This window comes from Globicephala melas, chromosome 3 (genome assembly GCF_963455315.2).
Source record: "Globicephala melas chromosome 3, mGloMel1.2, whole genome shotgun sequence".
Taxonomy (NCBI): Eukaryota; Metazoa; Chordata; class Mammalia; order Artiodactyla; family Delphinidae; genus Globicephala; species Globicephala melas.
The window spans coordinates 42,973,916-43,249,659 of NC_083316.1; the positions used below are offsets into that span (position 1 = coordinate 42,973,916).

The 275,744-nt window shown below is 41.2% G+C and overlaps 2 protein-coding genes and 1 pseudogene across 3 annotated transcripts; 1 reads left to right on the top strand and 2 right to left on the bottom strand.

Moving 5' to 3' along the window:
• Nucleotides 1-65,114: 65,114 nt before the first annotated feature.
• On the bottom strand, nt 65,115-192,203 carry ANKRD55 (ankyrin repeat domain 55). Of its 2 annotated transcripts, none has more exons than XM_060295425.1 (12): nt 192,102-192,203; nt 165,746-165,836; nt 135,589-135,711; nt 128,655-128,785; nt 124,824-124,933; nt 115,438-115,498; nt 97,642-97,770; nt 85,862-86,046; nt 79,972-80,139; nt 75,956-76,596; nt 68,032-68,124; nt 65,115-65,563 (listed from the first exon to the last, which is right to left on the bottom strand). In XM_060295425.1, the coding sequence occupies exons 2-12, from the start codon at nt 165,801-165,803 to the stop codon at nt 65,442-65,444; spliced, it is 1,821 nt and encodes a 606-aa protein (XP_060151408.1). In that variant the 5' UTR covers nt 165,804-165,836; nt 192,102-192,203; the 3' UTR covers nt 65,115-65,441. The 2 variants fall into 2 exon arrangements, with proteins under 2 accessions (XP_060151408.1, XP_060151407.1); XM_060295424.1 differs by lacking the exon at nt 192,102-192,203 and adding an exon at nt 166,106-166,232.
• LOC115845510 (small ribosomal subunit protein eS4, X isoform-like) lies at nt 138,543-139,374 on the bottom strand. The gene has a single exon (XM_070045081.1). The coding sequence runs from the start codon at nt 139,355-139,357 to the stop codon at nt 138,836-138,838; it is 522 nt and encodes a 173-aa protein (XP_069901182.1). The 5' UTR covers nt 139,358-139,374; the 3' UTR covers nt 138,543-138,835.
• Nucleotides 192,204-224,598: 32,395 nt separating the features above from the next.
• Nucleotides 224,599-228,576, top strand: LOC115845515 (E3 ubiquitin-protein ligase RNFT1-like; annotated as a pseudogene).
• Nucleotides 228,577-275,744: the final 47,168 nt, after the last annotated feature.

The window sequence follows — 275,744 nt, forward strand, 5'->3', positions numbered from 1 at the left end:
TCTTCATGTCTCATTGGCTCTAATTAGGTTACATGTCCACACACAAACCATGGCAAAGGGGATGAGCTAAGCTGATTAGCTTCAGTCCATTGGGTCCCACTTCTGTGGTTCACACCAGACACATGTCTGAGAATGAGAGGGTGGTTCCCTAAAGCAAATACAGGGAATTATTTCATGGAGGGAGAATGTACACTGGGCAGGAAATGGCAGGTGTCCACGGCACCCATGCTCCTACGGTCTAGAAGTATTCATATTTTCTAAGAATATTTTTTACTTGCATATACTTTTTGTTTTGTTTCTTCATCTACCATTATGGCGTAAGCAATTTCCCATGTTGTTAAAAGCTCATTTTACTAACTACACTCATCATGCTTTTATTAGCTCAATGAAATCTTCAAATAGAGTCCATCGATATAGATATTGACAGTAGACGTAGCTGGAGGGTATGGTAACTTCAAATTAGCCAGGGTATCGTCTCAGAAGGAGGCAGCTGCCTGACTGCTCCCAACTACTCTTGCTTCTTCTACAGCTAAGCCTCAAGCCCCTCTCTGCATGGCTTTTGGGGTTTGGTTTGTGAGGGGAGAGGGTGAGGAGAGTGTAGGCTCAACCAGTATTTGGCCTACTTTACCCTATCACCACCATCCCCCAACAGAAAAACTGTAGACACCAACACATACTCCTTCATGACCTGAGAAACTTTATAGCTTGGGTAAAAAGACCAAACAGTGGGAAGAAATTAATTAGAACTATGGCACATTATGGGTGGAAGGAGCTGCCATTGTATGACTCTGAAAACCTTCATCGTGGCCCTGGCATCAATCTCTGAAGATATACAATATCGCCTCTGTGTGAGGTGTTTTTCATTTTTGGTTGGAATTTTCACTTGTAAGAGGGCCAATTTCGCTAGGATTTGGCCAGAATATTTTAGATCTTGAATTTGTGGGTCCAAACTCATTTGTGCTTTTTCTAAATAGAATAGTTAGGTTGAATCTAACAGTCAACATCGTGCCAAGCAAAATATTTTCTTCTTTGAGGCAAGTAATGAGTTCCAATATTCTTCCTGAGCCTTTCACACATAAGGAAACAGGTCACATCAGTAAAACTGCCTGGGGGGAAAGTATATGATAGCATTTGTAAAGCTAACATTCTAGGAGAGGGAACCATACAAATACAGAAAATTATTAATTGCTATTTTGTGCCCTTAGATGACTTGATGTTTTGTGTGTTAGTCTCTAAGTGAAGTTCACAGTGATCACATTATGTGTGAGGGTGCAAGGCACTGGCCAAGGGGTAGGTAGCTGTTGGCTCTGATTTCTGTTCTGCTGGGCCTTGATGGAAGCAACCAGTTAGGTGAATAGAGGCAGGCAAACACCTTTTACATGATGTGAAATTGGTAATGATTTGGTGTTTATGATTATGGGTCTCAGAAGAGTCACTGGAGAGGAGACAGAAGACCAGATAACTCTACCACTTCTCAGCTCTAGTAACTTTAGGCAGGTTACTTGTCTCACCTGGACCTCCATTTCCTCATCTGTAAAATGGAAATATAATCTTTTTCAACAAGTTATTAGGGGAACCTCCCTGGTGGTCCAGTGGCTAAGAATCCATGCTCCCAATGCAGGGGGCCTGGGTTCAATCCCTGGTCAAGGAACTAGATCCCACATGCCGCAACTAAGAGTTTGCATGCTGCAACTAAAAGATCCCGCACATGGCAACGAAGATACTGCGTGCTACAACTAAGACCCGGCGCAGCCAAATAAATAAATAAATATTAAAAACGAAAACAAAAACAAGTTATTATGACCATTATGAAGAACAGTATAGAGGTTCCTTAAAAAACAAAAAATAGAACTACCATATGATCCAGCAATCCCACTCCTGGGCATATATCCTGAGAAAACCATAATTCAAAAAGATACAGGCACCCCAGTGTTCACTGCAGCACTATTTACAATAGCCAAGACATGGAAGCAACCTAAATGTCCATCAACAGATGAATGGATAAAGAAGATGTGGTACATATATACAATGGAATTTTACCCAGCCATAAAAAAAAATGAAATAATGCCATTTGCAGCAACATGGATGGATCTAGAGATTATCATACTAAGTGAAATAAGTCAGACAGAGAAAGACAAATATCATATGATATCACTTATATGTGGAATCTAATAAAAAATGATACAAATGGACTTATTTACAAAACAGAAACCGACTCACAGATCTCGAAATCAAACTTATGGTTACCAAAGGGGAAACGTGGGGGAAGTGATAAATTAGGAGATTGGGATTAACATATACACACTACTGTATGTAAAATAGATAACTAATAAGGACCCACTGTATAGCACAGGGAACTCAATATTCTGTAATAACCTATATGGGAAAAAAATCTGAAAAAGACTGGAGGTATATATATATATATATATCTGATTCATTTTGTTGTACACCTGAAACTAGCACAACATTGTAAGTCAACTATACTCCAATAAAAATTATTTAAAGAAACCCAAGTTGGGGCTTCCCTGGTGGTGCAGTGGTTGAGAGTCCGCCTGCCAATGCAGGGGACACGGGTTCGTGCCCTGGTCCGGGAAGACCCCACATGCTGCGGAGCGGCTGAGCCCGTGAGCCATGGCCACTGAGCCTGCGCGTCTGGAGCCTGTGCTCCGCAATGGGAGAGGCCACAACAGTGAGAGGCCTGCGTACCGAAAAAAAACCCAAAAAACCCCCCAAGTTATTATGAAATCTAAATAAGATAGTGTATGTAAAGTTGATTTATGTGGAAAAATACTTTATAAATGTTAAGGTATGTTATTATTGTCATTATGATTATTATTACTATTAAGTTTTATCATGCAAAGACTTACAGATTGATGAGTAAACTGTCATAGCTTAGTAGAGATCTGTGGCTTGGGGTCTCAAAATAACAACAAAAACATAAATGTTGGTACTAGTCTCCATTTTACAAAAACAAACATAAATATCTACCCCTATTTTACACACAGACAGACACACATACAGCAGTTTGTTTAATTGGTGCCCTTGGTAATGATGGGGTAGATTTTTTTGACCTTTTTAGTTCTTGCTCCCCACTTGTCAAGTAGTCAAGGCAGGATTCCTTCCAGATTCCAGAATCATAACTTCTGAGAATTGGTAGATACACCAGAAATTTGACTGTACATCCAACCTTCATATTTTACAGATGAGAAAATTGGGACCTGCTCTGCCTCTAATTGTCCCTGGTTCAAATAAATAATTAATGGCAGAATTGGGATGACAAAGCACAGTCCCAGGCTCTTACCACTGTCACAAGTAAGTGTGACATAGGACCAAACGACGTGGAGCAGCCTGGGTCTGACATTAATCCTCAAGTGATCCCATTACATTGAGATACAGTCTTTTGTCTGTAAATAACTGAGGTTTTTGAGTAACTGGCTGAGCCTGATGGAGGTCAGATAGGGATTGTTCTGATATCATAAATTGTATTATCTGTAAGGATATTGTTTAGAAAACATTACCATGGTATAATTCTTGTTAATTGCTTAGGATGAGAAATTATACCCACCATTTATTAATCATGCATTATGTGCCAGGTATTCACCTTAAGATAACTTAATCCTTCCACCAGTCTGGAGAGTTGGTATTAATCTCCCATTTTACAGATGAAATCAAAGCTCAGAGAGGCTAGGGAACTTACTCAAGGGCACAGAGCTGGTAAATGTCAGAGCCAGGATTGCAAGCCAGGTCTGTAAGGCACTGAAGCCCAGACTCTTTCCACCACTTAGTGTGTATGGATAACTCAGAGACAAAGACTGATTGTCTCATTGATGGCCACATCTTTAGTTGCTAGCCAATTTGAAAACAAAACTTCTGCACAAGGATTAGTTGTCCTAACCCAGAGTTGCTAGCTTAACACAATTCACACTGTTAAGATTCTCTACTTCAAACAAGTGCTCGGAATCTTCCTTGTTACAGTGAATTCACAGTGTTGTGACCCCAGCTCTCCAAATCTTTCCAAACACGTCAGGTTCCTTCCTTGAATGTGAAGGGAAGGAAAAGAATCACTGTACATAGTCAAATATGGAAACTTTGGTTTGAATAAATGTAAGAGGTAGAGATTTGGGCAAACACTCAAGTTAAATAGGATTTGGTTACTGCTCAGGGTTAAGGCATAACAATAAATACTTTTCGGATAACTAACTGAAAGACAGATGTGTCCCCTCTTTTTCCTGGGAACCGTACGCATACTTGAACATCCAGCAAAGGATCCTGGAGAGGAAGGTGAGAAGATTTTTACTATTCTACAATTGGACTAAAATAATCTTACATGTAGAAATACACATTATGCTTTCCTTTGGGAAACCTCATTCTACGCACAGGGCATATGGACTGTGAAGAGGGTGGGCAGATGACTAAGTTGGGGTCAGAACATCTCTGAGTCCTGGCTCTGTAACTTCCTGACTATGCAGCCTTTGGCAAGGTGCATAATCACTCCAAATTTCACTTTCCTAATGGGCAACGTGGGACTAACAAAGGCTGCCCCTGGGTACTGCACAGGGATGGTACGAGAACCAAATGACAGAAAGACCATAAAGCACTAGGGAGATGTAGGGAGTTACTATTAGCTGCAGAACTTCCTTGCTTTGTGTGTGACTTGCTGTGATAGGCTGGTGGGTGGGGAGATGGTGGTGGGAAGTGTGGTGCTGAGGAGGATACTGGTAGTGTTTGCATTTAAACCACAGCTGCCGGCAGAAAGCCAGGGCCAAGCCTGATAGCCTAGCCGCACTTGAGACTTGTTTTCTCTCTTCACGCTCGTTCACCGCCTTGCCCGTGAACAGGGAAATATTAGGCCCTTCAGCTCCTACAGCCACAGGGAGGAGGGAAGCCAGCACTGAGCGACAGAGAAGTTCGGCTCCTAACAGTAACTGCTACCTACTGAGTGCTTACTGTGTGTCAGGCATGATGCCAAGTATTTGACCTATATGATCTTATTTATTTCTCATGTCAGAAAATGAGATAGGTATGATTATTATCCCCATTTTACAAATGAGGAAACTGAGAGTGAGAGAAGATAAATAACTTGCCCAAGATTATAAGTAGACAGCGGTCTTCACCAAGAGTCAAACCCAGGTAGTCTGATTCTAAAACGCACATCCTCAAACACTAAGCTATACTGTCTCAGGAGCCCGAGTGGTCTCTGTCTCATGTGCCTCACACCTTTAGCTCCCTGCCGTCAAACACAGCACCACTGGTGGGATCCTGTTTCTGAAGAAAGCAAATGCAGAGAAGGGGGTTGGGTGCTAATGATGATCTAGAAACTCCATTTCCTACTCACCACATAGACCTGCCTCAGTGCGGTAATGGCCTGTCCTGTGAGGGTGACCAAGCATTTATCTGGTAACCTGGGTCTTTTTGCTCTTGGAGATTCCAGCTAATAAATGTCATAAAGTTGTCTAACTCTAGTTTTAGGCCACAGCAGGATTAGAGTTGTAATTAAGGCAGGGTTTGGTGTGGTGGTCATAGCCAAGGAACATCTGTGAGCTGGGGATGGGGAACAGTGGCAGCAACTGGTAGCACACCAACTCCCATCTCCATGGACCAAGGGAATCACCATCTATAGGAAATATTTCCTGAGCATTGCTGGGATGCCACCCACTAAGCCAGGTGCCGGGTATCTACACACAATAAGGTACTTAGACATAAGAGAAAGCAGTAGAAGGTAGGATATGGTGAAAACAGATCAGTAGCTCAGAAGGTAAGTGACTTCAAAAGAGGAGCAGACAATTTGGAGTAGAGCAGTCAGGATGACCTTTATGAAGGAGGGAGTGAATTGGACTTTGAAGGAGGGATGGAATTTGACTACGTGAAAAGGAGTGGGGATTGAAGGGAGAAATGTGAGAAAGGATAGCATTGTAGGAGAAGGTATAGTGCCAAGGTAGGTTCAAGAAAAGTGGGAATGAGCGCTAGTGTGTAAGGATGCTTTCAGCTAGTTGAAACAGAAATGGCTTCCACACACATAGTCCAGAGGTTGGGTGAGCTTCTGGATGGCTTGAACCAGCAGCTAAACAGTGCCAGGTTTTCATGTCTCTGCTTTACAGTTCCTAGAGTCACCTCTAACAGTCAGGCAATATATTCCCTGCTCACATCCAACAAAAGAGAGATTGATTTATCTTTCCCAGAAATCTCCAACTAACCTCTCTTTGTATTTCATGGGCTCAAACTGGCTCTAGGCCTGTCTGTTTGCAAACCCGTCATTGAAGGAAATGGAATATTATGATTGGCTTACACCAGTGGATCTCAGACTTTAGTCTGCATTGGAATCACCTGGAGGGCTCGTACAAACACATATTGCCACCTTGTTCTACCTAAGAGTTTCTGATTCAGTAGGTCTCGGGTTGGAATTTACATTTCTAACAAGTTACCATGTGATGCTAGTACTGCTGGTCTGGGACCTCACTTCGAGGACCACTATCTTAGAATAATCATTTGGGGGTGGAATGGAGGTTGGGGCCTCAATCACAATGTCTCCTACGGATAAGGCCACCAAATGTCCTGGTTTGCCTGGCACAGCTCCTCTTTATGTCTGTTAAGCCAGTGTAATTATGTCCCCTTTACTCTCAAAAGTGCCCTGGTCACTTTCACATATAAATTACATGATTACCTGACTATAAGGTGCTTTAGTTGAAGACAGAGATCCTTCTCTACAAGTGAGCACGGGCTAGGATTCATCAATAAAATATGTCTTCCAGTTGGGAGATCTCTTCTTTGTCCTGTGTCCAAGGATCTAAAAGAGAGAAGAAATGGCCATCAGTATCAACCATATTTTACACTGTTGGATCCTGACTGATGTGTGTTAGGAGCATTGCTCTTAATTTATATGGAAAGTGTTCTCTACTCATTGTAAATACAGCTTTTGATATCCTTTTTGCTTAACGTTCTTAACAGTATAATTCATTTTACTGAACAGTAAGGCATCAATTGCAAATAACTCATTTTATGTCTTACAGTCATCGACTTACAATTTTTATGAAAATATGAAACATACTTTATATCAAGCTAAAATATCATATTTTAAAAACTTTGACCATAATGCAGCTCACAGTAAAAGAGAATTCAGAATTAATAAACAGTGTTGGTTGCCAAGTATTTCTGCTTCATCCAGAACTAAACGTTTTTGTTGAAAATTTACTACATCTGGCATAGTAGGAGGCCATGTAATTTCTGGAAGAAAAGCAGTGAAAGAATATTCCTGTTTCTCTTTCTTAACCTAGTAGCTTTTTCTTAGCTTTTCCTACCTAAAGGTTGCCAAAGACTAGATTTGACATGATCTTACATATTAGATACCTCCAACCTTATTCATATAATCTGGTTTAACCTCTTGAGTTTCTTAAGAAACTGATAACAAGCAGTGTTGGGGATGCAGATTAAGTGTTTACTTCAACCACTTCCAACCCCACACAAAATCACAAACTCAAGCAAAATCCAGATGATAGTCACAGACATCTCATTGCTCTTGGCAAAACCAAGAATTGTGAAATTTTACTTAATCCAAAATTGTTTGAATTTTGTTGTTCTAAGCCTTTTGCTAGTTTCTTCTTATGCCAAAATAGCCACATATGGTTTCAGTCCTTTGAGAGAAGGACAATTTGGGCTGAACCTAGTAGAATAGCAACGTTTTAAAAGTTTAAACATGGTAGAATTTTTGAGTTGGAGAGAGCCTAGTAGTCTTCTGCTCTAAACTGCCGTTCCTTGTAGTAATCTCCCCTCCAACACCAGTGAGAAAAGGTTCTTTAAACTGAGTTACTGTTGCCAGTGATAGAAAGGCAACAGCCTCAAAGGGTGAGCAATTGGTTTCATTGTTGAACAGTTTTCACCAGAAACATTTCTTACAGTGAGTTACAACGTGTCTCCCAAAATGTTTACTTTAGAGGACTATAGACTATGCTATGGACTAAACTGTATCTTCCCCAAGTTTGCATGTTCAACCCCTAACCCCCAATGTGACTGTACTTGGAGATAGAGATTTTAGGAAGTAATTAAGATTAAATGAGATGATAAGTGTAGCATCCTAATCTGATAGGATTGGTGGTATCATCAGAAGATAAGGAGAAAAAGATCTTTCTCTCTCTCCATTTCATGCACCAAGGAAAGGCCATGTGGGGACTCAGTGAGAAGACAGCCATCTGCAAGCCAGGAAGAGAGCTCTCACCTGAAGCTGAATAGACCGGCACCTTGATCTTGAACTTCTAGCCTCCAGAACTGTGAGAAATAAATTTCTGCATTTAAGCCACTCAGTCTACAGTATTTTGTTATAGCAATCTGAGCTGACGAAGACAGACTGTATGGACTGCCTTTTCAATACCAGAGGTCTCAGCTATCATGCCCATCCTAACACAGTCTTTAAAATGAAAATTCACAGTGACTTCCATTTTCTTTATCTGATTGCAGTCCAGACTGCCCCTTTTGAGATCACTCCAGCTTGGATCTGTCTCATCAAAATAATGTTGTCTAGAACTGAAAATATAATATTCTAAATTCATTCTGACCAATGCAGAATACATTAAAACATTATTTTCTATAAGTTAGATTCCATGTCTTCTTGTGGGCCGTACAATATAACATTGGTTTGGGGTTTTCAGGAACACATTATATACAGGTTTAAATTTGTGGTCACCTAAAATCTGCATATTTTAAATAATGAGCTTCTTTCTGGGCCCTGTAATCCAGTAGCTTCTTGGATTACCAAGTATTAGACCATATGAAAAAAAAGGTAGAAGTTTAAAGAAAACTGATACAGTTGACCCTTGAACAACATAGGTTTAAACATATACACTTTTTTCCCCCAATAAATAGCACTACATGATCTGCAGTTGATTGAATCTGCAGATGTGGAACCTTGGATGTGGAAGGCTAACTGTAAAGTTAAACTCAGACATTCAAGTGCATGGTGGGTCGGCATCCCTAACCCCCTCATTTTTCAAGGGTCAAATGTATTTCACCATATAGCTGTGAACTCCAAGAGCCAGGTGGTTTACATAATATATACCAGTTATATACTATGTTGGAAGAGGTTAAATGCTATGGAAAACAAGAAAAAGTACAGCAGAGTAGGAGGTTTGGGGATTACATTCCTCTGGCCAGAGCATAGCAAGAAGCACTAGATCTCATTAACATGATTGTCACTTTTTCTGTTTCTGTTGCCTCAAACTCAGCTGTGAGTAAATTGATTAATTTGGAAATTTATTACGTATTTCACATATTTAATATCTCTAATGCAGGGTTGTTGTAGACTATGCTAATTAATTCAGCTTAGGAAATAGTCACTGAGTTATTCATTTAGAATAACACATTGTGATTTTATTTATTAGTGGTATATCTGATTTTGAAAGTGCCTTCATTTAATCAATTGATTCATCACCCACCATTCAGTCAACAAATATTTGTGGACTGCTTGTTAGGCAGAAGGTTGAATTATAGGTACATGTATAAAAGTTATAGTTACAGAATTACAAACTCTAGAATTCCTGGGTGTTTGTAATGGTGGATAGGTGCCTAGAAATATGAAGTTAAAAATGGCAGTATATATATATATATATATATATATATATATATAGGCTACATTGGGTCTTCGTTGCTCTGCACAGGCTTTCTCTAGTTGTGACGAGCGGGAGCTACTCTTTGTTGCAGTGCACGGGCTTCTCATTGTGGTGGCTTCTCTTGTTGCGGAGCATGGGCTCTAGGCACACAGGCTTCAGTAGTTGCAGCACGTGGGCTCTGTAGGTGCAGCACATGGGCCCTAGAGTGCACGGTCTTCAGTAGTTGTGGTGTGCAGGCTCTAGAGCACAGGCTCAGTAGTTGTGGCACATGGGCTTAGTTGCTCCACGGCATGTGGGATCTTCCCAGACCAGGCATCGAACCTCCCCTGCACTGGCAGGCAGATTCTTAACCACTGAGAAAATGGCAGTATATTCTAATCCAAAGAATATAGCTGAGGTATAAGCATTTTTCTGTTTTTGCTTTTACCAATAGGTAAGAACATGTTAGTTGGTCTCACAATACCTCCCTGGTAGATAGATTAGCATGTTTTCCTCATTGTATGTGTGGGGAAACTTGAAACTACAGGAAGATAGGTGTCTTACCCTTAGTCACTCAGGGAGTGTTAATATTGCAGTGGAAACCATAGATTTCAGGGTCATCGTCTAGCAACATCTGATCTTCAGCCGATTAGTATAAGAGTTCATGCAGCTTTGGCTCCAAGTCTCTGGGAGCCAGGGAGCCTTCACTGTAACATCACCCAGACCTCCCCTGTTTCTGGAGTCCACATCTTCGGTGTCAAAAGGCCTCAGGTATCAGAAGTTCTCAGGGTGCTCCAGGCTGTCTGTCTTTGCCAATGGGGTTCAGCCCTCCCTCTGGTCCAGGTATCAGTAGGTGAAAGTAGGGGCAGGAGAAAAGGCCAAAGAAGGAACCAATCATATTTATTCCAGCTCCTTTATCTTACTGCTGCTCCCAACTTGTTACTTATCCTTCTCCTAATCAAGTACAGAAAAAAAAGGAAAATGATAATCACAAAAGAATCTAGATAAGTGACCCTGACCACTTAGCTTCTGGGAATGCCATGTTGTTGGGCTACACCCGCAGACCTGCAAGCCTTGTAGTTGCCCAGCCCCGAGACAGAAGAAAGAGGCCGGAGACAGCGACAGAGATAGCAGTGATTTATTGAACAGATCTTACATGTCCACAGCAAAAGGTCCTGCTGTCTGCTGTCCACTGTGTACGACAGACAGCAGCAGGACATGGCAACAACCTTCACTACTCGGGGAGAAGGAGGCTACCATTTATAGGGGAAATTGACCTCAGGTTGACTCATCAGTTACCAGGGAAACAAGCAGTTGGGCCACATCCTTCCCAGCCCCTCAGGTTAATGACCATCATGATGGCAGATGTTTCCCTTTAATAAACTAACAGGTAGAGCCATTCTGGCCTAAGGATTAGAACAGTCACTAGCTAAGGCAGGGGGCAAGCACGTTCACATAAGGAGGGTGTAGGTGAAGCAGGGACTGGTTGAGCAGGGGATGTACAAACAGCAAGAGAACTTCTTGAGTGGCCTGACCATACACATGTTCACCCCTTACCTTTTGCACATTGTCATCTGGTGATTTTCAACCTGGATACAAAATGGGCAGAAGGCATATTACCCTATTGAGATGTATTAAAAACACCTAGGGGAAGGGTGTTAAAGCGTGCATCTCTGCCTCTGACCCTCCCAAGAGGATCTCATACTAGCAAAGGTTCTCAACCCTGGCTGCACATTAAAATTACCTGCGGAATTAAAAACAAAATTCCCAGGCCTGGGACCCACCTCCAGGTGTTCTGAGTTCCTTGGTCTGAGGTACAATCCTGACCAATATTTTTTGAAAGCTCCAATGGGCTTTTTATGTGCAGCCAGGATCACTGCTCTGGTAATCCCCTGTGGCTGACAGGAGAGTGTCCTATCCTCAGTGTCCTACTTCCAGGTGTGTGAGTGTTGACAACAAAAGCTTGAGAACCATCAGTCCAGTGATTCTTTTTTTAATAAATTTATTTATATTACTCATTTATTTTTGGCTGCGTTGGGTCTTTGTTGCTGCACGCAGGTTTTCTCTAGCTGGGGAGAGTGGGGCTACTCTTCGTTGTGGTGAGTGGGCTTCTCATTGCTGTGGCTTCTCTCATTGTGGAGCACGGTCTCTAGGTGTGCAGGCTTCAATAGTTGTGGCACGCGGGCTCAGTAGTTGTGGCGCACGGGCTTAGCTGCTCCGTGGCATGTGGGATCTTCCCAGACCAGGGATCGAACCCGTGTCCCCTGCATTGGCAGGCGGATTCTCAACGACTGCGCCACCAGGGAAGCCCCAGTCCAGTGATTCTTAGACTATGGTTCACACACCAGCAGCACTGGGATCACCTGGGAACTTATTGGAAATGCGCATTTTTGGGCCTAACTCCAAACCTACTAAATTGGAAACCCTCTGGGTGAGGTCCAGAAATCTATGTTTTAAAAAACACTCCAGGTGATTCTGTTGCATAGTAAAATTTGAGATCCACTGTCCTAACCTAATCTATGGTATTCTGAATTTGTAATTTGAATATTATTGAGTTCTGTACCTGTCCTTTCTGATAGAGAGAAGATTCTAGTTATAAATGTGAATATAGATAAGGCTTTGTTTGGATAAAGAACTTAAAGTGTGGCTATAGAAATCTTAGACACTAACTCTGAAGGACTCTGGGGTAAGGACAGAGGAGGTACATGTTTTTTGTTTTGAGATATTGGCTCTTTCCCAAGAAATCACACTGCGTAGGCAGACATCTCCTCCCCTTGAGCTAAATCTCTTTTTGTATTGACTATGAGTTTATATTTTAACCTACACAAGGTAGGCCCTTTCCTGTAATCAAACAATATTTTCAAAGACAATGAAGATCAGCAAACAAAGCCCTGCACTAGACAAAAGGACTGAAAATACTCAAAGCTACCCTCAGCCAAGACCTGTCCCTGGGAATCCATTGGGTCCTTGACTACAACAATAATGTTGATTTGGTAACGCTAGAGAGCTGTGGTCATCACAGTTGGGGCTGAAGAGTGCTATCTTCTGATCCCTTTTGTCCCTCAGTGATCCCATTAGCTCTGAGAGAACCTCTAGATATGAATCTTTGGAGGTGAGAAGATGTGTGTTTTCATGCATGCTTCATATTATCATGTTTCCAGCTTTCGATCATATCAGTGAGGACTTGAGCAATGCCCTAAAGCAGGAAAACTGTGCTGTCATTAGAAAAGCCTTCCAGCTGACAAACTTTCATGCAGGGTCAGATTTCTTTCTCATGGAAGAATTTATTATATTATCAAAGACCTCAGATCATGTTGGATTAGACTGCAACAGGTCTAAGGGTTAGGCTGCTTTAGAGCTCACCTGCTTCAAATAGCTCTTAAATTCCTGAAGAATAGATCACGCTTACTGGGACTGAAGACACATTTAAAGTCAGAATGTAATGATTCAGTCTGAGATTTCGTATCAAGCCACAGGAACTAAAAATGCAAGTATATTTCCCAATGGGGAACATGGCCTGTAATCTTAATCCATTTAACTTCCTCAAATTACTGTATTACTCAAAACAGCCTATTTCTTCATTAAGCATAGATGAATTTCCTCTGTGGTAACTGTCACAATCTGACCCAATGGTACAGCCAGGCTCCCCCGGCCACCTGTGTGTTCTCCTTCAAGGAGGTGAAGCCACATCGAGCAAGCAGAATTGGTCTAGCTAAGACCATGTGCTTGGAATCAGATTACCCAAATTCAAATCTACCCAGATTACCCAAATTCAAATCTACCAACGTGGCTTGTTAGGGGTGGAAAGTGTACTTTCTACAGTACAGTTTCCCCACCTGTAAAATGGGGAAATAACAGTACCAACCTGCTAGTATTAGCAATAGCACAGTGTCTGGTACACAGGGAGTGCTCAGTAAATATTACCTCTTATTTGAGTGGTTTACAGCATAATGGTTAAGAGCAGGATTTGAAGGCCAAACTGTTTGGTTCAAATCCTAGATCTGCCACTTACTAGCTGGATGACCTTGGATATGTTTCTATTTCCTTATTTATAAAATAGGAATAGAAGTAATGTTATTTCACAGGTTGCTGGAAGGATCAAATGAATTAATAAATGTAAAAGGTTTACAACAGTAATTAGCATATAGCAAACCTGGATTAAGTATTAGTCCTGTGATACAGGAATCATGACATAGAATTCTTTTCAGGATATAGTAGGGATGGGTCAAGATCAGGTAGAATCAGACTAATATTTCTCTCAACTTCCTTACCTAAGACTGGCTTATTTATCAGAGATGGAGGTGAAAGGGAGCCCAGAGGAAACTGGGACAACCTGCCAATACATTTGTTCCTCACATTTGTGGGGCATCAGACAGAGTGTTAATGAGGCCCGCCTACCATATTTTAAATGCTTAAAAGTTATAGATCAAGTCAATTATACCTCAGTAATAAATAAATAAATAAGTTCTGGGGATGTAGTGTATAGCATGGTGACTATAGTTAACAATACTGTATTATATTTTTGGAAGTTGTTAAGAGAGTCGATAGTAAAGTTCTTATCATAAGAAAAAAAATTGTAAGTATATGAGGTGATGGATATTAACTAAACTTATTGTGTTAATCATTTCACAATATATACATATATCAAATCATTAGGTTGTACACCTTAAACTTATACAATGTTATGTGTCAATTATATCACAATAAAAATGGAAAAAAGTTATAGATCAAGCTAAAAAGCTGTTAAATAAAACATTTTAAAATTCCTCCTATCTTGACAAATATTTCTTCATAACCACCTGGAAGTTCAGGTTGGAATGTAGACTTCTCAGAGTTCCATGCCAGAAGTCGGAGGTCAAGATCAAGCCAGGGTCCAGCCCCTGGCCCTGAGCTTCTTCCTGAAGCCAGTCTCAATGTTCAAGGTGTACCCCCACCCCCGTGGCCTCCACTCCATACACAACTCAGTGGTAGAAGTGTGGTACCTGGCAATCTCTAGGGAAGTCCCAGGTGGATATTCTCTAAAGAGCCTGGGTTCTTTGGGCAGAAAATTCCAGAGGCTTGGGTACTAGGAACTCATTCTAGAGGGGGATGTTGTACACTAAATGTTTGTGTCCCCCCAGAATTTATATACTGAGGTCCTGACTCCTGGTATGGCTGTATTTGGAGATAAGGCCTCTGAGGAAGTAATCAAGGTTAAATGTGGTCATAAGGGTGGGGCCCTGATCCAATAGGATTAGTGTTCTTATGAGAAGGTACACCAGTGAGCTTGCTTTCTCCCCCTCTCTCTTTGTGTGCACAAACTGAGGAAACGCCACATGGAGAAGGTGGTCATACAAGCCAGAAAGAGTCCTCACCAGAAATCATCCTTGCTGGCTGACTGATCTCAGACTTCTAGCCCCTAAAATGTGAGAAAATAAATTTCTATTATTTAAGCCCCCAGTCTGTGGTATTTTGTTATGACAGTTGGAGCTGACTAATACAGGGAGTGTGAGGCAGGCTCCTGTTGGCACACCCCTTGGCCCTGAAGAGTCCCTGATCTGTGTGGAAGAAAGGCAAACCAGAGAAGAGCACTCTAAAGAGTCTCTCTAAAGAGCAGGCCTCAGGGCAGGAACCTCTTTGAGCCCTAAGCATGGTCCTCCCCGAAGGTACTCAGGGAGAAGTGGAGAAACTATGACTTTCATTTGTACTTGGTCTAGGGAGAGAGACTCAGCATGGGAATTTAGGCCAAGAACTAAATGGACCTTGACAATTATGGTCATGGACTCTTCAGCTAGAAGTTACCTTAGGAGTCATTTGGTCTTAGTTTTACAGTTGGAGAAATTGAAATCTACAGACTTCCCACAGTTTGCATAGAACCTTGCAGAGACTTTGACTCTAAAATCTTAGGCATATACTCTTTTAATTATTAGCTTAAGTTTCCCAATTTTTGGATTAACTTTCAGAGGCCCACTGAATTTGCTAGGAGAAGAACTTTGGAGAATGCTTTAAGAATTCTTGCTTTGTTGTGGACCAGAGCTGCTCATGTCTGCTTGACCCAGAGTTAATGAGACGAAAGCCTTTGGTTAAAAAAACATACATAGCCTCCATGTAATTATTTGCATTTTTCTCTATACTAATTACCTTCAGGAAAAGTGCTTAATAATGTTTTTAGGGCAAGACTTTGGATATTTACAAACTGTTATTCACCCCATTAAGACAAACATATGACTAACAGCAAATATGGTCCTATGAGGTTCAAAGGAAATGTCTGTTTACATTGAAAGTCTATTGAGGTCACATGAAGGAAGCACTTTTGAAACTGGGCAGAGGTGGCCAAGCTGTAGCTTAGTAATGGAGCTCATATTCTGTCACATTCCTGAGGGCCTGTGGGGGTTGAGAGGGGGCCATTTGGGACTTCAGAGATCGAGGTCTAAAGAAATAGGGTCAGCATCCAGCACCCGTGGAGTTCAATGCAGCTTCTGTCCTTTCTTTGACGATAGGTAACCTGTTCCACCAATGACAATGAGAGCCTTTCCAGGCAGGGAGAAAAGTCTAATTATAATAATAATCTTCATTTATCTAGGGTATTTTCATTTCCAAATGACTCCTACACATTTGAAGGCATTTGAGCTGACTGATCCTATACTTTTATTATTCCTTTTTGGGAAATGACAATATTAAGATTCAGAGAGACTAATAAAATGATTGGCCCATAGTCATGCAGCTGAGAAATTTAGAGCTGAGTTCATGTCTTCTGGCATCAACCTTGGTAGGGTGCTGTAAAAATAAAACAGCCAGAGAGTATGGACATTTCTTATCCAGACCTTGGCTGTGCTTGTCAAAGGAAATTGTTTTAAGAAGGTAAGCTGATGTATTTTGTTTTCTCCTACTAATGCTATAAATTTGTGAGCATGCTTTGCTCACAGCTTGGGCAGTCCAGGTGGTTCCCAGGCCTTTCTCTTCTGTCTCCAGGAGGACAGAGTTGTGGCCCTTTTCTCTCTGAAGCTCTGCTTTTGACAAAAATGATCAATGGCCTCTGCTACTGCTCTTAGGTTTGAGTGGATAAGATTGGGGAATATCTCAGGATATGCAGTTTATCTCCTGAAAGGAGTAAAAGTCATTCACAATGTTCCAAATAATTCTGTTAAAACATAATCTAATGTTCACTGGCTTTTCCCTGATTACAAGAGAAAAAAAAAATCTTACAGATTTCTTTGTAGAAAATTTAGAAGGCACAGAAGAGTATTAAGAGGAAATCAAGTTCACCTGTAATTCTACTTCTGCGATAGCCACTGTGAACACCTTGATGTGTTTGCTCAAGTCTTTCTGTTCTGTATTAAAATACTTAGACCACTCTATATACATATTATGTTATATCTTGCTTTTTTTCATATGGTAGTATATATTATTATATTTCCTCATGTCATTAAATATATTTTAAAATGCGTGTTTATTTTAGTAAATGCTTTCCTGTTGTTGAACACTTAGGTTTGTATCTATATTTTTCAGGTTTATAAATAATTCTATAATAAATATTCTTCATGTGAGTCTCCATTTTTATCTCTAACATCCTCAGAATTGAATCTTGGACATGAAGTTATTGGATCAAAGACTACAAATCCTTTTAAGATCCTTGATACTTAGATCAAATTGTTTTTCAAAGAGGCATTTCCAATTTATTCCAACACCTGCAGCACAGAAGAATGTTTCACCACTTCCTCTCAACACTAACTCTTGCCTCATAGCTTAGCACTGGGATCAGGCTCCTGAATCAAACTGTCTAAAATTGAATCTCGACTCAACCACATCCTAGCTCTGTGGACTGGGAAGAGTTGCTTAGCTGCTCTGTGTCTTGGTTTCTCTTCTATTAAGTGGGCATAGCAATCCTGCCTACTTTGTAGATTAATTATGAAGTTTAAATGATGTATTACAAGTAAATACTCAGAAGAGTGCCTAACACACAGTAAATACTCAATAAATGCTTGTATATTATCATTAATAAAAGTCTCTTCCAATTTGATATGTGAAAAACTATCTTGTTGCATTAAATTTCATTCTTTGATTACTGGTGATGATAAACTTGTTTTATGCTTATTGGCCAATGTGTATGTTTGTGAGTTACTATTCATGTCCATTGACTACTCTCAATTGGGGTTGAAGTTTTCTTGTTATAGATTTGTTGGAGACTTTTCCATAGTAAGGATATTTACCTCGTGCATGTCACTATAGAGCAAATATTTTTCACAGTTTGTGATTGGCTTTTAATCTCTGTTTATGATTTTTTTTTGTTATATCAAAGCTTAAATTTCTATGTGGTCAAATTTGATGTTGTCTTTGACTTCTTTTTCTATTGCTTTTATGCTTAGAAATCCAACCCTTTGCCCATATTAGTTTGTAATGCATAATTTATCATTTATAAATTGAATTTTTTATATTCTAAGGTCTGTTTTGAGTTTCACTAAAAGGTTCCATTTTTGCATCAATAAAACAGTGTTTTAATTATTCTAGCTTCATAATATGTTTTAATACCTGATAGCTTTCGTCTTTCAAAAATTTCTTAGAAATTCTTGAATTCTTATTCTTTCAGTTTATGATTATTTTAATATCATGTTGTAAAGTTCCCATGCATGAAAAATCTTTTAAATTACACCCAGATTTAACTTATAAATTAAACCTGTTTTAGGAACATGGATTATTTCTTCATTTATAACAATTTTATTTTTAAAGTTTCACAGGTCTACAGTTTTTGTGGTTGTTTTCATGTAGGCCTATACATTTCTTGCTAGGATTATTTCTACAGTTTTTAAACATATTTTTGTATTATAAGTGGGCTGGTTTTTCCCACTATACTACCTAACTTATTGCTGGTATGGGACATTTACAGATTTCTGGATGTTTTGTATTTGACCACTCTGAGGAACTTTCTTAGGAATTCCAAAGACTTACGGTTGAGTCAGTTGGATTTTCTTAGTACATAATCAGACCATCTGGAAATAACATTAATCTTTTTGAAATCATTGTATCTTTTTCTGTTTCATGGATATTGTCAATTGCTGAAAATGTGTGGAAAATGCAATGTCTAAAGCAAACTTTTCTTCCCTGTTCTCTCCACGCCTATGGCAAATTTGCTGAGAATGAGTTGGGGGTGGGGGAGAGGAGCAGGGATGGTGCTTGTCTGCTAATCTGAGAATAGGCAGAGAACGCCTTGGGGCTCCAGGTAGCACAATTTCCGTAGCCTGAGGGCTGGCTCCTGATCTACTGTTGTCATCGATCTGCCACCTTCCTTGTTTCCTTTCCTTCTGCCTGAAGGTGAGGTGAGGATATGGCAGTAGCTGCACCCTCTGCACCCAGGAGAGAAGTTGCTGACACGCTTCTTGCTCTACTAGGAGCCTGTTCATCTTTGGCCAGAGATCGGACCTTGGATCAGCTGTAAGAGCCCTTAGTGCACCTGCCCTGATGCAATTCCTCCCTTCTCTCCATCTTCCCTGCTCCCACCTTCCTCTGAGCCACCAACTCTCAAACTGACTCCTGAAATAACTTTCTAAATGGTTCCCCTCCAATCCATTCTCCTCTCAGGGTCATATTTTTAATAATCAAAATCAGAATGCACTCCCTTGTTAAAAACCTTTCAGTCCCCATAGGACTTAGAATGAAATACAAACTCCTTAACATGGTCCCGTGTGGATTAATCCCTTTCTATCTCCAATAGCATCTAGTACCACCTCTCTTTTCCTTGTTCTCTGGGTTCCTAGCACTCTGCCTTCTTTCTGACTCTAGAACACACCAAAGGCATTTTCACCTCAGGTCCTTTGGACTTGCTACACCTTCCCCCTGGAACATTATTTTTCTCCAGCCCTTGGCATATGTTCACCTTCTTATGATTCAGGCCTCATATCCAATACCCAGGTCCCCACCCTTCCTGCTCTCAGAGCAACTTGTTTGTGTTCTTCAAGGCACTTATCACAATCTGTAATGATCTTGTTTATTTGTTCACTAACTTATCATGTGTTTGCCACCTGGATTGTAAACTTTATGGTGGCAGGAAATTTTGTTCTGATTACGTCTGAATCCCTGGAATTCAGAACCATGGCGTAGAAGGCACTTGAAAAACACTGCTTTAGCTTGAGTTATTCCTAGAAAATGGTGTCTGCTACCAGGGCTTGCGTGCATTTGGGGAAGTAATCTCATGTAAGGTTGGGGGTTGGGGGACTTCCCTCGTGGGGCAGTGGTTAAGAATCTGCCTGCCAATGCAGGGGACATGGGTTTGAGCCCTGGTCCAGGAAGATCTCACATGCCACGGAGCAACTAAGCCGCTGCGCCACAACTACTGAAGCCCACACGCTTATAGCCTGTGTTCTGCAACAAGAGAAGCCACTGCAATGAGAAGCCCACGCACCACAACAAAGAGTAGGCCCCGCTCGCCGCAACTAGAGAAAGCCCGCGCACAGCAACGAAGACCCCACGCAGCCAAAAATAAATAAATAAATAAAATATTAAATTACTTAAAAAAAAAACTTATAAAAGAATAAAGATTGGGGGCTGGGGAAGTGGTCACTCAAAGATGGGGGATCGTGGTGACACGCACCTTCTGTGCGGCCTTCTAGAATGTGTCTCAGAACTGTCCATTCAAGGGACAGAGGAAGGGGGTATCTACCTACCAGATTCTGTTGCAGTTCTGGTCAAGGGCTCTCATTTCCATGGGCGCATACAGGACCAGCTATAAAATTCATGAGGCCCAGTACAAAATGAATTTATAGATCCTTGTTCAAAAAGTAGTAAAAAATTCAAGATAATGATAGCAGAGCCTTAAACCAAGCCTGGGGCCCTTCTGAGCACAGAGCCTGTGACACTGTACAAGTCTCATGGCCAAGCCCTCAGGTCCCAGGTGTACACCTGGGCGCTAAGCAGGTTCTGGGAAGGCATCCTCCTGGATGTCAGAGTATCAGAGAAGCCCCAGGGCAGAAGAGCTAGAGGGATGAGGGGCAGCTGAAGGAAGGTGCTGGCAGGTTACACCTGCAAGAAGCAGGTTTCCCAGAAGTGGCTGGAGGAAAGGGTGGGCTGAGAGGATGTCAGGCCGGGCCACTAGAGGTATCAGATACCCAAAAGAATAAATGAGTTTTGTGTTACTATTGCTCATTGAAATATACCTAAAATTCCAGTAAACCTAAATGATAAGTTTGAGAGTAATCATTCTTGTATTTTTGATGTTACTGAATACATCATTTTTGCTTCACCATTAAGTATGATCTTGGTATTGGTTTAAGTGAGATTATATTTATTATGTGAGAAAACACCCTATTCCTGGTATTCTGTACAATTAATTATTAAAGTATTAAATAATAAAATAGTTTTGTTTTCTTCTGTTCTGGTTATCTACTGCTATGTCACAAAGGACCCCAAACTTTAGTGGCTGAAAATAACCACCTTTTTTATAGTTTATGACTGAGTGGGTCAGAAATTTGGGCAGGGCTAGGTGTTTCTCCTCCACCACATAGTGTCAACTGAGTCACTGAACATTCAGCTGTGGGGTAGGCTGGTCTGGAGGGCCCAGGATGGCTTTGCATACATGTCTGCTATCTCAGCAGGACTGGCTAGAAGGCTGAGCTCAGGGACAGTCAACCAGGGCTCCTACATGTGTCCTCTCCAACATGGTGGTCTTAGGGTAGTCAGATTTCTTACTACCCTTCTCAGGGCTTCTAGAGGGTCCAAAGGGACCTGGGTGGCAGCCGCAAGGCTTCTTGTGTCTTAGCCTCAGAAATCACAGAATGTCACTTTTGCTACATTCTACTTGTCAAGAACGTCCCTAAGGCCAGCCAGGATTCAAAAGAAGGGGAATAAACTGATCTTCTCAGTTGGAGGTGTGGCAAAGAATTCGTGGCCATCTTTAATTTACCACACTCCTGTTAAAGTTTCTTGTAAATCACATGGTAGGACAACTGATCCCTTTGGTATGGAACCAGTGGTATCTTCAGTTAGGGTTGCCATATAAAACACAAATATCGAATGAGACATATTTATCCTAAAATCTATTTGTTGTTTATCTAGGCATCTTTTTTTTCCTCCTAAATCTGGCCACTCTATCTTCATTACTCTGAAGTATGCTGCATATGTACTAAAGTATACGGTAGATATGCCAGTGTGCCCTCAGCCAAGGGAGATGAGCTGAAGATCAAAGTGAGAGTGGATCTGTAACATAAAGCAAAGCCAAGGAGCAAACTTCACGGGAGAAAGGGCTGGTTTACTTTTCTGATCAACTGAGAATTAGCTAGAAGGCTTTTTGTTCTTAGACCTAGTTTCTGCAAATTATCTAAAGTGTAGGAAAGTCAATATGCAACAGTAGTAAAAGGTCTAGGCTCTGGAGTTAAACATATCTGGACTCAAATGCCAGCTCTTCCCTGAGTAGCAGTGATCTTGGGAAGAAAGTTGACTCTCCTGAATGTCATTGCCTTATTTATAAAAGAAGGGTAATAGTACCTTACAGGGCCGTTGTCAGGGTTAAGTGAGTGCCTGTAAAGTCCCTAGCACAAAATGAGTGCTCACCAAAATTACTTGTTACTATCATTATTTTAAATCTTAATAAGTAGAATAGGCTGAACATAATTGTTTTTTAATTACTGAAATTTGGATGAAAGGCTACTCTTGCAAGACATATAGTTACAGTTTTTAAAAAAAATTCTTGGTATTTTCATGTAGCTGGGCACATAGAAAGAGCTCAGCAAATATTTGCTTATCAGCCTCATTCATTTGTACACACATTATAAAAGAAAGAGAGGTTAAATGGTTCCAGCTAGTTCACTTTGAGGTAAAGGAGAGACTGCCCACTCTTTAGAAAACTCCCTCTAAAGTATGATTATCTGATTGTGAGACATTTGGGGTGATTTGCTTAAAGTGGTGTCATTCCTCAATAGTCATGTTGCTTATGTGCTAGTGACTAGCCTTCAAACCCAACACCTACTCAACCTCAAAAACCCTAACTAAGGGCTTCCCTGGTAGCGCAGTGGTTGAGAGTCCGCCTGCCGATGCAGGGGACACGGGTTTGTGCCCCGGTCCAGGAAGATCCCACATGCCGCAGAGCGGCTGGGCCCGTGAGCCATGGCCGCTGAGCCTGCGCGTCCCAAGCCTGTGCTCCGCAATGGGAGAGGCCACAACAGTGAGAGGCCCGCATATCGCAAAAAAAAAAAAAAAAAAACCCTAACTAAAATGACTACTTTTTATCACTTGCAAAAAGATAAAAGATTTAATCTTTTGATTTTACCCTTCTGTGCTCTATTCACCCACAAAATGAAACCAGCTATAGTATTATCAACCATTGAGCCCACTTTGAATATCAACTGGCCAGTGGGGACAGCTCAGCCCATTATTCCTCAAGGACTAAAAAAGTGTGCACACTCGGGAATTCCCCGGCAGTCCAGTGGTTAGGACTTGGCTCTTTCACTGGGGGGGCCCCGGTTGGATCCCTGGTAGGGGAACTAAGATCCCATAAGCCGTCTGGCATGGCCAAAAAAAAAAAAGTGTGCACACTAACCAAGCAAATGTGTTATAAACTATTGGTACTGTGGGTTACATCTAAGTTTATTTACTTTAAGCATTGACACAATTTCCTAAGGCATCCTAGAGAGCAGCTCTGTCCAACAGAGTTTTCTGAGATGATGAGAATGTTCTAGGTCTGCTGTCAGGTATGGTAGCCAGTAGGCACATGTGGCTATTGAGTACTTGAAATGTGAGGAACTGTATTTTAAATTTCATTCAATTTTAATTAATTTACATTTACATTTAAATCGCCACATGTGGCTGGTGGCTCCTGTATTGCACAGTGCAGCTATCAACAATGACATTTCGTCATTCTACCGATTTTTTTTAATTGTATTTTTAAAAATATATTTATTTATTTATTTAATAATAATAAATAATAAATAATAACCTGTGCCGGGTCTTAGCTGCGGCATGCATGCGGATCTAGTTCCTTGGCCAGGGACTGAACCCGGGCCCCCTGCATAGGGAGCGCCGAGTCTTACCCACTGGACCACCAGGGAAGTCCCTCTATCAATGTTAATAAAATTCACCAAAAGTTCACTTCTGTTCAGTCTGTGAGCCTCACGAATTCAGAAAGTTAGTCCAAGCTTGCTTAAGTCTAAGGCAATATATTCTAGATCCAGGACAAGAAGTTCCATTTCCCTATCTCGTACCCAAGGTGAAACAGCTAATTGATCGTGGCATTTTTTTCCCTTCTGAGCATAGAAGCTTTATAATCTTTCCCACAGCTAGACTCTATAAAGCCACTACCCATTGAGGAGGAGTTAATAAGCTGATACTTACTGAGGGCTAACGATGTGTTGAGCATTTTATAAAGCCTCACGTCATAATTAAGTCCTAGTCATTCCAGCCACACAGATCTGCATCTTCTTTGTGTTAGAAACCAACAAGATATTCTTCCAAATGTGGTTGGATATCAACCTGCTCTGAGACAGCCCAGTCATTCAAAGGACAAAGGAGCTCATTTCCCTCCTCACCATATTTGACAAAACTTTAAATATTGATCTTCCAATTTTCATTCCACTACATTAATTGCATGTACATAACGGAGGCTGGACATGGGGGAAGAAAAGCAAAACAACATTTACTAAGTGTCTGTGTGAGCACTGTGGAGGATGCTACAGATATCTGATGTCATTTAGCAGCTAGAAGAACCACACTGACAGAATATAAAAAGCATCTTTAATTTTCCTTCTCTGCTGTACCTCCCAAGAGGTGAATAATTTTTGGCAGAGGATATTTAATTCAATTTGCTTATTAATTCATTCACTTACTCCTTCAGTGATATTAATTATCTATTAAGCATAAAAGCCAGTGCTGGGTGCTGGGAGAGGCATATAGACAAGGTCCTGGTTTCAAGGTGTTCAGCTTCTTGGAGTATAAACTTAGAATAAAGAGCCAGGGCAATACAGAGAAGAGAGTGTTTGAAGAGACAAGAAAGGATACAAAGAGAGGTGACCTTTGAACTGGGTGTTGATGGATGAAAAGGGTTCATCAGGCAGGAAAGGAGAATCCAGACTGCAGTAAAATCGTTTATAGTAGCATGGAGGCTTAACAAAATCATGTGACATATTTGAGAAATTGCAAGAGGTTTACTATTACTAAAAGTTCTGCTCTGGGACTGATGTGTTGCCATTTACTATGGTATGTTGTAAATTACTTTGCAATTTCACGATGAACTCAAAGTAATCATTTGGTATGTAAGTGAGGTTGTGCTTGTGAAGCTGTTGTCATGCGAAATATCAACATGTTACAATATTGAAGTCAAGTCAGAGGGAAAGTGATCTGCTGCTAACTAGCTATCTGATGTCAGGCAAGTAAACTTGGTTACTTTAGGTTTTAGTTGCTTCATCTATAAAATTGAGAAGTTGATGTAGAATTTAGTCTTCATTTTTTTCTACTATTCCAAGAAACAATAATTATCCTAAGGAATCATTCTCAGAATGAAGGAAAAAAGATCGACAGGTATTTATTGAGTCTGCCTCCATAAGCTTGTAAGCAAACAAAGGAAAAGAGAGTATATCTCTGGTATAAATTTGTACAAAATGATTAAAACCTGCTAAGATGGTATTAGATGGAAGTTTAAGCATAATTATGAGTCTAAGCTGTACTGTTTGAAGAAGAATTGCCAGACTTGCACAAAGCAATCAGAAAAAAAAGGTACTGCTCTATCAATATCGTGTTCTTAAAAAACAGTTATTATTCCTGAAACTCTGATAAGAAAGGTTCCAGTAGGCAGGTCAGCTGAGGTTCAGCCAGGAAGGCTATTTACTTAATATTGTTGCTGCCTGGATTGAAGGGAAAGAGACACTCTTAGTTTCAAACTCAGCCTAGGCTATAACACATGGTAAAAGGATTTGTGTGTTTTCTAGCAAGAAGCAGATGTTATCAGTAATAATAACTCTACATAGCTGCTGCTATTGTAAAATTCATGTATGAGAACTGATGTCACATTCATGTGTGATAAATGCCATTTGTTCTTTACATAAAGAAAGATAGTAATGTATTTTCAAATGATCAGATAGTTTAAAAACTATTTGATTTGTTAAAACTAAATTAGGAGGTGAATTATCTAAGGCCAACTGGTGGCGGATCTGAGGCTCCCACTCCTACAGATTTCATTTCATTCCAACAAATATTCATGAAGTATGTGCCAGGCACTGTGCTAGGGGAGGTATACATTGAGGGATGAAACAGACACAGACTTGGTCCTCATAGAGCTTAGAGTCTAATGGAGGAAACACATGTACAAATAAATACAATAATAAATATCTCACTAAAGCCTTAAAGGAAAACAGCAGCATGCTATGAGAGAGAAAAATGAGGATAATGTAATTTAGCTTGAGGACCAGGGAAGTAGATCCTGGCTGCTCTTTTCACTGCTTGTTAAACAGACCCCATTCAGCTGTCTATTAGGGATTTCTCAGAGTAAAATAATTCTGTAAGTATCCAAGTGATTTAAGTATTAATTCAGGGTTTTGTGGCCATAAGAGTTTTAAAATCTCTGTCCTTGACACACTAGTCAAAAACTATTTTCACTCATAGCATCTTGACCCACATTAAAAATAGCAACATAATCCATGTCATCCCCTTCAGATCTAGATAAAATTTCATAAAACCTCCCTCATTCCATGCTCTGTAGAAGTCAAAGTCCATTCCAATACTTCTATAAATTCCTTAAGATTTTATGATCTCATGGTCATGGCTGGCCCTGAACCCCTGCTTCTGTAGATGGGTTTAGACTCTGGAACATATTACTTTCCTGTAAATGCGGTTTCTGTTCCATGCCATGTTAACCCAGATGTGAAACTCAGCCTCCTTTATGAGCACCACAGAGCCCTCACTCTCATAGGACATTCATATGTATAGTAGACTTGTTTTTAAAGATTTGAAAGGGGATGAGATGAAGAAGAACCTTGTGTTAGTCAGGACAAGTCCGCTTAACCACTATAACAAACCAGTCCCAACTGCAATAAGTTAACAACAAGAGCAAAAGAGGAAAAGGATGATTCCTTACTCATGTCACAGTCCAAAGGAGATTGGAAGGAGTCTGATCCATCCAGTCCTTCACAGGCTGAGGTTCTACTCATCTAGTGGCTCCAGCATCTTCTGGGGTCCTTGGGGTTCTCCACCTGATCCTCTGTAGCCGGCCTGTAGGAGAGGGCAGGGTGTGGAGGATAAGGTGGGAGTTATATTTGCCAGGCCTGGAGGAGGCCCACATCCCTTCCGCCCACATTCCTTGACTAGAACTAGTGCTATAGCTACACCTAACTGCTAGGGGGCTGGTAAACGTAGTCTAGTTTTGAACCAAGGAAAAAAAGAAAATGCGTTTGTAGAACACTGAATCTGTCTTGGTAAGAGGATTTACACCACAGCAACACAAACAACTTCAAATTTAATGTTACATCTCCTAACTTTTAGATTCCTTGCCTTCTCACTACTAGGGATTTTTAATGCAATGCTCAGGCTCACGCCAACTCGTTCTTCTCTCTCACTTTATTCCTTCTATCCTTTTCTTTCTTTCAATAACCCAACATTCCTGTTAATTTTTTCTGAAAAGGATTTTTAACTCCCTCATCGTCGTCTCGCACAAGTTCCTGAGGCTCTCAGCGTCCATCTAAATGTCTTATCAGAGAACAGACCGTTCTTCAGTAGACAATTCTTCACAGGACTTGAATGTGAGGCCCTCTAAAATACTGTATGACATGTGTCTGTGCTTCTCAAAATGGCATAAATGTATTATTGGGAATATGAGGCTTTATGCCTGGAAATACACAAAGCCTCAAGATAAAAATAATCTGTTCCTGGCTCAGAACAATTCCCCCAGGGGCCATGTCTGTGCTCTCCCCTTCCTTTTGAAGAATTGTTCCCTTGCACCCCACTACTCTAACATGCAGTCTGAATCTTCTGGACGTGACTGATGTGTGTGTTTGTGTGTGTACACCCACGCAGGTTGCATTCTTTCTTCCCTCTTTTATGGTAAAACTGAAATACGTGTCCCCCAAATCCTGCCATATCCTCAACTTGCAGAGAAAAGCAGAAGCAAGAGGCACAGGGGAAAGCTGTATTGGTGGTGTCAAGCCCTTGAATTACTCTTTCCCTTATCTTTTCTGGTTATATGAGCCAATAGATGCCCTTCCCTCTCTAAGCTGGTTCAAATATGGTCTGTCGCTTACAACGAAAAAATTCCGATTTATATAATGAACATGGCAATTTTCCCAAAAAGTCATCTTTTACTATCAAATTCATGCAACTCCCCAACATGATTTTTATTTTAAACTACTACTTGGAGGAAGACTCACTATTCACAGTTTGGGGAAAGATCAAATTACCTCCTCCACAGAGAAGGAAATTTTGCCTAGGGACCTGTGAAATAATGAGCTTTTTATGCACTTTATTTTTGGATGTAATTTGGGGTGTGGGGTAATAGCAGCAGAGATGTGCAATAGAGTAGCAACACCAGAAAAGTCTGCCGAGCCATCTGGCATCAGGAGAATTTGCCCAGCTTGCTTCCTGGAGGGTGTGATAAAATTGGTAAATAATTTATAACACAAGGACTTCTAGAGAGGCTTATAGGAAAACTCAGTGCTGTCTCAAACTGCTAGAGTAAGCTGTAAGTCCTCAGCTTCCTCCCCCACTACAAAAAAGTGCTAGTTTTGAATGGAAAGGAAACACTTGTAGCTCCATTTCCTCTCAGGCACAAGCAGCTCTAAAAAAAGAAGCAACATGAACAGAATGCATCATTTGCAAAGTGATGAGGAAGCAAAGCAATAGTGGTAACAGAAATAGTTTGAGGCTAGGGCAAGCAAAAAGAATTGTAAATTAGAAAATGTACTCTAGTGGGATGGAAGCATCAGATACCTCACTGCACTACCTCACTACCTCACTACCTCACTACCTCACTACCTCTCTGCACAGGAAGATGTTTTGTTTTGGTTTTTTTCCTTTGTCACGCAATTGAAATGAGCATTATCTTCCAATCTGAACATTGCCTACTGCTTTCTTTTCTTATACTTGGAAGCTTCTATTTGAATTTTTTTTTTTTGCGGTACGCAGGCCTCTCACTGTTGTGGCCTCTCCCGTTGCGGAGCACAGGCTCCGGACGCGCAGGCTTAGCGGCCATGGCTCATGGGCCCAGCCGCTCTGCGGCATGTGGGATCTTCCCGGACTGGGGCACGAACTCGTGTTGCCTGCATCGGCGGGCGGACTCTCAACCACTGCGCCACCAGGGAAGCCCTTCTATTTGAATTTTATCCACCTTGTTTAAGTAGATGGTTAACTACAGCAGGATATGGCTTTTTTCTTTAAGTGAGATTGGGCACAGGTTAGATCCACAATTAATGAGGTTGGTTACTTCACATAAACATCTGTCCACAATTTTCATTTGTTTTCCATAGTTGTAAATTTTCGCAAATAAAGGGATCTATGAAGAGTCTATTGTCAAATATGCCACTGACTCACTTTGCATCTTGGTTAAATAAACCTCTTGTTTTCCTTTCTGTAAAATAGGTGTCTAATCTTATAAAAATAATCAAAATGGCCTACACTGAAGTTGATTAGGATTATTGGATTTATCACATGAAAATTTCTGGGCTTTGGTTTTGATTTGGGGTGGATCTTAAAAATAAATTGTTAAACATGATGTTAAATATATGTTTTGGTAAGTTCATAGGTTGCCTTCTGATCTCCATCAGTGGATATGATTTCTCTATGAATCTGATGAAGATTAATCTGATTAAGAGATAAAGCATAATTCACATTTAAAAAAAAACGTTCTAAAGTCACTGCATTTGTTGTAGTGATTTCAGTTTGACAAACACTGGAACAAAACCACTGCATAGGGCTTCCCTGGTGGCGCAGTGGTTGGGAGTCCACCTGCCGATGCAGGGGACGTGGGTTCGTGCCCCAGTCCGGGAAGATCCGGCATGCCGCGGAGCGGCTGGGCCCGTAAGCCATGGCCGCTGGGCCTGCGTGTCCGGAGCCTGTGCTCTGCAGCGGGAGAGGCCACAGCAGTGATAGGCCCGTGTGCCGCAAAGAAAAAAAACAAACAAAAAACCACTGCATAGCCCATGTCTGTGATCTGCCACATCTGACAGCTTACCATCGTGCTTCTTATCTGTGGAAATGTCCAAATGCCATGATGATAAAGAGAGATAGTAACTGTAACTTGGCAGGCCCCAGGTGTCCAAAGTGTAACTTGACTGGGTTATAGAATAACCAAGTTGTCCAGCATTATCTACGCACTTGTTCCCCAAAGAGGATACACATCATAAACATCCAGAGAACTTTAAAATGTTTTCCAATTCATTTTAAAATTTAAACATAGTAAAATTCACCTTTTGGTGTTAAGTTCTATGAGCTTTGACAAATGCTTGTCACCACCACCATGATCAAGAAGCAGAACCATTTTACCGCCCCTCCAAAAATTCCCTTGTGTTGTTTCTGTACTCAAAACCCACCCCCACCCTTAAACTCTGGAACACACTAATCTCTTCTCTGTCACTACAGTTTCACATTTTACAGAAGGTCATATCAATGGAATACAGTATGGAAAGGGGATTCCTTCACTTTGTATGATGTACTGGAGATTCCTCCTTGTTGCTTGTATCAAAAGTTTGTTCCTTTTAATTGCTGAGCACTATTCTATAATACGGATGTATCACGGTTTGTTTATATATCCCCAACTGAGAGACTTTTAGGTGATTCCCAAATTTGGATGATTATGAATAAAGCTGCTATAACCATTCATATATAGCTCTTTGTGTGGACGTACATTTTCATTTCTCTTCGGTAAATACGTAGGAGTGAGATACCTAGAAAGTTTTGAAAAATAATCCCATGTCCACTGAATTTCAATCTCTTGGGTATGGGGCCTTGGAATATATACTTTTAAAGTGCTCCTCAGGTGTCACTTCTTAATGGGTATGGAGTGTCCTTTTGGGGGGATGAAATGTCTTACAAAGAAATATAAATGTCTTACAAAGAAATATGTGTGATTATTGCACAACATTGTGAATGTACTAAATGTCATTGAATTGTACACTTAAAAATGGTTAATGGTTGGGACTTCCCTGGTGGCGCAGGGGTTAAGAATCCGCCTGCCAATGCTGAGGACACGGGTTCGAGCCCTGGTCCGGGAAGATCCCACATGCCACAGAGCAGCTAAGCCCGGGCACCACAACTACTGAGCCTGCGCTCTAGAGCCCGCAAGCCACAACTACTGAGCCCGAATGCCACAGCTACTGAAGCCCACATGCCTAGAGCCTGTGCTCTGCAACAAGAGAAGCCACCGCAATTAGAAGCCCGTGCACCTCAACAAACAGTAGCCCCCGCTCACCACAACTAGAGAAAGCCCGCATGCAGCAACGAAGACCCAATGCAGCCCAAAATGAATAAATAAATAAATAAATTTAAAAAATGGTTGATGGTTAATTTTATGTTATATGACTTTTGCTTCAATTAAAAAGAAACTAAAAAAAAGTGCTCTCCAGGTGATTCTGATTTTTGGAAACTCCGAACTTAGGAAGCTGTGTGTGGATAGGTTTCATGTTTAAGATGTCTGTACTTGTTAGAGGTGGATCTCAGGAGAATGAACTGGATCTTGGGTCCAACCTTCAACTTGTAAATCTGTAACAAACTGAATTTTCTTCAGAAAGCTCAGGGAGTCTTAACAACTTTTGGTGGTTAGAAGGTAGGCCTGTAGGTTATGTGCCCTCTTGGAGGTTGCTCCTGGTTTGGATGGATCCAGAATTCTGAGGTCATCAGAATTCTGTTGTGGTCAAACCAGAGCTCCAAGGAATTAGCATGGAGCCTGGGTCCAGCCTGTCCTGGAGTGGAGCAGTGTAGCTGAGATCCTTCTCACCAGAGGATTATCAAGGGGTGGGATCACAGGGATGTTACAGTTTAGACCTGAACTGGTGAAGAAGATTCAAGGATTGAACTTCCCTTCGTGCACGTAGGTTGCATCTGACCATGAACATAAAGAGGCAATTACTGCCCCACCACGTACATGTTGCCTTTCCCACCTTCCCCTGCTTCCTCAGGCTGACTCAGGGCTAGGAGCATTTACTACATATTTAGTCATGGGGATGAGGGACAACCAGGCCAACTTGTAGTGAAGATAATTTGTTTGGACTGGCTGCTTCTTCATCTCCCTTTCTGGACTTCTTCCCCCAGACTTGATGCATTTCTAGACAGACTCTGTGTGGCCTTCCACTCCAGTAGGACTTTAGGTACTAGACCATTTCTGACCACTTCTCTTTCCTCAACCTTACTATTCCTGTATCCTATCCTCCCTTTAGGGCTAGTGTGAAATTGGACTTAAGGTGTGGTGAATGGCAGGGTCTTAACATATATGCCCTCTCTCTGCTTCTAGGTGATGTTTTATTCCCTCCTCATTATCACCTGAAGAAATGAGCAGGGCAGGAGTGTGAGGACACATGGTAGGGCTGTTGGTGAAGATATTTTTTTGGTCAGGGGAACATTTAGATGCATGTTACATAGGAAATTGACTGGAATGTATTCAGCTGTTTATATAAAAGCTCAAAATTCCAGAGTATTCTATGGAAGCATAGAGTTAACATGCTTATCCACCCATCCATTCATCTGTCCATCCATCTACCCAATAAACCATTATGGACCCCTCCTATGTACATGCTACTGTGCTATATAATATACTGTAATATATGTTGGGAAGGAGAGGGGAAGAGACAAAGATAAGATAAACAACTGCTTAAGGCAGTTATTGTCAGGGGTTTATCATCTGAGAGAGAATTTGAAAATCTTGGCTTGTACACACAATGAGGATCCCTAAGGAAAGCAATACAACTGCTTCACAGACTGTAAGGGAGACCAAAAAAGCACATAATGCCATCTTAGCAAATCGTACCCAAAGGCGCATTTCCCACAGGGCTGTGGTTCCCCAGGTCTGCACCCCTCCTTGGTTATACTAGTGGCTAGCAGGCCACGTTCTGTCATTAGTAACAGCTCTCTTTGTGGGAATAGTGGTGTAATTGTGGACAGAGGTTCATGCTGAGTTCTATTTATAGCCTCTGATTACTCATTAATATGTTACCTTAGCAAAGGCTAGCTCCAGAGCTAGCCTTCTATTACCTTTAGTCACAAACATTCTCACTGGAGTATTCTGATGAAATAAAAAGCAAATTGTCTGTAAAACACTCCCAGCAATTTGTACATCAGCCTTTTAATTGGTGTAATATTAGCCACACTTACATTTAGTACTGTAAACTACAATTTTCAAAAGTACCGGCATCTCCTGGTGTTTACCAACATGTAGATTTTGTGTTAAGGAAAAAAAAAAAGAATTCACTGGTAGTTTTCTAAAGAGTTTAACCAGCAGTTGATCTGGAAATATGTTAACCAACCTTCAAAAGTATTTTCGTTCCCGGAAGTCTTTGTGCCCTCTGTGACTAGGCCTTTGGTGACATTTCCACACACGTGACTTCACACTCATCACTTTGATTCCAACAGCGAAGTCGTGGTCAGGGATAACTCTGAGTTTTGTAGAGATGTTGAAGACTTTGAGTATACAGTGCTTTTATCAATTCAGTCTGAAAAACAATCTCTGTGGTTAAGCATATTAAATCCTCCTGTGCTTTCAGAGCAGCTTGGCTAAAGGGTATTACTGTGAACATTGGAGGGTGAGTGGGAGATAACTGAGACCAGAGTGCTGTCACTAAGATGAGTTCAAAGGAGTTACTCATCTTCTATGCATTTTGGCAAAATCTCATAATCAGATATTATTCTATGCTTTGTTTAAAAGACAGCATACAACAAAGACTACCAAAGCCAAGTGCTAGCAAAGATGAAAGCAACTGGAGCTTTCATACATTGCTGATGGAAATGCAAATGGTACAGCCACCTTGCAAAACAATGTGGCAGTTTCCTATAAAGTGAAACATACGCTTAGCCCTTATAACAGTCTCAAATGCCTAGGTATTTACTCAAGAGAAATGAAAACATATATCCCTGGCAGGGAGTGGTGTGTGTGGTAGAAACAGAGCATTCAGGCGGAGGAAACAGCATTTCCAAGAGCGTGACAAGGTGGAGGAACTGAGGATGTGGAGGATGGAGGGTTGGGAGAGGCAATAGGATGAGGCTGGAGATGGCCAGTGTTGGGCTTGGTGGGCCATGGCAGACTTTGGTCTTTATCCTGAGGTTGATGAGAGACTATTAAAATGTGTAAAGCGGGCTTCCCTGGTGGCGCAGTGGTTGAGAATGTGCCTGCTAATGCAGGGGACACGGGTTCTGGTCTGGGAAGATCCCACATGCCGCGGAGCAACTAGACCTGTGAGTCACAACTACTGAAGCCCGCGCGCCTAGAGCCCGTACTCCGCAACAAGAGAAGCCACTGTGATGAGAAGCCCGCGCACCGCACAAAGAGTAGCCCCCGCTTGCTGCAACTAGAGAAAGCCCATGTGCAGCAACGAAGACCCAACATAGCCAAAAATAATAATAAATAAATAAATTTATTTGAAAAAAGCACCATGTTTATACCCATATCCAGAAATATACAGAAATATATGTGGCTGCAGTATTTTAAGTTCTTAAGCCCCAGAAGCAGTGGGTTAGGAGCAGGATGAGGGACTGGATAGAGTTTTGAGTACAAGGAAAGAGTTGCAACTCCGTCTTCTATCTGTAGCAGAGGGTGGCAGACTATGGATTTGGGGCCAAATACTGCTTGTTTTTGTATGACCCACAACCTAAGAATGGTTTTTACATTTCAAATTTGAGATAATTGTAGATTCATATGCAATTATAATATGTGCACATATTACTATACAGAAAAAAATTAGACATACTGGATTCATCAAAATTAAAACTTCTGTGCATCAGTGAAAAGGCAACCCACAGAACTGGTGAAAATACTTGCAAATCATATATCTGATAAGTGATTAATATCCAGAAAATATAAAGAATTCTTACAACTTAAAAACAAAAAACCAAACAACCTATCAAAAAATGGGCAAAAGACTTAAATAGACCTTTTTCCAGAGAAGATAAAAAAATGGCCAATAAGCATTTGAAAAGATGCTCAATATCAATAATCAATAGAGAAATGCAAATCAAAACCGCAATGAGATACCACTTCACACCCATTAGGATGGCTATTAAAAACTAGGAAAATCCATAGGGAATTCCCTGGCAGTCCAGTGGTTAGGACTCAGAGCTTTCACTGCTGTGGCTCCGAGTTCAGTCCCTGTTCAGGGAACTAAGATTCTGCAAGCCGCACAGCGCGGCCAAAAAAAAAAAAAAAAAAAAAAAAAAATTAGGAAAATCAAAATAACAAGTGTTGTCAAGGATGTGGAGAAATTGGAACCCTTGTTGCACTACTGGTGGGAATGTAGAATAGTGTAGCTGCTATGGAAAACATTATGGTGGCTCTTCAAAAAGTTAAGAATACAGTTAAAAATTACCAACCATTAAAAATTACTAGCCAAAAATGAGCCAGCCATTCTACTTCTAGGTCTACATCCAAAAGAATTGAAAGCAGGGACCTTTGTACAAACAAATATATGTTTGTACACTCACATTCATAACAGCATTATTCACAGTATCCAAAAGGTGGAAACAACTCAAATGTCCATCAATGTGTGATAAGATAAACAAAATGTGGTATACACATACAATGAAATATTATTCAGCCTTAGAAAGAAATGGAATTCTGACGCAAGCTACAGTATGGATGAACCTTGAAAACATTATGCTAAGTGAAATTAACCAGACACAAACAAATACTATATGATTCCACTTATGATGTACCTAGAGTAGTCAAATTCATAGAGACTGAAAAGGGACAGCAGGAAGGGAGGAATGGGGAGATATTTTTTATCGGCTACAGAGTTTCATTTTGCAACAATGTAGAAGTTCTGGAGGTAGATAGTGGTGATGGTTGCACAACATTGTAATGTACTTAATACCACTAAATTGTAAACTTAAAAATGATTAAAATAATACATTTTATGTTATGTATATTTTACCATGATAAAAAAATCAGAGAGATCCTGTATACTCTCTAGTTTCCCTCAGTGGTAACATCTCACAAAACTATACAGTACAATATACAATCAGGACACTGACATTGATATAATCCATTGATCTTGTCTAGAGTTTCCCAGTTTTACATGTACTCATTTGTGTGATTTTAAAATTCTTAAATGATTGAAAACAATCAAAAAGTAAAATTGTGTGACACATGAAAATTATATGAAATTCAAATTTCAGCACTCATAAATAAAGTTTGGAATATAGCCATGCTCATTCATTTATATAATATCTATGTCTACTTTTTTAAAAATAAATTTATTTATTTTTGGCTATGTTGGGTCTTTGTTGCTGTGTGCAGGCCTTCTCTGGTTGCGGCGAGGGGGGCTACTCTTCACTGCAGTGTGCGGGCTTCTCATTGTGGTGGCTTCTCTTGTTGAGCACGGGCTCTAGGCGCCTGGGCATCAGTAGTTGTGGCTTGCGGGCTCAGTAGTTGTGGCTCATGGGCTCTAGAGCACAGGCTCAGTAGTTGTGGCACACGGACTTAGTTGCTCCGTGGCATGTGGGATCTTCCCGGACCAGGGCTTGAACACACGTCTCCTGCATTGGCAGGCGGATTCTTAACCACTGCGCCACCAGGGAAGTCCCTCTATGTCTACTTTTGTGTTATACTGGTAGAGTTAAGAAGTTGTGACAGAGACATATGGCCTACAAAACATAAAATATTTCCTATCTGGCCTTTATCTGGTCAAGTTTACTGAACTCTGTTCTAGAGTACAACCAGCTGCTTCCTCAAACCCTCCCTGCCCTCTCCAAAAAAGGTAGTGAGTGTAAAATAACTTAGGGGAAACTACTGGATATATGCATAAGTTTAGGCAAAAGAATCATAATGAAAATGGTAAATTGACAAGAGTGGTATTTACATAACTTAAGTTGGTGCTACTTGGTCTTGCTGGGAATCTTAATTGTCCCCAGTGGGCATACTCACTTCTGGAGAGTGTTGAATATTATTTTTTTGGTTCTTATACTTTTGGTCATTATATCAGTGGATATGTTTCTGATGCAAGTAACAGAAAACAAAATTGAATTGAATTTAAATAATAAAAATTTTTTTTTTACCTCTCATTAAAATTCTAGAAGCAAGGGGATTCCAGAGGTGATTAATTCAATGGCTCAAAGATGTAACCAAGGACCCAGGTTCTGTCCATTTTTCTGCTCTGCCATCTTCAGCTTGTTCTCAGGCTCATCCCGTCATGTCCTCAAGGTGGCTGCTGTAGTTCATCATGTCCTGAGATTGGAAGAGGGGAAAAGCCATGACCCTTCGTCGTGTTCCATTGTAAGGATGATGAAAACTCTTCCAGAAGTCCCCTAGCAGCCCTGCTTCCTGCATTGCTTTATAAACCTAAATATTGATAGAATACCACGATCAGCCTAGACTAATCAGGATTCATCCCTGGAAGGGGGAAGAGCCCAGTGTTTCTGAGACACACGGTCATCTAATACTTGAATACAACTGGGATTTTGTTAGCAAAGGAAAATGTGGGGGAATGAACACTGGGAAGCAACAAACAGTGTCTGCCGTAGTCACAGTTTAGATTGTCTGCAACCTCAGTTGCAGAGTCTGCGAACCAGGATGTGGCTTTTACCAGACACCAACTCTGCTGGCACCTTGATCTTGGACTTCCCAGCCTCTAGAACTGTGAGAAACAAATTTATGTTGTTTATAGGCGACCCAGTTTATGGTACTTTGTTATAGCAGCCCAAACTGACTAAGACACCGTTCAATATCTCCTTCCATCTGGTCTTAAAGTATTTTTGAAAGTTGACTTTCCTTTCTTAGGTGACATTAACTCAGTAGTAGTCATCTCAATCTGTGGGTAGAAATAAAATACTTAGATTAGCCTGGTTCATGCAGAATCTCAAATTTACCCACAGCTAACCCACCCCCTCTTTTTAGGAATAAGGAGAAACAAGTCTGAGAAATGTACCTCTGACTGAAATAGAGAAAAGAGATCAATGGTATCAATGAGAGGGCTTCTAGGAGAGTGAAGTTAGACAGGTGGGAGATGCTATGGAGGGACAGCCTGGGGACTGAATACTTACATAAGAGGGGCATTTGGGGCAAAAGGACATTAGAACTAAATTTTGGGGGTAATGGCAAGTGTCTTCTTTAGACTCTGTTCTCACACTGATCTGAATCTGAAATTTTGAGTGATTAGAAGTTTGGATGGGGGCTATTAAATTCAGACTAGTCCAGAGGAAGACTGTCCTGACAAGACTTAAACCCCTGTCCCCGCTAATCAGCAGCTTTCCGCACCTTCAGGCCTCTCCGTACATCAGTCCTTGCTTGCTTCTTCCAGCAGGTCTAGTGCCTCTACAAAGATAGCTCAAGTCTTTTGGAGGGTCCAGGGAGGTTGGGCCTCCCCCTCTCATGATCAGATCTCTTTCCTGTCTGAATTATTTGTAATGCCATTCCTAGGCCAGAGTGCCTTCACACTCTCTTTAAGAATCTTCTCAAACTTCATTTGTATCCATCTGCCCTGAGTACATTTTACTGATATGCTGAGTACAATTTGAATCTTGGTAAGCATTCTCAGAGCATTCCTTATAATGAATGGGGATGGGGAGAGATAGATGGTGGGATAAATTCTGACGGGATAGAAACAAGTTCCACCATTAGTGTTCCCCGAGATTAAGTGACAGAATGCTGGGATGATGTAAGAGGCACACTTGACACCCTTGGTGAGCAAGCGGAAGTATGAGTGTGGAGAGGGTAAGTGGGAAGCATTAAGAGGATGCTTCACAGCTAAATATTCCACCTTCAAAATCTTTTTAGTTTTTGGTGTGATAAGTAGAGAATTTTTGCTACAAATCTTTGTGGCTATGATACAACTATAAACAGAATGTTTTAGAAATAATGTTTTATTAATTCATATCCCTACTCTCTTGAGATAGGAGGCATAAAATGAACAGTACAGCATGAAAAATAATTAGAAACAAAAGAAGAAAGACAACATAAAACAGAGCAAGGAATGTGACTACAAAAGTACACCGTAATTATTAGTCATGACCCGAGTGCAAATTTAACTTCAGGCTTACCAGCAACCAACTCAAAGTGGGAAGTATGACTGGTTATACAGTTCACATAATTGATAAGATAAAAAAAAAAAGGCCAGTGTCTTCGAATAAGTAAATCATGCTTGGTACTAGGACCAGACAAATTCTTTGGAGAGTCTCCTGGAGTAGGATAGTGTGAAACGCTGAACAACGTGCTCAACCATATTCTTATAGGAGATCCAATGATAAGCTCTTTCAGTCCAGCAAACTGTACTGAAGGGAAGGGTGGGTGGTGGTGATGGTGGGTTCTTTGATATATCAGTATGTGTTCATAACTGTGAAAAGCCACAAACATATTGCCAGTTTATAACATTTCAGTCTCAGTGAGGAAAAATCATTAATAGTCCATTTTCTAGCAGAAGGAGAAAGTCCCTCCTTCAGAACCCTAATATCACTGTTCTCTCTTCAACCTATGGCATGCAGCATACACACACACACGCACACGCACACGCACACACACCTCTAAATTCTTATTCCATGCCTTGGCTGAATGAGGGAAACATTATACTATAATTATTTTTATTTATTTATTTTTTAATTTAGTTATTTATTTTTGGCTGCGTTGGGTCTTCATTGCTGTGTGTGGGCTTTCTCTAGTTGTGGCGAGCGGGGGCTACTCTTTTTGTGGTGTGAGGGTTTCTCATTGTGGTGGTTTCTCTTGCTGCGGAGCACAGGCTCTAGGTGCGCAGGCTTCAGTGGTTGCAGCATGTGGGCTCAGTAGTTGTGGCTCGTGGGCTTCAGCAGTTGTGGCTCATGGGCTCTAGAGCACAGGCTCAGTAGTTGTGGTGCACAGGCTTAGTTGCTCCGCGGGATGTGGGATCTTCCCAGACCAGGGCTCGAACCCGTGTTCCCCTGCATTGGCAGGTGGATTCTTAACCACTGCGCCACCAGGGAAGTCCCTATAATTGTTTGTAAAATTAAAAAGGAGCCACTAATTAAGATTACTAGGAACTGACACTAGGCAATAAATTATAATTAAATATTATCCATTCTGTTACAATAGTAGAGCCAGATTTTGTAGGTCCTGAAGCTTATACAACTTTGGGCACTCTCTTTAAGGAAAATAAGATAAAATTATGAAAAAATGGGTAAGAAAATAAACATACAGAAAGAGGAAAATAAATCACAACAAATTACTAGAGCTGTGGAGATTTGAGTTCTTTCCTTCTGCGATTAGGCAATTTACCAGAAATGCTTACATGGAAATGCTTCTTCCCTTTCCCACCAGCAGCTAACCCCCAGCACTCACAGGGGCCTCTGCAAGTAAGGGGCCCTGCAGCTTAACCTTCATTAATTCATGGCTTTATAGAAAATCTTGTCCTCAGTTCCCATCACTAAGTCCATCATGTTTTCCTGGAAGATTCAGCTTCTCCCTTCCTCTGATAATGCAAACTTTGAACTGTCACTGACAAGACCCCAAAGAAATCAATGCCTTTATTTGAAAATGACTTCATATCCGTCTGGAAAAAATGATAGCTCCCAGACTTGTTCTTTTAAAAGTGATCCTTTGCCCTCACTTACAGGTCATGCTCTAAATATGGGTATCTTTGGCTGTCACGCAAGAGAATTTCCAGAGAAGTGTTTTGGGGCCAAAGAGAAGGAATGTGAGATCTGCTCTGCTCTGCAGCAAACAGCAGGAAAGTCAGATATCTCTGAATGTATTTTCTGTACATCTTGTCCTCTCTTCAAATCAATTTTACTTTCATTTCTTGGATGAAGAGCTAAGATCAAGTTGCCACTGACTAGCTGTGAGAATTCTGACTTCAGTTTTGTAACAAATGAATTTGAAAGTAGAAAAGCCAGATGGAAAAACAATCTCCAATCTGAAAAGTAAAATTTACTTGTAGAAAAATACTGCCTATGACTTGGAGAAAAATTAGAATTATTTATAAAATGACGTTGGTTTTGCTGAGAGTATTTCCTCTCACTTCTTGTAATTTTACTCTGGGATTTAAGCAGTGTTAGCATATTTGCTACACAATAGATTTCCTGTAGTAAGAGGAAAGAGTCATAGGCTGAGTCTATCTGAAGGAAGGCAAGGCTCTCTGATGATTAATACAAAATGTAAAGTGGTCAGATTTTTTTAGACATCAGCAATCAGTTTAACACAGGAAGATTCCCCCTATGTGACCATGGCTCCTTGCCATAACTGAGCTCCTGGCGGCTGCTTCATGGCAGTGATCCCCCTCCAGGTCCCTGGAAGGTTGTGTGTGATGGGAAACTAGGTGAGTCTGAGTACACAGGGGAGGCAGGGCTCCGAGCCAAGGCTGGAAAGCAAAGCCTGGGATTCTCAGGGCTGATATTTAATCTTCTGGCCCATGGGTCTCTGCAGAAATTGGGGAACGCTTTTATAGAATTGACATCTTTGCTTAGAAGGCCACAGGGCTGCCAATGAGAACATACCAAGCTGAACCATCAATGTGTTTTATAGGAGAATCTGAGAGGAACGGAATGGGAAACAATGCATAAGAAGGTTAAAAAAAAAAAAAAAAAAGAAGAGAAAGCAGAGATAAGTTCAAGCTCAAAGTATGGAGAAGAAACACAGAGAAACTGTTCTGAAGCATAAAACTACAATGAGCTCTCAGTAACTCAGAATAGTGTCGAAGAGTTCTGATTTGGATAAAAACAAAAATAATACATTCATTTTTAAAGTAAACATAAATTTATTATTTTCAGGCCTATTCCTTAACAGTTAAATAGCTGAGAAAACAAGTAGAAATCCTGCTGGGATTGCTTAAATGCCTAAATGAAAAAAAATTATGATGAGATTAATTAATTGTTCTGATCTAAATATATGCTGCCAAAATACTTTAAGTACTTGAAAACTTCAGAAGGCTAAACATGATTTTGACATTTGTTCTGCAAATCTTATTTTTCAAAATATTGAGATTTTGACTGTATCCTGAAATTCTTCTGTACTCTTTCTCTTTAGCAGGATGAGAAAGAATGTCGTCTTATTCCATGTGGAATACATGTAGCAATAATAACAATTATTGTAGCAATAATAATAATGGTTCCCATTTTTTGTTTGTATTTCCTATGTACCGGGCTCTGTACTGATCTCCTTTTCTTTTTTAAAAAAATTTTATTTAATTTTTTATTTTTGGCTGTGTTGGGTCTTCGTTGCTGCGCATGGGCTTTCTTTAGTTGTGGTGAGCGGGGGCTACTCTTCGTTGTGGTGCACAGGCTTCTCATTGTCGTGGCTTCTCTTGTTGCAGAGCACAGGCTCTAGGCATACAGGCTTCAGTAGTTGTGGCACGTGGGCTCAGCAGTTGTGGCTTGCAGGCTCTAGAGCTCAGGCTCAGTAGTTGTGGCGCACGGGCTTAGTTGCTCTGCGGCACGTGGGCTCAAACCCGTGTCCCTTGCATTGGCAGGCAGATTCTTAACCACTGTGCCACCACGGAAGCCCTGTACTGATCTCTTTTTGCATATGTTTTTGAGATTACATTTTTTAAAAAATTGGTAAACTCCAGCCACTAAAAAATTTAAAAGAAATTGAAGAGCATAGACTAAGTAAGTCTGAGGTAAGTCTTCCTTCCATTCTTGTTCCCTAATCTTTCCCCCAGAGTCCACCGGCCTCACCAGTCTCTTTTGTTTGCCTTCCAAGTTATTGTGCTGAGCATTTAAAATATATTATTTTGTTTAATCCTCACTACAACTCTATGTGGTAACTACGATTATTATGGTAACTACGATTATCATCATTATTAATAGATGAGGAAACTGAAGCACAGAGTGTAACGTTATCTTCACTCCAGATGGCCTCAAGGCCTGGACTCTACTCTCTCTTTCCTTCACCTGCCTGTCTAAATCCTACCCATCCTTCAGGGCACCGCTCAGAATAATAATTATAATAGCAGAATTTATTGAATGCTTTCCGTGTGCCAGGCGCTTCCACACACGATCTTATTTAATCCTCATAGAGCCCTACGAGGCATGTGCTATTATTATCCTCGTTTAACAGAAGTGAAACTGAGACTTAGAAAGTCACACGGCTAATAAGTGGCAGAGGTCAGATTCAGTCACAATGGTTTGATTGAGGCCCTTGCCTCCCAGCTCAGGAAACCTCTCAACACTTCTCATCACAAAGCAAGATGAGAGCAGCTAGCAAATCGTCCTGTATTATTCTCTGGCAATTCAGCCTTCTATTGATTCTTCTCTTTCAACTTTGCTGTCCACTCCTGGAGAGCAAAGACTCTATTTTTAATGCTTGGTCATAATGCTTAGCAAGTGCCTGATGAATGGTAATTTTTTTTATTATAAAGAAAAATATTAACTCCATGTGAGCAGTTGTAGAAATCCTAATGAGATCTTAAAAAATATAACAAGAACATGGACTAATGAAAATTGAACTCTTTAAACTTCCGTCTGGAATTATGTCATCAGCATATTTAACTTCTGAAAAATCATATCACTGTGCACTGGAAAAACTGAGAGGAAAAAAGTCAACTTAGAGAGGGCAGTGATTTAGAGAGGCCATATGCACCAGGAGGCTGCGGGCTGCCTTCCCTGGATGGGTCTCCATTCCAAGGGCTTCTCAGAGTGTGACGTACCTTCTTTCTGAATGTGGTTCTATTGCTTCTACTGTGTCTTGCTGGGTTTTGTTGTTTATTTTTTGTTTTTAAATACAACACAGCCTCTGCAAGTTGACTGTTTTATCTGGTGTTCAACTGAGGACACTGAACTGGGTTCAAATGTTAGAAGATAATCCAACAATATATCCTATGTTTAGGGAAATTAAAGAGTTTTAATCTGAGCTTACACATTTTCTACTTTTGGAATCTAACTGCAGTTTCAGATGCTACAACACTGTACCTTGTATCTAAGGACAAAGTTGGTCCCTAGCCAGGAAAACTTCAGATCCCATTAGTTCACTTGCTAGTACTGGGCAAATAAATTTAAAAACTACTTTCCACAGTGAAAAAAGATCTGTGTGTGAAATGAGGTTTGTTTTTTTTTTTTTTCGCGGTACGTGGGCCTCTCACTGCTGTGGCCTCTCCCGTTGCGGAGCACAGGCTCCAGACGCGCAGGCTCAGCAGCCATGGCTCATGGGCCCAGCCACTCCGCAGCATGTGGGATCTTCCTAGACTGGGGCACGAACCCATGTTCCCTGCATCGGCAGGCGGACTCTCAACCATTACGCCACCAGGGAAGCCCTGTTTTTGTTTTTTATTGGTTTGCCTTTTCTCTTTCCAGTGACATGACCTCAACTTGCAAATTAACCCTAATCATAGGTGAGGCCTTTGCTTAAGAAACTGAGGGCAACACACTCTGGTAGGTCAACTTAGCATAAACTTCAAAGTAAAAGGGATCCCTGCTGGGTGAAACATCAGGTTAGACATTCTCCAAGTTTCCTCCCAAACCTCTCACTCTGTAATAACATTCCAACAGCCCTAGGTCTATTAGAAAAAAGGTCTTCTGAATAATTTATGGCCTCTTTCCTTTACCAGGCACAGTAGCTGCTCTCCAGACCCTTCTATTCCTTTGGAAGCAATTGGATGCTGGATCATCAGCCACTTTGGGCCACTTTGCTGGGCTGTGGGGACCACTGCTCAGGCCTGCAGGGACATATATAACCTGCTGATTTGGGGGTGCCCCCAGTTACTGCTCTTGTCTGCCTCCTGTTAGGTCAGGGTACCACAATGAGTGGATTAGTTAAATTTAAGGAGGATTAAGTGTTATTTGAGAATATTTGTCCCCTGGAAGCCAAGGCGGGGGTAGAAGTCTACTCTGGAGCACTCTGAAAGCAGAACAGACTTCTGGAGCTTGAGCACAGGGCCTCTGGGGCAGAAAAGCGGAACACCAGGAAGGGTGATGGAAATTTGCTGGGGAAGGCTACCAGCACTTGCCTCAACCTCTGCGGCTGCCTGATAGTTTCTATGTCTCCTTAGAGCTGTCTTGCCTTGTTGTGACCCATTTCTGGCTTTTCTAAGAAATGGCTTTCTCGACACCCTACCCCCGAGACCCTCAGTTAAACTTTCTTTCCCCTTCTCAGGGGCATATCGCCAGAATGGGCTTAAAAGGCCATGTCCTCTGACAATTCCCTTCCCCATACCCCCCTTTCCACCCAGTCTCACAACCCCTGCCCCCCCAAATCTGAGAGTGCTTTCTTGCTAGAGCAGGAAGGCCAGTCCTGTAACTTCTCTGCCCCGTAAGCCTTCCCATTTATCAAGCCTCAGCCCAAGTGTCATTCCCTTTAGGAGGCTCCCGACCCCTCAAATACGAATTCCCAGTTCCCACCCCACCTGAGACCACACTCCTCCCTCGCTGCCACGGCACCTGACACATTGATCTGTCTGGTCTGTCTACTTGTCTGCCTTTCACCCTGAGCCGTTACCGTAACAACTGGGTTTCATTCATCCTTACCCACAGTCCCTGCAAACAGTGTTTTGGGGAATAATTGACCTGCATGGGGAGCTTTTCCTCTTCTTATCTTCCTAAGCTCTTTCACATTTTTACACTTTCATACATCTTCATATGAACAGAAAAATGGTACGGTACATAGTGAATACTCATTTAGCCAGATTTACCCAGTTTTACTAATTGCTTACACCTTGCCATATTTACTTCACCTGCTCTTTTTTGCTCAACTATTTCAAAGTAAATTTCAGATTTAATAACATTTTACCCCTAAATACTCATGTATACACTTCTAAAAATAAAGACTTTTTGTTTTTGGCTGTGCTGCATGGCTTGTGGGATCTTAGTTCCCCAAACAGGGACTGAACCCAAGCCCTCGGCAGTGAAAGTGCAAAGTCCTAACCACTGGACCGCCAGGGAATTCCCAGGACATTTCCGGACGAACTATGATACCATCATCACACATATTCATATTATCACACCTAATAAAATAAACAATAGTTGCCAACTATCACCACTGTCCCCAGAATTATTTTTACCACTGGTTTATTCAAACTAGAATCCACTCAGGGACTATACATTGTTAGGTCCCTAACCAACCAATTGGAGACAGTCAATTGTTATGTCCCTAACTTTCTTTAAACTTTCCACAGTCCCTTCCCCTCTTTCCCATGTTTATTGACTTGTTGAAGAAATCCAGCCAATTCAGTTGGAAGTCCCACTTTCATGGTGCTGTTTAACTTTACCAGACTTCCAAGGTGATCTGACCTAAGAATCACAGCCACCGCTGCAGGATTCTTCTCCACGTCAGGGACCTTCCAGTCCCATTGTCTCCTTTGTTCTCATCACCTAAGCACAAATCCTTAGAGCAGTAAGACTCAAGACTCACCCTGTGCTCCCGCATCTTCTGCTTGGATGTCCCTTTCCTGTCCTTGCTGTCAGCTGGTGTGAGCCTTCCAATAAAGCAGGGACCTGCACAGCTTTCCCTTCAGCTGCCAGCAACTGCTTGAAAGCCTGGCTCCCATAAAACCTGCTGGGGAGAAAGCCTTTGATCTTGGGACTCTGAGTCTTCATTATTGGTAGCAGCAACCAGCAGCCACCATTTCTGAGTGAAGTTAAACTCTATCCTCCAACTTCCGCGAAGTCAATAAACCACTTAAATTCATCCCAGAAAAAGAACCTGTTTCCTAAGTGATGTAAGGTCCAGCAGTGCCACCCCTACTCTCTTGCCCCAGATAGATGGTCTGCCTCCAGGCAGAAAATCACACTGGCTGCTCCCGCTGGCAACAGGTGTTTCCACTGATTTGAAGGAGAAGCGTGAGGGATTTAGTCTCTGCCATAAAGCCATTAGAGAGTTCTCTTGGCTGAGACGCTCCAGCAAATCACGCAGGAAGAGCACGATCTATTTTCCATTTCAGAGGGCGGGGTGGAGGTGGGACATGGTGGGCAAGCTTGGGCGGGGAGAGAATGGAGTCGATGGGAGACTGGGAACAGCTGTGTGTTTAAATTGGAGGCCCTAGGCCACGGGCACTCAGAGAACATGAAAATTCAGGCACACAGAGGATTCCTGAAAGTGTGGATCCCTCTTTAGGTGAAGAGAGAAATGGAGGAGGAGAGTCATGGCAGCACGGGGTGTGGGCTGGAAACCCCACAGGGACAATTCCTGCCAGCCTGATATGAATATCTAGCTGTTTACTTTGGCTCATGGGATTTCTATAGTTGTGTTTGGTTTTTTTAATGAGGAAAAAACTCTCCAACAACTACATTTCTAGTGGTGGAGTAGGTCCCGTTTTTTTCTTCCTGAACGTGGTAAAATCCTTGATAGGTAACAAAGGGGAGGAAAGAGAGAACTTTATAATTTTACACAAAATTCTCAATTTGGAGGTCAGTTAAACCTTTTTGTTTTCTGGCTCTTCCTCTTCATAATTCTGTTTCCTGGTTTCCCTTTCTGCTGTGATGCTCCCTTCCCTGTCCCACGCCCCCCAACACACACACACACACACACACACTCCACTCTCTGTCAAAATCAGAACATTAAGTTTTGAAATAGTCGTTGCAGAAGTTTATGGAATCTTCTTCTCTAGTGGTTTTACTAAAGCAGGTCTGAGCCTCTCTTTTTTGCAACAGCTTAGGGAGAGAGTGGGTTCGGGGGGAGGGTGTTGGTGAGAGATCAGGTCACCTCTCAAGGACTCCCCTCTTTGTGGTGCACAGAGAGCAGGGGTGGCAGAAAACTGTGTGTTCCCTCCTCAAGATCCAGTGGGAGGCCTGGCTTTTTTGGCAAATAACTTGCCCTCCACTTGGTTACGTGGTTGATTTGGAAAGCAGATTCCGAAGAACAGCAAGGAAAGCTGGAACCTTGAAAACTGCTTTCCTGTGAGGGCCCTCGTAATGCACAATCGGGGCTGGATCTGGATCACCTGTGTGTGCAGAGGGCCCTACAGCCTTCTGGTGTCAGCTGTGTGGGGTGGAAATTCCCCTTGCCGCGTGAAGCCGCAGTGGGAAGTGATGTCTGGGAGTCTGAAAGAGCTTCAGCTTTCTGGGAGTATATTATGAAGCCAACTAAGTAACAGGAAGTCATCACTTGGGCTTTACAGCAGATTAATGCTTTATATGAAGCCAATGAATACAGAAAATGGTCTAAAGATTTGTTAAACAAACAGGGGGCTGCGGGGAGAGGGAGAGAGATGGGAGTTAGCATCTTCAAGTTCCCGATAACCTGCTGTGTGAGTGTCAGGAAGTTGATCTGGTGTCTAAGTGAATTGCACTGGCCCTTTCTGGACCTCTATCTTTAGGATTTGTTTTCCTTCTCTTTAGCCTTTGCTTCTCTGAGGTCAGCCCCCACTTCTTCAGTAATCATTTCCTGGGGCACCAGTTCTTCTTGGGCTTCAGAAAACCCTCCCTTCTCTGTCCTTCCCCAATGGTCCAGTGATTGAAGGCTCACCGGGCACACAGCAATCATACCTATGAAGGAGGCGGTGCCCAGGAGTTGTCAATAGCTGGGCTGGTCCCCACTCTGTTCACTGGAGCTTGGCTAAGGCATCTCCTGGGCCTACAGTTGGAGGCTGGGAGTTAAGACCCAACTGTTAAAGGAAGAAAAGAGAACCATTTAATGAAAAGTTTTGTTTTGTGTTCATTTTTACTTACAAGTGAAACCACTATCAGAGAAAATTTTTGACTGTAAGGTTGGCATCTCGCTCTCTCTCCACGTATATATATTTTAAATAAGTCTTCTGTTGGGGAATCTTTCTTCTACTTTATAAGAGAAAATAAAAGCCACCAGGGAGAAACTCCGTCAAATTCTTGCCACACACCTACCTGCAGGGATGCCTATCTTTTCCTCCTTTCCTTCCATCATAGTTGAAGTGATTGCTCATTGCCAAGGTCAGTTGTAAGGCTCTGTATTTCTCTCACAGTCTGATAGACTCTGCTCCATGGCACGTCCCTTCTCTCTCCTGCTGCCTCACTTACTACCAATTCATTTCATCAGCATTTAAACAAGTCCAAATATCTCCTATCCTAAAAATAATATTCTCCCCAGCTTCTACATTCCTTTCCAGTGTATTAACAATATTTTCATACTTCTGTATTCTCGACGCTCTGGCACTTGAAGCCTTGCTGGCCAGGGAAGGTCTTCCCTGTCCCCCCTGCACTCCCACAGGGTTAGCTAATTCCCAGAGATATAACACAACTCACCGGAGAGTGTATTTTTCCTATGCAAACTAACCAATTCGGGAGCCCACACCCCAACTACCTCCCTTATGGGTTCTCACAGGGTTCTTACACTTGGCCCACTATCCTCCTGCCCTAATCACCCCAGGGCCGGATACCAGAGGACTAGAAGTAGTTCCTATGCTGCAGAGTCTGCTAAAATTATTCCAACTATAGCCAATCCTAAGCCTACTTACCCTGCCTTGCCTTCCTGTGAAAACCATAATCAAATCTCCTGCCCGTGTTTCCCAGTCTCTTTCTTCCTCCTGGTGCTTCCCTGTGGGACCCTGGGTGGCCTGGCCCCCCTCCTCTTGAAGACAGTGAGTAACAAACTATCCTTTCAATGGCAGTCATCCTCTGATCTGTTGGTCTCATATTACTGGAATAATAATGAAATCTACATTGTAAAACATCCACCTACTTCCTTGTCGGTTCCTTTTGTCTTCAGTCAAGTGTATTGAAACAGGTGCCTATACTCACCATCACCACTTCCTTACCCTCCACTCTGAAATTCTCCTTGAAATCTGGCCTCTGTCCCGACAGACATTCCTCTGCTACTGTTCCTGCCAAGATCACTAATAAACCTGTTGCTAAATTTTAAGACTGCTTTCCCAGCATTATCTGATTTGAGTTTTAAGCAGCATCTGATACTAGTGACCACTATCTCCTTGAAACTGTCTTCCCTTGGTTTTAGTGATATTCATCTTTTCCACCAGTTTCTTAGAATCCTTTGTGCGTTCCATTTCTGTTTATCTGTTCATTGTAGAATCCATAGAAAATTCAATGTTGTACTTGTCATCTCCACATGGATATCCTACCAGCATTTTAAACTGGGAACTTCCTAAACTGAACTCATCATCTCCATCCCTTAGCCCGTTCCCCCTCTGTGCTCCCTTTCTCAGTGAACAGCAATGTCATCCTGGAGTTGGCCCGGTCAGAATCCTGACGTCCGTCACCCTTGGCTCCTTCTGCCACATTCCCCACATCCATCAATCACCAAGGCCCATCAATTTTACATCTTGAATATTTAAAATCCATTTATTTCTTTCTATTCCCAATGTCTCTATGTTAATTTGAGTTATTGTATCTCTCACCTGGTTAATGCAGCAGCCTCCTAACTAGTCTCCCTGACTCCACTTTTGCCCTCTTTCTTCCATTCTTCATATTGCAGCCAGAGCTCTTTCTACACATTCATATCAGGGCGCATGCAACCTCCTTTCCTTACTTTACACCACTTTGATGGTGCCTCATTATCCTCAGGACAGAGTCTAGATTTCTCCACATGACCTTCAAGGACCTTCATCTTGTGTTCTTTGTAATCCTCTCTGGCCTCTTGCCTCTTTAATCCCTAATTAAAGCCTTTTCTCATTCTCAGGTGCTCCCAGAGCCAATAGAATACCTCCACCAAAAATCTTACCACACTCTATTGTCAGTGCCTGTCTCCTTGCTTGTTTCGCTAATTGTTATAAGCACCTTGAGGGCAGCACCGTGTCTGGTTAACTGTACCATGTCCAACACCTTGCACAATGCTGGCACAAATAGCTGCTGAATAAATGACTGTGATTCCAGCCAATGCTTGTGGGCAAGAGTGTTTCAATGACATGGTCTGTCCTGAGAACACTAAGATGATTGTCCTCACGCTTCTTTTGTCAACAAGAATAACATTCGTTGAGCATTTACCGTGTGTCATGCAATTTTTCAGGGTTAGGGAAAGAAGCCAAGCCACTTCCTTATTCTTCCACTGAAATCACATTTAAATAAGCTCACTTTCTTTTTTTCTTTTCTTTTATTCCATTGGTGATTAAAACTGAGATCATTCTTATAGGGACTAGCATATAAAACCCCCAAGGACTAATCGCTGACTTTAAGTAACAATGACCTCAGGGTGATAGATTATCCATGATATATTTTGACCATATGCATATAGTCATTCATTAGATGCCTGGAAATATTAATGCCAAACCATCACCACTTAAAAATGTGCTTGTTTAGAGATTGTTTTTAAGCTTGTTGAGCTGGACCACATGTTTCCCATCTCCAATAATTAAATGAATAGTGAACTAATAAGCTATCTTTTGGTTTGCTTGTAGGAATGCAATTGTTAATATGTACTGGGAAAACGGAGGTCATTGTGGGGCACGATGAAGTCATTATTGATGAGTCAGTGGAATTTCTGTTGGTTTCCTGGAGCAAACAGATATTTACATATCTGAGCTTTTGAGCATATCTGGCAGGGGCTGAAAAATATAATGTATCTTACATATCAGCTTGCAGTTGCCATCCCAGGAGTCTTTACTCACATTGGTTATAGAACAGTTTGCAAAGTCCTAATGGGAGTAGCCAGGCATTCCTGGATTAAGTTATTCCATTTCATCTTCATGGAGAAGAAGTTGCATTATTTAATGCTCCCTCAAGCCACCATTCACACTGGGGAGAAAAAGTGTTGTCTTAGTCAACTTGAGCTGCTATAAAAAGTACCATAGACTGGGTGGCTTATAACAGTAGAAATTTATTTCTCACGGGTATGAGGCTGGGAAGTTCAAGATCAAGGTGCCAACAGTTTTGGCAAGGGCCAGCTTCCCGGATCATAGACAGCTGTCTTCTCCCTGTGTCCTCACATGGTGGATGGGGCAAGGGAGCTCTCTGGAGTCGCTTTTATAAGGGCACTGATCCCATTCATGAGGGCTCCACTCCCATGACCTAGTCAAGGGTGAAGGTATTAGTAAGTGGGGCCTTTGGGAGGTGATTAGTAATTAGGTCAGGAGAGTGAAGCCTCATGCATGGGATTTGAGCTCTTGTAAAAGAAATCCCACAGAGCTCCCTGCCTCCTTCCATCATGTGAGGACACAGTCAGAGGTCAGTAGGCTGCAATCCAGAAGAGGGCCCTCACCCAACCATGCTGGCACCTTGATCTCAGATTTCCAGCCTCCAAAACTGTGAGAAATAAATTTTTGTGTTTTCTAAGCCACCTAGTCTGTGGCATTTTGTTATAGCAGCCGACAAGGACCAGGACAAATGGATCTTGCCCAAGAAAACTTCCTAGCGTAGAGATAATACCCCAATAGAAAGGCAGGCAGTCAGAATCTTGGGGCAGATGGGGAGACACAGCGAGGGAGACTGAGTGAGATAAACGTTAAGAAATCCCACTGGGGGAAGAGGCAGCTATTCCATAGCTAGCACCCAGAGGGCAGAGGCCAGAGCGCAACCTATCAGCATTGAAAGACTGCATCTTTGTTCCCTCATCCACTCTCTCTCCCTGGGTCTGACCCTGGGGGTGTCTAAAACATTTGCTAGGGAGTTGGATAAAGGAGGAGAGAAGTAGTCAATGACAGCCAGTTCTCTGCTGCAGGCTTTCAAGCCTGAAGACAACTTGATCTAGAAATTTAGATTAAGAATTAGGTTGGAGTTTCAATAACAACTGTTCTGAACTTTTAAAACGACAGACTGTTCTTGGGACTTGAACACCTATGGGACCTGCTTGAGATTTTATCTGGGGCCTGAAAAAATGGTCCATGTTTACTATGGAGTGGTGGACAAGATTAAAACTGCTTTCATGTTCACACTCTGTTGAAACTGTTTTCTTCAAAAAATGGGTCACATATACATTTTGGAATGTTTGCTAAAAAAAAAATTCAGCTTGATACTTTATGACCTCTTTTTACGTGTATGTGTGTACATCCATACACACATATCATAGACTCATAATCATAGACTTGTACCGTTGGAAGGATATTTAGAGATGTTCTAGTCCAAAACACTCAGTTCATAATGAGGAAAATTGTGCCATTAGGATCTCTTTCAGTTTTAAAGTTCTCTATGATTTTATGGTATTGACAGCCACTCAAGGAAGATATTGCAGTAAATCACACTTTTCTCTTAGGGATATGCATTAGACTATTGTAAAGCAGGATGAAGTAACCTCTGGTATTGGGGAGGAACTCAGGATACCAGTTGGCCCATTGCTTCTGAAGAGAACATAAGGCTGACCGCTTTTTAAAAAAAATTTGACTGGGGATCTGCCAGCTTAAATAACTGCAGTACTTGACCGAGAGCCAAGCCTGGGAGGCCAAAGACACAGAGTCCAAAGATTGCCCTTGTTTTAGACAAGATCATTCCAATTCACCTTCACAGAATGCTTGGTCCAGGGATTTAGGCTTGTAGGCTTCCAAGATGTCAATCTTTCCATAGAGCCTTGGCTCTGTATCCCTGGGTTTTTCTCCCTACCCCAATGGCAGAGACAAATCCAGAGGGATCTTTCAAGGAGATTTAGGCAGGAAAATAGAGGAGTAGGCAATGGCCACAGTCCATTAATCTCATTTTCTTCTGTGTTCTCCATTTAACATCACCAAATTGCCTCTCCCTTACCACTCAGGAACCACTTATCTTGTGTAGAATATGATTGGCAGGAGGTGGGCACGTCTACTGCAGCTTGGCAAGCATTCCATGGTTGATAGAGCCCTAAAGATGCTAATACCACTCCCCTTCTCTTCTTAGGCCCCCAGTGGTTTTGAAGTAGCAGCAGTGACTGAGTGGTTAAAGTCTCAGAGCAGAGAGGCCATTGCCTGGAGCTGTGTGTGTGTGTCAGGGCCTTGCATATTCAGACAGACACTGAGAGCAGTGACAAGTGTATGGAACCTTCTTGGAGAAATCTCTTGGGCGATATGCATTGATAGAACCCAGGAGTTCAGCATCTCAATGGCCTGGGGATTGAAGGAGAAGCAGGCTTGAACACAAAGATCTCTGTTTCAGCTTCGGGGATCCCCCAGCACAGTTTCAGGTTGACTCTAGTAGGAGACTCAGCTTGTCCCAGCTCTGGGCTAGTAAGCCTCCCTGGCCTGCAAGAGCACACAGGTTCCCACTGCTTAGGTTGCTGGTCACCAAGAATTCTGAAGAAGCTTTAGCTCTATAAGCAAAGCCAAGAACCACTCTGTGGTTTTGCTGACGTTTTCCTTTATAGTTATAGAGGATGAGGAACTTTTCCAGAAAAAAGAGGAGATCTTAACAGCAAAAAGCTTCCTGCCCTTAGAACGTGATACAATAAAATGACTGAATTAATTGAATGACTGCCCATCAGTTTATTCTCATTGGTATTTTAATTATCTCCTATTTTTTTCTCTTATGACTACCTGTTTGCTTTCAAGGAAACTAATAAAATTACCTTTTAATAGAATCACTACTGACCTGGGCCATTGTATTGTATTAATCAGGGTAGGTAATAACTACTGTTAAAACAACTCCTAAATCTCAGTAATTTGAGACTAGAAAGGTTATTTCTTGAAAACATTAAAGTGCAATTGGGTCTTTGGCAATTGGAGTCAGATCACTTCCAGCAAGTGGTTCCACCACCTTCTGGGCCTCAGAGCTCTCCACTGGGTCTTCTGCATCTTTCTCCTGGCGAGGGAATAGAGCCAGCGTGAGTGACCCTATGAGAGGTTTTAGGGAAGTCGGCACATCACAGCCACTCATGCTCAGGATCAGCCCCGGCCTCGCTCCACTGCAAGGGGCTGGGAGAGGTCGTCCAGCACGTGCCCAGGAAGAAGAGGAGGCTGTGGTCTAGGTGCGCACGGCAGTCTCAGCAGCAGCCCACCGATCCTCCTGCAGAAAGCAGTGCGTGTGGGGACTGTGACCCCAGGTTCTAGAGCCTAGCCAGACTGTCTGCACCGGAATTCTGGCCCTGCCACTTGTAGCTGTGTGACCTTCTTTGTCAAATGGGCATCATAATGGTATTCACCTTTTAGGGCTGTGGTGAGGGTTAAACGAGATGATTCCTGTAAGTACGTACTGAACTTAGAACAGTGGCTGCACATGGTAAATGCCTGAGGAATATTCAATGTTCATCATGAACAGGAAGCACTTAGACCAGGCCTGATAAGAGGATGCAAGAGGACATCAGCTGTAGTGTTTCTCCTTTCTCTTACTGTGACTTCAACTACAAATGTCATTTTCTAACACGTTCAAGGTCCTCTACTGACCTCCAACTGCTTCTCCTTTTTGTATTTGTTCTCTTCTTTGCTGCAAGTTTGGGTGGCTATTTCTGTTCCTGATTTTTATTTCTTTCTCCTCCATCATGTACCCTCAAGCTGTAAAAGTCTTCTTTATTTATGCCCCACTCTGGCCTCCAGTCCCCTGCCTGCCATCAAACACCTCCTGAAAAGTTCCTCCTAATGAAACCTTGTCTTTATTGCCCATTTAAAGACTGGCTCTAAATTAAGTGGAGTGGTCCCCTCTGGTTTTCTATTCCCCCTGCTTTTATTGTATCAATTCTCATAGGAAATGAAACCCAGCAGAATCTGGGCTATTAGCAGCAGCCATGCCAGTAACTGGGAATCAGATTTTATGGAGTTGCTGGGATACTGATAGGACAAAGTCAGAAAATAGAACCTGAGATAATTAACAGATTTTGTAATTGCTTTACCTGCATGAAAGCAATCTGGAGAATTTTGGTTGGTATCCTCATAGACAATGAGCTTTATGAGAGAAGGCGTTTTGTTTTATTTGTAGCTGTAGCTCCCTCACCTGGAACAGTGCACATAATGGGTGTTCACAACTTTTTTGCTTAACTGTTAGCAGCAGAAAGGAATGGGTAAATGGTAAATGAGAACAAGGGAACATTTATTTATCTACTTTTTTTTTCTACCACTACTTTTTATGGATTTTTAATTAAAAGAGTAAAGTCAATATTAATAAGTATTTTTCTTTGCACCAAAAAGGACACTAGCAATGTTGGAAGGACTAGCATATTTTATAAAAGCATATGTCTTAGGTCCAAATGGCCAGTCTTCTTCATCATATTATTCATTTTCTTTTAAAAATTGTCAAGAAGACACATTCTTCAGATTCAGTTTAATTTAAAAAAGGCAATTACTCATATGTGCACATTGGTGAAAATTTTTTTTTCTTGTGGGGAAGATAAAATGATTCTTAAATTATTTAGAAGGAAAAAACTCATGAAATTTAGCACACACAAAAAAATAGAAAGATAATGACGGCTAATTTGCCCAACCTGTATGAAATACAATATAAAGGTTTACTAAGTGGAACCCAAGGCACTACAGCTGGAATAAGATAGTAGTATCCAGCATTTATTAGTTGTTTTCTTTGTTCCATGCACTGTTAAGTGCTTTACATGCATTAACTAATTTTATCTCATACATAACAATGCCCTGAGGTAGCTACTATTTTTATCTCCGCCCAAGAAGAAAGCAGAGCAGTGAGATTAAGTAACAACCATCCCCACTCACACAGCTGGTTAAGTGTGGGACTGTATTCAAATCTAGGGTTCCCCATCCTCAGAGCTTGTAAAAGATCTTTTAGAAGAACTTAACATACGAAAAAGTTTTAATCATGTAAATGTAATCATGTAAAATGTCATATAATACCTCAAAGCTTCAAATGAAGCCCAATGTCACACTCTTACACACACACACTGAATTCTCACACCCCAAAGGCAGCCACTTTCAATTATTTTAGGTTTTGCTGTTACTGAAACAGGAGGGAAGGGGGCAGGGCACAACCTTTAAAAGAATGACATAGCCATAGGACATGACAAAAACTTATTAGAACCAACTAGGTCCAAGATGGCGGAAGGTTCCACTTCCAGTGGACCTTGAGCCTCGTTTTATGCTCATTGTAACACATTAGCATGATAAATGACACCCCCACCAGCGCCATGACAGTTCTGAGGCCAACCATAAAAGGTCAAAAAATGGGCAGTGGCCGAATTCCTGGAAATCCCCACCCCTTCCCCAAAATAGTTGGAATAATGCCCCCACTGGTTAGCCTATGAAATTACCCAGCTCATAAAAACTAACCACCCCATATTTCAGGGCCTCTCACCTTCTGAGATGGCCCACATTGTGTCTGTGGAGTGTGTTCCTCTCTAAATAAATCCATTTCTTACCTATCACTTTGTCTCTCACTGAATTCTTTCTGTAACGAGACATTAAGAATCTGAGCTTCATTAAGTCCTGAGACCAGGTGTGTGATCTTAATGAAAAGACCATGCGTTCAAGTCCCAACCTGAGTTGTACGGTTTCATTACTATTTAATGAATATTTAATGATATTTCTAAATGTAAACCTCACATTGCTATTTCTTGATATTTTCAATTTTAGACCTTATCTATTGACTTCCGAGTCTGAAAGATGAGGATTTATCTCTTTTCTGCACAATAGTTTCCTATCCTCACCTTATGGTAATTAAACAATAGTTGGTTAAAACAATATTTACTGTTACATTATAATAATATAAATATTATTCACAAAGTCAGGCATAGACCATGATCACATTCTACTTCTTCTAACAACACCCCACCCCTTCTTGGAGTTAATTCCTGTCCCATTTTCTTTTTTTTTTTTTTTTTTTTTTTTTTTTTAATAAATTTATTTATTTATTTTATTTTTGGCTGCCTTGGGTCTTCATTGCTGCACGTGGGCTTTCTCTAGTTGCGGCAAGTGGGGGCTACTCTTCGTTGCAGTGCACAGGCTTCTCGTTGCAGTGGCCTCTCTTGTTGCGAAGCACAGGCTCTAGGAGCACAAGCTTCAGGACTTGTGGCTCATGGGCTCAGCCGCTCCGCAGCATGCGGGATCTTCCCGGACCAGGGCTCGAACCCATGTCCCCTGCATTGGCAGGCGGATTCCCAACCACTGCGCCACCAGGGAAGCCCCTGTCCCATTTTCTTAGTTGCTTTGTCTTCCATGTACCTATCACAGATTAAGTCCCCCAAATCTCCTCTACAATTATAAATGTCCTCTTGATATAAATCAAACACATCAATCCTATTAGTTTCATTTTGTTTTTCTTTGAAATATCTTGATGCTTGCCATCTTCCTGCTTTTTTTTTAATTAATTTTTATCGGACTACAGTTGATTTACAATGTTGTGTTAGTTTCTGCTGTACAGCAAAGTGAATCAGTTATACATATACATATATCTATTCTTCTTTAGATTCTATTCGCATATAGGTCATTACAGAGTATTGAGTAGAGTTCCCTGTGCTATACAGTAGGTTCTTATTAGTTATCTATTTTATATATATACTAGTGTGTATATGTCAATCCCTATCTCCCCACACGTTGGTGAAATTTTAAAGCAACAACAACAAAAAATCAGAGCCAAACATTACATTCCATTAAATTATTATGGTTTGTAAAGTTAACTTTCAAATGTTAAAGATAAAACACACTTGAGAAGCTTCTTTATGTTTTAAGTTTCTTATAAGAACCAGCATTTCACTGAAAACATAGCAAGAGGTGGATTATTTTTACCTGATGCTCCATGTCTGTGTGTGCACATATTTCGGTCTGGGCTACACGTAGCCAATTCTCTATTACTGGGAACTGCTTTGAAAGTTGAAAGATCCAGGTCTCTTTCCTTCCTTCTCCCCCTTCCAGAGTTCAAGAGCACGGCCACAGGATGGGAAAATGGTTAAGAGAAATGAGAACACAGAAATCAGTTTGTTTTGCTTCTTGTGAGCAGTTGTGTTAAAAGGTATGAGTGAGGAGAGAGAAAGTAATGGATAATTCATTAAAATGCTGTGCCTTAGGAGTACCATCAATGCCTCTCACTTTTGCTAGTGTCATTCCCATAAAGGAAAATTGCTGGATCATGTTCCTCCTGCCCCTCCACCCTGAGAAACTGTAATCTTCACTCCTGACTGGCTGTGGGACTGGCTGGTGAACGGATCAGCTTCATCACGCCCCACCCCCATCCTCTTCTCCACTTCCTACAGAGTCTCAGAAGTTGGCTCTCCTTTCCTGAATAGGTCTACTGATGAAGAAATGAGGTCAAATTAGCATGAAGTATCATTTTGAGAAAGAAAAAGTTAGCGATGCTAACACTTTTGATACTGGGGCAGGTTTGTCAAATATGTTAAGATTTCCTTTTTGCCTAACCAGTAAGGTTACCATTTTATAAGAACCTGTCCAGATTTCCTCCTACTCTGACCTGTACCACCTACAAAAAGACTCTGGTTTTGAGTGTCAGGATCTTGAAGAGGTACAATGTTGACACTCTGGATTATCATTTCAATTTTTTTTTCCAATTTGTTCATGTCTAGAGTCTTTTTATTTATCTACTTTTAGGCTCTGAGAGAGTGACTCTGGGACTACAACTTAGAGTGGAGGAATAAAAGTAGAGAAATAATTTTGAGACTTAATATTTTGTTTTATTAAAAGATAATTTACTGGCTTTAAATCACAAAAAGATAAAGAGCCAAAAGAGACAGTATATAGCTTAAATAATGACTTTTTTTCTCTAAGAAATATAGGAAAATCCTTATCACTTAACCTCATATAAACCTGTTATATCCTTTATATGTTCCTTTTTCCTGCAACATCTACCTCACTATAAGCATCAATGAATGTTTGTTGGAAGAATGAATGACTGCTGATCCACAACAAGCTAAGGCAAGGATGGAGAGAAGATGCCAGAAAAGGAGATAGTTTCCAGATCTCAACATTAGAACTGGATACTTAAGGGGCCTTCCTGCCTATCTGAGTGATGTCTGAGTTCTTGGGTCATGTGGTTTAAAGCAACCTTTCTCCTTACCAACCAATAGGGATTGGTTATGCAACTAGCCAAGTAATTCAAACCCATATCTATCCATTCCTGCACAAAAGATACATACTTTGCCTGGCTCGTGAATAAATAAAGGCTTGTTTATCCCCTTGACTCTGGGAGAGTTGGCCTAAGGAATGGCACTGTCACACCCATTTTCTGCCTTTCATCCCTTACCATGGGTTCATGTTTATTGCTTAGCTAGGAGGGCAGTTAAGGAGGACACATGCATTTCCTGAGTGTTACAGGGTGTGGGGTGGTAACAAGATCAGACGTGAAGTCACAGAGAGTGCTGCCTACATTAAGACTGGGCCTGGGCTTCCCTGGTAGCACAGTGGTTGAGAGTCCGCCTGCCGATGCAGGGGACGCGGGTTTGTGCCCTGGTCCGGGAGGATCCCACATGGCGAGGAGCGGCTGGGCCCGTGAGCCATGGCTGCTGAGCCTGCGCGTCCGGAGGCTGTGCTCTGCAACGGGATAGGCCACAGCAGTGAGAGGCCCGCATACCGCAAAAAAAAAAAAAAAAAAAAGACTGGGCCATCTGAACAGAAAAACTGACTGAATTGAGCAGTGAACTGTTAACTAGGCTCACAAGGCCACAGGGAGAAACAGCATTCATCCAAGAGTACACATTCAGGTGTGATTTGGCTCAAGGTGAACTCTGAGGGGAGTCCCATTCTGATTGCAGTGTTGAGTCATGCATGCATATATGACCTGGTTTCATTAACCCTTGGATTAATTTATATCTCATGAAAGGTTACAATTTAGTATAGTAAAACCTAGGCAAGTCATGGTTACTCTTGAGACAGGCATGAGTTCTGTTCCTCAGAATCAGTGTTAGCAAAGGGGTATCTTTTAAAAATATTACTGCAGTGCACCGTGCAGTCCTGCAGCCTGCCTCCTGCTTCAGCAGTGTTTGGGATGTGCCTTGTTCCAGCCTCTGACCACCCTCCAACCTCTTTTCCAGTCACAACCTTCTGAACCATCTTCCCGGCCAGCCATCCTCTGCCTCCAAGGTCAACCAATGCTGTTTTTTGAGCTTAGTTTCTTATTGCATGTGAATCAACCATGAGTTCTCAGATGTGTGAGAATTATTCCACTGAGCTGGAGGCTGCCGTCAATGGCCTGGTCAACCTGCATCTGCAGGTCTCCTACACTTACCTCTCTCTGGGCATCTATTTTGACCGCAATTATGTGGCTCTGGAGACCACTTCTTCTGTGAGTTGGCTGAGGAAAAGCTGAGGCCTCCAAGTGTCTCCTGAGGATGCAAAACCAACACCACAGCCGCACCCTCTTCCAGAAGGTGCAGAAGCCATCCCCAGATGAGTAAAACCCTAGATGCCATGGAAGCTGCCATGGTCCTGGAGAAGAACATGAACCAGGCCCTTTTGGATCTGCTCCCATCTCTCTGACTCCCTGGAGAGCCGATTCCTAGATGAGGAGGGGAAACTCATCAAGAAGGTGGGCAACCACCTGACTAACCTCACAGGCTGGCCAGCCCCCAGGTTAGGCTGGATGAGTGTCTCTTGGAAAGGCTCACCCTCAAATACAACTAGGAGCCTCTGGAGCCCAGTGGCCTTCTTCTGGAGGGGCCCCTTGGTCATTCCTCTGGTGTCAAAGCTTCTGCCTGAGCCTTTTCCTGCAGTCAGTAGGCAGCTTTTAAACCATGCTGAAGCTCTCTCCCAAGTCGTGAACCAAACAGAAACAAGAAAGCATTTTGCAGAAAACAATTTTTTTAAGTGCTCTTAATCCTGAAAGCTTTCCTCCCAAATGTTACACCTATTGGTGTGCTGGTAAACTAGATCTCAAATAAAAGAAAGCACTGATTTGTAGTGTTTGCCAATTTTCATGGTGTAAATGTTCCCACCATGGCCAGTGCCAAGCCACCAATGTTCACAAAACTCCTGAATATTAGATTCAATAATCAAATCTTGCAAGCAGGTAAGACCTAGCTCCAGCACATCCATGAAAGCAAAATCTTATTCATTTTATAAGCCTTTATTAGAATCATACAAAGGGCTTTATGGAAGCTTGCATCTTCATCCATAGGTGAAGACAGGATGTGGCAAAGGGAAGACGGTGATTGCTAAACTCCCTATGATGGAGATTTAATGGGCTAGCTCTCAGGGGCTAGAGATTCAAGGGAGGGAAAAGACCCTAAATGTTTTCAATTCATTTTTTCTTTGTATTACATGCCCCTTGCCCCCCACTTCCCCCTTGCCCCAAGTCATTTGTTCGGAGAACATGGGATAGATATCTTAGAGTAAACTACTTAGACATGCGAGAACAGTGCCTTGATTTTCAGCTTTTCTTGAATTCAAAGGCTTGCTTGGTTTCATCATATAGATCTGCAAAAACTCCTCTCATAGCTTCCTTCTAGCTGTAAACTATAATGTTGATTGGCTTCACCTTCCGTTTATTGTTCTTTTCTTACATACTTTCAGAAACTGCTCTTGTCATCTAGCTCAGCAGCTTGAATAAGCTATACTTTCAAATACAGTTAGTGTTTGGTTCAATACAATACCAATGGCAGAGCAGGGCTTAGTAATGAAGTCTCTCTAGTCCCATGGTCCACATACATAATTCCCCAACAACTGTATTCCTGCTCCAGAAATTTCATAGGTGTGGTATACCTTTGGCATAGCCTCCTTTCTGGATTTATTTATTCAGACTATCTGCCATCCAGGCAAAGTGGAGCTACAGTTAATATTTGTAGGAAGAGCCCACCAAGCCAGTAATCTGTGCTAAACCAGAGTTTTTGGAAGGTACAGTTTTTTCCCCTCATTTTCCTTAGTTCCCTTCAGTAATTTCTTCCGGTAAACACTTAACTCTAAGGCTCTCATCTTCCTAGAATTAAGCCGATATAAATAGACTCCTGTGAGTCCAGCTTATTATCCCTTCCAACTCTACTAGGTCACAGCTTGACATACAATATGATTTTAGAAACCCATGCCAAGTGACTGATTAGAAATATAGTGCCTCCCAGAAAGACAAACATAACCATTGATTTTGATTTTGCCCCTACTCTTTGAGTGTACTGAGGCATGTCTCTAAGCAAGTGTATCCTGGCATTTTAAAAGTGGTCTTTTGAAAACAACCCTTTGGAATCCACCATGGGCTTAAATGGGGTAATTAAGAAGGAACATATTTAACCTTAGCATGAAATACAACACTCAAGTCAAAAACTAAATTAAGGGAACATGATAGCAGCTCTCACATGCAGTAGCTAGACATTCTTATTGCTTTCAGGGGAAAATGATATTTTAAAATCAGGAAATTCTATCAGAACCACATATTTCCCAGACATTGAGATAGAAACACTAATACCGGTAGATGAAGACTGTCAACAAACTGTAGGTCGCTAGCAAAACTACTGTTCTTCAAAGTGAATACCTTCCCATTCTGACCTCTGTTTTAGTCCAACCTTGGTCTTTTGGGCAGCTGAATGAGTTCCAGGACATCTCCAGAGGCCAAATCTGGGAAGTCGATGAATAAATTGTATCAAAAGCCGAAGAGCTTCCAGTCAGCATGTTCGTCTGGCATAGCTGTCACCAGAAGGACAAAGGTAGCTATCACATTAATATGTAAAAAACAGGAAATGTCTTGTTAATAAAACCCTAGCAAAAATTTTATTAACAGTGAATGGTAAATCACCTTGCAACTGCTAGTGGTCCACAGACTAAGAAAAATGAGAGCAATATTCACTTTATTATGGTGGTCTGGAGCTGGATCTGCAATATCACCAAGGTATGCCTGCATTAGCTGTGTTGCATTGGGCAAATTACTTATTACTCTCTGCGTTGGTTCCTTGTCTGTACTTGGGGGATATAGGTTGATGTAAAGATCCAAATGAAATAATGTATGCAAAGTTATGATCCTTAGCAATGAAGGGAAATATAAGTGGTAAAAGAACAACAAAAAAAATCATTTTAGAAGAAAAAGTTGCTTGATAATTTTTTAAAGTTGGGCACAACTTGGTGAATACCTCTGATTTGGTTAGTAAAATATTGGCCAAGGAAGACTCTACCCTAAACAAGCAACTTTACCTAGAGACAAAAGGATAGCTGCTCTATTTAAAGAGGTGGTAGTGGGCAGTACATTACTTTTTCGTAGCTAAGCAAAGATTGTTATATCAACTTGGATGGAAAGGCCCAACATTAGAAGATTCTGTGTGCGTATATATAACTGCAAGTGTTGGGGGAATAGTGGGTTTTATACAGGGGTGTTTCGTTTTGTTTTGATTTATTGCTTTGACCTCTTAGCTATACACTTGGTGATCTCTTAGGGCCTGAGTTTTTGTTAGTGTGGTAATCTTTTGAATAATTCATAAATATTCTAATTCTCCCCTTTCCTGACACAAACGGAAGGATTGCATTTCTCTATCCCCTTTGAAGTTAGGCATGCCCATATGACTTAATTTGGCAAATAAAATGTGAGAGGAAGTAATGAGACTCACCTCTGATTTTCTCTATTTTGGTGATGAAGGAAGTACAAGTTGAAATGGAATCTACATCAGCCAACTCTGCCAGTTGGAAATGGGACATGTATCGTGAATGAGAAAAAAAATCGTGTTAGCCAATGAGATTTTGGGGTTTATTACTAAAGCAGAGGCTAAGCTATACCAGCTAGTCTAGGTAGTGTAGGGCCAGGTATCTACTTGTGGATGGACATGGATTCAGAAGTAGCTAGGTGACACAGCTGAACAGCCTAACTGATACTTACAAAGAATGATTCTTCAAAGATAAAAATAGCCCCCCCCCCCCAAAAAAAAGGAAGAAAGAAAGAAAGAAAAAAAAAGAAACCCTTCAGAATCTATGTCCTGAGAGCTCTTCCATTTGCACCAGGATTTGCTCTGCCTCTAGCTACTGTCTAGCTTGGGAGGTTGATCCATAGGCTTTCCCTTTTATAATCCCCGATTCAGATAACTATCATTAGCAAAATGAGACTGTGGACTACTAACTTCTTCTATTATCACTTCTTACATCTCTCTACCTTGCCAACTCCCTATCTCCCTACTTCCTTCCCTTCCTTCTTTCCTAAAAAAAAAAATTAGTTGAATGAGTGGCTAAGCATGTTCTAGGTATTGTACACATTTCTAGAAGTGCAAAGCCAAATAACTGTGATTTGACCTCAGAGGAGCTCTATTTAGTTAATGGCACAGTCTGATCTCCCTAAATAAATAATACTAACATAAAATGGTAATGTTGTACTTGAGATATTTGCTGAATAACATGCAGGCTTGGAAATAACATGGAGTGACTATGATCTTATATGGCTAAACCTTGAACTTTCAATCCAAACAATACACAAACATCTTAGTAGGGAGATCTGCAGTTAGTAGTAGTCTTTCAAAGTTTGCTACGTCATAAGTATGGGAATGTCTTGAGTAGGCAGAGACCTTTATTTTGAAACAGAAAAAAGAATGATTAAATATGTAGAGTATTTGAGGAATGTATGAGGAATGTCTATTTCATTCTGTTAGGGCAGGATGTAGACCTTTCCAACTCACATGATCTTCTCAGTATCAGAACAATCAATCATATCTGAAAGTGACAATAGGTGGAAATAATCAAATAACAAAGAAGATACATAAACATTGTTAAGTGATTTGGGCTCTAGCCAGGAGTTAACAATGTTAGAAAATACTTTGCAGATGATTATACACTTAAAAGCCATAAACACTGACTGATTAAAGAAATTTACTAATTTAATTTTAATTAAGTTTTGTTAGTCCAAAGTAGAATTGCAATAAATGTAAAAAACATGTATGGAATGTGCTTTCTTTTTTATTCAGCAAAGCATACATTTTTTAAAAACATAAAATCATTCAATAAAACCAGCAAACATGCCACCAAACACAGCTAAGTTTCCCTGATGATAACATGTTGTGACTTTTTATTTTGGCATGTAGAGGTCATGGAAACTCACAATATATGCACAAAGATTCTAAGTGCTTATTTGGAACAAAGAATTTTGAGTTGTAAAACCATGAATGGCTTACAGAATGCAATTTACTAAATTAGTCTTTGTTCTTACAAAGTGATCTTATCCTTTGACAGTTGAAAATATATATAATCTATATTTTTACAATCAGTGACCCACAGTCACTGATTAATTTTCATCATTGGTGGAACTGGCAGAGTTTTCACTCTCTTCAGCTGGTGGGCTGTGTCCCCGCTGGCTTGGAATAGCAGGAAGCACTCGGTTTGTCCATAGAGGTTCTCCAGATAGAACTGGGAGGAAAGAATAGAATGAAAAACTTTCAAGGTTTGCATCTCTCAGAGTCTCACAAGGAATGATGGCAGTAGAACTGTGTTATTTCTGAAGGAATGGAGGCCCTTCTAAGAAGCTTTTCTTGGGGAGAGCTAAACTGCAGGAGAAAGCCATATCTATCTATCTATCTATTCAGGCTTACCACATGTAGTCAGGGATGCCAAATATGCACAAATACAAGGTGGGGCCAAGTTTGATCAAAACATGATTGATCAGGCTGTTCGTGCCTAGCAGAGCCTTCTTTTCCTAGGGTGGTGTAGACCTTGATGGCCAGGTCAGCACAAGGCTCTAAATAAGCCCCAAGACGTTTGTACTGTGCTTTTATGCAAAAGTCAAAAGGTTCTCAGGTTTCTTTTAGGAAAAGCACTGCACCTTTCCACTTCGTTTTCATAGAGCTACAGTTGATCAAAGATCTTTATCTTCCCGTCTCCTTAAATTTAATTGTGAAAAGCAAAGCCCCTGGGTTCTGCCAAAGAAAATCCCATTACTTTGGCTTCCCCAAGCCACACCAGGATTCAAGGCTGAGTGTTAGATGTCTTTGTGACTACATTTAGATGAGTGTTAGATGTTTTTGTGACTACAAAGACAATCAGATGTCTTTGTGACTACATTTCTGCTTAAAGACAAGGTCAGACTTGAATTTCATTCAATGATTGAATTCACACCATCCAAAACTCTCCCTTTAGACAAATTAGTAAGGGCAAAGGAAATAATCTGTCCAGGCAGAGATCTTGGTTTGTGCTACTAACTCTGTGTGTGACCTTGGACAAATCTCTACCTCTCCCTTCCCTTAGCTGAAAGAAGACAGGGTTGTACCTAAAGGGTTCTAGAACTCTTGCTTTGTCCCATCTGAACTGTAGCCTGGGGCATAAAAAATATATTGGATGTTTACTCTGTGCAAACAGATGCAAAGGGTTTTATGTACATTATCTCATTTAATCCTCTCAACAGTCTTATCAGGTTGAACTTCTCTTATAAGCTAAGTGAAGAAACTGAAGTACAGAAAGGTTAAGGAACTTGTCTTAAATAGGGCAGCTTCTAAATCATCTAACCTCTGCAATTAAGAAGATGTGGGGGGAGAGAGAGAGAGAGAGAGAGAGAGAGTGTGTGTGTATGTGCACACAAGTGCTTGAGTACATGTTATAAAAGAGTGGGTTGGGATAGGAAGAACAGGAAGGAAGGAAATTAAAATCCAGTGAGTAGGGGCTTTCCTGGTGGTGCAGTGGTTGAGAGTCCGTCTGCCAATGCAGGGGACATGGGTTCGAGCCTTGGTCTGGGAGGATCCCACATGCTGCGGAGCAACTGGGCCCGTGCGCCACAGCTGCTGAGCCTGCGCTCTAGAGCCCGCGAGCCACAACTACTGAGCTCACGTACCACAACTAGTGAAGCCCACGTGCCTAGAGCCCATGCTCCGCAACAAGAGAAGCCACTGCAATGAGAAGCCTGTGCACCACAATGAAGAGTAGCCCCCGCTCGCTGCAACCAGAGAAAAAGCCCGAGCGCAGCAACGAAGACCCAACGCAGCCAAAAAAAAAAAAAAAAAAAAATCCAATAAGTATCACCTGTTTCATGTGACAGCTGACTCGGCATCCTGTAATTCTGCTTCTGGCTCTGCTACTTACTACCTAAATAACGGGCAAGTTATGTGACCTCTCTGGACTCAGTTTTCTCATCTCTACTGCCTCAGAGTACAGATATAAGGATTTACAATCTCCAAATTTCTAGGCATGGGGCTCAGGAATCCCCTTTATAACAAGGACCCCAGATAATACTTAGGCACAGGCAAACTTGATCACTTGGTGAATGGAATATATTAACAGTTTATATTGTGAGAAGTTTTGCATAAAATAACGCTAACAGTAAAACTGATGAACAGCATCTACTTGATTATTCCTTTCTGCTTAGGAATGCATTAACCTGTGAGTGCAGAGGTAAGACACATTTCTATCTGTCCAACATAGTAAGGAAAACAATGTCAGGAAGCCAGTCTTAAGAGAAGAATTTTTAAAGAGAAGAATTTTTAAAGAATTTTTAAAGCCAGTCTTAAGAGAAGAATTTTTAAAATTTTTAAATTTAATTTTTAAATTTTTCCAGACAGGTAAATGTCAGGAAGCCAGTCTTAAGAGAAGAATTTTTAAAGCATTAAAGACATTAAATAGTACATAGCAAAATAAACGTCTGTTATTGTTTTTATAGTCCAAACATAAAAATTCCTCAAGGGAGGGAGTTTATTTTTAAACAAGCATTACCATGTTGGATGAAGCTTTGAAGACTGTCTCTATTTTATTTTCCTGTAATGTACAGGGTTGGGCGCCTGATGTTCTCTTGAAAAAAATGAAAGTAAACCAAAATAACATTTAGCCCTGTCTAGACGTGTTAACAGTGTTAACCTTTGCAAAGGAAGCCGAGGAAAATTCAAAATACTTACATTTTTGGTCTGGTAGGGGAGCCAGGTTGTTCCGGGTGAAAGGAAGATCCCAGATTTTAGGTCTGTTTGGGGAGAGATGCTGAAAATTTTGTCCTGGGGACAAACATATTTGCATCAATCATATGAGACTCAACCAAGGGCAAATTATAAAATCCAATGGATAAAAGAATCATAAAGGTTGTTATAGATCATGAAATTTATGATGTTAACAACAACAACAACAAAATACTAATAGCTCTACCATATTCAGTTTCTATCACATGCCAGTCACTGTTTAAATGAAAGGAAAAGGTATCAGAAATCATTTCTTGAGTAAACTATTTAAATACAATTTTATAAACAAGCACAGTTGGCCATGCACTCTACAAAACTTAAAAGTTTGAAAAATAACATAGGGTATTAGTGTATCACATATTGGTCAATCTGGGTTGAATGAGTGGGTGATGAGTAGGATATATTCTTCTAGAGCTGTGTTTCTTACTCCTGGCTGCACAGAGAAATTATCTGAGGAGTTAAAAAAAGATGCTACTCTGGCTAAACACCACACCAAATAAATGAGTATCTCTGGGGCTGGGATAGGATGCCAGAGTTTTGTCAGCTCCCAGGTGATTCTGTTGTGAATCCAGGATTGAAACACACTGATCTAGAAGATGGGAGCTGAGTGAAAGCGCTTGGGAGATCTGGATGATCTAATTTAGATGACCAGTAGAGTTATGCTGGAGCTATGCATAACAGCTCTTAAATTTTCAGGAATTTTGTGAGCTGGTTTACATCATACTTGGTGGCTTGACATCAGCCATGGTGGGAATATTTACATCAGGGAAATTAGCAAGTACTGATTTTTCTCTGAAGAGCCACCTATTAAACATTTATTAGCACATGACTGATTACAAGAGATGGATGTTCCAAACACCTGAAAATAGAAGGGACTACACAAAAGTTAAGTCCATTTAACAAGTTGACCAAATGGTATAATAAATAGGAGTTTGGGCTCTGGGGTCAGACAGGATTAGGCTTAATTCCCAACTTGGGCAAGTGATGTTCTGTCTCTAAATCTTAATTTCCTCACATGTAAAATGCTGAAAATAATTTTATCTGTCTTTTTCAGTTGTCATAAAGATTAGGAGAACAAAGGTAAAGCATTTAGCTTATAGAGTAAACAATAAACATTAGCAATTATTACAGTGTTATTCTGTGGCATGTTTAACATGATCTCCTGGACAGTGGGGCACGTATTCATTTGATCTTTTTGTTTAGTAGTCTAGTAGGAACCAGAATCACTACAGCAACACTCATAGGGTTTAAGTCTTCCGTTTGGGTAAAGCAGTCCTTAGAACAGGGGAAAAAAAGCATTAGCCATGATCCACCTCCCATCTGCTTCGGTGAGTCCAGTGGTAGATTTGCAGGGGCAGTCATCTGAGCAGTGTCATTTGATGTCATTTGATGAATAGTAAGCAAAATTTCTAGTCTCCTTGGTGGACATTTTGCCATTATATTTTTATTCCTTTGAACTCTGAAGGTTAAATAACCTCACAAGCCATTATTTAAAAGAAAACATTCCTAAGTAGAATTACAATAAAACCCATATCAGCTCATACCTGATTATTCATCCATGAACACTTGAGCAGAAATTTGCAAAACCAAAAATGAGATAATGATAATTATGGATAATGCATATTGAGCACTTACTATTGTCAAGGGCTAGACTAACTGCTGTAGGCATAGTCTCATTTAATCCTAACAATCACCTTCCCTTGTGAGATAGAGACTATTATCATCCCCATTATACAAATGAGGACACTGTGGCTTGGAGAAGTTCTAAATTGTCTGCAAGATCACATGATGGGAAGTGTCAGCCAGGCTCTGGACCTAAAATCCACACTATCCTGCCTCCTTAGGGGCCAAAGCAATATTGATAGGATGGGAGAAGTGGCAGAGAAGGACTTCAGCAGTGATTTGGGAGGAGGTGGGAGGAGAGTTAAACTTTTTTCCACACTGGCATTTTGCTCAGTTTTGAAGGACAAGGCAGAATGTGCATAGTCCAAAGTTCTCTTATCTGTGCTGTAGGCACCTTCAGGGAGTGTCCAGCCTGTGGGGACAGGGTTGAGGACCACTGTCTTAGAATAAAAAGGCAGGAAACGTTTTCATCATTAAATGAGGAAACAGAAGTGAATGAAGATTAATAATAATTCAGCACTCATCTATGGCAAACTCACTGTATTCCAGAGCCTAGAGTACAAACAGAAGGCAAGGTGCTCAGGAGGGGCTGATGGGAAGAGAGACAGGTAAAGTTGTACTTTCGAAGGCCATGAGTAGTGCTGTGAGGGTATCAGAGGTCAGTGTGTCTTGAATTCCATAGACCTCGCTTGACCATCTGCTCTGCTACTTCCTAGCAAGCTCTGTGACCTTAGGCCGGTGGGCTAACCACTCTACTCCTCGATTTCTTCATCTCTAAAATGGGGATAAAAATTCCTCTCCAGCAGTGCTGTTGAAGGGGAAGTATGTGGTTCACTGCCCCAGAGGAGGCTTAATAAGGCAGAGATATTCCTTTATGATGGATAGTAAAAATGGGTCACACCTCCTACAGCAGTCAGGGTAACTTCTACATAGGAGGCAAGTTTTAGGCTGGTTCTTTAAAGATTGTAGGAATCTGTCAAGCACACAGTGGATAAAAATAACATGGGCAAAGATGTCATAGAGTAAAAAGGTATGTAGTTGTATAGGAACTGAGAGATATTCACGGAACTGTTCAAGGGGATGGGGGGTGGGAGGAAAGGATTTGAGACGGGAGGTGCAGAAGTTGAGAATGGGAAGTGAGGCCAGGCCATGTTGGGAGGACTTTGTTTGCCAGCTAAAGAATCTGGCCTTCGTCCTGTCAAGATGCAAAGCTTCTGATGGGTTTAAACAGAGGTGGTCACAGCATCAGACCTACCTACTATCAGACCTGAGGAGGAGAGTGCGTTGTTGGGGGGATACTCTAGAAAATTCTGGAGAAGAAAGTTCTCTCTTGAGGGAGAAAGGAAGCAAACACTTTGTTAGCTTCCTTGTGATAGCCTGCAAATAACCAGGCTGGTAGCAAACACCACAGAGCTTTCTGTTCAATTTTCTCTGAAAGCTGCTCTCAATGAATTAAGCTGATGTGCTCCAAATTCCCTCATTAAGTTAAGTGCCTCATCCCGCATCTCTCTCCATCTAGCCCAGTGACAGGTCTCAATAAATGTTAAGCAATAATCATTAGAGCTAAATGTTCAGGGCTGCTGATGTAAGCACAGGACATTAGCTGCCTGGAATTCAAACGGTAGCAATCACTGCTAGCCCATATTATTTCTACTAAACCCAGGGTGGGAAAAGAGAAAATCCAAAGTAAAGGGGCCATCCAAGTTCAAGGCAGTGGTGCTGTGGTATGATTTATAGTATCCAAATGCTTTGCTACTTTAGGTTTCAAATCAAGTATGGGAGCTCAGTGTAGAAATCTACCGAGTTTCAACCTGCCTAGACTAACAACTTGAACCCCTTAAGTGAACCCTCCCAACTGTACTCTGGAAGCTTCAGCAGTTCTAAAAACAACACCTCAAATTGGGTTAAAAAATATTCACAAAAATAAAATCTATAAGGCAGAGAGAAATCTTTTTATTTTGGGGAGTACAGTGTAATTTCTAAGAAGATCACATTGTAGGTAATTTGGTAAGCATACTAACAAACTGGACTTTGAGACTTAAAGAGAGAAATATGTACATTGCCATGGGATAACTTCCTATTTAGGAGGTCTGGGTTCAAGTTCTGAATATGTCCTTAGTGATATATTCAGAACAATTAGTTGTAAGACTGAGCAGATTCTAGGCCATGTAAATTATAACTGGAAAGGGCCTCATGAAACAAAATGGTCCCAGACTCTGTATCCAGAGGGTAGGAAAACTGTAGCCGAGAGAGATGACATGTCTTGCCTTATCAATCAGGGCTCATTCAGGAAAATAGAGACTTCTTTAGGCCTTGAAACAGAGGGAATTTCATACAGAAAGGTGGTTATACTGGTTGGTGGAAAAGGTGAGAAGCCAGAGGACAGGGTAGAAGGACAATCCAGAGATTAACCACAGCAGGAAGATGCAACCACGTCTAGGCTGGAGTGATAAGGGGAAGAGTTGGTATCACCAAGGCTCAGAAGCTAGTGGGAGCCAGAACCACAGAGTGAGGGGCTTTGTGGAGGAAGTGGGAGGAATTGGAAGCCCTGTTGGAGAATCCATAGGAAGCAGAGGGACACTGTGTAGAACCACACTTGTTTTCCTCTTTCTCCTGCTCTTACTCTATTGCCAGTGCCTCTTGGTACTTGGCCAAAAGTACCTGGAAGCAGTTGCAAGGGAGCCTGGAAAGTGTAGTTTCCTGAGATACAAAGTAGAGCTGGAGGGAAGAGACTAGATCTGAGAGCAAAAAGGCAGCTGACTAGCACATTTACTTAAATGTCATCATCTTTTAAACAAAGGCCATCTGTAGCTTGTCTCTAAGGCATAGCGCTTAGCATAGGGCCTGGCACATAGCTAAAAAAAAAAACCCCACAAATGTGTATGTGTGTATAGTACTATGCTCAATCACTGTTCTAAGTATTTTATATGCATCAATTTGTTTAATCTTAACAGCAACTCACAGCCCTACATGTTAGGTATTTCCTCCCATTTTTGACATGAAGAAACAACGGCTCAGAGAGATTCAGTAACAGCAAGTAAATGAGAGTCAGAATTTGAACCCAGATAGTGTGACTTTAGAATCCCTCTCTTGGGGCAATTCCCTGGCAGTCCAGTGGTTAGAAGCTGGCTCTTTCACTGCCATGGTCCCACGTTTGATTCCTGGTCAGGGAACTAAATCCCATAAGCGGTGTGGTGCAGCCAAAAAAAAAAAAAGAAAAAAAAAAAGAATCCCTTTCTTAACCACTGGATGTGCTGCCTCTTCATAAATCAGGATAATAGACATTATCCTTTAAAGAATGAGTGAAAGAACTAAGGTCCTTTCCGTTTAAAACTTATGATTTTGTATCTAAACATGAGAATAAAATCAATTTAAAGTGAGTTGTATAATCAGTTTAGCAAATCCATGTACCTTAAAGTTCATTTATAGGCTAAAGATTCTTGGGAGTTTATCTCGTCATGACTCAGTTACCTAGGATGGCTCCTAGTTATTATCAGCATTCAAAAACATTGGTTGTTGGGGCTTCCCTGGTGGCGCAGTGGTTGAGAGTCTGCCTGCTAATGCAGGGGACACAGGTTCGAGCCCTGGTCTGGGAGGATCCCACATGCCGCGGAGCAACTAGGCCCGTGAGCCACAACTACTGAGCCTGCGCGTCTGAAGCCAGTGCTCCGCAATAAGAGAGGCCGCAATAGTGAGAGGCCCGCGCACCGCAATGAAGAGTGGCCCCCGCTTGCCACAACTAGAGAAAGCCCTCGCACAGAAACAAAGATGCAACACAGCAAAAATAAATAAATTAATTAATAAACTCCTACCCCCAACATCTACAAAAAAAAATTGGTTGAAAAAATAAATGCTTTGGTACAGGCATGGCTAATTATTTGACATTCCCTTGGAGAATTCTGCTTCTCCTTTTCTGCCCCATAGGACTTTTCAAGTTACTTCATTGGAAAAGTGAAACAAATCCTCAAACCAATTTATTGAATTTCTTTTTATTTTAAATAATATAGAAGGTTTTAGATGGCACATGTGACAGAATCTACTAGCTCTCTATCCAATATCTATTCTCTTTTTCCTCCTAGAAACAAAAATCCAATTTTGGAGGGACGGTCATGTGCCCAGTTAAAAGGATCCGATTCCCAGTCTCCCGGGCAGATAGGCATGATCATGTGACTAAAGTTCTGGCCAACGAAACGGAAGCAGACTGTGGAATTTATGGGAGATAACTTATTAATGGGAGCTAATTCAGCTGGCGGACATCCATTTCCGCCCCACCCCCTTCCTTCCTCCTGCTCTGTCAGACATTATGAAATGTGCAATGATGCAAAGGATGAAAGGCATAGGTTAAGTTGTAGAGCATAGAGATGGAAGGAGCCTGGGTCTCTGGTGATCATGGATTCCCCAAGCACCTGGGAACCATCACCTTCGACTACTTTCATATGAGAGCAATAAACTTCTATGCTGTTTAAGCCACTGTTACTTTGGATTTCTGTTACAGGCAGATGAACCCAATCCTAACTGATATAGAAAAGACAGCCCAAGGCTGTCCTGGGAACAGAAAAAGAACAAGACTTTCACAAATTTCAAAAAATTTTCAAAAAGAAGATATTAGCCAAGACAGGACTAACCCCAGAAAGTAGGCTGAGTCAAGGCCCTGGAGGCCACCAAAGTGTCAAAGACAGCAGATCAATATCTTTTCTTCCTCACCCTTCTGCAGAACACAAGTAAAAACCACCCACGCTTCAGTGCTTAGTGGAGGAAGTAAAATCTTGAGGGAAGTTTTTCTCAGGAAATAGCCTTCATGTGTTTATTCCTATCTATCCTGTGCTTAAAAACATATAAATATGTATGAGGGAAGCCATACTCTACCTCACAGGTTTCAGGCATCAGGCACATGAAGATGAGTGAGGAGAGCCAGACTCATACTGCATATTAAACGGGAAGGAATATTCCTTATTTCCAAAGATATACTGTGCTCCTCTACTTCTTAAAATATACATAGCCCCCTTGGGCTTTCATTTTTCTACTTCTGAAATAAACATGGTTCAAGCAATATATCATTTTTCCTCTTAACCCTACTATAAGCAAAACAACAACAGAAACTTGTTGATAAAGAACAACTGACACTCCATGGACAGATACAGGAGAGTGGTGAAGACTGGGTTGAACTGGGGACAGTGATGTCCAAGTGATGTCGATGGGGATAGTGGTTACTCAGATCCAGGCAGTTACTGCCAAGTGAAATTTGGGTTCAGTGTTGCCAGACTTTTCAACTTCTCAAGAGAAGCTGGAGTTTTAAATTTTTATGTCAAACTTCATGATTTTTAAAAACTAGTAATTAATTCACTTGATTACTGCATTAGTAATGAACTGATTTTGGAAGTTGTTTTGCAGCCTCTGCTTTAGAACGATAGTTCTTAGTCTCTGGTATACATCAGAATCACCTGGGGGCCGTTAACAAAGAAATAAAAATTTTAGTGTGATACATTTGTTTAACACAAATGTTAAATGGGAAAATAGGTACGTATATATTGCTTGCATGTGTATAAAAATATAGATTCTTTAGTGTGATACACTTATTTAAAATGTATATATACATATATATTTAAATATGTATAAAATATCTCTGGAAGGTAAACAAAAAATTAATAACATAGCTTTGGATGAGGGGTACTCGGTAGCTGGGGCAAGAGGCAGGAGGGAGAATTGCCACGTGACCCTTTGGTGTGTATGGAGACCTGAGCCACACATGTGTGAATGTGTTCTCTTTCTACACGTATACATAGAAGGCATTGCCATTTTCCCTTTTGCCTCACCAAGATCTTGGTTCAGTAGTCCTGGAGTGGTCATCGAACACATGATTTAAAAACAAACAATCACACAAACAAATCAACCCCTCGTAGGTGATATTGCCAAGTATCCCCGCTTAAGAATACTTGCTAGTGGAAATAGTAATATTCCTGCTCTAATCTGCCAGTCACCACACATATCTGCTACGATGAGATAAGATGAGAAGGCACATACTTTTACTTGACGATTGCTCTCGAGGTGGAAAAGCAGACTGTTTCCATAGCCTGGAAACCCTGAAGCCAGTACACGCAAGGGAAAAAGGTAGCCTAATCACCCATTTCCATTCTGCCCCTGTCCTCTAGGCCACCTACTGTCACTCCAGTTCCTAACCCAGGACTACACAACACATTTCTTGTATAGAATCTGTCAGAAATGAGAAAGAAGGAAGCAGGGACATTACCTGATGAAGGATTATGTAGATGAGGAAGATGTGGCGGCCCTGACACCTCCTGGTGACTGGATCTGCCAGTAAGCAACCTGTCTAGCAGCTTATCAGAAGAAGACACAGTCCAAGCTTTATAGAACACCTGGTTATCCAGCAATACCTGGCAGCCAGTTCTGTTGTTCAATAAATCCTGCTCACTTCGGCTTTTCTGAGATTGCTGGGCAGCATGATGAGTACCAGAGCTCAGGCCAGCATGGGAAGTGGCCCCCTGGGAGGCTGTCAGGAAGTTATGGCCTAGGGTGATGGGTGGGAGACTCTGCGTTCTGATTGGCGGAAGTCCTTTATGGGCCAGAGGCTTCTTTTCTGGCAAGTGATATTTTGAATTCTCTGAGGTCCTCTTCTTAAAGTCAACCATAGCCACCTGATCACCAGGCTGTTCTTGGCAGTTGGTATCCATGTTGCTGTCAAAGGTGGTGATGATGTCATCAACTTCCGAGGTGGGCTCCGCCCTGTGCCAGTCCCTGCAGTGATCTTTCTGATAGGCCCTCTGCTCTTCTTTTTTGTTCCTGCAGAAGATTTGATTGAGCATGCTGAATCGTCCCTCCTTCTTCTGGGGTCTACTCTTCTGGGAAGGAAGGGGTCGAGTAGGCTCTGTTCTATGGGAATATAAAATAACAAGGATGCTATGTGAGGGCAGGAAGTGGAGACACCAGCAGTAACCACACAACAGACCTCCCTCTATTCCATCCACCTGAGCAGGTTGTCTGAGATCATCCACAGACACTCGAAGCCCTCTCAAGTCAAAGGTGATGTGCAAGAGCTACTCACAACCTCCTTGGCCATCCCCTTCCTTGCCATGGTCAGTTCTCTGTCCAGTTAGAACATTTCTTAGTTAAATTTCACCTGCTCCCTCAGGAACTATCCTTTCAAAATTTGTCTTCTCCCAGGGATTAAGTAAGCTGAAAATACCTCAAAGTATTACTGTTCTCACTTCTTAAGGACAGTCAGTAGGAGTGCAAGCTTTAAGTCAAAGAGATGAAGGCCAAATGTGGAGTACATTTGGCCTTCAGGCTTCAACTAGCAGCAGCAGGGCGGAGGTTGCAGATGTCGGGGGAGTGTGATTTTAGGCTTTCTTTGAAAGGGATCCCAGGTGATCTGGGCAGAGCTCTGATAGGAAGCCTGCCCATTTTATGCTGTTTGTGTGTTGTTTCTTGTTGAGCTTTTACTAAATTTCCTATTGAAAAAGTGTACTAAAGGAAGCCGAGGAGAGAAGCTTTTGTCTGGGCTTCAGCTGCAGAAGAGGAAGTGTGTATTCCAGAGGTTGGGCGTGGCAGGAGAAGAAAATGAGCAATGCCCAATGAGCAGGCAATTTCTAAAGGAAAAAACGGTCAGCAGCTGTCCGGCTGGCTCTTCCTGTGTGGAGAGTTTCCCTGAGGCACTATTCTGTTTTTGTTCCTTGGAAAATTCTGTGTTGTTCTCTTCTGAGGCCACAATTGATTTAATGCTTTCTGTGGTATGAGTTAATGATGAAAACTGACTGTGTTCATGCCCTAAAAGCCAGATTGCAACATTATTCTTTGGAGTGAGATATTGTAATATGTAATTTGAAAAAATCACCCCTCATTTTGGCTGCATATAATGAATGGTTTTTGTTTTTGTTTTTTTTCTGCAGGTCACACAGTGTATAAATGAATCTTTATTCCTGTGATATATTTTTATCCTCCTTTCACCTTCCAATAGGCTTTTTGAAATATTAAACACAACTTCTGGACTCCTGATACTACCAGAGAGAACCCCAGGAGATCTCTAGCATTCTTTCAAGTTTCCCCATACAGAATATGCCCCTGTGCTAACTGATGCTACTTCAGCATCTTCTATGAACAATCTCCTCCTCCTCTTAAGGTTGTGATTTTGGTCAGTGGGTCTCAAAGTATGGTCCACTGAACCTGGAGGTGAGGGCCCTGATAGTCTTCAGAAGTTTCATGAGGTTTAACCTATATTCATAATAATATCACTTCTCACCAGCGTTTGGGTTTTTTTTTTTTTTTTTTTTTTTGCGGCGGAGCACAGGCTCCGGATGCGCAGGCTCAGAGGCCATGGCTCACGGGCCCAGCCGCTTCGCGGCACGTGGGATCCTCCCGGACCGGGGCATGAACCCGTGTCCTCTGCATCGGCAGGCGGACTCTCAACCACTGCGCCACCAGGGAAGCCCCTCACCAGTGTTTTTTCCACTGGTCTGCTTTTTACACCAAGGGTGCAAGAGAGCAAGTGGGTGAAACTGTGGGCTCCTTGGCACAAATCAAGGTGGTAACAACAATAGACTTTCATTAAGAAAATTGCCATTAAACTTAATAATGTCCAGTAAATGTTATTAATTTTACTAAATATTGATCCTTGAGGTACATTTTTTCGATAAAATAGGAAGTACTCATAAACAATTCTATATACTGAAGTACAATGGTTGTTCTGAGGTAAAACATTTGTGCCGTTGTTTGAGTTGCTAGCTGAACTAGACACTTTTTTCATGAAACATGATTTTTATGGCTTATAGGCAAGCTGTGGTTATTTGGAGTTGGGCATTTGATTTCTCAAAAATGAACAAAGTGAGCCTGTCATTTCAAGGTAAACAATTGACATTAATTGTTGCCAATGACAAAAATCTAGCTTTCAAGCAAAAATTAGAATTTTGGAAAATTTGTATGCACACTGTGAGCTTGACAGCTTCCTGATACATAGAGGCTTTTCTGATGAGATCAGTGGTGATATTAACAAATGTGATTTTTTTTCTGGTATTGTATAATGAAATGTACTATTTGGAAGATCTTCATAACTAAGTAAACCAATATTTTCCAAATGACCAATGCAAGATATTATAAAATCATGCATAGATGTAAGACACATTTAAAGTGCTAGAGAGATGAATGGATTTTAATGTAACAGAATTCAAAAACTTCACTGATATGGTGACAGAGTCCACATTGCCACTAAGCTTTAGGAAACTACTACTTGTCAAGTTTTGGCGTAGTATCAAAGGAAAAGTATCCACAGTTATCTGAAAAGGGTCTTGAAATACTCCTCCTTTTTTCACCTACATATCTATGTGAGGCCAGATTGTTTTCATACACTTCAGTCAAAACAACCATATTGCAATGGATTGAATGCAGAAGCAGATGTGGGAATGCAGCTGTATTCTATTAAGCTTCTATAAAGATATCAAAGAGATTCAAAGAGCAAAGTAGAACAAAACTGCTCTTCTCATTACATTTTTTTTGGTTTGTTTTGAAGAATGGGTTATTTTTTAACTAAAAATATGGTATTAATATTAACTTGTAAATGTAATGGGTTATTACTTTAAATTAATAACAAAATATTTTTTCAAAAGTTTCTCAGTTTTAATTTCTAATGCCATAAATATTGATAGGTGTAACTCACATAAACAAAAGCTCTTTAGGGTCCTCCATAATTTTTGAAAGTGTAAAAGGGTCCTGAGAACAAAAAGTTGGAGAAACGCTGATTTAGGCAAAAGAACAATTAAGGGTATATGGCATACTCTAGGGCCTGCGTGCCAGAACTACTGAGCCCGCGTGCTGCAACTACTGAAGCCCACGCGCCTAGAACCCATGCTCCGCAACAAGAGAAGCCACCGCAGTGAGAAGCCCGTGCACCGCGACGAAGAGTAGTGCCCACTCGCTGCAACTACAGAAAGCCTACGCGCAGCAACGAAGACTCAATGCAGCCAGAAATAAATAAATAAATAAATAAATAAATAGTATATGGCATAAAGGGACGAGGAAAGGGAGAAGAAGGAAAGAAGAGATTAGAGTTCAGTGAATATTAGGCTGATGGATTCAGGTTTACTACTATCATTTTGCTCCACAGCGTCAAGGACATGTCATTACATGTTAGATAATGGCAAACACGATTATTAAGTTATTGCTGATTTTCTGCTAGTTTTGGCAGTTTAAACAATTTCATCCAATTTTATAAATCTTTGAAAGGAAGAAAAAATGAGTGCCTCCTGGTGCGCTCACCTGCTCTCTTGGGAGAGGAGCTTGACACAGGCCGTGTGACCGCAGTACAGGGCATAGGCCAGGGGTGTGCTCTCACTGATGTCTCGCAGGTTGCTGTCTATGCCCAGCTCCAGCAGTGACTGCACACAGTCTGCCTTTCCTGCAGCTGCAGCCCAGTGCAGAGGTGTCCTGGGGGACCACAGGAGAACAGCATAAGTGTCTGAGCACATGAATGGTACAGGTTACTTAGCTGGCAACAGCTCCTGCTTGAAGTTGGGTCATGACAGGAAAGACTTGTTGCTATTTACAGTGTGGAAATGGTATGTATTAAATGGGGCTTCAGGATGATGGTGTATGTGTGTAAGGGCCTCTCCTCTAATTCTGATATTCTGTGGCCTTCCACCTGCTTTGGTCTTTCTGAGAATTTCCTAGAAGAGGAAGTAGTGGGTCAAAGGGTATGAACAATCATAAGGCTCTTTATACATAATGCCAACCTGCGCAGTTCCAAAAAAACTGGCTCAATCTCTCCTCCTACTAGCTGTGTCCCTACTCCTTCCCAATATTGTATTATCACCATCTTTAAAGACTTTTGCCAACTTGGTAGGCAACATGGTACTTCAGTGTTGTTTTCTTCTGCATTTCTTTAATTAATAGTGGGGAAGAACTTTTGAAATATATGTTCATTTGCCATTTGAGTTTCTTCACTGAAATGATTCTTAATGCCCTATGCCCATTTTTCTATTAGATTATTAGTTTTTCTTACTAATTTATACAGGTTTTTAAAATATTTAAGGTATCAATTTTTTTCTAGGTTATGTTTATGAAAACATTTTCTCTAATTTGTTACTTAGCTTTTAATTTTTTTTTTTTTTTTTTTTGCGGTATGCGGGCCTCTCACTGTTGTGGCCTCTCCCGTGGCGGAGCACAGGCTCTGGACGTGCAGGCTCAGCAGCCATGGCTCATGGGCCCAGCCGCTCCGCGGCTCCCACCAGGGAAGCCCTTAGCTTTTAATTTTTTAGTGATTTTCCATAAAAAATTTTAAGGAATAATCACATTTATTTACCTCTTCATTTTTGGTTTGTTTCATGATTTTATGTTTTAGAAAGTCCTTCATCAGCCAGAAGGTGGATGAATATTCATCAGTATTTAAACCTTGTTAAATGGCAAAACTATTATTTTCTTAAGGAAGAAAAAAAAAAAAAGCCTGAGACTGGAAGAAAATATTTGCAAACTGCACATTCAACAAAGAATTTGTATTCAGAATATGTAAAGTATTCCAAAACTGAATAGAAAAATACACACGCCAATTAAAATAAATTAGCGGGGCTTCCCTGGTGGCGCAGTGGTTGAGAGTCCGCCTGCCAATGCAGGGGACGCAGGTTCGTGCCCCGGTCCGGGAAGATCCCACATGCCGTGGAGCGGCAGTGCCCGTGAGCCATGGCCGCTAAGCCTGCGCGCCCGGAGCCTGTGCTCCACAACAGGAGAGGCCACAACAGTGAGAGGCCCGCGTACCACAAAAATAAATAAATAAATTTAAAAAATAAAATAAATTAGCAAAAGATCTGAACACTTTATCAAAGAAGATGCATAAATGGTAAATAAACACATGAAAACGTGCTCAATAACATTTGTCATTAGAGAAATGCAAATTAAAACACAATGGGATACAACTACATATTTATTTAAATGGCTAAAATTAAGAAAAAATAAAAAGAATGTATATATAGTATGTGTCTGTGTGTGTGTCTGTGTGTGTGTCTGTGTGTGTATAACTGAGTCACTGCTGTACAGCAGAGATTGGTACAACATTGTAAATCAACTATACTTCAATTAAAAAAAAAATTGGAAAAAAAACCCCCCAAACCTGGCAATACCAAAGGCTGATGAAGATTCAGGGTAACCTGAACTTTTATACATTTTTGGTGGGAATACAAAATGGAAACAGTCACACCAGGAAATAGTTTGTCAGTTCCTTCTAAAGTTAAACATACTTACCATATGACCAAGAAATCTCACTTCTAGATATACAGCTAAAGAAATGAAAATTTATGTTCACACAAAAACTTATACACAAATGTTTATAGCAGCGTTATCCATAATTGCCTAAAACTGTAAGCAACCCAATGTCCTTCAATGGGTGAATAGACAAACTATAGTTCATCCACAAAATTGAATCCTACTCAGCAATAAAAAGAACAGCCTACTGATATATAGAACATAGATGAATCTCAAGTCATTCTACCAAGTGAAATAAACCAATCTCAAAAGATTACATACTGTATATTTCCATTTATATAACATTCTGGAAAAGGCAAAACCCAAGAGACAGAACTAATCAGTGGTTGCCAGAGCTTAGAGATGGGGGAGGCCTTGACTACAAAAGGACAACCTGAGTTGATGCTGGAGGTGACAGAATTGTCTTGAATCTTGCTTGTGGTGGTTACATGAATCTATGCATGTGTTAAAATTCATAGAACTATACATCAAAAAAAAAGTAAATTTTACTGAATGTAAATAAAAAGAAAACCAATATTTTCTTCTAGATTTATTTGGATTAAAAAAAAAAAACTGCACGTGTGTCTGTATGTGTATTTTGATAGGTGTGGTGAGGCCTGGAGCCAGTCTGACCGTTTTTCCAGTTACATAGCCAACTTTTCTCAATACCATTTATTAGTGCAGTGGGATTATATTTTGAGATCCTGACCTATATATGTACTTTTCTACCCTTCCTCTTTCCTCATTTAAGGATATGGTTGATTTTATGCTCAACCTCAGGGGAGGGATATAGCAGGGTGGATAAGAGAAATAGTCAGTGTCTTTCTGTTTCCAAAAGCCAAGCCCAGAACTGAGAGCAGATTTGGAGTAAATTAGCTCCCCAGCTGTAGAAAGAACTATCAAGGCAGATGGGACAAGAAGGTGATAAGAACATAAAGGACCACTGGACCCAAGAGCAAAGGGGACCCGAACCTTGCTTCCTTGGCAGAGATGCTGGGAAATGGGTGGTGGGGGATGTCTGTGTGGTGTGCCTGGGCAGTGGGACCCTGGGAGGCTAAGGAGGGGCACAGTGAAAGAGGACATGCCTGTGAATGGGGTTTCCCGTGAAGAGAGTGGCTACTCTTCCTGTCAGTCACTCTGGGAAAGGATCAGTCCTGAGGCAGGAAAGGAGGGCATGGAAGGCCTCTTCTTGGCTTTACTCTGGGGCTTGACCGCTGGCAGAAGGCCACCCCTGGGAGAGCCAAGAGGTCTCTCAGACATGGAGGCAGCCTGCGGGCCGGGCATCTGTGAAGGGGCTTGGGTCTTAGTATTCGGAGAGTAGCCATGTCCACAGTGCGACCACAGTCCCCATGGTAAATCGTGTCCTCTGTCAATCAAGCATCCTTTTCCTCATGTTATGATATGGGCAGAAATTTGAGAACCCTTAATAGGAGCGTATATTTTTTCAACACAGTCATCAATCACACTGCCTATTTGAACATGTAGCAGATATGATTCATTCCATTCTGTGTGAGTGAGGACTCCAAACAATATTTATTATGAAACAAGATGAGGCACCAGCCATATTATGCCTTCCTGCTTAGAGAATATATTGCCCATAAATTCAGTAGATGGAGGGCTGGATATCAATGGAGTCAGGTTTACCAACACGTGACAATTCTCTCTGGAGCACTGTGAAATACTCCTTCACAACAATTGCTAAGAGTGACTGTTTTAATTCTTCTGGCCATCAACATGGAAGAAGAAGTCCAGAAGGACACAGGGAAAAATATTATTTTGCAGAGAAACAGGAGAAGCATAGATAACTTCTAACTAATACACATAGAGCCTTCGTGGGCAATATGTAGCATCCAATTTCAGGTTATCTAAGCTGTAGTTCCTTTCTTATCTCTAAGCTTCAGGATAGCCCTACAAACATAGCAGACTGGACTCAGCTATCACAGTGAGGAGCTGGAGAATCAGGGCCCATGATTCAGAAGAAATTCATCAGAGACAAGCAGTGGGCGATGAGGTGGTCTCTGAAGGGCAGGAGATGATGGGTACAAGAATGCAGTGTTGGCTGGAGTGTCAGAAGCCAAGGAACGATTTATGGAACATGCAAACATTCTCTAGATAATTCCCAGATATGTGTAAGTAGGAGAGTTTGATAAAAGACTCTCCCTCCTGAAAATAAATGACTTGGGTACTAAAGGAAAGTATGACCTCATAGACTGACGAAATTTGGGACATTTAAGCTACACAGGCTATTTATGAGTTATGTGTTCTGTGCCATCAATCTTAGGCTAGTACCACCGTGTTTTAAATGTCATAGATTTATGATGTGTTTTAATATCGAGGAGGACTACTTTCCCCATATTTTCCCTCATCCTCGTTTTTGTTTTTTTTAAATCATTGCCTTATTTTTCTTCTCTTTCCTCAAAAACTGTCTCTCCACTGGGGGGAAAAAAAAAGAAGGAAAGCGAAGTCACAATTGTTGCAAATGCATTAAGTACTTAAACCTATGAAAATTTTGAAAAATTCTATACTAATACAAGCTTACAGTTTCAATGTGAAGGCACAGCTACACAATGCAGGATGCAGAAACTGAAACAAAATGAAGAGCAGGATTTGATTAGTGCATGCAACACATGAGCTGAACTTTGGAGCAGGAACTAGACCTTTCTTGAGATTTTACTTCACTTTGAACCCTTGTAGGACCCAATCTTTTGCCTTTTCTTTCTGCCCTTGGTTTTTCTTTCTTCCCTGAGGCTGGGGGAACTAAATTTTCTCTGCTAAGCATGTGATAATGCAAAGTGGGAAATACTCTATTCAGAGCTGGTTCTACAAGTATTTTGAAGTAGGCCAACTGTTTTCTAGCCCTCTTTTCCTAGGTGTGTTCTTTTCTTCTCTTTTTGGATCATTCACCTTTTCTCCTCATGTAACTAAGTCCTATTACTTTCTTACCTGCTCAAGTTCAACATCTGCTCTTAGGAAAAGGTCTACTTTCAATGATTTATACCTTAATTTTAATTAAAGTCATCATGTTAACCATCTTCAGCTTCTGAGACTTACTGGAACCCAAGAATTTTTTCCCCCTGTGTTATAAGGATTTCAGATATCAGGAAGTAGGAAGTGCTTCTTGGGGCATCTAAAATCATGATAAGTAGATGGCTAGATTTGCACTTCAATAGAAAAAGGTAAACAAAACTATACGTAGTGTACAAGCCTTATACTCATTTTCAATAGTCTTATTTGTTGTTACATTATTCTTATATTTCCATTGAGTCTATGCCTAACTGAAAGAAAGGTTAGATACACATAGTAATTGAAAAGTTCTAATAGTTGATTATGGATGAAGGGCATGTAGGTAAAAAGCTCTGTTTAGAAGTCAAGGGTACAAGTTTTCAGTTAGATGCTAAATACCTCTGAGGCAAGTCTCTTTACCTTTCTGGACTCAGCTTCCTTTTCTATGCAAATACATCTTTAATTACTGAAGAAACCCAAAGCAGAACCCTGATAAGGTCACATCTAGTTCTGAACACAAAGCCTCTATTATGCTCTTCTCTGGATAACAAGAGCTTGTTGACTTTATGACATAATCTAGAAACAAAGGAAAAGAATTAAGACTTACTGTTAAAAACAAAAAGCGCCTATAGCAGGAAGCTGATATACAGAAGGCCTTCTGAGAACACTGAGAACGGTTAGCAAAAAGTGGAAAGTCTGACAGTACTGTACAGTCATGGTGTTTCTCTTCATAACAATGATTTTTCCTGCCCTGACTAAAATAGAGCAGCTTTTATTGTCACAAGCACATGTATAAATATTACTGGCAGTAAGGCTATAGTCATGCAGGATAACTCCTTAAACATCTTCTTTGAGATTAAAATTTGGAAAAGATGACTGGTAGTTCCCCACATTTCTAAGTTGCCATGGATACCTGTCGTCCACATCCAGAGCCTGCAGGTTGCACTCAGGGAATCTTGCCAGCTCGTTGATGATGTCACTGAAACCTGCTGCTGCGGCGATGTGCACACACGTCTTCCCACTCTCATCGTCGTAGTTGATTATGGACGGACCCTGGTGATGGCTCAGAATGATGGAACACAGAATTCTATTTCCACTCTGGAAAACAGAGTCAAAGAAAGCTCATTAGGTACAATCCAGTGCTCTTCCCTGTCTATGCAAATTAAGATAAAAATTCAAAGCAAAAAAATTCAAAACAACAAAAAAATAAAATTCATTTTATCAAACCCACAAACAAATTTCCACTTGTCTCAAGTCACTGCAGGGATTTTTGTCTCCTGTAGGAGCTAAATTGTCTTCCATAATCAGTGAACTAAGGAGGACTTAAATACAGGTGTAATTGACTGACATCAGAGCTAGCACAATGGGTGGGCCACCTAGATGACTTCCTCATTAAATATATTCGTTTTGTTTCCCCCACTTGCTGTAGAGGTTAACCCCTGAGAAGCTGGCAGAGTTAATTTTAATGTTAACAAAATGACTATGACGAGTACTGACTAGTGACATAATGATGATCAGAATGATCTGGTAATGGTCAAATTGCTATAAATTGCATGTAATCTAATTGTCAAAAATCCTTTGTGAAAAGAAGTGGGTCATAATTTAATAGCTAATCGATAAAAAGAAATAAAAACAAATAAGTATGAAAAGGAAAGAATTTTAGGCAACCATCTAAACTGGGTTCTTCTTTCTGTGTAGGTGTATAATAAGTTTTTATCTTATCTTTTTTTTTTTTTTTTTTTGGCTCTGTGGGTCTTCATTGCCGTGCATGGGCTTTCTCTAGTTTCCGTGAGCGGGGGCTACTCTTCCTTGCAGTGCAGTACGCGGGCTTCTCATTGCGGTGGCTTCTCTTGTTGCAGAGCACGGTCTCTAGGGCGCACAGGCTTCAGTAGTTGTGGCGCACGGGCTTAGTTGCTCTGTGGCATGTGGGACCTCCCAGGGCCAGGGATCGAACCCATGTCCCCTGCATTGGCAGGCGGATTCTCAACCACTGTACCACCAGGGAAGCCCTTATCTTATCTTTGAAGGGAGGCTACTCTACACTCTTTTTAGTAACCTGTCCCAGCCTTAAAAGTCACCAGCTCTTTCTTGAGAGTGTCCTACATCTCTTCAGCTTGAACAAATGAGTAAGTAAATGCTGTGCACGTTACCTTTCATTGTACTGAAAAATACAAAAAACACTGCATAAGCATTTGCAATTTTAGATGACAATAAATCCTCAATGGCCAGTAAATTCTAGTTTTATCTCACACAGTGGAAAAGTCTTATCTTTCAGATCTCTCCTGATATCTGTGTAAAGATTATAAAACAGTCCAAATAATTCATCAGCATTTTAATTTTCTCAGTGACTCTATAGAGACACTGCATCTCCACGCAGCAGGTCTCACGGGAAGAATGGAGGTCTCTAGGAGGCGTGAGGAGCAGGTTACAGAAACGGCAGAGACACGCTCTAGTTCTGGGGGCCAGGAGCCAGGTCACGTGCCAGGCTCAGGGTCCTGGGCAGAAAGAGTGTTGAACATTTTTTTTTTTTAGCATCTTTATTGGAGTATAATTGCTTTACTATGGTGTGTTGTTTTCTGCTTTATAACAAAGTGAATCAGCTGAGAGTGTTGAACTTTTTTAAAGCTGCAATTCTAATACATTCCAAGTGCTATTCCACAGCCACCTCCTAATAAATTTTCCCATGTAACATTTCTTTTGGCATTCCTCCCACTTTATTATCCCAGTTTATTTGACCCCAAATAAAAGTTGTCTTTTAGAACCTCTGAGTCAGTTTGCACAATTCTGTGGAACAGCACCCTTTCATTTTTGCTTTTCCTCTTCCTTTCCCTCCCCTCTCCCTGTTTGCACTGAGGACTCTCTGGATATCCCGTTACTCAGCGTGGCTTCACAGGGAACCATTACACAGTGAACCCTCGAGTGTGCTCCCACTGTATCAGGGGACCGCAGCTGATACAAGTTCTGCAACCTCTTGCAGGACCAAAGGCTCAGGGCACTCAAAGCTCTCAACTTTGAGCCCCAGCAAGAGTGCTGAGTGGGTTTTAAATGTTACAACCAGGGCCAGCTACATAATTTATGGGGCCCAGGGGAAATGTGGAGCCCCCTGCTCACATGGCAGAGGAATAATGTATTCCCTTCTTCTATGGTGTCTCTCTGGACCTGTCATTGCGATTTTTATTTGCTATTTAGTGTCACACTCCCTTGGGCTGGGCATTCTCACGGTGATTGCAAACCCTCACAGGTGCCTAGGGCCCCATCTTGCAACTCAGCACATGCTCAATCCTGACCCTCCCTGAGTCTGTGCCCAGACCCCTGCCAGGGGACTAAGGAGCTGGGGCCTGAGCATCTGTCCCAGGGCAGCAGGGAGGTGGGACTGTGTGAGCTGAGGCTCCAGTGTCCTATTAGACTTAACATACAAAACACAGATTCAACGACAGAATTACTGAGAATTTTCAGATGGCCACAGAGCATTATACCCGGAGCACAGAGCTCCCTGCTGAGTGTGGGGCATCTGTGGCTTTACTGGTCACACACCCATAAAGTGGGCCCTGCCTGCAACCTTTTTCCTTTTTTCCTTCTCACCTTCCCCCTTACATCCTCTTTCTCCCTCCATTCTTCCTTTGTCTCACAATGACTTTTAAATAATTCAGATCAATGACTTTAGTTCTATGGCATGCCTGTCATCAAAAGGTGGCTACAGTGAACACATCTAAGCTTTCATGCCTGCTTTATCAGCTTTTCTAAGGTTCTTTCACCTGATGTTACGTAAACATATTTTGAGGGGTCTGAAATACGGTATATTTAAAACAATCAAGAGACCCCTCTCCCCTTTTAAGAAGCACTAGCCATTGGAGAAGGAAAACAGAAGCAAAAAAGAGTGTCCACTCAATGAATTGATTTTGTTTATGGTTTCCTGGAAGAGCAAAGGAATTCAGGTTGCCACAGTGATTCAAACAGCAAAACATTCTGTCACGGTTCTCCTTCTGTGTGGGATGGAGTGTCAAGCACAGATGGAAAAAACAAAACTTACTTCTTACACACTGTCTTCCCCTCTCCTTGCCTGACCCACAGAGGAGCCATTCTGGAAGCAGCCAGCTGAGATAGAGGCTGCGGCCCAGCACATCTCAGTGGGCCTCTTCTGAGTTCCTGACCAGACAGTCCCAGACAGCATTTCCCTTGCGAGCTGGAGTCTTACATGGCTTTTCTGGATAAGAGAAATTCCACCCCCTTACACTTTTCCTCCAAAATGCCTTTTGTACTGAATCTTCCAGACAATTCCTTTGTCTCTAAACCTGGCCCTTACTTACAACATTGTCATTGCCTTTTTTTTTTTTTCTTTATAAGAATATCCTCCCAGGAGTAATGGTGATAACAATGTTTACCGAGTGAACGTTCTGTGCCCAGCACTGCATTTCCACGTTCTAACTCATTTAATCCTGACAACAACTTCATGAGGTCGGTACTCTTATCATCCCCATATCGTAGAGGAGAAATTGGAGGCACAGAGGGATTAAGTTGCCCACTGTCACAGCCAAGAGGTGGCAAAGCCAGGACTGACTGTCTGCAGAGCCCTTGTATTTCACCACTATACCATTTTGTCTCCAGTTAAAAGTACGGTCTATTTATTTGATCCTGCATGTTCATATGGGAGGAATTTAAGCGAAAACTGCTGTTGGGATCAGCAACATCAGTAGCAATGAAGTGCGCCTTGCCAACTGAGACCTTCTTCCAACATTAGGTGCTTTCAAAACCTTTCCTAGGAGGGTTGCCACGGTGCGCCCTCACAAGAATTTGAGAGAGCCCTGGAGAGTATTAGTTTGTGAGCTGAGTCCCTGGCTCAGTGGTCTCCTGGTAACAGCATTCCCTTCTTGGCAAAATGGGCTGAGTGTCAGTCAAAGGGAGTCTCCAGGCCTGGGAAGCCTTGGTCACAGACACCAGGAAGCACCAGGAGAGAAGAAATGGGATGCTGCCCAGAAGGGCCCTTAGGAAGAATGGAGAGTGGGTTTCTGTTTGGTGGGAATATCATTCAACAGGGGAAGCATATTGTATAGATATTATGGAGCTCTAGAAATCTACATTGGGTGGCCAAATGAGATTGTGGATTTACTTATTTTTGCTGCATTTTTGTTCTTTTTGTCCATGGGTAATCCATAAAGTGCCTTCATGTACTCTGAAAACTGCTGGGAACTACCGAGTCCTAGTCATTTTCTCTTATACCTCATGAGGGAGGGGAATTCACAAGAAGCCTTGTCAAGAAGGAAGTTGAATTAACGTACAGGAATTTTGCTACAGGAGACTGAGAAAAAACAAGATTCCAGTATCTTGATCACAGACTCTTATTCATTTATTTATTTATTTTTGGCTGCGTTGGGTCTTCGTTGCTGTGCACGGGCTTTCTCTAGTTGCAGCGAGCGGGGTCTACTCTTTGTTGCGGTGAGCGGGCTTCTCACTGCGGTGGAGCATGGGCTCTAGGCGTGCGGGCTTCAGTACTTGTGGCACGCGGGCTCAGTAGTTGTGGCTTGCAGGCTGTAGAGCTCAGGCGCAGTAGTTGTGGCGCACGGGCTTAGTTGCTCTGAGGCAGGTGGGATCTTCCCGGACCAGGGCTCGAACCTGTGTCCCCTGCATTGGTAGGCGGATTCTTAACCACTGCGCCACCAGGGAAGTCCCGATTGTAGACTCTTTTTATTCTAGGTGATCTCCCAAGGAGTCTTAACGCAAGATTCAGGACTAGTTGTTTATTTGTTAACGTGTTGGCGGCATTAATTCTATGGTGGGTTCTTCAGGGAGGGAACTCCAATCTCCATCCTTCTCTTGGAGGTAGGGGTCTGTTTGTCACATGACAGTGACTGTACAAAGCAGACGTAAGGGTTTTAGGTCACATGGCCCTTTTAAAGGGCTGGGTGGTTTTGTGCTATGAGAACACTGGCCCGTAAGTTCAGCTGGAGCCAGATGTGTTAGACTGGAATGGAGCTGGAGGGGAAGTTTTACTAGTTTGTATAGCGTGAACACTTGAGAGTTGAGGGTTTGGGGCTAACTAGAGGACGAAGGGGCCCAATATCCTGGCTTGGAGTCAGGACCATCTTCATGGTTAGCCCCTTTGGACCCAGGCTTTCTGCTTGGCCTGACTCCAGAGGCTGCTGTATCCCAAAGCCTGGGGCTGACTCTCCTGGAGAGCTAGTGGAAGTTAGAAATGGGGGGGGTGGGGCAGTGAGGCATGGTGACCCTCAGCTGCTGAACTACTTCATTTCACAGGTGCTCTAATGATTAATATGGAAAAGCCCCCCATGAAACCTCCTTCCCTGCTGTGTTAGTGTGTAGACAGCGTCTAGCTTCTGCTTCTAGCTGTCTGGCAAGGTGACAGTCTCTAGGACATCTCTGCATTGCCCTTGCCACACCTATGACTGGGAATCTTTCTGCTGAAATGGAGTCTAGCAAAGAGTAACTCATAATAAATATTTGCTGAACAATGCATAAATAAATAAATAAAAACAAGCCTTACCAACTATGGGCAAAGCCAAACGAAATAGAATTTTACTCATCCTTTTCTTAGCTTCCCTTTCTTTTTCTCACTATCTCCCGCCTTTCACTCTCTTTTCGCTTCTTTCCTCACTTATGTCTACTCCTAGGTGAGTTCCTGTCTCTTCTCTGTCTACCTCATCCCCTTCTTCTCTGCAACCAAGCACTGGGGAGCTGACACATGCAGGCCACTTTAACTTAGGCTACCCTTCAAGACAGCTCAGTCTTTGCTCCCAGGGTAATGGGGTTGATTTCATAAATTTGACTTTCTCTTTGTTTACTCTGGGCTTTCTGTGGGCGTGGGGTGTGTTTGGGTAATGATAACCTCCCTGTGCACTAGTTTCACCACCTGTGAACTGAGGGGTTGGACTAAATGACTTGTGTGGTCCTTTCCAGTTCTAAGGCTCTTCCATCTATGAACCGGATCCACTGGTCTATGACATTTGTAATTATCCTTTGGCACTCTGAATATATTTAAAGTATACTTACAGGATTTTGATACAGTTCAAACAGTTGACCACAGATCTTGGCCACCACAGGAAGGAGGAGGATTCCATGCTGGACCAAATCAGTCTCAGGCACTGGGGTTGATGGTTATATTCAAGAGCTCCAAGGGTATGTGTATGTGTATAATTTCCTTAACCACATAACCACATACTGAATGAACAAACATGAAATAGTTTTATATTACTGCAGTTCTTTTCTTTCTAACCTCCCTTGAAAAATGCACTGAAAGAAGAGTACTGCTGAGGAAGATTCCAGATAAACACATTTTCTAGGTTTAGCAGGAAGGAGCTAGAGGTGAGATTTGAGGGGCAGTAGACACTTGCCCTTCTCACTGACCTGCCATCATATCTATCCTAGAATTCCTATCATTAGAAAAAACTCCTTGATACTAAGCCACATGGACTAAGGCACGTGGACTTCCCTGATGGTGCACTGGTTAAGGCAGCTGCCAATGCAGGGGACACAGGTTCGATCCCTGGTCTGGGAAGATTCCACACGCGGCAGAACAACTAAGCCCATGCGCCACAACTACTGAGCCTGTGCTCTAGAGCCCACGAGCCACAACTCCCGAGACTGTGCACCACAACTACTGAAGCCCATGTGCCTAGATCCCGTGCTCTGCAGCAAGAGAAGTCACCACAACGAGAAGCCTGTGCACCGCAACGAAGAGTATCCCCCACTTGCCACAACTAGAGAAAGCCCACACGCAGCAACAAAGACCCAATGCAGCCAAAAAAAAAAACAAAAAAAAAACAAAAAAAAAACTAAGGTATTGCATTCCTAGAAGTTTTGATTAAGCTGAAAATGGTATTTCACAAAAAGAATCCAATAAGCCACTATTCCCACTGGCTTGGGATGGATAAGCTTATTGAACTGAATTCAGTGAACACCTTTTTGGTGTTCACAAAGATCTGTTCTGGATCTTGAAAGACATCTGGATGAGTAAGGCACACTGCCCTTAAGCACATAGTCTAGAAGAGGAGACATAGGCACCCCACTGATTGTTAACACCAGTAATAGAAGTAAGGAAGTGCTAGACGGAGGGAAAAATTCTGAAAGGGAGCTCAACAAAGAGGGTGAACTTAGTTGGGCCTTGAGAAATAAGGAAGAACAAGTATAAATTCTGCAGTTAGAAGGGATGATGCAGGGAGTGCAAGAAGAAAGAAGTATTTCACCAAAAGGGAAGCGCATGACCAAGGGGAAGACAGGATGAATCTTTACGATGTACTGAGGAGATTACTAATATTCTAGTATGGTTGGAGTAGAGCCTATATGGCTTGAAGAGGAAAGGGCAGGGAGTGGGGTGGGTTGCAGAGAGCTTGTTCATGGCAGTAAGTGCAAGTCAAGGAGTTTGTTCTTTACCAGAAAATGGCACTTGGTGAAGGTTTTTGAGCCAAGAACCAGCAGTGACCATAATTGTTTTGTTGTAGTAACAGTTACGTTAGTACATTCCTTTGTGATTTGTAGAAAGAGCACTTGGTGCAATGTGAGAATAGATTGGAGGAGGAAAGGGCTGAAAGTAGGAATACAGATACTGAAACTGTTCAGGTGGGAGACAGGGGAAGCTTGATCTAAGGCACTGATGGTAGGTGTACTAAATTGTCTCCATTTGTTCTTCCCGGTTAACTCTCCATCTTTTTTCATCCTGCTTTTCATCCTTTAGCATGTATGAACTGCATCAAATGGGCCCTTTGCCCTTTGGCTTCTGGTTGGGATTGGCCAGTGAGTGGTACTGACGGGAGATGGATGTAGGAGGAAAGGGCGATTGGGGCATTTATCCTCCGGTTCCCTCCCTGCTAGGCCACAGTTTGACCGTTCCATCAAAGTCTACAGTTTCAGTCCTAGGCCCTTTCCTACAGCTACAGCCTTTGCTGTGTCTTAGTAACCATTCCCTCCCATGCCCTCCCAGATGCCCTAATGGCAACCTGCTGTTGTGTGTAAATAGGCCTCTTTATGAATCTATGCTCAAATAATCCCATCTGAGTGGGTTGTTTCCTGCTGGGGCCCTGATCTATACAGTGGGGATAGAAAGGAGTACACAGAGATGTGAGGCCTGAGGAGGTGGAATCCAGAGGTCTTGATAACCAATTACATATGAAGGATGATAAGGAAGCAGTGTCCATGGGCCACATGATGGCCTTTGGCTTGGGCTACCAGGGTGGATGGGAATGTGACAGGAAGGAGAGATCGTGGATTCAGTTTGAACGTGCTGAGTTTGACGTGTCCATGGGAAATTATGGGAAGATGCCTGGTAGAGCTGGAAATGTGAGTTTAACGTCCAAGAGAGAGGTCAGAGCTGGATTTTGATCTGAGGAAATTCTGAGTAGAATGATAGTCGAAGCCTTAGGAACCGATGGGCTTTCTGAGGAAAGGAGAATGAGAAAAAGATTAATGACTAAATTTTTGCAGTGTTGAGGAGTGAGAGGAAGATGAGTCCGAGAGATACCTGTGTCGAGTCCTGATAAGCTAGTGTCATCACAGATAGGCAAGAACATGCCCCGAAAGGCTGAGATTCCATCAAGGGAGACTGGATGCAGATAGGGACAGAGTTCTGCTCAGCGTTAGCCCAGAGAGAGCCATGCAATCTGGTCTCCTGGGCAGATGGGGGAGGTGAACAAGGGCAATGGGCCCACAGGAGGGCACCACCAGCTACCAAGGGACCCAAGAAATGGGGGCAGAAGTGAAACTTAGTTTACTTTTTGGGCCCAATGTTTCAAATCTTTACTGCTTTGGTTGCCTGGGTCAAATACAGAAGCTTTATTAGTTCAAAGTGCTATAACTTTAAATATAGTCTCATATAGTTGAAGAGAAAAGCAGGAAGTTCAGTGAAAGGAATTAATGACAATGGGAAATAGACTCATTTATGTGGAAAAACTTTATGAGGAACACAGTGCTGGCCCTGAGTTATAAATGAAGAAGAAGGCTAATGGTGGCAAGTATAATCCCGGTTGCAGCTGACATTTGGAATTACCCTCAGTCTTCTTCGCATAGTTAAGGGCAGAACACACCACTTCTGAATTTTACTGCTAACCGCAGGGAGGGAGACGGTGTACAGTTCCTCCAGAGTGTGATTCTTAACCTTCTGGCGAGGGTGGGGGGTAGTTACAGATCCTCATTGAAGAGTTGAAGAAACTGTGAACACCTTCCTCAGAAAATTGTATGCTAACATCCTCACACATAAGCACATGCAATATTACATAAAATTGTAGGGGTCCTAGAAGGAACCTGTCTTCTAAATCTTGCCCCCCACAATGCCAGATGCAGAATAGGTGCTCATGAAATTTTTTTTTCTCATGAAATATTTATTAAGTTATTGAGTCCATAAATGTGTGAGGCATTAAGCTTATTATATAAAATCATGGTCAAAATGTAAATATCTTAGGTAGAAGTAGCTAAGGTTTTAGAACCCATTAATACGAATTCATTTATCACAGTGGTTTTCAACCCCAGGTGGACATTACAATCTCCTGGAGGAAGGGAAAACTTTAAAAATTACTGACACCCAGGCTCCACCCCAGACAAACTGACTGAAAAACTAAGGGTGTGGGGCTTGGGTATCAGTATTGCCTAAAAGCTCTTCAGATGATTCTAATGTGCAGACAGGACTGAAATCAATGTAGCAGGTTAAAAGCTATAACATTTAGTAAAGAGAAAGAATGCAGTATGTAGATGTGGGTATGATAACTAAGCTTTCATGGAGGAAATTGGGAGCCATCATAAAAATGATAATCTCTTCTAGTTACAAAGAATATTACACATCACTGTCATGCGCATGGTCTCATTCATGCCCCAAAGGTACACCTACAGTTAAGCCAAGCAGGTTTAGGTGACTCTTTGCAGAACAAAGCCAGGTCTGTTAATGCAAACTCAGATCTTCTGAGTTGGGCACATTTTTCTTTGGATTTTGCCAAATTGCCTCTTGGAGGATCAAAACAAGGGTTCCCACCCAGGAGAGCCCAACCCAGAAGGGGTCTGGAGTGGGGTCTGGGAACCTGTTGTTTTACAAGCACTGCTGATGATTCGATTGCAAAGCCATCTCCCAAGCAGCAGCTCTAAACTGGGCTGTGGTAGAGGAAGGTGGAGCAGAGGAGGCATATCAGTCAGAATTACCTGGGGAGATTTTTAAAATGCACATGCATGAGCCCCATCCCAGATCTGTGAAATCAGAGAACAGGGGCGATGGGAGTGAATATACAGAAAATGCTTGATTCTGATACCACTCTCACCTTAGCTGAGAGTCAACACATGTGGGATACATCTTGGCTGCCCAGCCAGGCTGCCCTGGGGCCACTGCTCCAATGGTGACCCCTGACCAGCCAGAGGACTGGGCTCTGGGCAGGGACTGGCACGAGGGCAGCTGATTAGATACTGAAAGTATGGAGGAGGGTGCTAAGGGCAGGTGAGGATGACAAAAACATGCTTTGTTCACTTCACAGCTTTGCAGGGCTGGCCCTGCTACAGGGTAACTGAAGCCAAATTTGTAGGAACAAAAACAGAGTAGTTTCCAAATCACTTCTGTTTTGCCCTTATCTCAGGCACACATGCCAACCCTGAAAGTGCCAGGTGCCCTTCTCTGCTGTGTGTGGCATGTGAAAACACTTGAGTGAAACCACCATCAGGGCGTGCAGAATCACAGGGATCCTGGCGGCAGTTCCGCAAGGGTGCCCTTATTGGGCTGATAGAAATAAACAGTGGGGATGTCTAGGTTAGGCATGAAGAGACAGAATGGGCTAGCAAGTTTGTTGAAAGGATGCATAGTATTGCTCTCCTCTCAAGGACAGAACAGATAACTCTTAGTTAATCATTCCCTTTGAATGATTTCCTTAGAAGACACTTCAATAAATGTTAGCTATGGTCATTCTTTCACCTTAGTCTCAGTTTTCCCCTCTTTGGGTTTTGTGTTTTTTTAAAATTTTTGGCTGCACTGCACCGCACAGCATGTGGAACCCCAGACCAGGGATCAAACCTGTACCCCCTGCATTGGAAGGTGGAGTCTTAACCACTGGACCACCGGGAAGTCCCAGTTTTCCCCGCCTTGGACTGTAGATTTCTGATTTCTCTGGCCATGTGTACTGATACAGACTCCCTTTTGGGATAGTGAGGTAGGATTATGAGCCACAATTTTCACTGGTCAGGGTACCACTGTTCAGGGTCACCTGGAATTACTCTGCTTCAGAGGATTTGGAAGGAAGAAGACAGTTATGGTCCAAAGACTTTGAAGGGACTTTCCTAATAATTCTTTGAAGGGTTATCCTGGTACACTGTGAGCCAGCAGCAATCATTGAGATGGAGAAAGAGAGAGTGAGAGAGGGGTGTGTGTGTGTGTGTTTGTGTGTGTGTGTGTGTGTGTGTGTGTGTGTGTGTGTGTGTGTGACAGCCGAGGTGGGTGATATTCTGTAACTCCTCCCCCTCTTTACCTTGGCAGGATTTCTTCTCAGCAACTGATGCACCCAAATCCTCCAAAGTGACAGGTTTGCTGTTGCTGCTCTGGATATGAATGAAGGGAAGAGGGCAGCATGTATCTTACTTGCTCTGTTGTACTATAAAGTCCATATCAATGCTGGGACTGTACCTTTGAAAATTCCATCTTTCAGGTCTGACATACTCAGAATTGTTAACATTGCTTTACACCATTTATACTTGAGACAAGCCCACTGGCTAACTCCTCACCTGCACAGCCCAGTGGAGAGCTGTTTTAAAGTCTTTATCCACAAGGGTGGGGTCTGCCCCCTTCTTCAGCAGCATTTGGGTGTGTTGAGGCCGGTTGTGGAAAGTTGCCCAGTGGAGTGGTGTCATCCCCTACAAAACCACAATCAGAGGGACACAGATGAGCACAGGATATCAGGAAGGAAAACGGAGCACACTTTCTCCTCAGGCCTGAGGGCGTCACCAAATGTGCTGGTTGCCGCCTGTCAGTTCATTCGTTCCTTGAGGCATTCATTCAACAGATACGTATTTGGCTTCTACTTGGTGCCAGGCAAACGGATGTTAAGGACACTACAGTGAATAAGAGAAATAAGATCCTGTCCTCATGGGAATTACACTGTGGTAGAGGAAGATAGATAATAAATAAATGCATGCAAACAATCAAAAGGATTTTCCAGATTGTTGAATGCTATAAAGTGGTTGAGAGTTCGTGCCCCAGTCCGGGAAGATCCCACATGCCGCGGAGTGGCTGGGCCCGTAAGCCTGTCTATTTTACTACGGTATCCCCAGGGACTGAACCAAGGCTAAATAAACAGCTGTTGAATGAATGAATGAAAGAATGAATGAATAGGGAGAGGAGTAGAAAGATGTGAGATGAGGTTAGAGAGAGGCAGGGCTGATCCTGGGAGCGTGGGATGGGGAATACCCTGCATAAGGCCTTTGGATTTTATTCTAAACTCAATAGAAAGACAGTGGGGGATTTTAAGCAGATGTTGACATGATCTGATTTACACTGTTTAGAAGAAATCACTCTGTGGCAGCTTGGAGAACAGATCTGGATGAGTCAATCTGGTGAATCCCACCTTCTTTCAGAGCTTAAGGTCACACACTATAGGCATCATTTAATAATAAGATAAGCTTTTCTGGGAAACATTTGCCAAAAAGAACCAGTATTATTTGGGAGTGTACTATGAAAAGATGGCCTCTTCTCCTTGACGATGGCTCTCAATAATATGAAATGTATCTAAAATGGTTCTAGATTAAGATGCCTGGTAAAGGGAGCAGAGGACGTAGGTAGCTTTCTCTTTTTGGAGCTGTCTCTGCAGGTAACATAAAGATAATGTCACCGCCTTGCCCTCCTCTGCTCATCCAAGATGAGCTGAGTGGAGAAGATGGGCCTCAGCCTAGCTAGGAGTGCAGAACTAATATTATTCCAGAATTAATATGTATTGATCTAGAGATCTTTATGAGTTCTTATGTATATCATCTCACTTAATCCTCCAAACAGCTTTTTGGATTTAGCATTGTGGTGAAGTCCACTATGTGCTCACCAAACTCTACTTCCTCTCCCTCCAGGGCGCATAGTCAGTCTACACTCCCCAGCCTCCCAGCAGATACATGTAGCCACGAGACTGAGTCCTGAACATTGCAGTGTGGACAGAAAGGATGGAAGGATGGAAGCCCCTACCCCTCCAAGGTCTGTCTAGAAAACAAAACCTATGTTGTCTTTGACATATTTTCTTCTCCTCACCTGACAACGGAATGTGGAGGAGGACAAGGCTCAAGAATGTGCTGGAATCATGTGATTAATCAACTCAGGACCCTGACTGATGAGGTAGGACAGGGTCACCTCATCAACCAGCACTGGGCTATGAAGCAAGCAGGAATATTAAGCTTTTATTATGTCAGGCCACTGAGATTTTGAATTGTTTGCTATAGCAGTTGGCCAACTCTGACAGGTGCCACTGTCCTTCCCATTTTGTGGAAGAGGAAGCTAAGCCCTAGGGAAGTTTACAAGTCTATGATCGAGCTGAATCTAGGGTGTGATGTTTGTGGGGCTGTGAGATTAGAATGTTAACCCCCCTTGACCAGTTCCATATTCTAAACCATTACATTATGGTCTGCTTTCAAGTTTCAAGTGTCACATAACACTGAGCCTCCAGATACTTTTAAGGATATTTCAAGAAATTGGTTTCATATGGAAAAGAATGCTGGTCTAAAAACAGTGGAATGTCTTGTTCTTATTCCAACAGTTGAATGTTACTTTGGGTTCAGAATAGCTCAAAGCATTTCAATGGGTCCTCTTCATTTTTTAATTTGACCCACTGGAATTAGACATCTGGACTCCAAGGAATGAGATTCTTTTTACTGTGCAAGGATTATTCCCAGTGCTGAGTCCCATGTGCTTCAGAATCATTGGCTTCCTTATGAAGTGCCACCTGTATCCAGGGTTAAAGACATTGGAGACAATTTTGAAGTCACTGGGGTGTTAAGCTCCAAGAAGGCAGGGCCCTTGTCTGCCTGTCTGAATCCCTAGAGCCTAGAACAGTGCCAGGCACATTGTGGATGCTAAGCAAAGGCTTATTAAATGACTGAGTGACTTCTTACTGTTCTTGATTGAATTTTTTGCTTTTGTAAAATTTGGCTTTGCTTTCTAAAATCATTCACAGAAGAAAGACAGAACATGACTTCTTTATAGAAAATGAACTTGTCTGATACGATCATTGTTACCAACTGTTCAATTGAAACCTGTTAGAATTCTTGATGAGCGCTCCAAATGAGGTAGATGGCAATCACTAAATGCAGAGATATAGATTTAGCAATATGAGAATTCAGTGTGAAATTGTGAATTAAACTGTCATTATGCACTGTTAATCCTTGTCTCCTAAATATAGCTTCTAGGCTTTAAGAGTTATTCTCTTAAAACAACAACCACCCCTCCCCAACCCACTGCTAGAAAAAACAAAACAAACAAAACAAAACAACCCTCCCCACCTCCTGCATGCTATGGTAAATGGTGGGGAGGGGCACTACCATTTTTCATATACCTACTTGGTGCCAAGAACTTTATTCACTTCACTGAATCTTTACAACAATCCTAAGAGATAGGTATTTTTAGACCCATTTTACAGGTGAGGAAACTGAAACACAGGTTAAATAGTGGGTTGGCCAAAAAGTTCGTTTGGGCTATGGACAAACCCAAATGAACTTTTTGGCCAGCCCAATAATTTCCCTAAGGCCACTGACTGGGTACAAGGCAAAGGTGGGATTCAAATCCAGGTCTCTCCAACTCTGGAGGAAAATGCTCGTTCCACACATCAAGCTAGTAGACTTTCAATTTTGGAAATGAGCTCAGCTGCTGGACAATTTTTTTCTTTGTGATTTTAGCTAGATTCAGGGTCTTCTCACTGTCTAGAATGGTGATTCTCAGTAGCATAAGGGTTGCCACCCTTTACTATTATTTGTTTCGTTTGGCATCACCTCTAGTTTTCTTCTAAAAGTGCAGCTGGCAAATATTTATTTTTGTAAGGTATTGAAATATACATATTCTCCCCCCACTCCTCCCCTACCCTAGAATTTGGGATCAGTGTTATAATAACTGTTGATCCTCTGAGTGGCCCCAAATCAAGACGTGAAACACTCCATTACTTCTCTAAATAATAATGTTATAGAATATAAATTTGTATATTTATATTACAATATAAACAGGTTTCAAACATTCACTCAAGTCAAGGGAAACTTCCTGTTGCTATTTTTTTCAATTGGGCTAATGAGAAACACAAATACATCCTCTTAGTAATATGAAAACCAAAACTTTTAGAATCAGCTCAAGTACAGCCCTTTGTATTGCACAACACACTTTGTTTAGGAACTTTTTCCTACAACTGCCTCCTCCTTCCTTCAGCTCCTATTAACACAGCTAACACATCTTAGTTGTGTTATGTTAGGACTCTGGTGGCCATTTAAGGGTCAGACTTCAGGCTTGGCAATTGGCATTTGCACTGAGCTGTGATAGGGACTAAGATTAGCTGTGATGCACTTAAAGGCAGAGGCTGTGGCTCATTCACTGTGATATGCCCAAGTACACATTAGGCGTTCAAGAAGTGTTCATAGGAAGAATTAATTAGTGAATTGCAGGTTATCCAGGATTCCTTGAATTAACGGGGAGTGTAAGATACTAGAGTCTGTCGAATGCAAGCCAGCCACCTGCGTCCAAACTGTGAGGCTCCTCATTGAGTCACTGAGGACTCAACTGGGCCTTCAAAGAATCTAAGGGCTGAAAATCTAGGAGCTACCTGAAGATATATTACAACAAACACCCAGATGACTCTTGTAACAGTAGAATTCCACTTTCTTGAAAAAGAAGGAGTATTGGCTCAAACAGTGAAGAGTAACTTACATTCATTTAAGAACACAGCTCTCTAGAATGTTCTGGAGGGAAATGTTAAGTTTTGGTTGACTTAGGCTCCATCTCGAGATAGCTGACAGGACTGTGTGTGGTGACTGCTGGGTGCATAGCGGGGCTGTTTTGGAACACACTCTTGTACAGATGAGTAATTCTGTGCCTTGAGCCTGTGCTACCAACATTTCAGTTAAGGGCTTTCAAGTCCTATTAGCTTCTCAGACCTTTTTTCTTTTTTTCCAAAACCACTGTAACTTTTATGTTTTATGAAGCAGAAATCTGATGAAGTGCTTAGCAGTTTTCATGTTTCAGAACTGCACTTTTAGACCAGCTCTTGCAGACGCCAAAAGACACAGAGAGAGAATATGTGATGTGGCTGGGTGCTTGGTTCACCCCTCGCCTTGGTGCACTGGGGGCAGAATTTTAGCAGGTGTTTGAAAGATCAGCAAAACAATTCTAGATCATCTGAAAGATCTAGAATTTCACAGAAGTCCAGTTTGGCTCTGTTTGACATTTTAATATCCACACATTATTAATGTTGTGATTACCTCTCACAAAAGTTATAGAGGGTCTTCTGTGTACAAAAGATTGGAATAAATGATGTACTTTAAAAGATTCTAAAAAAACCTAGGTGGTTAGCAGTGCTGTAATGAAAGCCATTTTCTTCAAATTTATTTGGGAAAAAACTTACAATTACAGATCACAAAGATTAGTAGTGCATTAGCAAAAAAGCCTTGCATATTAATATTGCAAATTTGTTCTTTAAAATAGTTTGATATCTGTTATTCAGTATAATTTTTTTAAATTCTATATATTTTATTTTATGTAATTTCAAACATTTTTCTGAGAAGGGATCCATAGGCTTCCCCAACATACCAGATGTGTCCATGTCATGAAAATGGACAAGGACCCCTGCCCTAGAATCTACAGTACATTTTTGAAGATCTAGAAAAATATAAAATCTTAATTTTTTGAGAGGAGATTTTGGAAATAATTAAAAGTCACCTGGAGTCAAGCCTGGTTAATAAAATGGGTCACTGAGTTGGGTCAACAAAACAAAGAGAGAAAAGGCCAACAAAATAAAATTATATGACTTTTTCTTGAATTTAATAATGTAATTATTTATCTAAACATGTATTTTTGGGGGGACTCTACTATGTGCAAGTTAGTGAACTAGATTCTAGGGACACAAAGATAAAAAATACTGCCCCTAGAAAATTATGGGGAAAGGAGGGTTGGGGGAGAGAGGAAAGTGAGGGCTCCTAAGTAGTAGTGACTCTACTCCATTTGTTAAGGTGTTCATTTTTAGGATAAAAATTCTGGTTCATTAAAATTTTTTTGCTTTATTATTTTACCTTTTGCCAACTGTAAAATAAAAAGATTTCTAGGGTCCGGGACTATTTCTACTGATTTTGCCTTTATAGTGCACAGTCTCTGCTTATGCTTGTATCTTAGGAATGTTGTAAGTGGATTTTAGTGCTAAGAACTATATCCAAAGATTCACATCTGTTTTTGCAACTTGGATTTATTTTCTGAGAGTGCTGTTGTAATGGAAGTTTGGACTGTCAAGCCACTCACAAAAATCTACTTATATCAGAATGCACATTTAATATAGGATCAACAATCTATCCTAAATACCATGCATAACAGGGCTTTTCTGGATAAATGCATTCAAAGTTCTAACCCAGATGCCAACATTTCATAGCCACTCTTGATGGGGTGCTCTTCCTGTCAAAGCTAAAATGAAAGCAGGAGAGGTTAGGTTGAGGAATTTAGCAACTTAACGCTCTGTAGCTGCAACAGACAAGCCTCTCTGTCAGCGATTCCCCTGAGGACCAGAAGAACAAAGGCACAAAGGACAATCTGACCCATCTGACCCATCTTGCCTTTCCCACAGTGTTAAACTTTACAGTGTGAATAGCTTCTAAATAAGTCACTTTATAACTAAGCAGTGTGGTTAATGAAACAGGAAAAACAAACATCACTGGAATGAGAACAAAGAGTTCAGAAATGGAACCATATATTAAAAAAAAATCTTGTAACAAAGTAAAAGAAAACTTAGCATAGTGTAGTTATGTCCCTAGGGGTAGGGAAGGCCTTCTTTAAAAAGATACCAAATGCAAAAGCAACAATGGACAAGAATGATCATTTTGATTCTATCATATTTTAAATTCTCTGTACATGAAAAGACATCATAAACAGTTCTAAAATAAGGAACAGACTATGAAAAACTATTTGCAATCCAACAGCAAAGGATTAATGCTCAGAATATAAAATAAACTCCTATGAATCTGTAAGAAAATTACAAGTAACACAACAGATGAATGGACAAAGGACCTAAACAGGCAAGTCACAGGAGATCTAAAAATGACCACTGCACCTATGAAATTATGCTCGATCTCACTGGCTATAAGGGAAATGCAAATTAAAACAATAACAAGGAAATACAACAATAGGAAAACAGTGATAAACACCTTTTTACACTATGGGTGGAGCTATAAATTGATGCAGTCGTTTTGAAGAACAACCAGGCATGCATATTAAAAATAAAAATAGGGACCCATCATGCAATGTTGGTGGGAATGTAAACTGGTGCAGCTACTGTGGAAAACAGTACGGAGGTCCCTTAAAAAACTAAAAATAGAACTACCATATGATCCAGCAGTTCCATTCCTGGGTATATATCCATAAAAAATGAAAACACTTATTTGAAATGACACATGCACCCCAATGTTCATAGCAGCACTATTTACAACGGCCAAGACATGGAAGCTACCCAAGTTCCCATCAATAGATGACGGGATTAAGATGATGTGGTGTGTGTGTGTGTGTGTGTGTGTGTGTGTATATAATATATATATATATATATACACACACACACACAATGGAATATTACTCAGCCATAAAAAGAATGAAATATTGCCATTTGCACCAATGTGGATGAACCTACAGAATATTATACTTAGTGAAATAAGTCAGACAAAGAAAGACAAATACTATGTGATATCACTTATATGTGGAATCTAAAAAATAATGGAAAAGAATATATATACAAAACAGAAACAGATTCACAGATATAGAAAACAAATCTTTGGTTACCAGTGGGTGGGGGGAGAGGGACAAATCAGGGGTACAGGATTAACAGATACAAACTACTATATATAAAATAGATACGTGGGAGAGAGGGGGAAGATGGCGGAAGAGTAAGATGCGGAAATCACCTTCCTTCCCACAGATACACCAGAAATACATCTACACGTGGAACAACTCCTACAGAACACCTACTGAACGCTGGCAGAAGACCTCAGACCTCCCAAAAGGCAAGAAACTCTCCACGTACCTGGGTAGGGCAAAAGAAAAAAGAATAAACAGAGACAAAAGAATAGGGATGGGACCTGCACCAGAGGGAGGGAGCTGTGAAGGAGGAAAGGTTTCCACACACTAGGAAGCCCCTTCGCGGGCGGAGGATGTGGGTGGCGGAGGGGGGAAGCTTCGGAGCCGCGGAAGAGAGCACAGCAATAGGGGTGCGGAGGGCAAAGCAGGGAGATTCCCGCACAGAGGATCGGTGCCGACCGGCACTCAACAGCCGAGAGGCTTGTCTGCTCACCCGCCGGGGCAGGCGAGGGCTGGGAGCTGAGGCTCAGGCTTCGGTTGGAGCACAGGGAGAGGACTGGGGTTGGCGGCGTGAACACAGCCTGCAGGGTTTAGTGCACCACGGCTGGCTGGGAGGGAGTCTGGGGAAAAGTCTGGACCTGCCAAACTGGCAAAAGACATTTTCTTCCCTCTTTGTTTCCTGGTGCGCGAGGAGAGGGGATTAAGAGCGCTGCTTAAAGGAGCTCCAGAGACGGGCGCGAGCCGCGGCTACCAGCGCGGAGCCCAGAGACGGGCATGAGACGCTAAGGCTGCTGCTGCCGCCACCAAGAAGCCTGTGTGCGAGCACAAGTCACTATCCACACCTCCCTTCCAGGGAGCCTGTGCAGCCCACCACTGCCAGGGTCCCAGGATGCAGGAACAACTTCCCCGGGAGAACGCACGGCGCCCCTCAGGCTGGTGCAACATCACACCAGCCTCTGCCGCCTCAGGCTCGCCTCGCATCTGCACCCCTCCCTCCCCCGGCCTGAGTGAGCCAGAGCCCCCGAGTCAGCTGCTCCTTTAACCCCGTCCTGTCTGAGCGGAGAACAGACGCCCCCCGGTGACCTACACGCAGAGGCAGGGCCAAATCCAAAGCTGAGCCCCGGGAGCTGTGCGAACAAAGAAGAGAAAGGGAAATCTCTCCCAGCAGCCTCAGGAGCAGCGAATTAAATCTCCACAATCAACTTGATGTACCCTGCATCTGTGGAATAACTGAATAGGCAATGAATCATCCCAAATTGAGGAGGTGGACTTTGGGAGCAAATATATATTATTTTTTCCCCTTTTTCTCTTTTTGTGACTGTGTATGTGTATGCTTCTGTATGAGATTTTGTCTGTATAGCTTTGCTTTCACCATTTGTCCTAGGGTTCTATCCGTCCGTTTTTTGTTTTTTTACTTAAAAATTTTTGTTTCGTAATAATTATTTTTTATTTTAATAACTGTTTATTTTATCTTACTCTATTTTATTTTATTTTATCCTCTTTCTTTCTTTCTTTCTTTCTACTTTTTCTCCCTTTTATTCTGAGCCGTGTGGATGAAAGGCTCTTGGTGCTGCAGCCAGGAGTCAGTGCTGTGCCTCTGAGGTGGGAGAGCCAACTTCAGGACACTGGTCCACAAGAGACCTCCCAGCTCCACGTAATATCAAATGGTGAAAATCTCCCAGAGATCTCCATCTCAACACCAGCACCCAGGTTCACTCAACGACCAGCAAGCTACAGTGCTGGACACCCTATGCCAAACAACTAGCAAGACAGGAACACAACACCACCCATTAGCAGAGAGGCTGCCTAAAATCATAATAAGTCCACAGACACCCCAAAACACACCACCAGACGTGAACCTGCCCACCAGAGAGAAAAGTTCCAGCCTCATCCACCAGAACACAGGCACTAGTCCCCTCCACCAGGAAGCCTACACAACCCACTGAACCAACCTTAGCCACTGGGGAAAGACACCAAAAACAATGGGAACTACAAACCTGCAGCCTGCAAAAAGGAGACCCCAAACACAGTAAGATAAGCAAAATGAGAAGACAGAAAAACACACAGCAGATGAAGGAGCAGGATAAAAACCCACCAGACCTAACAAATGAAGAGGAAATAGGCAGTCTACCTGAAAAAGAATTCAGAATAATGATAGTAAAGATGATCCAAAATCTTGGAAATAGAATAGACAAAATGCAAGAAACATTTAACAAGGACCTAGAAGAACTAAAGATGAAACAAGCAACGATGAACAACACAATAAATGAAATGAAAAATACTCTAGATGGGATCAATAGCAGAATAACTGAGGCAGAAGAACGGATAAGTGATCTGGAAGATAAAATAGTGGAAATAATTACTGCAGAGCAGAATAAAGAAAAAAGAATGAAAAGAATTGAGGACAGTCTCAGAGACCTCTGGGACAACATTAAACACACCAACATTCGAATTATAGGGGTTCCAGAAGAAGAAAAGAAAAAGAAATGGACTGAGAAAATATTTAAAGAGATTATAGTTGAAAACTTCCCTAATATGGGAAAGGAAATAGTTAATCAGGTCCAGGAAGCACAGAGAGTCCCATACAGGATAAATCCATGAAGAAACACGCCAAGACACATATTAATCAAACTGTCAAAAATTAAATACAAAGAAAACATATTAAAAGCAGCAAGGGAAAAACAACAAATAACACAGAAGGGAATCCCCATAAGGTTAACAGCTGATCTTTCAGCAGAAACTCTGCAAGCCAGAAGGGAGTGGCAGGACATATTTAAAGTGATGAAGGAGAAAAACCTACAGCCAAGATTACTCTACCCTGCAAGGATCTCATTCAGATTTGAGGGAGAAATTAAAACCTTTACAGACAAGCAAAAGCTGAGAGAGTTCAGCACCACCAAACCAGCTTTACAACAAATGCTAAAGGAACTTCTCTAGGCAAGAAACACAAGAGAAGGAAAAGACCTACAATAACAAACCCAAAACAATTAAGAAAATGGGAATAGGAACATACATATCGATAATTACCTTAAATGTAAATGGATTAAATGCTCCCACCAAAAGACACAGACTGGCTGAATGGATGCAAAAACAAGATCCATATATATGCTGTCTACAAGAGACCCACTTCAGACCTAGAGACACATACAGACTGAAAGTAAGGGGATGGAAAAAGATATTCCATGAAAATGGAAATCAAAAGAAAGCTGGAGTAGCAATTCTCATATCAGACAAAAGAGACGTTAAAATAAAGACTATTAGAAGAGACAAAGAAGGACACTACATAATGATCAAGGGATCGATCCAAGAAGAAGATATAACAATTGTAAATATTTATGCACCCAACATAGGAGCACCTCAATACATAAGGCAAATACTAACAGCCATAAAAGGGGAAATCAACAGTACCACATTCATAGTAGGGGACTTTAACACCCCACTTTCACCAATGGACAGATCATCCAAAATGAAAATAAATAAGGAAACACAAGCTTTAAATGATACATTAAACAAGATGGACTTAATTGATATTTATAGGACATTCCATCCAAAAACAACAGAATACACATTTTTCTCAAGTGCTCATGGAACATTCTCCAGGATAGATCATATCTTGGGTTACAAATCAAGCCTTGGTAAATTTAAGAAAATTGAAATTGTATCAACTATCTTTTCCGACCACAACGCTATGAGACTAGATATCAATTACAGGAAAAGATCTGTACAAAATACAAACACATGAAGGCTAAACAATACACTACTTAATAAGGAAGTGATCACTGAAGAAATCAAAGAGGAAATCAAAAAATACCTAGAAACAAATGACAATGGAGACATGACGACCCAAAACCTATGGGATGCAGCAAAAGCAGTTCTAAGAGGGAATTTTATAGCAATATAATCCTACGTTAAGAAACAGGAAACATCTCGAATAAACAACCTAACCTTGCACCTAAAGCAATTAGAGAAAGAAGAACAAAAAAACCCTCAAAGTTAGCAGAAGGAAAGAAATCATAAAGATCAGATCAGAAATAAATGAAGGAAATGATAGCAAAGATCAATAAAACAAAAAGCTGGTTCTTTGAGAAGATAAACAAAATTGATAAACTATTAGCCATACTCATCAAGAAAGAAAGGGAGAAGACTCAAATCAATAGAATTAGAAATGAAAAAGGAGAAGTAACAACTGACACTGCAGAAATACAAAAGATCACGAGAGATTACTACAAGCAATTCTATGCCAATAAAATGGGCAACCTGGAAGAAATGGACAAATTCTTAGAAATGCACAACCTGCCATGATTGAATCAGGAAGAAATAGAAAATATGAACAGACCAATCACAAGCACTGAAATTGAAACTGTGATGAAAAATCTTCCAACAAACAAAAGCCCAGGACCAGATGGCTTCACAGGCGAATTCTATCAAACATCTAGAGAAGAGCTAACACCTATCCTTCTCAAACTCTTCCAAAATATAGCAGAGGGAGGAACATTCCCAAACTCATTCTACGAGGCCACCCTTAAACCAAAACCAGACAAGGATGTCACAAAGAAAGAAAACTACAGGCCCATATCACTGATGAACATAGATGCAAAAATCCTCAACAAAATACTAGCAAACAGAATCCAGCAGCACATTTAAAGGATCACACACCATGATCAAGTGGGGTTTATTCCAGGAATGCAAGGATTCTTCAATATACGCAAATCAATCAACGTGATACACCATATTAACAAACTGAAGGAGGAAAACCATAGGATCATCTCAATAGATGCAGAGAAAGCTTTCGACAAAATTCAACACCCATTTATGATAAAAAGCCTGCAGAAAGTAGGCATAGAGGGAGCTTTCCTCAACATAATAAAGGCCATATATGACAAGCCCACAGCAAACATCGTCCCCAATGGTTAAAAACTGAAAGCATTTCCACTAAGATCAGGAACAAGACAAGGTTGCCCACTCTCACCACTATTATTCAACACAGTTTTGGAAGTTTTAGCCAGAGCAATCAGAGAAGAAAAGGAAATAAAAGGAATCCAAATCGGAAAAGAAGTAAAGCTGTCACTGTTTGCAGATGACATGATACTATACATAGAGAATCCTAAAGATGCTATCAGAAAGCTACTAGAGCTAATCAATGAATTTGGTAAAGTAGCAGGATACAAAATTAATGCACAGAAGTCTGTGGCATTCCTATACACTAATGATGAAAAATCTGAAAGTGAAATCAAGAAAACACTTCCATTTACCATTGCAACAAAAAGAATAAAATACCTAGGAATAAACCTACCTAAGGAGACAAAAGATCTGTATGCAGAAAATTATAAGACACTGATGAAAGAAATTAAAGATGATACAAACAGATGGAGAGATATACCACGTTCTTGGATTGGAAGAATCAACATTGTGAAAATGACTATACTATGCAAAGCAATCTACAGATTCAATGTGATTCCTATCAAACTACCACTGGCATTTTTCACAGAACTAGAACAAAAAATTTCACAATTTGTATGGAAACACAAAAGACCCCGAATAGCCAAAGCAATCTTGAGAACGAAAAATGGAGCTGGAGGATTCAGGCTCCCTGACTTCAGACTATACTACAAAGCTACAGTAATCAAGACAGTATGGTACTGGCACAAAAACAGAAATGTAGATCAATGTAACAGGATAGAAAGTCCAGAGATAAACCCATGCACATATGGTCACCTTATCTTTGATAAAGGTGGTAGGAATGTACAGTGGAGAAAGGACAGCCTCTTCAATAAGTAGTGCTGGGAAAACTGGACAGGTACATGTAGAAGTATGAGATTTGAACACTCCCTAACACCATGCACAAAAATAAGCTCAAAATGGATTAAAGACCTAAATGTAAGGCCAGAAACTATCAAACTCTTAGAGGAAGACATAGACATAAATCACAGCAAGATCCTTTTTGATCCACCTCCTAGAGAAATGGAAATAAAAACAAAATAAACAAATGGGACCTAATGAAACTTCAAAGCTTTTGCACAGCAAAGGAAACCATAAAGAAGACCAAAAGACAACCCTCAGAATGGGAGAAAATATTTGTAAATGAAGCAACTGATAAAGGATTAATCTCCTAAATTTACAAGCAGCTCATGCAGCTCAATATCAAAAAAACAAACAACCCAATCCAAAAGTGGGCAGAAGACCTAAACAGACATTTCTCCAAAGAAGATATACAGATTGCCAACAAACACATGTAAGAATGCTCAACATCATTAATCATTAGAGAAATGCAAATCAAAACTACAATGAGATATCATCTCACACCGGTCAGAATGGCCATCATCAAAAAGTCTAGAAACAATAAATGCTGGAGAGGGTGTGGAGAAAAGGGAACACTCTTGCACTGCTGGTGGGAATGTGAATTGGTACAGGCACTATGGAGAACAGTATGGAGGTTCCTTAAAGAACTACAAATAGAACTACCATATGACCTAGCAATCCCACTACTGGGCATATACCCTGAGAAAACCATAATTCAAAAAGAGTCATGTACCAAAATGTTCATTTCAGCTCTATTTACAATAGCCAGGAGATGGAAACAACCTAAGTGTCCATCATCGGATGAATGAATAAAGATGTGGCACATATATACAATGGAATATTACTCAGCCATAAAAAGAAACGAAATTGAGTAATTTGTAGTGAGGTGGATGGACTTAGAGTCTGTCATACAGAGTGAAGTAAGTCAGAAAGAGAAAGACAAATACTGTATGCTAACACATATATATGGAATCTAAGGGGAAAAAAATGTCATGAAGAACCTAGGGGTAAGATGGGAATAAAGACACAGACCTACTAGAGAATGGACTTGAGGATATGGGGAGGGGGAAGGGTAAGCTGTGACAAAGTAAGAGAGTGGCATGTACATATATACACTACCAAATGTAAGATAGCTAGTGGGAAGCAGCCGCATATCACAGGGAGATCAGCTCGGTGCTTTGTGACCACCTATATGGGTGGGATAGGCAGGGTGGGAGGGAGGGAGACGCAAGAGGGAAGAGATATGGGAACATATGTATATGTATAAGTGATTCACTTTGTTATAAAGCAGAAACTAACTCACCATTGTAAAGCAATTATACTCCAATAAAGATGTAAAAGAAAATAGATACACAACAAGGATATACTACATAGTGTAGGGGATCATACTCTTGTAGTAACCTATAATGGAATATAATCTGCAAAAGTACTGAATCACTATGCTATATACCCGAAACTAACACAATATGGTTAATCAACTATATTTCAATTAAAAAAAATAGAACCCCTCCCACACCCACACATGTACACTCTCTACTGCCCAACAATTTTTCTTCTAGAGAAATGCTCATATAAAATACTCAAGGAGGCTTATAGAAACACCCTTCAGAGTAGTGTTTGTGACAGTGAGAAATTGGAGACAACCTAAATATTCATATGGGAACAGAAAATATAAGGATGTATTTTCATAGTGTGAATCATGAAGCCATTAAAAGGAACGAGCCAGATTTATATGCATCAACATATCCAAGACACTCTAAGACATACTCTGGAGTGAAAATCCAAGTTGCAGAACAACATATAACATGAGATATCTTTCATGTTATACTCCATAGTGCCTATGTGTCTATATATATATACACACATAGTGTAAAAAGACAAAAGACTGGGAAAGAGACACATCAAATAGCAATTGGGGGCTAAGGTGGTGGGGTGGAAGTAATCATGGACTTCTAGTATTACTTGTAATATTTAAATTTTTAAAGAAGCAAATGTGTTCATGTATTGCTTATACAAGTAAAAACTAACAACACAAGAAATGTTTTAAGTCACTGAGCTCAGATCAGGACAGCCTCTAGAGAGAGATTCATCTCTCTGATATAAAGTGGCAGATATGTTTTTTTTATGTAAGCAGTTAGAGGACGGCTTCAGAAACAGATTTTTTCCTTCCTCTCTCCCTCTCTCCATTCTTTAGTTTCAGTTAACAATCTAATATGTCTCTTAATGAAGTTAGATTTCTATTAATTGATCATTTAACCTTTAACCATTATTGTGATAAGCTTGGGAGTCCTTCAGTTATTGGAAAATAATTTTATTCACACTATATAGGGGTTGTGTCTTGCTCTTTCCTCTTGTCGTTAGGAAACCATAATGTTCTGCCAGCAATAGCTTACCTTTTCCCTGATTTCTTTTGCCTTTGCTGTTTTTAGCTTCCTGTTATTTAGCAGATGTAGAGTGTTAACTGTTAACTGTTACCCCCTCATATATGATGGAGACTACATTGTGCTTGGAAGTCACTGGAAAAGTGATTGTGGGAGGGGCGGGGTTCAGTAAGCAACTGCTTATTCAGAACACCGAGAAGCCAAATGCAGGAACTCCTCCAAGGTAACAAATGACAAAGCCTGGGCCGTGTTCTTTCCATTTCAGAACTGTCCTTTGTCCAATGGCAAAGAGCAAATTAGCCCTTGCAAATTTATGTGGATTGACTCACACCAGCAATATATATGTTAATGAAACACACAGGGAAGACTTAGTAGTTGGCTTCAGATGGATTTCAAACATGCTGTGACATGGTGCGAAGAGGAAGCTGCGACATTAGGGGGAAGTGTCCTTTTTGAAGCTCCTGCTCAAAAATGCCAACAGGTCAGAATGCTGGTGTAAGAGCAGGAGGAATGTTCTCTGAGAGGTTGCTTTGCATGAGAAGGAACTAGAGACTTTTCCAATATTTACCACATATTATCTGAGAAGTGTTACAATTACCACCATTAGAAAGATTTTTGTCTACATTCATTGTCTCCACCAGCCAAGGGCCTCCCAGGGTGGGAAAAAATAGGGAACTGTCACTTTGCTAGGGGATGTTCAGCTCCACTGAGGAGGGGACAGAGTTGGATGTCTGTAAGAGGAATTTAGCTTTAGGGTGTGAATGACTGAATTTGCCCCCTTTCTAATAAGTCCCAGTTAGTGGAGGGAGTGAAGGTAGGAGTTGGAGGTGGAAGAAGTGGTTGGCAAGTTGCCCAAAATCTAGAAGTTCTTGATCAGCTGACATAAACTGCAAGCCCCCAAGCTCCCTGATTTCACACCATGGGCAGAGTGATCAGAGCGTACTTGCTCATCTCTGGTTCTCGTTTTTAAAGCAGAAGTTTAAAACAGTGCAATATTCTCTCATCTGAGGTTTTGCTTTAAACCACTGAAGACATGGGTGGGTGAAAGCAGCATGTCCCCACTGAGTCAGGGAGGTGTCCAACCTCAGACCCAGGCTGTGATGTAGGGGCTTTTTGGTGTGGTCATTACTGCCAAGCCCGTTGGAAGGAGGCCTTTGTTCAGAAGGCTCAAGAAAGATGGGGAGCCCAGCCCAGGAGAAATATGGGGTTGGGGGCCCGCCCCTGTTAGAGGGCTTCCTCCCATCCTGTTGCCTATGGCCAGGTCGTCTTGAAAACAGCGTTACTTGGCATCTTGAGGCATGTGCACTTTCAGTGCTATCAAACTTTCTTCAAGTTATCAGACATTCTTAGTGCAGTCAAACCAAGCTTACTTTAAAAAAAATTCCTTGAAAAATCGGGTATTTAAATCAGTTTTAAGAAACTATTAAAGACATCAGGCTGGCTAATAAAAATCAGACCTGGTTTTTAAAAGAGTTAAGTAGATAAAAGACCCTCAACTGATTTGGGGCAGCTCTGCCTGGTCTGACCCACCCTCCCTCAGGAACTTAGTCAGGAGTGCTCTGCTGTCTTGTTGGAAGCCTTGTACAGGATTGCCTTGCAACGTAAAGCAAACAGCAGTTGTGATCATTGGCATTAATAATGTGGCTTCTGGGCTTCCCTGGTGGCGCAGTGGTTGAGAATCTGCCTGCTAATGCAGGGGACACAGGTTCAAGCCCTGGTCTGGGAGGATCCCACATGCCGCGGAGCAACTGGGCCCGTGAGCCACAACTACTGAGCCTGCGCGTCTGGAGCCTGTGCTCCGCAACAAGAGAGGCCGTGATAGTGAGAGGCCCGCACATGGCGATGAAGAGTGGCCCCCACTTGCCACAACTAGAGAAAGCCCTTGCACAGAAACTAAGACCCAACACAGCAAAAATAAATTAAAAAAATAATAATAATGTGGCTTCTGGAGCAGGGAGCCTAGAATTATCATCTATCTGTCATCTTTCACTCAAAGAGAGAGCGTCGGCAGCCATCGAAGTTTCTGGTACTTGAGAAGACAGGAAAGAGCAATATTTATTTCTCAATGTCCAAAGGGAAATTATAAAATTTCAGTGGTATGATAAATGCTTAAATACTTAATGCAATAAATCCTTCCCTATTAAAAGCTACCCACACCCACAGAGGGATGAATTTCTTCCTGAATTAATAGCGGAGACACAGGCTTCCCTCTCAGGGTAGGAACACAGAACTGCTCCACCCCCTCCTTGCACCTTTAAGAGAGGAAGCACTGTGGTTCAGAAAGGCCCTTATTCCCATCCTAACATGCACAATGCCAACTGTTCCTTGAGAGGGCAGGCTCACCTCACTGTCCTGCTGATTAATCTCGTTGAGGCTTGACTGTTGTAGCAGGACTGTTAGGAGCCTGTAAAGAAAAACAGGAGAAGTGGCTTAAAAGAGCAGAGTCTGAATGCGAACATGACATTAGAAATACAGTCTGCTGAAGGCCTCCAAATGACCATATGCCCTCTGCATTTACTAGGGGAAAGATCCACGGAAAAAAAGCCAGTGTGATAGGTAAGAAGGCACAAGAAGGCAGGTAGGAGGAAGACTTCTATCTCTTCTCCCACCTCCTCTCTGTCTTAGTGCTTCTGGAGCAGCCAAAGAGAACGGAGGAAGCGAATCCTCACACTTATTACTCACCAGAACGGTATCCCTTTGCGTTCACTCTAAGAAGCAAAGTCCTCCAGTGCTTACTTTTTATTCATTTTCCATAAACTTACAGAGTGCTTTCAAATTGCTTCACCACTAGGTACACGTGTCATGCCTTCTAAATGTACTGGAGGCAGTCAGCATTTACAACTTCCGCTTATTCTTTCTAAAACGCACAAATACCTAAGCATGCAATGGCAGTTAACAGTGTGAAACAACTGCCAATGATTCTCAAGTTCAAATTCTTATCCCACTTGGGCCCAATACTTGGTTGACTGAGGTCAGTACTCCATATGTGGGAGAGAAGCAGTTGAGTACAGTGGTTAGGAGCCCAAACTCTGGAGCCAGACTACCTGGGTTCACATCCCAGTCCTGTCACTGACCAGCTCTGTGACCACAGGCAAGTAACTTCACTTCCCTGTGCCTATGCATCCTCATCTATAAAATGAGGGTAACAAACAGTGCCTACCTTATAGATCAGTGTGAGGATTAAATGAGTTAACATGCATACAGCATTTAAAGCATGCCTAGAACACAGTAAGTGTTATTTCTAGAATACTTGACCCTAGAAGTTTTAACCCTGGCTCCATCTCAGAATTCCCTGGGGAGATTTTTTTTTTACCTGGGCTGTATATTCAAGGTTTCTGATGCAGGAGGTCTGGAGAGAAGCATAGCTTCTACCATTTAAATAAGCTGTTCAGAAAATTCTGGTAAACAATCAGATTTGGAAACCACTGAGAAAGGTGCTGAGTGAATAAATCAATGGATACTCATTGTTATAGAAGGAATTGTGTCCCTCCCAAATCTGTATGTTGAAGCTCTAACCCCCCAATGCCTTAGAATGTGACTATATTTGGAGATAGAGCCTTTAAAGAGGTAATTAAGTTAAAATGAAGGATTACAGCGGGCCTTAATCCCATTTGACTGGTGTTCTCATAAAAAGAGGAGATTAGGACACACAGAGTGACGCCAGAGGCACACCCTTACAGTGGAAAGACCACGTGAAGAGGCAGCAAGAGGATGGCAATCTGCAAGCCAAGGAGAGAGTCTCAGAGGAAACCAACCCTGCTGGCACCTTGATGTTGGCCTTCCAGCAGCAGCCTTCAGAACTGTGAAAAAATAAATTTCTGCTGTTTAAGCCATCCAGCCTGTGGTATTTTGTTACAGTCACCCCAGCGAACTAATATACTCACCGAGATGATAAAGGATTGTCTATGGGCAGACAATGAAAACATTCGGCAATTACTTTGGAACAGTTATTTGAAAAATAAGATGGCTTAGCCTCCTCCTGAATCAGATTTTCACTGTCTCTCAGCTGAGAAGACATCTAAAGTCCTAAGTAGTAAATTGCTTAATATTAATCAGAGGGATTGATCATACAGTGTTACAAAGAGAACTTAAATGGGGGTGGACTTCTTCAGTGGGGGGAATATAACCAAGAAGCCTAGGTTTTAAATCTAGTCTTATCACTGTTTTTTGGGGAGCCAGGATACTGCTGTGATTTAATTCTGGCCTCACCACTGCATGACCTCGCTGAGCTTCTGTATCCTCACTTCTCTAACAAGGATAATAACAGCGGCGGTGGTGGTGAGGGTTAAATAACATAACAGGTGTAAAACTCCTAGTATACAGATTTTAAAGGAACAGTGTCTATGACTGTGAACAGCACATCTCTTTATCCTTTCTGAATTCTAGAATTTCTCCGTCAGGTGGGAACATGCTACAAAAATAACTGTATTTTGGTTAATGCTATTTTTTATATTTTCCCTTATAGCTGCTTTATGGGGGGGAGGGTAATGGGTGACTATCTTTCTTCTTTCTTTCTTTCCTTCTCTCTCTCTCTCTCTCCTCTCCTTTCTCCTCTCCTCCCCTACCCTGCCCTCTACTCTTCTCTTCCCTTCCCTTTCCTTTCTCTCTCTTTCTCTCTCTCTCTTTCCCCTCTCTCTCTCATTAGTGGCCATTGTCTAATCTCTCGGGCACATGTGGTCCAAAGTGCTGGGGGAGGGAGAGTGAGGGTGAGCAGAGGTCAGTGGTGGTCCAATCTGGTTATCCTCGGCTAACCCTGAGCAGACTGAGATCAGCTGTAGTCGGACAGGATCTTCTGGGGCTCCTCTAGAGCAGTGTGATCACATTGGGGGAAGTGGGCTCTAACCAGATGAGAATGGGGGGGGGAGATCAAGACCTCTTCTCACATCCTGGGTGAGCCTCCAAGGGTCACAGGGTGAGCCCTGTGCTGGATAGTCCTCTGTTTGTCTCTCAGATCCAGTCTCTGCCCTGCAGTGTCCTACTCTGAGGCTGACCTCCAATAATTCATCATCCAGGTCCCTTGCCCTCTGACCTCCCACTGGGTTTGGTCAGTGGGAGAACCAGCAGGAGGAAGGAGAGAAGCCACTCTCCTTTCTGACAATGATTTTTTTCCTCTACTAAAGGCCTTGGCTCCTGCCAGGTGGCCCCTCTCCTACACTACAACTACCGCCCAGCTCTCAGCAGGTTTCCAGTAACAGCTTCCTTCCTCACCTCTTGTGGCCTAGGGGAGGAACATTTTCCTGCTTTTGGAGGGGCGTGGGGGTGGCAGACTGTCACCATCTCTTGCCGGTTAATTTCAAATAGTCTTTCATTAAACCTTCTTGGTCATCTCGTTTACTATTTCATGTCTTCCCTGTCACGACCCTGAGTGACATATGCCAATCTACACTGCTTGCCTCCATTTGGCTCCTAGGTCACCGAGACTCATCGATCTTTAAAGCTGGTACAAATTTACACATGAGTATTCTCTCTCTCTCTTTCTCTCATTTTATGAGAGCAAATGACCTGATGCACTACACTACTTGCCAAGGTCATCACACGTTGCCCTGGTTGTCCAGCCTGGACTAGGAACCAGGTGTCTGCTTTCCAGCCTTGTGCTTCTATCCCATTCCGTTCCGTGGTTCAGAGGTCATCTGCAAGATACTTGTCCCACATCTGTCTTAATTAACAGCGGACTTGCAGACCTCTTAGTTTTGTTTTCTCAGAGCTCCTGTTTTGTGCTAAGGTGACCCAGGAGTATTTCTCCCATGACCCCCCAGCCCAATTTCCTATTAGCACCAGCTAAAACTCTGCTCTCAGATCTCCAGGCCACAGCATAAGGCTCACCTCATCCCAGCTGCCAGGACAGCAGGCACAGGTCCCCAGCAGGAGCTTTCCCAGACAGGCAGAGTGGTGAGTGATAAGTGCATGGAGGCTGGAGCCAGACTGCCTCTATTAGAAGCCCTGCTCCCTCACCAATCAGCCAGACCTTGGACAAGGTATAAAACTCTCAGTGCCTACATTTTCTTATCTTTAAAATAAACATAACAACCCTACTTCTTAAAGATTTGTTGTAACTTTAAATGGGTCAAAGCATATAAAGCACTTAACATGGACTTTACATACTATAATAAATTCTATATAATGATTAATTTCTTAAAAGGCTCCTACCCTTTATATTCTGGGGTCCCGTGATTGCCATTAGGTGATTGGTAGGCCAGAGAGAGCTCAGCTAGATGTATCCAGGAAAGGGGGGAGGGTTGTCTCCTTGAGCTTCTCTGTTTTGCTGGCCCCTTGGGCTCACAGTCCTGGAGGGGGCTCAGCCCAGGGATGGCTGGGAAAAAGGGTCCCCAAGCCAGTCATCTGCTCTCCTGTCCCTGAAGCTGCCTGAAACATCCACTGCAGGTTAGAATGCATCACCTGGAAACTAGAGAATAGGACCCCAAAGAAATGATTTCCTTCCTCCCTCTGGCTGTAGTCAAGAGCAATGAAAAGAGGCAGAGCTGCTGGCACTCTGGCAGGAAAAAAAAAAAAAATCTGCTGGTAACCATGGAGACCATAAAAAAGACTTTCAGAGAGCCCTGTGGCTGCTTTCAGAGGAAATCGCTGCTCGCCTTGCAACTCTAGCATGCGCAGTGTTGTACAAACACAACTGCGTGCTCTTTGGAGCTCTGTCTTAATGATCATGCCCCCTCTTTCACATGGACGCCCTCTGAATGTCCCAGCCAAGGAAGCAAGAAAAGCAATGGGGAGCTGAAAGGGAGAAAACTCGGACCTGCTGAGAAGCAGAGCATTCAAAGCAGGAAGGGGACTCGTGAGATGAAACCTGTGCTCCTTTGCTTTTGTACATCCAGCTTGCCTTCGTGTTCTTAATTATAGGTCCTTCATCCCGGCAGCAGCTTAGATTTCCCACAGAGATGTAGCTTAGCTAAGGCTGTATATTGCCACTGGTTGGTTTGCTAGTGAGTTGTTTCCATCAGAGAACCAAAATTTCTCTGGAGGCAAAGGGCTAACTGAAGTGTCCCCTTGGCTTGTTTATAAGCAGCTTCAGTTTGAGACTTCACTCTAAATAGTCTCCAGCAAGCACCGAGTGGAAGGAGTGTGCTGTTTGGAAATATAGGAGTTAGTGGATTTTAAAAGGAGTATGAATACCTGAGTACAAGGCCACAAAGTGGCTGGTACATATGCTTATGATTAGAGGAAAAATATAGATGCATGTACACTGAATGGTTCAGTCTAATGTTCATTGGGTTCTAAAATCTTGCAATGCTCTACAATGTCCCAAGGTTAATACAAATGGGAGCGCTGTTCATACCCTGATGACCTTCGCAGTAAATGTATGCTCATGTCAGTGGGTGCAGGACTGTGTGGGCATGCACCTGTGTGTGCAGATATATTTTTTGTGGACCTGTGTGTGCTAAGATGAAGAAGGCCAGGGTGAGAGCTGGTGGGTGGCCGTAGCAGGGTTTCATTCTTTAGTGCTGATCTACGGTACTTTATTTCTATCTTCCATCATCATCTTCATCGATATCATCACCCTCATCATCACCACTAACACTTACTGAACATGGACAATTGACAGTGTTCAGTGCTTTCCACATATTTTCTCATTTACTTTTGCCTACTTACCTATGAGGTAAGTACTGTATTATTCCTACTTTCTAGAAAAGAAAGCTAGCTGAACCTTGACATGTTAACTTGCCCAAGATAATGTGGTCTGTAAGATACGGAGCCAGATTCATACTCAGTCAGTCTGACTCCTGAGCTGGCACTCCTGGCCACCCTTTACCTCAATCCAAAAACAGGAATTTAGGTGGTTTTCAGATACATATAGTAAAACAAGATCACAGGCGAAAACACTAGGCAAAGAGAAAATGAGGGCAGGATAAAGAACACATAATTATGGTCCTATGTGCATGCCAGAGGTGAGACACAAATTGGGCTTTGAGTTTTCTAAATATGCAAAGAGAGAAACATGATCATAAGTCACAGTGTCCACATAGTAAAAATAAAAAATAATTTATCAGGAGAAGCACAGGAATTCCTCCTTTAGTAGAAATTTTTCTTGTGGCTTTTCAGAAAAGATTTTTTTGGACACTGTAACAAAAAAAAAATTTCCTGACAATCAGACAATAAGGAGTTTGTATGGCTGTTTCTTATAAGGCCTCTCAGTGTAGACTGAGGGCTTAAGGATAAAATGTGGCTATTAAAGTAAATTCAACAAGTCCACAGCCGTGGACTCCAGGAGCACAGCAGACCCACTGGGCAGGTTACTTATCTTCACACATGCACTATGCAATTAGTTTTCTTCTTGATGCCTTAGTTTTCTCATCTATAAAATGGGGATAGAAATATTACCTATCACAGAGGTGTGGTAAAGATTAGATGAGATAGTACGTGGAAAGCACTAAGAACTTTGCTCAGAACATGATAAACAATGAGTGCTGTTTGTCATCGTCATCCTTTTTGTAACTACAGACCTATATGCTTTAATGGTCAGACAAGCTGGCCTAAAGTTGTATTCACTTAGGAAAATTAAATAGTCAAACAGGTATGCATGGCCTAATGGAAGGTCACTCCCTTCTGCGTTATGATTTTAGGATTAGAAAGTGCCCATAAGACAGACCAAGAACTTTTTTTCTCAGAAAACGATTCTGAGTTCATGCAGACACACAAACAAATGGGCAACTGAAGTCCAACTTCTCTGGTGCGGTTAGTTTCGGCTTGAAGGATTTAATGCCGATGTTATCAAACTCTGCCATGGCCATAAAATTTCTCAGTAAAACAATGATAAAATATCTAATTTTAAGCAATGTAATTCCATAAGGAATCCTTTCAATCAAGCTAGTTTTGAAATGTTCTCTAGGTAACAAAGCCAGTTGATTTGCTACATGGGTTTGTGTCAAACTAAAGGCTGGCACTTGCCATCTATCCCTACAAGGGTGAAATCACAAGCTGCTGAGACTGCTGACCTTCAACACCCCCTGAAAGGAGCTCAGGGTGGAGATCAGGAATGAGGCACTCTGTGCTGTGGGAAAAACTGGCAGAACGGGCCTTCAGATAGTTAGATATTTTCAGGAGAAGATTTTATGAGCCCAATTCTTGCATCTCCTCATATCTAGAAAAGCACTAAAATCTTTCATGGTGACGTCTGCTCCTTGTGACCAGCAGCAACCTTCTGCAAAACTGTGTGCTCCCCCTTCACTAAAATCACATATATACTGACCTTCCCCCCTACCTCTTTGCAGCAGTTGCTCAGAGCTATCTGAAATGCTCTCTCCTGGGCTATAAGTCCTCATTTTGCCCCAAATAAAACTTAACTCACAACTCTCACGTCGTGCTTTTTTTTTTTTTTTTTCAGTCGACAGTTGTTAAGGTTTAACCCAATTCATTTTCGGAGAACATTTAACAGGTATGATAATTTTGGTTTTGGAATATTTAATCTTAACCTTTGGGTTTTACTAGTTACAGCAGCTAGCATTACCATAACAAAAGCAGATTTTATCTTCCAGAATCAGCTAACTGTCCATTTAGGACAATAAAACTATATCATCAGCACACAGAGGATGTTTATTTTTCTGGCTTCAGCTCTTCCTAAGGTGGTGACTGGGTCATTTGGGACAATTTCATGAGAAGGGGAAGCCACAGCTCTGTGCTATCTCAGTTATAGTGATGTAATGTAAATCCTAGAGAGTCTAGGGGCACTGCTGGGCATAATAAGAAATAGTCTAATAAGTCCACAAAAGAGGAAGTACACTTAGTTTTTAATATATTATTGTAGTGATTTCAGATGATGAACCAAATCTATTGACCAAATTGATCCTGAGTGCGATTCTGACTGCCAAGGCTTAGTTCACCCCGCAGGTGCAATGGTTTAACGGCAGAGCCAGGTTTTCACCAAAATTCTTGTCCCCCTTTCTTGGATTGGAATCATCACCAGAAGGTGGATTCTTGGTCAGGGACTATATTCCCCACCGCTCTTTATGGCCAAATGACTCATCCTTATTAATGGAATGTGAGCAGAAGTGAACTGTGTCATTCACAGGCTGAGATTTTAAAGAAATAAGTAAGGCTTATCTAAGCTCCTCTTAACCTATCTGCAGGCCAAACAAAAAGGATTCTGTGATGCTAGGAGATGATGAAGCCACAAGCTTGCATCCCTGAATTACCTGTGGAGGGGAGGCTCCCTGCCCCCATCCAGGAAACATATATTGGACTAAACTTTTATTATGTTAAAACGCTGAAGCTTTGGGTTTTATTTGTTACAACAGCTATGATTACCATAACTAAAGCAGGTGTTCATTTTCCAGAATCAGGTAGATTTTGAAATGACTACTCTGAGTGAGGCAGGTAAAAATCATCTAAGTGGAGTAAATTGGGGCAGAAGAGTCTTAAAAGGTACGTTTAAAATGTATTTTCTAAAGATTACTCTTGGGAAGACAGTATGATTTTGTGACTAAATATTTTTGTGGGTTGTCTAGAAAAGTCACTCTTTTTTCATCAAAAGGTAGTCATCTTTTTATGATGTCTACTGATTGTTAGCTCTGGGATTGCTGTTTCTTCTCTAAACTTCCTTGTTTTGTTGGGCTTTGAGTAAATCCTAGTTTTCTATTATTCCTGGATATGATCCAATGATAATAAGAGGCAAGGCTTGGTTGGGAATAGTCCTGGAATTTCCCAAGTCCTTTAACTTTAGTGTAAACAGACTGAAATGAAGAAATCCTATTACCTCTCAACCTGGAAGGGGCCTTGGTCTCCTCAACCCCCGCATGGCTTCAGTTTACTTCTGAACACAGGGTCTGAAGGAGGCAGCAGAATGCACCCACCGTGCTGCTGGCCTGCAGCCTAGCTCTGGGGAGTGTGAAGTTCCTGTCAGAGGCCTGCTCTGTCAGCAGAGGTTCAGGAAGTGCCTGGAACGGAACCTTGCTGATTCCACAGTGGGAAGTGTGCTGTCATCAAGCTGCCAGGAGGGGCTTTCGAAAGACTGGGGACCCAGGCCACTTGGATACAGAGGCCTGGGGTAGCTACACTTGGTCTGGGCAAAGCTTTTTCCTTTGTTGCTCAATCGTCTTACAAAAAGGTGACCTCAATCATCCAACTACTTGAGGGCTTTCTTTGCATGGTCTCCAGCAGCTCACACTTCTGGTTTGCCTTCTCACCCACTGGTCCCCCTGTCTCAGTCTCCTTTGCTGGGTCTTTGCCTCCTTCCAGCCCATAAATATTGGCATGACTCTGGGTTCATACATTAACCTTCCCTTACCCTGTTTGGTTTCCATCACAACACTCGTTACTATTTGAAATTATCCTATTTATTTGTTTACTAGTGTGCCACTTAACTCCTGCACTAGAAAGTAAGCTCTGTGAGGTCAGAGACACTGGCTTGCCCACTGGGGAACTCTAGGGCCTAGAGCGGTGGTTGGCCCATAATAAGCACTCAATAAATAGTCATTGAGTTAATAATTGACTGATTAATTGAATGAATGAATATAAGAAATTCAGATGATGACAAACAGCACTTCTTCTTAAATCAGAGACTAGGAGAAAAGGGTTTTATCGAAATAAAATTGGGATTGAGACTAGAGTTGAGATTGTTCCAGGATATTTTGATTCACTGAGATGGGGTCCTGTCTGCTGCAAATACCAAAAAAATGGATGGATTTTGTTTTTATTTGCCACATGGATTGGATTAGGTGACCTTCTAATCCAAGTTGGGTGCCTCCCAACTTGAGCGTCGTGTGAACCTGGCTACGTACCTCACATCGGGCTCAGCGGTGGCAGCGTGCAGTGGCAGACGGCCATTTTTATCAGGGATATTGTGCTTGGCACCATTTCTTAGTAGACTCACACAGCCTTCCAGCCAACCCTGGAAAAGCAAAAGCATCGTTATATAACACAATCTCGCATAACATAGTAACAGAGTCCAACAAACTTTCTCCAGTTTTCTTTCCCTTTCTTCTTTGGTTTGGCTAAAAACATGTTCTACTGGACCTGAAGTGGTTGGTTAAGGACCATAACTCCCATTTAGACAACAGAGGGCTGAAGGTCTTGAGGTGTGGATTCCTGAGTCTTCTGAGAACTTTACCCTGTAAGATGCAGACTGATTCCTAGACTCTTCTGCGTCTGCCTCCCCATTTCTAGGGCCACTTGCTGGCATTCCACTTTTATACCCAGTTCCTAGAGCCAAATGTGGCAATGTGATGGGGGTGATTAATCAGCTCTAGACCCTAATTCTATGGGCTTAGCTCCAAATCATGCTCGTCAACGGTCTGACCTGGATGTCATTGTCCAAAACTGGGCTCCTATGTCATTCTTGAGTCACAGCCTCCACTCGATGCCTCAATTCATCTATATCTGATAAATGGTCCTTCGTCCTCTTTTCCAAGTTCTTTTTCTAGTAACCACAAAGATAATATCTTGCTTATTCTAGTCAGTCCCCTTCCTGATGCCTGGAATTCTAAACTAAGCCCTACTCCAATGGCTGGGACCCTGCCACCCTGTTGACTGATCTTTCTGCTGCTGAATATGGGGCTATCACCAGCACCCTCTAAGGGCTCCCCACTGTTGTGTTTTATCCCCCTATGAATTCCCCAAGAAACTTCCTTTGAACTCCCTGTTGTCTACTAATTCACCAGATTGAGACCTGATATTGCCACATCTGATGCTTGTCCTTCCTTGGTTAGCACTTACAGCTGGGTCATTTCTCCACTGTCTCTCCTGTTTCAAAGGGAAAATATAACTGCAGGCTAGTCCTCCCTTTCTGTTTGTTAATTCTTTAAGTAACTGACCCAACCCTGCTGATAACTGAGTTTGGCTCACATGCCAAGGAGAATACCTCCTACATTCATCCAGAATCATTTGGGTTACTCACCTAATTAAAAGTAAACTTATAAGTAAATGAAGTATATAAGTATACTTATATGAAGTATATGAGTATAATAATAACTTATGAGTAACTGAAGTTATTATTATGAAGAATAACATAATAAAGCTCTATTTTTTCCTGCCTTTTTCCATTCTTATATAGTTAAGCCTCAAGATTACCCAGTAACAAGAGAAAGATTACTGAAGATTTTCCCATGCAGTACTGGAAGCAATAAAAATGTTACTAAATGCATGGAGGAGAAAAAAAGATAATCATCAGAAAAGGCCTTTTGGTTCTGAAAAGTCTGCAAAAAAAATCTTTCTACAAAAGCACATTAAAATTCATAGGTTCTAAAATTGAATGTGGCTTTGTAGAACTGACCAATAATATCTGTCTTAAGTAGAAGCAAATAATTTTCATAGTTTACTAATGTATTAAATCTGGTTTTAGTTCCTAATGCCCGTCATCAAGTTTTCTGATTAAAAGGGAAAAATATGGCCAGGAGACCCAAAAGAAAGGCATGCTGGACAAATTTCAGAGTTGCCAAATTTTTGAGTGGCCAAAGTTTTAGTTTTTGAAAAACAAATCTTCTGATGTGGAAGGGTTTGAAACATTTTTATCATTTTGCAACATTTCCTGGAACTATGGGTGTATGTGGTTTTCTTTCTTTTCTTCAGAAAAGAAATCAGAAAACCATTGACTTCATCTGAAACCCATGGTCACTATTCAGAACCAACAAATATGTTTTGGACCTACTATGTTCTGAGTGATTCTGCATGTGGTTCTCCTTCAACAGTAATAAACTTAGGGTATTATTTTTACTACATTTTACACATGAGGAAGAGGCATAAGGAGGTGAAGAAATTTGCCTAGCATCACACATCTATGGTAAGTTTATTTGTATACTGAGCTTGAAGCTGTGACTGAGACAGTTTCTGAGTGCTCCCTTTGCCTAGTTCCTCTTTAATACTTGAATACAAACATTGCCAGAGGGAGTGGTGGGCTTCACTGTGTAATCACTAAGATACCACCTACTCTCACCTTCCCAGGGATCCTCAGGAGAGCCAGTGAGGGGCCCTGCTTTGGGCTGCCAGACAGAGGTGGGGTCAACAGTAAGAGGGTAATGCCCATGCTGTCATGCCGGCGTACTTCCCTATGCAGCTCCTTAGAATGCGCTCCTAGAAAGAGTTGTATGCAACGGTGGCACCTCGCTAGGCTCACTGTTCACTGTGATCTAGAGGAGAACTTCTTCCCAGTCCCTTAAGTGCTACCTAGCCCAAGAAATTTGAAATTTTGAATTTTAGAATTTTGAAAGAAGTGTTGCTTGGTTTCACTCTATTCTGTATGCTATTGGCAGTTAAATTTAGAAACCATCTCTATTCCCTTCCTCCATCCCCTGATCCTCATCTCAGACACCAAAAATCCCTACAGCAAGAGCAGTTATTAGGGCATGTGCCAGAAGGGAGGAGGACTAGGAAAGGCCATCATAAGTCTGTCTGAGACACTGGACTTCACCTAGTACTCACAGATCAGTGTGTTTCAAACTTGAATGGGCATAAAAATTGTTGGGGAGATTTGTTTAACATGCAGGCACTTCTCTCTCCACCCATAACCCCTGTCCTGCTCCCAGAGTGTCTGACTCAGGAGGTCTAGGGTGTAATCCAGGAACCCACATTTGAAACAAGCACCCCAACACTTCGAAAAATTCTTCCCAGTTTCATGTGTGAGTCCTAGAGAAAGAGGGCATGCAAATAAGAAATGAAAGAGTAGTGTCTAAAGAAAATCTCTGTGAGGACTGGGCAATGCTTTATTGCAAGCAGGAAGGTGTAGTGTTTGGGGAAGGGAAGTGTTCTACTTGTCCAGGGCAGCTTCAGGACACCGTGGGTGAATCCACCACTGTCAATGGGCAGCAACAGCAAATGCAAGAAGCTGCATCGGCAGCAACAGTGGTTATGATGAAGATTTGCAGGAGCCACGTTGGAGAGGAGGGAGAATGATGACCTTCGTGGGGCAACAAGGAGGACTTGTTTGACTTGGACTCAAGATAGCCCTGGAGTCTCCCGAAAGGATTACAGGGAAGATTTGAGAGGAGAGAGGTTTGAAGATTTTCCGTAAGGCTTTACCAAGCTTGTGCTAATATTGGGAAATGCCAGACTGAAATCTCGTGTTGAGGACTGGCTCTATGTAATTTTTAAGTTAGGCACTGATTGTGGGTTGAATCCTATGCTTGGTGTTGTCCTTAAGAGACTGGTATTTCTCCCCTACTCCCTACCCACCACTCTTCCCAGTTCTCATTGTTCTCTACTTTGCTCATCCTTCAGCTTCCACTCAACTAATCCTACCCCAAAGAGGTTAACTGCAGCTTCAAGTGTTACCACCCACTGAGGGTATTAACAGAGGGCATCCGTAGAAGGAGTACCAACTGTGCTGAGAAATGCCCCAAGGGAAATTCTGATGCAATTAAGATGGAAAAGAATATTTCTCTCATGGCAATATCACCTCTAACTTAGAGGATTGTTAGGAAGATCCAAAATGACTTCAATCCATGAAACCAACTCTAAGTCATTATATAAATGTTGGACATTATTAAAGCAAAACTTTTAAGTTCTATTTCTGTTGGCCAGCTGCACAAATCTAAGAACACTCTTCTGCAAGTGGGGCCCCATAACAACACATTTAGTCCACCCCACTCTTTGACAGCCACCACAGACACAGTTGGTACCAGATAGGTTGCCAGGCATAGACTTGTGCGGCCATAAGCGTCCTGCATGTTAATATTGGCTCCCATCTTCAACAGCAGCTTCACTGTGTCCACTTGACGTCCAGAAACCGCGTGCATTAAGGGTGTACATCCTAGAACGAGACATTTCAACAGCTTTTAAGAATGTTTGACTTGTGACTTCAGACTATACTACAAAGCTACAGTAATCAAGACAGCATGGTACTGGCACAAAAACAGAAACATAGATCAATGGAACAGGATAGAAAGTCCAGAGATAAACCCACGCACATATGGTCACCTTATCTTTGATAAAAGAGGCAAGAATATACAATGGAGAAAAGACAGCCTCTTCAATAAGTGGTGCTGGGAAAACTGGACAGCTACATGTAAAAGAATGAAATTAGAACACTTCCTAACACCATACACAAAAATAAACTCAAAATGGATTAAAGACCTAAATGTAAGGCCAGGCACTATCAAACTCTTAGAGGAAAACACAGGAAGAACACTCTTTGACATAAATCACAGCAAGATCCTTTTTGACCCAACTCCTAGAGTAATGGAAATAAAAACAAAAATAAACAAATGGAACCTAATGAAACTTAAAAGCTTTTGCACAGCAAAGGAAACCATAAACAAGATGAAAAGACAACCCTCAGAATGGGAGAAAATATTTGCAAACAAAGCAACTGACAAAAGATTTATCTCCAAAATACACAAGCAGTTCATGCAGCTCAGTATCAAAAAAACAAACAACCCAATCCAAAATTGGGCAGAAGACCTAAATAGACATTTCTCCAAAGAAGAGATACAGACTGCCAACAAACACATGAAAAGATGCTCAACATCACTAATCATTAGAGAAATGCAAATCAAAACTACAATGAGGTATCACCTCATACCAGTCAGAATGGCCATCATCAAAAAATTTACAAACAATAACTGCTGGAGAGGGTGTGGAGAAAAGGGAACCCTTTTGCACTGTTGGTGGGAATGTAAATTGATACAGCCACTATGGAGAACAGCATGGAGGTTCTTAAAAAACTACAAATAGAACTACCATATGACCCAGCAATCCCACTACTGGGCATATACCCTGAGAAAACCAAAATTCAAAAAGAGTCATGTACCACAATGTTCATTGCAGCTCTATTTACAACAGCCAGGTCATGGAAGCAACCTAAGTATCCATCGACAGTTGAATGGATAAAGAAGATGTGGCACATATATACAATGGAATATTACTCAGCCATGAAAAGAAATGAAATTGAGTTATTTGTAGTGAGGTGGATGGACCTAGAGTCTGTCATACAGAGTGAAGTAAGTCAGAAAGAGAAAAACAAATACCATATGCTAACACATATATATGGAAACTAAAAAAAAAAGGGTCTGATGAACCTAGGGGCAGGACAGGAATAAAGACACAGACATAGAGAATGGACTTGAGGACACGGGGAGGGGGAAGGGTAAGCTGGGACAAAGTGAGACAGTGGCATGGACATATATACACTACCAAATGTAAAACAGATAGCTAGTGGGAAGCAGCCGCATAGCACAGGGAGATCAGCTCGGTGCTTTGTGACCACCTAGAGGGGTGGAATAGGGAGGGTGGGAGGGAGACGGAAGAGGGAGGGGATATGGGGATATATGCATATGTATAGCTGATTCACTTTGTTATACAGCAGAAAGTAACACACCATTGTAAAGCAATTATACTCCAATAAAGATGTTAAAAAAATAAAATAAATATAACATGTTATGAAAAAAATGTTTGATTTGTAAAATTTATGAGTAGACTTTATTTTCCTGTTCATTTATTATGCTCTTTGCAGATGAACTACCCTCAACACAAACTCAGCTGTTGAGCTGAAGAGAGATGATGATTGTTGCTACATTTATATAAACTATGTATTTTTCACACCCTATTAAATCTTCTGTAATTTTGCTGTAATTGGTTGATTAAAACATTTTGTGCAGATCATAAAATTTGCTTATTACTACCTTGGGAATCACCATAATTTGGGACATAACAGGCAGGTTTATCCTGACTTGGTTTGAACAATGCAGAATCTGGAAGTACCTTTGGAAAGCAATGCCAGCCAGGCAGACAGGTGCAGCACACATTTATTGGAGGTGGTAAGTGATATAGGGCAGTGATGGTAGCCTAGCCTTGGGTTGTACAAATCCTTGCTAAAAGTGGCCACTTTTACTGAAATACTTTTCTGTTTTTGGAGTCAGTATAGGCCACATTTGGTTTTTGTGTGTTTTCTTCCTGAGTAAAAACAGAGATGAAATTACACATTCCGATTAACTTCGCAGGGCTGTTGGAACAAGCCATACTGCTGAGGCAGAATCCAGGTAGGTGTTTCACACTCCTTCAGATGAAGAAACCAATGTAAAACATATCCCTTTCCCAGCTGAGACTTGTTTAGATGTCTTTTGATTGGAGATTCATGTAGAGGTTATAATTCTTCTCCAGGTAAACTGCAAACTATGACCTCAGTGATCCCTGAGAATGGATAAATTCCAGGACTACTGTTCTTATTGAAAGATTGCAGCCAGCAAACCAGTTTCTCTCCAAATTTCTCCCTTCTAATATTCTTCCAGGCGTCTGTACTGGGTAAAAGCATCAATGAAGTGCTCTGTCTTAAATAGTGGCAAAATTTTTTTCTCTCTCTCCCCTTCTCTTTCTTCTCTTCTCTCTTTCCCTCTCCCTCTTTTCCCTTATTTCCCTCCCTCCCTCCCCCTTCCTTCCTCCCTCCCTCTCTCCCTCCCTCCCTTCTTTCCTTCCTTCCTTCCTTCTTCCCTCCCTCCCTCCTTCCCTCCCTTCCTCTTTATTTATTTATATTTTGCTTACGGGTGTTGAATTGCTCCAGCACCATTTGTTGAAGAGGCTTTCTTCCACTAAATTACATTTGCACCTTTGTCAAATATCAGTTGAGCATATTTGTGTGAGTCTGAGTTCTCTGTTCTTTCCCACCGATCTATGTGTCTATCCGTCAGCCCATACTACATAGTCTTGATTTCTGTAGCTATATAGTAAGCCTTGAAATTGGGTAGACTGATTCTCTCCCACTTTATTCTTTTTTTTTTTTTTTTTTTTGGTACGCGGGCCTCTCACTGTTGTGGCCTCTCCCGTTGCTGAGCACAGGCTCCGGACGCGCAGGTTCAGCGGCCATGGCTCACGGGCCTAGCCGCTCCGCGGCATGTGGGATCTTCCCGGACCGGGGCACGAACCTGTGTCCCCTGCATCAGCAGGCAGACTCTCAACCACTGCGCCACCAGGGAAGCCCCCACTTTATTCTTCTTTTTCAAAATTGTTTTAACTATCTTAGTTTCTTTGCTTTCTATATAAATTTTAGATAATCTTGTCTATATCCACACACAAAAAAAATCTTGCTGGAGTCTGATAGAAATTGCATTAAACCTGTATAAGAATTTGGGGAGCACTGCATGTTTACTATATTGAATATTCTAATCCGTGAACATGGTATGTCTCTCCATTTATTTAGATCTTTGATTTCTTTCATCAGCATTTTATAGTTTACAGTATAGAAGTCTTGCATGTATTTTGTTTTATTCACACCTAAATATTCTTTATCGAGTGATTTTACTTGGTATTGTGGTTTTAATTTTGGTGTCCATGTGTTCATTTCTAATATATAGAAATAAATTTGTTTTTGTGTATTGATCTTGTGTCCTGTGACCTTGCTCAACTCACTAGTTGCAGGAGTTTTTGGTAGGTTCCTTAGGATATTCTATGTAGACAATTAAGCTGTGTAAAAAACGAACCGTTTTCTTTTTCTTTTTCAATATGTATGCTTTTCATTTTTTATTTCCTTTTCTTGCCTTTTTGCACTGGCTAAGTACTACACTGAATATGAGGGAGAGAGGGCCTTTATGCTTTGTTGCCCATCTTAGGGGCAAAGCATTCAGTCTTTCACCAGTAAGTAAAATGTTAGCTCTAGAGTTTTTTTGTAGATACGCTTTATCAAATTGAGGAAGTTCCCCTCTATCCCTATTTTCTGAGAGTTTTTAATCATGAATGTGTGCTAAGTTTTGTCAAATGCTTTTTCTGCATCCACTGATAAGATCATGTGATTTTTCTTCTGTAGCTGGTTAATATGATGGATTACACAGATTGAGTTTCAAGTACTGAAATAGACTTACGTTCCTAGAACAAATCACACTTGGTCATGGTATATAATTAGTTTTATATATTACTGAATTCTATTTGCTGATATTTGCTAAGGATGTCTGTATCCGTATTCATGTGGAGTATTGGTCTGTAGGTTCAGTTTTTGTATCATCTTTGTCACATTTTGATATCAGAGTAATACTAGCTTCATAATCATAACCAGGAAAAGTTTCCTCCTCGTATCTTTTCTGGAAGAGATTATGCAGAGTTGATATGAATTTTATTTAAAAGTTTGTAGAAGTTTCCAGTGGAATCATCTAGGCCTGATGATGTCTGTTTCTGGGAATTTTAAAATTATGAATTTAAGTTCCTTAATAGTTATAGGACTATTCAAATAATGTTTCCTATTGGATGAACTGTGGTAGTTTATCTTTTTTGAGGAATTGATCCATTTCATCTAAATACTCAAATTATGTGTGCAGAGTGGCTTGTTGTATTTTCTTATTATCTGCAGGGTCATTCCTGATAGTGATAATTTGTGTCTTCTTACATTTTCTTTTTGTCATTATTGCTAGAGGTTTGTCAATTTTATTGATCTTTTCAAAGAATTAGTTTCTTGTTTCATTGGTATTCTCTATTTTCTGTTTTCAATTTCATTGATTTCTATTCTTCTCTTTATTACTTCTTTCCTTCTGTTTGCTTTGGGTTTATTTTACTCTACTTTTTCTAGGTTCTTGAGGTGAGAACTTAGATTATTGACCAATACTTTTCCTCTTTTCTAATGAATGTATTTAGTGCCATAAATTTCCCTCTTAGCATCGCTTTAGATATGTGCCACAAATTTTGATATGTTGTATCTTTGTTTCCATTCATAATCAGTTAGTACAAGCCAGGATTGAATGCAATCAGTCTGACTCTTGTATTTATCACACAAGTGGTGTTTAACCTTTGACTCTTCTCATTCCCAACTTCTAACCCCAAGGCAGATGTACAGATAATTCTGCTTTAAAAAACGAACGAACAAAAAACTACCATGGATAAATTAGGGAGCACCCACACACTTTACAAAACATTTTATTGTCATGATAAGGGAATCCCAAGCTCCTCTTGGGACAGGTCAACTGGTTAAAAATCATTAATGACTTCCTAGAAATACTAGGATAGGGAAACCGATGCTAAATCCTTTGTTATAGTTCCATAGGTCCTTGAGGCTGCCACTTCTTCCTCTTCTCCTCCTCCCCCTTTTTCTTCTCCTTGTTCTTCTTTGTCTTCATCTTCTTTGTCTTCATCTTCATTCAGTCTGTTTTCTTTCAGTTGTTCAGATTTGTTTCATTTCTATTGTTCTATTTTCGAGTTAATTGATCCTTTCCTCTGCGTCCTCATTCTGCTACTGAGCTTAGCCATAGAGTTTTTAATTGTAATTATTGTATTTTTCAGTTTTAAAATCTTCCATTTGGTTCTTCTTTATATCTGTATTTCTTTGCTGAGCCTTTCTATTTTTTCATTTGTTTTGAGCATATTTGTAATTGCTCATTGAAGCATTTTTTCATGGCTACTTGAAGATCTTTGCCAGATAATTCTAACATCTGTCATCTCAGTGTTGGCATCTATTGTCTTTTTCCATTCAGTTTGAGGTCTTACTGATACTTGGTATGTCAAGTGATTTTCTACCGAAACTTGGATATTTGGGGTATTGCATTGTAAGTTGTCTAAATCTTACTTAAATCCTCCATTTTAGCTGGTTTTCTCTGATACTGCTCCAAAGGGTAAGTGAAGGGGGGCGGGTGCCACTTCATTATTGCCAGGTGGGATTAGAAGTCTAAGTCCCCTACTTAGTCTTCATTGACATCTAAGGGAGAAGACTCTTCATTACTGTGTGGTGGTGAGAGTCCTAATTCTCAAGAAGGATTCCTCTGACACTGCCTCAGCAGTGGGGATATGGAGACTTCATTACCATGTGAAGGTGGAGGCCCAGGATCCACACTTGTTCTTTGCTGGAATGAGTGGGGTTGGGGTCATAGTTTTTTGGTTTTTTTGGTGGTAGTGTTTGATGGAGTAGACTCATTATTGTCTAAAAGTTTTCTGTCTTGCTATGCAGTCCCTTTCTTGCTCTTTGGCTAGAGAGCAGGCTTCTGTTGGGGGCTTTTTTGACCTCTGTCCACTGGCATTCCTATGTTGTCAGCTTCTTCAGCTCCAAGTCTGGGAAGTATGAGGCAAAAAGGAAGCCCAGGAAACTCACCACTATGTCATTCCTTGGGTCCCATGGTACTAGCTAGTCTGTCATTGCCTCTCCACCTTCCAGAGTGTTCTTATGTTTATGCTATATACCATGTCCTGGAGTTTTAGTTGTATTTCGCAGAAGGAATAAAGCAAAAAGTACTACTTCTACTCCATCTTCCCAGAAGCAGAAGTCCTTGCTCTCTGGCTTTAATAGCTGCACTTTCCCAACATCCACTGCTACCAAAAATAGCCTCCTCTTTTCATACCCGTTTTCTAACTTCAACTAATTGGCCTATCTACTTTAGTCACTCATACAAATAAGTTGAAGACAAACTCAAACCAAATAACTTCATGAGAAGAGGTGATGTAAAAGAATTTGAAGATTTGTGTCCATGACTCTCATTAAATAAAATACTGAGGAACCTGCACACGGCTACAGGTAGGATATTCCTTGACCCTCCAGTATCAAAGTAGCTTGTCAAATATAATTTTATTAACATTGTTCACCTCTGGAGGCCATCTCTAAAAGGATAGATCAGAACATTCTGCAGGATTCAAAATGCATAAATAGCTCACCTTCACTGTCACAGCATTCTAGGATGGAAGGGTCTTCCCGAATCACGGCAGTCAAAGCATTGACATCTCCGTTAGATGCTGCCTGATAAACCATGGTCAGGTCAACTTCTTCAGATGAATCACCTTCATGAATCAAACAGAGACAAACTTACTGTGTGGAGAGAATTCACTGAAAGAATAACAACACCCAAAGCGTCACCCACACAAGTGATTCATGAAAATCTCTCTGGTGAATCCAGGCAGAAGGCTGAGTCATCCTGATCACATGCACCTTACCACTTCTGAAGAAAGGTGGGCCACTGTGGGCTGTAACATCACCATGTATTGGGAAGGAGCCTGAGGGATTAGGTGTCCTCTGAGATTTAATGATTCTCTCCAAGTATTTGAAATCAGTGAGACCAGATTGGGAAGTGGAGCCCTTATCTTGGTTCTGGGTTTCTTTTTTGATCTGAAATATGTTACTTTCCCTTTCAATGACTCAGTTTACCCACTTTTTTTTTTTTTTTTTTTTGCGGTATGTGGGCCTCTCACTGTTGTGGCCTCTCCCATTGCGGAGCACAGGCTCCAGACGCACAGGCTCAGCGGTCATGGCTCGCGGGCCCAGCCGCTCCACGGCATGTGGGATCTTCCTGGACCGGGGCACGAACCCGTGTCCCCTGCATCAGCAGGCGGAGTCTCAACCACTGCGCCACCAGGGAAGCCCAGTTTACTCACCTTTGAAGGAGATATTGTGCTCCTTATTCTCTGTTCTCTAGTTGGACTCTCTACCCTTTCCCTCTTGCTCTGAACCCTGAAGGCTAACCTTGATCACATCACCCAGGCCCCCTGGCCCTCAGTGTCCATGGGAGGCACTGGTAGGAGAGTGGTGAGGAGAAGAGAGATGGGGCATTTCCTCCTGCTTTCCCCTAGTTCAGGGTCTAGCAGTAGCTGCTTCTCTCCCACCAGGCGGGTCCTCCTCCCCAGAACCAGCCCTCACTGGGCTCCCTGTGGAAACAAACATTGTCCTTTCAACCCTGCTCATCTCTGTATGTAGTCCCTTCACAGAAGCCCTTCATTTGAACCATCTGAGGTTTCATGACACGGTGTTCCCAGAAGAAACAGCTGTATGCAGGTCCTTTGAATTTGGTAGCCACCTGTATCATACCTTTGTGCATGATTGAACCAACTAATAGTATTACCAAAGGTGACAAGAGAACTGTGGGTCAAGTGACCCCAGGGGAGCAATGGAAGGGCTGGGAGACAAGCTTTGTTTACAGGAACACCCCTTGTGAGGTGCTGGGCCAAGCCCCTCTACTTAATTTCTCCCACACATGGCCATGGTTCAGGGAAAATATATGTGTACAAGAAAAGTTTTTAAAATTGCGTTTTTCTACTAGTGTAGGCATTATGCTAGAGATACTTTACAGTTCTAATTGATCTTTAGTTGGCAGTGGTCCTAACCCTTTGGTTGGGAAGGGTTGGGCTTTGTTTCTCAGTCCCAGTATTTCTGGGAAGTCACCAATGACTTTTTAACCAGTTGACCTGTCCCAGGAGAAGCCTGTCGTTAAAAATGATTCACTTACAACAACAAACTCCATTGTAAAGTGAGTAGCTGCTCGCTAATTTATCCATGATAGGTTTGTTACTGTAGCTGTTGCTTTTAAAGCCTTCTCACCTTTACATTTGTCTGAGGGCTGGAGGTGAGCAGTGAGGGATGTGAAAGGCAAATGCCACTTCTGTGTGAGTGTAAGGACCCTGGAGCCACACCACTAGGGTTCAATTCCTAGTTTGTACTAATTAGCTGTGTAAATTTGGGCCAGTTACCCTCTCTGGGCCTTAGTTTCCTTGTCTTTAAAATGGAGATGATGATGATGACCACCATGCATCTCATAAGGTTGCTGTGAGGAGTAAATGAATTAATACTTAATCCTATGCGCTCTTAGGACAGGGCATAGTGTGTAGTTAATGCTGTATATACTTTGGTACTACTGCTGTTACCTTTTTTTTTTTCTGATAGTGTGCAAATTTAGAGAGCATTTGAAATCTGGGACATGTAGAGGAAAAGGTCTCTCTGATGATGGCTAGTATTGCCTGACAGAATTAGAATTTCAAACAACTTGCCAGAAGGATTCTAATAACATTGTATTTAATAGGGATAAACATTTAGTCTGTGAAATATCCAGTTGAACTAAGTGAAGGGTGGTTGAACCTGTAGTTTTCGTTCCTCAATATCCCCTCATCCTGCTGGTGACCTTAACCTGATTATTCTCTAGGGACCACTTCCTCTCCACTTTCAGCACAGGCGGTTGACTACATTCCTGCTCAGGGCCAGAACATGTGACCTAGAACTAGCCATTCAGCACCAGCATTATCCTGGCCACAGATATTGGTTCAGGGATGTGCCTCAATCAGAGCCCATAAAAGGCAATGATATTTTGGATATTTGGGGAGTGCTGGGAACAAGTTTTGTTCTACCACCCATGAAACTGGGAGTTATGGGGGGGACATCTTATGGGTGGAGAGCTTATGAATGAAGACAACACAAGAAGAGCAGAGCTGTGCTAAGAGAAAGAAATAATTGAGACCTGATGACATCATTTGAATTCCTGAATCAAGCCATACCTTAAGCCAGCACCATTTCTGGAACATTTACATGTCCCAATAAATTTCTTTTTTTGCTTAAGTCAGTTTGCATAGATTTTATGTGTTTGTTTTTCTTTTTAATCACTGCAAGAGTTCTAACTAACAGAAGGTTTTAGTGGTGGCACATTAAAAAGCATTTAGGGATTTAGTTGGGCAATTAACACTATAGGAATTAACAGTGTGACAGTGAACTAGTAGATCTCTGGCTGCAGTAATAATAGTCTAGTAATGAGACTGAGGGAGATAATAGGCTTTTTCCATTCTTTTTTTTTTTTTAACACTAAAGAGGCTTTTAATTATGTAGTATTATCTCTAAGTACAAAGACTTTCCCAATCACGTCACCTAGAGATCATTTTATCCACTGCTCTGTTTGGCTGCCAGTCTCTCGTCTCTCTCCTCAGCAATGGTAAGGCGGACACCCTTTCCACGAGGAAGAGAGATCCATGCTTTGTTGCCTTTGCCAATAACGAAAATGTTGGAGAGCCGGGTGGCAAAGCTATTGCCGTTGGCATCTTTCACATGAACTACATCAAAAGAACCAGGATGTCTCTCCCGGTTAGTGATCACATCAATTCTTCCCAGGTTAGCACCTCCAGTCACCACGCACAGGTTACCAGTGTCAAATTAGATGAAATCAGTAATCTTGCCAGTCTCCAAATCAATTTGAATGGTATCATTCACCTTGATGAGGGGATCAGGGTAGCGGATGGTGCGAGCATCATGGGTCACCAGATGAGGGATTCCTTTTGTCCCCACAAAGATCTTTCTCACTTTGCATAACTTATACTTGGCCTCCTCAGGTGTAATATGATGAACAGCAAAGCGACCCTTGGTGTCATAGATCAGATGAAAATTCTCTCCAGTCTTGTCAATGCTGATGACATCCATAAAACCAGCAGGGTAGGTTATATCAGTGCGGACCTTGCCATCAATCTTAATGAAACGCTGCATGCAGATCTTCTTTACTTTATCTCCTATTAGGGCATATTTAAGTCTGTTCCTTAGGAAAATAATTAGGGGGAGACATTCCCTCAGCTTGTGGGGACCGGTAGATGGATGAGGAGCAAACACACCAGTCAGTTTATCCAGCATCCAATGCTTTGGAGCTGCTACGCGCTTCAGGTGCTTCTTAGGACCACGAGCCATGGCTGTGCTAGGCACGGAAAGAGTTTTTTTTCCATTCTTAACTGGTCAGTGTTATGTTGAGGTCTATGGCCCATGGATTAAATGGGCTATAGGTAGCTGGAGAACATTCCGAGGAGAGTGACCAGAGTATGACTGGACTTCATGTCACCTGATGAACAGTGGAAGGAAACAGATCTGTTCACTCTGAAGATTACTCTGTGTGGTCATGATGGTTGCCTTCAGATATTTGAAGAGGCTTTTTTGTTTTGTTTTGTTTTTTAAATTTAAAAAACCGTGGTAAATATACATAACATATGCCATTTTAACCACTTTTAACTGTAGAGTTCAGTGGCTTGATGTACATTCACACTGTTGTGCAACCATCACCACTATTCATCTCCAGAACTCTTTTCAGCTTCTAAAACTCAAACTCTGTTTCCATTAGACAAAAACTCCCCATTCCTCCCTCCCCTCCATCTCCTGGAAACCACCATTCCATTTTCTGTCTCTATGAATTTGACCACTCTAGATATCTCATTTAAGTGGAATCAATAGTATTTGTCCTTTTGTTACTGGCTTATTTCACTTAGCATAATGTCCTCGAGATTCATCCACATTGTAGCATGTGTCAGAATTTCCTTCTTTTTAAAGGTTGAATGATAATCTGTTGTATGTATGTACCACATTTTGTTTATTCATTCATCTACTGATGGACACTTGGGTTGTTTCCACCTTTTGGCTATTGTGAATAATGCTGCTGCAAACATCGGTATACAAATAACTCTTGCAAACTCTTTCGAGTATATACTTAGAAGTGAAATTGCTGGATCACATGATAATTCTATTTTTAATTTTTTAAGGAACCACTGTACTGTTTTCCAATGTGGTTGCAACATTTTATATTCTTACCAACAATGCACAAGGGTTCCAATTTCCCCATGTCCTTACCAACACTTTTATTTCCTGTTTTTGCTTCTTGTGTGTGTTTGTTGTAATAATAGCTAGCCTAATGGGTGTGAAGTGATATCTTGTGGTTTTGATTTGCATTTCCCTATGATTAGTGATGCTGAGCATCTTTTCGTGTGCTTTTTGGCCATCTGTATATCTTCTTTGGAGAAATGTCTAAGTCCTTTGCCCATTTTTTTTTTTTTTTAGATGTTGGGGGTAGGAGTTAATTAATTTATTTATTTTTGCTGTGTTGTGTCTTCGTTTCTGTGTGAGGGCTTTCTCTAGTTGTGGCAAGCAGGGGTCACTCTTCATCGCAGTGCGCGGGCCTCTCACTATGGCGGCCTCTCTTGTTGCAGAGCACAGGCTCCAGATGCGCAGGCTCAGTAGTTGTGACTCACGGGCCCAGCTGCTCCGTGGCATGTGGGATCCTCCCAGACCAGAGCTCGAACCCATGTCCCCTGCATTAGCAGGCAGATTCTCAACCACTGCGCCACCAGGGAAGCTCCCTTTGCCCATTGTTTGTTTTTCTGTTAAGTTGTAGAAATTCTTTGTATATTCTGGATATTAACTCTATATTAGATATATAATTTGTATACATTTTCTCCCATTCTGTGGGTTGCCTTATCGCTCTGTTGATAGTATCGATGTATAAAAGCATTTAACTTTGATGTAGTTCAATTTGTCTACCTTTTGCTGTCTGTGCTTTTGACATCACATCTAAGAAATTACAGTAAGCCCACTACATATGAACAAGTTCTGTTCTGAGAGTGTGTTTGTAAGTCCAATTTGTTTGTAAGTCCAACAAAACTAACCTAGGTACCCAACAAACACAATTGGCTATATGGTACTGTACCGTAATAGGTTTACAGTACTTTTCACACAAATAATACATAAAAAACAAACAAAAAATAATGAAGACATTTTTAATCTTACAGTATAGTACCTTGAAAAGTACAGTAGTACCAGCTACATCACCACTGCTTTTACGCTTGCTTCCAGACATCCTGGGCTTGCAGTAAGGATGCTGTACTACTGAACTTTATACAGTACTGTATGGTACACAAAAGCACAACCACTTGTAGAGGATGCACACACGTGACAATGTGAGCCAGACATGTGAACTAACTTACGTGATTGGACATGCAAACTCACATGTGCATTTTTGAAAGTTTGCAACTTGAAGGTCGTATGTAGGGGACTTACTCTATTGCCAAATTCAATGTCATGAAGCTTTCCTCCTATGGTTTTTTTTTTTTTTTTTTTTGCAGTATGCGGGCCTCTCACTGTTGTGGCCTCTCTCGTTGCGGAGCACAGGTTCTGGACGCGCAGGCTCAGTGGCCATGGCTCACGGGCCCAGCCGCTTCGCGGCATGTGGGATCTTCCTGGACCAGGGCACGAACCTGTGTCCCCTGCATCGGCAGGCGGACTCTCAACCACCACACCACCAGGGAAGCCCCCCGCTATGTTTTCTTCTAAGAGTTTTATAGTTTTAGTTCTTATGACTAGATCGTTGATCCATTTTGAGTCATTTTGCATGTGGCTGTCCAGTTGTTTCTGCACTATTGCTGAAAAGACAATTCTTCCCCCATTGAATGGTCTTGGCACCCTTGTTGACTCCTCAGTTGACCCCTAAGTTGACCATAGATATATGAGATTATTTCTAGACTCCCAGTTCTATTCCATGGATCTATATGTTTGTCTTTATGCCAGTACTACACTGTTTTGATTGCTGTAGCTTTGTAGTATGGTTTGAAATCAGGAAGTGTGAGACCTCCAACTTTGTTCTTCTTTTGTAAGATTTTTTTTTTTGGCTATCTGGGTCCCTTGAAATTCCATATGAATTTTAGGATGGATTTTTATATTTCTGCAAAAACATCACTGGGATTTTGTTAGGGGTTGCATCAAATCTGTAAATCTCTTTGGGTAGTACTGACATCTTAACAATATTGTCTTTCAATCCATGAAACACAAGACATCTTTCCATTTATTGGTGTCTTCTTTAATTTCTTTCAAAAATGTTTTGTAGTTTTCAGTGTATAAGTTTTTTGCCTTCTTGGTTAATTTTATTCCTAAGTATTTTATTCTTTTTGATGCTACTGTAAACAGGATTATTTTTCAAAGAGCTTTTAGCCAAGTTTATGGTTAAACTTTTATGTGAAATTCCAGCAGTTAGAAATAGCAGTGGGTGAGAATGACAGAAGAGTATTTTAATGGTCAGAGAACTGTAAAAATGTCCTAGGTCTCCTCAAGAGGTAGTGAACTTCCTGTAATTAAATATGTCAATCTTGGGACTTCCCTGGTGGTCCAGTGGTTAAGACTTCACCTTCCAATTCAGGGGTTGTGGGTTCGATCCCTAGTCAGGGAGCCAAGATCCCACATGCCTCACGGCCAAAAAAACAAAACATGAAACAGAAGCACTATTTTAACAAATTCAATAAAGACTTTAAAAATAGTCCACCTCAAAAAGAAAAGAAAAATCTTAAAAAAAAATAAGATGTCAGTCTTGGCTAGGTGGTCACCAAGGGAGTGTGTTGCAGAAGGAATTCAGACACAGAGTGAAACACAAGGTATGGGGAAAGGAAGATGTGTGAGGCAAAACAGGATGTATTTCAGGGTTTCTTCTAACCCTAAGATACCATACTAAACTATAGAGTGATTAGGAAATAGGAAATGAAGGAGCTTCCACAGAAGTTGTATAGAAACAGTCAATTTAAATTGTAGTCAATGCAAATAATTAGGCCTAAACTTAAGATAGTACAAAGAATTTCTGTAGAAATGATGAAGGGTGAAGTAGAAGTAACAAGAATGAGGAGAAGGATAACTGATGGTCCTGGTGGAATCCAAAATAGAGGCAAGAAAAATTTTTTTCTATCAAAGGTGATAAAATCATTTAAGATATGCAGAAGATCTACATAAACAAACAATACATAAATTCTTCCTTCTCTCCTTCCTTCTTATCCATCTCACTATCTATTATCTATTTTTTTTATCTATCTACCTATCTATCTATCTGGTATCATCTATCTATCTACCATCTATTTATCATCTATTTATCTTTCTTTCCATTCAGCTTTCAGAGGAGGAGCACCGTTTGAATGGCTTTTGCCTCCCTAACTGTGTGAAAGTTAAACAGATAGACTTATATATGGATGCAGAAAGAAAAATTCTAAAATTCACCAAGGGAGAGAGACTGAAAGTAGAGAGAATAGAAAACAGACATAAAGGAAATAGGAAGAAAGAAGCATGTGAACAGATACAGATTATATTTTATAAAAAGTTATCTATGTATATGTATACATGAAAAATATAAAAGATAAGAAGACATGCAACAAACATCAATAGAGATAATTTTTTAGATATTATTCAGTACTTTCTATATTTTCCCAATTCTCTACAATGAATTTATATACTTTTTATAATCATCAAGATAAATCAAGTTTTAAGTGGTGAGAGAGGAGTGTGTCTTACTAGCTTTATATTAATGTGTTACTACTAAAAGGGAAGACAGAGCCTTGTGTGTCTGTAATAGAGAAAACAAGTCCTTGATATTTGACAAAGTGCTGAAAAAGTTAAAACATACATGTATTTAAAAAATTCTGACCTTTATAAATACTCTAGTAGATTTTTTTTAAAACAGGTACATGTTTTAAATTTTTATTAATTTTTACCTAAAAATTGGAAGGATAGGCTTTTTGGAAATCATCTGTTTTCCTCATTTTTCATGGTTAAAAACCTTGTAAACAGTTTTCTGGATGTGTCATAAATTATCAACTTAATTCCAAGGGCCCAACTTTTTAATAGTAGGATTGCAGAAATATGACAGGCTGCTAGAAATGTTTTAGATTAGAGGACCTTCTTCAAAGCTTCTCACATTTTACACAAATTTGGGTTCCTTCACATAGTGGTTCTGTCTCTGGGTTACTGCAGAGTGCCTTGGGAAAGCCCTTGACTGCATCAATTACTGGGCCTACTTTGTTGAAATTACCCAGAGGTCAGCTTGGCATTTGTTCTGCTTAAGTTGAGACCGTTCTGTGGAACAGCCAGGTCAATGTAAGGATAGATTGGGTACTGCAGTTTCAAGAGTCCAGACCAGAGGGTCTTGGGAGGATTTCTTTGGTTCATTCTATTCTGAGAATCCTTGGGTGGCTGAATGCAGCCTAGACTCACTAGTGAAGTCTGGATTCATTTTTGGACAACTACAGAAGATTCCACAGATATTTCTTAGATTGTTTTTTGGAGTGGAATTGATTGCATCTGAAGAACTGAAATTTATTCATTCATCCATTTACTTAACATCTACCATGGGCTAGTGAAATTGCAGGTACAAACGTTGTAGAGTCTCTCTGTTCCTAAGAAAAACATGCCCTAATGGGAAAAGAAGTATGTAATTTATGATTGAGATATACCAGGGATGTTATGGCAGGACAGGAGGAAGAATGATTTAAACGAATAGTTTCCTGGCCATCCTCCTAATCCAGATCACTCTATCCTCCCTCAGGATTATCTTGGGTGCTTTGGGGACAGTAGAGAAATTGTGTTTTGGGAGCTGCCTGGAATGATCTATCCATAAGGTGGTGAGGTCTTCCCACTTTTAGGGAAGATGCCAGGCCTTCACTGCACCCTGATGGCTCCATGTAACAATATTGCCACCCACTGGTGATAAAGAGTCTCTCTGGGCCTTGACCCGGGCCCTGAGCCAGGATGGTGCCAGTTCTGCTGGACAGAATTAAAAGCCAGTTTGGAACACTCTGGCCATGTAGGAACAAGTTTAAGGTCACTGATACAGTTGGCTGCCATTGAAAGCAAATTAGTGTCATGTGACTCATCATATACATCATATGATACACAGCATGCACACATGCAGGCAATATAGAAAAACAGTAAGAGCCCAGCCTCCAGAGTTTGAATCCTAGCACTGCCAATTTCCTGAGAGCTGTGTGATCTTGGGCAAGTTACTTAACCTCTCTGTTCTCATTCCCCTCTTGTCAAATGGGTAAGAATAGTATTTACCTCACAGGGTTGTTCTGAGAGCTAAAGGAGTTCATCCACATAAAGTACAATGCCTGGCACAAAGTATTCAAGGTATGTCAACAATAATATATTACCACCATTACTACTCTGACATAGATAGGAACCTCTGTCTTCTTTCCCCTTAAAGAGACCCTTTGCCTTGCTCAACAGGCTGTAGCGATTTTGTGAGCTGAAACATTTTGCTATTTCTCGCGTTTTCTCCTACAGTCCCTCCGGGTGTACTGGCTGAGGCTTTAAGAGTGTTTTATAAAGTGCCAGTCATATGGGAGGAGGAAAAGGAGTTTCTTTCTAACATTTTAAAGAGAAAAATAGCTCCAAGCTTTCTGCATGTGCCAGCTGAGGACAAATACTCAAAGCAACCTTCATGCCCTGGGAGTGGAAAAGAAGGGATTTCATTCTCTGGGGAGGAAGTCTTGCAACAATATGATCTCAAGGGTAAGTATCTGGCCACAATCAGACCTTTCTTCATAACCAAACTTGTGATGCAACACATGCTGTATTTCTTTGAATCTCAGCATCACTGTGTTCCTCGGGGTGACTCTTCTGACCGGTGAATGCCATTCCATGGCTCGCATCTCTGCTGGACATGGGGTGGGGGATAGTGCTGGGAAATGGAATTTGCTCTTCTAAGAAACATGTCTGTGTTAAACTTCAGTGATGATGCCTCCCTAGAGTGCATTTTCATAAAATGAACTTTCATTTTAATGCTACTAATTCTTAAAAAGAACTCAATCTTCAATGCATAGGACCTTTAGTATGTGTGCAATAAATGGACTGATTGATGTAGTATTCATGTTCAATAGCTTTCTCACCCATTGGAGTTTTGTGGAAATCTCCTTGATGCTAAAAATATTGTGTCAAGAAGTTCTTTGGTAAGTAGGCAAGTATAAATCTTAAATGATTTTACGAAGGACTATGCTAGCCTAGCCAGTCTTTGGAAATTAAAAAGTAAGACAAGTGTTATTCTGAACACTGTTCCTTTGATCTTCCTTACTTTCTTCTTAATCAAATGTATGACACCACCCACCTCTTTCACTTTTAAGAAATGGGAAGTGTTCGTGTCAGGAATTTGCCATTTTAACTGGGGACTCTGGAAGGAGAGGAATAGGTGAAGAAGCGGGGTTTGTTTAGTTAGCAGAATAGTAGACTTAGTTGGACATGACAGCTGTTGGAAAAGCTGGAAGAGAGTTTAGGATTGTTTTCTGTAGATCCAGAGGGAAGAACTAGTATTGGTGGGTAGAAATGAGAATAATTAAGATTTTTAACAACTAGAGCTGTTCAGAACTAGAAGGGATTATATTGTGAGCTGTGTACTCCTCATCACTACTCCTCTCTAAGCAGGTTCTGATCAAGCATATCTTGGGATGCTCTTGAGGAGATATCTGTATTGAGTAGAAGGTTGACCTCTAAGGTTCCTTCTGTGATTAATATTCTATGTGTCTTTCTCATATCTGTGTAGAACCAAATAATGAATCACCTAATGTTGATGAACAATGACTGTTGTGCTGAAAAGGATTTGGAGAAGTGGGTTTTCCTTGAGTCCTTTAAAAGGTATCCTTCCTAGTGGCCCTCCACTGTGGCCACTTGTAAAACTGCCCCAAGTGCCTCGATCACCTAAAAATAGTTTAAGAAAACAAATGCAATTTGGGTGGCTTGTCCAAGTGTCAGAGATTGAACCAATCTATCTCTCTGTAGTCCTTTAGATTTGCATCTCTCCTTTCGTAGTCATCCTGTCAGCTGGGCTTCCATGGCTGTCTTCATTGTCTTGGCTGTGTTTTCTCTCTCTTCATGACTGTCTCATGGGTTCCTTAAGGTAATTGAAATGGAATCCCTTCTTACTATTTGGAGTTGTTGCTTTATAAAAGGTACAGAATAAAACCCAACCTGGTGAATAATCACCCTTCATACGACCCCACTAGAATTTTGGCAGTATGGCTTTGCTTTTTTTGCAGAAAAAAAAAATCTTGAACATTAGATAGGAGAAGTTAGCGTAGTGTTGGGTACATTGTAGATACTTGATAAATATGTTGATTGATTTAATTAGCATATTCTTTTCCAACTGGCAAATTGTAGAGTACATATACGAAATAAAGTCTCATTCTTTCCAATCCTTGGGAACAGAATTAGGAAAAGTGATAGAAGAAGGAGTCTTCTGTTCCTTTAAATAATTTCATAAGGCATTATCACTAGCATTTCAAGTAGAGTTGAAGTAAATGAATAGCTTCCCTCGACTCTCATAGATTATGGATATATGGTTAAGTAAGGCTGATTTAAACTGTATCATCAGAGCTGTGAGTATGTAATATTGTGAGGTCTAAAACAGTGACAACACAGCAAAGGAAACCATAAACAAAATGAGAAGACAACCTACGGAATGGGAGAACATATTGGCGAACAGTGCAACTGACAAGGGCTTAATTTCCAAAATATACAAACAGCTCACACAACTCAACAACAAAAAAACAAACAACCCAACCAAAAAGTGGGCTGAAGACCTAAATAGACATTTCTCTGCAGAAGACATACAGATGGCCAATAGGCACATGAAAAGATGCTCAATATCGCTAATTATTAGAGAAATGCAAATCAAAACTACAATGAGGTATCACCTCACACTGATCAGAATGGCCATCATTAAAAAGTCTAAAAATAACAATTGTGGGAGAGGGTGTGGAGAAAAGGAAAACCTCCTATACTGTTGGTGGGAATGTAAATTGGTGGAGCCACTATGGAAAACAGTATGGAGGTTCCTCAGAAAACTAAACATAGAATTACCATAGGATCCAACAATCCCACTCCTGGGCATATATCTGGACAAAACTATAATTCAAAAAGATATATTCACCCCTATGTTCACAGCAGCACTTTTCACAATAGCCAAGACATGGAAACAACCTAAATGTTCATGGACAGATGAATGGATAAAGATACCATTTGCAGCAACACAGATGCAACTACAGATTATCATACTAAGTGAAGTAAGTCAGAAAGAGAAAGACAAATACCATATGATATTACTTATATGTGGAATCTAAAATATGACACAAATGAACTTACCTACAAAACAGAAACAGACTCACAGACATAGAGAACACACTTGTGGTTGCCAAGGGGAGTGGGGGAGAGGGGCAGGGATGGACTGGGAGTTTGGGGTTAGTGATGCAACCTATTACATATAGAATGGATAACAACAAGGTCCTACTGTATAGCACAGGGAACTATATTCAATATCCTGAGATAAACCATAATGGAAAAGAATATAAAAAAGAATGTATATGTATGTATAACTGAGTCTCTTTGCTGTACAGCAGAAATGAACACAATATTGTAAATCAACTATACTTCAATTTAAAAAATGCAAAGAAAACAGGTGACAACAGAAATGACTTCTCAATTAAATCTGAATCTCATAAAGAACTTTATTTTTGAACAACAGAAATATTAGCCAAGTGTATTACTATGAACCACCCTGGGTTCAGTTCTCTATTTTGTAAAATAAGGTTGACTACATCCCTGGGTCTCAAAACTGGCTAAACATTAGAACCATCTGGGGAGATAAAAAACAAAAACCAAAAAAAACCAACCCCTGATACCTAAGTGCTAACCCCAGATATTTTGATTTAATTGATCCGTCATTTCATGTTATTTCATTTTGGATTACAAAAATTATGAAGATACAGATAAGAAGGAAATATATACTCAAAGATAATCACTATTAAGATGTTGGTATGTTGTATATACTTGATTTATAGGCTTGTTTCCCACCCATCCTGGAGCCCTCATTCCTCCACCTGCCTGTATAATGTAAATACGGGAGTGGGGAGAAGTGCTAGCAGGAGGGAAAGCTTGGAAACCCGAAAGATCTAGTTGCCTCAGAATGTGCAGTTGTGAGCCTCTGCCCTTTCCATCTTCCCCCTCTAAAATCTAAACTGTCTCCTGTCCCCTATCCTGCACTCAAAATGGACATGGCTGAAAATAAGTGGTAACCCAACCCAAAGGCTGTATAAAAGAGAAGGCCAGTTCCTAAGGAGCAAGCATAATGGTTAAAAGGTGCAAAAAGCTGTGAGGTCAGGAGGCATAGAACTGGAGGGAGAGAGTTCTGGAATGTGCTGTAGCTTGGGGTGGGTAGCGCCCTAGGACAGTGGACTCCTGCCTGTGGCTGAAGCTTGGGGGCAGTGGCTGCTGGTGGGGCAGGATTCATTGACCAAGGTGGCAACGCAAATCTCAAATCTCCCACACTGTGATCTTCTGTGGATGAGAATACAATCATAAAACTTGAAGAAAATGACTGAAATTTTCTGAGATCTAATGTGAGTTTGGCTAACACTAAGGCCATTTTGCTACTCATTTATTAAGTGAATCTCCGTTTCTCCTCCCACTCCAAATTCCCCTCCCACAGTAAAGGACCAGATGAAGGGTAATATTAAAAGGATCTAATGACTGGCTTGACAGGTCCCCCATCAGACTGGAGGCAGGCCTAACAGCTGGAGCAGGGTTGATAACTTTTTAGCTGCTGGACTGTGGGCTGTGTATGTTCCTGGGGAATGGCTGGAATAATCTCTATTGACTGAGGATACAGAGGTATTTTAATATTGTAACAACCAGTGACTAATAGTTCTTAGCATGGTGCTGGAGTTACATTTTACAAAAAAAAGATCATGCTGTACATATAATTTTGATTGTTGCTCTTTTTCAAACACTTAATATTGGATCACAAATATTTTCCTATGCCATAGGTAAGATTTGAAAATGTTATTTACAAAATGTGGCATAAAATCCCATTGACTGGAATTAGCACAACTGATTTAATCATTCTCTTACTATTGAACATTTAAATTGCTTCTCTTTTGGGAGGAATTATTAATTCTGTAGCTATTCCAAATAATGCTATAACATTCTTGCATATATGCGTTTCTGTGCATCTTTATTTCCTTTGGACACATTCCTAGAAATGAACTTGGGAATCAATAAATTTGACGCTTTGTCAAATTGCCCTCCAGAAAGGTTGACCCAATACACCCTTCCCAAGCAGGGCTTGAGAGCATACATTTACCTCATTCTTAATGACACTGTGATTTATTGTTTTTTAAAAAATAATGTTGATGTGAAAGAAGGAAGAGTATATCATTTCCAATGGTCATTTCTTTTATTATTCCTAAGAGAGAAGTTTTTTCACATGTTTATGGCCATTTCATGAATTACTTGTTGGTATCCTTTACATATTATTTCAAGGCATTTGTCGTTATCTAATTGATTTGAAAGAGCTCTATATACATTAAGGACACCAACTCTTCATCTGCTATCTATGCTGCAGTTATTTTTCCCTGTTTGCCACTTAAGTTCTCAGTTTGTTTTGTTGGTTTTTGAAAAATAAACCAACAAAATCTATGGATATTGCACTTATGATTCATTGCCCGTGAAACCTTATACTTATGTGTTGACATTTAGCTGTAATTAATATGGAAATTTTAAACTTTATATTTGCATGCCACAATTACTTTTTTCCCCCCCAATATTGTATAATTCTCCTTTCTTCACTAATTTGTAAGGGCAACCTTATCATATGGTACTAACTCAATAACACCTTGGAGGAGGCTCCTCCTACAGCCCATTCACTGGAACTGCGGCTTGGAAAGCATGGATCCCAGAAGTAACTTCTCTGCAGCGGTATAGGCATGAATGTGGGAATGTGGCCAAAGTGCATCTCAATCACATTCCGAAGAGTCTTGTGGTCTGTCTATAGTCAAGGTTCTTAGCTTTTTTGTGTTTCCTGCACAGTTTTGAATTCTAGAATTTTTGGTAGCATATTTGAAGGAATTAAACTCAGAACAATCCTAAAGTTAGCAAAAAGTTCAATACAACCATTTTGACGGCACAACAATGTCTCCCAGTAGCTATGAAAGCATCCACTGTTCCAGGGGGTCTCTGTCACTGTCTGAATAACAATCATAATTATGGTCAACAATATGCCACGCTTATTATGCACCAGGTACTGTGCTAAACCTTTTCTAGAAATCAACTCATTTAATTCTCACCTTATGAGAATTATTCCCACTGTATGGATGGGGAAACTGAGGCATAGGGCAGGAAAGTGACTTACTCAAAGTCACACAGTTAGTAAGTGGTGAAACTCAGATAAGCCTGCAGGCTGTCAGGCCTCAGCTTCAACTCTCTTGACCAATGTGCACTACTGTCTATCGCTGCCCATTCACTCAGGTGGCGAAGCCCTCATATATTCCAGTGAAACTGTGACCTTTCTTGGTGCTGGACAGTATTCCACATTCCATTCTCTCTTACTCACAGCAGCCTATATCCTACACTCCACAAGCTGTGCAGCTCATTATTCTGCTGGAGAGACATCATTGTGCTAGAGTTTATACTCACTTGTAGAAAAAATAAAATCTACACATTAACTGAAAATTGGGAATGCATCTATGAGAAGCTGTTTGTACACCAAGGAGAGAATTAAAGTTAGTGGTAATAGCATAAGGATTCTAATATGAGGTTGAGCGAATTCTTTTAAAATATTAAGATAAATGTCAAATAACCAAGGAACAAATAGTTCTCATACTGAAGCACAGAAAGAGAATGAAATTTTTCTAATTTGTTTTCTAAGGCTAGCATAAACTGCCAAAGACATGTGCATACAGGCACCTATAGATGGACCCAATTTGTAAACTCAGTTTTAAATTAAATTCTGCGAGATCAGATTAAGTTGGATGTTGAAAGAATAATACACCATGACTGAACAGAGTTTATTCTAGAATACAGATGTTCTGATTTTCCGGTGTCTATTAATAAAATATATCACATCAGTAGAACAAAGGGGAAATATATGATTATATGAATAAAGAATAGAAAGGCATTTAATAAAATTTGATCTCTGTTCCTTAAAAAAGCTTAACAACTAGGAATAAAAGATTTCATTATCAATATGATTAACTACATTTGTTTCTAATCAATTTCAAACACCACACCTAATAGTGAAAAAATAGGGAAAGAAAGAAGACAAATTTTATCTAATGCAGTAATATATGAAGCAAAAAGAAATGAGATAATAATCATAAAGAGCAAAATTATCAAAGTTTAATCAAAGCTAACTTTTACTCATGTTCTTTGCACTGTCCTAACAGTTTCCTTTGAATTAAGCTATTTATTTATTTCAACAATTTTATGAAGTAGGTAGTATCTTTACCCTATTTACAGATGAGGGGATTGAAGCACAGAGAGCTTTAATAATTTCCCCTAAGTTGTACAGCTATTAAATGGCAGAGCAGGATCTTAAACCAGTGCATCTGGTTTCATCCTGTGCACCAGGATGGCACAAGAGAATTAACCAGAGAACCATTAGAATTAATAAGTTAGCCAGATTTAAAAATAAATATGAAACTAAATAGTTCTTCTATATTAAATAATATGAGGAAAACTAACTCCTCCTTACATTGAAAATAACTCACTAAAATGAAAATATAAAATACCCAGTAATAAATATTCAGAATCTAAATAAGGAACTAAGAAAAGAGTTGGATTCATGAAGATACATGCCATGTTTCCAGATAGGAGAACTAAATAGTATAACTAATTTTAATTATTATACAGATTCATTTTTAAGTTCAATGTCATTTCAGTGAAAGTTCCAAAAGTTTTTTTGGGGGGCGGGCTCAGAAAAATGATACTGACTTTCATTTGTAAAAATAAATGGATACATTTATGCTTTGAAGAAGAAAAAAAGAATATACTTAAGTATTTGCTTATCTATACACAGAATCTCTTTGTAAGGACATATAAGAAACTGCTTACATTGTTTTGCTTCCAGGAGGGGATTTGGATGGCTGGAGGGGTTGGTGCGAAGGGAGATTTTTCACTGTACATTGTTTTATACCTTGAAATTGTGTGAATGTATTACTACACCAAAAGCAAAAACAAACAAAAAGAGGAAAACAAAAAAAAAAAATTGAAAAAAAAACAAAAAAAATTGAAAAAAGTGTCAAAGGAGGATTTCTCTATCAAATCGTAAAACATTATGAAACTATAATAATTTTAAAAGTAAGATTGTGCTTCAAGACTAGATCGATTCCTAGAACAGCATAGAAAGTCTAGAAACCTGCCTGGCACCAGCATGGAAAGTGGAAGCTAACAGGTAGGCTGGCTTTTAAGCAATGGGATGAGTTATATCTAGAAGGCAAGTCTTAGACTGAGAGGATAGAACTCCAGAAAAAGAGGAAAGGGAAAGTAGAAGTACTCCAAGCCCTGTGAGCTTTTCTGGGAATTATTTTCTTTCTGATGTGGTTTTCTTGCTAGGCAAATTCTGCCCCTTCCAATTTCCAAACAAAAAGTAGTGCTATCAAAAACAGACACCTAGATCAATGGAAAAGAATATAGAGCCCAGATGGGACTTCCCTGGTGGCGCAGTGGTTAAGAATCCACCTGCCAATACAGGGGACACGGGTTTGAGCCCTGGTCTGGGAAGATCCCACATGCCGCGAAGCAACTAAGCCCATGAACCACAACTACTGAGCCTGTGTTCTAGAGCCCGTGAGCCACAACTACTGAGCCCGCATGCCACAACTACTGAAGCCCGCACACCTAGAGCCCATACTCCGCAACAAGAGAAGCCACGGCAATGAGAAGCCTGTGCACAGCAACCAAGAGTAGCCCCCGGTCACTGCAACTAGAGAAAGCCTGCATGCAGCCAAAAAAAAAAGAATATAGAGCTCAGAAATAAACCCAGACACTTATGGTCAATTAATCTATGACAAAGGAGGCAAGAATATACAATGGAGAAAAGACAGTCTCTTCAGTAAGTGGTGCTGGGAAAACTGGACAGCTACATGTAAAAGAATGAAATCAGAACATTCTCTAACACCATATACAAAACTAAACTCAAAATGGATTAAAGACCTAAATGTGAGACCGGATACTATAAAACTCCTAGAGGAAAACATAGGCAGAACACCCTTTGACATAAATCACAGCAATATTTTTTTGGATCTGTCTCTTAAAGTAAAGGAAATAAAAGCAAAAATAAACAAATGGGACCTAATTAAACTCCAAAGCTTTGCACAGCAAAGGAAACCATCGACAAAGACAATCTACTGAATGGGACAAAATATTTGCAAATGATATGACTGATAAAGGATTAATATCCAACATATATAAATAGTTCACATAACTCAACATTAAAAAAAAAACTGATTAAAAACTGGGCAGAAGGGACTTCCTTGGTGGCGCACTGGTTAAGAATCCGCCTGCCAATGCAGGGGACACGGGTTCGAGCCCTGGTCCGGGAAGATTCCGCATACTGCGGAGCAACTAAGCCCATGTGCCACAACTACTGAAGCCCAAGTGCCTAGAGCCTGTGCTCTGCAATGAGAGAAGCCACTGCAATGAGACGCACGTGTACCGCAATGAAGAGTAGCCCCCGCTCACTACAACTAGAGAAAGGCCACACGCAGCAACAAAGACCCAGCGCAACCAAAAAAAAAAAAAAAGAGCAGAAGAACTGAATAGACATTTTTCCAAAAAGGAAATGCAGATGGCCAACAGGTACATGAAAAGATACTCAAGGTTTCTAGGCTTTTGGGGCCAGGACTAGGGAGGTATGCCATGCCAGAATGTTTTTACAGGGCAACTTTGGCCTGTACTGGTCCATCTCTGGTCCTCACCATCATCCTGCTTTGCTTCTTCAGCCAATTCTGCCAGGGCCACTTTGGCCAGTACTAATGTATTCTCTGTCCTAAATATGAATGTAGACCCAATTACCGACATGCTGTTGGAATTAGAAACACAGTCACTGAACAATAAGCAGAAAAGAAGAAGGAATGATAATAAAGAGGACAATCACCATTCTCCCCAGTCCAAAAGGAGTAAGAGAAACCCTGTTTTTCAGGAGTCTCAGGATGCAACGAAACACAATAAGGAAGGAACCACTAAGAGGAACCAAAGTGTGTGCATGTTCAAGCAATGATAATGACAGGAGCAGCAGTGTTAATTCCCCAGAAACAGAATTGTATCAGAAAGCAGCTTAAACCAGATCATTGCTGAACTCAACAAGAGTACCCCTCAGTCCTTATATGAGGAGAATGCGGTATGCCAAGGTCCTTATTCCCACATCAACCAGATCATAAGGGAGGCACACTTCAACAGCCTATGGCAGCAAGGACAATCTCCAACATGATGAACTAGGAGCTCCTTATTCCAGCCTAAAATCTGTTTATAAAAGCAATTGCACACACACACACAAAAGAAAAGATTCTCAACATCGCTAATCATCAGGGAATGCAAGTCAAAACCACAATGAGACATCACCTCACACCTGCCAGAATGGCCATTGTCAAAAAGAACACAAGTAACAAATGTTGTCAAGGATGTAGAGAAAAGGAAACCCATCTACACTGTTGGTGGGAATGTAAATTGGTGCAGCCACTGTGGAAAACAGTATGGAGGTTTCTCAAAAAACTAAAAACAGGGTTACCATACGACCGAGCAATTCCACTCCTGGGTTTATATCCGAATATAACAAAAACACTAATTCAAAAAGCTACATGTACCCCAATGTTCATAGCAGCATTATTTACAATTGCCAAGATACAGAAGCAACCTAAGTGTCTGTCAACAGATGAATGATAAAGAAGATGTGGTGTATATATACAATGGAATACTACTCAGCCATAAAAAGGAATGAAATGTTGACATTTGCAGCAACATGGATGAGTTGGAGGGCCTTATGCTAAGTGAAATAAGTCAGACAGAGAAAGACTGTATATCACTTATATGTGGAATCTAAAAAAGACAACAAACTAGTGAATACAACAAAAAAGAAGCAGACTCACAGATATAGAGAACAAACTAGTGATTAACAGTGGGTGGTGGTAGGGAGGAAGGGGGCAGTAGGAGGTACAAACTATTGTATATAAGATAGGCTCAAGGATATACTGTACCCATGGGGAATATAGACAATATTTTGTAATAACTGTAAATGGAAATTAACCTTTAAAAATTATATAAAAAATTAAAAAATAAAATTTAAAAAAGGAGTGCTATGCTATGAATTCATTACCGGGGGGGGGGTAACTTGAGGGTTGGATGTTCTCTTGACCAGGGAAGACCGGTTGTCCATATGACCTTAGGTAAGTCATCTGTAAGAATCACTAGCACTTGCTAAGTGGTTACTCTGGGCCAGGCATGGTTCCAAGTGCTTTGTATGTATTATGTCATTGAATCTTTCTAACAATCCTCTGAAGACTGTTATAACCACCTTTATAACAAACCCATAACACCCTCTCGCAGTTACTGAGTGATTACTATGGGCCAGCAGTGGTTGCAGGTACTTTGCATGTATTCCTTAATTCAATCTTTATAAACAATCCTTTGTAATAGCACCATCTTAATTTACAAGGTAGGAAAGTGATGTATAGAGATGTTAAACAGCTGGGTCACACAGTAAGTGTCACCAGCATAGCCCACTAACAATTCATGGAAAAATAGAATCTGGGTATTAAAATACAGTCTAACCTTTTTTCTTGTTCCTTTGTGATTAGTCTGGTTTCACTTGCTCACAGGGAGCCGCGAGCAGAGGCCTCGTACTGGTACTTGGCTCTTCAGAGTTCCTCCTCGGGTGAAGCGCCCGTGCGAGACGCCTCAGCGCTGCTGCACACACCACCTCAATTCAAGATGGCCGCCGGCCGCGGGCAGAGACGCTGCTCCGGGCCTGCGCCCTGGAGCCTGAGCGGTACGGCTGTGCCCGCCCTGGGAGAGCTCCGCCCCCTCCGCTGAGGAGATCCTATAAAGCAGCCCCGCCCACAGCCTGTAGGGACAGCGGGTCCTCTAGAGAGTGAGCTCGTGTTTCTCCATTCTTTGAGCAAAGAAGAAAACTCGCCTTTACTTCTGAACCAAACTCAGGCTCATTCTGTTGGCTCCAATGACACCAGCAGAAGGACCCTTGCTGGGGCCTGACTGGAAAGGGTCGGTAAAAAGAGTGGCAGCACTGGGACTTGAATTGTTTGGTGTGACTCCAGTGGCCATTACAGTCCAGTACACTGTACCACTGCTAACCCCTCTGTTTCAGCGTTCACATGTAAAAAGTGAGGGAGCTGGATTACACATTCGCTGAGTTCCTTTCAATTCTACAAGTTACTACTATTCTAAGACAAAACACTTCCAGGATCTGGACCGGCTTCTGCAGTGACCACCTGAAAGCAGACAGCTGCGAGCCCATCCCCAGACCTCTGCGTAGTGGTCATGCTGAGTCAGCTGACTTGAATAGCACTAAGTAAGAAGGATAAAAATGTCATTTCAGATGAATTTCAGGTGTTCCTCTCATGATTCTTAAAAGTAAGGTGTTTTTGTTGTTGTTGTTGTTTTTTGAACACCAAACTGTGTTCTGATTTACTGTTGTGAGTTAGAGAACAGAGGAATGATCTTGGGGTCACCCAGGATCAAAGCTTAGGATGTCAAGGTTAAAATAATTCTCTTTCCTCTTTATCAATTGCTATTTATTTGTGACCTTGATTACAGGGTCGGGGCCCTCTGAAATGTCTCTTGGAGAAATGTTAACCCGTTGCTGCACAGAACAAATAGGTTGAGTAGGAAAATGATAAAGAACCTGGCTTCAGAAGCTTCTGGGGTGGAAGCCAAGACCTGACCTTACAAATTCCCAATTCCCATCACATCAGTTCCACAGGTCAAATTCCAGTGAATTCTACCCTTTTAGCCACCTCGTCCTCCTCCTAGGATTCTGGTGTCTTTCTTTGCTCTAAAGGCAGGTTGCTATAAGACTGGATCCACTCCTACCATGGAAGAGGTCGGCCTGTCACTAAGCTGAGCCTACTGGGCAGAACTCATTGCAAATGGAAGCTCAGCCCTGGGGAGACTTGAGCAAACCTAGCTGCCATCACCTTTATTTTCTTTTGTGCTAGGAGTCATGAAGGAAGGGATTGATGAGGTGGGTTATAAGAATCCAAAAAGTATAACTTCATGGTGAACAAGAGTGTGAGGAAGGCTTGGGGGTCAGAAACCAGAGTTAAAAATGGGAGCTTTGCCTTTGTCCTGTGTGGCCTTGGATAAGTCATGTAACCTCAGATGGACTAGAAATGGAATCTATCTCACAGGCTGTGTTGAGGATCCAGTGAGATGATAGGAGTGAAAGTTTTGCACAGTGTCTGGTTTAATAAATGGGAGCTGCTTAATAAACCAGAGTTATCGCTCTTCTTCTGATTATTACTACTGGTTAATATTCTTGGCCTGATCTCTGTCTCCATTTGGAAGCTACTCCCCATCCCCGCATGGAGGTTGAGTTGCTAGGGTTTATCTTGGCAGCCGAGAAGCTGGGAACAGGCTGGGGCTAAGAGACTCTGAAGAACAGAGCCCTTTGCTAGTTAAGAGAATACAACACTTCCTATACTGAATTCTTTTTTGTATTGCTTGAATATTTTGAAGAAGGTGATGCTAATTTTACATTTAGAAAGAAACCCCAGTACTTAAAAAACTCTGTAAGAACCAGTTGATATCTAATAGTGCAACACCTGTAACATCAAATTACCATCTAAAAGAATTTAAACCATATTGTGATAACCTGAGACGGACACATCGCCCATGTGGTGTTCTGGCTGGGAATGCATAATCTAAATCTAGCTGTGAGGGAGCGTCAGACAAACCCATAAAGAGGAACTTGGTATTAAAAAAAGAGAGAGACTATAAGTTCAAAAATGTCAATGTCATAAAAGACAGAGAAAGTCTAAAGAAATGTTCCAGGTTAAAGGAGACTAAAGAGGCCTGATAACTAAATGTAGTACCTAATCCTAGACTGGATCCTGTACTGGGGGTAAAATGCTATAAAAGACATTATTGGATCAATAGACAAAATTGGAATGCAGGCAGATGAGATAAAAGTACATACACATGTATACACACACACACAAACACAAATAAGCATATACATACATACATATAGAGAAAGAGGCAGAGAGACAGATAGAGAAACAGAGAGATACAAAGAGATGTAGAGATGGACACAGAGAAAGAGCTAACAATAAAGCAAATGGGGTAAAATGTTAACAGGTGAATCTGGGTAAAAGACAGTGTTCTTTATACTGATCTTACAATGTTTCCTTAAGTTTGAAATTATTTTCAAACAAAAAGTTAAAAAAGCATTAGAATGCTATTAAATGTTATATGTGTATATTTTTTAAATTCTGAGGATACTTTTAGGAATGGAAATAGTTCCCATGTAGATTGGAACATTGTCCCTTCACTTCTTCCCCCAATGGACCCAATAAAACAAGAGTGGCCTCATCAATAAGCAACTGACATTTTAAAATTTTACATTGAGAAAACAAAGTTAGGGCCCTTATTAAGCACACGGACCTATTTATTAGGCTTACAAGTGTGCTAAACATGACTCCTGGGTGGATGTGGTCTTTCTGCAACACGGTGTCTAGCCCATACCCATCTTTTACACCAACCTTGGGCCTCAGTGCATCTAGACCCTTACCTCCTCACCTTGTCCTATATTTGCGGATGGGTGAGAGGTTTGTTTTTCTACTTGTTTGGGAATAAAAATAGCTACAAGTTTAGTGGTTCTTCCTTTAGGCTCCATTAAAATATCCTTGATTCCAAATGGTTGCCTCAAAGGGAAAATCTATGGATATCAGTTCATCAACACAGTTGTTTAATAATTACTGAAGAAATATGGAGTTAATGAATAGAGATGGTAGGAAAAGCTCAGTGTGGTGACCCAGCTGACTTCCAGACAAGGGGCTAAGCTGAGGATTTGCCTTCTGAAGTTGATCTAGCCAAGTTGTGGGACATAACATCAGGGTTGATTCAGGAGATCTGGCTCACCAGGTGGGCCTTCATTCCCTCTGCGTACCACTCCCAGATTCTCCTTCTTGCGAAGCATAGTCAGGGAAGAGGCCCCATTCCCGAGAACACTGTAGTTGTCCTATGGTGGAGAATGCTGACAACGACACCACCCCCCTCAACCCCAATCCACTGAATCACTTTCGGTTTCATGGTTCTCTAAGCCAGTGAATGGTAATTGGATAAGATCAGTCAGGGGCTTCCCTCTAGCTAGGTCCAGAAGAGGGGCTGGGAGTGGATTGATGTGTCACAACCTTTCTCAGGAGCTGGCTGATGGAAGGGAAGGTCCTGTGTGCTGGAAAGAGGACAAAGAAGGAGGCAGAGGAGGGGGAGGGGCAGGCTTCCAGGCAACGTGTTTGCCCGGGTTAGGTCTTGAGTGGGCAAGAAAATTGCAAAAAGAATTCTTCTCCTGTTACTTCTTCCCTCTGTTCCTCTTTCTTGGCCAAGAGAGGGAGAAGGCTGAGCACTTTCCCACAGGCAGCAGATAATCTGCTTCTGAACCTCTGGAATGGTCACCTGCCAGCTAATCTTCCTGTATCTGGACCAACCAATCTGAAAATCAATCACAGAATTCTCAGTGTTCCTGGGTTTCATCCCATTCAAGGTCTGTGCCCCAAATCAACTGAGCCCAAGTCATCCCCTCTCTTTCCTGTCTCCTTTGCCTGCCTTTTCTCTACTTTCTTCCCAAACCCCTTTGAAAATTTGCTTATTCTTCCTTTGGAGGCATTCTTCCTTTGTCACATCAGAATTTTAACTTTTGCTTTTTCAGCAAAGTACATATCTGTGCACTCTAAATTCTTTTTGTTTGGTGTTCTCAGTTTGGATGAAAAGTTGGAAATTAAAACCAGCACATATGCATGTGGGAGTTTTAAAAATCCACAATACAAGGGCTAACAGCTTGATTGTAAAAATATATGCTTCATTAATTTAAATTTTTGTTAATGGCTTATTTCTTCATTAAAATGTATAGTTGATCAAGGAAGAGTATTGCAGTAGAAAAAAGATGGGTTTTGAAGTCAGACAGGTTTAGGCTTGAACCTCAGTTTTGCCATTTTATCTTATGCCCTTTCCATCCCACCCCCCAAATGCCAACCTTTCTTCTGACTTAAATGAGAATAGATTTTACCAAAAACCCAGCCATGAGACTGTATACCTCTGAGAAGGAACTTGAGATCTGACCTTTTTTCATGCCAAGTAGCAGGCTGAATGGTGGCCTTGAAGGTATATCCATGTCCTAGTCCCTGGGACCTGTGACTATGACCTCATATGGCAAAAGAGTGCATGTCACTTCACATGTTGAAAGACTGAGTTAAGGATTTTGAGAGTAGAAGCTTATCCTGGCGTATCTGGGTGGGCCCTAAATGCAAGCACATGTACTGTTATAAGAGAGAGGCAGAGGGAGTTCTCAGACACACATGCAGAGGAAAAGGCCATGTGAAGATGGAGGCGGATTGGGGTGATGAAGCCACGGCAGTCAGAAGCTGGAGGAGACAAGGAAGGACTCTTCCCTAGAGCCTTCGGAAGGAGCACACGCCCTGCTGACATCTTGATTTCATACTGCTGGCTTCCAGAGCTGTGAGAGATTGCATTTCTCTTGTCTGAAGCCACTCAGTTTATGGTAATTTGTTAGAGCAGCCCTAGGACACGATGCTCTGTATAAATCTGGGCTGGAGGGCCGAGCCCCTCCTCGCATTCTCACAACAGCTCTACCAGAGAAAAACCTGTAAGGGTGGGCCACACCCCCCAGAGGTGCCTGCAGACACACCGCTCAGCTTCCTCAAACCCTTCTTACAGAGCTGGGGCAGGGCTGGGCTGGGTGAGGCCCTTGGGACCTCCCTTGTCGTTTCTATTTTCTCTCTGAGGCCTGGGTTCCTCCTCATGCAGGGATCTTTGGTTACATAACTGAAGTCTCAACTTCAGTAGGAACCTCTGTGTTCTGTAGTAAATGATTTTACTACAGGTCCTTTTCTGCGTGTGGGCTTTGAGAGGGAAGACAGCCAGGGAGAACACGTGGGACCAGAGAGATGTTGCCGTGGTGAAAGTAAGAAGCACAAAGCCGGAGTGGAGAGCTCTGAAGACCCAGGCTTCCTCCCTCACAGCTTCACAGGGCAAGCCAGAGACACAGCCGAATCCTCTTGGCCAGGAAGATAACACAATCTTTAAGCCTCCTAGCAACCCTGTGAATGTATAATATTATCCACATTTCACAGATGAGAAGATCAACCAGTCTGTCCAAGTCCGTGCAACTGGGATGAGGACTGAGACTGGACTAGAGCAAATGTCCATCTGTCCCCAAGCCCCTGGCATGGGGTTGTCTTATTACCTCTGCTAAAGAGAAAAATAGAAAAATGCAATTGGAGGGACTCAGACTTACCAAATCCACCTGGTTTTGGTTTGAGCCAAACTGAAGGTCATTATTCATCATAGTTTCCAAGTGCACGTTCCTGACCATTCTCTGGGCAACCATAAGCCAGAGCTGCCTGAGCCCTACCTCCACCTCAAAGTAGCTGTTAAGACCAGAGATTGCCCTTGGAAAGAAACTTCTTAGTCTGCTGTCTGGATAGCGAACACCTGGGTCTCAGTCCCCTCTGTTACTAATTAGCTGCGTGTTACGATCATAAATTGGCCCCCATTTTAACCTCTCAGTGCTTCACTTTTCCCATCTGAGATCTTAGGGGGATGGATGGAATGAGCGGTTCTCAATCTTTGCTGTACATTAGAACTTCCTGGGGAGCTTTGTCTGGCCATGCCCCTCACCAAATAAACTGGAATATCCAGTGGTGGAATCCAGGCATCAAGATTTTCAAAAACTGCCTAGGTGATTTTTATATGTGGCCAAGTTTTTCTTTTCAGTGTTACATTTCAGGTAGATCTGTAATCTCACAGTGATGAAAGGAGAAAGCCAAGTCTTTAATAATTCTAATAAAAAAATAATTAAAAAGCTTACGGACAGCAATGCAACATTTCCTTCCCCCCCCACTCCCATGATGAATTAACAGCTGGTAGAGGATGCAATGGCTCAGAATCAAAAATAAAAATCAAGCCAACCTCGGGAACAATCCACAGTCAATGACTTTCCATACATAATTCAAACAAGTCAAATGCCAACCAGCTGTGGAGAACACCATGGACTTCCTTGGTTTTTGATAGTGTTTTTCTTTTGAAGGCAAAATAAAATAGGACACAAAGTCATACCTAAATGCCGATATCTACATTCCATAAAGGCGATGCTGTCGCAGCGGTCTTACAAGACTTCTAAGATCTTTCCAGATGTAATGTCTTTCGTCAACATCTGCATGTAAAGCTAGTGGACACTAGAGCTTTGATTCCCCGGATATTAGGAATTCAAGGAAAATCCTCTACTAAAGCCCTACCCATACTCAACTTTTCAGGAGAAAGTCACTTCACCATGGTTTTGCCCAACAATATGGTATTTAGAATCTATGCAATGGTCTAAACCTATTATGGCCTTTCATGCTTTTAAGAAGGTGGAAGGGTTAATGTGATAATAGAACTATTCGGGTATCATTTAGTTAACTGTTGTTCTAGGGGTTGCTCTAAATGGTACTCTGGAGTTCTAAAGAAAATAATTAATGTAGTATAGTCAACTGGCCTTAACTAAACCCTCATTTGTTCTGAGGACTGCTAAATTCAAGCTAGAGATAGAGAGGTGAATAGTCTTTCACATTTGAGGAACTCACAGTCGAGGGTGGTAATAATTAAAACAGCAATGATAATAACAAAAGCAGCCACAGTTTGAAAGCAGTTAATGCATATCAGGCAATGTGACAGGTGCTTTTTGTACATTATTTTAGATTCTCACAACAACCTTGCTAGGTGAGCATCGTTTCCTTTATTTTACTGCTGAGGCAATTAAGGCCCAGAGAGGTCAGGTAACTTGCTAAGATCACACAGCTAAGAAGTAGTTATTCTGCCATTCTAACCTACGTCGCCCATGCTATTTCCACCATACCACAGCACCTCTGGAGAGAAATGACTGAAAAATAGAGATGGACGTGTCAGGGAGAGGGTTAACTTACAAGGGGAAGAATCAGGTCTAGGGTGGAGAAATAGCTGTGAATTGCTCACATGAAAGGTGTTTTAAGAAAATAAATATTATAAATTAATATTTTAACTATGTTTTGGGCTCAGTCCTGTTAGGAGACACAACACTGGAACAGATGGATTCATTACAAGGGGCTAGTTCTCTGCAGTCAGTTCTAGCTCCCTCAAATTAGTCTTAAAAAATAAACCCATTGTGTTTCTCTTTGAACTGCACAGCTCAAAAATGTCATTTTTTAGCCAGTATGAGGTCTTTGGATCTAAGCATATTTTCACTTTTGCTGATTGCCGTCAGTGATACAAACTGTACAAAGGATGTGGTGGACACAACTGTAACAATCACTTTCTCTATGGTGTTCCTAGCCCAATGCTGTGTAAACTGGCACATCCTGAAGATGCGCGCGCGCACGCGCACACACACACACACACACACACACACACACACACACACAGTAGTTACTCAGAAATCTAAATGTAAGTCTGTAACCTGACAAAGCACTGAACTAATTCACCCATGAAACCAGATGTAGCTTGAAGGGTAGGTAGTAAACACACTATGGCCTAGAGCAGGAAAAGGGAAAAGGAAAGAAGCAATGACTTTTCTTAATGAGGCTTTCGCAGACCACCATTTTCACGGTGTAGCCAAAACAGGTAAATGACCAAAGGATCTTAGGATTCTGAGGAATACTCAGAGGGTATTGCAAGTGGTTTAGATATCAGATATGTTTTTTAAAAATCTCCTAAAATATTACTTACATTTAAAGAATGGAAATTTTCTGTACTTACAGAGAAAAGATGCATAATTACACATAGGTATATATATAATATACATATATATGCATACACACACACACTTCATATGCAAAATGTACAGGCACAGACTGAATGGCTGAATACATGTTTTTTATAAGGATGGATCAATTTCACAGCAATCGTTTTGTGTGGAAAATTACTTCCACACTGGGAATTATGAGTAAGAAAGATATATCCTTTCACTGCAAATAATAACATAGTGATAAGTCATTACACAACCTCGGATGAGATAATATATCAACTACAGCATAAATCTGGGCAACATATATTCCTGAAGGGAATCAAGAGATATTTATGAAACTATAGCAATGAGATATTGGGTTTATGTTACTTATTATAATGTATATATTTTAAAGATTTGAACAAAAAGCTAATGAGAATAAAGATGATACTATCTGAAATAGCTGGGTGCTTGAAACCCAATTTTTAAAATTTGTAGTAGGAGCACTTTAGCAAGACTAATAGACCATAAGCTTATTTTTCCCTTCTAAATGCTTATCAAATGAGAAGTGAACATTTAGAACAGGTTTGTTTCCTATGTGAAATCCTCTTCCCACATCACACCCACACACCCACACCCACACACAGACACACACACACACACACACATTACTCTCTCTCCCTGTACAAGTGCAAATCCCTACCGTTGGACTAAAGATGCAAAGAACCAAGGGTGAGTTAAAGCAGCGTTTTTACCTTTTTGCTGATCAAACACAGATGGAGTGCTGAAATCCATGGTTGCCTGTCTCATCATTTACCACCAGAATGGCAAAAAGCATCCAGGTCTCTAGAGAGGAGAAAACACCATCTTACACATTACAGTCAACACAACAGTCAGTTACAGCATCCCTTGCCAAGACCTCTGTTTGAGAATTAAGGGTGCATTAGAGCTGCCGGTCTTTGTCAAGGCAAATGATGGAAATAGGTAAATGTTATTCCTGTAATACCTGACAGGAAAAAGAGTTACTTCCTATGGTCTCACTCATCAGCTATACCCACGTGTAAATATTATACACACTCTATCCCCCAACAAATACAGAAAAAAAAAGCTCAAACCTTGAAAAATGGTTTTCATAGAGGGCCACCTGCCTTGGATCTGGGCCAGGAAAATACTGGAGGTAACGGAGCCTCAGCAGCTGGTGTGTTGTTTTAAACCAAAAGAAATCTCAATGGGTGAGTGAGGATTCACAGGGCCAGACGGAGCATGTGCAAAGCTGCCAATGCAGTTTGGATTCAGCTGTGTTCTTGGTGGAGTGAGAACTGCATTTGGGTCATGTGAGCAGAGTGCCATCTCAACGGAATAGCACGTAAATATTGTAGCAGGAGGCTGCTGGCCATGTGCTGTATGGAATAATTACTGGCTTTCACAGCTCATCTTTAGTCTCCCTTCAGCTCTTTTCTCCAAATGACAGGGAGGATGGGGGGAAGGAAGTAGCGTTTGAAAGGTTGGATTTCAGGGCTCAGATATCCATGGCGATAAAATTAAAACAGTGTGCAATCACAAGGGTGTTTAGTGCAGTATTATATGTTGTGGAAAAACCTCAAATCACCCAAATGTATATCATTTGAGGAGCAGTTGAATAAATGGTAGTAAATTCATACTCTAGATTTAAAACTCTGAAGTAAATCTATATGAATTTATCTGGTAGGATGACTCTAATCTATTATTAAATGAAACAAGTTATATATTTCATTTGTTCACATCTTTATAAAACCAGCAACCACCCACGGTATATGTAAATATGTTCATGTATGTTCATAGGAACAGAGGAAGATGTATGAAGATATACTGTTAATATTGGTTACCTCAGGGGATTGCAATTAAAGTAGGAGATTTCTATCTTGTTCTTTATCTACCTCTGTATTTTTAGGCTTATTAAAACAAGCCTGTTGTTTTATATTTGTTATTAAAAATCTGGTATAATAAATTCAAAACAAAGCTCTACAATCAAGACAATCAGGTTTTTGGATAAGTCAAATAGTCATATAGAAGATGATCTTGTAAATGCTGTTGATAATGATAATAAATTTTTTTAACTTAATTAGTGTGTGACTATGGAAATAAAAGCAGAAACCATTTTTCTTCGTATATGGCCACATTTGTTTTGATCTACTGATATGGACTGTGTTTTTCCATAGACAGCCTTCTTTCTTATCTCTTGCCTCTCATATTTTCCCCATCAACAGACTGTCTGGGCTCAGTTCCCTTGTGACAGTACTAGGACCCACTTACCTTCCTCACATCAGCCTTTCCCCTACAAACACCCTGTGTTCATTTTATTTAAAACATGGGCAGAACCTACTTCTTATAAATCATTACGCAAAATGTGCTCCGTAGATAAATTTCTTAAATTTCCCAGGGCTGGTTTTTTTTTTTTTTGCATTAACCATGAAAGCCAGACTTTGGAGGCCGAGAGTGAATTGGTGAAGACACTTTGGCTTACACTAGCAGATATTCAGTTAAGGAGAGATGGCTTAAGCTCACCCAACTGACTGAGGTAAGAGGAGCTGTGGTCACTTGGTCCCAAACACGAGCAAAATCAAGGATTTATTTGGTTGGTCAAAATGTTCGTTCGTTTTTTCCCGTAAGATGGCTCTAGCAGCACTTAGTTGTCTTTAACTTTATTTGAAACAATTTTGTTAGACTGTATTGTAATAGCTGTCATTATCAGCGTGCATTTAAAAAAAGACATCAAAGTTGGTGAATTTTTTTTAACATCTTTATTGGAGTATAATTGCTTTACAGTGGTGTTAGTTTCTGCTGTATAACAAAGTGAATCAGCTATACGTACACATATATCCCCATATCCCCTCCCTCTTGCATCTCCCTCCCACCCTCCCTATCCCACCCCTCTAGGTGGTCACAAAGCACCGAGCTGATCCCCCTGTGCTATGCGGCTGCTTCCCACTAGCTATCTATTTTACATTTGGTAGTGTATATATGTCCATGCCACTCTCTCAAAGTTGGTGAATTTTTGTGTAGGCATTTTAATATTGAAGATGGAAGAAAAAAAAGCAACATTTTCGATATATTATGCTTTATTATTTCAAGAAAGGTAAAAACAGAGGAAAAAAAGGAAAAAAAAAGATTTGTGCAGTGTATGGAGAAGGTGCTGTGACTGATCAAACATGTCAAAAGTGGTTTGCGAAGTTTCATGCTGGAGATTTCTCGCTGGACGATGCTCCAGGGTTGGGTAGACCAATTGAAGTTTATAGCAATCAAGTTGAGACATTAATTGAGAACAATCAGCGTTATACCACACGGGAGATAGCCGACGTCCTCAAAATACCCAAATCAAGCGTTGAAAATCATTTGCCCCAGCTTGGTTATGTAAGTCGCTTTGATGTTTGGGTTCCACCTAAGTCAAGCGAAAAAAACCTTCTTGACCGTATTTCCGCATGCAATTCTCTACTGAAACGTAATGAAAACGTTCTGTTTTTGAAACAAATTGTCACGGGTGATGAAAAGTGGATACTGTACAATAATGTGGAGCAGAAGAGATCATGGGGCAAGCGAAATGAGCCACCACCAACCACACCAAAGGCCGGTCTTCATCCAAAGGTGATGTTGTGTCAATGGTGGGGTTGGAAGGGCGTCCTCTATTATGAGCTCCTTCTGGGAACCCAAACGGTTAATCCCAACAAGTGCTGCTCCCAATTAGACCAACTGAGAGCAGCACTCGAAGAAAAGCGTCCAGAATTAGTCAACAGAAAACGCATAATCTTCCATCAGGATAACGCAAGACCGCATGTTTCTTTGATGAGGCAAAAACTGTTACAGCTTGGCTGGGAAGTTCTGATTCATCCGCCATATTCACCAAACATTGCACCTTTGGATTTCCATTTATTTTGCTCTTTACAAAATTCTCTTAATGGAAAAATTTTCAATTCCCTGGAAGACTGTAAAAGGCACCTGGAACAGTTCTTTGCTCAAAAAAGATAAAAAGTTTTGGGAAGATGGAATTATGAAGTTGCCTGAAAAATGGCAGAAGGTAGTGGAACAAAAGGGTGAATACGTTGTTCAATGAAGTTCTTGGTGAAAATGAAAAATGTGTCTTTTATTTTTACTTAAAAACCAAAGGCACTTTTCCGCCAACTGAATAGATTAACCTCCTTTTAATTCATTTGTTCATTAATTCATCAGTTGCTATGGAAATATTACTATGCTCCAGTCATTTTGATAGGCACTGATGATGCAGCCATCAGTAAGACAGGAAAGGTCTTTATGCTCAATGAACTTCACTTTGGTGCAGCTTCTGCTTCTGGCTATGCTGGAGTAATAGGGACTGGATTTACCCTCCTGCTTAAACAGCTAGAAAACTAAGCAAAATATTTGAAATGATATTTTTCAGACAGCAGGCAGTCCAGGCCAGAGATCTCTGGGAGAAAAGAAACAAGAGAGCTGAGCCTGATGAGTCCCCAACTGACTGCTTGGGAAGAGTTTCCAGGCTGAAGCGCAGGGAGGGTGTGGTAGGTTCAGTGGTGCCCTTCCACCCCAAAGATGCATCCACATCTTAATTTTCAGAATCTGTGAATGTGACCTTATTTGGAAAAGGGGTCTTGGCCTATGTAATCAAATTAAGGATCTCAAGTTGAACTCACCCTAGATTATCTGAGTGGGCCCTAAATTCAATGACAAGTGTCCTTATAAGAGACACACATAGTGAAGTGGAGCTCATGTGACCGGAGATAGGAATGATGCAGCCACAAGCCAAGGTACACTTGGAGCCACTAGAAGCTGGAAGAGGCAAGGAACAGATTGCCCCTTGAGCCTTCAGAGATAGTATGGTGCTGTTGACACCTTGATTTTGAACTTCTGGTTTCCAGAATTGTGAGAAAATAAATTTCTGGGTTCTCAGCCACCAAGTCTGTGCTAATTTGTTACAGAAGCTTCAAGAAACTAACACAGAGGAGGACTTCTCAAAATAGATGCAGTCTCTATAACTGTTATATTTCTGTGCCCATTTATATCATTACCAAAACCAAATTAAAATGTAGACAATTTCACACTTGTAAAAGGGCTGTTTTGGACTCATTTTGAAAAAAGGTAGTCAAATAGAGTGGAGAGGACATGAGTTTGAGTCTATTTCTTGTTAACTGTGTGATTTGGGCAAATTATATAACTTTTTGAGCCTCAGTGTCTTAATCTGTGGTATGGGGACCCCACCCCCTAAATTCTTGTGAGAGTTATTATTGTTCAGTCCACTTCCCAGGCTGCAAACATAGAGATAATTCTTTCTATACAACCAAAGCCAAGTGTAAGATAACATTTGTTTGTTTTTTTCAAGTGCGTTTTGAATAAGGCCCTTATTCAGACATATTCACACACTTTTCACACATACCAGGTGCCTGTGGTTCATTAATTCTTATCTACAACGTAGGAGGGGAAGAGAGGAGAAGGTCTGTGTGACTGCAAAATCGGGCTCTGTGCTGCCTCTCCAGCTCATCTCTCACCACCCTCCCTCCGTTCTCACATCCGGCCACACTGGTCTGCTTTCTGTTCCTCGAACATGCCATGCCCTTTCCCAAACTCCCAAAACTTTGCTATTATATCCCACCACTTGGAATGTTCTTTCCCCAGTTCAAACGTCACCATTTCACAGAGGCTTTCTCTGACCACATTTTCTAAAATAGTCTTTCATTCCTTTACCCCATCTGTCACTTCCTTCTCTAGAATGCCACTTTGTGGGTTAATAATGAGGAATATCCCCATCAGGGAGACAGGAGACTTTGCCCATGTACAACATCTGTCTAGTTCAGGGCTTTTCAGACTACCTGTGGTGAAGGACCAGGTTTTTAAATTTCCAAAGCATCATGGAACTGATACATTAATAAAATATAATGAAAATTAATAATTGAAAAAGAAAAAAATAAGATTTACAGAATGCAACCCCCAATCTTTATTATTAGATTCAAACAAGCATAAAGTTACATCAAAAGATGTAATCAAAACATAGAATAATCAAAGAATTTTTAAAATGTACACGCTGTTCATTGAAAGTACATTTAGGCATTAATATGCTGTGCTGTCCAATATGGTCATCACTAGCTACATATTGCTATTTAAGTTAAAATTTAATAAAATAAAAAATTTATTTCCTCAATCACAGCAGCCACTGTGATTGTACTTTGTCATAATTAAAAACTTCTTGTTCTTTAAGAGATGCTGGTGAGAAAACAAAAAGACAAACCACAGACAGGAAGAAAATATTTGTAAAACATATCTGATAAAGGATTGGTATCCAGAATACACAAAGAATTATCAAAACCTAGTAATAAAAAAACCCTAATTTTAAAAAGCACAGAGATTTGAACAGACATGTCACCAAAGAAAACATATAGATGGCAAATAAGTCTATGAAAAGATGCTCAGCATTATTACTCATTGGAAAGTATAAATTAAAATCACAATGAAATACCACTACACACCTACTGGAATGGCTTTAAAAAAGCTAAAAACACACTGTGTGCTGGTGATGATAGAACTCTGACACATTGCTGATGGGAAGGCAAAATAACCCAGCTATTTTGGAAAACAGTTTGGCTGTTTCTTATAAAGTAAACACAAATATGGCCCAGCAATCCAACTCCCTGGCATTTACTTAAGAGAAATGAAAACATATGTTTTCACAAATACCTATATGTGAATGTTTATAGCAATTCTATTATCACCCCAAATTGGAAACTACCCAAATGTTCATCAACCGGTAAATGAATGAACAAGCTGTGGTACATCTATATGATGGAATACTACTCAGCAATGAAAAGGAATGAAGCACTGATACATGCAAGAAATGAGTGGATCTTAAATGCACTTGATTGAGTGAAAGAAGCCAGACACAAAAGACTACATACCGCAAGATTCTCTTTAGAAGGCATCCTGGCAAAAGATACAGAGATAGAAACCAGAGGAGTGCTTTCCAGCAGGGAGGGAATAAACTACAAAGAGGCCAGAGAGAACTTCTGGAGTGATGGAAATACTCTCTATCTTGACTGTGGTGATGGTTATACACTCTCTATTCACTTGACAAACTCAGAGAACTAAAACCCCTCCAAAAGGAGAAGATTACTAAATCATACCTCAATAAACCTGAAAGAACAAACAATATAAATTTTACTTCTATAATTTAACTAATAATATTATCCTAAAATATGTTTTAAAACACACTTGTTAAAAATTAAAATGATTGAAAATAGCAAGTTTTAAAAATAAATAAGGGTGAAGAAAACATAGGTAGTACTCTCTTTGACAAAGGTTGTAGTATTGTTTTTTTGGCTATCTCTCCTCAGGCAAGGGAAACCAAAGCAAAAATAAACAGATGTGACTATATCAAACTAAAAAAATTTTTGCACAGTGAAAGAAACTATCTACAAAAGGAAAAGGTCACCTACTGTATGGGAGAAGATACTTGCAAATGATATATCTGATAAGTGGCTAATATCCAAAATATACAAAGAACTCGTACAACTCAATTAACATAAAAAAAAATCACACAACCTATTTAAAAAATGGCAGAGGATCTGAATAGGCATTTTCCCAAAGAAGATTTACAGATAGCCAACAGCCACATGAAAAGATGCACAACATAACTAATCATCAGGGAAATGCAAATCAAAACCACAATGAGATATCACCTCACACCTGTCAGAGTGGCTATTATCCAAAAGACATCAGATAACAAGTGTTGGGAAGGATGTGGACAAAAGGAAACCCTTGTACACTATTGGTGGGAATGTTAATTGGTACAGCTACTGTGGAAAACAGTAATGGAGACTCCTCAAAAAATTAAAAATAGAGCTACCATATGATCCAGCAATTCCATTCCTGGGTATTTATCTGAAGGAAAAAAACCCCCACTAATTCGAAAAGATACATGTACACCTATGTTCATTGCTGCATTATTTACAATAGCCAAGATATGGAAACTACCTAAGTGCCCATCAACAGATGAATGGATAAAGAAGATGTGGTATATATAGAATGAAGTATTACCCAGCCATAAAAATGAACTCTTGTCATTTGAGGACTTCCCTGGTGGTGCGGTGGTTAAGAATCCTCCTGCCAATGCAGGGGACACAGGTTCGAGCCCTGGTCCAGGAAGATCCCACATGCTGCGGAGCAACTAACCTCGTGTGCCACAACTACTGAGCCTGCGCTCTAGAGCCCATGAGCCACAACTACTGAGCCCACGCACCTAGAGCCTGTGCACCACAACAAAGAGTAGCCCCCATTCACCACAACTAGAGAAAGCCTAAGTGCAGCAATGAAGACCCAACGCAGTCAAAAATAAATTTAAAAAAACCAAAAAACTCTTGTCATTTGAGACAGCAGGATGGGCCTGGAGGGTACTATGTTAAGTGAAATAAGTCATACAGAGAAAGACAAATACTGTATTGATTTCACTTATATGTGGAACCTAAAAAACAAATGAACAAACGTAACAAAATAGAAAAAGACTCACAGATACAGAGAACAAACAGGTGGTTGCCAGAGGGAAGGGGGTTGGGGAAGGAAAGAAGAAAGAAAAATAAATAAGTGCTTATTTTTCTGAGATCTGTATACACAATTAGGTTATAGTGCATGAACTAACCTTAAAATATCATGTATTTAACACTATCCTACTGTGCCTGACTTTCCACACAAGTTTGACAGCACCCAAAGTGGTCTACACCACGTTCACAGAGACAAGTCCATTACCACAGGCTTGGAGGTGTGGCAATGTCTAATTGCTGTAACAATTTCTAAATGGTTACGTTTAGAAGTACTCTCAGTTTTTGAACATACCTTGTCTCGAACTGGTGACAAGCAGTTCCTGGACTGGCACCAGCTGTGGCCCACACCTTGCACAGGGCTGGTTTAAGTTCCTCTTCCTTTGACTCTTCCCATGGCGGGCTTCCTCCTACCATCCAGGTCTCGGCTCAGAGAGGCCTTACCCAACCTCTATATTCCATGTAAAGCAGCAGTTGCCTCCCTACCCAACCCTAATTACAGTTAATAAAATGTCCTCATTTTTCCCTTCTTGTAACTGTCACTCTCTGTAATTAACTTGTACTTCATTATATCTTCATTATCTGTCTCCTTGTAGTCTATGCTGTTGTTCCCCAGACTTTTCAATGTGTTTCAGCTGACTTTCAAATATCTGTGTCCGTGTCTTGGTCTGAGGGCATTTTCCCAGAATACAGAAGGTCACTTTGCCAGCTCTGTGGGCTAGGCCAGAAGTGCCAGGGAGCTAATCACCCCCTTCCCCAACCCACAGCAACCCTCAACCAGTGACCCTTGGGAGCTGGCCTATAGACACCAGCTGCCTTGCCTTTAGATGTAATGATTCTGAGGTGTGCTGTTTTGCTCCATTTCCCAATGTTACCCTTTAAGAAATAAGCTCCACTGCCACCTGTGATAACTGGTTTAATAACACACTTTTTATGGGCTGCCATTCCCTACCTGTATGACATCTCCCCACCCACCCTTCCCACCCCATGGTATTTCCTGCACTTCTCAATAAGCTACTTGCATTGGAATCATTGTTCCAGGATCTGCTTCTGGGAAAACTCAAATTAAGACACTTCTCCAGTAGAGGGTAAACTTCGTAAGGACGGGGCCCTTGTCTGCTTTGCCCACTCTGTGACTCCAGTCCAATTCAGAATGAAGCAGAGGAAGTGCTAATAAATATTTAGTGAAAGAAGGACTTCACTGGAGGACTTTCCTTGCCAAAGTTGATGATTTGTTCACTGACAATGTTGCATTAGGACCCAATTAACCATCACTTATTGGGGTAATTCCTTATTAAGAACTTTCTGGTGAGGACTTCTGATGACCTTGACATTTTCCCATGTAAACAAGAAACCATATATTTGAGAATTTCAGATGTGCTTCTATGTTTTAATGATATTCTGATAGTGTTGTAAACCTAGCGTACATTTACAGAGAGGTTTTATGTAGTCCTACATTTTATTCGGGTGAAACCAGAGGCTTCTCCGCAACGTGCTCAAGTTACGGAAGTGGGAACTATAATGGCGGCTATGTAGGCAGTGATGGGGGCTTGGACATGACACAGCCCTGAGTTTAAGTTCCAGCTCAGCACATTTCTAGCTTTGTGATACTGAGCAAATTACTTAACCACAGTTATAAACGAGAATAAAAAATACTAATCTCGTAGGGTTGTTGTAAGAGTTAAAACCCAGTAATATATGTAAAGTGCTATTGTGAAAAACTGAGATTATGCATTGGTTTTAAAGCAATCTGTTGAAGTCACTTAACTATTTTACTGAAAAATGCCTTTAGGTTTGTTTCTGATTTTAGAAGGATATGCATAGTCTTTCTTCCTGGTTAATTAAAAGGAGACCAAAGAAATCAGTTAGTAGGTTAATTATTCATAAGACTCACGAGAAAAATCAATCTCTTAAAACAAACATGGTTACAACTTTAAGTGAACAAATATAGTTCTCTACCACAAACTTTCTAAAATCTGTAAATTCTTATAACAAATAAAAGGTTGTAAAGTCAGAAGTTCTTGGATCTACCAAATAAAACTTTCAATATTCTATCGCTTTTCCCATTATTAAGCAGACTCTATAATGCTAAGGTGACAGGTAAGTGTAGATTAAATTTAAATTTTATGGTAACTGGCACATAATTTTTTTGAACTTCTTATTTTAAAATTGACATAAAGGCCAATAACTAAACAGTACTTTGCATTCTCAAAGTAGTTTGGTCAATATCTTCTCTATTTAAAACTTTTCATTAAGATTCATGATATGTTAATTTCAATTATCATTTTAATCAATACCAACTTAAATAATTCAGGTTTTTTCATGTTTCCACAGTGCTTGCTATAGACTGAATGTTTGCATTCCGCCAAAATTCATGTGTTGAAACCTAGTCCCCTGTATAATGGTATTTGGAGGTGTGGCCTTTGGGAGGTAATTAGGTCATGAGGGTGGAGCCCTCATAAATAGGATTAGTGCTCTTAAAAAGACTGTTTTTTTTTTTTGAGATTTTAATTGGATCCTTTTAAGTGGTCATTTCAGAGCTTCTAGAGCTGTACTGTTCAATAAGGTAGCTATCAGCTAATATATGTGGCTATTGAGCATTTAAAATGTGGCTACTCCAAATTGAGATGTGCTTTAAGTGTAAAATACATACTGGATTTTGAAGACTTAGTATGAAAAAACAACACAAAATGTCCCCTTAATAAATTTTATGTTAATTTTATATGATGATGATAATATTTTAGATAAACTGTGTTAAATACAGTATATCACTAAAATTAATTTTACCTGTTTCTTTCTACTTATTTTTGAATATGATTACTAGAAAAATTAATACTACACACATGGACTGCATTTTATTTCTATTGGACTGTGCTATTTTATAAGATCTTGGAGTGATCTTTAGGAAAGGCTGTTTAGCTGACTGGCTGAGCCATATTCCTTACTTTCAGCAGGATTGATGGGGCACAGTTTGAAAGAGGGTAGGGGAGGAGGAAAGGAAGCATGGCCACACTGAAGAGCATGGAATACTGAAGCACCCAGAGAAGCCATTATCATTATTTTCATTGTTACCATCATTGTTATATAACCCAGGAGTCCATCACCAAGTTTTAGGTTCCCAGAAGGTATGATCTGAAAGATATGTCTTCTGTCTCTCACAGTGCCAAAACAGTGCTACTCATATAGTCAGTAGCCAGTAACAGATACTGGTTTGTTAAACACTAAATGTCAAGTGCCCAAATGGACAAATCCAACTTTTGGCAAAATGGTGAAGCAGGTGATGGAAGCCTTCTGACACCACAGTAAGTATTCCTTTCCTCCTCCCCTTCCCAGTCTGCACAATCCCATTCCTGGTTAGTGCATACACCCCCATTTCTGACTTTGTCCTATGTTTTCCTTTTATTTTTAGTTTTCAGGCTACTTTAAATTTTATTTTCATGCATATCATGATGGGAATTTGGTGAGTATCAGGTATTTCTAGCATGCTCAGGTTAATCTGTAGCAATGGCTTTATTTATTCATCAGTCATATGATAACTAAAATAGAGATGTGATCCCCATTCATGAGAAGCTTTCAGTTTAGGGATGATTTAGGAGGCCTTCTTCTGTGGTCTTCTGGCATCTCAGAGTCCTTGGATGCTATTCTTGGTCACCAGAAGCCTGAGGAAATATCTCTGAATGACCAACGTCTGGGCAGGGAGAATGCTCTTCCTTTTATCCCTCTTCCCTGCCTCTCTAAGAGGCAAGTTTTCTAGCCTACCTTGCCCAGATGAAAAATGTAAAGGGATTCCTCACCCTGTTATTCCAGTTGAATGTATTTAAGCTAGTATTAGCTGGTAGACATGCTCTTACCATAGGTGTCCACACATTAGAATAATTTTGGTCTTTACTTTTGAAATCTAGAGTTGATATTTTTGAAATTTTTTCGTTCTCTGAATTGCATTTGTTTTGTTTTTAGATTTCCACCTCAACTGGAAAGAGTGGAGGATTTACATTCAATTGCATCTGGATTGTGGCCACTCCCTCAGTAATGCAATGGATTTGGGAAAATACAGAAAAGAAAATCTGATACAAGCCCAACCCACAGTGCTTTTAAATATCTGTGGATGGTGAATTTGCTGAACATCTCAAAAGTATTTTTAAAAAGTTCTAACTTTGGCCACATACCCTTTCCTTCTATTTTCAACTCATGAATTATTGGCCAAGTTCAAATGAAGCCCTGTGGTTTGAATTAAATTGGCACACGTCATAGAGGCCTGGCTCCAGCAATCTCACTGCTCTCCTCCTCCCCTTCCTGGCAGACTCTGGAGGGTTTAGAAGATAATTTTCATTGCATTAATTTTTCTGAGAGGAAATCCTTGTGAGAAATCTAGTTGAACTTGGCTCTCTAAAGTTTCTTGTACAGTTAGAAAAACAAAATTTGAGGTTACTAAGCAGGTTAATGGAAGAGAAACCTCTAGCTGTTTGCTTAGAAATGTTGCTGAGGAGGCCGAAGTCTCACTCGATAGAGTCACTCTGTTTTATGACCATAGACTGTACCCTTAACAGCCACAAAAGGGACAGGACAAGTTCGAGTGTATTGTTGTATCAGTGCCAGTCCCTGCCAACTGCAAGAAGAACAGCATACAATGTGAGACACTCTTGGTACATGAAAGCCCCAGTATGATCCTGTAGGCTAAAGTTTCTTAAATTTTAACAGGCACACATATCACCTGGGGATTGTCTTAAGATGCAAGTTCTGATTTAGTAGATCTAGGTAGGAACAAGAGACTCTGGATTTCTAGCAAGTACCCAGATGATGCAGGTAGGTGGTTCATCCTTTGTGTAGCAAGGGGCTAGAATATTTTTCTAATATTAAGTAAAATATACACTTATGGACTTTTACCCAGAGATTCTCTACTGAACAGTAAAAACCTAGAAATATAAACTCAGTCCCCAAGGGGTCTCAGAAAATCTACCTGTAACAGAAGTGAGCCAGAGGTGGAGATTGGTTAATGACTGGTGGCCATTACCACCTTGAATCTCCATGGCTATTTTTAGGGTAAAGAAGGGGTAGGCCTATGGCTAGATGTTATTAGAGTCACACAGTCTGAGCTTCCCTCAGAGCTCTGCTTCGTTGTAGCTCTGCGCACCCGTGCAAATTATGAAACCTCTGAATATTTTTCCTAATATGTACACTGGAGATAATAATGGTACCCACCTTCACAGGTTGTTGTGAGGATGAAATGGGATAACAAAATGATGGTGTGCTGGAGTCAGCTCCTACCGGCTCCTACCGGCTGACTGAAAGACAGTCAGGAATTCTATGGCTTGAAATTGGCTGTGGTAGGAGTATTTACACCAGGGGAACTGGCAAATGCTACAAGTCGGGGCCTCTTTTTTTTTGAGCACTGATTTACCAGCATATCCCTCTGTGTAAAGTACCTAAAAGAGCTCAATAAATGTAAGTTACTACCATCTTAGCTACCTTTTCTGAATTACTCCAGCACTTGTCATTTGAAACACATCATTTAGCACTGGATATTCCATGCCAGGCTCCTTCTTTAAAAAATTCTGTAATTGAGTTCTTCTCAAGAGTTATAGAGTCTCTCAAAGGTGTGACCATATTCTGTCACATCTCATGACTGATCAATGCCTTGCTCTTTCACCTCTCCAAGGAAAACACTGAGCATACTTTCAGAATTTTTGGAATACACAGCTCTAACAGCTTTGATCCTCTCCACAGGAAACATCAGAGAACAAACTGAACAATCTCAGGGTAGATCCCAGGATATTAATGTCTTTCCAAAATATGTCCAATGATAAGTATGCCTGAATCAGAACAGGTAGGAACAGAATATATATGAGCTCTATAGACTAGATTTGTGGCCCAGTCACAAGTTTTCACACATTTGTCTAAGTAATTGTAGCTGGTAGATTAATTGGAAAATGAACCCTGTCATAGTAGGTGAGGAGGTGATTTTCTTCTGTGTGTTTGTGCTGACAGCCTGATTTTGAACATAAGGGACCTTAAGAATCAGCATAGCCACCTAATGTGAATGCCCTCAACTTTTCTCTCCTATGCTTCTAAATTTCTCTGTTCCTTCCCCTAGCCTCTCCTTATTTCCTTCTGCTAGGCTACCATTAGTTCACCTCAACCTACATAAAAACTTTCCCTAGAGAAGCAGATTTGCACAAGCATTAAGAGTTTGGACTCTGGAGCCTGAATGCTAGGTTTAAACCCCAGTCTTGTAACTTGACACTGTTCAAGCTATGGCTTATTTTCCTATCTGTAAAATCAGAATACTACTAGCAAGTTTCTCATAAAATTTTGGAGTGAATTAAATTGATTTAAATATGTCAAGCTCTGAGAGCAATGCTTTACCCATAGTAATTCTCTTGCACATTTCCTATTATTTTTTCCATCAATTATTCCATCTCTTTTGCAACTTCATAGTTTTCTCTCGATTCTTTTTCCTAGCCTATATGTACGCTCATATCTTTCAATTCTTAAAAACAAACACAATATAAAAACAAAACTGTGATGTTTCTTCAAACAGGTCTATTCTTCCTTTCCTGATGTAATTTTAGGGAAAAAAAAAAAGCCTACATTTGTTCTTTCCTTCCTGACTACCCTATCTCTCCTTGGTCCAATTTCAGCTCTATAGCTGCTGAGAGCAGGCACTGCTGCGCAGATAAGCACTGATAAGCACTTGTTCTGATGGACCTGTTAGGATTTACTTCACCAGTGACCACACTTAGGTTTCCAATGGCTGGGGGAGTTGATTGAGAATATCTGCTATGAAAAACATACAGGCTCAAATAATATTTTCCTTAAATCTCAGGGCTTTTACCACTTAAGCATCAGCATTATTTTAGGGATGGAGGTGGGACCTTGGCAGTTTAGCCGTGGCAATGTTGCATGGTGGAAATAATGGTGAATTTTGCTGTCACAAGACCTGGGCTCAAGTTCTCCTTCTTCTGTACACATGGCAGATACTCTGTCAGTACTTAACTGAAATGAATTATTTGCTCAGCAAATCACTCAGGACTCTTGCCTTCTTATTTTTATCCTAATACACCAGCTGTCCAGGTTGGGTCTGACTCGTGACAGAGCTTGAACGGAGGTTGGATGTCTGGACCTGTAACTCAGGCCTCTACGTGCTGGAATGAATAAACCCAGGGGCTTTAAAAGGATTTTCTCTCTGAAGGAGATTAAGGCAGGGAGATGAAGGGCTGAAGTTGGCCACAGGACCCAGATTCCACCCTTAAATAGAGAAATGGGGTTCAGATGGAATCCTCTCCTGCTTGAAGCCAGTCTGGCATTTCTCAGGTATCATTTATATATCTCTTCTCTCTTTAGCTCTGCCTCTAATCTCCTTTTCCTCTCGGGAGAAATTTAACTCTTGAATTCTTCCTGTCATATGTCTTGCAAAAAAGAAATCTCACTGTCCAGAGAAGCATAAACCAGATTAGAACAAAAAGCTATCTTAACCATCCTTCTTTTACAAACAGAACAAGGGAGTTGATAACTAAACCAGTAATCATCAGAGAAAACATTTTTCTTTTATTTGTAGGAAGAAAAATAAGGAAGTTTGGATTATTGCCTGGCTGGTTGAGGCGACACTGTGGTGCATGAATACAGCATCAACAATTTAATGACATCAAGGGTTTGGCGGTTTCCTTTATATCCTGTCCAAAAGGATGTTTTCACATGAGGTTTTGCCAGATAAGTTTTGCAATGCTGTGTGTTAACAGCAATCCCTTTTTTGATTTCACAGTCTTTTTGTAAGACACAACTTTACAAAAATCTTATTTTCTTCCCCCTGAAAATAGTGCTGGGGTGAACAGATTTATATTAAGCTTACAGAGCAGAAAATTAAAATTTTAGTCAGCCATTGTGTATTTTATTTGATCTACATTACGTTAAACAGCTTGTTTGATGACAGGCTTTGGGTCCCTAACATGACCATCTTTTTGGTATCATGCAGACCCAACTCATATGTTTCTGGGAGAAACAATGCCTGAATCCTTCCTTGGCCTAATTTGTCCTATTTGTCTGTGAGAAATTTGCTGAAGGAGTTATACATGCAGCAATAGATCAGTCTTTAGGCAAGTTTAGCTTGATGGAATATTTCACCTATCATCAAGGATTTAAGCTTCCAGAGCTTATATTCTGACATTTCCCTCTCTTTCCCTCAGGGAAGGAAACTGTATTGAAACCAAAACTGAGATATGAGGAGGAAAGGAGAACTCAATTTACAACATGAAGTTTTTGGCATGGCTAGGTTTAGGGAGACAAAACAATTGTTTTCAAGGGCTACATCTGAATTCATCTCTGACTCTCCAGGTAACAGGCTCAAGCTTTCCTTCACCCAGTTAAATAAACAAACTGAAATTCTACGGGCATAGGAGTATCAGTGTCATATTCTCTCTGTTATAATTCAAGATACAAAAAACACACTGGGGAAGCCTTTAGCTATCTGCTTGACGGGCTATGAGAGAAGCGATTTTCATTATTAGCCTACTAATAATATTTGATGGGAACAAGAGGTGGCTTTGGTGATTTCTGAATCCCCTTCTGGCAATGATAGAAGATTTCCACAAGAGGAAATCAGCCTCTATAAGTGCTGTTTACATAATTCTGTTTGCATGAGACAGACTCATGTGTATTAAATTCTATGCTTGTCATGTGCAAATAGAGATCCAAATCAGAATTCTTAAGTTCTTCTCTTAGTGAAAAACCAAATAGCTGACTTGGAGAAGATCATTCATTGACTACTGATCAATAAATGGGTATCGAGCACTCGTTGAGTGCTTGGCCTGATTCACTATCCCAACGTGCTTTGTAAATGAGCTGCTATTCTATGACCTACTACACCTCTAACCCCCCCAATAATCAGAAATGAGAAATATTTTTTCTTTTTAAAAATCCAGTTTTGTATGCATGGATAGGTATAAACTAAGTATACATTCTGTCTCTGGTCACCCCCTGTCCATCTTTCATCTTCTGATGTCCTATTTTCAATTTTATTCACCTCTTCTGCTGGCTCATGAGTCTCACACATTCTGACCTCCCTGGACCACTTTCCAGAACAAGTCCTATATGCTCAGAAGCCTTCCTGCCCCTTGGACAGGTATACTTACCCTTCAAGGCCAGCACCTGTGAGTCAGATGTCAGTGGTTAGGTATTCTAAGACCCAGCTCTGTGGATACAATCATCCTCTCAAATAAACACAGATTCCTTCAGATGATTACAGAGGTTTAGAGTAGAAAGAACTTTAAGGGCAAACAGTCCCACATTCTGAGAAGGGAGAAAACCAAGACCACAGAGGTGTGTTGACCCAAGCCAGTGCTTTCTCCACTGCTCCCTATGGTCTCTTGCTCTGTGAGTGGAAATCAACATTAGTTTATTATCACAGGTGACTTCTGGGGATGATACCTTATATGAGGACCTGTGACTTTAAGAGCCGGGCACTATGAGGGGACACGAATCACTTATTACACTTTTGAACACACAGATCTGTTTACCACCAGGTGCGAGTCACCCCTATAAGCATTGATTGCTCTGCTTGGCCCCCTGAGTCTGAATAATCTCTGAAGGCGCCAACCCAAATCCTTGCCTCTCCCCTACCTTTCACCTCCCTTTAATGTCCATGATCCCCCCTTGCTATCTTGCTTTCATGATTTCAATCACAACTCCCATGGATAATAATATGTTTATAAAGAACAGATAATTTGTATTAAGAGTTTATGATGGGACAGAGGCTATGCTAGGCTCTTTATGAGTATTGTTTCATTTAATTCTCACAAGAACCCAAGGAGATAGGTAGCATGAATAGCTCCATTTTCAGATGGGGATAGTAAGGCTTGGAGGGGTTAAGTCACTTGCCCAAAGTTCAGGAGTCAGAGTTTGAACAGAGGTAGCCTAACTCCAGACCTAAGCTCTGAATTGTACTATTAATAAATCAACAAAAACACTTTGAGCATTGACTATATGCAAGACATTCAGCCAGGCTCTATGAAGGATGGGGCTTCCAGTCTAGATGAGGTGTCTGGACATTTACATAACACATGTCAGTGACACATTGTATGATGAGCATGACAAAACAATAAGTCAATAATAGGCTATGGTGAGAGTCTTAGTCTTTTCTTTCTTTTTTTTTTTTTTGGTGCCAGGGACCTCTTTGGCAATCTAGTAAAACCTATAGACTCCTTATTAGGATAAATGCATAAAAGAACAAGTGTACAATTGCAAAGAAAACCAATTATACAGCAATATAGTAAAAAAAAAAAGTTTTAAAATGTTGTAATATGGTAGTATATAAGCATCTGTATTAACACATTACATAGCATGATTTAGCGGTAGCTTTGATAACTACAGTAATTTTGAAGTAGGGCTGAGCATGAACAGTATTATGAGATATCTATAAGAAACATATGATATGAAAATATTTGTGATTTCTATTGGTGACAGTCACATTACATCTACTGCCACTGTGATTTGTGACTGAAGTAAATGCTACATTCAGTTAGAGGTTAGTGAAAATAGTTTTCCGTTCAAGTTTCAAGCATCTCCTCAAAGCACCTCAGGGGATCCTGAGCCCCAAGTTAAGAACTCAAGTGGTTTAAAGGAAGGAACAATCACTTGTGGTCTGGAGACCCCAGGGAGCAGATATTATATTTTTTATCACACTTTTCTTTTATTTTTATTATTATTTTTTTTTGCGGTACGCGGGCCTCTCACTGCTGTGGCCCCTCCCGCCGCGGAGCACAGGCTCCGGATGCGCAGGTCCAGCGGCCATGGCTCACGGGCCCAGCTGCTCCGCGGCATGTGGGATCCCCCTGGACCAGGGCACGAACCCGTGTCCCCTGCATCGGCAGGTGGACCCTCAACCACTGCGCCACCAGGGAAGCCCCATTTTTCTTTTATTTTTAATTGCAGTAAAAACATATAAAGTTTACTATCTTAACCATTTTTAAGCGTAAAATTCAGTAGTGTTAAGCATACTCACGCTGCTGTGTAATAAATCTCCAGGACTTTTTCATCTTGCAAAACTTAAACTCTATATCCATTAAACATTAACTCCCACTTCCTCTTCCTCTCAGTCCTTGGCAATCACCGTTCTGCTTTCTTTTCCTATAAATTTAACCACTTTAAGTATGTTGTAAAAGTGGAATAATGCAATATTTGTCTTATTTCACTTAGCATAAGTTCCTCACAGTTCACCATGTTGTAGCACGTGACAGGATGGAGCAGATATCGTTAAGCCATTTTACAGTTAGGCAGAGAGTAATGGCTTGCTAAATGATGCACAATGAATTAACCCATGCTTCTGCTGGCTCTTCAGTTTCTCAGTCCCATGCATGTTCCCTTATACAGTACTAATGAACTTGGAAAGTAGTCTCCAGCTATATGGTAATGGAAAAAGTCTCTTTTTGAAGTTATCAGGTCATAAGACATCATAGAGATCGCCACTTTGAGAACCAGTGACAATGGAGGAGAAGTGCAGTGGGCACAGAGGGGCCAGAGTTGTAGGAAACCAAGTGGATGTAAGTGCAAACTGCTTCTCATTTCCAGAGCTCTCCAAACCCAATGTCTCAGTCCCAGAGAGTGTAAATGTTACGTATTTACTTTTAATTGGAGTGTAATTGCTTTACAGTGTTGTGTTAGTTTCTGCTGTATAATGAAGTGAATCAACTCTATGCATACATATGACCCCTCCCTCTTGGACATCCCTCCCAACACCCTCTGCCATCCCACCCATCTAGGTCACCACAGAGCACCAAGCTGAGCTCCCTGTGCTATTCAGCAGGTTCCCACTAGCTATCTATTTTACACATGGTAGTATATATGTCAATCCTAATCTTCCAATTCATCCCACCCTCCCCTTCCCCCCCATTTCCATATGTCCATTCTCTATGTCTGCGTCTCTATTCCTGCCCGGCAAATAGGTTCATCTGTACCATTTTTCTAGATTCCACATATATGCATTAATATACAATATTTGTTTTTCTGTTTCTGACTTACTTCACTTTGTATGACAGACTCTAGGTCCATCCACATCTCTACAAATGACCCAGTTTTGTTCCTTTTTATGGCTGAGTAATAGTCCATTGTATATATGTACCACATCTTCTTTATCCATTCCTCTGTTGATGGACATTTAGGTTGCTTCCATGTCCTGGCTATTGTAAACAGAGCTGCAATGAACATTGAGGTGCATGTGTCTTTTTGAATTATGGTTTTATCAGGGTATATGCCCAGTAGTGGGATTGCTGGGTCATATGGTAGTTCTATTTTTAGTTTTTTAAGGAACCTCCATATGTATTTTCATTGTGCTATGTATTTCCACATACTAGTTCTTCGTGTTGCTCTGTAATAAATAGACTTTCTCATTGCTCACTAAATAGACACATTCTTGCCATGTTATCACATCTAATGGGACTAAATTCCTGCATCTGGGAGAGGTTATTTTGCAAGATCGTGTGGCCTTGTCTCTCTAATATTCCTTCATGAAAAAGCAATGGTAAAACCACAACTTTGAATATCAAAAAGTGAATTTGGACATATTTCAGTAATTGTGAACAGTAATGTTTAATTTCAAGAGTGAGGTTTCTGTTATAGCTTTTCACATTTTGTACTAGGCTGGCAAATGTAACTGACATAATGACAATGGGGAATTAAAATTCATTACACTGCATGATGAAAATCTTTAATAGAAACCTCACTCTTCAAATTAAACTAGGCTGTTTATAATTATTGACACCTACTCTAACTCACTTTCTGGTATTCAGAGCTGTGGTTTTGCAACTGCTTTCTCTAGGAGAAATACTGATGTTTCTGGACTACAAGCAACATATGGTATCAAGATGTGGTTTATTTTGCATTTCCCTGGTGAGTAATGTTGCTAAGAATCTTTTCAGTTGTATGCTGACTATTTTGGTATCCTCTTTTGTGAAGTACCTGGTCAGGATTCTTGCCCAATTTAAAAAATTGTGTAGAATTTCTAAAGAAGAGTATTTTCTAGATATAAATGCTTTGCCAGGTGTGTGTATGTATATGTGTGTGGGTGTGCACACGCGCATGCGCCAGTCTCAAGTTTTCTTTTTCTTTTCTCTGAATAGTGTCGTTCATTGAATGGAATTTCTTAATTTATCAATTAAATCCAACTTATCGATATTTTGTTGTGTTCTGTTTAAGAAACTATGGCCTACCCCAAAGTCCTGAAAATATTTCCTGTGTTTTCTTCTAGAATCTTTATTGTTTTACTTTATACTTTTATGATCCATCTTGAGTTAATTTCTGTGTATGGTGTGAAAAAGGGTCAAGTTTCCTTTTTTTCCCATATGGATATCCATTTGAGCCAGCACAATTTACTGAAAACACCATCCTTCTTCCGCTGAATTTCTGTAATGTCTTCATTGTAAATCAAGTGATTGATCATATACGTATGGATCTGTTCCTAAACTCTATTCTATTCCATGGTCTATTGTCTATTCTTGTACCAAGACCACACTTTAAAATTAGTCTAGCTTTGATATTTGGTTTGTTTTTCCTCTTCATGATTACCTTAGTTATAATAGGTCCTTTGTATTTCCATATAAATTTTACAAATAGCTTGTCAATTTCCACCAATTAAAAAAAACTGCTGAGATCTGTATTGGTATTGCTTTGAATTTATAGATGAATTGGAGAGAACTGATATCTTAAAAATCTTACATCTTTGAATTCCATGTTCATGGTATATTCCTTCATTTATTTAGGTTTTCTTTTACTTTCCTCAGCAATTTTCCATATATTTCAGTGTAGAATTTCTGGTCATCTTTCATTTGATTTATTCGACATAACTGATGCTTTTGGTGCTTTCAAAATTTTACTATCTAGTTGCTCGCTTCTTTTTTTTAAAAAAATTTTTATTGGAGTATAGTTGATTTACAATGTTGTGTTAGGCCTGCTTTTTCAAAAATAGAGTTACTTCTCTGTTGAAATTCTTCAACTTTTCTTCTATTTTGACTAACATTTCCTACATTTTCTTGAACATATTAATCATGGTTATTTTAAACTCCCTGTCAGTTCATGTCAATATCTAACTTGCCTATAAATCTTTCTCCATTAAATATATTTTTCATTTGGATTTCAGTAATTCAGTTTTTAAATTTTTTATTATATTTTTGCATGCATTGAAAATTTTAGTTAAATGCCAGATGTCATTAATGAAAAATTATAGAGACTTGAGATGATGTTTTCTTCCAAGGTTGTTTTCTTCTTGTAGGCAAATAGACAAGTCTTGTGAAAACCTGGTTTCATGCTTTTTTGGGCTAATTTATTTCAATTTTCCCCTCTTTTTATAGATTGGTTTTTATTCCTAAGGAATGGCTCTTACTCTTAGGGCATGACCCTTCTGAGGTTTCAGTTCAAAGCCTGGGATATTTACCAAAATACTTCCCCCTTAGCAAGGCTTTAATTATGATTTCTGCTTCCCTGGTACTACTGAAATCTTGGATCAGCTCTTTAGCTATCCAGGTGCTTTCTTCTCTTCCCGTCCCCGCCCCCACCCCACCCCTGCCTTTTAGTTTCACCCTGTGCAAGCTCAGCTTAGGAATCCATCACTTTAGGGAAATGTGTATGCAGAATTTTAGGTTCCTTCTCTGATGTTCTCATTTTTCCGGGACTTTGCTCTCTAGTAGCAAACTCTAAACTACTCCAAACTCTGACTTCTGCCTCTTCAGCCCAGTAAGACTGTTGTTTTCTATACCCCCATTTATAAATGTCTTCAGGGAAATAGCTCAGATAAATGTGGCCTTTCCTTCAAGTCTTGTCTGTGTTTGTTGTCTCCAATGCCTCAGACAATTGTTTTATGTATTTTGTCTGACACTTAAAGTTGTTTTTTCAGTCAGGGTTAGTATGATGCCAGCTATTCCACCATGGCTGTGTATTGCAGGACTATTTTTGTGGAAAAATATAACAAAAATTGCCCTAAATCCCTTTTTCAGATGCATCAACTCATCTAAGATCTGAGGTTAGGGTGGGACGTAAGGGGAAAGAAGAAAAGATAAATTATTATTCATTCAGGATGAAGCTCAGGCAGTACATAAATGACTTTCTAACCTTTGAAAACATTATGAAAATTAAATTTAAAGGATTAACCCTGATAACAATGAATCAAACTCATGCTTCTTCATACTCATTTTCAAAGGGAAAAACATGAAACCACATGTGGCTCCAGCACTTTCTGCTGAAAATTATTTTAAAACATAACTTGTCATGACTTTAGTTGGGCAAATTCACATGGCTCAATGGGAGTTAAAAGGAAAAGCACACATAACCATAACTGACCTAAAACTTTGAGGTAAAAGTTACTTAAAACAATGAACTCTTAAGAACTCAGAGGTATGGCAAGAACGTTTGTACAGGCAACGTAGGGAGGGTGAAGTGGAAAGGAAAAGAGTAGATAAATTCTTAAGGTGGTGGGTTTCTCAGATGTGCAAGAGCATTGATATAGGGAACAGGAGTGGCTGTAAGAGTCATCCCGGGGATGATACAATCCAGCTTTCTGTGTCTCCTCCCCTTCTACGCAGTGACCCTCCCAAGGCACCTAGGGTCCTGATGCTACTCAGGGTTCCCAGTCCTGTGATCCCAGGCCTGTTGTTAGCAAGGGGACTAGGACAGAGGGTGTGGAATTTAAGAGCTAGATTTGCCATTTACTGGCTTGTGACCTTCACCAAGTTACTTAATGAATCTGTTAAGAACCTTTTGATTGCAAGTAAATGGAAACCAAGTCTCAAAGGCTTAAACAAGAAGAGTAACTTATTATCTTAAATAATAAGAAGTCCAAGTTACAACATCTTTAGAGTGGGTTAATTGTCTCGATAACATCATGAAGATGTTATCTTCTTTCCATCTTTCTACTCTGTCATCTTTATGTATCAGTATCATCTTTAGCTACTTTTCTTGGTTCCCTGAGTCACATCCAGACACAACATCCAATGGAAGAAAAAGAAAATTTTCTTCCTGCTTATCTCTTTTTATTAGCTAGTAATCCTTTCCCAGAAGCCCCCAGGAGACCTCATCTCATTAATTACTGAAAATAACTAGGTCACTTGTTCCCACCTAAGCCAAACCCCAGCAAGGAGAATGGGGTTCCTCTCAAATCTGTGTACAAGCCAGAGTCACCTGGGGAGGGATGGACATTTGAATTAAATTTAAACTCTGCCAACAAGGAAGGAGCTTATTGGGTAAACAACCACTGGTGTCCACTACACTTAAATTTGCTGAACCTCATTTTCTTTATGTGCAGCATGTGGGAATAATAGCATCTGGTTTATAGGGTTGTTATAAGGATTAAATAGAATAATCCATAGATTATTTCTCCAAAAATTCCCCCAAGACTTGTTTTTAAAGTCTCTGAGTATCTCATAGACACACACTAATGGATGGCAAAGTCCTATCAAAGTGTATACAGTCAAGTGGGTAGAACAGTCTCTCTTCCTTGGTGTAAGGTCTACAGTATTGATAATATCTCAGGTGCTATATTATACAATAGGTGCTTTACATATATTTTTTTCTAATCCTGCTAACAAAAATGTAGTCATGCATGTTCTTCATTTATTCTCTCAGTCAACATATATTTGATTGCCAGTAATCTCATTTTACAGACAATGAAAATGAGGTTTAGAGAGGTTGAATAATGTTCAAAGTGACACAACTAGTAAGTGGAGAAATTAGATTTGTGCTTAGGTCTGTCTGACTCCACTCTTTGCAAATCTCTTATGACTTCCTTTCCTGAAAGCTTCCTGGTGTTCTCTTTCACCAAGCTTAGCCTATTGAAAAAAGGAGTGGCTGGGAGCCATTGCAAGGTGTCAATTCACACTCTAAGATCTGCAGGAAAGAGCTGTCTGTTGTTTGTTGGCCCACACCCGTCACCAAGCTGCCCTGGAACGTTGGGTTAGTTCTGCTCTGCTCCAGCAGGTGGCAGGTTGGTATCATTCAGCGCTTGCCTTCTTTACTTGTGAGGAAGCGATAAAGGGGTGAGAATGATTTTCCTGGAAAACTGTAGAAATCAGACTCATCACTTTTTGGTCCCACTCCGTAGGAAGAGCAGCTGACCCTTTTCAGCTGCTGTCATGTATGAAGTGAGGGATGAAATAAACTGCGTTTGAATTCACCTTTTTACTTTTGAAAGGTGCTCTCATATATTTCATACACATTCATCCCAGTTACAAATGTTAAGATGCTTAGGACAGATATTGTCAGCTATTGTTCTCAATTCTATCGTTTTATTCACTTAATCACCATGAGCTTCCTAAAGCAGAGGGTAGGAGTTACTTACCTTTGGGCACCCAACGCCAGGCACCGTGCTGGGTATTTGTAGAGTACATTTGTGAATTACTTGAAGTAAGATGATCTGGGTTTGAGCTTTGACTTGGTCATTTCCTATTTGGGAGGCTCTTAGTAAGTCATTTGCTTTCTGAGTCTCAGTTTCCTCATTGGCAGCACACTGAGGATAATGATGCTGGTGATGATGATGATAATTCTTAAGCTCACTGGTTGTGAGAATGAAAGGCATATGAAAAGGACTTGTAAAGCACCTGTTAGAGATAGGTGTTACTTTTAGGTGACCGGGCAAAGTTGTAAAATATATTAGTGGTTGATACTTTCTCATAGGGATTAGAATATAAAGTACCTGGAACCAGAATTTAGGCAGACCCCACTGGGGACATTTCACCCCTGGTTGTCATTTCCTGCCCACAGCTCAAGTACTTATCTTCATCACTGAACATGGAGAATCACTGAAGTGATCTATTGATACTTATTGTCTGTCCTGGCTCCAATTCTACCTTCCTCAATCCAAGTTTCTAAAGGTATTATTCCAGGAGGTCCTCCCATAACCTAGCTTCAGTCTGCTTTCCCCTCTGACCACCATTTCCCACCCGCTCATGTCCATGCACAGAGCATCTGCAGCAGGTTGACTCTGGGAACCCCAGCTTGTCTTGTGCATGTTCACATCTCTGCCTGTGTGTGCTCTCACTCTCTCTCCTTCTTCTCTTTCCCCCCGAACCACACTCATTCTTCACGATCTCTCCTCCAAGAAGGCTTCCTCTAGCCCACATTGATCTCCCCCCTTAGAACTCCCACTGCTCTTATGAGGCAGTATAGGTCACTGAATATTTAAAGACATGGTCTTTGGTGTCAAACATCCTGGAATCAAATCCTCCAAGTTATATAAACTTTGTGTGCCTCAGTTTCCTTACCCTTAAAATAAGAATAATAATAGTCCTACTTCATAAAGCTGTTTTGAGGATTTAACGAGATAATGTATATAAAGCGTTCGACACAATACCTGGAATAGAGTAAGGACTCAGTACACAGTAGCTATTACGATTACCATTATTATCATTAAACACATTACTTGATATTTCTTTACTGCCTTTTTGGATTATGCCTCCTCCTCCTAGGAAGACTGTCAGCTTCCTGTATTCAGAGACCATATTTTATATTTCTCTGTGGCCCTGGCATTGCCCTGTGCATTCCCTTAACAAGAGAGGTGTACCACAACTTGTTATTGCTCAGTCAGTCTTACCTTATAGTAAGAAGTAAAACTGATCCTCAAGTTAACTTTTCGCAAAGCCACGTAGATACTGGTTGAAGATGCCATTGCCACATGCCAAGAATCTCTACAGAGTCTTCTGATCATTAGACACTGGCCATTCAAAATCCATACAGCAGTCTGTATAACTGTAATATACATTTAATTAAAACAAAGAGATTATTTTCTACACAATTTGGCATTATCTGTAGGATAGGAAAGAAGCGAAAAAGGAGAAAAATGTGACAAGTGACCAAATGATATTGATGAAGAATAGGATATTTTTACAGTTTACCAAGAGAGGATAATGAGATTGAGTGGAATATCTTCTTTCCCCACACCCCAGCTCTGGGGTTTTGTGATGTCAGTGATGAATAATGGCCCAGGTCCAGGATTCTGCTGCTTTTCTCCTTTAGTTTCCAGGATTCTCAAAAGAAGCACTAAACTGCTTTTTCTTTCCCTGCCAGGGGTGGATATGGTTGCAAAGCTCTTCTCAGCCCCAAATGAAGATGATTGTACCTGTGGTCTCAGGAGATTCAGCTCTATTTCTCAAGCCTTTTGTATGTGTGCTGGGAAACCCTAGGGTGAAATGTCACTTCTCTAGAGAGTTAGGGGATCTTTCACCACAACAAAGTAGCTTGATCTCACACTGGGTCTGAGCCTTACCCTGGGGTCCCTCTGCTGGCTGTGAGAAACAAGAGCAGAAAGCAGTTCTTTGGGATAAGAAACTATGAATTTTGTCTTTGAAGGTAATACATAGAGACAAGAATGTTCCTGTTCGGTTGGGACAGTCGTACTTGGGTTATGGTATAAAATGAGGAGAGAAGACCGAGCTAGCAATAGCAACACAAGTTTCTCTCCACAAAAAGGATTAACAACTGGATTCAGGTCTCAATCCAAAAATAAAAATTAATCTAATACAGAGTACTGAAAAAAAAATCTCCTTTGAGGAATACCTGTAATGTACAGCTGTAGTTCGTTTTCAGTGCAAGATCAGAAATCAGCAGACATTGCTCAATCTGTTCGTGTAAACCCACTGGAAGGCGTGCTGCTCACCTACAAGCACTCTGCCCTTCCCCCAGCTTGCTTCAGTCTAGTCTAATTCATGAGTCAGATTACCAAGGTACCATGGTGAGAGGTACCATAGAAATACCAAAGTGAATGGATGGAATCGGACACTCCAGCGTGCTCAATAGATGCAACATCCTAATTATGGACTGGGCTTTGTGGTCCGTTTTGTTAACCGCCCTAGCTTCCTACAGAGCTTTAGGGCTTGGCCTCTGCCTACTTTGTTGCTGTGGCTGGTGCTTTTGCTCTGTTAGAGAGACAACAAGAAAACATGGGCTCAGGTGCCAACCCAGGATAGGTGGCTGAAGGGCTTCTTATAAACAAAGGAGGAAGGCCTGGTGTTTGTCACCCAAAGGACCAGAACAATGGAAATCAAAACCAACCACCCAGGTAACAACCTTAAACCTTCTCTTGGTTCATTTTCTGATCAAACAAAATGAAATCCATATGCAATATAATGAGAGTAGAAATATCTACCACTCCAGAGGAGAAACAGATGAAGAGTTTTAAAAATTTAAGGAACATCAATGAGAAATAGATGGCATCAGGTAGGAAATTCTGACGATACAGCGAACATGGAATTAGGCAACCCCTGAGGAGGACTCCTGTGCAGTCAGGGAACGGGCAGTGCTCTGAAGGGGCCTTGGCCATCTCTGAGATGCAACGCATCCTAGCAGCCAGTGGGGGTCAGAGGTGTTCTATGTTTTAGAGAGAGTTCAGGCTGCGTCTACTGTTCGACACCTTTAACCTCAAGACCTACAAATCCTGCTAATGGGAACCCAGCTGGAGCTCCCCTGGAGTTCAAACTTCTTTCCAGGAAGAGCAGGACCATGAAAACAGGAGGTGGCTGATCTCAGATGCTTCACCATAAAGTTTGGTTTTGACTTGGAAACAATTTGCTTGTTTTCTATCTTCTTGCACTTGCTCTCTTTCCATTCCACTTGCTTCCAACAAGAACCTGTTGGTCATGGATAAAGGCAGTCATGTCTCTTAAAGTCAAGTCTATGGACACTCGGAAGCATGGAGTCTAATCGAGTTCCCCAACCTGTATCTCTTTTAAGTCAGTGGCAGTCTGAAGACAATGCTTAAGTTGGTGGGTGATCTAACTAGTTTATGGGTGTATGTATCCAGGCTGGAAGTGCTCATACATACTCATGAGAGCTAATTGTGTACATTTCTTCCTACCACCAAGTTAAGTGATATCATGTTGGTAGCTTGACATTGGCCATGGTGGGAGTACTTACACCACAGAAAGAAGCAAATGCTGCAAATCAGGACTCTTTTTTTTCTGCCCTTGGTGTGATTCTCTTCACTTATTATTTTTTTTGAATTACTATTTTTTAAATTGAAGTATAGTTGATTTACTATATTGTGTTAGTTTCAGGTGTACAGCATAGTGATTCAGTTTTTTTCTGATTATATTCTATTACAGGTTATCACAAGATATTGAATATAATTCCCTATACTATACAGTAAATCCTTGTTGCTTATCTATTTTATGTGTAGTAGTTTGTATCTGTTAATCCCAAACTCCTAATTTATCCCTCTCTCCCTTTCCCCTTTGGTAACCATAAGTTTGTTTCTATGTCTGTGAGTCTGTTTCTGTTTTGTATATAGATTCATTTGTATTATTTTTTAGATTCCACATTTATATTTTTAGATATCATATAGTATTTGTATATATACACATATATATATTTGTGGATATATATATATATATGAATCAATTTGCTGTACACCAGAAACTAATACAACATTGTAAATCAACTATACGTCAATAAAGAAAGAAAAAGCAGGGAACAAGGAAGATTGAGGAAACAAGTCAATATAATGGGGTAATGAGAGCCAGATTTCTCACTAAGAGAAGCGAGTATGAATATAGAAAGAGAGAAAGCTGGAATGAGCCATGTGGTATAGGATTAGAACCAGAAGTTTTGGTTTAAACTTAGAGATCTTAATATGGAGAGTTAGATGCAGAAATAAATACTGATGTACAGTTCTGTGTACGTATGCACATCTATATCTTCATACATATGCACATGCATACACATGTGCACACATACATAAATACATCTATTTCCTAGCTCTGTCCCTGACTGAGCTTGGGAATAGTGAAACCCCAATAACGATGAGCCTGCCTAGAGCCCAGATCTTGGTTTCTAGATACCATTCTCCAATAAAAGGAAACAGGGTTCTTTGGAGAAACGGTTGACTCCAGGGATGAAGTAGGAAAAATATAAGGCAAGTTTAGAACATCTCATTATTCTAGGAGATAAGCAAGTAATCAAAAAGCGATGGAGGGACTTCCCTGGTGGTGGTTAAGAATCCGCCTGCCAATGCAAGGGACACGGGTTTGAGCCCTGGTCCGGGAAGATCCCACACGCCGCAGAGCAACTAAGCCTGTGCACCACAACTACTGAGCCTGCACTCTAGAGCCTGCAAGCCACAACTACTGAGCCTACATGCCACAACTACTGGAGCCCAAGCACTCTAGAGCCCACATGCTGCAACTACTGAAGGCTATGTGCCTAGAGCCCATGCTCCGCAACAAGAGAAGCCACCACAATGAGAAACCCGTGCACCACAATGAAGAGTAGCCCCCGCTCGCCACTCAACAAAGACCCAACACAGCCAAAAAAAAAAAAAAGCATTGGAGACATGTCCAAAGGACACAAAAGATAGCTCAAAGAGGTGCAACTGGTCCAGTATGGGATGATTTGAGTGTCAAAGAAATCATAATATCAGATTATATCCCACTGACTAAAATAGGCATCCATTAATTTATCCTCATGTAAATAAAGTATCACCTCACACTGGTCAGAATGGCCATCATCAAAAAATCTACAAACAATAAATGCTGGAGAGGGTGTGGAGAAAAGGGAAGCCTCCTGCAGTGTTGGTGGGAATGTAAACTGGTACAACCACTATGGAGAACAGTATGGAGGTTCCTTAAAAAACTAAATATAGAACTACCATATGACCCAGCAATACCACTCCTGGGCATATACCCAGAGAAAACCACAATTCAAAAAGCTACATGCACCCCAATGTTTATTGCAGCACTATTTACAATAGCCAAGTCATGGAAGCAACCTAAATGTCCATCAATAAAGGAATGGATAAAGAAAATGTGGTATATATATACAATGGAATGTTACTCAGCCATAAAAAGGAACGAAATAGTGCCATTTGCAGAGACATGGATGGATCTAGAGACTGTCATACAGAGTAAAGTAAGTCAGAAAGAGAAAAACAAATGTCATGTGATATCACTTGTACATGGAATCTAGAGAAATGGTACAGATGACCTTATTTGCAAAGCAGAAACAGAGACACAGATGTAGAGAACAATCTTATGGATACCGAGGAGGGGAGCAGGGGTGGGATGAATTGGGAAATTGGGATTGACATATATATATACTACTATATTATAAAACAGAAAACTAATGAGAACCTACTGTATAGCACAGGGAACTCTGCTCAATGCTCTGTGGTGACTTAAATGGGAAGGAAATCTAAAAAAGAAGGGATATGTGTATAACTGATTCACTTTGCTGTACAGCAGAAACTAATACAACATTGTAAAGCAACTATACTCCAATAAAAATTTAAAAAAAATAAGTAAATGAACACATAATGGGAAAAGAATATTCCTCCCTACAGTATAATTCCAGCTAATAAATGTTGAAGGAATTATGGAATTAGAAAAGCATAATTTGAGACTTATAGTGAAATTATTTTAAGCAAAAAGTATCAATAGATACTAAAAGTAGTGGGTGAAAGTCAGATGAAGAATATCATATTTACGTGGTCTCAGAATATCTTTCCACAAAACATTAACTGCAGGGGGAAAAAAGAATAACTCTATAGCAGAGAACACTGGTATATACCATACTACTCAAGAGATCAAAGTTGACATCACTAGTGATAGGATAAACCAAGACCATGTGTCATATTATGGGATGCAGTGAAAAGATCCAGCATCACATCTGTGATCATCCTGCCAAAAGTGCATAAACACACCTGAATCAATCATGAGGAGGCAGAAAACAAATCCAAAGTGAGCCATGCCCTTGAAACAAATCCCTTTGTGTGTGTGTGTGTGTATACACACATATACATACACACATTTGTGTATGTGTATGTATACACACATATTCTATTGGTTCTGTTGCTCTGGAGAACCTTGACTGATACAGCAGCAATTTCGGATTCAGAAGCTTTTGATCACTTAGTTTGCTAATTTTAAGTCTTTCTTCAAAGGTCACATTCTCAGAGAGGCTATTCTGATTACTCTATCAAAAATGAAAATTAATTATCTCTCCATTCCATATCCCTGGTCCTCTGACCCTATTCCACCTTTTCCCCATAGCAATGTTACTTTTCACACGTGTGTTACTGTTTATTGTGTTTATTTTCTGTCTCTCTCCTCCATTAGATAAACTTCATAATGGCAGGTGTTGTAGGACAAGTTCCCTGAGAAAAAAACTCTTGAGATGAGATTTGTGTGCAGGGGATGTTGATCTCAGGAACAGCAGCCACAAGGGACTGAGGCAGCAGGACTGGGCAGAGAGTGGAGTTGCAGTTGCAACAGAGGTCTCAGCTAATCCTGAGGGGAGCCGTGAAGCTGGGACAGTGCTTCAGCGATGTCCTGAATAGAGACAAAGGGGGCTGCGCCTTTGTAGCCACAGAGCAACCAGTCATGGGATGCAGGCTGCACCAGGGAAGGGGCATTATGTTGGGTGACACAGCTGCCTTAGGCCAATGGCAATTCCTAGGAGGCCTCAGCTGTGGGTCCTCTTGCTGCAGCATGGTCCTGAATGGTGGATCTGGGCAGTGCATCCCGGCAGCAGTCACTGTAGCAGGATCTTTGTCTATTGCTGTATCCCCGGCTCTCAGAACAGGGTCAGAATTATTGACTGGATGGGTGGATGAATGAATAAATGAGTGTACGAATGAAGGAATGAGTTCCTTTCCAGAAAGGTCAGCATGCACAGACAGGATGCAGCCACCCTTCCCAGTTGGCAAGCAGAATGACTAGAGTGTAAAAATAGAAAATAGGCCAACGTAATCACAGAAACCTTGAAGACGGTTCAGAATTGTAAAAAAACAAAAAGTAGCAAATGGGAGAAGAGAGACACAGGGCTGTTGGAAGGAGTGGCAAGGCTGGAGAGACAGGTAATAAATTTATACTGCAGGGAGTTTCCATGTTTACATGCAGATCCTGAGCAGTTCATTGTAGGACCAGGGTGTGCTGTTACAGGCCTCAGGGGCGGGGGTTAAAGAAAGCATCCTGCTAACACAAGGAACAACTGGCTCCTGGGACAGAACTTGTAACAAGCCTTTTCTCATATCTGTTGACTTAACGCAGGCCAGGGAATTCTCTGAAAGGCAACAAGGCTATAAATCAGCAAGGCCTGTAACGTGCATTCTAGGGTCTTGGAGGAAAAGGCAGCACACAAAGGCACCGAGTCTGTCTTTAAGAAAGCCATGGTGAGTGGCCCTGGTGGTCTTGGGGTTAGACTCTGGGGCTGAGAATAGAAAACATCCAGGAGAGGGGAGCAGGGAAGAGCCAGCGAGAGCAGCATGGTATGTTTGTAATGAAACACCTAGCATCCGGGCCTGGAATGGTACCTAGTGGATAATCAGCCCTCAGGGAATATCTGTTGAATGACTGACTAAATAATGGCCCTGGTTCTGTCACTCACCAGCTGCGTGAGCTTGAGGAAGTCCTTTTACTTCTCTGAAACTTGGCCGCCCTGTGTGTAAAATGTTGGGCTCAAACACAAATGGAATCTTTGGGAGGGAATGAACCATGAGAGTTTCTGAGTCTCAAAAAGCATTCAGAGAAGTTCCTGAAGCTCTGAAAAGAAGAGAAATTTAAAAAAAGTCTGCATGGCAGAAAGGATACTGCAGCTTCCTGAGCTAACACAGGCACCCAGGATCGTCAGAACCTGTCATGGCTGCCCTCCCTCCCCCACCTCCACCCCAGTGGGATCTGCAGGCGTAGCAGGTGGCTTTTGTGTCCAGCACTCCAGGGGAAATGCGTTTTCCATTGCTACCTAAAGCGCAACAGACCCCCCCCCCCCCCGCCCCGGACAGCTTGACCCCAGGACAAGAGGGAAGAGGCCAATGCTGTCTGATGCCCATTGCAACTCCCATTACATCTGGGGCAGATCTCCCAGATGCCCTGAGGCAGGCAGAAACAGGGCCCATTGCCTGCTCACTTCTGTCAGTGGCCTGATGCAGCACAAAGGACAACAGGCTCCCACTAAGAAAATGAGAGTTCAAATTCTAGCTTTTCTGCTGCTTGCAAACTTAGCAAGTGACTTGATTTCTCTGGATCTGTAAAATGGGAATGATCATCCAACAGCACAGGTATGATCAAGGGGTAGAAGATTCATGAAACCAGCACATTCATTTCCCCTCCTTTCCTCTCCCTCTTCCTGCCTCCTTCATTTTCTCCTTCCCTTTTATGCAAGCAGCCCAGCTAGGTGGAGCAGAGTCTAAGCAAGGCCAAGGACATGAGTTCAACGCCCACATAGGACCAGAGGCCTGCTCCTGTCCTGGCCATGTCAGTCCTAAACAGTCAACTTTTGTGCTCACACCTCCTTATCACAGAGCAAAGGCAGTTTGCCATTGGCCAGTATCACTGTGGACAAATACTATTTACTCAGCAAGGATGCCAAGCATTTTTAATCCCTGACTCATCAGGAGGAGGAATTTGGCACAAGGGGGAATGGGGGTGGGGAATGAAAGAGATGAAACCGAGTGAGGCAAGAATGTAATCATGAGGGTCAGATTCTGCCATTCTGGGACACAGAGGAAGAGGGAGGAGACGGTTTTTTCCCTTAGAAGAGCTGGCATGATGACCCCAATTCTCCCTTTTGTAAAACTGAGGAAGTGGGGTCTATAATGGATGGGTGGGATTTTCCTTCTCTGTCTTGCAATGGCACCTTATGCTGAACCAGGGTTTCTGAATCCATGGGCTGGGATCCCTGCAGAGTGCTGCCCTCATGTAAGGAGCCCTCACAATTACTACATTTGCACTAAGCAGTATTTGTGTGCCCTGTAACAATAAGTGCAAGTGCTCTCATGGAGAAGGCATGTCATTCTCACTTATATCTGGGTCCTTATATTCAAATCAGTTGGAATTTAGACCTGCATTACAGCCAGGCTTGATAGGTGGAATCTCCATTTCTTCAGATGCTCTCTTTTGTCCCATCTCCACCCTCAGGGTTCAACAGCCCAGCCATGGGAATAAACCTCAGAGCAGCTCTTTCCTCTCTACCTGGGGCCGGAGGACCCATGACTGCCTGGACCTTCTCCTGTAGTATTAACCTTCATGTGAGCTGAGTCTGGGGGCAGGGGCTGAGGAGAGACACTTTGCTCTTCCTGGGTGCAGAGGGACAGTGACTCAGGTGGTGACAGTCCATTTGCTTTCTCCATTTTGGTTGATGGCCTCACTAGGCCTAATCCTTTTTTTCCTCCCAGCCCCCTTTTCTCCATCACTGTCTTAACATCACCTCCCCTGCCCCTTTCCAGGATGCTAAAGATGGTCTTGTCACACCTCTCCACATCTCTTGCTTTCCTAAGATCCTGCCTGCTCTTCTAAGTCTTTCACTCTGTATTTGAGCCATAAAGATTCCTTCTCTGCAGTGCTGTAAGATGCTCTTATCACCAGATCGTATTCTAGCGGGCCCAGAAAATCACCTCAGGTTGAGCGGACCGAGTTGGTATTGAAAACTGAACAGGTTTAGAGGGGGGTAAAAAAGCATCAACTGAGCCCCAACGATGTGCCAGGGAATTTATGTGCAATATATACTTAGTCCTCACAGCATTTTTCTGAGATACTTTTATTCTTATTTTATGGATGAGCAAATTAAGGCTCAGAGAAGTTGAGTACCTGAGCTGAGGTCTCAGTTAGCAAATTACAGTTATAATTTACCCCAGGTCTGGGAATTTCCTGGCAGTCCAATGGTTAGGACTCTGCACTGTCACTGCTGGGGCCCAGGTTCAATCCCTGGTCAGGGAACTAAGATCCCGCAAGAGTGCAGCACAGCCAAAAAAAGAAAAAAAAAACCAAACAACTTATCACAGGTCTGTCTGTGTCTGGAGCTCACCCTTGTTTCTACACTTCGACCTCTCATTGACTCCACAGTAATCTTCACATCCACCTCTGGCTGATGCAATTTCATCTTGACTCTCAGGAAAATCTGATGTGTCAGGTTCAAATTTAATCATAGCACACTATAAGTTATAGTTGGAGAAGCAGAAATAAGTGTGTCAAGATGATTTATATGATGATAATGAGACATAACCTCTGATAATTTGACCTGAGTTGAAAGATGCTAAGTGTGAGTGAGTGTGTGTGTATGTGTGTGTGTGTGAGAGAGAGAAAGAAAGAAAAAACACATCCAGGAAATTAATAAAAGCATCAGTGACTGGTCACTCGTCCTGAAGACTGAGGCACAATGAGAGAGCAGCTCAGGAAATGCTTTTAATGAACAGAGACTCTGACTTGGGAGGAATATATTATCCAAGATCAGGAAAACCTTAAACTCTTCTCAGCTAGTGTTTTATTCTAAAGAAATACTGCATATAATTTATTATTCATAAAAACATATTAAGTTGTTTTAAGCAGAAACACACATAAAACAAGACTATGTGGGCTTCCCTGGTGGCGCAGTGGTTGAGAGTCCGCCTGCTGATGCAGGGGACACAGGTTCGTGCCCCGGTCCGGGAAGATCCCACATGCCGCGGAGCGGCTGGGCCCGTGAGCCATGGCCGCTGAGCCTGCACGTCCGGAGCCTGTGCTCCGCAACGGGAGAGGCCACAACAGTGAGAGGCCCGCGTACCGAAAAAAAAAAAAAAAACAAAAAAAAACAAGACTATGTATTGATCAGTTGGTGAAAATGTGACCAGAGGCTTGCAGGAAACTGACCCTGAATTTCCTCTAGGAGCAATGGCTTAGTATTTGCTAATTCAGTGTTTGCAATGGCTTTATAGAACATAATGAGCATAAATCATGAGGACTGACTGTATATTGCCTGTTTTCATCGTCTCTACCACTAGACAGTACACTCCTTGAGGAGAGACCTCAAGTCCATTTTCCTAATCACTAGATTCCTGCAATCCCCTGTTACGTAGTAGGAGTCAAATAAATCCTTTTCTAAATGAATGAACGAATGAACTAAAGTTAGGAAGAGAATCATGACAGTGTAGAATCACAGAAGTCAAGGGAGTTTTGAGAAGGAGTGAGTAATCATCAATGTAGCCAAAGCAGAGGCGTTGGTGGAGTAAGGAGGGGAAAGTGTCCATTAAGCTGGCGGACGGGAAGTCATTCATGGCCTAGGAGAGGAGGGCATTCAGCTCAGGGAGGAGGGCAGAAGGCAGACTGCAGTGGTCTGAGGAATGTTCAATGAGGAAGAAGGAAAAATAAACAAAGGCCACCATTTTGAGAAGTTTGGGTGAGAAGGCGAGGAAAGAGATTCGACAGAAGCTAGAGGAGCATCTGGCTGAGAGGTGGGTGTTTCAGGACTGGAGAAGCTCTCCCATAAGTATACGCTGAGGGAAAGTAGAGGTGGAAGAGAGAAGTGGAAAAACAGAATGTGGTTCAGGGAAGACATTGGACTCTGAACAAGAAGAGGGAGATCTCAGTCTTACAAACCAGGGAAAAGGGAAAAATAAAGGATGAGCATGGATGTGAGTATATTTAGGGTGAAGGAGGCAGGAAGTGGCAGGAGATCCTTCCCGACTGCCTCGCTTTTTCTTGGTGCAGTAGGGGCCAGGTGCAACGTTAAAGAAGGAGAAGGAAGGCTCCTGAAGGCTGAGCCGCAGGCTTGGAGACAGTGAGGGAGCTCACGGTGGACAAATCGAAGAACTGATGGGCAGAGCGACGCTGGAGACCATGATGCTGCAGTGGCCTCAGCAGCCAGGGTACAAAGAGCGGCCCAGGCAGGTTGCAGTGTTGCTCATCTGCTTTGGGGCTTTGCTGGGCAGGTACAGTGGAAGAACTGCAGCACAAGGGGGCTGAGGCATCTATGAGAGATGAGAAGAGCTCAGACTGGAGCAGCCTGATGGGTAGGAAAAGACAGAGAATGAGGGACTCGTGGTCCCCATGAGCTGGAAGAGCAGGCAGGGCTGGATGAGGATGTGAGTGGGGAGGGTCAGAGGTCATGAGGAGCTCTAGGTGGTGCATGGGTGGTTGAAGGTCCATGAGTTCCTGGCCTCCAGGAGATCGAGGGTTGCAAGACCAATGATCCAGCTAGTCTTGTATTAATTTAGTCCGTCGTTACTCGAATGAACCTCCTACTTGTGGCTTAAGGCCTTAAGGAGATGACAGTGATGCAAAATATGGTGAGGTTTGCTCAGCATCATGTATATGAGGGAAATGGAAATATTACCTTCACAAAGTCAGACAAATACAAGATAGCCATTCCTTCCTCCATACATATCACAAAGCATAATAGATTAATTTTTTTAAAGAAAGTTGAGAAAAGGTTTTACATACTTGGAAGTGCTGTGGTATGAAAGAAAAAAGTCCAGGCTCAGAGTTCATGTAGCTAAGTGTTTATCCTGGCTCTGTCAATAACTAGTGTCGTGATTCTGGGCAGGTTTACCATTCTGGGCCCCTGTTCCCTTAACTGCAAAATGAGGTGGGTTTTGATATCTAAAGTTATTTCTCATTCTAAAATTCATAGCATTTTATGATTCTCTAAAGAAGTAGTGGTTGAACCTGAATAGACATCTTTCCAAAGAACACATACAATGGCCAAATAGGAACAGATGCTCAACGTCACTAATCATCAGAAAAATGTAATTCAAAACCACAGTGAGATATCACCTCATACCTGTTGGGATGACTATTCTTAAAAAGAAAAGAGGGCTTCCCTGGTGGCGCAGTGGTTGAGAGTCCACCTGCCGATGCAGAGGACACGGGTTCGTGCCCTGGTCTGGGAAGATCCCACATGCCATGGAGTGGCTGGGCCCGTGAGCCACAGCTGCTGTGCCTGTGCATCCGGAGTCTGTGCTCCGCAACGGGAGAGGCCGCAACAGTGAGAGGCCCGCGTACCGCAAAAAAAAAAAAAGACAAGAGATAACAAGTGTTGGCGAGGTTGTGGAGAAAAGGGGACTTTGTCCGTTGTTTGTGGAAATATAAATTCATGCAGCCACTATGAAAAATAGTGTGGTGGTTCCTCAACAAACTAAAAATAGAACTACCATATGATCTAGCAATGTCTCCTCTGGGTATAATACTATCCAAAGGAAATAAAATTAGTTCCTCGAAGAGGTGTCTGCATTCCCATGTTTATTGCAACATTATTCACAATAGCCAAGATTTGGAAACAACCTAAGCCTCCATCGATGTGATGAATGGATAGAGAAATTGTGGTATTTACATTTGACCCCTGGACAACATGGGTTTGAATTGTGCAGGTCCACTCATATGGGGTGCAGATATTTTCCATAAATATGTTATTACAGCACTAGATGGTTTGCAGTTGGTTGAATCTGCAAATGAGGAATCGCAGATACGGCGGCTGAGTCTTAAGCTATATGTGGATTTTTGACTGCTTGGGGTATGGGTGCCCCTAACCCCCTGCATTGTTCAGGGGTCAACTGTGTCTACACAATGGAATATTATTCAGCCTTAAAAAAGAGATCCTGCCATTGGCAACAACATGGATGAAACTGAAAGATATTATGCTAAGTAAAATAAGCCAGACGCAAAGATAAAAGCTGCATGACCTCACTTAAATGTGGCAACTATAAAAGTCAATTACAAAGAAGCAGAGAGTGGAAAGGTGGTTACAAGGTGAGTGAGGTGGGGGAAATGGGAAGATGGTGGTCAAAGAGTATAAAGTCGGAATTACAAAGGATGAATAAGTCTAGAGATCTAATGCACAGCATGCTGACTATAGTTAATAATGCTGTATTGCATACTGGAAATTTGTTAAGACAGTAGGTTTCAGGTCCTCTTACCACACACAGACACAGACACAGACACACACACACACACACACACACTATGTGAGGAGATACTGTATTAATTAGCTTAACTTAAAGTAATCATTTCACTATGTATATAAATATCAAACCATCATGTTGTATACTTTAAATATGTTTAATTTTATTAAAAATAAAAAGAAATAGGGGCTTCCCCGGCGGCGCAGTGGTTGAGAGTCCACCTGCCGATGCAGGGGACGCAGGTTCGTGCCCTGGTCCCGGAGGATCCCACATGCCGCGGAGCGGCTGGGCCCGTGAGCCATGGCCGCTGGGCCTGCGCGTCCGGAGCCTTGCTCCGCAACGGGAGAGGCCACGGCAGTGAGAAGCCCATGTACCACAAAAAATAAATAAATAAAAAATAAAAAAGAAGTGATACTTGATGGAGGTCAGAAATAGAACCTGATGGGCTGTGGGGCCCCAAAAGCCCAGCCTGAGCTACAATGATTCAAGATGAATGAAGGCTGATATTTATGGGGCCTCCACTTTACGCCCTTGACTCTGGCCTCCCCATAACACTCTAGGATCTCCCTCTAGGATCTTATCCCCCCAGTCATCCCCTCCTCCTTGTGGCCATCTCCTTCCCTTCTATCCCTCCATTACTCTTCTTGACAGATACAGCAGATTCCTAGAAAAAGAAACCCGCACACTTATTGCTTCCAGATCTGTTCTTCCCTGTCTTAGTTTGTAACCCTCCATGTTTAGGTATCCATCCTCAGCACACCGTACCTGCCCCTTGAGGATCACCAAATGGTCCAGTTCAGTGGCTTCTTTTTTTTTTTTTTCTTCCAAACTCCCAATTTATCCCTCCCCCTCCTTTGGTAACCATAGTTTGTTTTCTATGTCTGTGAGCCTTTCTGTTTTGTAAATAAGTTCATTTGTATCATTTTTTTAGATTCCACATATGCTTCTTATCTGTTCTTAATTTTCTTGACTTCAGGAAGAATCACAGTGGGCTCTCCTCAGACAACTTCTCAACTTTGCCTTGGGAAACACCACCTTTGAGGTTCTCCAGCTTATCCTCTATGTGTCCTTCTATGGCTCCTCCTTTCCTCTTGCACCCACTTGTGGTTGATCCCTACTCCTAACTCTCTTCTCTTTCTCTTTCCACACTTGCTCCTTTGGCGCTCTCTTTCAGTTGTATAGTTTCAACCATTACCTTCTTGCAGGGAAGTTAGTTCTTTATCTTCAGCTCTGAGTTTTCCCTCTTGCACTAGTCTAAATTTCCAAGTCCCTGGTGGACATCTCTGCCAACACGTCCAATTCATTATGTGCAAACCAGAATACAACATTTTTCCTTTTTCTCCCGCTGTGTTTCATGTTTCTGTCTGTTGGACCATCATACTCTTTGTCACTTAAGGTAGTTCCTCTTTCTCGCAAGTAAAAGAATCATAGGATTTTGGGGTGTTTGATCTGGAAGGGAGCCAGAGGTGGTATCTCACAGGGGGAGGCATTGTGGCTAAGAGAAGGTGTGGTCTTTGGACTTGAGTTGGATCTGGATTTGAATTCTGACTTAGTGTCTTGCTTGCTGAGTGACCTTTAGAAAGTTACTTAACTTGTCTGTGCCTCAGTTCCAAAGTGGTAAAATAGAGATAATACATTAAAAGGTTCTTGTTGGGGCTTCCCTGGTGGCGCAGTGGTTGGGAGTCCGCCTGCCGATGCAGGGGACACGGGTTCGTGCCCCGGTCCGGGAAGATCCCACATGCCGCGGAGCGGCTGGGCCCGTGAGCCATGGCCGCTGAGCCTGTGCGTCCGGAGCCTGTGCTCCGCAACGGGAGAGGCCACAGCAGTGAGAGGCTCGCATACCGCAAAAAAAAAAAAAAAAAGGTTCTTGTTGGCATCAGTTAGATGACATATGTAAAATTCTTAGTAGTAGAGTGTCTAGCATTTATTAAATGCTCAGTGAATGATATTTATTATCAAGGATTCCACCCTTTGATTTTTCAGATGGTGAAACTAGGACTAGAGAAATAAAGTGATTAAGTAATAGTGAAAGAGTTGGGGCTAGAAACCAGCTGCTGATTTTAAGATCTGTGTGCCTTCCTAAGGCCCTTTGTGCCTGATGATTTTAAGACCTGTGTGCCTTTTTTTAAGGCCCTTTGTGCATAAGCTAAGGGAATAATGATTGGAAACAATAATAAAACTGTCTTTGGAGAAGCATATTTCCAGTTTGGAAGTTACTGGGAGAAGGGACTGTATCTCTTTAACTTGCTGCTGTCTTGAATATTTATGATAATTGGGACCAAGAAAACGTAGTTACATGAAAGATACAGTCTCTAAATGCCATTTAAGTAACAGCTTCAACCTTCTCCTCAATGACTGTTTATCAGTACATTTAATGTGGAAATAGAACATGAAAAACAGCAAAATGCTTGAATTACAGGTTCCTAGCTAGATTTCAAAAGTCATCATATGGTAAATAAGCTCATCTCAAAAAATATAGGACACGGGGAGGGGGAAGGGTAAGCTGAGACGAAGTGAGAGAGTGGCATGGACATATATACACTACCAAATGTAAAACAGATAGCTAGTGGGAAGCAGCCGCATAGCACAGGGAGATCAGCTCGGTGCTTTGTGACCGCCTGGAGGGGTGGGATAGGGAGGGTGGGAGGGAGGGAGACGCAAGAGGGAAGAGATATGGGAACGTGTGTATATGTATAACTGATTCACTTTGTTATAAAGCAGAAACTAACACACCATTGTAAAGCAATTATACTCCAATAAAGATGTTAAAAAAAAAAGAGTAATTGTAAAATCCCAACATAAAGTACTTGGGGATCTGCTTTCTGTACCAACAAGTTCTAATGGAAAAGAAAACATTTGAAAGGGGGCGTATCCAAGAATGATTTAAATATAAAGCTAGTCAGTAACCTTAATCTTACTTTATGTATATCATTTTAATTACTGTGTGGAGGATTTTAATTACTCTTTGCCCTTGCCATTACTGATTATGTTTTTCATTTGGCTTCTTTTGGTACCAATTTAAGGAAATGTTTTCTAAGAAGTAAAGCACTTTTAGGATACTGTGATTTTTAATTATACAAACAACAACTATTCAATCAGAGACTTATAGTCAGAGATTTCTTTTAATTTCTTAATTCCTTGCTATAAATGGGTACTTGCCTATATTTAATAAAACTTCCATTTCCATTGCAAAAAAAATATCTTGAAGGACATTTTGAAAAATAGAAATGGAATGAGGGCATTGTGGTAAATAAAAATAGACAAATGGAAATCCATATCTATTGTAATCAATGTCTGAAAGAGCTCTGTGTTTGGGAGGAAATTATTCCCTGCTTCCTAATGCTGTTTTTCATATTTACGTATCTTGTTAACTTTATTAAACCCAGCAGGAAATAATTTCGGCATCACAGCTAATTTGTTTTGACGTGCCTCAAGAGAGCTATTTTTTTTCTTTTAAATGGTGCCTGCTGCCTTCTATCAAACCATGCCCCAATTGAAGGGGCATCTGTTATTGGAATGCCTGTTCAAAAATAACAGTGGAGTCTGAACATCTGGAAGGTTTACAATAAAATCTTCTATTTGGAGCCCACATTTGTGATGGGATGCTTGGATAGATTTTATTTTATTTTTTAAGTCTTTTGAGAAAATCATGTGTGATCATGTTTCTTCAGCTGAACTTCATTGATTAAATCTGGCTCCCTGAGGGCTGAATAAGGGGCATCCCCCCAGGAGGTGTGGAGTAAGGTCTGTTCTGGATGAGTCTAAAACCCGCAAGGCAGGGGTACAAGTTGAGTTCCATGGTTTTTAAAGGAAACTCCTCACTTCTACTTAGAGTCAATTTCTAGTAGCATCTATTTTGAATGGATTTAAGCCAATTTGGTCATCTAGCAACTATCTAATATTCTTTTTTTAAAAAAATTTATGTATTTATTTGGCTGCGCCATGTCTTAGTTGTGGCATGTGGGGCCTTTAGTTGCAGCATGTGGGATCTAGTTCCCTAACCAGGGATTGAACCCGGGTCCCCTGCATTGGGAGCAGGGAGTCTTAACTGGACCACCAGGGAAGTTCCTCTAATGTTTTTTGTGTGTGTGTGTGTGGGGTACACGGGCCTCTCACTGCTGTGGCCTCTTCCGTTGCCAAGCACAGGCTCTGGACGCGCAGGCTCAGCGGCCATGGCTCACGGGCCCAGCCGCTCCACGGCATGTGGGATCTTCCCGGACCAGGGCATGAACCCGCGTCCCCTGCATCGGCAGGCGGACTCTCAACCACTGCGCCACCAGGGAAGCCCCCTCTAATGTTCTTTTGATATACATTAATACTATAATAGCATCCAGTGGCAAGTGGTAGATGTGGGGAACATTGTAAGATACCTTATTCACAACCTCACTACCAGAGAGCATGTTAAAATGAATGGTATAGTAAAATGAAAGTATAAGAAAGTGAGTCTTAGATCAAATTTTGGCAGATGTATTAATATTTATTTATAGGCATGAAAAACAAATGCAAAGATATTTAAAAGGCAGAATGGGCCAGCTTTAGAAGATCAGATTCTTCATGAAGTTAAAAGATTCAGGACGGAGATCTGAAGCTGAAGCTGGGCTTGCCAGATTCTTACTCCTAACTTATCACCTATCCCTTAAGCTAAGTAACAAACCCGCTGGGATAGATTTAGACACACTCAAGTGCTAAGTAACCACTTCTGAAAGGTATTGATTCCTGACTGGAATTCCCAACTGCTAACTAACTACCCTTCAGGGGTAGATTCCTAATGTTAACTAACTGTTGCTGAATTATTAGCCTGGAGTTAACTTCTATCAATACATCATATTGTTTATAGCTACATACAGCATCATTATTCTCCCAAACTCCCAAGCTACACACTGCAGAGGTATGTTTGTCATGGCCAACTGCCTTTTCCATCAACAGATTGTGACAAACCTAACTGAGTAATCATCTCTCCAATTTACCTTCTCTTATCTCCAGAGCCACTGGCTTAGTTTCCTCCTTATCAGGAACTCTCCTTGAATGACTATAACTGCCTCTTCACTGCTCATTTTAACCTCTTCCTATGGTTCACTTTCTTTCACGCTAAAAAAGTCTGACCCTGCCACTTCTAGGCATAAGATCTTCTGAGGACCCCGCCATGGCCTTTTGTATAACATCCAGTCTCCTTAGCTGACCTCAAGCCACTTATCCATATGGATATCTATGCTCTAGCTATCCTACATTTCTCACAATTTCCCAAACATTGTGACCTGGTTTATCCTTCAGGCCACTGGTAGATACAGGTCCTTCCTGGTCTCCTTACCTGGAAGACATTTTTTCTTATCTGAAGGCCTCATTTATGTTGCCTCCTCTGTGAAGTGCACAGGTATTGTTTGTTCAGGCCTTTGTGCTCCCACAGTCCTTTCTATTTATATTCATTGATAGCAGCTATTCTGTTGTGTAAAATAGGAAAAATAGGATTGTCAGATATAATACAGGATGCCCAGTCACTTCGGAACATCAGATAAATAATGAATAATTTTAGTTATTTGTAGGTCCCATGCAATATTGGGAACATATTTATACGAAGCATTATTGGTTATGCAACTGAATTTCAAATTTAACTGAGCATTCTGATTTTTATTTGCTGAGTCTGGTAAGCCTAGCTGCACTGTAATTCAACTGTTTACATGTCTGTCACTTTAAGGCACTTGTATCCGAGTGAGCAACTAGACTCTAGGCCTGGCACCAGGCTCCTAGTCAGTAAATGTTTCTTGACTAGAAGAAAGAAGAAAAAAGTTCAAAAGAGAAATGAATTTCACTGCTTGTCTTTTCCTACTTGGGAAAATTAAAAATAAAAACTCTGGGTTTCTCAAAAAAAAAAAAAAGACTTCCCTGGTGGTCCAGCAGTTGAGACTCTGTGCTCCCAATGCAGGCGGCGCATGTTCAATCCCTGGTCAGGGAACTAGATCCCACATGCCGCAACTAAAGATTTTGCATGCTGCAACTAAAGATCCCACATGCTGCAACTAAGATCCTGTGTGCTGCAACTAAGACCCAGTGCAGCCAAATAAATAAATATTAAAAACAAAACACCCCAAAACCTCTGGGTTTCTCGACAGGTACCGGTGAGAATGTTCCCTATACCAGCAGTATTTTAGAAGTCAAAAAACTGTTCCAAAATGAGGGATGGCAAAATGGGGGCAGATTGGATGGATATTTTCTAGTGTGGAAGCAAAGAGTCATGTCTAAGATATGGAAGCAATGATAATAATGACACTGAATGTTAGTTATGTGGAATCCACGTCAATACACTTTCAGGGCATCCCCATCGAATCCTCACAAACCCTACGAGGAGGTGCTCATTGCAAGGTGCTGGACTCTTCCACTCCCCATTTTTGTACCATGTCGGCTCTGGTTCCACTTCCTTCCCAAAGAGCCCCCCAGGGAAGCTGACTTGGTAGGAGAACTGTTCAAAGCCCCACCTTGCAAATGGAAGAGAATGCATGAAGTTGCCAGATTTCTGTGAGGGATTTGGACTCAGTCCCATTCCTTCTTTGGGAAGCTTCCTTTGCCAATAAGGTATTCTTAGACTTCCACCTTTGTCTCAGTCTTATGGTCATAAAGCTGCCTTGACAAAAGTTTAAGGGCTTATGACTCTAGAACATAAAGAAATGTTCCAAGATGGGAAAGGGGATAACAACATGCGAGATTCTGTATGAAGTGGACTGTACAGTGTCCCCCCCGTCCACTGCCTTTCCCTGAGCCCATGGTGGGAGACCATTCAAAAAGCCAACAACTTGGGTAACAGCCCTTAAATTGACATTCTTTGGGTATGAATGGATCCAATTGGCTTTAAATGTTTTGCTCCCCACATAATTCCTGTTTTAGGCAGATTGGTTATTATAGAGACTAGAGCCACCTTCATTATGGATGGTCAAGAGAGGACATGGTTAGAGCAGAGGTCTAGGGTTCAAGGTCCTAGTCTCAGCCCAGCCACAGACTCACTGTGAGACTGTCCATAACTTATCCCTGTGCTGCAATCCTGCCTTAACCAAACAGGAGTGAAAAATATGTGTGATGGACCCCTTTGGTGAGTGATATTCATATATTTTGTCTTGGGGAGTGGGTAAGATGGAAGGAATGGGAATGAGGGAGAGAGAGGGATTCTAACGTAAAGTGAATTTAAGAAAATATTGAACTTGGAAGGCTGTTGTTGATCTACTGAGTAATCAACTGTCAAAAGGGAAGTGACTACTTATCATTGCATCACCTCTGGGGCTGGGATGTGGGCAATAGTGTCTTGGGGTATTTTTTCAGAGAGAGAGTGTGTGTGTGTGTGTGTGTGTGTGTGTGTGTGCACGCGCACACACCATATAGGCCCAAACTCAAACTCCTAAAGGTAAGATATAATGGCTACAACTTACAAATCTATGTAAATGATTTATCCCTGTCTTTTAAAAAGAATGATTTCCTTCTGTAGCACTCTACTGCATGTATTTTGATTTTTTAAACAACTTTTTATTATGAAGATTTTTGGACATAAAGTTGAGATGCTAATAGTGTAAAGAACTTCCATGTATCCATTACCCAGCTTCAACAATTACCCACATTCTGTCATTTTTGTTTCATCTCACTTATCTGTATTTATTTTTCTTTTCTGGACTATGTTAGAGCAAATCCCAGACAACATATCATTTCGATTGTAAAATGTGATAGGTTTACTTTCTTTAACAATAAAGGCTTTCTTTACATAACCACAATACACTATTATCACACACAGAGGGATTGACAATTCCTTGATATTATCTAATATTTAATTCATGTTCAATCCCAAATAGTCTCAAAAATACCCTTTTTATAGTTGGTTTGTTACATACAGAATTCATATGTGGCCCAGGCATTGCGTTTGTTTATGTCTCGCAAGTATCTTTTAATCTCGAATTCCTTTCTCTCTCTCTCTCTCATGCGTAAGCGTGTGTGTTTAGGGCTGAGGGTGGTTTACCATTGTTAGTACTCTGCTGAACCATTTGAAAGTTAGTGACATTTTACGCTTAAATATTTCAACCCATTTCCCCTAAGAACAAGGACATTCTCCTACAAAGTCACATTATAAATATCACATCGAGGATATTTAATACCAACACAATACTATTACTTATTATTCTTTCTGTATTCAAATTTCCTCACTTGTCCTAATAATGCCCTTTGTAGCTTTCTTTTCAAAAATCTAGGAGTGAATACAGAATCAAATGTTGTATTTAGTAGCCATGTCTCTTTAGTTTCTTTTAATCTAGAATACTCCTCAGCTGCTTTTGTCTTTCATGATGTTGAAATTTTTACGTGTCTAGGCCAATTGTTGGGCAGAATGACCCTCAGTTTGATTTGCCTGATTGTTTCTGCTTTTAGTTCTTAGAAGAACTAATGAAACTATTCTACGTCTAGCATACCTTGCTATAACTTAGAGCAAAGTTTCCACACGTTGAGGCTGTTTTGTTCCTTCTCTTACTGGCTTGCCTTCCCTGTTCGACTTTGGGGATGTTTGTCCTCAGAGCAGCACTTCCGTCTTGTATGTTTTATGTCCTAATGTGGAATAAGACTAAAGTTTATTTTCAGGGGTTTTTGCATATGGTCTTAAGGATGCATCTGGAGCACTTATTCTTGGTCTTGCTCTTGAGATTCTTCCTTGTTTCAATTCAAAGAACAGCAGTGTGGAAGGACAGGAGGTGGGCGTCCAACATTACTATCTCCTTGAAAAACAGCCTAGCATCTCCCACCTAGAAATGAGGAGCTTCCCATCCGTCTCACATAGTGGGAACAGAAGGCACATTGATCCTATGTGGACTTGCAGTCAGCAGAGCTGTCTGTGTCCACATGTGTCCTCTGGTCCCTGGTGTAAACCCTCCCGTAGCCAAGAGAACTGGCTTGTGTTGGTCCCTGGTAGCTACATATGGCCGGTGCGGATGAACCACGGGAGAACTTATTGTGCGTCTTCTGACCAGATGTCCTCGGGCCGCTTAGCAGATACTGAATTAGGATTCCCTAAAGGAGTGTTGGAGGTTGGCAGGAAGGCACACTCTGGTAAGGTCTGCCATCTCCACGAGGGTCTTTGTGTCCATGCCAGCAGGCTCTTTCCTTTCTTTGCCATGGTATGTATTCTGTTGGACCCTCTCTCCCATCACCAAGGAGACTGTTGGGCCTGGGTTGGGGGCGTGCAGATGGTGCCTCAAATTTAGTCCCTACTGCAAGTCCACTTGTTTCTCGCCCACAGAGCTGTACTTTACCTAGCAGGCCATTTAGTGGAAGATCCGGGAAGAAGGAGGATGGGATAGGAAAAATGCTCTCTGGTAGCACAAACAGTGAATGGTTTTGAATCACTAGGAAATCCTACCTTCCCATCCAGTTTACCTCAGGTATCATCCTGTGCCAGATTCTGACAGACAACTATGCGCCCCCAAAGGAAAATTGGGTACTTGCCATGGGAACTAGGAGCAAATCTGCACTGTTAATGCTTTCCAGAGTTTTATAGGGGAAATGGAAAAGAACAGGTGCACGACAATAGTGACCTACTGCCCCATGCCTGGTCACCAGGCATGAAATAGTCATCATTATAATAATGATCATAGCTGCCATACAATGGTTATTTTATTTAATTCTCCCAACAAAGTGTGAAGTAGAGATTGCAGTGCCCATTTAAAAGGTGAGGGTACTAAAGCTCAGAGAGGTCCACAGCCATTCAGATGGTCAGTGGAGGGCTCGGATTGTGACCCAGTTTTCTTCCACTTAAAAGTACCTGCTTCTGCTGTTCCTCCCCACCACTTCCTCAGGGGGCTTTTCTCTGACTTGATAAGTGTCACAAGGAGTTTTCTATAATTTCTCCCCACAACCTCCAAGCTTATCATATCAAATTAGATTTAACAGCCAGAGGGCTTCTTCAGAGGGTAGAGCACTCACTTGGCCTAGGATTGTAGATACAGATATAAATACAAGGAAATATATATCTTCATATAAAATTGGATTGTGTGTGTGTGTGTGTGTGTGTGTGTGTGTAACACAGGTACATATCTTGTGCTACGGAGTCTAGATGATAAGATGGGGGTATAGAAAGGTGAAACACAGCAATAATTGTTCTTAGCGTCAATGCTTTTCCCAAACAACTCATTTTCAGAGCCAGGCCTGATGAATAGCTCAGCCTGCTGCTGACTTGAAGGTTATACCCACGTAGAGTCAGAAGACGTATTCGAAAGGGAGGTAATGTAAGAAGAGAGAGGGATGCTCCCAGTTACGTGGCTCCCAGAAAAGCCAAGGCTGCCTCTGTGCCTGACTTTGTGGCTCCCAGCCCGGCAGAGCTCTGGCGCTTCGCCTGTGTATGGGAGGAGGGAGCTTGAAGCTGGACCGGAGGTCTGGCCAGATCAGAGACTGAAACCCTTAACTGCTAAGGGAAAAGGATTCTTAGAGTTTGGAGCCTGGGAAGTTCATTTAGGACTTTAGTATAGGAATCTCCAGGGCTATCTTCATTCATCTTGGGTCTGTGTCTTCATGAATATTATATTCCTATGCTCCAATCTTTGCAGCCAAAGGATTAAAAATGCCGTATCTTGGCTTTCCACAGCATGTTGGGACAGTGGTTTTACTCCAGTGGTCACCATCTATATGTTATTGCTGGAGACATTGAGATAATTTGGAATCTATAGCAGAAGGAGGAGGACAGAGTCTCTCTATTTTCCATGCCTTTTCCAAAACAGTGTCCTAGGTGTTCAAAACATCAAACTGTTATGGAAAGAGGCTATGGACACAGAGAGACTATTCAAATCCCAGATTTTCCATTTATAAGCTGTGTGACCTTGCCAATTTTCTTAGCCTCTCTGAGCCTCAATATCCCCATCTGTAAAATATGAAAAATAATACTTACTTCCCGGGCTTGTGAGGATGGAAAGACATAACATATACCAAAATGCCTAGGCCTGTTCTCAGCACATAGTGAGAAGTGGTTTCCTTCCTCTCTCCACACACTTATACCCATCTTTCCCTTTTTCCTTTGCCATAACTCAGCACTTTAGAAAAGACCTTATCTTTTTTTTTTTTTTTTTTTGCGGTACGCGGGCCTCTCACTGCTGTGGCCTCTCCCACTGCAGAGCACAGGCTCCGGATGCACAGGCTCAGCGGCCATGGCTCACGGGCCCAGCCACTCCGCGGCATTTGGGATCTTCCCGGACCGGGGCATGAACCTGTGTCCCCTGCATCGGCAGGCAGACTCCCAACCACTGCGCCACCAGGGAAGCCCAGACCTTATCTATTTTCTATTTCTCCTGAAAAGGCTGTGCAAATCTAGCATGTCAACTTGATGTTGTGTATGAGTGTTTATGAGAACTGTGCCAAGGAATGGGACATTCTCATCCTATCCAAATACTTGCTGTAGCTCAGAAAAGGGGATAGACAGCCCAGCCCAGGTATATGCAGGCTGAGGAAGACCAACAGCACTAATAGAAGCCAAGTAATTTCCCCAACAGGCAGAATCAAGGAGCCCGAAGTTAAAAGAATAGTATATGTTTCCCAGACATCTGTTTCTGTTGGGGGTCCTAGCACTGACCCTTGCCTCAAGGGTCTGAATGCCTAATTGCTAGAGGCATCTCAAAAGAAATTTAATCAATGGAGGCAGAAACAAATCAGTAGACAAGCTGGCCCAAATGAGATGCCCTCCACTAGAATCCTGTAATTGCCTGAGCTGGATTCCCATCAGAAAATATACCCAATGAAATAGTGGAAAGCTTTTTGTATCTGGAGTGAATAGAGATCTAATGTAGGAAAATTACTAGAAAATTGAAGAAGGCAAACACAATGCTGAATATTTTAATGTAGCCCTAGAGTGAATTTTTGTTCCTGTTCTAAAGTTTTCTCAATAAGCCTGTAATCATCTTGAAAGAGGCGGATGATAACAATGACTGGTGGAGCAGAGGCAGGGGTAAAGGGGAAAAGCAAGATGTGTTCCAAGTTAGAGCTGTATGTTTGATAATGTAGATCTGGAACTTCATGGCTTTGAGATATAACTGCCTTAAAGTAACACAGCCCTCTCTCTCTCTCTCTCTCTCTCTCTCTCTCTCTCTCTCTCTGTATGTGTGTGCGTGTGTGTGTGTGCATGTGCACATATGTATGTGGCCAGTAAGTGGGCTCAAAGGCAATTCCAAAGGAGGGGGTGTAAAGACTTTTTCAGCAAAGCAGAGCCCTTTGAACAAGTGTATAAAACTCACAAGATGACTGCTCTGAGCAAATCCCTCGCCTGTATGTATAAGTACTGGTGTGAGGATACAGAGAATTAGAATCAGAGAGCTCACTGGAATCCCAAATCTTCCAGTTAGAAAATACGTGGCTTTGGGCAAGTTTTTTTTCTGAGCTCTAATCTGTAAGATGTAGAAAATAATCCTTACCTCACAGGATTATTTTGAGGTTTAAATAAGATAAAGTTTTTTATTAGAAGCTTTGTTTTATTCAAAGAGCTAGACCCATTACTTCTGAACATCTTTTTCCATGTCTCTCTCTTCACATCTCAAATCACTCTTTTAACATTCCTGTTTTGATCAATCAGCAAATATTAACCAAGCACCCACCATACATTCTGTCTCCAACACAGCCTTTTGAACTCGAAGTAAAGGTCAAACCAGTATTCCTGCTCTAAAGAGAAGTAGTCCTGGGGAGATATAGGAGCTGTGTGGTAGGGCTGGACCCAGCTCAGATTGAGGCACTGGTGAGATTGGGCTTTGGTGTTCTACTGCCTCCCTTACGAGTACGAACTGGTTTCTTCCCTGGGCAAGCACTGTTAATAGTGCTATTTGCCCCACATTTCACTCTCTGATTTTGTAATAGGTGGATTTGCCTTGTTATTGGGAAGGGTAGGCCCCTCTCCTAACCTCAGGGGAGTGTGTCTTACTCTAAGCCCAGGGTAATCCCATTCCCCTTTGCCAGTGATTGCTTTAAAGGAAGGCTTGAAGCTTCTGCTAAGAATTTTGCCTTCCTAGTAAAAGTCACAGATGTGGCTTGCAAAGCTCTTTTCCTTTCCTTCCATTTTCAAAGTAATGCCTGAAACTGCAGCAGCCATTCTGGGGTCGTGAGGCAATAAACACAAGAATTAAAAGTCGATAACCAAAGATGGAGAAACTGGGTGTTAGAAGACAGAAGGAACATGGATTCTTGATGATATGATAGAGCCCTGAACTGCTAAACTTTTTATTAGGTGAGATGAGTGAATGTCTGTATTCCTTAAATCACCCTTAATTGGGTTTTCTGTTACTTGCTACTAAAAGCATTCCTATCTGATATTCCTTCCTTTTGAATAGCATCCCTTTCTGAAGTGCTGCAAGGTCATACTGGAACCTTCCTCATGGCCCGACTGCTATCTTTGTTTCCAGCTGGCTGCAGGGGATCCCTGCTAACGTATTAGCTGGATTTAAGGTATGTTTTCATCAAAGAGAATTTACATTTTAACATAGGATTCCTGGGACCAGAAAAATCTCGTAGGGACAAAGGCATAAAATCATGATGGTAGAATGACAGGTTGTGGGATGGATACTTTGCAGAGGACTGAGAATCTTAATTTATGCCCCTTCAATCCCAGGGTGTAAGTGACCACCTGGTCTACCTATGTTTGTTCCCCAGAGCCTTGCTTTACGCCGTGCACTCAAAATGTGCTTCACCAGCAGTACTAGCATCACTTGAGGACTTTTAAAAATGCAAAATCTCATGCTCCAGCCCAAACCTGCTGAATCAGAACCTGAATTTTAACAAAGATCTCCAAGTGACTCATATGCACATTAAAGTTTGAGAAGCAATCCCTAGAAGACACAGAATTGCTACAGTTAGAAAAAGATCAATTTTCTAGTACCAGGCGAATAGTTGGCCAGGCACAGTATTACAAGGAAAAACTCTCATATTGTCTTTTTATCCAGCTGTAGAGATCTGGGGTAAACCAGATTTGTTGAATAAATAAGTACAATTCTTTCAGCGTCATCTGAATGTGGAGACCAGAACCACGAAGCACAACTCACTTGTTTCAAGATTACATCTTATTTCTGAAAGAGAAATGAGTTATACAGAAATTGAGAGACATAACAGAGATGGGAATAGCAGTGCTGTAGTCTAAGGAAGGGCCCACTGGAGCCAGACATGTCCTCACATTACAGGCCCTCAATTAGGTGGCTTCATGTGAGGGTCCACCCCTCCCTCAAGGACTCAGAATCTCATTATTGGCAGTGCCTGGTGATCAGGTGATTAGAGTTATCCACATCAATAAAAATAAACGTTAGTTTGCATGAGACTCAAGAATGTAAAAAAATTAATTAAATAAAATATATAGCCATCATATGGTCAGGAAAACTTTCTTTGGCCTGTTCCAGAGAATTTTCTCCCTGTGACAAGCTTTATGGTAACCCAAGTCATAATCAGAAGTCATCTTACTGATTTATCAGGAGACATCCCTAAATCAGGGACCAGACTTCTTGAAAGTCCCTAAAATCAGTTCATATTTTTTTTTTTTTTAAAGACAGACCTACAAGGGAAGCAAAATCAAAATAAGAAGGACGCTTTGTGTTCATGGAATCATTAGGGGATGAAAAGATAGAAAGACATAGTCTCTCCCCTCACAAAGTACAACCCATGTGTTAGGACTTGCTGGTGGGTTGTAACCAGTTGTGAAATAGTCACTAGCAATTTATATGTTAAAGTTTTGAAGACTGTGAACGATGTGTTGTACTGGAGATGCCCAAGACTACCCTCAGATGCTCACAGTTATGGTTTATTAAAGTGAAAGGATACAGATTAAAATCAGCATAGAGAAAGGTTCATGGGAAGAAGTCCAGGAGAAACCACGTACAAGCTTCCAGTTCTCCCCTCCCAGTGGAGTTGCATGCGGATGCACTTCATTTCCCAGCAATTATGTATGACAACACATGTGAAAGGTTGCCAACCAGGGAAGCTCCCCTGAGTCTTGGTGTCAAGGGTTTTTTAACTTGAACAGCATTTGAAGTAGGATCGCCACTAGTAGGCTACTGTGAGATAAACATAGTGAGAGCTTGAATTATAGTTGTGGATATGGAAAGGAAAAGAGTCTTATTAGAAACAATTCAGATACAGAATCTATAGGACTGAACTCTAAGAGTTTGGTAAATAGTGACATGTCAGAGAAAGGAATGGAAGAGAGGCTGGGAGTCACACATATTCCAGGGTTTAGAGTACAAGGTGACTGGGATGACTGTGGTGCTACTATAGGAAATAGAGAAAGTGGAAAATATGCACTGGAGACTATTTGAAGAGGGGTAGGTGGGTGTGAGTGGATCAGAGATAATCCATTCGATTTGGAAATGGTCAGTGTGAAATACCAATAGAATGTCCAAATGATGTCCATCAGGGCATTCAAAAAATGAGCCTGGGGCTTCCCTTGTGGCGCAGTGGTTGAGAGTCTGCCTGCCGATGCAGGGGACACGGGTTCGTGCCCCGGTCCGGGAAGATCCCACGTGCCGCGGAGCAGCTGGGCCCATGAGCCATGGCTGCTGAGCCGGCGCGTCTGGAGCCTATGCTCCACGGCGGAGGGGCCACAGCGGTGAGAGGCCCGCATACCAAAACCAAACAAACAACAACAACAACAAAAAGCCTGTAGCTTGGGAGACGGTTGAGGTTTGAGAACCCTTAGCATCAAGGTTCTGTGAAAATAAATGACATTATCTTGAATAGATATTTTATCTAAAGAAGACACACAAATGGCTAACAGGCACATGAAAAATGTTCAACATCGCCAATTATTAGAGAAATGCAAATCAAACTCACAATGAGGTATCACCTCACACCTGTTAGAATCGTCATCATCAGAAAAATGTACAAACAACAAATATTGGAGGTGTTTGGGGAAAAGGGAACCCTCCTACACCATTGGTGGGAATGCAAATTGGTGCATGGAAAACAGCATAGAGATTCCTTAAAATACTAAAAATTGAACTACCATATGACCCAGCAATAACTCTTATTCAAAAAGATACATGCGCCCCAATGTTCAGAGCAGCACTATTTACAATAGCCAAAACATGGAAACAACCTAAGTGCCCATCAACAGATGATTCCATTAAGAAGATGTGACACACACGCGTGCATGTGCATGCACACACACACACACACACACACAAATGAAATACTGCTCAGCCATAAAAAAGAATGAAATATTGCCATTTGCAGCAAAGTGAATGGACCTAGAGGGCTTTATGCTTAGTGAAATAAGTCAGACAGGGAAAGACAAATACTGTATGTTATCACTTATATGTGGAATCTAAAAAATAATACAAATGAATGTATGTACAGAACAGAAACAGACTCACAGATACAGAAAACAAACTTGTGGTTACCAAAGGGGGGAGAGAAGGCTGGAGGGACAAATCAGGGGTATGGGATTAACAGATACAAACTACTATATATGAAATAGATAAGCAACAAGGATATACTATACAGCACAGGGAATTATACCCATTATCTTGTAGTAACCTTAATGGACAATAATCTGCAAAAATACTGAATAACTATGCTGTACACCTGAAACTAACACAATATTGTAAATCAACTATATTTCAATTAAAAAAAAAAAGAAGGAGAATGTAGAGGGAGAAAAGAGGCTGACCTGAGAAAGCAGCGTGGGGATGCCAATATTTAAGGGACAGGCAAGAAAGAGGCATCGGAGAAAGTTAGAGAAGAGAAGCAGAGGCGAATCAGGTTGGAAGCCAAGGCAGCAAAGGGAGTCCAGAAGTCTGCCATGCCCTCGAGAAGTCAAGCAGGATGTTGGAAAGAGACTGCTGAGCCTGGTTGGCAGCAAAGAAAGCCAATGCTTCGTGACCTCGAGGGGGACGCGGGCCAGATTTCAGGGATTAGGGAACAAGTGAGTACTAGGAAAGCGGAGGACAGAGCCTCTCTCCCCCATGCCTCGGGGAGAAGCAGGAACTTGTGGATGGGGCTGCTGGCGTGGGAGGGGCACGGATATGACACAGGGGTAGGCTGCTGGCATGGGAGGGGCACGGATATGACACAGGGGTAGGCAACCCCAAGCAAAATGCTGACCCAGTGGGCATCCCAAAGCTTAGAAGCAAGCTTAGGAAAGCAAGTCCCCCAAAGGCCTTAGATGATGACAAGCTTTTCTTTCTCACGAAGCTGGGGCAGTTACTTTGATAAAGCACCTTTAAAATCTGGTGATACTGTGAACGTTCCTCAGAGACCACAAGGGAAAGGATCCCACAATCAATTATCATCTGGGCACTCCTCACTCCCACGGAATTTGGCGGGTCCTTGGGTGCTGCGTTCCAGCTCAGGATCTCTACTCTTCAGATTAAAGAGTCATTACGACTCTGTTTATTTTAGAAAAGATTTATGGTTCCCCCTCCTCATTTCTCAAGAACAAACTTTCGTCTGTATAGAGTGAGTCATTAAATATATCGGCTCAACCGCTCTGGCTGCAAGATTACAGATATAAAAATCATCTGATTTTGACAAAAAACAGCTGCGTTTTTCTTATTACTTTGAGTCCACAATCACGTGTGGATAGAGACAGGGAATGTGACTGGTCAAGTTTTCACGACAGCCAGAGAGACACAGGACCTCCACCCTAACCAGCAATCTTCCCAAGACCCTCCAACAAGTCACCTTCACTAAGATGTCTCTCAATGCATTCATGTCAATTTAACTCAATTCAACCTACTCTCATGAGCTATTCCCATGAATAATATGGAATATGAGGAATGAACAGGAAGGGATATTTATGCTCAGGAAGTTTACAGTCCACCAGTGGTACGTTAAACAAAACCCACTGAGAACTAAGACTGATTGTGGTAGAGGTGTTTGAGGAATGAGCACAGGAAGGCAAGCTTAGCCCGCAGGCAAGAATTTTTGGAGGGGGTGGTGTTGGACTTCATCCTGAGGGACCTTAATTGTGTGTGAGTGTGTGTGTGTGTGTGTGTGTGTGTGTGTGTGTGTGTACGTACATGTACACACAGGTGTACAGGGGTTAATTAGAGGGAAAGTGAAACATTTCAGGAAAAGGTACTTTATTAAGCAAACACACAGAGGCAGAGAATTGCAGTGCATGGTTAATGCATGCGAAAATCAGAGTGGAGGAGGTTTTAGGTCCAGATGTTCACAAACTTTTTTTTTTTTTTGGCGGTACGCGGGTCTCTCACTGTTGTGGCCTCTCCCGTTGCGGAGCACAGGCTCCGGATGTGCAGGCTCAGAGGCCATGGCTCACGGGCCCAGCCGCTCCACGGCACGTGGGATCCTCCCGGACCCGTTTCCCCTGCATCGGCAGGCGGACTCTCAACCCCTGCGCCACCAGGGAAGCCCAGATGTTCACAAACTTTGATGTGTGTTAGATCCACTTGGGCAACTTGTGACAAATTCATCAGCCCAGGCCTTGTCCCCGGATTTTACAACCTAGGCTGCTGGGATTTGGAGATGTTAATGATTAGCCAGGGTCATACTGCTCATTAATTAGCAGCTGAACTAGCTGGAGAGCCTGTTTTCAGGAAAGGACAAGTTCTTTTGTCTATTTATTTTTTGTTTTTGAAGGAACCTGAGGTGTAAGATTTGTGAGGTGAGCTAAAAGAAGACTAGAGAAGCAGGTTGGACTCAAATTAAGGAAAGATTGGATAAAAGGCTAAGGAAATTGGAATATTTCTATCAGCATACAGAGTCACTGAAGATTTCAGAGGGAGAAGTGACACTGTCAAAGTAATCAGAGATGTGATCTGAGAACAAAACTTGTGGTTCACCCTGTTGACTGGAGATAGAATCACAACTGGCTTAAAGATCCTGTATCTTCCCAGACAGCTAGGCCCTCCCACCGTCGTTTGAAGCATGTTCCTCTTGAAGCCCACAGAGGCCAGTTTTTTTTCTCCTTATATAAATAGTAAAATATCTATGTGAAAATATCACTTCATCAAGCATCTTTCAAAACAGCTCATTAAATCCTTGGAATGCAGAGTCAGTGAGAGGAATGCAAATTTTCATCTAGATTTTAACCCAAGGGCAATATATGCCCATCCTCCCTGCCCTACCTCATGTGGACCACCTCCATGGTAGGAGTAGCAGCCACAAGTCTATGCCTGAGGATACAGGGGGAGTGAAGGTGAGCAAATCAGGAGTCTCGTCTATAAATGTTAGGCCTCTCAGTAACACCAGGGGCAGATGGAGAGCCAGGGGATGAGAACTGTGTTGCTCCTGGGCGTCTGGGAGTCTGGGCCCTATTTATGTCTACCTTGCTTATCAAAAACTGAGGGAGAGGGATGGGAAAGGTACTTGAAATCTGTACTTCCTTTAGCTCAACAGTTATTTATACTGGGTTATACTGACATTGGAAAGACAACTATTTTGGCTGTCAAGCAGGGCTGGAGTTGTTGGTCATGGGGTTTGAAGGTGATGGCCCTGACTGAAGGCCTCGAGGCGGCATCTCCCGCTGTTCCTGCAATCGATACCTGGGCCTCGGTCCACTCAATGTCATGAGAGGAGACAGAGCCCTGAAACAAAGAAATCTGGATCACAGAAAAGTATTCAAGGGTCATGCAAGCCAACGGTTGCCAACCGCACAGTCCTTCAGGAGCTGCAGGCAGTGAGGATGCCTTAGCCTCCCATGTGTCCAAACAAGATTGATAGGAGATGCCTCCTGTTTTGATTCTGGAGATGTTCATATCCAGATGAACTCCATACCTAAAAAATGTGCTGAAAACCCAAGTTCCAGAAATATAAGGTCAGGTGTCCAGAGCTGTACCCAGGAAAGTGTACATAGTTGCTACAGAGTCACCTCCACCATGAAGCAAGGCAGCCTGATGTTACTGACATGGAGTCTGGAGATCATGGTAGTAGCTCCTTCTCACAATTCCGATATCTCTTCAAGGGGTTGCAAACTTCAAGGGGTTCTATTTATTTTGATTCTGGGTGTCAAACTTGTTATACAGCATACAACAGGAGTTGCCCTTGGAATTGGGCTACTTACAACTTTTATACATGCAACCAAAAGCATTTTAAATCAGGTTTTTCTAAGAGAAAGGTGCTCAGAGATTCAGTGTGCTTGGTTACTGGTATTCATAGCAGGATCTTCCATTCTTTCATATTACACCTTTTATTCTCAGTCACTTTATTATAGCTTAACTTTTAAAAAGCCTGCTCTAGACCCCATTCGAGCTTCTGGGAAGTACTTCGATTGCTGGAATTACAGACTTCATTCTGAAATTCCTCTTCATGGGCTTAAAATGCCTATTTTACTGGTGTCTTCTTTCATCATGCCTTTTCTTTTATTTTATATTTTTAATTTTTAAAATTTAAGTATAGTTGATTTACAATGTTGTGCCCATCTCTGCTGTACAGCAAAGAGACTCAGTTATATACATATAGACATTCTTTTTTAATATTCTTTTCCGTGTATAGCACAGGGAACTATATTCAATATCCTGTGATAAATCATGCCTTTTAAATCCAAGGGTTACTGGCATATGATTTTAGAAGAACTATGTCACTATTACCAAACTTTTGTTCCCATACCAGTTTGCTTTCGTTACCTTATAAGCTATGGGGAGTTTGGTAATGTAACTAGATGGATTCTTGGGATATTGCTGGCTTTACTCTACCTCACACTAAAAGTTCTAGAATTTTTTGCACACCTAAAACTTTCAGACAGGGTTTTGCCAGTATTATTTTTCTGAATTTTTGAATTTTATTTTATTATTTTATACAGCAGGTTCTTATTAGTTATCTATTTTATACACATCAGTGTATACATGTCAATCCCAATCCCTCAATTCATCACACCACCACCACCACCACCCCGCCACTTTCCCCCCTTGGTGTCCATACGTTTGTTCTCTACATCTGTGTCTCTATTTCTGCCCTGCAAACTGGTTCATCTGTATTATTTTTCTAGGTTCCACATATATGTGTTAGTATAAGATATTTATCTCTTTCTGACTTATTTCACTCTGTATGACAGTCTTTAGATCCATCCACGTCTCTACAAATAACCCAATTTCACTTTTTTATGGCTAATATTCCATTGTATATATGTGCCACATCTTCTTTATCCATTCATCTGTCCATGGACACCTAGGTTGCTTCCATGACCTAACTATTGTAAATAGTGCTGCAATGAACATTGGGGTGCATGTGTCTTTCTTTTTCTTCTTTTTTTTTTTTTTTTTTTTTGCGGTACACGGGCCTCTTACTGTTGTGGCCTCTCCCGTTGTGGCGCACAGGCTCCGGAAGCGCAGGCTCAGTGGCCATGGCTCACGGACCCAGCCGCTCTGCGGCATGTGGGATCTTCCCGGACCGGGGCACGAACCCGCGTCCCCTGCATCGGCAGGCGGACTCTCAACCACTGCGCCACCAGGGAAGCCCTTGTGTCTTTCTGAATTACGGTTTTCTCTGGGTATATGCCCAGGAGCGGGATTGCTGGATCATATGGTAATTCTACTTTTAGTTTTATAAGGAACCTCCATACTGTTCTCCATAGTGGCTGTATCAATTTACATTCCCACCAACAGTGCAAGAGGGTTCCCTTTTCTCCACACCCTCTCCAGCATTTGTTGTTTGTAGATTTTCTGATGATGGCCATTCTGACTGATGTGAGGTGATACCTCATTGTAGTTTTGATTTGCATTTCTCTAATGATTAGTGATGCTGAACAGCTTTTCATGTGCTGCTTGCCCATCTGTATGTCCTCTTTGGAGAAATGTCTATTTAGGTCTACTGCCCATTTTTTGATTGGGTTGTTTGTTTTTTTTTGATATTGAGCTGCATGAGCTGCTTGTAAATTTTGGAGATTAATCCTTTGTCAGTTGCTTCATTTGCAAATATTTTCTCCCATTCTGAGGGTTGTCTTCTTGTCTTGTTTATGGATTCCTTTGCTGTGCAAAAGCTTTGAAGTTTCATTAGGTCCCATTTGTTTATTTTTGTTTCTACTTCCATATCTCTAGGAGGTGGGTCAAAAAGGATCTTGCTGTGATTTATGTCATAGAGTGTTCTATGTTTTCCTCTAAGAGTTTTATAGTATCTGGCCTTACATTTAGATCTTTAATCCATTTTGAGTTTACTTTTGAGTAAGGTGTTAGGGAGCGTTCTAATTTCGTTCTTTTCCTTGTAGCTGTCCAGTTTTCCCAGCACCACTTATTGAAGAGGCTGTCTTTTCTCCATTGTATATTCTTGCCTACTTTATCAAAGATAAGGTGACCATATGTGTGTGGGTTTATCTCTGGGCTTTCTATCCTGTTCCACTGATCTTTATTTCTGTTTTTGTGCCAGTACCATACTGTCTTGATTACTGTAGCTTTGTAGTATAGTCTGAAGTCAGGGAGCCTGAATCTTCCAGCTCCATTTTCCTTTCTCAAGATTGCTTTGGCTATTTGGGGTCTTTTGTGTTTCCATACAAATTGTGAGATTTTTTTGTTCTAGTTCTGTGAAAAATGTCATTGGTAATTTGACAGGGATTGCATTGAATCTGTAGATTGCTTTGTAGTATAGTCATTTTCACAGTGTTGATTCTTCCAATCCAAGAACATGGTATATCTCTCCATCTATTTGTATCATCTTTAATTTCTTTCATCAGTGTCTTATAGTTTTCTTCATACAGGTCTTTTGTCTCCTTAGGTAGGTTTATTCCTAGGTATTTTATTCTTTTTGTTGCAATGGTAAATAGGAGTGTTTTCTTAATTTCACTTTTAGATTTTTCATCATTAGTGTATGGGAATGCAAGGGAATCCTGTGCATTAATTTTGTATCCCGCTACTTTACCAAATTCATTGATTAGCTCTAGTGGTTTTCTGGTAGCATCTTCAGGATTCTCTGTGTATAGTATCATGTCATCTGCAAACAGTGACAGCTTTACTTCTTCTTTTCCAATTTAGATTCCTTTTATTTCTCTTTCTTCTCTGATTGCTGTGGCTAAAACTTCCAAAATTATGTTGAATAAGAGTGGTGAGAGTGGGCAATCTTGTCTTGTTCCTGATCTTAGTGGAAATGCTTTCAGTTTTTCACCATTGAGGACGATGTTGGCTGTGGGTTTGTCATATATGGCCTTTATTATGTTGAGGTTAGTTCCATCTATGCCTACTTTCTGCAGCGTTTTTATCATAAATGGGTGCTGAATTTTGTCAAAAGCTTTCTCTGCATCTATTGAGATGATCATATGGTTTTTCTCCTTCGATTTGTTAATAATTGCCAATATTTTTTACACTACCAAGTTACGAAGTGGCTGCCAGTAAGAGACAATGTTCAGATGTGGATGATATTTGTTCAATATGTCAAGCTGAATTTCAAAAGCCAATTCTTATCTGTCAACATGTATTTTTTGAAGAGAGAAAACTGTCCACTGTGCAGAACTGTGATTTCAGACCATATAAACAAATGGAAAGATGGTGTCACTTCATCACACCTTCAAATATATTAAGTTTTGAACTTCATATTAAGGCCAAAAAATACTAATTTCATTTGCTTACAGTGACTATTGATAAAGGCATTAGAATGGATTTCAGGGCCAGAAGTTAAGAAAAATGTTTCCAAATAGTTATAGAGTATTATAATAAGACTTAAGTGTGTAGTCCAAATTAATAAAAGATTAAATGAAAGAACCCTATATTTTAAAATATACATAAGTAATGTTAGGGCTTCCCTGGTGGCGCAGTGGTTGAGAGTCCACCTGCCGATGCAGGGGGCACAGGTTTGTGCCCCGGTCCGGGAAGATCCCACATGCCGCGGAGTGGTTGGGCCCGTGAGCCATGGTCGCTGAGCCTGAGCGTCCGGAGCCTGTGCTCAGCAACGGGAGAGGCCACAACAGTAAGAGGCCCGCGTACCACAAAAAATAAATAAATAAATAAATATAAAATAAATAAAATATACATAAGTAATGTTCAACCTAATGCATATGCAACATTTATACTATCCTATTTGACAGATGACTGCAGTTAAATTGTAAATGTGTTTTCTTGTTAATACTACCAAAATGGCAACTGGATAACTAGAACTAGCAGTTTTAGAGAAATTCAGGTATTCTTTCCTTTCATTATTTTCACAACAAAGAATATTTTTCATAAAACTGACACACTTTACCTGAAAGTAGAATTTTCTTTATCATTCCTATTCGACTTTTATAATTCCCCTTCGAAAAATTCTACAAATTTTTATAAAATTTGAATTTTTTTTTTTGCAGTATGCGGGCCTCTCACTGTTGTGGCCTCTCCCGTTGCGGAGCAGATGATTTGAGAACAGATGATTTAAATTCCTTTTTGTTTGTGAACATCATACATACAATCCTGCCATCAGCTTTAATGTTCATGATCTTTTTTTTTTTTTTTTTTTTTTGCGGTACGTGAGCCTCTCGCTGTTGTGGCCTCTCCCGTTGCGGAGCACAGGCTCCGGACGCGCAGGCTCAGCGGCCATGGCTCACGGGCCCAGCCGCTCTGCGGCATGTGGGATCTTCCCGGACCAGGCACGAACCCGTGTCCCCTGCATCGGCAGGTGGACTCTCAACCACTGCGCCACCAGAGAAGCCCTCGTGATCTTTTTTGTATAGTGCTGTGGACTACCCTGACTATTACACACACAAAAAAAGACAACTACTTGGCATCAGTAGCTGATCAATGCATGCATCACCCGCTTCTTTGTACATTCACCATGTGGGAAATTCCCCTGTCTTCTATTCCATAATTTTTCCTCCTTCTTTTTGTTTTCTGGAGGGTATAATATAGTTTAAACTGAAAGATTAAACAAAGACATCTTAAGTGGAAGCACTCCTTATAGAAGAAAGCTCAAGATTGTAATTAAAACGTTGGCGGTATCATTGGATACCAGAGAAACTATCACCTTAGAACAGAGATTGGGCTAAAATAACCCAGAATGAGGAAAATCTTTTTAAAGAATCATCTGCACTATGTATCAATCCATCTGCATTTTGTGTGAAAGGCAGAAGTTCAGAGGTCACATACTTTTCCTTCACACTGTGCTCAGATACAGTGTTTCTCCATGGGCATGCTATGGTAATGCAGTAGTTCTGTGTTATATAGAATCTCCCCACAATGCAGGATACCCAGTATCCCTAAATGCCAGCAGCACTCCTCAGTCTGGAAAAGTTGAAAATGTTCTGGGCACCACTGCTCTAATGTTTCAGAGTACATTGCATAAACTATTTCCTCAGATCAGCATGATGATTCGAAACATTAGTAACTTCTTCACTCTTCAGATGGTGAGCTGAGGCTTGAAATGGATTGCTGGCTTTTCCACATGGCTAGTGAGGGGTGCTGCTGGCTCTAACACCAAGGAGCAGACTCTAAATTCAGCTCCTTTTCTAAAACATTGTGCTGCCTTTCGGTGGAGGCAGAGACTCAGACTTGATCTCAATCCACTAGTAAATACATGCAGGTGAATTGGTGTTGCTCTTGCTGTTATTTGTATTTCTAGCTTTCTTCTAAGGAGCCTGGGTCTTGTTAAATAGAGGACACTTTGTTCTGTGGGTCTTTGGTGGAAGGGTAGAGGTAGGAGCTAAGAGGACCTGGGTTAGTTTGGCTAACAGAGGGAGCAGATCATGGAGCTTCCAGGGATAATGAGGGATGAAGGGAAATAGGAAAGAGAGCCACTAGGACCTAGTGAGGCCTTGAGTAATGCGACATGACCTACCTTCCCATGCACTCTCATCCATGAGTCCCAAAACTTCAGTACAATGTTACTCATGAAATGCTTAGAGAGTGAATTTTTTGGTGTAAAATGGCAAGGGGCTGAGTATTACTCCTGGGTTGAGAGAGGCTAATGCAGAGACAGCACACCTGGACCCAGAAGCCAGAGGCAGGAGGTACCGTGAGGGTGTCAGTGACTCTGAGAATCAGCAGAAATCAAAGCAAGGCCTGGAGTTTTCACAGATGTGGAACTGGTGAATTTACCCAGACATCTGAGACTGGGGGAGCACCAGTTCACATCTGAATCATAGGCGATTAAAGTGAGGGCCCAAACATTGCTCGGTTCTAGAATACTTTCAGGTGTTAGAGGGAGGAGAACCAATCTGTGTCAGAGATTATACAGCCTGAAACTTTCCCCAAGGCAGTCTAAAGATTTGTCTCCTTATTTAAGAAAATTCACACAGTATTTGAAGTGGCTGATCATTTACTTTTCACACTGGTCAGGACCATAAGAGGAATTCTCTGAATAGAGTTAAAATTGGTGAATGTGGGATGTGATGAAGAAATAAATGCCCTGACATCTATTCAGCTAGTGTCGTCAGACCTGTCACTTCCATAAGCAGGGAGAAGACAACCATTCCAGGTCGTTCTCTGTAATAAACACAGGATGCTTATGTAACTTTCATGAACAGATTTCATGAAAACGACAAAATGACAGAGAATGACTGAATTCACATATGGAATAAGGAGCAAATGTTAAACGTAATTATTATCCATTTATGATTATTATACACTAGGATTCTCATAAAAGCATCCAGTTTGTTGTCAATAAAAACTTGGTGAAACCTGGCTTGTATTCCTTTGGACATACCAGTCTGGTCTCATTTTCTTGCTGGAATGCTCTGGTTTGCTGCTTTTTTGTATTCAAGACCTTATTACTGCTTGGAAAATGTTCCTTATCTTTGCATGTGCACTAATCTTTATGTGAGAAGCAGGAGATGGTGCCCCTAGGTGCCTGCCTTGCAGCTGAGAGTCTCACTGAGATCTGGGCCTGAGTGCTGCCCCCTAGGGGTTCTCTGATGCACTGCCCTGCAGTCCTGGGGAGGATGCTCATTCACTCTAGGCCAGTGGTCACCTTCAAGGCCCCCAGTGTTCCAAGTGGTTCAGGGAGAAGAATAAGAGAAAAACCATTACTGATGCCAAATTTTGTGTTACCTTCTTCTACCCTGATGCTTCCCAAGAGGTCTCTCAATTCCCAATTCCCCCTCATGGTCCCCATCATCTTTCCAACCTCTTGCCCCAAGGCAGGCTTTGGCCTGACGTGTCCCAGACACAATTAGTCAGTGGTTGACTCTCATTCAAATAATAATAAAATATCAGAATAGCACTGCATTCTTTGAAGATGAACTTGACAGGCCTGAAATCTCAAAAGAAATCTTGCAGGGATGAAGCCCGGGGTCCCCAGTGGGCCTCTCCCTGAACCCTGGGCAGAGCTTCCCATCACAGCCAGCACAGTGCGGGAACATTCTACCCAGCTTACACTCTTTCCTCAGTGGTTCTAGATTTCTACTGCAACCTGTTTCAAATTCAATGTCTTATAAGGAAATGGCACAGAAAAGGAGCACAGCTACTGCTTAAGCAGGCAACTCTCAGGGTCCCAGAATTTAAAAGGGTTTAGAAAATATCCTAGAAATCACAGTAAAAGGGTGTTCAGAGACAAGTGTAAGACCCACCAAACAGTTCTATCAATTGAGTGAGGGATATTTACAGAAGGCGATCAGAGACCCAAAATTCCAAGGGAAAGAAACACAACCATAAACTAAACATCATTATCTAAATGAACTCTCTATGTTTGCAAGTGAGTCCTCTCTGGACTTTGAAGCATGGATTTGAAATTTGCATGGCATGGCAATCCACTGAAGCCAATTTGACCTTTTGGTAAATACGAAGTTTATCTGGTAAATGTCAATAGCCTCCAACCATTAGAAGTGGGGGCGATGGGGGAGCCTGTATGTTCCTTTCCCCACAACCGTGCTACCAGAAGGCATACTACAATGAAACCTAGTTTTAGAAAATATCCTGACAACACCTAGATATTTATTCACATTAAGGGTCAAAGATAGTCTTAAGCCTGCTCTGTAGCTGGGGAGGTCCCACTCTTTACCCTTGGACCCTCTGTTCAGCATTTCCCATAAAAGGCTTAACTGAATTCAGGGCAAGCATATTCTGATGGCAGGTGTGGCCAACTTTGTGCTGGGTCAGGCATAGTGTGTCTCGTGATGGGGAGGAATGCAGAACCAATTCAGAGGTCTAGACCGCAAGCTTGAACTATCTGTATTCAGCAAGCTGGGCTTGCCAGGTGCTAATACTTCATTCAGGAAAGGGCAGTCATTCCGGTATGACACTACTAACCAGCCACCTATTTGAATACTGCTCATTTCACCAATTAAAAACTATTTTAAACATCCCTTATGCTAATCAATAACCTTCCTGGTGTAGATTTAGCTAATTTTATGTAAGATACTAAGTGACCCAGCAAAGGAAACTATAAACAAAATGAAAAGACAACCTATGGAATGAGAGAAAATATTTGCAAACGATGTGACTGACAAGGGATTAATTTCCAAAATATACAAAGAGCTCATACAACAAAAAAAAAACCCAATCGAAAAATGGGCAGAAGACCTAAATAGACATTTCTCCAAAAAAGACATACAAATGGCCAACAGGCATATGAAAAGATGCTCAACATCACTAATTATTAGAGAAATGCAAATCACAATTACAGTGAGGTAGCACCTCACATTAGTCAGAATGGTCATCATTGAAATGTCTACAAACAAAAAATGTGGAGAAAAGGGAGCCCTCCTACACCATTGGTAGGAATGTAAGTTGGTACAGCCACCATGGAAAACAGTATGGAAGTTCCTCAAAAAACTAAAAATAGAGTTGCCATATGATCCAGAAATCCCACTCCTGGGCATATATCCAGACAAAACTATAATTCAAAAAGATACATGCACCCCTATGTTCATGGCAGCACTATTCATAATAGCCAAGACATGGAAACAACCTAAATGTCCATCAACAGATGAATGGATAAAGAAGATGTGGTACATATATACAATAGAATATTACTCAGCCATAAAAAGGAATGAAATGAGGTCATTTGTAGAGATGTGCATTCACATCTCATGTGAAATAAGTCAGAAAGAGAAAAATGAATATCATATATTAATGCATACATGTGGAATCTAGAAAAATGGTATAGATGAACCTGTTTGCAAGGCAGAAATAGAGACACAGACGTAGGGAACAAACGTATGGGCACCAAGGTGGGGAAAAGGGGAGTGGGATGAATTGGAGATTGGGATTGACATATACACACTAATATGTATAAAACAGATAACTAATGAGAACCTGCTGTATAGCACAGGGAACTCTACTTAATGCTCTGTGGTGACCTAAATAGGAAGGAAATCCAAAAAAGAGGGGATATATGTATACATATAGTTGATTCACTTCGCCGTACAACAGAAACTAACACAACATTGTAAAGCAACTATACCCCAATGAAAAAAAAAGATGTGGTACATACATACAATGGAATATTACTCAGCCATAAAAAAGAATGAAATAACGCCATATGCAGCAACATGGATGGACCTAGAGATTATCATACTAAGTGAAGTAAGTCAGAAAGAGAAAGACAAATACCATATGATATCACTTACATGGAATCTAAAATATGACACAAATGAAATTAACTACAAAACAGAAACAGACTCACATGGCATTGCATGTGAGATAGAGAAGAGACTTGACGTTGCCAAGGGGTGGGGGGTGGGGGACGGATGGACTGGGAGTTTGGGGTTAGCAGATGCAAACTATTATGTATAGAATGGATAAACAACAAGGTCCTATGGTATAGCACAGGGAATTATATTCAATATCCTGTGGTAAACCATAATGGAAAAGAATATAAAAGAAGGATGTGTATATATGTATAACTGAATCACTTTGCTGTACAGATGAAATTAATACAACATTGCAAATCAACTATACTTCAATAAATAAATAAGATACTGGGACTTCCCTGGTGGTCCAGTGGTAAAGAATCCGCCTTACAATGCAGGAGATGCAGGTTCAGTCCCTGGTCAGGGAACTAAGATCCCATATGCCGTGGGGCAACTAAGTCCAAGGGCCACAACCACTTAGCTCATGCGCCTCAACTAGAGAGCCTGCGTGCCACAAACTACAGAGCCCATGAGCTCTGGACTCCACGCGCCACAACTAGAGAAGCGAAAACAACCCACACACCACAACTAGAGAGAAGCCCTTGTGCCGCAATGAAAAGCCCACGCGCCGCAAAGTAAAGATCCCGCATGCCTCAACGAAGATCCCACATGCCGCAAGTAAGATCCGACGCAGCCAAAAATAAATAAATAAACAATAAATAAATCTTTAAAAAAAATAAGATACTAAGTGACCATCTTAGAAGATCTTGATTCTGGCGAGGGTTCTTCATCAGTTGGTTAACCACCTTTGGAAGGCAGATCCCCAAACACAGCATTCTAAATGCTAGCTAACTGCTCTTAGAGGATGGAGTAACTTTGTGTATACAACTACATCACAACGTTTATATTGAGGTCTTTTAAAATAAGGGTCACACAGACAATATAACACATGGGAACAGTGAAAAGGCAACAAAGACTAAGACAGAGTTGGAAGCAAGAGAAACAGTCTTGACTGGCTGACTTTCTGCTTTGTGAATCGTGCCTCAGGAGACGCTGAGTCCCACGTAAGGACAGGCTCTCTTTGCTGGAGACTGATTTATATTATAAGAAGTAAAGCTTGATTGGGCTGTCTCTAAAACTTTTTATTTTGAGGACTAGAATCCCACTGGCCCAGAAGTATCTAGAATAAACCATATAGCTGTATTTAGAGATTTCAGAACCTTAGAAAGAGAATTTGAGGCAAGGGTGACAGAAATGAGTCTGTTCTTTGATTCAATTCTGCATCTCCACTTTCCTCTGCTGCTGCTGAAAAGCAATGAAAAACTCTAGTAAATAAGCCTCTGAAGGTGAAGAAGCATATTTCAAGTGTGTTATCAAAATTCTATCGATTAACAGAAAAATGTTACTGGTGAATCCTGGTTGAAAGGTAAAAATTTATCAGTTTTTTTTTAAGGCATTCTCCCTAAAATTTAAAACTATAGTTTTTGCTGGCTCAAATTCTTTGTAAGGTGCCTCAAGCCCTTTATAGAACAATGTGGAATATAAATGAAAAAAACACATACAGGTGCATGCATGCAAACACACACACACACACACACACACAACTGTAACTCTCATTGATACTTTATTTTAATATAAGGTTTAAAATTAAAATCAGGCAAGTGAAATCTTAACATAATTTCACATGAAACCTTGGTAGTTTTAAAATTATGTCACTCATCAAACACCAAGTAACCTAAACTTTGAGATTAAATCTCTTCTGTAGAACACAAATCAATGGATCTTTCCCATTTTGAGTCCTTTTTGGAACAAGGTGGGTATGGAAATACATACAATAGTAACAACAAAATAATATAATAATAATAGTAAATAAACCAACGCCTCAATCTTATGAAATAGGTCAGTCAACCTACAGCACTTCATTTTGCTATGCTTTCTTCAGCAGCTTTGATCTCCTAGTTTCATGGCTTCCAAAAAATGGCAGAAATAAATCAAGGTGCAATACAAAACGTAGCAAAGGCAAGAACAGCGATTGTGTTTTTGGTTTCAGTGAGCTGAGACAGTAGCAGGCTCTGGCATTAATCTACCTGGTATTAGGATAATTTTTTCAAGCATCAGACTTTTTTAAAGAAACAAAACCCCTAAAGCCAGAGGGGCAAGATATGCACAGATTATGTGCAGGTTTGTGTGGAGGTCTGTATGGAGTAGACTATATTGCCTGCATGACATGGAGGAAGGGCCCCAGAAAACCCCTCTGTCCTCAGAATATCTCCCTCACTGTCCTGTCATGGTTGACTGAGCTTCTACCATTAAAGATTTTATTTGTTGGTTTTAAGATAGTGATTTTCTAACTCCTTTATGCTGCCAACATTCTCCCTTTTGATAAAATTTTATTCAGAGGCCTAATAAAACAGATAAAAGCACAGATACTGTTGCTGAAGTAGGTGACCCATTGGATCAGCCCCTCACTCCCGCTGAGACACATCTGCAAACTGCTAGGGCTTATTGAAGGACATCTGAAAAACCATTGGGTTAAGACAGCTTCCCAACTGATGTGAACAAAGGGTTACAGAAGTTGGGAGATATCAATTCCTTCAGCCCTTAAGGGAGGGGATGGTAGGGGAGGCGTGGGTGGAGCTCTGGCCAAGCCCTCTGTGGCCCATTGTCTCTCACCTTTATTTACCTCAGTGTATGGGTACATTATTATAATTTTCCGTGCACTAAGCTAGGGCATTATGCTCTGATAGAGTTTATCACAATTATTACTGGTTATTAACACCTTAGCATGAGCTTTTCCCTGCCAATTCTCTAAGGAAAGGAAGCATATATCAAGCTATTCTGGGTAGGGGAGATGTTGGAAATTGGGTCATAAGCCAGGAAGCTCTCAGGAGGGGAAGAATTGAGTGGGAGGCCACGGGAGAAGGCCTGAAGTGGGGTTCTGGATGGCCTGGAACCAAAAGGTACAACGCTAAGACAAGAGGAAGAGGACACTCTGGAAGAATCCGGAGGGCTCTGAAGTGAAGGCCCTGCTCTCCCACGGAATGAGGATCAGCCCAGCTCCCAGATGTCAGCTCAACCCACATCGGTATCACGCAGGCAAACACAGATTTTACTCCTGAGAGAGATTTTTCACAAGGTAAGTGCTCATTTGGGAGACCCAGATGAGTGGATTATTCACCTGGAAGAAGGCAGACTCGAGTTGCAAAAGGGTAGATTAGTCATTGCAACTGGGGACCCGTCTCAGGCAGGCCCCGACAGTCTCCGACTGAAGAAACAGAGCTGCTTCCCACCTCCTCCCTCCCCAGCGTCCCGTCCTCTTCCTCTGTGTCTCAACTTCTTTTCCCATCGCTCTGACTCACAAGTGTCAGCCACTGGAGGGGCTCCCCATCTCCCAGCCCTCAGAGATCTCATTGTGAGCGGTTTCTTCTCATCCCCGTCCACTTAGTGTTGGGCACCAATCCAGACACGACCCACTCTTCCAAAGGCGCCCCCTGAGGTGCAGCTTCCTGGCAGGGACCTTCCACAGGCAAAAATGATGTGCCTCTGAGGACTGATGCGCCAGACGGACAATCCGAGGTTTATGGTTTTCCAGAAGGGGTTCACAAAGCCCTGCCAATTCCCCTTTTGCCATTGGCCAATTCCCTTTCACTGGCTCTCCCTGCCTGTCATCTGCTTTGTCAGCCAAATCCCTTTTCATTTTTCTCAGCTTCATCTTGGACTCAGGCCTAGTAAATCCTGTCAAGAAGATTCCTGACGTATGAAGTTTTATGTCTCTTCCACCACCATCCTGAGAGGCGTTGCCTGTCCTTTACCTCTGTGAAATGTTTCACAGGAAGGCATTCCCGTGTCTGAAGTGGAGCATATTGGACCGAAACACCAAGTGAACGGTAGCAACGTTATTATTTTCCAATGAGAGTTTAGATCAAAAGATGCAAAGGAGCAATCCTCCAAGGAGTTTCGGGGGAAGGGAGAAATAAGTGGAGGAAAAACTAAAATAGAGAACGTCCTTGTACAAAACTGAAACTCTTCAGTGAGAGTCAAAAATTACTCCCAAAATGGCATAGTCCTTTTGGAATCAGGATGCTTTGATTTTTGTCTAAATCCACTCATCATCCAAGTCCTTCTGAATATTCTGGGCCTGTCCCAAATTCACTGCCCTTTTTCTCACCAAATGGCTCATTATTTCTCAGCACCATCTTTAAGTGTTAGTGAACTCAACTCACCGTTGCTCACACACAACTTGCTGGGTCCACCGGAGGGACGTGCCAAATGCAGCTCTCTTCCCATGGGATAACCTTGGTGCCTATGTGGGTTTCTGTTGGTCTGTTTGTTTAACCTAACATTTATTGAGGCTGACTAGGTGCCACACGCATTGCATGATTTACCTTATTTAATTCTCATAACAACCCTGTAAGATCGGTATCATTATTGTCCCCTTTTGAGGATTATAACAGATGGAGAAACCAGCTGAGGCATTGGCTCAAGGACACAGAGCTATTACTAAGTGACAGAAAAAGAATTCTAATTCAGGAGTGTCTAACCACAGAGCCTAAGCTCTGAAACACGGACACTCTCAATCGTCTCCTGCTTTGTTGAAGGAATTTAACGTAGAGTGAGTTTAACTTTTAAACTGTTTGTAGTTTGGGGATAGAAAATGCCCGGCCTGCAGCTGGCCTCAGAAAATACAACTCTCCAGCTCCATCGCTCTTCAGATCAGCAGGAAGACCAATCTCTCTTAGCAGATCCAGCCGGGGGCCTAACACTTCCTCAGCTGCCAGGCATATATGGATGCTGAACGCAGCTCCAGACAATACCTCTGCAGAGGTTCCCTGCTGGCACAGCCCAGCGCCCCGCAGGTGCTGCCGCTGCGCTCCGCTTCCTGTCCGCCAAGACTCAGTGCAGATCCCCCTTCGGGCCGCAGCAGTGCTTCAGGAGGAAAAAAAGGACGCTCACTCCTCACCCTTTGGCGCTACTCTTGAGTCGGGGACGGTTACACACCAACCCGGGCCTGACCTGCAGTGATGCCGTCTTAGAAGCGCTCACACTGTTACATCCCGAGGCTCCAGACTGCCCCCTAGAGGACGGGTTTCTCTGCTGCTCCCTTTAACCAGCTGGCTGCCAGTGGAGGCAGGGGTCGCGTGGCGGGGTGGAGCTCTCCCTCCTGTCTCCTCCTTCCCTCAAAGTATTAGTTTTGTTTAGGGGCTTCCTTGCCTTCCTTATCCCTGGGTCCTGGCTGTGGTCACTCACTGACCCTTAGTTCACCTCAACAGATTTCAATAACTGAATCTCACGGAAGAGGTGAGATTGGAGCTTTAGTTCCTTGCTTCGCAGACCCCCGGGGTTCTCAGGCAAGTTTGCACCCGCCCCTCTCAGAAAAGTTCAAGCAGAACTTTTTAATAGTCTTAAAAAAATATTCAAGGTTCACTTACTCTGCTACAATCATAACTCAATTCTCAGGGGAAGCCTAACGACTTCGCCGTAACTTGGCTTCTGCCATTTAGCTCTTAGATTGATTTTTGCCCCACAAGCAACTTGGAGGCTTGAACTCTGTGAGCCCTTCCATGGCTGACAGGGCTCCTCAGAGCCCAGTAACTGCTGTTCACCGGCTGGGCCCTGGAACAGCCTCTCTGTTCCTTTTGCTCCTTTTCCTTTTCTTAGCGATGTTGGGCACAAGGGTGAGCAGTCCATTAACACTGGCAAGGCTGTTTGGGCTCTTCAGATGAGAGATGTCAAAGGCAGGATCCTGGGAGGGTTGCAATTATTATATTCTTAACCACCCTGCAGCCTTTTTGTACCAGACCTCTAATCTGTAACATTATAACATAGCTGAATCGTATTTCCAATTGTCTATCTTCATCTGCAAGCCCAAGGCACATGGGGGTGTAGACTGGAGACTCAGGGTGAGCCTGGGAAGATTCAGAGGTTTTAAAAGGAGCTGATTAGCTTGGCATTTGGGAGAGAGTCTCTTCCCTTCTGTGCTCTCCTTTTATCTGATCCCAATTGGACTCAGAAGGCCAGCCAGCTCCCAGCCTCCTGGCCCAGCTGCTGCTCCCTGCCTAGGCAAGTAGGGCCATCCTGTTGGGAAGCGGGATGGACTACTTCCCTCTACCCTCTGTAGTCATCCTGCTCTTACCATATCCACCATGATAGGTTTTTCGTTGCTAAGGCTGGAAGGTGTGAGGAAGTTCTTTCCCCTTTGGGTACTATGTTTTGAACTCAATAAACTGTCATGAGGAGGAACAGACCATAAAAGTTACCATTTCTTAACTGACTTGTGTTGCCAGGCACTTTACCTACATTGTCTTATTTAATCCTCAGAAAACCACAGCAAAGGAGATTTTATTCCATTTCCCTACGTAGAGAATTCAAGACGAACAAGGTGCACCTAGTAAATAACTTACCTAGCAAATGATGGAGCAGGATTTTGAATCTAAAGTCGATGGTGTTCCCACCACTTGACTCTCCCTAATAGGCTGTGGCCTGTGGAGTGGGCTATGGCCTTCCCTCGGGGGAATTAGCCGAGGCAAAATCAGTACCTGCTTTTCTAATTGACTGCTCTTTTTTCAATCAAAAAATATGAAAAAAGATATGCCTAAATATTATAAATGTCATTTCAATGGATGATACTAATTTTAAAACAAAATTAAGTACTTCTCAAAGTAATCAACTCACTCATTTTCTCTAAGTATGGTTTTTATCTCACACTTGAAAAAAAAACCTGAATTTCTAACTCACTCTCAAATTTTTGGTTTGGAACCTCCTCCAGTTTGTCTGTAGCACTAGAATGTTCTGCAGCTTCAGTATTGCCATCATGCTGTCAGCGTCTCTATAGGAGTTCTTCTACGGTGGTTAAAGGCACAGACTACAGAGCCAGGCTGTGGGCTCACCGATTTTGCCACCTATTGAGGGCAGATGGCTTCATCGGATTACTGTAAGGATCAAATGAGTTACTAGATTCGAAGTATTTAGAATTGTCAGACCTCGATGAATTTTAATTATTATTATAAAAATGTTTTCAACGGGTCTAGAAAAAGAAATTATCTATGACTGCTTTCTAGTATTTTTGCTCAGCTGCTGGTAGAAGACAACCCACGTGTCACCCACAGATCTGGGAGGACAGCTGAACAGTCCCATCTTTGGGCAGAGGACAGAAATAGGGTGGATAATAGCTGGGTATTGCTTAGCATTGTAATGAGATAAGACTCAAAGGAGACGGAGACCCTTTTGATCCATCTCAGTATTTTATAATAAAAGTGATCACCTGGTCATAATAAAAAAAGCAAGTACTGTCTTTCTAGAGAGAGGAGGCATGTGTAATTTCAGAGGCATAGTTCCCATCATAGAAAGAAAACTGCATTTTATATTGGCAGAAAATAAAATGTTAACAGTAGTTATCTCTGAATAGTAAGACTACTATTAATTATCTTATTTAGTTTTCTGGGGCAGTTTTCCACCATTTCCAAAGTCTTTGATGAATATATTTCACTTCTACAATAAAAAAAGTTATAAAAAATAAAGTTACAGGAATTGTATAAATTGATATGCAAGGTTCTTTCCAGCTTGTTTACTCTCTGTCAACATTTATTTTGATAACAGTTATGATGTTTTTCCATCATTTTCTTTGATACACTAGTGAGACTGGCAAATTTAATACCTGTCTTAATAAACCTAATTTCAGGAGCAAAAATCATCATTGTTTACTTCTCTTCCGACACTGTGCCTCTGGCTGAGACTAAAGCTAGGAAAATAGGACAAAATCTAGGGAAAACACAGAGTTTAATGTAAATAAACCCCCATAAGAAACATAATATTACTTAGACTTAGCCCAGGCAAACTAATATTATTTATTTCGGTTGAAGAGACACAAGCGATTTGATCCTAATTTGTAATATTTGCTCAAACACCTAGTCCCTTCTAAAACCCACGGCATTCTACTAAAATTTTTTTACTTAATATTTTAAGTATGTCAGCCTTCCAAATACTTGTAAAACAAACCGAAAATTTAGAGTGAATAACGAGCTCAAAAGATTTCAGGGGACCTCCCTGGTGGCGCAGTGGTTAAGAATCTGCCTGCCAATGCACAGGACACGGGTTCGATCCCTGGTCTGGGAACTAAGATCCTACATGCTGCAGAGCAACTAAGCCCGTGCGCCAAAACTACTGAGCCTGTGCTCTAGAGCCCTCAAGCCACAACTACTGAGCCTGCGTGTCTAGAGCCCGTGCTCTGCAACAAGAGAAGCCACCGCAGTGAGAAGCCCGTGCACCGCAACGAAGAGTAGCCCCCACTCGCCGCAACTAGAGAAAGCCCACATGCAGCAATGAAGACCTAATTCAGCCAAAAAAAAAAAAAAAAAGATTTCAGAACCTTCGGGATCAAATGAGAAGCTAATAGAAGATTTTAAACAATGGTTCCTTCTCACTGCTTCTAGTTTTGTTTTTCCTACAATTTAGAACATTCCTTTATAGAAAACATACTTGGAGATGCTTAGAATTAGTGAATGATTCAGAAGTGCACCTCCAGAAAGGAAAGTCCATTCTCCATTTATTTAAATCATTATTTAATGATAAACAAGTGAGGTGAGAGAATTTAGCAGTAGTCACGGTGCCAGCCAAGGAATAATTATAGTTAACATTTTTGTAGTATAGATGCTGGTCTAACTCTACACGTAATTAAATAATTTTAGCCTTGCGACAGCCTTATGAGAGAGGGTTTTGTTATCTTCGTGTTACAGGGGAAGAAATTAAGACCCAGAGAGGTTAAGGGAGTTGTTCAATGTCACACAGTCATCAAGTGGCAGAACTAGGAATTGAACCTCAGGCAGACTGGCTCTTAACTGTTCTTAACTTCTAGGCTATATTGCCTCAACTTGACTGCTAGAGCTAGAAGAAACAGACTTTGTGGACCACTGGACAGTGCCTGGGCTCTGCCACAACCACAGCGGCACCGGTAAAGGCCTGAAATACTGTTGATATGTCCATCTCCTAATCCTTGAATGATGGAGGTTCCCTTATTTGGGAAAAGGGTCTTTGCAGGTATAATTACATTAAGGATCTTGAGATGAGATCATCCTGGATTAAACAGGTAGACTCTAAACCAAGTATCCTTCTAAGAGAAAGGCAGAGGGAGGTTTGAGAGAAAGGCAGAGGGAGGTTTGAGAGAAAGGCAGAGGGAGGTTTGAGACCGACAGAAGAGGAGACAGAAGAGGAAGAGGCAACATGGTCATGGAGGCAGAGATTGGAGTGATGTAGCCTCAAGTAAAGAAATGGTGACACCACCAGAAGCAGGAAGAGCTAAAAAACAGACTCCCCCCTAAAGCTCTTCGGCGCGAGAGCAGACCTGCTGGATTTTAGACTGCTGGCCTTCAGAACTGTGAGAGAATAAGCTTGTTGTTTTTAGCCACTTGTTTTGTGGTAATTTACTACTGTAGCCTTAGGAAACTAATACTATACTGGGCATCGGTATAGTACTTTTCAGTTTCCAAAATGATTTGGCACACATGACCTTATTTGATCACACACCCCTGCGCTCTGCAGTAATTTAGTTTGGGGACCTAGCTCTGCCACTAAATGGCTATGGGACCTTGTGCAAGTCACCAGCCTCTCTGGCCTTTATCTCTTCATCTGTAAAATGGAGCTAATAACAATGCCTGCCTTGTGCCCCTCACCAAGGTGTCGTGAGGGATCAAAGGGAAAGAACATGAGTGAAGGTACTTCCTATATTGAAAAGCTACTTTCACTTCTTACCTTTGGGTACCATCTAAACCATTGCCTGGAGGAGAATGTGGGTGCCGTGAACACATCGGGAGGGCCGTGGCCATGCTACTGCTGCCTCCTTTACCAGGACCGTATGCAGCTGGAACCCTCTGGAGGTTGGGAGTGAAGCCTGGGGGTGGAGAGACAAGGAATCATTGGGAAACTGGGACAGGGACTGAAGCTTGACAAGACTGAGCTCTGCCATGAATTCAGTCATCTCATGAGCAGAGGATTGGTGTCCCAAGGCTGATTTCTCAAGAAACATATGGTCTAAGAGCAGGAAGGCAGAAAGGTCTGTTCCCCATTAGCCCTTGTCCTCTGCATGGTCAGAAGCCAAAGACCACCCCAGAAGGTGTGAGTGGAAGTTCATTTTCCTGCTGACCTTTCAGTCCTGAGCTTTTGAGTGATGATGGTTCTGAAAGGTGGTAATTAGTGCCAATTGAGGTGATGCTTTTGTGAAGCTGACACCTCTCCATTAGGAAATGGACTAAAGCCAGTGGACCAGCAACTCAACCAGGGGAGAAAAAGCTAAAAAATCAGTGCCTGGCCAAACTCTGCACAATTAGAGTCTTCCTCCAACCATGCTCTGGTGCACAATGGGAACCCTTGCAAGGCTGAAAATGGGAACGCCAAGGTTGAATGCCACCCTAAGCTTTGGCATAGACATAAACAATGACAAGGAAAAAGAGACACAATGGGCGAGAGAATAGGAATGGGGGCAGGATAATTCAGTGTGTTTTTGCGGGGCAAAATAAACCCAGGCAGAAGAAAATAGCATGGATTAAGCCAAAGGCACTCATCTAAATTCGGTACGAAGCAATTTCCTGATTTTTAATGAGTTATGTCACTTGCATTCTGTCAAACTTCTTGTCTCCTGTTCCTATGTTCTTTATTTAGTCTCCACAGGTACCCAGAATTCTTCTAACACTTGGCATCATCAGGAACAAAAGCTTCACTCAGGTTCTCACAACTTTGTAACCGTTTTCCTCTTTTTCCTTTAGCCCCAACCAAACCTTTTTCCACACGTAAACACAAGTAATCTTCTAAAAGACAAATCTGAATGTGTCACTCTCCTGCCTAAACCTGTCACTGCTTTGCTATTGCTATTGTACCGAAGATAAAAATCTAAAATCCTCAACATGACATGTTCTGGCTCTGAGACCTCACCAAGCCAACCTAGTACTGCTCTCCCCATCACTCTGTACTCTCCTTTGCACTTCTGTTTTCTGGATCTGGGTCTTCAAACAAGTTATTCATATGTGTGCATATATGAATATATATACAGACGTATATGGAAATGACCAAGTTTGATACATACCTAACCAAGTAAGATATGTTCCCTCTGACTAGAAAGCTCTTTCCTCTGCACTTTGCCCGGCCAACTCCCACTTCTGGTTTCCAACACATGGAATGGTCTTTCCAGATCACCCACCCCCCATTTAAAATCATGTTTTCCTTAATATTCTCTCCCATAACACTATTCTTTCCCTTAATAACACTTACCATACTGCTATGTATTTCTTTGCCTTTTGCTTCTCGCACTAAATTGTTAGCTCTAGGATGTAGGGACATAAATGCTTTATTCCTTGCAGTAAAGCCAGATACTTTATCCCAGCCCTAGATATTCTGAGATTCAATTGGTCAGGAATTGGTCAGGGGTGGGGTTTGGGCCCTGGCATTTCTTCATTGTTCCTTGGGTGATTCTAGTGTGCAGTGAGGATGGAGGACTATTTATACAGTCTACCCTCATCATTTCAGGAAGGAAGTAAATGAAGCCCAGAGAGGTCATGTGACTTGCTCAAGGTCTTCTAGTGGTGGAAACAAGGACACAGTTCTTTCAGAGCCTGGTCTCTTTACACACTATGATGTCCCTTCACTTAACCTGGAGAAGCTCTGTAAATGAGGAGGGAAAGGTTTCTCACAATTTTTGCATGCTTGGTAGGATAACCAATTTGTACCTGTTTACCTGGGACTTCCCTGGTTTTAGCAAGTTAAGAAGGGGAGAAAATGCTATCTGCCTCATAGCTGTTGTGAAGGTTAAATGACCTAACGTACGTAAAGCACGTGGCACAAAGCCTGGCATGCACGTAGTAGGAGATCAACTATTGTTAGTTTATAAAACGATATAGGAGTCTTTGGAGACAGGCTACCAAGGTAGAAACTCTGCCTTCCTCCCACCCTCCCTCCCTTCCTTCCTCTTTGTTCTTTTTTTCCTTTCTTAGTACAGGTGTAAATATATAAACATAGAATGGAGATGTCTCTTAGCAGTTGTGAGCACACTAAAATCCTTCTTTTTAAACCGGTACTCATTACTGTCTGTCAACTTTAAATGCCACCCAGACGTCTCTAGGTAGTGTAATTTCTCCCTGCCAAGTGAAAGCATTCACAGTGCTCAATCTGCTCAATCATTAAGCAGCTACTTAAAACAACTCTTTCAGGGCCTCTCCTTCCCTTGGGCATCCATGCTTGTAACTCTGTCAAAGTGCCTGTTTCCTGGAATCTGGCTTCTGCAGACTTCCCAGATGTTGGTATGCCAGACTAATTATTTTTCTAAGGCGGCACTGGTGTCCTCAGGATACCAGCTGAATTTGATCCATATGGTAGCTCTGGGAAGGGCAAAATGCTAATTATGTAGAACTTAGGCCATTGATATTTGTTTGTTTGTTTATTATCTGCACAGGCCAACTGAGGGATAAACTTGGAGGCAACTCCAACACGGTAACTGGGGTGTTCATTTAGTTAGTCTTACCTCACTTGTACTGGCGATCTTTATGTCTTTAGCAAATCCATATTAGAAATGGTAGTTCATTTGTGGAACTGTGAACGAAACAGAAATGCAGCAAATCAGAGATTTTTTGACGATGGGACTTTGAAGATTATCTCATCCAACCCCCTTGAGAGTACAGCTCATTTAATATTTTGTTAATGTAACATTTTGCAATCCACCAGGAAATTCCTCTAATCTTATCATCACCCATCAATTGGTGACAAAAGGATTTGGGGAAGGAGAGCAGCTGCAGATTTTGATGAGGGAGGGCAGTGGGCAGGTGAGGGGGGAATACATCTTGCGTGATATGCCAGGGAGAGGCTCAGCAAGGAAGGAACAGTCTAGGGAGATTGGCAATCAATAAAATCTAGCATTCTACAAAGCCATAAAAAAGAATGAACTCTATATATGTACAACAGGGATGGATATCAAAATAATTATGTGAGAGAAAGAAGCCAGATGAAAAGAGTATATAGTGCATGTCATTTATATACAGTTCTAGAAAATGTAAACTGATCTATAGTGACAGAAGCAGATCAGTAGTTGCCTGTGACTACACAACCACTATCCAACCGGCTCCTGAAGTAAGAAACTTGGTATCACCCTTGAGCCCTGCTTCTCCCTCCCACTCCCTGTCCCATGACTCAGTTGCCAGGTCCAATAGATTCTACCTTTTTAATGCTGTTCACAATCACCTTTTTCTATTATCATGGTCACCCTCTTAGGTCAGAGCTTCAAACATCTTATCTATACATTATTTTTAGTAGCCTCCAACCTCTCTCTTTACCTCTATTTCCTGCCTGTTCTAATTTATCCTCTGTACTACTGTCAGAGTAACTATTAAATGTTTTCTATTGTTCAAACATAAAACTCCCCCAATATAAAGCATTTTTAAATTGTTTAAAATAATTAAGAAATATGCATAGAATTATAATACAAACACCTATGTGTCTATCACCCAGAATTAAGAACTGTTCACATTTTGGAATTTCTATTTGGCATAGTTTTTGAAAAGAAAACTTAAAATGAAATCATCTTTGTTTTCTTCTCCATCTACCCTACCAATGCTTCCCAGTTTCTAACACTGTCATTGATCACATATAACTGTATGTACTTATTTAGCTCATGTTTTTATACTTTTACTAAACATATGTATCCCTGTGTTAAAAATGAAATAAGTGGTATCTGCAACTTGCTTTACTACAAGTCTTTGAGATGTATGTGTTTTGATAAATATAAAGATGAAATTGACTCTATACTGCTATATCCTATCATATGAGCATATCATACTTAATCCATTATCTTATGAGTAGGGCATTTATGTTGTTTCCAATTTTTTGCTACTAACAGCAATTCTTAATAAACATCATTGTATATATCCCTGTGGTAGGATGAGAGGTGAACCTAAACTTATGCCCATACCCTAATCTTTTGAATCTGTAAATATTACCTTTTATGGCAAAAGATGTGATTAAATTCAAGATCTTGAGAAGAAGCACTTATCTTGGATTATCCAGGTGGGCTCTAAATGCAATTACATGTATCCTATAAGAGAGAGGCAGAGGGAGATTCAACACCGCACATACAGAGGAGAAGGCCATGTGAAGATGGAGCAGACAGAGAGCCACGTGGCCACAAGCCAAGGAATGCCAATGGTCACCAGAACCTGGAGGAGGCAAGGAATGGATTCCCCCGCATGGCCTCTGGAGGGAGCATAATGCTGCTTACACCTTGGTTCCCAACTCCCGGCTCCAGAACTATGAGAGAATAAATTTCTGTGGTTTTAAGCCACCAGGTCTGTGGTAATTTGTTATGGCAGCCAAAGAAACTAACATGCTGTACGATGTACTGTGTTTACTATTACATTGTATAATCATTTTCCAGGATTTAAATTTAGGAGTTGCAGGGTATGTACATATTCTATCTTGTGTAGACATTTAGAGGGCATTCTAATTTACACTCCTCACAGCAGTATATGATGTTTTTCATTTCCCACAATCTTGTCAATGTTGGTATTGCTAGACTTTAAAATCTCTGCCAATTCAAAGTAGTATTTCATTGTTATTTTATTTGCATTTCCCTGATTACTTGTTAGGTTGAGAATATTTTTGTGTGATCCTTGGTCATTTGAATTTCCCCTCAGTGAGATTCCTGCTTATAATCTCCATGCATATTTATTGGATTGTTTACATTTTTCTTATTTCAGTAGTTCTTTACATTTTTGAATGTAATCAAAATTACTAATACTAATCCTCAGTCTGTTACCTATGGTTCACATATCTTCTACAAGTCTTTGGATCCTTTAACAATGATATTTTAAGGGAGAGAATTTTTAAAAACTATCAAATTTTAAAGATTTCCTAAACTTGTTCTTTGAGTTATTTTTTGTGTGTTTTGCCTAAGAAATCTTTCCCTACATCCAAGTCACAAAAACTCCTCTATACAATTTTTTTACAACTGTCTTAAAGTTCTCTATTTTTCACATTTGATCTTCAATCTATTTAGAACTTATTTGTGAGAACAGTATGAAGTTGGAATAGCTTCATTTTTTCCCATATAAAAGTCACTTTTACCATTTCTCCACTGGTTTGTAATACCACCTCAATCCCGTACCAATCCAATAAACTGTCATTTCTGGGTCTCTATTTAGTTTCCCAAACTATACGCCCATTGTAACTGCCAGACTGCTGGATTACTAAGGGCTCAGGAAGGAATTGCAAATGACCACTAGAATAAAGATCCATCTGCCTGAATCAAGACAGCACAGGGAGGGATCCCCAGGATGTAAATTTTCAAGGAACCCGTGGAAATGCTCCCTGGGGGAGAGTCAGCTTTAACCATCAGCTGAACCCAAAAGTGCAAGGCTACCTAGCAAACTAAGAATTACCCTGTCCTTTTATTTTTCTCTCTCACACCCTTCTCAATTCTGGCTGGGCCAGAAACTGTAGCTAGTAAATGGGGGAGAAGGTGGGGAGCAGAGAGAGCTGAAGTCAATCACATCCATATCACCGGAGGCAGATGGCCACTAACCAGGCTTTGGTACAGTGAATGGAGAGGAGTCTCACCTTTCAATAAATTTTATTTTTAATTTATTTTTATTTTTTAAAATAATGCCAATGTACTACTTATTTATTTATTTTTAATTGAAGTATAGTTGATATTATATTAGTCACAAGTATAATGCATAGTGATTCTATATTTTTATAGATTATACTCCATTTAAAGTTATAAAATATTGGCTATATTCTCTGTGCTGGACAATATCTTCTTGTAGATTATTTATTTTATACATAGGAGTTTGTACCTCTTAATCCCCTATCCTTATCTTGCCCCTCCCAACTTCCCTCTCCCCACTGGTAACCACTAGTTTGTTTGCTATATCTGTGAGTCTGTTTCTGTTTTGTTATGTTCATTGGTTTGTTTTATTTTTTGGATTCCACATATAATATACAGTATTTGTCTTTTTCTGTCTGACTTATTTCACTAATCATAATATCCTCCAGGTCCATCCATATTTTTGCACATGCCAAAATTTTATTTTTTTTATGGCTGAGTAATAGTCCATTATAAAATGGAATCTGTGTACGTACACACACACACACACACACACACACACACACACACACACCACATTCTCTTTATCCATTCATCTGTTGATGAACATGTAGGTTGCTTTCACATTTTGGATATTGTAAATAGTGCTGCAATGAACATTGGGGTGCATGTATCTTTTCAAATTAGTGTTTTCAGTTTCTTCACATTTTAAAGGCTTTGAACTCTATCTTGGACTAGACATTGTAATTTCCCAATGGAGACTATAATTGAGAACTTAAAGTGATTTTAAAATTATCCTTTGCCTAGGAGTGAGCAGGCAATGAAATCATGTTTTCAGACCTACGTCCTTCATGAGCAGGATAAAATTACCCCACTAAATAAATTTGGAAGGGTCATTGGTAGGAAAAATAAAGTTGTATCTGATCACCTCCCAAAGGTTATGTAGTCCCCATACCAGTTACCTGTTACCCTCATCTCCTCTCCCTCCACTCTTAAATCTCTCTTCTTTCAGTCATACAGTCACTTACAGTTCCTTAAACCAACCCCACTGGCTGACACCTCCAGGCTTTTATACCTGATCTCCTAGCCTTTAATGGCCTCCTCCCTTCTTCCTCTTCTCCATCTGCCTAATTCTTACTTATCTTTCAAAACATTGTCTCTCTAATAGTGCCTTCTCTGAGATGCATTCCTTTAACCTCCTCCTTCCCAGCTGTATTTAGATCCACATACCTACATAATAAACCTCATCACATTATTATAATTGCTGGTTTCATGTGTTCCTCTCCCACCTGTGAATGTCTTATCATACCCTTGGTGCTTAGCATAATGCCTCCAACATAGTAAGCATTCAGTAAATAACTGCCAATGGTGGGTGGTAGGGGTGAGAATAAATTAGGAGCCAACTCCCAGGAGTCTTCTGGGAAAGCCCCAGGCTTCTGGAGGAGAGTAGAAGACCTCTGGAAGTTGTAGAGTGGCCCATAAGTCAGGAGAAACAGCACTGGGTGGCACAGAACAGACCACATGGGCATGACATGCTTGGAAGTGCCACCTTTGAATCCTGAAGGATTTTTCTGCCATGATGGGCTCAGAGACTACATTCAATTCTTTTTTCAGGTCTTCTGAAAGTTTGGATTGGGGGTATGTGGAAAGAGCTAGCATTTTATAGTCATTGTTAAGACTTTTGTTGACTTGAACCTAAGTATGTGAGAGAAGAAATGACTTAGATACCAAAAGAATGTTTTCCCTAGGTTCCAAAGAGATGCTCAAGTCAACATAATTAAATGAAAGAAAATTTAAATAAAATCTGTAGGATGTGTCAGGACCTGTGCTTGGCGCACTGCTTGACTCAGGAAAGAACTCTGAGAGTCATGAAGAAGTAACAAGTGTCTCTGATAGAAAGTCTACACAAGGAAATCCATTAACCTAGAACACACAAAGACAATGAAAGATGTGAAAATCTGCGTGCGTGCACACACACACGAAGTTTATATCAGCATTTCATCACCGTCTCTCATGAATAAGTGCTACTTCTTGATTCTGTTCCCTGTAAACAATCTTGCTCATCATGTTTATAATAAAATGCAGCAGGAATAAAACATGATCAAAGATAAATGGATGCATTTTAAAAAGTAGCTGTACGAAAGATTGTTTATGTTGCATGGCAGGCCATTTTTCATACTAAAAGGGGCTAAATTTATCTACATAAAACATGATCTTGTTCGCTGCTTTTCCTGTAAAGACTACTGCAAATGCACTGCCTTCCCTAAACTCTTTCAGATTTAAACTCTAGTCTTTGTATGTTGGACACTGGATATTAACAATTGGCTTATTGCTAGGCTTAGCCTAAGGTGAACCATTCCTCCTGGGGGAATCCTAATTCCTGGGAAGCCTGATGAGCTGTATTTTTAAGGAAAACTCTTAGTCTTCATTTTGGGTCTTGACATGAAGCAGAATAGTGACTTTGGGATCCAAAAGACCAGAAATGAAGACCCTTAGGAGAGATTCCGTTTCTTCTTATTATTATAGAATAGAAAGAGTCTTGGGACTGGCCTTTATTTGCTCTTTTCTGGGCTTTTCCTTCTCAGATTGTAGTCCAAGGGGGAACAGTTATTGTTTGTTTGCTTCCACACCATCAATCTCTCCCATCTCTCTATACCCCAACCTTCTCCAGCTGACTACTAAAATCTAAAGATGTTTATTGGATACTTTTCTTGCCTGTATTAAGGTCTTTGGTGGGAGAAGTCAGAACAAACTTGTCATTTACATAAGCTTTATAACAATCATCATCATCACAAACTTCATTATCTTCATAAATCAGAACATTATCATAGTCTCTATCTCTTATTGATCACTTAGCATGTTTCTGGCACTGTCTGAAGACTTTTTCACACATTTTCTCATTCAATACTCACCACAACTTCATGGAGTAGGCAATAATACTGTTTTCATTTTATACATGAAGAAGCTGGAACTTAGAAGGCTTAAATGACTAACCTGAGGTCTCTCAGGGTAGAAGTAGAAAAGCCTGGACTGAAACCAGGGCTCTCTGACCCCAAATCCATGTTCTTCACCATGGTATCACACATATGGACACAGCACAAAGTACTCTTCAGTGTTTCTAGCTTTTAATTTTGGAGAATTTTTAGTGGCAATATCTTAATCCCAGACCAAATTTCATGGCCACTCAGAAGCATATACATATCCTACAAACTCATCTTAAGTTCTGTAAATGATGCCTTGCTTCGCACAGACATTGTGTTATTTTGGAAACTGGAAGTTTTTTCATTTAAAATGTTATTTATGTTAAAAAAAAACACCTCATCTTAAGTTTGTTCTAAGCAAAATATAATTATGATGGTAATCGGCTTTTTTTTTTTTTTTAAGTAAGCCAATTCAAAATATGCAAGAATTCTTGCCTTCCCTAAGTTTGATTTGTGGAGAGCTGACTCTCTGTAATTTTAATTCTATATTTTCTGTTCAGTTGCTTTTTAAAAAAGACTTTATTTGGAAGCACTAAATCAAAGAGGGGAAGAAAGGGACTTCCCTGGTGGCGCAGTGGTTAAGAATCTACCTGCCAATGCAGGGGACACAGGTTCGAGCCCTGCTCTGGGAAGATCCCACATACTGCAGAGCAACTAAGCCTGTGCGCCACAACTATTGAGCCTGCACTCTAGAGCCCATGAGCCACAACTATTGAGCCCACATGCCACAACTACTGAAGCCCGTGCACCTAGAGCCCGTGCTCTGCAACAAGAGAAGCCACCGCAATGAGAAGCCTGCGCACCGCAACAAAGAGTAGCCCCCGCACGTGGCAACTAGAGAAAGCCCGTGTGCAGCAACAAAGATCCAACACGGCCGAAAATAAAAATAATTAATCAATTAAAAAATTTATAAAAAGAAAAAGAGGGGGAAAAAATCTATGTAATTTTAAGGGTAGATTGGCCCAGATTGATTTTTAATTTTATTCTAATTTTATGTTTGAATATCACTTGGTAACCAAATTACTAGTAATATTCTTCTTGACAATAGGAATAAATTATGAATTCCAATACTCCCTGAAATAGACTTTACAGAAAGAGATTCCACCAATACAAAGTCAATTTGAATCCATTTACAATAACAAAAATCCATGAAGTACGCATATGTTTAACAAACATGTACAATAACTGTACTGAAAACAACAAAACATCACTGAGTTAAAATAAAGAAGACCTAATTGAACAGGAGACATACACTGTTTTTATGTATTGGAAAGTTCAACATTGTTCAATGCCAATTAATCTATAACAGGGGTTGAAGAGATTCAGGGTATGCCACCCCAAAACATGCCACTCTGGCATAAAGATTATTTTGAGCTGAAGGCAATTAAGAAAAAGCAGACACAGGACAAGCTCTCTGCCCTCCCCCATCTGCCTGAAGGCAGAATATATGTGCCCCTTGTGAAGGTGTTCCTCCTACTTTTCCAAACCAGGAAGTTGATAACAACTTCATCCCAGGAGACAAGATGGCACAGAGAAAGAGTCTACAGAAACAAACCTTGCAATCTAGCGCTTATCATCCATTTGTTTCCCCATATATTTACCTTCTCAAGGTTGGCCAACCCTAAAAGACTAAATCCCTTTTCCTTTGGTTTGTCTCTTCTCTATACATTTATTGCCCATTGTTAAAATGCTATATGAGCCTCAGGCTCTAACTACCCCTTTGACTTACTCATCACTGAGTTTCTCCCATGTGTATTTGTGTTACATATGTTAATAAACTTCTGTTTGTTTTTTCTCTTGTTAATCTAGCTTCTGTCAGTTTCATTTGCAGGCCCTCAGATGCAGAATATGAATGGGTAGAAGGAAAGTTTTCCTCTCCTAAGGGTCAAAAATCTGTGGTTCATGTGTCAAATCTGACCTATTCTCTGCTTTTGTAAATAAAGTTTTATTGGAATACAACCATGACTATTCATTTACCTATTGAAATGCTGTTTTTGTCCTCAAAACCTAAAATATTTACCATCTGAACTTTTAGAGAAAAAGCTTTCTGGCTCTTGATCTATAGATTTAGCATAAACTCAATCAAAATCTAACAGATGTTTTTTTCTGTGTGTAGAAATTGACAAGCTGATTCTAAAATTTGTTTGGAAATGCAAAGGACCTAGAAGAGTTGACAATCTTGAAAAAATGAAAACATTAGAGGACTAATACCACGTGATTTTAAAGTTAACTTGGACTACTTAGGGTTTTACCATCCAGTTGGTATTTTTTTCTAAAGTTTGAGTCTCCTTCTTGATCCTAAACTTCAAGGACATCATTGCTTGGGAGGACCCATTTCTTTGATGGATTTGTACAGGGAGAGGGGATGGATCTTCATTCCATAGCTCCTGTGATGCAATTCAGGTGTTTTTTTTTTTTTGGTAATCATTTTATTTATTTATTTATTTATACATATACAGATATCCACTCTTTTTTAGATTCTCTTCCCATATAGGTCATTACAGAGTATTGAATAGAGTGCCCTACGCTATACAGTAGGTTCTTATTAGTTATCTATTTTATATATAGTAGTGTATATATGTCAATCTCATTCTCCCACAATTCAGTTTTGATGAAAGGCTGAGTGTGGGTGAAGGTAAAAGAGAACAGTTCCCCTCTAAAATTCAAGGCCTCCGAGGTTTGTACAGATGAAGAATCCAGGGCGAAAGTCTTTCGTGGGATGATTTGTGGGTCAAGCTATCCTTGACTTGAGTGTCTTCCACCCCTTGGGATTCTTCCCTTTGACCTCCTCTGCTACAACCACTTATGAACCCACTGCTTCTCTTTCCCTCTGGGGCTCAAGTGTGGGCAAACCCAAAATCCCCTTCTTTTCCTTGTTCCTTTTACCTCCTGCATCATTCAGGATTCTCTACTCAATTAGGTCCTCTGGACTCAAGCCAACTGATGAAGTTTCTTATTGTCTACTGACAGAAGCCCTCTTCTAAAAGCTATGAAAGGCCAAAAAACAGAATAATCAAGGAAAATATAAAACCCACAATTGTCTGACTTATAAAGCTTGGCTTTTTGATCTGATAGTAACAAAATTATTTATAAGATACTCAATTTTTGTTTGATCCCATGCTTTGTCTCTGATCTATGTTATCCCCAGGTAATTTCCCAGTACTTAGAAACTGATCTAGATTCCTGGACATTGCCTGATATTTCACCCAGTCCAAGGACTAGTAACCAGTGCCTTAAAAACCAAACCTTTTCATGATTCAGCCTCTTATATCTCCTAGGGGGTCTCCATTCAAGGTCTTTTTGGAGAGACAATCCTAGTTCACAAATGACCTAAAGTACAGTGCTGGTTGATGCTGTCCATTCCCAGTGATTATGTAGCATTGTCAATATGGTATAGCAGTTAAGAGCAACTGATTTTTAAATCATACTGCCTGGTTTTAACTCCTTGCTCCACAACTTTAGACAAGTTACTTAACCTCTTCATGCCTCAGTTTCCTCATCAGTAAAATGAGAATAACAGTGCTTGCCTTGAAGCCCTGCCTTGCAAGGTCGTGCTGAGTATCCATTGGAATGATAAACAAAATCTAGTTAGGAATCATGAAATATTTGCCACTGTTTTGATTATCATTCATTCTCTCCAGGTCAGGTTTATCAGCTCTGCCCACCTTTGATTTAACAATGACTAGGTGAGGAGGCAACTCACTTTTGATAATACCCAACTATCTAGGGAGAGGGGCATATCCCTAGAAGAAGCAGAGAATAATCTGAATTAGGAGGTAGGTAGCATGATGAGCAGAGAGCAGTACAGTCACATTCCTAGAGATATACTCTTCAGAGACGTAGGGTAGAAATGCTACGGGAATGTCCCCGCTCCCACCAGCACTTCCCAGCCCACTGTCTAACTCAAGTCTCCAAAGAGTGAAAATTGAGTCAATCTTTTTTGTTTTCTCTTTTCCCCCACCTCCAAAGAAAGGGAGCAAAGCCTTTTATATACTTGGAAACTGTGGCTTAGTTACTTTACAGATCTTCTTTCTCCAGGTAGGCCTTGTTATCATTCCCTTTAATCATATTTGTGATTCTCCTCTAAACTCCTTCCAAGTACTACATTTTCTTTGGCACTATGGACACAGCTAGATGTGACATTCTACCAAAGGTCTAACTTTGGGTGATTATGATGAGTAGACTATTACTGCTCTATGCTACTCTCTTAACATCCCATTTTGGCGCTCAATCTAGCGACAAAACTACATCACTACTGAGTTTCAAACCTTCTTTTCTGATTCTGCAAGTATTTCATTTAGATATATATGTATATGGCCAGTATATTAAGTCATTTGAAAAATGTCATTATTACAAAGGCTGCTTTCCCATGTTCTTTTATCTTACTATGTTCCAATGGACATACCCACTGTTGAGAATGGAATTCTCCATGCTGACAATGAACAAGAGAGGTCATAAAACTAATTTTGCAGTATTTCCCCTATTTGCTATGCATGCATGCCTTACTGGTTTAGAAATTATTCAAGCTTCCAAAAGAAGAAGTGATTTTAAATAGGAATAGTTAAAAATTTTCTAATGCATTAGTATTTCTAGCTAGGGTGAATGTTAAAAATAGAAGTTTCAAGCATCTGAAAGTTATGAAGGTGGAGAAAGAAAAACTAAATGTAGAAGGAAGAGGGAAGAAGCACTATAATTTCTACTCAACACATGGCCATTCAGGCTAATCAAAAAGAGATGGGATTTTAGGTCAACCATAAATATGGAAGATAATCTGATGGAGAAAAGGTCCTGAGGCTATGTTTGTGGAATGTAGTCATCTCTAACTCACCCTGTCTTTGCTGTTAGAGTACTTTTTGTAGAGGAAAGGCTTATTTTCTCTAGCAGTAAAGCTTCTTAGTGAAGACACTTTGGATACAAAAAATATGCCCATTTGCAATCTCAAAAAACAAAGTGGACGTAAAATATTAGTATTATTTCCTTTTCTACCACTTCAGCACGATGTGAAAAATAATTTTGTTAGTTTTGAGGTTTCACTGCTTAAAGATCAAATTGGGCTAACAAACATCACTACTGACACATGAAAAGGAGCAACTCTTAACCTACATTAATCAAGATCAGCTAAGCCCCAATATCTCAAGGGCTTTTGAAAAGGTTTATTTCTTGCTCCCATCATAGTCCAGCGTGAGTCTCTTTGATGGGAAGGCGTGGGGAGGGAGGATCTCCTTCATGCGGTCATTTGCACTCCTGACATGTGGAGGTTCTTCCATCTTCCGTTACCCTGGGTCCTCCTGGATCCCCTGCATCTGGCTGGCAGAGAAGAGGAGACACAGGGAGTGGAGGACTGAGCCTGGCAGTGATGGCCACTGCCTCCACCCACATCCTTTTGGGCTAACTGCAAAGGAGACTGGGGAATATAATTTAGCTGCATGTTCAGAAAGAAGAGGAAACAGTTTTGGTGAGCATCTAGACAGTATCTGTCATATAATTTAAATTAAAGATCACATATTAGTGGCAGGAGAGCTGAATGTTGCCTCCAGCTGTAATTCCTTTACAATAAAGCAGCAAATCCTTTAAAATTTCAAATTAGTTTAAAATTTTGAACATGGAAGGAGTTCACACTAAAAATATATATATAATATTTTAGGGGTCTCTCAAAAAATCAGAAATCTGACAGATCTTCTGGCCTGCATTTCCACTTGACGTTAAATGGGCAGAACAAAGTAGCAGCTGCCCCTGTATCCGGGGGCCAGCTCTCCAGTTCACCCTCCAGCCTGCTTCACTCACCACTGATCTGCCTGGCCTCACAAGGGGATTACACTTGCATTCTCTGGTCTGCATGATGATTTAATCTTTTCTATGTTTTATATCTTGTCATTAACATGTTAATAACAACAGTTGGCTGCAGTGGATTTTTTGGGTCTGCAGTTGTTAGTTATGATTTAGATGGTGGTGACAACTAGTAGCCAACTCAACATGAAACTCCCTTTCTCCACAAAAGTAATGGCCAGTGTCCAATTATGAATGAATTGAGATGTTTTATTTTTAGTCTAGTCATTTGTTTAATTATAATTCATATTCTGAATATGGATAGTAATCTATCAGAAACACTGCTGAATGTGAAAAATCTGCTTTTCTATTTCTTCCTAGCATAATGCTTGCTGGGCTTGTAATTTTAAGATCCTTTTTATGGACTAAGAGCTCTTCACAGAAAAGCAGCCCTCAAGCAACAAAATGGTCCTTCGGTTGACAGCAGAACAGTTTATAGGAATATAATCTACTTCACAGTTGTTGATTAGTGGCTATTTGTGGGGAGGGGGTGAGGTGGGATAGATTTGGTATAGCTATTAAAAAAAACCCCAAAAAACACCTTAAATAAAAGGTAGATTCCAGTATAGCTACCTTGTGGTTCTTTTAGTTGAACTTGGAATAGTCCCACAATTGAAATTTGGAAAAATCAAGTTATCTTGAAGGGGGGTTGGTGTTGGGTGAATTTTGAATGACAGATATAACTGCTTTGCTTCTTTGGAGAACTCGGCCTATAAATATCTCAGAGTTGAGTGTTAGAAGTTTGTATGTCATTCTATAAAGAAGGAACTAGCTTATCAAAATTAAAATTGAACAAACTGTTTGCAAACAAAATACCTCTTAATACCCTAGACAGGTGGAAAAAAAAAAAAACCTAAGTCCAATGAACACTTACAGAATGAAAGTACAACAATATATTGAGAACCTTATCTTTTTTGTTTGCTTTTTTCTTAACTGAGCAGTATTATTTTTAAAAACCACCTGAGGGTATTTTAGTGTTTCTGGTAAAATTACTTAAGCACACAGGGGTAGGCTTTCTACCCCTTTTGAGTTCATATAAATTTGGTTACATAAGTTCCGTGGAGAGAAGTTTCAAGTGGATTTGTAAAAACAGACCAATGGAAGAACTGACTTTGTTTTCTCTTTTGCAGTACGCTGGGCCTCTCACTGTCCTGGCCTCTCCCGTTGCGGAGCACAGGCTCCGGACACGCAGGCTCAGCAGCCATGGCTCACAGGCCCAGTCGCTCCGCGGCGTGTGGGATCTTCCCGGACCGGGGCACGAACCCATGTCCCCTCCATCGGCAGGCGGACTCTCAACCACTGCGCCGCCAGGGAAGCCCCTGACTTTGTTTTAATTTTTATTATTGATTTGGATGAGGGGAATAAACTTAGTGCAATTTTGCAGATGAGTCAGCCCTGGGTACCAGCGGAGAAAGAGCAGAATTAGAAATCTTGGTGAAGACAGAGAGAGGAAAAAAAAAAATCGCTTGTGAGAGAAAATATGAATGGAAAATTTTTAAAAAGTCACCTTGAGTGGGTGTGGGGTGGGGAGGGGAATTGTCCCTGGAGAAAAAGAGGTTATGGGATGATGTGGGGTGAGAGATTCCCACTGCGGAGACCAGCATACTCCCGACTTACCCAGCTCTAAACCCTCACCCAACACTAGGACATGGGAATTATTATCCCCTTGTCCCTGACAAGGAAAGTAAGGCTCAGACGGATTGATCAACCTGCCCAAAGTCCATACACGAAATAATCGGGGCTGTACAAATTCAAGCTCAAAGCCCCCAGGCACAAAAGTCTGAGCTGAGAAAAACAAGGAGTGAATTTAGAAAAACAGCACAAGGAGAGAGATTCAGGTTGAAAGACAACAGATGGGGCGCTTAGGTTTTAAATGTGGTTCACTGACTAGATGATTCAAAGGAGGAACTTTGAAAAGACCTGAGGCAAAATGGGCTGAGAGATGGAACAATTCTCCCTCCAGCTCTCGGAGACTGAATCCAGAAGTATGGGCTTAACTGGCACTTTGGTACCAGAAGGAAACATGCTGGACAGGTTCCAGTAGAGCAATAAAGCAATCAAGGGAACAGAGATTTATCTGTTGGAAAGATATACAAATCTAACTACCTCTAGCTTGCTTGAATGGGGAGGAGAGTACCATGGAAGGCAACTCTTTGAAGTGTGCACAGCACTTAGGGAGTGATTAGCCAGCAATGGGGGTATACCTGGGAGTTGAAAGTGATGAAATGTGGACAAGAAACCTCTAAGCTGATAGCAGAAAATGCTTTTTGGAAAACTTACAGGGTAACTCCCTGAGGGCCTGATATTTCTCACTATCCCTGACTCACTCCTTTTCTGGGAGTCCCAACGTCTCCAGAAAAAGCCCCCTTTCCAATGCAGCCCGAGCTGCAGCAGGTGGGACTGGCTGGGCTGGGCTTCAGGAGCACAGCGGAGGATCCAAATGTGCTGGACAGGGTGACTCACTTGCTTTTCCTCCCTTGGTCATTCTATGAGTCATACACTTTTATCCAGTACAAAATATGGAAAGTAACATCAAAAAGCCTAAGAGATTGTTATCAAATATTTAATGAAAAAGAAAAAATCCCTTTTCATATGATCCTTACAAAAATGTTTATTTGGGCTTTTCATTTTGTTGCCATTTCTTTGATTTATCAACACCCAGGAGGTGGGGTGAGGAGATGGGAGGCTGTAAGCTAGACAGAAAGATTAAGGTGGCTCGGGGCTGCTGCTCCAAGGCAGTGACCCAAGCTGTTCACCCTTGAAAAGAAAGGATGATGGTCCAGCTCTTTTCCAATAAGCAAGGACTCTTCCCTTGAATAATTTAGGAGTTATGGTCAACTGAGTATTCTTCAGCTCTGTGTTTGTTGCCTGAGTCTAGATGGCTACAAACAGGGTAAGGTGGTAGATGATTTAAGAGCATGGCTTTTGACATCAGGTGGTTCTGGATTTGATTCCTGAATCTGTCACTTATTAGCTATGTGATCTGAGGCTTGACTGTTCTGAGACTTAGCTGTCAGATCTATAAAATAACAATTATAATAAAAAATAGTAATAATGATAATGCTAACATGTCTACTATTGACTGAGCTTCTACTCTGTGCCAGGTATTTTTCTACGGACTTTACATATATTATCTTGTGTCATCTACAGGTGTGGAGCCAGAGTCACAGAGAGTTTGAGGAACTTGCCCAAGGTCATGTGATTAGGTCACGGCAGAGGCAGCATATCTGCCTCCTCAGGTTCTTGTGAGGCTTACTAGAGGTAGAGCAGCTAAAAGTGTTAGTTTCCACTAAATGTGCAACAATGTACACACTTACTTTTTTAAACTGAAGGCAAGGAAGAGAGAACTCCCTTTCCAATTGCTATCTTTCTTTTTCAAATAAATGAATGAGTCTCTCTGCTATCAACATCTTTGTAAGAGTAAACCACAGTATTCCTTATTTTTAAACTAAATAATCTAAATTTCATAGAGATTATCTGCAAAAGAGTTGTGAGCAACACTTGATATTAGGCCAGTACATATTCCCCAGCTCTATTCAAGAAAGTGCTCTGTTCTGCCAATCAACCAAAATAAACATGCAGAAACCATGGGAACTTTCCTTTCAGTAAACATGTTTACAAATCCAGGGGCATACTTCAGAGCAAAGCGTCTTCTCTCTCTCTAATACACGCACGCACACACGCACACGCACACACGCGCGCACACACACACACACACACCCCTCAAATTTGATGTTCAGGGTTATCTTTGAAGATGACGCTGAGCAGAGATTTCTTACACAGCATCTTGGTTGGTGTATTAGTCTGTTTGGCTGCCATAAAATACCATAGCCTGGTAACAACAGAAATTTACTTTCTCACAGTTCTGAAGGCTGGAAAGTCCAAGATCAAGGTTCCAGCAGGGGTTGGTTTCTGGTGAGGACTCTCTTCCTAGCTTGCAGATGGCTGCCTTCTCACTATGTCCTTACATGGCCTTTCCTTGGTGCTTGTGGAGAAGAGAAAGAGAGATCTCGCTCTATTCCTCTTCTTATACTGGATTAGGATCCTGTACTTATGACCTCACTTAACCTTAATCACCTCCTAAAAGCCCTATCTCCAACTACAATCACATTGGGAGTTAGGGCTTCAATGCATGAATTTTGCAGGGGACAATTCAGTCCATAGCAGTTAGCTAGTCTGGACTGAATTTTACCCTGGGATCTATGTATCTCAGAGATTCATTCTTTTTTTTTTTTTTTTTTTGCGGTACGTAGGCCTCTCACTGTTGTGGCCTCTCCCGTTGCGGAGCACAGGCTCCGGACGCGCAGGCTCAGCGGCCATGGCTCACGGGCCCAGCCGCTCCATGGCATGTGGGATCTTCCCGGACCGGGCACGAACCCGCGTCCCCTGCATCGGCAGGCGGACTCTCAACCACTGCGCCACCAGGGAAGCCCTCAGAGATTCATTCTTGATTCATTTAAATTTTTCTGTGGATTGTGGTTATCTCTAGACGAGTAACTGACAAAGGGCCGTGAAACAGGTATATGCATAGCCCATGAACAGATTAAATGTAATAGATAAGATCTCTTGGTAAAGCAGAGTGAAACGCCTTGGAATATAGGGTGGTGGTGTTCTCTCTAAAAATAAGTTTTGGTGGCTATTGTGCTCCTAATACTGAAGGCATTTCGGAACATAAACAAGGACCTAAAAGTAAAAGTTAGATCTGGAAAGGAAAGGGCCCATTCTGCAGAAGGAACACATTCTTTCCAAATGGTTTGCATAATTTCCTGTGTTGCTTTCATGTTACAGAAAACAAACACTTAGGTGTTTTGGTGACTATGTACACCAAGTTTCCACATAATCTCTGAAATCTCATTGGGGCTGGATTAGTTAATTTAAGAAGGCTTGTTAACTTCCTTCTATGTGTCATTCAAAACTTTGGAAAATATGAATATACCATTTTCTTGCTTTTGGATATCATTACTTACTCCCTTTGGCCATAGGCATGCTCAAATAGTGATGATATCTGTGTATGTGGGTGGTGATGGGTGGAGGAGGGAAATGGGAGGGGTTCGATTAAAAAATTGGACTTTTCCAATTATAAAAGCCCACGTAATACTCAGCTTCTTATGTTCCAAATAGTACCCGTTTATAAGGCTATTGTCTTGAGAGAAGATTTTTAAGAAAAAAATTTAAATCTCTCCTTTAAGAAACCAAGACTACGGACCTATTGGTTCTTCCCACAGCATAGAAAAGACTCACTCTTTCAGGACACCAAGGCCATGCATTTACTGCTTTATTAGAGGGGTGATAGGATGCAGGAGGCATGTGAGAGAGTCCTGATGGGGGTGTGGGGAGGGTAGAGAAGAGCCAAATAAAAGGACCTTTATGGCCTAGGAGGTATTTGAATAGATGGAGGGAACACCGAGGGCAAAGCTCTTGTTCCCACTTGAGGACTCCAGAAAGGAACTAACTTTCTGGCTGCCACAAGCCAGTCTGCAGGATAGAGTGTTCAGGCAGGGCAGGCTCTGAGGTGTGGTGAGGAAGACTGTGAGCCTCCTGGGGGCCTCTGAAGAGGCATGAAGGGCCAGGCCTGGACGGAAGATACGATGGAGACTCAGGGGGCTCGAGGTCGGCAGGCAGTGCTTGCAGAGGTGGGTCTGGGCCAGCGGGTCTGAGTGCACTAGGTCCTGACCAACCTGAGAGACACCCGATCACCAGTCCTCTGGCCACAGACCCCCAGGCGGACAGGGACCTGTACCAGAGGCCAGAGCAGCAGGGGACCCCCACCACCAGGCTTTGTCTCTTCCTTTCTACTTCATGGTCAGATAAGCCACAGCCACCCCTCCTCCTTTTCCTCCTTCCAATCTGCCACCTTAGGAAGAAGAGACAGGAGAAGAGGAGGGAGACTGAAAATAGGAAGGAAAGGAGGAAGGCTTCCGAAAGACTGAGAATTTGTGTCTAAGAATAGCCAAGTGTTACTAAAGGCACTGTTGAAACAATAGGCTAAGTCTTAAATCAGATAGGACTAAATGTTAAAATTTTCTTAATTATGCAGACAATGTAAAGGAGTGATGTCTTACTTTCTCCCTCTACTTCTGGACTACAGTGTGAGTGGATTTTGCTTCATCTGCTTCTTACGTCATGGATAGCGGGGGGTGTGTGTGTGTGTGTCTTGGGTATGGCAGGAAAGGAATAAACTGAAGTATAGTTTCACTGGGAACATGCTGGGTGATATATTGATCCTGTTAAAATGGAATTTCAGGAGACATCCAAATCCAAAACACTGCAGAAGGTCCAAAACAAACTGATATATATGTACCTAATTATGACAGACATTTCAGCACTGAGTATCCTACTTCTCATTGGATCTTAATGGAAGAGTCCAACTAGATCTCCCTGACCTGTGCTCTTCTGAATATAGCAGCCCACCTCCCATGTGCGATTTGCAAATGTAGTGTAAGGCAAAGCTGTCCACCACTTCATCACCTCTACCACTACTGGCAGCCAGCACCTGCTGAGCTCTTACTCTGTACTAAGTATTTACGATCCTCTGCTAAATGCTTTACATGATTGTATTAATTAATCTCTGCAGCAACCATATGAGATGGTGCTAGTATCATTTCCATTTTAAAGACGATGGAATGGAGGCTCACAGATGAACTAAGTATTTAAGCTAAGACTCAAGATTATGTGTTACTAGTTCCAAAGCCCAGGCCTGTTTTTTCCACTACACCATGATATTTTCAAGCTTTTGAAAACAACACTTTTAGAAAACTTTCCAGTATCTCTGAAGTTCAATTTTGGGGGCTTTACATTCTCTGGTTCCATGTTGATGTGACTCACAGCCAATGGGGTGAAACTTTGTTCACTTCATTTACCATGATATGTCACCAAAGTCTTGCAAAACACTTGTTGGAGGGAAAGTGAAGTAGCTCATTAGAGCCAACATTTATTGAGAGTTCACCACAGGCCAGGCTCTATGCTAAGCCAGCATATGTGTTACTTTCTTTATTGACCCCAGCAGCCCTGTGAGATACGAACTGTTCTTATCCCCATTTTATTTATTTTTAAAAAAGATTTTTTTTTGATGTGGACCATTATTAAAGTCTATTGAATATGTTACAATATTGCTTCTGTTTGATGTTTTGTTTTTTTGGCCACGAGGCATGTGGGATCTTAGCTCCCCGACCAGGGATCAAACCTGCTCCCCCTGCATTGGAAGGCAAAGTCTTGATCACTGGACCGCCAGGGAAGTCTCCCCATTTTAGAAATCAGAAAATTGAGGTACAAGTTTACATAACTTTGCCCAGATTTAACTGTTCCAATGCCACCACTTAGACATCATTCATACATAAGCATCATGCCTGGTCACTCATGGTGATGCCTAGATGAGCAAATCTCTCAGGAATGAGAAGTTCCCTTTAAAAAGTTAGCTCTACCCAAAAGCAAAGCCAGATCTAACCCACCACAGGCCTGAACTGAACTGCTTGCCTACGCCTGGTGTGATGGCACGCTTCTGTCTGTGCCTGGGTTTGAGGGCAAACGTGACCCCTGTCTGCCCCCAGGAAGAGTTGCGAAGTTTTTGACAAGGACTTGCCTTCCTCAGCCTTTGTCTTTCCTCCTTGGGCTCCCTTCTTCCACTTCAGATACTCAGGTACCCTCATGTCCTCATCACCCCCTTCTTCTTCATAGGACAGGCTCTGACGCCAGACACTGTGGGGATTGCTTATACCTTGCCTGGAACTTATTGACACTGCAAGACCACACACATTTATGTACTTGTATTTTGTGCTTTTTAAAAAAATGATTGTATTGTAAAGGAATTTTTGGCATCCACGAATACCTGGGGGATCCTGGGGACAGGAGAGCCTAAGGGGGAGTTCTGTAGTCCGGCCCGAGCGCTCATGATTTAGCTTGTTCCTGTATAAGTCGAGGCTTCCCTTCACAGCCCCTGACACTTCCAGAACGGTGACTGAGGCTGTTGGAGGCTTTGTTCCAGGGAACATGTGCTTTTCCCTTGCCCAGGACATCTGCTAGAGGCTCCTCTCTGGCCTCCTACATCTACTAAGCACAAGTCTGGTCCTCTCTGGTGGTGGTCCTATTGCAATTCAGCATCTCTCCTCTCTTCCCTTTGCTTCAAAATCCGAGGAGGCATATTTTAATATTTTCTGGCATTTTCATCCACATTTTAGTTGGCAAAGTATTGAATTAATTTTACCTAATATCCTGAAACACAACTCTATACCTCTATCTTATTTTTATCCATCTCTAGATGTAAAGTTTCTGATAAACAAAAGGGCCATTAGGCACTGCTTCCTCATTAGCAAAGGTTTCCAGTACTTTAATAAAGTTTCCCTCTGGGAATATTTTACACATTTCAAAATTGATATTCAAATGCAAGTACGTTCAATCCCACAAAGAGACAGCAAATGTCACCAACTCTCTTCATCTGGTCTGGCCAAATCTCTCACAAGGGATAGAGGAGGACTGTGCCGAAATACATTCAGGAAAATGCCTGCTGGCTTCTGTGAACCCAAGTGCTTCCAGTCAAACAGTGACAGCTTTGATCTTTCCCTATTACAACACAACACTATAAATCAACTATACTTCAATAAAAATAAATAAAATTTAAAAATTTAAAACATAAAACATTCTTGAAAAGAGAAAACTGAATTTGTTTTTGATCTCAGCTTTATGTGTCTCTTTTTTCTTTCTCAACCTAGGTTATGTAAGTTTTGTTAGCCTGTTGTAAAGACACCGTATGTTCGGTGGCACTTCCTGGCTAGAACAACCCCCTGCCCTCCAGCTCACCGTACAAGTCTCGATCATTCTCTGAATCCCAGATCTTAGTTCACTCTTTGTGAATCTTCCTACACCTCTTTGGCTACCATTCATTTCCCTTTCTTGGGAACCCTGCAACACCCACAAAGTGAGTGACTTGTTTTGGCACTAAATAGTGCTAAATAGTACACTGCTTGGCTGTATTATTCCACATATGGGTCTTTTCTCATTTTAGTGACACAGGCAGTTTCTTACATACAGGTACTTTTGTTTTCCCATGTGTAAGCTCCTGTACAAAGAAGACATTTAATAAATGCATAGTGAATGGATGAAGGCACTTGATCTGTCTCAAAGGGACGACCCTAGAGATGATTTGGTTCAGAAGAAAGTAGAGCTCAAAGAAATGCTTATTGTTTTGCCATTTCCTCATCGTGGAAAGTCCCGGCTAGTTATCAATTAATAGTGAGTATCAAAGCAATGAATATCCAGTGCTTTACAGGGGATAACTTCTGGAGATAACTCCATAGACAAAGACTATTGTGAAACAGGTTGAATCCTGGCACAATGTACTCCCTTTCTAGTCTCAGGCTAATCACTTAACTCTTGCAATGCCACAGGTGTAAAATATATTCTGCCATCAGTCTTGTATGAGTTGATAACCCTGTGTTCCCTGTTCCAGAGGTGCATGGGCTCCTGGCTTTGTGAGTTTGTACATTTAAGAATCTTTAAGTGAAAAAAGCAAAGATATAAACACAAAGGAACCATTATTAGGGTCATCATACTGACATTCCCATATTGTTTCAGGTTGGGGAGGATGAGACAAGGGCACGACTTGGGCAAGTGACAAGACATATTAGCAGTGGGAGCAACAGTTCTGGGTAAACAATTGTAAATCCCCAATGCTGAACCTTGTTAACATTTTACAGAATGCTTTGTCCCTTTTAAGCAAGCTACAAAGCAAGAATGAATTCACACAGCCTCCTTGGAGGTCAGTGTGATTGCTCTGTTTATGTGCAAGATCATTAATTAATCACAAGCTAATTTGTAGCTTGATGTTCACCAAGCTGGATTTAGAATCTAAGCACCCTTTGCTTAGCAGTTTGGAGGAGACAGCTATTGGTAGAGGTGGCACATACAAAAATGATGCCTGTTTTACGCGGTGCTTGAAAGGAAACTCTGCAGTTGGTCTAAGGAAAGCTACCCATCCCTCTTTGTCACGTGCTTTCGGTGATTTATTTCTGTTCTTCCTGCCCCATTTGGCACTCCAGCAGCTAGGTTTCCAAGGTTCTGATGATGACTTCCCAGAAGAGCAGCATATCGTGGGTCATTGAGGAAGGAAGCTTACTCTTAAAGGACATGCAGCGGGGATATGATTTGGGGGCAGAATTCAATTATGTTAACATTTTGTTGAACATAAATGGCCAAGGAGCTGATTTTGGTAAGGAGTTTCAGGGGGAAGTTTCAAACTGTCATGACTGCCAAGTATTAAGGGGCAAGATGCCACTAATTCCCAGTGGATTAAAAGCGCTGCCAATTTTTCTCAGGGACATTTCAACTTTGGAAAGAATATCAATGTAGAAACACAAATTAAATGCTGTCTTTGAGAGGAAATGAAGCCTCAAGGAATTAAACTATTGGCCATTAAGTGGGATTTTTCTTAAATAATCCTTGAACTGTGTATTCTAGAAAGGACTGTGTGTATGGAGTGGAGGGAGAGGGATAAGGATAGGAGGGGAGGAGGACGTGTCTCTGAGGAATGTGGCCTCAGGAGACTCAGACAAATTGCTACAAAGGGGGAATCTGACAGAGGAACTGGAGAAATGAACTTACTCTCTTGAGGTGTCTGTGCCAAAACACGTTTTATGACTTTGATGCTAAAAAAAAAAATCTATATATTTTGAATGTTGAGATAATAAAGATCAAAGCTACAAACTTTGGATTAAAAGAAGATTACTGTCATGTTTCAAGTTTTGCAAAAGAAATGATGGACTGACCTTTGGCTCACATGGCTGAAAGTGAATATTTGGGTGCCTCAGAATAAAAAACAACAACAGAAAAAGAATCTTACAAACCTTTACCTAGAAAATTCATCATAATAATGTAGAAAAAGCACATGAATTCATGTTGCATGAAAGGAAGTTTAAAATAAGAGTCCATCATTAATGAATGATCCACTGCAAGTAGGACTATTTATCCATTATTTACAAATCCATACAATTATTAGATGAAAAAGATACCATAAATATATTGGATTCTTTTCCATCCATTTACTTAAAGAACTACTTTAATATCTATTGTTTACTTATGTTCACATCACTCCTGAGAAATTGATGAGAACAGGTTTTATCTCCATCTTATTGTTTGGGAAGGCAGAGCACAAGGAGGCTAAGCAGCTCCATAAGGTCAAGCCTAGTTGATAGTATTACCCAGACCTTGGCCTGTGGACACCCTGATTGGGACTCTCCACCAGCCCATGAGTAGCCCCCAAACCAACTCTTCTGAAGTACCCAAACTCACCAATGAATGAATACCAAAATGAAACTTGAAAGAGCCTGAAGTGCAAAGGGAACTAAGAAATATAATCTACAGCCATGCTCAAATATTCTCTAGGCTGGCTTCAGGATGTTCAAATGAATCTCTATGAAGGGAGAGAAATTCCTATGAATTGCTAGGGGTCTGAGAGGAGTAGCACAGTAAGTCACTGTCTACTGGGATGCCCTCTGGTGCATTCATTTGGCTTCAGAAAGCAGTCTTGAGGGTGTCGGGTGGAGGCTTTGGAGAACTGTGGGTGAGATGCCCCCAAGTTGCCAGACCACTGAGACCAAGCCATCGAGTGGGATTCTACAGAGCCCCAGGGCTCCCACATTGGTGCTCAGAGTTTGGTGGGAGGGACATCCAAAACGCGGGTAGGTCAGAAAAAGGGGGTTAGAGAAACTCTGAAAAGTGGGATATTTGGGGGTTTTTTTTCACTTCTACCAGTCCTTGGGGACCATGAGAATATAACAGCACATGTCTTAAGGACAAGCCGTGCTAGGATTTGGAAGATCTGTGTGAGTTCAGACAAGTTCTATAACCTCTCTGAACATCCATGTCTTCATCTATAAAATGAAGAAGGTAGACTCAGGGATGTCCTCCCCACTCTAATACGTTATGTTTTCATGAAGCAAGTCTTAATTTAGCAAATGGAAGGATCCTTGGCCCACACAAAGTAACTCCATCCGGAAGGAAACTGCCTTTACCGTCTGTTTCAGGACCTGTTTAGGGATTTACCGCAACTAGTGATGGCTTTGTTGGTTGCCAAGTGTCTGGAGAGTCCTAGAGTAGATGTTGGCATTGTCCTCAGCTGGACAAGTCAGGGAAGAGCTGCAAAGCAAAGGAGGGACACTGCAGGAGAAAAGTGACTCAGAAATGAGATTGTTCTCTCCATTCAACTCTCAGTCCCTAAACTGGGCTCCTACTGTGGAAATTAGACCTTTGAGCAGTGTTCCATGTGTTTATTCTACTTGTATCAAAGAGGCTTTCATCTCCCTAGAGCAAATTATTAACACATTCCACCAAAGATGTGAGGGTGGAGGCCTGGCCTTGGAGAAAAAAAAAAAAATAATCACATCATAATGAAGAGCTGCCCGAATCATGAACTTAAGAAAAGCTAACATAAAAGCCCCCACTTTTAATGACAGTGGTTGGCCAGACGCCAAGGTCCTTGTGCCCAGGGGAGCATGGCAGGCCTATTCCTTGTCCGTAGACTGACCCTCTGTGCCCGGGAATTTTCCACTGGAAGGCTGGTGTGTGGGAGGTGGGAGCCTTTGCAGGATCAGCAGGTCGAGGCGCTTACAGCCAGTTGCTTTTACCCCTCGCTGGAGACCAGATTTTGTTGGCTGAGTGAGCAGAGCCGTGACTCTTGGTTCCAGGCAGTAAATCTTGGCTTCTCAGGATTGTTTGGTTGGGGAGGGGGAGTGGGGGAGAAAAATCAAGAGGAAACAAAACAAAACAAAACAAGAAATACCTAAGGACTTTCAGATACATCCAAGAGGAGAAACAGACATAAAATAAGCAGGGCAATGTTTCAGTTTCACTAATGGGTTACTCCTCAAAGCAAAAGGCTGTGGGGAAGAGTTTCTAAACAGAGATTCTGTCATTTCCTACAGCAAGTTCACTTGATTTACAGGAGCCATTTGGCACACCCTTTGAGATACAGCTCGAGTATATGTGGTAAAAGGGCCTAGTGCAAAAGAGAATACAGGGAATTATTTACTGCTGCTGAAAACCAGGACCCAGGGTCTGACTTTGTTTTTGCTTGCTTTTTACAAAATTTTTCCAAGTAACACCAGAATGTAAGATACCACAGATCTCATGTTCAGCAATTGTGACAACCAAGATTCATGAACAGCCACGAATATGTTATCTGACATTAGCATCAGTTTTCTCCATGGGGGGAGGACAGAGGAAGAGCAGAAGAATAAAAGTGAGAATACAGTGTGACTTGAAATACCTTATCCAGATGAACAGCCAGTGTATCCTTGTGTAAAAACTGTCAGAGTTCTGGCCCTCTGCTCTGCCATGTGAAATCGAGTGTTTGCCTGTGATGTGAGGAGTGGCTGCAGACACTCGTGAAGACGGATAAGTCTTTTGTGACGACCAAAAACACTCCCATAATGAGAAGGGAGCTCAAAAATCCCACCATTTTACCTGTGTCACATATACATTTTAAAACTTAGTCTAATCACGATAAATACCACTTGCTCAGTACTTGACCGTTTCAGAATGCTTCACAACAGTATCTGTGCAATTGCTATAATTATTTGCAATTAATGTATTTTAGAAACTGAGGCTCAGTGTTTGTATAATTTGCCCAAATTTCACTCTCTACCATCATTATTCTATACCCTTGATTCTTACCAGGGGGAAATCCTCACCGCCCCCCCAGAGGGCCTATGGTAATATCTGGAGACATTCTTGGTTGTCTCAGCTAAGGAGGAAAGCGCCATTGGCATCAAGTGGGTAGAGGCCAGGGATGCTGCTAAACATCTCCTAGAATGTACAGGAACCCCCGCCCCATCACGAAGAATTCTCCATCCCCAAATGTCAATAGCACCAAGCACGAGAAAGCATGCTCTACATATTCTCACTTTAAAGTTTCTCTGACTACCATTTCTGAATTGACAACGGTCAAATCCATTATTTTTGTTGTTTCCCAAACGCCATACTCTTATTACTAATTGCGTAACAGAGGCCTCTACCTGGCTGTTATGTGGGAACCTTAAATGCAACATGACCAAAATAGATCTCTTCCACCTCCTATATTCTGATCTTGATCATAGGCCCTACCATCTAGGATTTCTCAAGCTGGAAACATGATTGCCATTCTTGACCTCTTCCTTCATGTTCTATTCCTCGCTCACCCAGTCCAAGCACTTGACAAACCCTTCAAATACACCTGAGAAACATCTCTTGCAATTGGCCTCTCCTCTCCTTTATCACTGACACCATTTTAGCATTGGTCATCATCATCTCAGGCTAAACTCCTGCTGCCTTAGTTTGGTAAACCATCCCAGCTACTGTTCTCAGTACCCATGAAATATTATCATTATCCCCATTTTAAAGCTGAGGAAATAGGTGCATAGAGACTAAGTGGCTAGTCAGTGAAGGAACTGTGCTGTCAACTACGACATTCTGCTTCCTCTCCATTTATCATCTAAGACTCAACTGCCATCTTTTCCTGCAGGTCACATGCTCCATTTACTCTAAAGAACTCTTCACTCCTGGAACTTTCTAGAGCTTTTCACATTTCTGTGCCATTGAAAATGATGTTTCCACCATCTGGAACACCCTTCCTTCCTTCCGGCTAGCTTCTCCTCAACCTCTAAGATCTAGTTCATATAAGAGCTCTTCAAGGGTAGGAATCAGTATTTTAATCAGATTAAAAATTCAGTATTTTAAATCTCTGGCACTGTATCCATTTTATAATAGGTATCTAAATGTTTACAAAACATAAGAAAATGACTATCTTTCTGCTACTTCCAAAGCAACGTTGCTTTGCAAATACTTTCCCGTGAAAGCAGCTTCATCAATATCCTCTTCTTCCCTCAAGGCAACAAATCAGAAATTAACGCTTGCATGTGGGTCTACACAAAGGTGAGCTTCTTTAAAGTATATTGATTATATGAAGTCAATATATACATTGTATACAATATATACATTGAATTCAAAGAAGTGGCATCGGCAGTGTTCTGAAGAGCACTGAACATTTCTCAGGTTTGTTTGTTTATGGCCCCAAATTTCTGCTTCAATTTGAAAATAAATCCCTTCTCTTTTATCCTGGTCAAACAATAGCTTGTTATAACAGAGTGATTTGTTTCAAATCACTTACTTCAGAGTGTAGGAAAAACTTAAAAGATGTTTACATTGGAAATTTTACTCCAAGTTCACATTGCTTTAAGGACTTTCTGCTTCCTCTCCCCTGTCCCCCAACACCACGTGTAGTTGAAGAAAAGACAAAATACGGTGCAAGGATTTAAGGTCATTCTAATTTCTGTTTCCATCATGACTACCATAGGCATATGAGAAGACAAATATTTCCTGGCAAGCATCATTTCTGTCATCAGCAAAAGGGGGAAATATATTGTGTAGAAAAAAATCCTTTCGAAAGACCATGAAGTCTTTATGCTCAGAAACAAAATCTATTAATCCCCTTCTCCATTAATTTTCACAAACTAATAGCAACTGGAAGATACAGACAAAAGCTGAAGATAAAGAAAAAAAGGTCTAGAACTGGGTGAAGGAAGATGTGAGCACCAATCAGACTGGACCCCAGATATGATTATACTGTGGACAAAGCATTGCTCTGAGGCTGGGAGGGTTAAATTGATTACTGAGATACGGCCCTTGCTCCTCAGAAGATGGGAAAAAGGGCAATAAAGGCCATTCTTTCTTGTAGGTTTTCAGTAACATGAGGGTCAAATCCTGCATTTTTTTGTTAACGTGACGTTTTCTACCTTTTCTCTCACCACGTAGGATAATTGTTCAGGATGAACACTTTTTGATGTGATAGTTCCAGTAGTCTGTCCCCAGAAGATCTTAGCCTGTCTCTGAAAACACGTAAATTCCAGGTTGAATTATATTCATTAGTACTCTTTCTAAGTAGTCCCAAGGTATGGATAAGCTAGTCATGAACACAGTAGTTACCATGTGCAGAAACAGCAAACCAAATCTCTATCTACCAGGGAAGTGAAAAGACCTATTCCTTTTGTTATCTAAGTACCCAATGATTCCCACAGCAGTGCCAGCTCTATTTGATGGTATGTTTTCTTTAGATCATTTCTCATATGGCTTTGTGGAAAATCAGGAAGTAAACGTTCTCCTTTTGGGCATAACTCTTTCCATGCCAAAGAACAGCTAAAGTGGTTATAGAGGTTGCTCTTGGCTTTGTAAAGCCAAGACTTCCTCTATTGGCATGTCTTTCGTGGCTGTTCTTATTGCCTGGAGAATTCTCATTCTCCTTGCCTCATTCCACCTCTCTACCACACACTTCATCTAGTTCACTGTTACTTCAATCTCAACTTAAAATCACTGCATTTCAGCAGCCGAAAAGACAGACTAGAGCTTTGGGTTAGACCATTCATTCTTTAACCCAGCTACATATGAGAACCACTGGAGGAGTTTCTAAAAACCACTAATAACCAGGCCTACTCTGGATCAATTAAATCTGATTATCCAGGGTGGGTTTGGACATCAGTACTTAAAAAAAAATATCCCCAGGCGATGCAAATGTGTAGCCAGGGTTGAGAACCTCTGTTTTAGACCATAACTCTCTGCATGTCTCCATGGCAGTTCTGAGTGACTTGTAAATGTTAGTTCACTGTCTCTCTTTATCACTATATCGTATAATAAAGTAGGGAATTTTGTGCACCAGGAAGTCTCCGTGCGAGAGAAAGAAGAACTCATTTTCCGGATGTGTGTTCCCCTCCCTAGGAGCAAGAGAGGAAAGTTGCTGGGTGGTGTGGAGGGTAGTGCATGGACCTTCTGGGAGCTCTTCTCGAATCAGAAGTACAGGTTGGTTCTTTTTTTTT

Excerpts from the sequence above, each read along its gene's own strand:
- ANKRD55 (XM_060295425.1), bottom strand. The coding sequence starts at position 165,803 with ATGATGAGACAGGCAACCATGGATTTCAGCACTCCATCTGTGTTTGAT. Across the intron at positions 124,934-128,654 it reads TATGCCTGGCAACCTATCTG|GGTTGGCTGGAAGGCTGTGT; the intron begins GTACCAACTGTG and ends TTGCTTTTCCAG. Across the intron at positions 97,771-115,437 it reads TTAATCAGCAGGACAGTGAG|GGGATGACACCACTCCACTG; the intron begins GTGAGCCTGCCC and ends GTGGTTTTGTAG.
- LOC115845510 (XM_070045081.1), bottom strand. The coding sequence starts at position 139,357 with ATGGCTCGTGGTCCTAAGAAGCACCTGAAGCGCGTAGCAGCTCCAAAG.